Source organism: Bombus pyrosoma, linkage group LG13 (genome assembly GCF_014825855.1).
Source record: "Bombus pyrosoma isolate SC7728 linkage group LG13, ASM1482585v1, whole genome shotgun sequence".
NCBI classification, from domain to species: Eukaryota; Metazoa; Arthropoda; class Insecta; order Hymenoptera; family Apidae; genus Bombus; species Bombus pyrosoma.
Genome location: NC_057782.1, coordinates 3,744,130 through 3,988,817, shown reverse-complemented (window position 1 = coordinate 3,988,817; position 244,688 = coordinate 3,744,130). Strand labels below are relative to the sequence as shown.

Genomic DNA, 244,688 nt, shown 5'->3' with positions numbered 1-244,688 from the left:
TCGCAGCTCATGGAGAATTAATTATGGAATTGTCTTATGCTATCGTTGGTAAACGAAAGTACGTGTACCAGGTAGCTACTGACACGAGTTCTAGTTCATGAAGTTAATTAAAAGGTAAATCAGCAAATACCGAGAAAATAAAAGATGATAGATGAATGCGAACAATTAAGTTTTGCGGAATTGGTAATACCGGAGAGTAGGAAACTTGGAAATTATCAATTACGCCGAAGAATCGACAAAGTGCGAATTGATAATACTGGTGGATAGAAAACTTGAGAATTGGTAATGTTGAGAATCGGAAATTGATATATAATGTTAAAGAGTTCTACAATGGGAAATCGATAATGTTTGAGAATCAAAAAGTAGGAAATTGTTCTAAATTAAAAAATAAATTTAAAAAATCAAGAAGTCGAAAGATAAGAAGCGAACGTGGGAAGTTAAGCTTGGGAAAATTGGTAAATCGATGAAGGGGAAATTGATATTACCGTGGTACCAGAGATTTGTAGATTAAAAAATGCATTTAGAAAAATCAAGAAGCCGAAAAATAGTGGAATACGGAGAACTGGATTTAAAGATTGGCGATGCTGGGGAATCGTATAATTTCGGAAGCATCGCAGAAGGGGATTTTTATGCAAAGTATGTTTGCACGAGGGCTCAGGAATTATAGGATAAGTAGTATTCTAAGCTGAGTGAAAAATGTTTAGTGAGCATTGCTGGAAAAATTCAACTCCGTTAGTGGTGCAAGAGATTATTAATGTTAGTAAGGCGACCAGTTTGTTTGCCACTATTTAAAGAATTATCTCATTCCATTTTTAAACATTTTTCTTTCATTATAACCAGTATTATCTATCCTATAAGTCATAAATTCTTCTTTAAAAATTTATCTAGGAGAAAATTACTAAAACATCGAAGAAATAAAATCGTGCGAACGCTAAAACTCAAACAAGATCACTTTCTAACCTGTCATTGGTAACCATAACGAATAAAATCGAATATCGATCAGCAGTCATGATTTTTCGAGTCTTGGCGAATCCTTCTTGCATAATCGGATTTTCAAAGTGTTTCTATTTGTTTATTCCTTCCCTGGGAAGGAAGGATCGTTTGCGCGACGATCGAACGAGATATACGCGGGCTTACGAGTGTTTGGCTTGGAGATTGAGGTTGCTGGAAAAGAAGGCAGCTGGTTAAAAAAAGCAGGGAAACGACGATAGCAATGTGAAAAACGGGAAGGAACAAGGCGATGGAAAACATCTTTTCAGGTTCCTAGCGCGGATTCAGACATCCGTTTCGTTGTTGCGTCCGTTTCCAATAACGCAATCGCGGAGGATCGATTTTCAATCCAATCATCAGAGAATGCAATGTGTAAACCGTGGCAGAAAGTGCAATATACTTTCATGAGTGGCCATCTATGATCACCCAGAATGTCGAGAAAGAGGGAGGAAACAACGCGGATAGTACGTTGGTTATGCGGCTGGCGGGTTGGAACGCTTGAAAATCGAATACTCGAACAACCCCTTGTGCCAGCCACGGGGAGCCGGTATAAACTCATAATCCTATATTTTTTCTTCTCTTGACCCCCTGTTGTCCCTTCTATCTCATCTTCTTTTATCCGTTTCTCTATCCCTGTTTCGCTTTCCCTCGCATCCCCTTTATCCCGCGAATAAACGTTTCCCTCTTTTCCAACGTGATCCACCACGCATCGATCTAGATTTCCGTGGATCCACTATAAGTTCCTACCTTCCTATCAGTCGCTAGACCAAGATCCAGAGATCGATACGTGTTCCATTTGACGAGGCGAGGAAATTGAACACGACCAACGTCAAGAATTCCACTCTCTGCGGCTCTTCGTGCACTCTGGAAACGTTCGTCGAGGAAACGAGCTGCTGGATGAAAATTCTTTCACGAAGATTCGCTAGGGTGCGTGCGAGGGATGTCTACGCGTATCTCCGTTCATATGGTCACGAATTCGCCAGGAATTGCTACGGCGATTATATAGGCGCGAAAGTTCCAGCTGGACGAGTTGGAATTAAACATTCCAGGTTTCGCGAGTTCTAAATCATTCTAGCCGTGACTTCGTTGGAAGATTTAGACGGAATTTTTATGAATACTTTTAATTTTATAATATTTTACAGCGCAATCGCACATTTTGGGAAAATGCGTGATTCTTATACTCGTGTGAGATAGATTGGGAATATAATTAGGGAATGCTCGTCACTTCGACTAATTCCATTGTGAAAAATTTAATTCCTATTTATTTATACAATATACAATTTGTTATATTTCGAAGTGCGACGAACATAGAAATATAGCTTTTAAATTTTTATTTCGGCTAATAATTACAAACTATTGAGATAAATTTAGTATAAAACTATTCTCCTATTTGCATACTCATCGCTGCGCAAACGCTATGCAAGTACCTAGAAGAAGAAGATACTAAGCCAGATAACAAGGCAATTTTAACGCACACAGTTAAACGTAGAAATGGGGTAGAATGATAAGGAAAAGAACTCATTGGTTCGTTTCACTTATCGACGCATATAATCTGGCAGTTGCCTGCAATTCTCGTCATGCGATACACCAGCGATCCATTCTTCTCCGATTCCTTTCCTCCAAGATTGGGAATCACTTTTGCGAAATCTGAAAATCTAGAGGGCCGCCTCCGGTGACGAGCGAGTGGGTCGGGCCAGGGGCAGATTTATTTTCACCGAAGATCCTTTTCTCTCGACTTGGGCTGCCTCAAAGGAGATTTCGTTTCGGGTCGATCGGCGGATTCGGTTCTTTCGTACGAAGATTCGCTTCCCTCTCTTTCTCTGTCTGTCTCTCTCTCTCTCTCTTTCGTGGTAGGAGCCGAAATTACGACGAGGTGCCTGACGTCTAGCACGTGGTTGAGCGTGTCTGCGTGCCAGGCTGCATTAGGCTGGGTACACACGCCATCCGTCGAAGTTCCCCGGGATAATGAAAGAGAGAAGGTCGCGGAGACAGCCGGAGCGAGAATAAAGTATGGATTGCTTTTAACGGGTTCGCGAAGAATGGCTGGTCGATGGATGGAGTAGGAAGCGAGCCGAGATAGCGGCTTCTGAGGTGATAAAGAGAGAGGGTAAGAGAGAGTGGTTTTAGGAAGGTGAAGCCATGGAAAAAGGGAGGTATACGAAGGTTACGTGGAAGAAAGAAGAAACACGTACGAAAGCAAACACAGGGATGGTAGGTTGCACACAAACGTAGACAGACAAAGAGGGGAAGGATGGTTCAGCAACTGTGCTGGCTGCAGTCTCGATAAAACATTCAGTTCGAAAAATGCTGCTCCATAAAAATTCCATTCACTATTATGCCACGCAATCTTTGGCTGGATATCGGTTATTGCTACCGCCAGCCATATCGTGGCCAGATTTACGTACGGGTGCTTATAATACCTCGCCACCCTGTGCTGATTTGCCATTTGCACTTTCTCGTACGTTTCATGTTTTAACGCGTGTCGCCGATCGATATGTAACTTTACGCGTTTCACTTACTCGGCTCTTCTCATTTTAATAACAATTGCGCAACATTTCGCGCATCGATTTGGTCTACCTCAAAAACGAATAAGTTCGTGCCTTTTCTTGTGGAAACTGGGATTTCTGATAAATAAAAGATATAAAATATATATATTTATACATAATATATATGTATATATGTATATATCACACATATATAAAATGTTGTCGATTTATTAGCTATTTTTGAAACACATAGTGGATTATTTTCATTTGCAATTATGTCACATTAAAATTATTCTGACATTAACAACGTCAGAGAATGAACATAAATGTATTTATCATATCTCTCCCCTGTGATGTTCGTATGAAACAAAGCACAGAGCAGAGAAGAGCAAATTGCAGCGCTATAGAAGAAACAGAAGAAAGCAGTAATTCTCTGTCGGCTGAGCGAACGGCAGCACCGAAAGCACAGCACAATGAATCTCTTCCAACAGGGTGGCCCGATTCCCGGAGATTATACACCGGGGGTATGCAAGTTTTTTACGATGTGTACGGAAGAGCCTAGAGGGCAGACATTTAACCGAGCAAAGCGCGGCTGACCATAGTCCGTTATATACGACAAGGAACGACGTAGGTCAGCCGTACATTTTTCGCGTCGCGACGCTCCGAGATGCGTTCTGTCTCCTCTTCTCTTTGCCTCGTCGGTTGTGGCGACGGGTTATGATCTTCCGCGAGGTCGACCGGAAAAATGAAAATTCCGCTATATGCCGGCTTCTATTATATTCGTCGTTACACAAGCCTGCGCCACGATACCCGGCGACCTCGATGTCGACTAAAAAGTGCGTTAAGATGGCCCCAACCACATTTTTGCCCCCAGCCCCCGGAACGTCTTTTATGTGTTTTTCACGGCGTCGTTCTTCCTAGACGAATCACGCGACGTGATCTTCCAGGGGATCTCCCTATCGCCGCATGCAAGCGAACCCGCTCTGTATATTCAGGGACGAGAAAACATTGAAAGAGGTTGCTTCCATGGGGGTTGATACAATAAGGCGTTCCCAGCAACGAAATATTTCCTTCTTTCGACTATAGTTATTGGAACTCCTCGATATTTCACGGTATTGAAAAGGGATGGTATCATATATGGGCAATAGTATTGTGTCGCTGATGTTTGGGAAGATTGGAAATTATTTTATACACGTGGGGTGGTTTCATTGGATATTCGTGTCTGTAGATTGTATAGCATTATCTATTTTTTATTACAACCTTTGGCTACTGAAATTTAGGCGACTATGTACATATAGTGATTGATTTATTGCTACACCATGTTGGTTGAAAATATACCAAACTTTTCGGTTGCTCTTGTATAAAAGAGATGGAAAATGTGTTTTATCACGTTCTTCATATAAATATTAGATTGTCCGAAAAGTTTCTTCCGTTTTATAAGGAAATAATAGACGCACAATGTTTTTTGTTTTATATTAGTTTATTGAATTATACACGAACGTAATAATAAAAATAGAACGAAATGGATCGTACCTAATTCAGTAAAATAATATAAAACAGAAATTGTTGTTCATCTAGTATCACTTTATGAAACGAAAGAAACTTTTCGGACAACATAATATATTCGATCACGTTTCTCAAGAAATGAAAAATGTTGAAAATTTCCAGTCGTTTCATTTCAATTACTTTGAACAATATCTGTATTAGCCAACTATTAGTAATATATGTAAATTGTTGATGTTCGTTAGAGCATCCATTAAAGATCCATTAATTCAATCATACATTTATATTACTTAATACAATTATCTATTACATCATTCCCTCGAGGGTTCCCTGGACAGACCAAAAACACGTATTTCGGTTGAATCATAATTAATAAGCAGCGATTGAACGTATCACTTGATCCAGCCAGTTGAAACGCGTTTAAACAATTCATCGTCGTGGTCAGTCACATCGATTGACAGTTCGTTAAATCTTTCCATTGCCTGTCGGTGGTTGATCAATCGAGTCTGTTTATCGTGTAATTGCGACCGTTGTGGAAGTATCAGCCGATTGCTTCCTCCACGTTGAGGTTCACGATCAAACGCATTCTTTCTCACTTTTTCTGTCCTCGACTGTCGTTGATTAATAACCCTGCAAAATTTGACACGCCGATGGTACAGTTTGTCGTCACAGCGACCGTTCAATCGACGTCTCGATATCCCAAGTATAATCAATTTCCCGTTGCTGGCCTGTAGAAGACGTCGCGTAATTTTTTACTACTCTAAATTTCCTCTTAAGATCACGTTTTCTCCTCGTCAAGGCGATACCTGCGTCTACGTCTATCTACGTAATGAACTAATAACCTAGAGGCTAAATCGAAAGCGTGCCTCCAATAACGTTGTGACAAAGTTCGTTCTCATTCTCATTCTATTTCTTCTCGCGAAATATGGCGTTATTCGTGCCATTTTCAACACGAGCTTCTGGGCAACGCACACCCGTTCGTTTATCCGGCAAAGAGAGCACTCTCACTTCGTTAGGAGGGAGGGAAATAATGCTTTTCATCCAGTGTGCAGGCATATGGCCGACAACCCCGATCGTTTGCTCGTTCGCGCGTGGAAACTGGCCATACAGCGGAGAGAATGAAATTAAAGACGAGGAGAGGAAGTTATGAATCGAAACGCGTCGCGCCGTCGTACAGGAATCGCGAATGAATTTGCGGAACGCGTCTATCGTTCGTTTCTTCGCTGGAATTTCTGTTTGCAGTTACAAATGCACTGTTCTGTGTAAACATTACTACCCATGAAGGGAAAATATTTGTCTGGCATCGTTGATTGCAACGTAGCCTGGCTACGTAAGCTATACCTAATACATTCAGTAGAATAGGTCGACGCGTGGTCAGCCACGTATACCGTGGTACTTGGCTAACTAGGCACGAGTCGGCACCGTATCTTGCTAGTTATCAAGGGAGGTGTATCTTTCTTCACCATGGGAGTACTGAGTTGGTATAACGATAAATAGTAAACGCAACATTATTATATAGCGTGTCCCATCTGAAGATTTACACGCAATTATCTGGTAAAATAGTTATTACTCTAGAAAGCGTTCCAAGTAAAATTTGCTTTGTTCCGAAGAGAATATTTTATGGTGGTCATAAATCTTATCTACAGCGTCAAAATCGTTAAAATTTCAAGGCGACATTTGTTTCTATTTAATGGAACTATGTGTTTCTTTTCAGTAGATACGTAATCCTCCTTGTGATAGACTCATTGACCAATAACATCTTGATCTTTCAAGATAATTTATCGTTGTTCAAATTTCAACTTCGTTAAACAACTAGCAATAGTAACTTGTCTTTTGTATTTGAAAGAACAGTCCTGTATAAGACTTTAATCTCCATCGAATATGAAATATCAATGTTATTTTAAAATGGAAGTAAAAATTTGTCTCGATAACTGGCTACATTCGAGATTAAACGTGTCTCGTGCTGTTTTTCCCCGTTCTAAGCTTCAAGTGCCCTTTTCTGCGACAAATACGTATTAACGAGGGAATTATATACGAGTTATATACGACTGTGAGTTTCGACACCGTATTCGATACAACGTTGGAACACGACAGGGAGAAGCAACCTACAGCTTAGTCAGAAATGAGTTATGCGTGTAATTGCGTAAGCATATTTCCGTCTCAGAGACACCGAATGAAAGCGGCACTAGATATTACATGGAGCAGCACGCGTTCTTTCCCCGTTGGCCAATTTCCACGTGCAAACATGTGACTATGCAATGAAAGTCGGTCAAGTAGTAAATCACAAAGATATGATTTTTTCGGCCACAGGCCGGAAGACGAGTATCCGACCGGAAGAGGCGAGGAGGTCTTTGCTTAGTCAGCAACGGTAACTCGAATCTTCTCTCTAAAAATGGGGCAGCGTTTTCTGCGAAAGACAAGACAAAGGATCTGTTTGACGAAAATAAAAGAACACCCTGTTGCTTTATGAATTGCTTATGAATTATTTATCAATTGTTTATGAATTATTTATGAATTATTTTTTAATTATTTAAATTTTGAGAAATGACAAATATGAGATATTAGCAGAATGTTAATTTATCAAGTAATGATATTAACACAGTTGTAGCTTGTAGAATTTTCTGACAATTGAAGGATAGTTTCGCATAACCAAAGGCTACACTTGTTACTATATTCCTTCTAGAAAAATATTTTAATTTATTTCATTTTTACCATATATTTCAACATTTTTAACATAACATTTATGATATATGTTAGAATAACAAGGAGCATTATTCATAATTATGTAACAGAAGAGCTGTACGTAGTTAAATTATGGAGTTCATGTTAAAAGTTGCTTTTGGGAGAAACATTTGCAGGTTGAACTGATATAGAAAGTAATCATAAAAAAGTTAATAATGGCATATTTTAAAATATTCTTCATCACCATTATGGATATCAGAATGATCTGACTATCTCGATATCTGCGTCATTAAATAAGAAATTAACGATTGTGATATCCTGATAAAATAACAATTTTGCTAACAGGAACACGAATATATATATACATATATTAGACATTTTATTTAAAAATCCAAAATTATCTTGCGTACCTGTTGTACCTACAACTTTGCACAGAAACTAATGCCACAGTATTATTTATCTTTTTCAACCCTACAACTTTCATAACCAATACTTTCATCCCTTCCTTGAAGTAACAAAGATATTTTAAATGAATACAGCTGCTGGGACTTGCATCTTCTAATATTTCTCTGATGATATTATTTCAATATGCAAATACGCAAAATGTATAATAAAATAAAATATAATAAATACTATAAAATAAAAAAAAATACGCAAAAATACATCAGGCAAAAGGCCTCGTTGTCGATTTTTATTTCTAAAGAAGGACGTAGAGAAACGTGCGCAAAACGTCTAGCATGAACTGTCACGTAGAAAGCGTGGAACGCGATGGCCAGGGTACGCAGGCCGGATACGATCTCGCACACGTGTAAAACATTTCACAGGACGTATGTATGTCCAGGGATCGTCGTTCGACGAAATGAATGACATTAAATTTAACGCTGCCAATTTGTCGAGGTGCACGCACCCGCGAATCCCGACGCACACGTGGCAGCGCGAGCACCAGGGCTTCCGGCATACATCGTCGACCGTAGCGTCACACAACCGTCGAACGAGCCGTCACACAAGGAAACCTCAGAGATGTGCACGCGGACGACGGCATAAAGCACGGTTCTGCAAACACGTAGGTATCATTTGAGGGGACATTCGATGTGCTGCATAATATATGGACTGCGGCATGACGCCATCGTAATTGATTGTAGCGCCCTGCGGTTTGGCACCCGCTGGTCGGAAGTGTTCACAATTACTACAATGGAATCGCGCAAAGTTAATGGTAAAATATTCATTTCCGGCCGTAGTAATTCGCACGTGCAGACAGATCCGCGATTGGGAACCGATTTCACTCGGACCGTGACGCTTCGGGTTTTCGTGACTCGTTTCACAGACTATGCTCCCCCCTTGTCGAAAATCCTGCCGGAAGCAGCCTCACGAGCCCGTTTCAAGCGTGTTTCCTTGAATTTTGATGGGTCGATTACCGTCCATAGTTACATCGTGTGCTCATACAACGATGAAGCGTTAATTCAGACGTTCGAACCTGTCAACAGGCCGAACCTTCTATTACGCTCTTTGAAATAAATTGGGGCAAAACGTGTTTATTGGGCGAAAGAGTTCGAAGTTTGGTTTGATGATTAAGATTTAATAGCGCCAACGATTTCCCAGGTACACGATCACGAAAGCACCGTATAAACGGGCGAAATTAGAATGGACGTAAATAACGAAATATTTGACATCGGCCTGGTGATAAATAAAAGAGTAGCCCGGGTCAGGTTGGCTCGACGTTGGCAAATAAAAAGAAATATTTTATACAGCGTACCAGAGTTTCCAGGATATAATCCCTGCAACCGTGTTTGTGCACGCGTGCTACGCAGAATGCTGTTTTGGCATCATCGTACGGTCGTTTAAAATTTAAGCCGGGACCGAATTTAGTGTCAACCAATTACCAGCGCGGAATCGACATTAATCCAGAGTTTAATGCGTGGATCAATTTTCAAGCGGCAGCTGCTAACTGCGGATTCTTTCAGGGATGAATATGTTTCGCGTCGAGCAAGCGTTCCGCCTACCATTGATTCTCCGCACGCGGCAAATAAACGTTCTTTGATGTCAATAAACTGTTCTCCAACACCAACGGCGGGATGCACTTTTCGATTTATGTGCATCTGTATAAAAGCGATATCCGGTGAAAAGTGTTTCGAACACGTTATTGTAACTGAAACGCGTGACAGAACGTTTACATAAACCGTCGGACGAACGTACGTTTTGCAACTGTGAATGAGGGAAACGACTCGAAGGAGGAGGATGTTCAGAGAACCGATGGTACAGTCGCTGTATGATGAACGCCTGTATTTCTGCGTATTTACATTCGAGATGAAAAGATGCGAGAGAAGAGAAAGAAAGAGTCGAATGGGTATCAGCGTTCAAGAATATGAGTCTCTTCGAGTCAAACTAATCAAGCCAACTTTTTATTCATTTTTTAATTCCATTACATAAATACAAAATTAATATTTGGTTTCCGACATACAAATGCCTTACTTTCTAACTTTTGGATTTACTCAATGTAAAAAGATAGTACAAATATTTGTAAGATCGTTACTTTTTTGTACATTCCAATTGATGGAATTGATCAATGTGGCTTCCGAACAACACGTACACTATATAATTTCTATACATAATTTCTACAAATAGGAATAGATAAAGAAGAAAATTACATAAGTGGCATTTACAAATAAATAATGTAAATAGGAGTAAGTTATGAAAATCAATAAGTTCTATAAGTATCCTAGCTAAATAAATGAGAATGAAAAGGAAATTTATTAAATATTTCTTGAAAAATGATAATTATAAATGAATCTTGGTTATCGTGTATCACGATTCTTAAAACTATTGACATTTCAATTGAAATAATACAGCGTTTAAACAAACGAACGTAATAATAAAAGATACCTGCCCTGATAATGCACATCGATCGTTCTAGTACAGGATCGCGTTATACTTTTAATCGAAAAGTTCTAGCGTCCATTCCAATTTTCCATGGCGTCTTTTTTTCCTCCGCCTGCTGATACGAGCGAAGAAAAATGCCATCCAGCAATCGTCGTCGATTATTCAACGACAGATCCCATCGCAGATGCCCGATACGGGTTTGAACCCGTCCAAAAATCCCGACTATAAAGTTACGAATACGATTTTTCTGCCAACGTCCGATCCGCTCTGGAAACGTTCAGATTTCTCCGGCGCATTAATCAAGATTCGAAATCCCCGCTTTCACGTGGCACGGTTGCAGGTGCATACGGCTATAACGCGGCTCGAAACTTCACCGGCAACTATTCGTTCGACTCGAGAGGGGGCGGGAAAGGGAGAGCAAAAGAGAGAAAGAGAGAGAGAGAGAGAGAGAGAGAAGTACCGTGACAGAAGCGTTTAAACTTGCGTCGGAATCCTTCGTGTTGCCTTGTGGGCCAACTCTGTTGCGCATAAATCAGTCAACTTTACATAACGTTCAACGCCGACGACGTTCGTCGTCTCGCCAAGTCCCATGTAAGCTGCAGCGCGTCGCCGTTCTTACGTCGCGTCGCGGCCAACTTCGCGATTTTCAAGTTTCCTCTAATAAGCCAGTCGAACTTCAGCTTTCGACGGAGTATTTGTGATCTCTAGTGGGATTGTCGAAAATAGTCCATGCACGCTCGATCGTATCTCATTAACATCACATCGTCGGTAACTTTCACTGTCGCTTTATGCCTTGATAAATTTACTATGACGAAGGATAATATCTGGGAATTCGGTATCTTGAGAGGTATTTCAGCTGGTTTGGAGATGAAATTGCGTCGTAAACACGATAGCTTTGGTGATAGTTCGCAGAGGGAATTAGATCCCTGCACGGCTGATCTGCACGTGGTCAGCAAGTAGAGTTTCCCAGAAAATGATATGTCTATTGCTGTGTTTCAGATATGTTTGGGTAAAGAAAAAGTACATTTTCTCATGGTAATAAAAAATGCAAGAGAAAAAAATGGAATACGGTAGAGTTCTTTAAAAGTTCAATCAATTATAAGGAAAGTCTGTTGAATAACCAGTTTTTGACGAACTGCGGGATATTGAATTATTGCAGAATGTTACATTTTATTGCCTTTTTGCACTGAATCCTAAAATGTTCACGAATATTCGAAGGTACAAAGCAATTCGTTTTACTTTTTCGCAGTCACTACCTTTTTCAATTTTTGGCCAATATGCCAACGGAATTTCAAAAAATTAAAAACGAAAAAATCTCTGTTTCAACTATTGCTATTTCACTCCAAGACTAATCTGACTTGTCAACATTCTGTTTGAAACTCATCTCGGCTTTATTCAGATTGGTCAAAATTCTATATATTATAAACGAAAACGTTCATCACAGCGTCAGCCTTTAACGATATTGTTACCATATGTAAGTATCGATAACTGAAATAAAATTGGTACGAGGGTCAATCGTGTCGGAAAATTGATATCGTTACAGGATAAAATTTTCGCAATATTAGTTTATCTTAGCTTATACCTTAGACACACGTCGTTCTTTTCTTCGATGGACAAAGATGGTGGAGCTTGCTTACTTCTGGGATGATCCATCCTTCAGTTCTATCCTCGAGTTCTTTCCACGGTTAGCTGCAACTCAGGCCAGATACCGTATCGTTGAATTACCTGGATCACCAGCAGCGTATGCGTTTCCTGTCTGCTGTCAAGCCAATCTGCTACCCGGTCTCGTTTCTCGCTTTTTCTCCGTTTCTTCTTCCACGTCGTCCGGGGAATATCGTCCATCCTTCTTCACCGCGTCCTGGATGTTCACCGTCGGTAATTGGATCTCTCGATCGACCGAACATTTCGGCTAATGAACTGTAATCGCATTTCAATTTGATCATGCTATCGTCCTCGTCGTGATCCACGAAACGCCGTATTCCGCCGGATCGACGAAACATTCGATTATTTGATCGAATATGTGAACCATTTTTCATTTAGCCGATATGCTAGATGGCGAAGAAGAGAAGCACGCTCCACAGCTAACGAATGCGAAATTATGGAAAAAATATTTTACATATATATACATTTTTTTGTAATTGTTTAAGAACGAAAATATTGATATCTTCGATTGATTAATTTCTGATAGCAGTAGGATTAAATGAAAATTGTGTAATTATATTTTACACATATCTCGCGAAAATAGTTTCATTCGTCGCATTCCAATTTCCCAGGTAAACCTGTTACGCATAATCGAATTGATCCCCCTGTGATCGTATGAAACGCGATCGACATATGATTAAGGATTCAAACCCATCGGCCGAGTTCATTCAATCAACGTTCCTCATCGAGCGCGCGTTCCACGCGTGGCCATCGAGGCTGGCTTGCGAATTTATGGCATGCGAGACAGCCGTTCGATCCTTAGCAGTCGGTGTGAAACGTTTCGAAGGTCGTTAAATGGGCGGACGAGCCGACAGAATGGCACGACGATAGCGCGGAGGCTGTTGCCGCTGTTTAATCCCACAATTAAGCCTCGCGATGTTCGTCCCTGTATAACTGGAAAATCGACCAACGTGGTGGTTGTCGACGTAAATTTCGATGCAAAGGACGTTTTTCGATGCTGACGTTGTATGAACGAGTACAAATAAACTATATACCGAAAATAAATAAAAAAAGAAGAAAGGAAAAAGTTCGCACACAGTGGACAACGAAGGGAAACGAAATGGGTGGTTGGACGAATGGACACGCGAATGGTTACGCGAATGGTTACGCGAATGGTTACGCGAATAGATACGCGAATGGCTAAGCGAAGGGTGACTCTCGAAAACGGGACAAAGATAGCTATATACGCAGTACAATGATGATGCGAGAGATAGAAAAACAACTCGGTCAATATTGTTTCCTGCCGCAGAATTTTAACGCACCTCGAAACCCTCGTTACCGTTGACAGGATTTTGCCGCTGGGTTGCACTCTTTGTAACGCAATGTAACGGAGACCATGAGCCTCTACCCACGCTGTTCGCGCGTCAACCGCGAGGGATGAGGGAAACACCGACCCTCCCCATTCCCCGTGAAACCTTCCGACCAGCACAGAACCGCCTCATCCAAAACCACGTACGCGCTCTCTCTTTGTGCACGGCTATTCAACGATGCGCGCCACCCACGATCACCGCTCGCAGATCTTTCCACCCTTCAAACACTCTCTGTCTCGCGTAACGTGGCTTTAGTAAGCCATGGCGATCCCGTTCTCCCCTGTTTTCAACGCGACACATCGATTTTGCTGCTTCGATTAACGGCTTGGAGTTTGCTGGATATCGACTAAGTTTGATAATCTTTCTGAGGATGGAAGGTGGTGGTTGAAAAGTCGGAGAGGTATATGATGTTGTTTTCAAGATTCCGTTTAACTGGATCTAGCGAGATGAGGAAATTTTGTTTCGAAGCTACTAAAGGATGGTTAACACAGATAGGAATAGGGAAGGTTCGTAGCTTTTGATCTTACAGTTTGAAAAAGCGTCAAATTGAATCTCTTTGAAAGGATGCAGCACTTTTCTGAATCAACGTGTTAAATCAATATTTACAGAGTAATCGAAGTAGTTCCAGTTAGATGGATGTTTCTTTCTCGGCAACCGTTCGAAAACGCGCAATTTCCGATATTTTTTCCTCCATTTGTACGAGGTTTTTCTAAGCGCGACAAACCGCTTGATCTTTTAAATTATTTACAATTGTAATTTCTTGCGCGACCGAATTTAATCTTAATTAGAAAGTCGTTTTTTACCTCTATTATTATGCTTGTTATTATTCTGTCGTTGGATCCTTTTTCCTCTAGTATTCTTTTAAAAATCGCGCGGCTTAATTTGCCGACGTTATGTTTTAAGAACGACCCCTGTAATCTTATTATCGTGGGAAAGAGTCGCGGGACTGAGAAAAATTTTCATTTTTTTCAGCTCAGCAGCTTGGATAAAGTAAAAATGCGAGGTGATAAGAATAAATCCTGCGTGGAACGGGACTTTGTCTTCTTTTGCCTTCGAGATTTTTCTTGGCACTCTTTGCTATCGCGACAAACAGTGGAGTTCCGCGACGCCAAGTAGGAAAAGTCCGTATTAGGTCAGGCGCAGCTTCTACTGTACTCCTCTATTTACACAGCAACCAAAACTCACTTGCTTTTTTCTGATGCTTACGCTTAGAACTTCAGAACTATACCACCTTTATCACTATTATTTTATCATCCGCAAAATATTTTTTTTATTTTGTAGTATCGTAAATTATTATAATTTATTTACAATGGATGGATTGTACAGATATTGATTAAACAGGAAACGATGGTTAACGGGAATTAAATACAATAACGTACTATAATTTAGACAACTCACCACGGATCCAACGCTCTCTCTCTCTCTCTCTCACGCGGACCACACTCTCTCGACAACGTTAGCAACACTCTCTCGACAACGCAACTCGCACTCGCCGACTTCTCGATCCACACTCTCTGGCTTCTCCACTGACACTGACTGTTAATTCGTTTCTCTCCCTTAGCATCCTTTTGTCTTTTCTTAGGCCCACCACGCACGTGTTCCGCATTTGCTCTTGGCCAGGGTCACGTAGGACACGTGCGGCTCTCTCGCAACATTGTTTATGGTTCACCCGATATCTCTCAAGCCTTTTGTTCACGATACTACAATTTTGCTGACCTTTAATTATTAACAAAATATGTTGCCTATCGCTACTATTTCTGTCGACAATAAATAAATTCGCGTATGAGAAAGTAGTTTTAATAAATAATTTTACCAATTAATATTTTAGCCAACAATTTTACGGCGTGCAAGATCATTTTTCTTCAAACTTTTCATTTAATGAACTTTTTTTTTAAATTCCATGTTTTCTGTACAAACATTTTCTAGCTTCCATTATTTCAACGTCTAAGATACAAGTTTGCCAGGTTACACTCTTATTAAAGAACTTACTAACAGTTTCATATTAAATGTATCCTTTCTTGGTTTTTCCACATTTTCCATCTCCATTATAGCAATGCCATGCGGTCAATAATATCCATCATTATTTCCAGTTTAAATCCATCACGAGGCCTCGTAATATTTCCCAAAAACTTTGTAGGAAGTTCAAGGAATTGGAAATATCCATATTTCCCTACTTTCTTCATTCCCTAGGATCGGAAAAAGGATAAACGACAGGACACGCGCGGTAGTTCGCGGCTTAATTCGAAATTCCGGCAAGTTCGTCGTAATCTTGATGTGCCGGAATGGCGAGACAACGACATGCACTGATCTAACGGCGACAAATCGTCGGCGCAACGTTAAATAACCGATAAAGTTGGCGCGCCGTGTGTCGGTCATAATTCACAGGAGTATATCAGAGGAAGCTCGTCGCGTTACGGAGAACCTCGTAGTCGTCGCCGTCGTCGTTGTCGTCGTCGTCGTAGGAATCTTGAGGTTACATCCGTGTTAAGGTGTGCTGTTAGATATGGTTTCTAACGTGGCCAGAAAAGATTTCTATTTTTATAGAAATGGTTATTATGTCATTTTACAAGATTCAAAGACAATAGATGAAAAACATTGATTTATATTTAGTGAATATAAAACTTGCGGATAAATTGAATCGGTACTTTCAGTTTCACTTTTCTCATATCTCGCAATCAATAGCCAATTACCTTATCATCAATCTCCTTGTTTCTAAGGGGTCATACGACAATGATCGATTGCCTAGCAGTTTCAGTGGTCAGATGAAACCTTCTACAGGGTTAACCAATCTGCTGTCTAGTTCCCATAGCAAAATGCCTCGGTTCCTCTTTTCAGGGAGATAACGAGCTGATAACGTAATGGAAAAGACAACATTAAGTCTCTTAAAGAATTACAATATATAAAGTTCAAATAGAATTTTACATAGTGCAGAGAGGAATTTGAATAGAATCAAAGCTGAGCAAACTTATTATTCAGAATTATTATTTAGAATTTAAACATATATTTAAAATAGTAAAATCTGGAATTAATCTGGAAAATTAATAGTTAACTCGTTATTTTGAAAAAATTTCGAATTAAGAGACGACGTAGCAAACATGTTAATAAATAATCATTGCCGATATTCGTCATTCTACGCGATATAAATCTTCAATGCTCTATGGTTAAATGGTTTTCCAAGTAGATTAGATAGCACAGTTTGTGCAAACAGACTCCACTACGAATCGTAACAATTCGGTTTGTTCGATCTACCATCACTATGTTGGTTCTTTCATCTGGAAACGAAACCAGGCTATACACTGCGAGAGTTTTCGTGGTTGCTCGCGTTGGGGAAAAGTCGAGTAAAAGGGGGCGGAAGCGGCGGCAGAGGAATAAAAAAGAGAATATTACGGGAGCCAACGTGGAATCGAGTCGCGCCATAAAACCGCCGTTACTTCCATATAAGCTGAGCACGAGCGGCTCCTAGCGTGGATCGATGAATAGAAATCACCAAGGTTTCGCGCACACGTACACCTCGAGGACGATGTCGCGCGACACGCGTGCAGAATATGGGAACCCATAAGGCTGCGTCGCGCCATCCGAGTAAGACCTCCGGTACGATACGTGCTTACACGCGTACACGCTCCGTGAAATCGAATGATTTATCCGGCTGATCCATAATCAGCCGGAGAGCATCGTCTTTTAGGATCTCTATTTTCTCTTAGAGAAAAAACTAGGGATAATGGGTGTGATCATTATTTTTATAACAAAACGAAAATGAGAAATTCCATACGGAATAGATAATGTTACGTACATACTTTTTTTATTATACTTTATTGCATACATTATTCATACAGTCGTGGAGAAAAATAAGTGTACAGGTAATGGAAGTATATAGGTGCCAATGAAGTTTAATCGAACTAGTACTAGTATTATATACTTAAGTTTTATTTATATACAAATAATATATTCTTGTAGTACATGGATTATTTAGTTAATAATCGAAAGTAGTAATTACGTGTCTGTATAAACAAGTCGTATTTAATTTCCTTCGTATCTATTTCTATTACGTGCCTTACATATTTTTGTCTATGTATCTGTACGTGTCTGTATCTTTTCTTCCTGGATAAAAGCAGGAAGTTCTAGGGAACCGATTTAAAGGAGCTGATGAAGTAATCCTCGTTATTCCAACCGGAATCATATAAGCCCAGTTCGCTTCAGCAATAAACAGGAAATATGATCATGAATGAAAAGACAAAAGATCGTAGAACCTTCTTCCCTCTGTCTTTCGATCTCGTATCACTGTCTACCTTCATTCCTAACTTTTCCCCTGTTTTTCCGTTGTTTCTACGGAAACTCGTTAGGTATTAAGACACGGTTCACCCTCCTCGCTTTTATGCTCTGTTAAGGCATAAAAGAACTGCCGTAAAACCGGCTATCGTAAATACAATCGAGCAACGGGCATCTCCGGCCAGCCGCCTCGCGTATCTCGACGCGTTCCCGTGCATTATGCCACTTTTATGTGCACGGACAGTCCTACTCGCAACGGATCTCGCGCATCCGATACGTCGCGGGATTTACTCGCAAGATCTATGATGGATCGTGGAAACGCTCGACATTCGGCTTCTTTAACCCTCTAGCCTGAGCAACGTCAAAATCGCGTTCTACACATTTCGTTAATTTCGACGAGCTATTTGTAAATTGGAAGATAAACAATTTTATTAATTTTCATATTTTTTGTGTCGTATTAGAAGTTACCAAATGACAAACCGATACAAGATATAAATTTTGTCTACTACTTTGTACAGAAATATACGAAAATTAGCGGAAAATTAGTTGGAGTAGTTATTTTAGTTAATATCGATGAACTACCTCAGCTGTAACTTGACAGCAGATTTGTTAACTTCATGTAAAATTAAGCTTTTCACTTATAATTTCTTTAATAGGTATATTTAAATAAGTTCGTCACTTGTCTCAACTAAATAGTAGTATATTTCGAGATAATTGGTATTTCATCGATGTAATTTATATTTCACTCTTTGCGGGTTTAGTAATGAGATTTTTTAGTAACATTCGGAACGATCTTCTGTCTTAATTTTTTATGGGTAATGAATTTTAATAATTGCGCTGTGTGCATATGTACAGGAATATTTATATCTGACAAAGTCTCTACCGTGAAACGTCTAGTAATCATTGGTCTGAAGAATTGAAACCGAGGATTAGTTCAAGATAAACTTTGTTACGAATTGGAGCTATAATCCCTGCCACGAGTGTGACTCGATACTGTAAGCCAAAGTTAAGACCTATTCGGATAGTGACAGGAATAAGACTGTTTTGGTTGGCGTTGAGGATTTCATAGAAGTTCATAGAAGAGACGAAGTTCAATAATTAAAGCATTATAGACTGTTTGAAATTTCAAACCTTTTATTACTTGTAAGACGAATATAGATTTAATAAAAAGGATATACGAGGTGCTGACAAATAGCTGCTTAGAAATAATCTGCATAAGAAGAATAAAGGGAAGGCAATAGATAAATAAATAGAAAAATTAGAGATTCCAATAGATGTTCAAGCTAATTAAATTCCTTGAATTCAATAACTTAATTTCAGCTCTATATTATTCCTGGCATCGATTATCTAATAGAAATTACTTACCTGAATAGTATAGACCATAGTTAATTCGATTCAGAAACACGATAGCGGTAAACACAAAATTAAAAATAACATTATTGTGGTATGAATCAAGAAATAGTTAATGAAGAAATCTTATTTTTACTTGAAACTCGAAAGGATATTTCAAGGCATGTAAATAACAGGTTCAAACTGGTGAAATGCACTCTGAAATCAATTAATCTGACTGGTAAAGACAATCATAGAAACTTAAAAAGATATTTCAATTTAAGTAAAGGAAAGACTTTTGTAAAGTCTTTAATTCACAAGCTGCTTGAATTCAGGCAATTAAACGAAGCTTAAGAGTGTAATTTATATGTTCATAGAGCGTACATGCAATTACATGACTGTTTCTATCAATCCTTCATATGTTATTCTTCTTTAGATTTATATTACGACGATTCCAAGCAGGATAAATTGAAATTCCGTTCGATTTCTAAAAAGGCACTGTAGCCTGGTTCTCCAGACCCACATACACCGGCCATATAACGTTATATCGGCTACGTCAATGTCCTCCTTTTTGCACATGGCATCGCAGGTTCGTGCGCCGGCAATAAAAAGGAACCGGGAGACGTGGATAGAGTGTAGAAGTGGCGAACGACAATACTTGCCTGCAGTGGTCTCTACCTGCTCCACCGTCACTGTCCGATACTCGCATCGAAGTCATAGAAACTTTTTTCCCCCCTTGCCCATTCCTCGGCAACGATTGCTCGATCCGACGACAATCGTAGCAACAACGCTCGAAACTTACTTATTTCCTGCTCGCGAGACTTCGGTAAATAACTCCGGATCCTATGAAAAACCAGCTTCCCATCGATGATCGATAGAATTCGCTAAAATCGAAACTGCGACATTTTACCTCCGGCGGTGAAAATTTTTATTGGTGTCGTTTAAAGAAATATAAACGTTCGTCAAATATAAAATCGGAATAAAAATCCAAACTCTATCACGGTCTCTTTGTTTCCTAACCTTTAGAAACGTCACATTCAACGTTCTGGTTTGTCAAGTCAGGAGCACCGGTTTTATCCGGATACCAGACAACCAGTCGGATCGTCACATCCTTTCAATATCCATCCCCTCGTGCTGTTGACAAGCATTGGCCAATCATCCAATGGAATGCAGGGGGGTAAAATGCAAATCTTATCGGGTTGTTTCAAGGGGAAACGGCAGGAGAGAGCCCGGGAACCACCGATACGCGGAACGGAAGTTACGTTTGATATCTGCGTCGGACGAACGGCCGCAGTCGTCCAGCTCTCATCCCCGCTTCGGGGCTTTTATCTTGGCGAGAGGATACTGGACGCACCGCGATAAATACCCACTCGATATAATGGATGTGTATGTATCTACCAATAGCGACAGCGGAATAAATCCTATTTGTTTCGCGAAAGTTTTGCGAAAGGGATAAAGGGAGGGAAAGAGAGAGAGAGAGAGAGAGAGAGAGAGAGAGAGAGCGCAAGCGAGATTGGTCGCTATCGATTGTAAATTCGTATCATGGAAATTGATATTAGTAATGAATTTATGCGGTCTTTATAAAGCATCCCGATATCTCTGCCCGCCTTCTCTTTCTGTGTGATATATGTATATATTTTAATGCGGGTTATTTATTCACATTTTAATCCCAGTTCGTTTCGGACACGATATGTTATATGCATATATGTATATTATACATATGTACAAAATGTATATATGTAATACATATATGTACATGTTTTTTGCAACCAGTACAATAAAAAACGCACCATAGCGCGCCTGTACATCGATCCACGGTATTTTCGTTCATGAAATAATAACGAAAGATAAGCGAGCCACGATGAAGCCAGAAATACGTTAAAAGATATGGTGGTTAATCATGATCCTCCTAACAAATATACGCCCGTGTTGTTCAATTACTTCTAATTAAACCGATGTCGCACGAATAACAAAAATAAAATTGGGCAGAAATACGAAGATTGGAAGGATGAAAAGATAATAGGATAGAATGAGGCACGAATCGATCCTGGGGAATTTAAAATCAATCCTTGGTCGGTGTTTGCAAGCGTCCTCGGTTACACGGTTGAATACCACGGGCCATTGAGTTTTCCATAGGATCCCTCGACAGGGGCTGTTACCCTTTGCGAAATCCTTTCGAAATCGTGCGGTAAGTGATCCCCTGATCCACCCGTCGCGTACCAGACCTATAACTCTGCCAGCACGACTTGGCCGGCTTCCATTCGCGGAAACACCCCTGCTGCCACCATAGAACACCCTCTAGTCGGAATAGAGATTGCGAACCCCTGCGAGGATGCCCGGCGTTAAGGGCTGGATAGTGTTACGTTTTGACTAGACGCACAGTTTATGATTCTGATCGGCCGTGGCGGCTCGTGTTTCAGATTTTATGATGTAACTACCGGTAGGATTGACCAGACAAGCCATTTGGCTTATGACCTAACCCTGTGGAGGTGAACTGGCGGTACTAAAAATTCCATTACAGATGACGGTATATCCGGCAGATATAATGAATTTAATCTAGGCTCCAGTATAAAGGGGCCCTTCCTCTCTTCTTCTTTTTTATTCTTCCTACCCTTTTTATCCTTTTTACCAATCGTTCTTCTACTCTCTTTCTTCCCATCATTCTCTTCCTTCTCTTCTTTTGTTTCCTTGGTTTCTTCCACCCGGCTTTTACTTTTTTCTTAATCTTCCTTCGTTTATTCTTTATTGTTTTCCTTCCTTCAGTCCAGCCTTCTTACCTTTCCCTTGCTTCCCTTTCTTCATTTCTTCTTTCCTTTCTTTCCGCGTTACCGTTTCTTCGCTCCCTCTCCTCTTCTCCTTTCTATTTTCTTTAATCCTGTCTACGAAAGAAATTTCGTACACTTCGCTGTATGCCAACAACGGAAAAGGCTCTAAGATATCCAGTTTTGGTTTTCTTTAATCTGTCACAGACGAAAGAAGAACGTTGGGAAATGTTATTAAACGAATCTGCAGTCTCGCAAAGGTAAGGCAGGTGTACACAACAAATTGAATTTCCCCTGCATTCGACCACACGTTCGGCATTATTCTTCGCACGGTACCAACCTTAAATTTCCTCTAGCTGTTGGCTTCGTTATAATTCGCAATTTTTTAGAACACGAACCGCGAGATACAGCGTGTAACGAAAGCATGAACTTTGTCAGCGACGTGACGTTACAATAATATAGACAAGACAAGTTTATGATCTTAGACAATCGTGTCTCGCGTGACGCTATCTAGTTCCAGTTCTCTTTCTACGATCGTTAAGTTAGTGTTAAAATAGCACTATTATTTTCTAAGGCACTTAGGGAACGAGGGTAACCTTTAATGTCTTTCAACCATTTCCAGTCGTTCGTGTAATTTTTCTATCTCGCAGGAGAAAATTTACGATAAATTCGATCAATACGAATAGTGCGTTTTAACGATGGTAAAAAGTCCGGTGCAATTCGTATCGACAACGTGCACTCGTCGCTCCGCGAACGAAACGCGAAGATAGATTGACGAAAGGAACGGGTTCTCTCTGTGAATCGAAGTCTTGTAATAAATCGTAGCTGGTAATAAATTAGCAAGCAACGCTGGCCGTATCATTGATCGTGCATTCAGAGAAACACGTTTCACGCCGTTGCGGCTTGTTTATAATATACGCGGCATCAAGTTCTCTCCCTCGCCCTCCAGATAAATTAACTCCGCTCACGCTATGAAATTAGCGATTTCAACATTAACCGTGTGTCGCTCTAATTCGCCTACTCTGCACAATCAGGTTGCAATTACCGAATTGAGATTTAATTAAATCGTTCGACCTTTGTTCCAAGTAACGACAAATGTGTACCACACGAGGTCGCGATTGTGATATTTCGAATATTTTAGCGCGATAAATTCACTTTTCAGGGGTCACCAGTGGCTCATGAAAGTGTCTGAACACCTATACAATTTTTTTCTGAATAATTATATAAAACTTTTTTTTGTTTTTTTTTTTTGAAATTTTAATTAGTAGGAGATATCGGATATCACGATTATATTGATAAAATTTGAAACGAAACTAAAAATGTATACGCAAACAAATTTTTGTTTTTATCCTTTCTGCCTGGAATTTTCATGAATACATAGGCATTTTCGTTAATAGTTTGATATGTTTTATATTTTTTATTGATATGTTTTATTGATATGTTTTCCACGAAAGGAATGTATGGTATTTTGATCGATGCGATATCGAATATTTATTGTTCAACTACGGTAATCGTTTAGGGGAGAAAAAGAATGTGTAACAGTGGAAACAGTAGCCATTTATTTCACGTTTCTATCTGCCTCTTCATGCCGAAGACAAAGCATAAAGCGCACAAAATACAGGTCAACAACGACGTTCAACCAGATAGCAATTTGTGACGGAAGTCTGCTGTTCGGGCGCTGCGATGGAACGAACTGAGAGATATCACGCTTTGACGATACAGAATTGATATAACGGACATCATTAACGGGACGTTTTGAACGGGTATAGAACGATCTGGCGAAAGCACGTTCATTCTAACGAGTTCAATTTCCACGCAACGATTAACCTTACAAAGGTGTCGTATTTAACACATCGTTTGTGACTATGCACCGTGTAATAGAGAAAAAAGATAACGTTAAATCTACCGAAAATGAAACGAGAAGAAGTAACTTGTAAAAAAGATAGTACTTCTCATGAAGCGAGAATTGTCGTTCCCGAAAAACGGTAAATAAAATAATTTTCCACTCAAGGTAAAAAATCGCTGTTTGTGAAACGAAGAAGAAGCGAAAAAAATTAACTTGCAAAGCATGATTTTGTCACTAAATTATATTTCAGCAAAATTAGCTGGCAAGAATAAAAGGAATGACTAGCTTGAATTAAGGTCAAATGAGAAAAACTAACTGACAGAGAATAATCTTCCTCGCAGAAATTATTGTTTACAGAAACTTGCTGCAAAATAACTTTCTGTGTCAGGTAAAAAAATTGCTCGCCATAAAATTAATTTTCCAACAACCTGGAAATTTTGTAGAATTAGTAAGTGAAATTTATTGATCAATTTTATAGGATGCATCTGTTTTACGCGATAGTGCCGGTACAAATACTGCACACAGTGTTGATACTACCCCTAATATGTTTTATGATTCGTTCCATGATACTTGCCTGTCAACATTTAAGCAGTAAAAGAAATTGATGATGCCCAGCCTCTATAACATGAGGCGTGTGCACGAGACAGCACGTACACCTTCTAATTTGAATTGTGACCGAAATGGTATCGTGGATTTTACGAGGCTCGTTGGTTCGCTCGTGCGACGTCTTGGTACAGTTTATAGTATCGCCTTTACGAGGTCAGCATCTGGTCTACGTGACACCTCCGATGCTTCCGAAGTATTAAATCGACGGTTCGTAGGTTCTCGCACGGAGGAAATCAGTCGTCCAGCTTCACCGCGTTCAGATGCACGATCTTGCTCGTCCAAAATTTTCTCTACGCTCCCGAATACACGAGGAGAAAAATAAATTTCATGGAGTCGAAGCTATATATTCTTGATTCAGATACGTCCGTGGTCCAAGTTATTTATTACTGCCTCCAGCGATCGAATAAAATAAATAATATTCCTTAATGTATTTTAGCCGTATTATTCGTTTGTCCAAGCGATTACGATTCTCTACGCCACAGCCTTGATAACTGTGGATTTTTTTTGTTATTCCTTTGCCAAGTTTGGTCATATGTGCCACGACTATCTTATTAAAACGATCTGATATAGTTTCGAATTAGTCTCGCGTCATTTTAATATATTAGTAATACAGTTAACAGGATATTATGTTTTCTCGCGACTGGAGCGTAGCCAGACGATTAAATTATTTTATTAATGACATTAGGGAAACGAGAAAGTTTTTGAGCATACTGCAATTAATAATTCTAGACGACACAAAGTATGATACTTATTCTTGCATAAATTATAAAAATTTCTGGCTCTCTACTTTTTGATCTCCGTAAAGTTATCAGCCGTGATTGATGAATAACGATTGTTTCATGTATGAAGAAAGTTCAGTGCAGGAGAAGATAAAGGTACCTTACTGCTCAAACAATTCCGTTTAGTTACTTTGTATCATTCGGACGATTTTTAAAATAGCTCGCGAAATCATCACTGCCGATGTCCAGACAATTCGAAAACCATAATTCTTTTACGTTTTCACGACAGTGTAGCTTTACATAAAGCTAAGTTGTGCGTACACATGAACGCACGTGAAAATGTGCGATAAGAATCGCTTGAATTTTTTACAGCCGGCAAATAGCGAGTCATTATTTTCCAGAGAGAAATGGCCACAGTAGTAAAAGCGTTTCTTGGTCACACGTCGATGGATAGTTTTATGGGAATACTTTCCCATCAGTATACCTACTGATGACCAAAGATATATTATGATATGCTTTTAAAAGGAGAATCTAGTTTCCGATTTTGTACGATAAATAATTGAACATTGAATAATTAAGTATTTGAGCAACGTGAACACATAACTCTGATGTTCAGCATCCCTTTAAAGCAAGTAGATTTTACCTTTGCCTTCTCTCGTCTTTAGCCCACTCCACCTACAGCTTGGTCCTTTCCAATCGCTATTCTCAGTTTCCAGCAGTTTCTCCACATTCCTTCGCACATCTCCGGACCGTACAAAGATCATAGAGTCCTATGTAGAAAATACCAAGCTTCTGTGGATCGCTAAGGGGCCATGCTGAAAAGCATACCTCAAATACAAGATACTATTTGTATGCAGATAGTATTTGCCGATTTTCCAGCAGACTGGAGAATAACTTGGGAAACATAACGATGTAAAAGAGATAAACGTAGAGATTGGAAAAATGTTATTAAAACGAGGATCGAAAGTATCGCTTGCGAAATTCCCAACATCGATTTTATTCTTCCTCCTCTCGAATTTTAATTCTCTCGTCGTCTATACATAAAAAATATTCCACTCAATCGAGGCAGTCATTCGAATTAGCAAACCAATTCATAGATTTTGTATCCTCCTACAAACACACATCTGCTTCTAACGTTAGAATTTGTCCGATAAAAAAAATTCCAAGCGAATACCTTAGAAAACCGTTTCCAATTCATTTAAAGTCGCCTTTTTAGAGATTCCCATCAGGAGAGCTATTCGAAAGGATCCACACACGCGATTTTCCACGACTCAACGGGGACAAGGTTCGACCGTTTCAAAGCCATTACCTTCGAGTGCGTCGCGGGACGCCTCTTCGATGCGATTCTTTGTTCAAATCGACGCCATAAGCAAACCGTGCGTTCGTATTTGTACGGAAAAGGAAAAGAGGCTTCCGGCCTCTCCCCAATGAGTAGCAAACGCGTTAAGAGCCCCGCGGCACAAAGAAACAATACCAAGCGCGAACGTTGGCCCGTGTGGTTTCAAGTAAATTCCGAACGTGGTCACTTGACTCAAGGCATGCCCTTTATCCCGCCGTAACACGTATACACACTGTCTGCACGTTCCAAGCGTGGCCGCGTGCTTACCACGAGCCGATTCTCTCGTTCCTCTTTCTCCTGACCGAGATGATCGATCGATCGTGCCAGGTAGCGCGAGGCACTTTACAATGACTGTGCCACGGTAAATTATTCAGTGGTCGCCGATGTCTCGATGCGAATGATGTATTCGCGTTAGATATTTCGACGATAAGACAGGAGGGTTGCGGGGTGAACAACGAGGGACGGTTGATGGTGACGTTTCGAAGAATTATACACCGCGAACAGGATACATATTGATCGTCTTCGATCGATCGTTCCGGATGAATGGTAGGGAAATCTGATCACCGGAACTGCGCAACCCCGTAAGCAATTTCATGGACGAGTTTTCGATATAGTCAGGTGCGATGTACTCGTGCTCACCTCTGCTTGTAACCTGGGTGTTACGATTCACGCCAGTGAATCATACGTATGCAAGGTATCACTTTGTAAATCTGATGTCTGCAGTATTCATTTAGTTCGGATCGGTTATTGGTATAATTAGAGAGGTATCGATAAAGGACCGGTGTGTATAAATCTAAGCGAATTATTGGGCCGTTACACGCGCGCAGCTGTGCCGCGGCAGCTTGCGTCGTAACGATGTGGCAATTATATCGATGACGCTTCTTCTAATAAATAATACCTCTGTGAATTATTATTAACGAGTACATATATTTCTATAGACGTATATACTGTGTATCGATATTATACAACATTATATTCGATTGTGATTCGATTCCGTTTCAATAGCCTCCAAAAGATAATTCGTTAGAGAACATAGGATATACATATATGGTTTAGTGGAGCCAACCGGTTGATATTAATCCCTAATTACGCCACAATTATAGGATCGCGTAACCAGCGGCGGTCAGTTAATTGGACCGACCAACGTGATTTCGTGAAAAACGTAATTGGACGTAATCACTGGAAAAGGCACAAAGTCGATTTCTCAATCCTCGACAGGCGATCGTTCGACTCAAATGAAACAGATAATATCTTCACGTTCGTATTTCCGAATGATCTATCCTGGCCTTCACCTCGACCTTGACGTCTCTTGTTTGTCTTAAGTTAGATCGATGATGCTCATGATTCCAGCGTCTCGAGCGAGTTCTTTATCCAGCGTTTTCAGAGAAGTAAAAGCTTCAAGAGAAGCAAGAGGAAAATCTAGGATTCTTCCAACGCACCGACATCTTCTTTCTTCCTAGACTGTCTATCAAGCCTTCTGTTCCATCGTTCCTTGCTCTATTTCTGTTCGTTCCCTCTCTCCTTTGCCGTTCACCCTGCGAGAATTGGGGATTTGCGGTTTACCAGCAGCGTCGCGAGTGCCAGACGCAAAAAACAAATGAACGAGCCACGAAAGGTGGCCTGGAGGAGGGCGGCAACCTGGATCTGGAAGCTGGTACCGTCTCGCGTTGCTTCTTTCTTTCTTTTCGTTCTCTTTTTTCCCTCCAGTCCGTTTGTTTCGTTTCTTTCTCAGTTCGCGAACTCACCTCCCACGACGAAGGTTCGCTTCTATAAAAGAAACACCTTTCTTCTATTTCTGTTTCAACTTCGACCTCACCCCCTTTATCGGAGCTACACTTCAGAGCCTCTGTTTCCGCGAGTTATCGACGTTGGCCGATAAATTTGAAACGAACGAAAGGAAAACAGCGGGGGGAAGAGGGATGGCACGGTTTTCCAGGCATTCACCGTGCTCCATTTAACAATTATTTTAATTTTATTCCGTTGTTTTATGCCGACCGACGTTTAAACGGCTCGCTATTGTTCGCAACCGTGATCGATGTACCTTAATCGATCCTCAATCTAAAAACAAAAGTCGTTTGATGAACGTGGCATTATAATTCGTGGTATTGTCGACATATCACGTGGAAACTACCTTTCTCAAACCTACAAACATATTCCATGCCACCGAAACGAATTTTCAGTGAAAATGATACTGCGTTAATCTAGATTTTCGTGCATACATATTACGATTAATTAAAAGCGATCATTTATATGGAAAAATGCACGTCTCGATAAGTAGAATGAGAAGAGTGAATGGTCCGACGGATAGTACAGAACCCGTCTGATCAATCAAGTATTATAACCAGAATATCATACGGCGAGCGATATTCGTAGTAAGGCAAACAAAATATCGAAAATCCCTATCCTGAAAGAAAATAATTTTCGAGCGAAATATAATTATACCGATATTTAACTATAGATGTGAAGTCTCTATATGATTTTTTATAATTCAAGTGACAAAATTTTTGATTTCAGGAACCTGCGAGTAAAATTAAGCTTCAGTAGAAAAATCTGTATGTTTACAGACATTAAAACATTACTATTATAAAAAGCGAGAAACTGACAACAGAATTCTCTGAATAAATACGAAATTTATGTATCGTCCTCTATACTTGTCTCGTTTCTGAAAAACAATTGGACCATTTTTCCACGGCATCTTTTAAAATATCCCTCTTTTTCTTTGCCGTTCTATCAATAGCACTCGTTAATGCGTCATTATCCTCTCGTAATACCGTTAAGCTGAGCCATGTTTCTGCGCGCTCTATGCGCTTTTAAATCCCATAACTCCTTTTTATATATTTGCACGATAAAAACGAAATAACAATAGCTCATCATCTATGAGGCTATTATTCGAAACGTTTCGTGCGTTTGCAGGAGATCGTATATTCAATGGAATCGTCGCAACAATCGAACGGCAAAGGATTCCGAAGGACGGTGTAAAGTAACGAATAAATGGGAAACGATTATTACTGGCGCGAGTTTACACGCGGGTCCAGGTATCGGCTGGAGAAACGGATGACGGTCGTACCTCAGCCCGGAGTATATCGTAAAAATGAAGACCATCGTAAAATCGGGCGACTGATGTTTTCCTAGACTCTCTCTTTAGACAGGCAAGCCGAGAAGCATCTTCGATAAATAGAAACGTTTTTTTTTTTCTTAGAAGTAGAGTAGCTTTATAAAATCAGCGGCGAGGAATCGAGCGGTTCCCTAAACCGATGGTTCGCGTGCCAGCTCTGGTTCTGGCATGCCTCAAGATTATCGATTCGACGGCGTTTGTTGGAATACAAACGACAGCCACTTAGTCTTCCGCCTCTTACGTAACCCCCTCTGCCTTGCCTTTATTGGGTTATTACTTTGATTTGTCACTTCTTATATGGTTCCGCTTATGGAGCCGAGGGATACGCGGTGAATTTTGCCAACTTTTCTTAGGTTCAGCCATCGAACCATTCCTGCACACTACGAAACCGCGTAAGGTTATCCAGTAATCACGTGAAGATCGAGAAGCTTGCTCAAGGCAGGATATATTCGGTTCTCGAAGGAATAATTCAACCTCTTTAATTGGAAGTATGTGATGAATCAGTAAATCCTCATAAATACCCGAGGCTACTTACTAAGTTCTATGATTCGCGTTCATTAGGAATTTATCAGTTCCTTAATATTTATGCCAACGCTTCGGTGTCTCACCGTCACTCTATACTTTGCTTCCGGTGAAATTCATCCCCCAAGTTATAACGCGAGCAAAAATCTCATTTTCATCGTTTCTTCATTCTCCAAAGATAACCCGGGGAGTTTGACGAATCTGTTCGGAAATCATTGTCCCTGAAATATCATCCTTGTTGTTAATTCTCTTTGACTGTTGGTCAGGTCTTGATAAAAATAAGAGAAGAATTCATGAAACATGATCATTAGCGAACACGTATATATCATTCATAACCATATGCGAAGAGAACGAGTAGCGCGACAATTAGCCAGCTCCTGCGGCCTGGTCCCGTACACGATCTGCTAGCCGGTTAACGAATCCCAGCACGTAGGAAACGAGCAGATTTTAAGCTCCACGTGAGATGCTAACCGCGGCGATCTAATTATGCAATTTAAATTTGAATCAACGCGCGTGGGGCGAACCTCGTCGCATGTGCTAGTAACGCTCATTTCAAAGGGAATAACCATGAGAATCTGGCTAGTTACAGACAATTTCTTTTTTCCGTTTCTTCTTTCGGACGAGTTTCGAGTGCAAAATTGGTAAACTACGAAGCGGAAGGATGCTTGTTGCGAAGAAAATAACGGTTAGACGCGCGTAATATTCCTGCTTGAAATCGGAGGATTTCGTTGTGGAGTATAAAACGATGAAAAAGTAAAATGATGCTAAGTAAAATTTGGAAAAATTATTACACAGGATTATAGCAATGGAACGTGCAGCATCAACGTTGTAGACATTTCTTTCTTGAAAATTTTTCTCACACAGATTTTAAGCGAACTTGTATTAAAAGGAAAATTTAACCAATTATAAGTGAAAAGATTTGACTACTGCAATATTGTTAATTTTAAGTGAAGATTGTGAAAGAAAAAAAGAAATCAACTCAACGTACACGAATCTGGTTAAAAAATAGACATTGTGATCTGGAAAAAGAAGATAATGGAAATAGAAAAAGTACAGGCGAGATATTTTGTATGCATAAAGTGTGTGTCGAAAATCATATAAAAGCTATCGAAAATTACTAAGGTGAATTGAAAGCTAAATTACCGTCAGTCAAAGGAGATTTGTCAAACTCACTGAAACTTCTATTCGTATTCGCCTATTTGATATTAATTGATTGTTACCGTTGTATATACTCCATAATTTGCCATCAAAACTTATAATAACCTATTAATTATCATCCACAACATTTTCAATCAGAACTACAGTTACTTTAACGAGCATCACTATCCTTCGATCACGCTTAACGATCAATCTCATCACACAACAATTCCCCAAAGTAAATTCGCGAACTTATTTCTCGTCCCATTACACTCAGGATCTTAAGCTCGATCAATTCGATAAATTACCCCGCTATTTACCAAATAACTTCCTTTCAGTGGAACAAACTCAGTTTTTCCGTGACACGTAAACGTTTAGAGGGTTTTGGTTTTCCAAGAAACGAGACAGGGATGAAAGAGGGATGAAAACGGAAACGAAACAAGGGTCTAAAGGTAGAAAGAGAAAGATAGGGAACAGCGGTAACAGCACGTTGAAGCTGGCAACGCTTGTTGTACGCGGATGAAACGTGCAGATCCCCTGGCACAGTTCCGGCTTACACGTTTGACAGCTGAGGAAATTATATTTCTCAACTGCCATTTAAGTTTGCGCGTCGCTTCGTTCATCAGGCCGAATAGGCAACTGGCATCCCCTTGGTGGATTGCTCTTCCTTCTTCCTCTTTCCGTTCATATTCCCCGGTTCTACCATTTCTCTTATCCTTCTCAGATCCTCGGCAATCCAACTTCGTGGCTTAATCCCTTGATGGTAACACGATCTGGATCTCCGACTCGCGCGAAATCCTCGCTGACGTTCGGCCACGTTGTTACTGACAATCGTATAATATATCGTGATATTATTTCGCGGGAAGGGATGATATGCCTTCCGGGCTGCCCTCAGTTCGGTTTAGGGGGGAATTTGATTACAACGTTAATGAATTGCCTTTTGTCTAACGGAATTCAGCTCTCTCGCAATAGAATCTCTCCTTCCGGTTTCCAATCTAACGAGTAGAATCCGAGGAAACCCTGCGAATTCCAAATTTCTCCATTGGTTTACGTCGAATTTTTAAGCATAGTATCTTGTTTCACTGCGATATCTCTCAGCGAGATTTAGAAACGTAACGTCATAGAATTTGCGTGGATGACGAATGATCAAGGATTGAACGAAGATTTATATTAAAGTTTCGAATGAGAATGAGTTCAGAGAATGAGCTAATGAATAATGAGTTTTAGAATGCATTGCGTTACATCGGATATTTGTCACGTTGCAAGAGAGAAATCTTTAAAAATACGCAATATCGTTGGAATCGTGAATCAAGTCAACTTATTTTCAATTCGTTCACTAAAACAAAGTGATATAAATAGTAACAAAATATAAGATAAATTTGTAACAAAGTGTTTGCAACATCATGGCTTTCTCCTTTTCCCAATTTATAGAATCAATTAATGCACCTTCCGAATGGCTTCATTGACAGAGAATGCATAAGAATCAGAATTGAGGTGGAGGAATTTTTTACAGAGTCTAGTCTCGTTTTGCTCTTAAACTATTATTATTACTTTATTATTAAATGTTGTGTATTGTTTAATAAGTACTACTCTTCCATAAATAGAATCTTGTCTGCAACCCAAAATTCCTCCAACAATTTGCAGAAATTGTTGTCACACCGTTTCCACACACTTTGCGACAATTTAACTTATAATTCACTGGAGTCGCAACACGTTCTATAGCCACTCGAATAGTCTCTTATTCAAGCTTGCCAACGAGTGCATTCGACGTGGCGCCACGTCGAAATCGAGAGACAGCAACGTCAGGGTTGGTGACAGCAGCCTGGCTCAAAGTCAATTCGAAATACAGACAGCTAGATCGTAGCCCGTGTCTTTTAAGGAGATGAAAGGAATCAGCATCGAAGGTGTCGTCGGATTTAATCGTCGCTTTCAGGGTATCCGCGAAGTAACGAACGTCTCTATGTTAGTCTCGCGTTTCGAGGAACATTTCGAAAGAAGAAAGAAATGGATCGTGTTGGAAAAATCGATGCAACCTGAGGCAAGGACGTCTAACGAACTACGAAAAAGTACGTCGTAAAAGCTTGCCGTTTTCTGATTGTTGCACCGCTGTCTTGATAAACCTCGATGACCGATTCGGAATTCAAGATCGCAAGGATAAAGATTAAAGGGTACGGCGGTGGAATAACTTACTTTCGGTAACCGTTCTAAAAGCAGCCAGGTCACGTACTTTCTTGTAGCAGCTGCTGGAAATTTAAAGCCGATTCCATTCGCTTTGTCGTTCCGAGACTTCCACTTTTGCGATCGTATTCTCCGATCGATACCACTCGTCAGGTTGTTAATTGTATCACGAAAGCCGTTCTTTCTCGAGCCAAAAAGTACGCGCGCGAAAAGCGAGCAACCGAGATATTTCCGAGAGACAGGGGAACGGAATACGTTCTTCTTGATTATCACGTCGAGTATTCCCAAGATACACGAACGGTCTTGGTCGTTCTCGTTTTTCTCTTGAAACGTACTTTCCTGGGTCGCGCGTTCGCGTGTCCATGTTAGACCCTTCATATTTTCTGAATGAACACGACATGCTTGTTGTTGGTTTGGCGTAGTAATTCATGTTACTCTACCACGCACGAGACAGTTACAGCCTGAAAACCGAATCGTCCTTATTCTCCAAGCCGGTTATTCGGCGCGACATTCTACTCTTACTCGAGATTAACGCGCATGAAAATATTAGAAGACCGACAGAGCTCCCTTTTCTCTTCCATTCTGCGAATGGCTGCGGCCAATTTAACCCTCTATTCGTATGCAGAACGAGCCGCGTGTGCACTTGCTTCGCGCATATGTTACATGCTTAGCTTGCTGTCTATCTAGCCTGCTGTTCCGGAATTCTGCGTGGATCTATCGGCCAGCTGGACCTAATGGTCATTTCACGGACGAACACGTATCCGTTTCGCGTACAGTTCCGCTCAAAACTCCCCCGTCTTCTCTCCCTCATCCACCCCCACCTGGCTTTCCTAATCAGCGTGAAATTAACTGTCTCCGTTGCTAGTTGCAAACTCGAACTCGTGTTACGCGACTGTGAGCCTGCAGGATTTTAGCATAAGCGCCGATACAGGAATTCCACGTGCATCGGATGCGATGAACTTCATGCGGAACGAAAGATCAAAGGACCGTAGGTGTCATGTTTTTAAAACTTGTCCGCAGTATATTACGATCTAAATTATCGTAAGTACGTACGAATAGTAGAAGAAAACAATGAGAATTCGTGTTATTTCCAGTCTATGGATTTTTATGCACTTTTGGAAAATTTAAAGATGCAAATTTAAATCTAAAGGATAGTAAATTATTCATTGTAATGCTTAGCAGGTAAAACAAACTTCTATTTAGTAGTATCGGTGCTTTTAGTTATGTTACTAAAAATATTAATAAAAATTATTAATCATTCATGATTTTGCATAGACATGTACAAAAGTCTATATTTGGATAATATTTATATTCCCAGTCGAATTCAGATCTTAAAAATGCTAATATTCTTGATAACGATATTGTTTCAAGAATATTATAACGATATTCAAAAGGTATTTTACATCAAAAGATCGTTTGAAAGTTTATAGCATGTTTCGATGATTTTAATATTCCCAGTCGAACAATTCTGATTTCCCAAATTCCAATAAATTCGATAGCAGTGTCGATATATTCGAAGAGTGCTTTATATCAAAAGATGTTCCACGAAACGTTATATGTATTGTGTTTCTAAAATTTCTAGCCGAATAATTCTGATTTCTCAAATTCCAATAACTTTGACGGTAATAACGTTGAAAATCCCTGGAGGGTATTTTGTATCAAAGGATCGTAGTGTCGTCTTTTGAAAGCTTAAAGTGGTAATACGTAGGTTAATGGATCGTAAGTAGGTGATGTAATGAAACGAGACACTGCCAATTACGATAATTTCTGTATTTCGAGCGATATAGTTGCGAATCGTAAGATGTAAGTGGATGAATGATGCCACGTGAAAATTTCGCTTCACGTGACAAGAACATGTATTCCACGTGAATCCCTTAAGAGTGTAGCATGATTGCGAAGAGAATTCATGCGTAAATTATAGCAGTTATCGTACATAATGTTGCAAAGCTAAAATTACTATTTGAATGTCACATCTATATTTATTCGCTTATGCACGTTTCGCTTGTTCAAGTATAAGAAACTTCCAGATAATTTTAGTACTCTCTGTTGCAACGACTCTTCTTTTAAATTCGAATAATCTTAACAGAAGTAGCATTCGAAATATTTACTTACTCAACTGCTTTGTATCTCCTGAAAGTTCTGTTTCTCCCTACAAGCAATATCCCCATAATCGCACATAGAAAAAGAGAAGAAAAACTCATCGAGAAGTGTCTCGAAACCTGGCCAAGTCCTCTGTCGCAGCCCTCGCGTCAACCCTCCGTGCAAGGGTCGAAACTTACGACCATGAACTTGCGAGTTATGCCCGTTGCCCTTGCGGAGAATAAAACACAACCCAGTGGTTGGGTCCGAAGTGCCTCGGGGAGCGATAAAAAGACTGCTGCGTCGCGGCTACGTTTCGAAATTTACTGGATATATTCTCCACCCCTTCTCTCCCTCTCTCTCTCTCTCTCTCTCTAACCATTTCTATATACGTGTATCACCTACGTGTACTTGTACGTACGTTTGTGTTTTACGCTTTATGAATCTCACCCTCGATCACACGAGTCTCGATCGCTTTCGCGAAGGACGCTCGTTCCTCTATCTGTATGGAATGGTTCTCCGGTTGCGGTGTTTAATGCGCCTCGTGTATGGTCATATTAGAGCTGTATTTTCGTTACCCATTACGTTTTACGGGCCGTTATGTCGCGGCACGCGGGAACTCTAACTGCATCGAGCCGAGGCGAATGATTCGTGGAAAAAGGGGTGGTTTTCCAGGCCTGGACTGTCCAGGGATTCATGGTGGGTCGCTCTGACACGGTTAGTGGACGTCCGAGAAATTACCAGCTCTTCTCCTTCCTGCCGTTCTTCTTCTTTCATCTCTTTTCATTGCCTCGGCTTGTAATTGTATTTGCTGCCGGGGCGTAAGAAGCAGAGCCAGGAATTTTTCGTGCTTCCGTAGAATACGAGACCCGTTTCTATACGATGCAACGCGTAGCCCGCGCGTAAACATTGTTCTGAATTAAATGCGCGATGAATGGCCGCCGAGACAAACAACACGGACTACGTACCACGGTGAATTGTAATTAACAGTACGAGGCAGGAGAAAAAAAAAGAAAACGAAGAAAGAAGGGTTGAAATAGGAGGGGTGCACGACGAGAAGCACAAGCAGAGGTTAGACGATCGGTTCGAATCGATCGATTCACTTCGTTCTCGCTTTCTCTCTCTTTCTATCTCGTTTGGTAATAAAGATCTCTTTTGCCAGGCTCGTTCCCGGGCCTTATTATTATACGGTGACGCGCGAATTTGCATTATTGAGTTTCACGAGCGGCGAAATTCTAACGGGTATCGATTATTCTTTAAAACGGGCGGCGTGCAGCTGTTTCCTTAGTAACCGGTAATTTCGTAGATCCTCGCTGACGCGCATCGTTATACCGTTTATCCGGAAATTAGCAATTTCATTTTGCTTCGGTCGTAATTAATTTTCGATGCATACGCGCGATTGTGTGTTTTAATATCCGATCTTCTTTCCAGCTTTTCACTCCCCCGGCCACCCCTTTCACTGACTCTTCTCGCTCGTCGGGCTCAAAGTATCGTTTGCTCGTCGTCGATATAAATAACTCCCCTGCCCCCGGATTATTCTTCTTTTAATATTTATCGGGGAAAAATCTGTTTTTAAGATCTCCTCGCGGATTTCCATGGAAATTGATGAATTCTGGCATCGATATATGAATGCAAATTCCTCCGCAATTTTATTAGACGAACTTTGACACTTCTTCCGTACTGATTTTCGTTTTTTCCCGGTTATCAATTCTCCATCGTTCTACATACTTTATATGTTGGTTATTATGAATCGCGAAAGACTTTGTTTTAGACGAAAATCTGATACAGGAATTTTTTAACAGTAAGTCTATTTTACTTCTAACGAAGCTCGTTTTTATTCCAGCAAAAGTTCCTGTTTTTCAATATCCCCTATAAATAAAACGAACTCCGTAACCACGCTATAGATACTAATACCGCGGAAATTAGGCAAGAATCAAGAGCCTTACAGAACTCATTTCCCCTTAAGTATAAATTGCTTGTTCCCCAACACTCTCATTCGGTAGCTGCGAAAAGTATATGTACGTACCCTTATTGTCTAATTTATATTTTAAATCAGGTTTTCCATTTCGTAGTAACAGTATCAAATTATTGTACTGATATTGTATTGTATTGTACGATGGTATAATACTACCAAATGATACGAATACACTTGGCTCTATTTAATTAGCATGTAAATACTGTAATAGATTTAACGATCTGCAAATATTTTTTCTAATCATTGCAGATGAAACAAATTTTGATGCTTATTTAGAATAGCGACGTACAATGCGGCATCTGAACAGGAAATCGAGACAAAGACAAAAAATGCATATAATATGCAGTTTTCCTGAAATCTTTCTTTAATGTCACATATCGGTAGCTGGCGGCTAGTTCTCCTTATAGCCATTAATATTTCGTCAAAATTATCAGATGTTTGTATCGTTCGTTAACCAGCGCCACGAAAAAAAGGTATTTTAAGCGCCGCACAGCGTGGCGTGCACTAGACAAACTTCGAAATAGTCATTGATCGATTTTGATCTTATTATTTGTTGATATCCAAACCAGTCTGTAGCTAAGTAATATAAATGTAAGCGATAGTTCTTCAAGAAATCGATAGAGGATACATTATCTTTAACCTTAGCTCAGTCTTGTGTCTCGTAATATAATCTAAAATTTCTAACGTATTTGAAGTTAAAATACAATGAAATATCTATTTTGAGGCGACGTTGGTATTCCAAATAAATACCTAAAATATCCCTTTTACATATACTAAATAATTTCCCCCAAACTTTCCAACTGCGATAGATACCGATGCTCAATACCATCCAAACCCTTTTTCCATCTCTCGCAGTATCCACTGGCAAATTCCATTCTGACACAATTCCCCTCGTCGCGTCGCGTCGAAGCTTAACAAATTTCCGGCCCCCCGATCTTTCTTCAGCGTGCCAATTTTTCCATACAAATCACCCACAACCAGCCATCTCTCATATCTCAAAGTGTCTCGAAAGACGAACGAGCCGCAACACCCCGCGGAGACGTCTCCTATACATCGAGCATCCCAGTCAGTGCGAAGAAAGAGCCTCAACCCGCGAGAGTAGCGTGCTCATGCACACGGCCGACGTTCCGAAAATTTAAGCAAGCTGCCGTGGCACGCACGAAACCAACGAAATTGAAGTGGCGCATGGAAATGGTGGAGACAGGTCGTGACAGAGACGCATACACAGCAACGAGAGGGGCAGAGAGGCGGAGGTGGTTTCCGCGTCTCGTCGAGTCGCGTGAGCGTGTACAAGCGGCGTTCAAGCAGCGTCGCGGCCGATCGATCGCGTAAACCGTCCCTCATCGTACTACTTGGTACCGACGATGAATGTATTTTATCAATTTTTGCCGTAGCCACGCGGGCGCGTCCACGAATCGCGCCGGCGAATTTGCATGATTAATCATTTCGACGTCGCGTGTTGGTACCGGTTCGCCTGATCGGTTAAAACAAACGATGACGAAATCAGAGAGGGAGTGGATACGAGCTACCGGGAGATGCGTCGACGTGCACGGAGAATTATGAGTTTCCGACGCGGCCACGTAACGGGGAATTTGCGTGGGATAAAGCGGACAACCGGCTGCGCGGCTGAGATTAGGTTCCAAAACTGCACGGGTTTCGGTTATGTAAGGATACTTTTAGAATTCTGCTCGGGTACACAAAATGCTGGGTTAGATGCACGGTATTTGCGTTCTTTTCTTGCGCTAGTTTTATAGCAGAATTGATTAGAGATGTATTCTTGGAAAAAAGATACGTCGAGAGGTGAAATTAAAATGTTCCAACCGATTGCATCTCCTCTATGCTATTTCAATTCACTTGTGATCCTGTTTTTAATATCTGTTCTTGCAATTCGTTGTTATTACCGTCTGTTTTTGATAGCATCGAGTTATATAAAACTCTTCGTGGGCTATCAGTATAGCATAAACTAATTCCTCTAATATTAAAAATAAATTTCGCTTTTTCCACAATTATTCATTGTATCAATTTCTTTTTCTTCTATTCTCTTCGATGCACAGAGAATTCTTGGCTCTGAAAATAAATTTTTCTTTCAAACGTGAGAAGAACAGGGCTAGGAAAACGTTGTAATCGACTTGCTTGATAACAAATGGATCCTCTATTCAGATTCTCAGACCGTCAGTGACGAATCCGTTGCATAATCTTCATTAATCGCATCAGATTTAGCTGGTAAGCTCTTTGAAAGCGATTACTCGATTGCGTAGAATCGATGATCGGACTCGTTTCGCCTCGACGCTTCTTCCCCTTTCTATTTTACAATTCTGCTATTGGTACTGTTCGAACAGAACGGTAACAATGTTAGAGTTTTCAACAATCTCTCTTTGTTCCTTGCGATGCTTGAACAACAGTTCCTTAGGTACTTGAATCGCTTTAGGGTCTTGACAGCTCAGAGTAGCAAATTACTTCGTGAAGTTACTAAATGTAGGTTGAGTGAGCATTTAACCACGAACTCAGGCTAAAACAATTTTCTTGGTCTTCGTGGTATTTCTAAAGCCCATGTGGTCGAGTTGCTCTTGAAGAATATCGCGACAAAATTTTCTGTTTCTCCTTGAAATCGTTCAATCTTTTATTCAGAAAATTCAGAAATAAAATTCAAAATTAAAATGTTAATGCACAATGGAGTATCATTTATTTTTGATAATTCATGATGGAGTTATAATTCCTGGATAAAATAGTATTTCTTTACATCGATGATCGAAACAAATAATTTTCGTGATGCAATAAATAAAGTAGTACATAAGTGAATTTTACAAATTACGAATTAATTAACTTTTTTTCTGATTGATAATCCTATTAAAAAATGGTAAATTTGTAAAATCATAAAATTGTGAAAGACGAATATGTAAGCTACAAATTGTATAATACCTTGCTAACTCACTAACGCTATTAGTTGCTAAATTACTATGCAAGAGGACCCAGGGAAGTATAAATAACAGAGAGATATTTCAGAAATACCTAAAATAAGTGGGGAAATGCAGTTCTCCACTAATATTCCAGGATTAATCAAAGAATGTACGGTTGCACAAAGAATTTTTTGAGAATTTCCTGTAATTTGATTAATGATAACGCACTTTCACATATTACACGGGATACGGGCGGATAAAATGGGAAAAATATTCAAATTCGGGCGTGTCGTTCGTGAATATTTCTGTTTATGCGCCGTGACACGAATACAGAACACGGATTTTTAAAATTCAATCCCGCGAGTATGTCTCTGTCGGAAAGAAACGAGTCATCCGAGCAAAGCAAATTCGCAAACACCGTCTATCCTAAATGTTTCCGGAGCAGCGGTGTGCTCGTCATTTTTTAAATTATTCCATTTCCTCCGTTGGCCATTGTCGACTATTTCTTATTCATTGACAAAATATTCTCGGCATTCTTCCATTTTCCCAACGAGGACGAATCTTTCTCCTACGATTTCACTGTTGCATCCCTCTTCTAAAGACGCTATCTCTAGCAAATATGGTCGTTTGACAAACCACGGAATTTATACACTGTCGTTCATAAATATCAGGTCACTTATTGGTTTCCTGTCAAATGTCATAATTAACTTTGTCAAAAAGACAATTATGCTGGATGCAAAATTGTAATCCGATATACGTAGTGAAAATTTGTGGAAGCTATTTAGAGTTATATAATTATAATAATTATATGTTGACATACGCGGTTTTTCAATTTGCGTAAATTCTATTGGAAACAAATTTTGATATTTTATGTAAGAAACTCCAAGAAGTCTGTTCAAAATTTGAAGATGATTTATTGGAAGATAATTTAGGAACTGAATAGGGAACCGAGTATCGATAAATGAAATAATAATCTGAACTTTAGATTGGACTTTATTATACAAAATCAATGAGATTATCGTTATAATATTGGATATATTGGTTCGTTATATCTGTGATTTGGACTGAAATAATTTTTGAAAGGTTTCCAGAATTTCCTAATGATGGTTCCGATTTATCATTTTCCATAGCTGTCTTAATACTTATGAATGGGAGTGTATTTCGAGTTCCATCTGCAAAATGCTCGTAGAAGAACAGACGACCGACTACCAGTGTTAAGTCTAACGTGCAAAATTTCCACTGGGATCCTCAACTTAACGATGGTTGTTAAAAAGCCATAAACCTTGTTCCATCTTGCCTCTCCACCTAAAATTTGTGCCTCCATCCCCTTACTGCATGAATTTTACTACCACAGACTCGTTTCTCTCACGATCAAATTGTACGAACAACTTTACCACAAAGTGTCTCAATCTATCTGAATACGTTGCATCTATGAGAATAAGCTTGCGTGAAAAGAAAATCAATCGTTTGTTCAGCTCGTAGTTTTGTCAGTGGAATGGCCCGACTAATAGATTAGATTATGGTTCTGGTTAGTTTAAATTTACATATCGTTCATTTATACGATCATGGAAAATAAACCCTTCAACCAGTCACAGGATAGAAAGTTAGAATTAGGAAATTTTTAATAATTCAGTTGGATCAGTGAAGAAACTGATCAGATATATTTTTAGAAAATTTCTGAATTTCAGGATAGGTGAAGTTTCTAGAACCAACGATTAACATTTCATTCTTCAAAAATCAAATAATTGACCCCGGAGAAATTAATTGCGATTGTCACAGAAGTTTCAATTTGCTTCCTGAATGGCATATCCAGAAATATTTAGGTAATGGTTCTTACTTAACGTTAACGATTCTTGGATTTTAAAAATCTGTAATGAAATATTCTTTATGTGTATTGTTCTAAAAAAATGATATTGCATTTCTCGAATACAATTTTATTAATGAATTATGATATCCCACAATAATAACTTTTATGACTAAAAAAACTTACGATTTTTTAGATGTGTCGATCTTACTTTACGTAATGCTGAGAATTTTCACGCGAGACTTGAATCATTGTTAAAACAGATTGATTCATCAGACGGGGTTAAGGGCCAAAATAAAACAACTTTTTTTTAATGGATTAAGCTGCTGTGATTATAGGTTAAAAGCCCGTAATTATTCCGAACTCACGTACGTTATCTACAAGTGGGCGGAGTAAATGAAGGGCTGTTGAGTCTCGTGATATTGCACTGGATATTAACCAGGATAAAAAAAGGAATAAATTATCGCTCTAGCAATTTTCCACAAATTCCCGTGGAACACCGGATACATCGTAGAAATATTCGTAACGGAAGAATGGCGTAACGTGTATCATTTCTCTAGTGGAAAATGCAAGCGGCGCGCAACGGTATTTGTGGCGTGTATCGTGTTGCGAAATCAAATCAATATTAAATTACTTGTTCGTTAAAATGTTCCCGCAATTTATTTGTGCCACTGTTCTTGTCGAAAACGGATGAAGGAAAAGCGTGGAAATTACAGCTGGAAATTTAAATAATTCGGGGAAACGCAACACGGAGAGTTGAACAAATTTTTCAACAAAACGACTGAGAAAAAGTGGCACGCGTGGAATTTTCTATGTTTGACAAAACACGCGCATGCAGTAAACGGGAGTTTGCTCGTACACGCACCTCTCTTCGTTTTATAGTTTATTAGTCGTCGCGAGATTGTTGTAACCTTTTCTTGGAAAATCCCTATGGCACTTTTTACGATCGTTCGTGATACTCAGCTGCGCAGTCCTGCTATGTCCCTTTCCCCATTTACTTTTTTTTTTCCTTCCTAATCTTTCCTTTTTTTCTTTTTGTTGGCCACGTTATTTCACTAGAGGATCTTCCCGCTGTGGGAAGCTTACAAACCAACCCGATAACCGCGTTCTCAGTATCGATATCGGCGATTCGACCAGCGTTACGGCCACTCAAATATCAAAGGTAAAAAGTAAAACCGTCTCGAATCCTCTGATCGATGTTCTGGTGTAAAGAATTCACGAAACGATTGCAAAAGGTCCGACAATTATATCGATCCATGAACCATATACGTATGAATTCTGATCGACATTGACGATTCGTGATGCACGCCGATGCACATGTGACTTTATTTTATTTTTACACATACGAAAACACATTATGTTTCATCGAGACACATTTTCATCTTTGTCGCTTCCCGATCGAGCAAAATTAATTTTCCTGGCTCTTTTCGCCTCGCCGTGAAATCGATGAGGAAGTTATTTGCAAGTAACGTGTTCGCTGTTTCGATTTCAAGCAGTTCGATAGGCGTTTACCACGCGAAAAATATTGCGGTACATCAAAAGGATTGCTCCTTTGCCGTTAGCTCGATGGTTTATGCGGTGCAACCGGGCGACGCGTGCTCGCGATGGAAAAAGTTCTCTACCCCCTCCGGTCAGGAAATATCGAATATCGCGATGTTTCTTCGATTCGATGGCGCGTTTCAAGACGGCGATAAAGCAACAACCAAATAAGATTTAAATAACGGCGGAAAAGATGAAAGAGCTTTGTATGTTCGCTCCAAGCATCCCTGTGTATCTCGTGTACGTTTGTAAAAATGATTCAGCGTACTAAAACGTACTAAAACGTACAAGAAGCAAGATCGTCGAAAATACTCATATTAAAACACACAGGCACAGGTAGTGAAAATTCGTCGATATGGTGAAGATTCGACGATCTTCCTGGCCGAGTCGCGTATATTCACAAGTTGGAACCGGGCTGTCGTGAAATATCGAATCGGCTTGGCCTCCGAGCCGGTAACATACTTCTCCTTCGTTTCGGTCGACATGAAACGTTGTATGTTGGTCTATAGAACTAACGTGGTTTTCGGTTATACGGTTATACTATAACGTTGGCCGAAACGCGTTTCAACCAGGAAAGTGGTCAAACTTCGATCGAGCGTGGAAAACGCATTGGTGCACGATAAAAGCGGCGAAACATTCGAAAGTGCGATTCACTAAAAGGTAAAACAGATACGCGTGTATATTCACGTGACCATTGCCAGCAGCTTTTACCGGTCCATCGCGAACGCACGGAACTGCGAATTGATCGGGTATCAAACCGTAGGCGTACTAAAGAGAACGTTTTGGAAATTATTGGCGTGCAAGCTTAATCCGCGTGTGACTTAATTTGTACAGGCTATTGGCTGAGGAAACGAAAACACTTACCTCGTGTTGTCACGCAAATTTTATGTTCATTGTAATCTGATTACATGTTGAAGATCATAGTTTTTACAAAACTCGTTGCTCTATTTTGTTCAAGAAATTTCTTCAACAAAATAAATCCTAATCGTCTGTCGTATGACATTCGTTACAGATTTCTACTTTTCATTTCTCCCTTTTCTATAGTTCTTTCTTTTTCTATAATTCTGACATTAAGAGGTAAATTCAAATGGTGTCGTAAATAAAATATAGTTTAGAAGCAGTAGGTTGTCCGAAAAGTTTCTTTCGTTTTATGAGGAAATAATAGGCGTTTTTTATTTTACATTAATTCGTTGAATTACGTACGATCCATTTTGCTTTATTGAGATAAACACCGTGACATTTCACGGACTTGGTTTCACGTTTGTATGAAGGTGCACTGTTGTGAAAAACATGTTTGCGAAAGAAAGATACTTTTGGGACAACCTAATACACGGACTATCGTATATGTTGAGAAAGTTATCAAGTAACTTAAACATAGAAATATCTTAATATTTTCCATTTTTTAGGTACAATTCCTTTTTAACAATTGTCTGCTTCTCTGTTCATGGAATCAAAGAGAAATATTAAGAATATTTTGAAAATAAAATTAAATAAAGAGAAGGAATTTTTTAATTGCTCCCTTTGCTGATGCAGAACGTAGAAATGAATATACTCCGTTTTGTATCACGTGACATTTTTATTCGAACGTGTTTTTATCAGGTTAAGTACATAGTTCCAAGCTTATTGTGTTTGACCATCACGCACGATTTCACGGCACGTTACGTCAGAGGATGCACGCGTTCTAAAATTTAGTTTACTGATGTTGGTGAAAGAACGGCCTGCCTCTGACGGGCTGTGCTTCAACAAGAGACTCTCCACGGCCATGATTTCCAGAGTTCAGGAGCTCGACGACGGGGATCTGTGTCCATGAGAACGACGCGTATTGTTTTTCCAAGACACAAAATGAAACACGAGCATTAAATCGAATATCTTCCGACTAGATTTCCCAGAGGACTTGCCCCTACATCACTTTCGTAACGAATCGATAAATTTCGAATATATCCCCTCCAATTTGGCCCGGCTGTCTCTAAACCCATCTCTATATGCATACTCAATGTTATCAAATTTTACAAACACCAGTCGCATGAACAAAAAAAGGGGGGGGGAGAAAAACAAAGGGATACCATAAAGATGCAATTTAAGGCGAAGAATAGCATTCATATGATTTAAATATATTATGTAGAAAACATTGAAAATTTCACATCTCTCAATAAACCAATCTCTATCTGTATTCCCAAAGTTATCAAATTTTGAAAACAACACTTATACCTTTAAATAGAAAGGTAAAGAATTTGAAGAAACATTGACAAAATTTAGTTTAAGCAGAAAATTAAGATGCAAATGATTTAAATGTCAATTAGGAAAATATTAGGGAGGAAGTTGTGGAAATTTCACATCCAGCAAAAACAGTGGTCGCTCCTGATCTCCGACTTCCATCGTATCAGGGACTACGAGCGGCGAAGGAACCCGAACTTTCGACTTTATGCTCGTTTACACCGCCCATTCCGACGCCGGGGAGGAGCAGGGAAGGTTAGAGTCTGCAAGCGAGGGTGTAACAGGTGGCACATTCCCTCTCGCTCTCGCTCCACGCTCGACGACGTGCGATTTCACGCGGCACCGTCATTATTGACGCTCCCTCCAACGACGAAGGGACCGTTTCTAGCTCACCCATTCATCCCCCTTTCGTCTCTTTCTCTAACCCCGTTGCCACCGCGCTTAAAATCCTCTCCAGAGGAATTCTCGTTCGTGCTCCTCGATCGAGGTCGTGTGGCTTGCCCCCGCGATTCGTCTCGCAATAAAGCTTCCACGGGCCGCGTGCATCGACCGTAATAGAAATTGCATTTTCCTTGGTGGCAAGCCTCGAAGAAAATTCACGGCCTCGGAACGTCGTTAGCGGATCGAAAATGCGAGCCTGATGTTCTCATTGTAACACTGCTCGTAGCTGGCAGAATGTCTGGCCGATTGTTGGACCGAGAACGTTTCGAAATTACCGCTACTTTTCTGCGGGCGAATTATTCGGGATGGCAAATGATAAAAACAACTTAGATTACAGCCGTAAAGAGATATTTACGGAGGTTCAATGAAGATGTTGGAACTGAACTTTGTAAATATGGATGGTGAGAATGTTTATCTTGTTCGATTGGAAGTAATTGTATTTTAGAGGAAGAAAATTTTGGAAAAAAGAAGGACAGAGTTACTTCGAGCAAGATTAATTCTTTAACAGCTGGAGTCAATTTGTCAACAGTGATGTATGATATATTTCATCATTAGCAACTATTAACGAGTAATTATTAATTCTTTTTTTCCACGAAACTTTAGAAGCATGTAATTTTCATATCTGCTATTACAAATACAAGAAATCTTGTCAATAAAAAATAATTATCCTTTAAATTGTTCATCGTAAATTCTTCATCGATCGAGTCAAAGAGACAAGCTTGCTCTTTCTCATCTGCCTTACACGATAACATTCTTCATCTTCTAAAGTACAACTGCATTTACTTAATTCCGTGTTGCTGGGTTTAATAGGAAAATTCGTCAGACACGCTAACTAAATCAAGAACAAGATCTACTTATATGTTAGCTTTTCATTAGCTTTTATCGCGATAAAAGTTTCGAAATAAGTGAATAGGGAGTATAATCCAGATTAGGGGAAAGAAACCTCGCACGTGCACATAAAAACGAATGATAAATACGATGCAGATTATACATAGCGTACCTGTCATCCTAGTCAAAAGTTTGCAAAAGCATGAATGAAAAGTACACGTTTAAAAGGTGTACAAAAGTGGAACGGTGAGTGAAAAGAGAGTAGAACCAGGTTGTATGAAAGGATACAGAGGTAGAAGGTTTGAAAGCGTGAGCGTGGGGGCGAAATTCTACTCGGACACCTTTGCCGTCTCGTAGTCAATTAGTATTCTGTGGCTAGCTGTGGCTCTGCGGCGGACGAGAATCGGCGGTTCTTCTACCAGGCGACGCTAGACGTTGAAAACAGCCTGGAAACATAATTCCACGACGTCCGCTGTTTACCAGAAACGCCAGACGCTGAAATATTCATGAAACAAACTGCCGTTGGACCGCCTCACCTTCTCGCTCGTCTCTGACCGCGCTCTCTGTCTCTTCCTCTCGATGGTCCCTATTGTCTACCCTGTGTTACACGCGCTCATTTTCCTCACTTTTCATCTTTTCGATAGACACTCGCACGCCACCTCGTCGAAAGGAATATTTCAGAGCAATCATGATCGCGATAGCTCAATTTTAGAAAAGATGTCAGAGGCCACGCTCGACGAGGATTCTCTTTCGTTCATGGTTCACACAGTTGTCAATGGACCACGTTATGACCAACACTCACGCTGCTTGTCATTTGTCCATCGTTTTGGGGTTCATCTTTTCATCATTTCGTTTCGTTGATCGAGAATTTTAGTATAATATTCGTATTGATTTTCGGAAATGTATAGTTCTTCTTTCGATATCAATTTTGTGCTGAGAGAAAAGATTTTAAAATTCATGTTTATAGATAATACAATCTAATTGTTATAAAGAATTTCTAGCTTATACTTTATAAAATATATTTGGCTGACCCCTTCGCGATGTCACTCGGATCACTCATCGAATCGCACGCTCACACATCACTCGACGAGAAAACGGTTCACGTGACTAATTCCGTGTATTTCGTTAAAAAAAGTCGATGCTGTACTCTCTCGTGGTTCGCTATTCGTTGATCTACCTGACTCTGATCATTGGGAAGATTTTCTTTTCGTACGGGCTTCATGGGAAGTTAGTATAGAAAGGAGCATTATCTTTTTCGCTTTACGTGGCTCAAATTCGCCTTCCAATCACAACGCATTGTCCCTCGTCATTTATACCAGTGTATTTACAAAATTACATATATATCGGATATCACTGCAAATAAGTTTCACGTATTTCGCGTCTGTGTCTTTGTGTGTCTACGCGTAGGAATGTGTACGTGTCTGTCTGCGTTTGTGTATGTTTCATGTGTTCTTAAGCAATTAGACTTGATGCACGTGATATTTTTTTACCACGTGGTCGCTATGTAGGAAACCTTCTAAACGTTACAATTTAAATGTAATTCTTTTTTTTTTTTGTTTCTTAATAAATCTAAAAACTACGATGGTAGGATCGTGCCCTTCGAACGGGCTATGCGTGTTCGTCGGCAGCGTTCTTCCATTCTTTGGCAATATTATCTATCCATTCTCTGGCACCACTTCTAGACGCTATCAGTGTCGGATCGACCGAAATCGCGGTGGGATCTTTCGTACAAAAATTGGCAGGAATTGGTTCTCGCTCTTCTGCCCGCGATTCATCGCACGTCCCCACAATCGGAGGATTTGTGCATCTGAATGATGATAGATGTGAAGTAGAGCTCGTAAGAGAAAGTCCTTATTCCCGATGCGTTCGTTGTTAAATCAATTACCTCGATGTTTCGATAGTCCTCAACGCTTTTATCAAATCAAATTTTAGTTTCAAAAGCGTAAAACAACGTGATCAAACGTGAAAAACAACGGTAAAATATTTATTTCGAGCCTTTTAAAAAAGTGCACTCGAATCGATAAAAAAATAGATCCAAGGTACCATTTATAACAATTGTATTAAAACAACAAATAAAAAATAAATATTTTCGTACAAAAATGTATATTTTTTTATCCTGTGATCCTCGTAAAAAGATTGTACTCGAATCAGTAAAAAATATTTCTCGAAATTAAGTATCAATTACTTATGCGTTAAAAATCAAATTCTTGCGGCTATTTCAACTGGCATCACTAAAAATTGCCTCTTTAAATATTTTAATTTCAAATTTATATATATATAATATTTCAAATTTTTGAAGCCGAATTATTTCCTTTTTCTGCCGACTTATCCTCGTAAACAAAAAGGAACGAATACAACGTCGATCGAACGGTATTCCGGTCGTGTCAGGTCAATTCCATCGCGGTCAGAGCTTCGTGAAAGTAACGAGATCGCAAGAAACATGCAACTGCGGCACACTTCCACGATTCCCGACTGAAACTGTACGATTCGCTCGATCAGCAAGCAGCCCCGCGTAATTAGCGCGTGCACTTGCTCAACGATTAGGCGGTCTTTCCGGCCCGGTAATTAACGTTGGCATCGTTAGCGCGTTAGTCTCGTTTACCCTCCTCCCCTTCGCTGTATCAAATAGAGGGGTTGAAACGGTTACAAGTGTGCGTTTCTGTGTGACTTTCTCTCTCTCTCTCTCTCTCTCTCTCTCTCTCTCTCTCTGTATGTCTACATATGTGCACAGTTAGACAAGCAGAGATCCGGTTCGCAAAGATTAAAAATAATAAGCGACACACCGACGTGATCCGTTGCTTCTCGCTCAGCGGTTGTTTGACTATCCTATTCCGCTTGGAAAAATCGTGAAAACGGTAATTGACATTCCCCAAAGGAACGCCGAGATAAGAACGTTGGATCAAGGTTGTCGTTCTTTCGTGATGTCTCCAGCTTTCTGAGTTTTTTTTACTTGACATTTTGGAGATGCTATAAAAATTGACGATTACATATTTGGGTAACCTCACTTTCCTCCTACCGTGGTGCGTATCGTTTGACGAACAGTAGGAATTAGAAAAGGAAAGGATGTCTATATCTTTCGTAATTTCACAGTATCGCGCCATCACGCGTGGTGGTAATATTTCTCCGTTGTTTTTTCGCTGTTAACCCTTTCCACGATGTTGCAAAACTTTTCCAACAACGTTTTTCTACCTTATTTTCATGAAAGTGATTTATCTCTTTCCCACGAGGAAAATTTGAGGTCGATCGTTTTAACCCTCTTTCCCGTTTCATCTCCAGAGTTCCTCCTCTTAATGATGCTCCGGGGTACTCGTCGCTCGTCGAATTTTCATTCCTCGCCGCGCGTCGCGTCCATTAATCCTCCCCTACCGCGAAGAAACGCAGAGAGACAGAAACTGTTCCGGGCCACTCGACGTCGAAATTGCGCTAATTCCGATGATTTATGCGGGCAAGGAAAACGGCCTGTCGGGGAAAGACAGATACAAATACACAGGAGCGCTGTAATTCGCGGGCAACACGCAAGCATGCGTGCGTGCCTCCTCGTGGCATTCATGAACTTTCCTTTCCGCCCTTTCTTCTTCTTCTGTTTGCTTCCAACCCTTGTTGTATTCTTCCTTAATTTATCTTCCAGTAACAACCGCGTTCCCGCTGACTTCCTCCGCTGCGCGTGCAACTTCGCCACGGAAAGAAAAATCTCGGCCACTCGACCCCCTTCTATCCGGCCAAATAGACCGCGCAAAACCGCACAGAGCGGAAACCGTTTCTTGCTCGACTGGAGAAACGAGTCTGTGCTTCGTCTCGTCACTGCGGATTACTTGGAGTGTTCGTGTTTTTAAACAAGTTGTTTCAGCTTAGCGTTGTAGGTACTTGTGATTTCATATTTCGTCGTAAAGATTTCTTGAGCCTTCTGTCGATATATTTCACCATAGCAATAGCAGATTTCGTGTTGTGAAAATTACTATTACGTTAGAGATTCGGGATCATTTCGAGTATCGAAAGGTGAATGTGCGATGATTCGCAGAGCAGAATTCAGTGTATCATATCTCAAACGCGTCCTTCATTTGGTAATTCATTTGGTTACAACGGTGTCAGCGTTCGTCTGAAAATCCTGCCGATTTCAGCGTTTGCATTTACGACGACACGGAGAGGACAGGCGACGGCTCGCGGCATAGAATCCCCGATTTTCTGATCGACACATTCCGCGGCAGCGAAGATGCTTCTACGGCATCCGAATAATCCTCGGTAGGATCGTTGCGCAGCCAAATGCCTCCGGCCGAGCGTAGACACGCGCTGGATGCGGTGCTCGAGCGAATAGCTTTTGCTGGCGGCGCTGCCACTGGCATTCGTGCTGCCGTTGGTGCTGTTGCTGCCGTTGCTGTTGCTTCGCTCGTTGTTGGCCAGCGGGGAACAATGGGTCGCGACGGCTAGGTCGCCAGGTTCTGCAACACACAATGACACGCAATGATGAACGATGCTTGCCGCTCTCTCGACTCTCGTTAAAACGGTTTAAAACGCCTAGTGCGTGAAACATGCGATTTCAGCTTCGACCGCTCCCCTATCTCATTGTTTCTCGCTCTTTCTTTATTTTCTTTTTTAATTGTATTTCCTTTTTTTTTTTGGTTGTCTTTTTTGCTAGTGTATATGTGTGCATGTGTCTCTTTTTATTCACCCCTCTATTCGTCCTCTGCTTCGTTCCGTACCGCGTCAGCTTTCCCGCACATTGTTCGAGAATTAAAGAGACAAATTCCGCATGGGAACTGGATAAAGGAAAATCGGTCTCTAATTTCGTGCGACAATGTCCGTTAACGAGACAAAGGACTTCGATCGTTGATGAAATATCGCGCACCTCCTTTGAGGATACTAATTCTTCGTCCTTTTCCACGTTATAGGAGGACGTTCGTTATCGGATGTGTCGATGCTTGGAACAGCGAACGAAGAATAACGATTCTGTTTCTTAACGACGGAAAAAGAGAAAAATTCCGCTGCTATAGTGGAAAGTGGCTGTACAAAATTAGGTGAGTTTAGAAAAATTGGAAGCCATTTCATTACATCAGTATCTTTTCATATATTGCCCTAAAATAGTAAAGAAAGTGTAGTAAGATCATTAGAGGTAACTGAGTTGTTTGGTAATTGCAAGAATTAGAATAAAGTTCCACGAATCAAGGGCATGTCACATATTAAAATGTGACAACACACTGCTTTGATCCTTAGGATCCGCTAACATTTCCAAGAAATGGAATCTAAATTCCTATCATATATCTAAGTAGAAAGACTACAGTGCATGTCTGACCAGACACGGTCTCGTTCTCTTTACGTTTCTGTCTACCAGCTACCAAATAACTTCCAGAGCAATTCTATCAATCCACATCCATTTTTATTACTTCTTGCTGTTTTCCTTTATCCAAAAACGCAACATTCTTCATTCTCCAACACGAATATCTCGGTAAAAATGCCCGGTTGAAGAAAAAACGATGACAAGCACGACGACGAAGAACTGGGAATGGAGAAATCGTGATAGGACTGTTCGTCGACTAATTTTACAGCGGCGCCGCGGTGCAGATGAAAAACGGACATCCTATAAATCCTTCATGGCCGCGTGCGCGCACGGATACGAAGATCTCTGTTGCCGATCGCAATTTGCGCGATCTCCGATATTGCTGCCGGCTCGTTTCGCGTCGCGTCGTGAGATATTAACGCCAGGCTACCAAACCTCCCTTCTCTCGCCAATCCCTCATTCCCCTGCTACCTTCTCCATCTCCTACACCTATCTGCCTCGATACCTGGTTGCACTGCATCTCCGTTTACCGGTCTACCCCATTCGGCATACATCGAGTACGTCTCTGGTGTTCCCGAATTAACCGTACCGGACCAATCTGCGGTAGGTCAAAGTTCTATCATGGACTGTACGCAATCAGCTGCTAATTGGGAAATGATTGGAGCCACCTCCACCGATGCTATCGTGCCTCTAACTATCTCTGGTCGGCGAATAACCCCCGAGCCGATATAAATGCCCCCATAAATGCCAAAGCGACGTTTACACACAAGGGATGAGCTAGAATCGTGCTACGAAACTCTGCATGCGCATGATGCGAGGGTATACTGTCACTTATTTGTACCTTCATACATATTTTCAGTGAAACTTCCAACGTTTCCCCTTTTGGAAAATGTAGAAGAGTTTCTACCTTCAGTATCGTTGCTCTTTTCCCTCTCTGTTCCTCGCAGCTTTTTATTCCTACGAGCGAGTGTGTAATTTCATAAAAGATCAGAGAACTAAAATTAAAGAAATTCTTTTGAACGTGGACGCCCAAAGGACGGCGCTTTCGGAATACGTAATTGACATAAAATATTTACCATAGCGCGGTAGCATGGCGAAATATCCCGTGTCCCAGGGTTTGCTGATTTTTCTCTGTCGATAAATATTTTATGAGGTTGCTAATCAAACGAGGGATAGAAGCAGCCCAGCCGATTTCCAGCCAGGGGGAGCGAGAGAAATGGTTCGATATTGGAAAGTTCGACGAAAGCCCTCGAATCGTTTAAGGGATACATCCCTCGCCGATGCGTTCGTAGAAATTTCAAGCAATCCTCCCCGACAGCCTAACATATTCGACTCATGAATTCTTAACGAGCCAGCCGCAGTGGAGAGAGGAAGTACCGCGACTTGTCTTCAGTCACCCTTCTTTATAAACGAATTGCCGGAACGAACACGGGCTACAGGGGATGTAGAGGGAAGAGGAGAAAAAGGAAGCAAAAAGAGGGACAAGCGACCCTGTGTAGACACGACATTAACCTTCGTTACGCGTGTTTGAATTTCTCTACAACGACAAGCAAGAGGGCGAGCTTCTAAAGGGGAGAGCGATAGCAGCTGATCACCGTCTCCCCCGTCTGTAGGTTGAAAAGGAAAGGAGCAGCGTAAAACTAATTGCGGCAGACGGCGCTCGCCTTCTCCACGTTTCCAACTCCTCTCTCCTATCGTCTTCATCCCTCTCAGTCAGCCTGTGAACCAACCGCCCTTAATAGCGTGCGGTTATTACAGAGGAACGACAGGCGGCCCGATTATACGCACCCCTTTACCCGTATTTCCCCAATCAAACCCCTCCCCCCTTCGTTCCTAATTTTCACCTATTTGTCGCGGCTAAACCAACGAACTTCGTCTAGCGGAATTTCAGTGATGCAACTATCAAATAGTATAGGCTGGTTTGCATGCATGCGTTTTTCTACATTCCAGCATGGGGTAATGTGTATGGGATTGGAAAGAGGATGGAATCGTTTAGAAGACGTTTGTCTGTGTTTTAGATTCGGAGATTGCATTAAAATACATCGGGCACTCTAAGATATTGCGGTGATGAATTTGACAGAAGCTGGCTGCTCGCGTGCACATGAATCACCGTGGTGCAATCATTTTAGCGATGGAACGCGCTCTGCATGCTTCTTTTGTCCCGGACGATGCTCATCCGTCGTGTTTCACGCCATCGTGAAAATAATCCGTAAATCTTTCGGAAAAGCTCCTGCGTGCCTCCAAGGATAAAGGTGAATCATCTTTGAGATGATGTCTACGATCGATCGATGCAAATTTCGGTATGATTTTGTTCGTGGGTGATGTTTCCTTTCGATTATTGTTCCCTTTTTCAAAACATGTGTTTCCATTCATCGTTGTATATATTTCACGATTTATTTATTTTGTTAATATTTTGTTTTGAAAAATTGTTCGATTTGGAAAATAATTATAAATTTTCATAGTCGTTGGTCAACTTTCATTAATATAGCGGACAATTTGATAAAAATAACAGTGTTTCTAACTTTCATAGGCAGAAACTTTGTGAGTTGATTTTAAGTAAAGAGAACTGCTGTCGGGAATTTCAAGTTGCCAACTAGAAAAGAAGCGAACGCCAGCTAGTTTCTTCAACTTCTGAATTAAAATGTGTACTTACGTCTTCTTATGTCGTCCCTGATCGACGAAAAGCGTATTTCAGCCTTCGCTGGTTCGTATAGAGGACATCTAGTTAAAATTTGTTAGTGTTCGTTAGGAAAGGCTTAAACTTTAGTTTGGTCGATTAGTTAGTAATTGCACAGTTCGAAGACGCAGCGGAAAAACTTTATCTTTCTCTCGCTCTCCTTTCGACTTCTTTCCTACGATTTACGCGAATTTCGCCGAGGATCAACTTCCGCGAGAACACTCGCTGAATAGTTCCGACGATTATCTCTGGAATTAACTTCAACATTCTGACACGGGTTCCGTGGCTAATTATTTTTTCTAAAGTTACGCTATTCCAAGTTGACCGCGGATAAACAAACTTCTTCGTACCAGCTGGTTTCTACAGATTCCTAAATCGCGTTCTCTCACGTCTAATTAGAATTTGGCTAGTATTTGAGTGATATAGCGGATGGAAATATTAATTACCCGGAAATAAGGAAAGTAAGGTTGTAGATTTAATCTTGAGTTTAACCGTTGTTGGGATTTTCAAATTCAGCTCACAAATATTGCGCGAAATATGGAAAATTGAAGTTAAAGTTTTAATAATTTAATTAAAGGCCAAGTGAGGTAATTAATCTGATCTAAATTTTACGTAACTTGTAGCACATTTATAGGGGTAGGTGGATGTTGAGGCTATGTATCGTGCCTCAAAAATTTACTCTATAGAGATAGTTTAACACTTTAACAAATTATCATTGGAAATTCCTAAATTCTATCTCATAAATAACTTGTACCTTCGATGAAGTATTACAACGATTAATCTTTCAATGACTATTTAGCACCTAATCATTATAGAAGGATAATTTTGATATGTTCTACGTAACATACGTAATATATTGATAAAAAAAATTCTATGTGTTCAAATACTTTCGCGAGACACTGCAGTTTAATATCAAGAAAAAACAAATTACGGATAGACATTCTGGTTCTCAAGGCGTCGTCTAAGATCTGAGCTGATCCTTCCCTATCGCAGCGTTGCGACGATATTTGCGGACGAAAGGCTGAGGTTTCATTTGGTCGGAACAGTCCTCACGACGCCAACAAGTACGCCGAGCAGGATATGAGATTGTAGTGCCAACTGTGCTCACCTCTAACAAGGTTTCACCAGGCCGATAGATACCGCGGTGGCTGTCGCGACTGCGTGTTCCCAAGGTACAGCGTTTCGACGAGTCTCACCATGGGGTTCTACAGACCTAAGCAAAAGGGTTGCTAACGGATATAATAGCGTAGATAACGCGTTTAAGCGTTACAGATAGGGAGCGTTTAATTGCCCAAATTGATATCGCGTTGCGCTAGAAACGAACCCGCTTTTCGCTTAAGTATGCGCGTTGCTCTTCTCTGAAGGTGCCACCCTTTCATTCTCGAGTATCTCGTAATTTTCCTATGAATCCAACTACCAAGCGTTTATCGAACATTGCTAGCTTTACATAGTCCGTGAAATAAATTGTTATTTTGGCAGAAATTTTGAATTCCAATCTTCCTTGAAGCAATACATTTTTCTAATCATTGCTTTTCTTTCGTCTTCTCTTTTTGTAACAAAATATTTTTTAATCCATTTTGCAAAGTTAATGCGTAAATAAATTGTCTACGAAATACTGTTGTTTTATAGCGGTTCTATGTGCGCATGTAGTCACGCAGTTTACGTAACGCGATTCTCTGAGCCGTGCACGAAGCGTCGCGCGAGTTGAATTATAGGGGAGGTTCGTTAAAAAACTAATCCCACTTCGTTGATCGCTATATTATACTGTGCAGTTAAGGGAATGAGCAATTTTCTTCGGATTGTTTTAGGGCTGATTTCGCATCCATCAACGTCCACGACGATTTTTCCGCCGCGCGTTTACGCGGCTTTATAAACGAAAGCCGATTTAACTGTCGCGTGTCGAACAACAATTCTTTCGCCCCTACTGACTAACGATTGAACAATTACTACCGCGGAAAACGTTGCTACGTATGCGGGACAGTAATTAGAAATAAATTGTCGGTACTAGTTCAATCTCGTTCGTGTCCTTTTGTCCGTAGTTAAAAAGTATTCTGTCGTGGCTGGTACAGTTGTTTTCGATTCACGCGACAATTCCAGTCAGTAAACAGGCAAAACACGCGACTCGCTGGCATGCGAATAAAATAAAAGCGTTCGGACGTGCCGGGACAGAGTTTCGATACCGAAGGGAGAGAAGAGAGAAAAAGAGAGAAGAGAGGGTCACGGGAAAAGCGCAGAAGTATATATAAAAATTGAAATTGATACGTTTGGACGCGGTCATTCTAGTTTCGCGTGAAATATCCTCGACGTCGATAGAATCCAATAATATGCAATTTCAAGTTTCAAAGTAACTCCGTCGGTCTCCGAATCGATACGATATAGGCCATCCAGGGTCGAAAACTTCTCGTTTTGTACGAGACAAAATCGAAAGAAGAAAAAAAACGAAAGGAAAAAAGAAACAGGTGAAAAAGAAGAATAAGGGGAAAATGGGAAGAAAAGAACTGGCAAGCAGCAAAGGTGTTCCGAACAGATGAAACCAATAGCAAGTTCGATAATCAATTTTTATCCCCGCCTGTTTTGTAACTTTGTTATGCGTTCACATCGTGCAACTTCGAGTTCGATACACGTTGCAAACGTCCGTCTAGCCCATTCGGTCTTTCTTGTACATTGGAAATTACGTCACTACTTCCTTTCCTGCGTTCGAAATATTCCTCTTTCTTTTCCAATACCAACTTGGAATTTTCCTGTGTAATATGCTGCTGGACGCTTATGGTCCATCGACGAATAGGCAAGTTTTGACGATTCCAGGAATAAAATCGATGGGACAATTTGTGCAGGGAATAAACGAAAACGAACAACTCGTTTTCTTGGTACGTTTAACAGATTGATAGGGAACACGATGCAGCAAATATATTGCTTACTCCGGGTGAAAGATGCTCGCGCTAGTAGCTGGTCGATTCGAATATCGGTATTCCGGTTGCGCGACTCCTTCGGCCCGACATATGCTCCAACGACGATGATAACGACAATGTCCGTACTCTTGGCCGCGTGCCTGAATCTTTCGGGGAAAATTCTCGAGTAAACGAAATGCGCACGGCAATAAATGAATACGAATCGATAGAATTTTCATGGAAAAAGAAACCTGGAAGATCGTCGGTACATTTTCGCTTAGACTACTTTATCCGATTGGACAAACTCCGCAGCGAAACGAAAGGTTGGAATTTATATGAAATATTTTGGAGGGCAGATGCAAAGAAAACTATAGAATATAGCTTCTCAAACGTGAATTTCGAGGTGGAAATTTTTGTAGGCCCGCCGGATAAACCTTCAGCCGTGTGTATTTTCTTGGTTACCCTCAAAAAGTTTATCCTTTCAATGTTGTTTTAAAAAATATCGGAGAAAAAACGGTTCCCGGCAAATATTCTATGGTTTATTTACGTAAATTTTCATGGAGCCACGTGCACGCGCGTGCTAGTGCGCGACGAGCAAAAGCAAACATTTTGCGGGAAGTCGCATGAAAGTGAATTACGCGAAGGAAAACTTTGCAAAACCGACCCTACGAGACACAGCCGGTGTATCTCATAAAAGTACTCGCCTGTTTATTGAATAATGCAGTTGCAAAATACACATTGGTACGCTTAAATATACCAACGACTTCGTGAAACCGATGTAAACGAAATTAAACAAATCTGCTTAAATTATGCGATTGAAAAATTCTTCAAATCTGAAAGAATTTATTTCCATGGTCCCCGAAGAAGCTAATCTCGCCGTAACGAAAAAGATTCTAAACAGATTTCTTTTACATTTTTTCTTTAGAAACTTGCTTAAATCCTATTAAAACTACCAAAACTTTAAACAACAATATCTTCAAAGTTGGACGAAAGTTTTCGACCAACTGGAGCTCCTTAGAAGCGAGAAATTTTGCCCTTTAAAATTCTCTTCATCGCGTTCCGATTCGACTTATGGTTCTCGAGATATCGCCGTTCAAAGGAAACGATGAATTTTTAGCATTCCTTAGTTCTGTCCTTGTCGCGCGCTCAGACTTCATGCTCTCGCACGTCTTCTCTGACCTATCCCAACTCGAGCCGCGTAGACTGGTCAGTAACAGATGCTGTCTCGACGGCTTTTTCACTGCTTCTAGAACGGAGTACGCATTTGCAGGAAAAAATGTAGGTCAGACCGCCATAGCGCGTATATCAATGGCTATTGAACAGATTCCTTGTATCGTAATACTACGTTTTAAAGCCCTCGCATCTCCGGAATGCTTTGAGATATCGGGATGAGACAGAAAGCATTTTCAAGGGCACGCGTTTCTCAAGATACTCATGCTGTTTTAGAAAAAATTTTGCAGTTGCTTTTTGATATTTTTTACACTGAAATTTCACACGGTCGTACAGATATTCAATTCCAAGAATTGAAAGTCGAGAAACGGTGATGATGTTACAAGTATTACTTTTTAATTACTTCCGAATTTACAATTGTTTATGCTATCTCTTTATAATAAATGAATGTATAAAAGTGAGTTGCTAGCTTCTTGAGAGGATGAGGTATTAATTATGTACTTGGATAGAAACAGGAAATTCTTACCTGTAATGGCTTTTAACTTTGAAAATAAGTCTCGAATGACGTTTATGTGCAGAAACATTTTTCGTTGTTCTGATGTCTAGAATTAATCCTCGCAAATTTTGTGACGCTCTGGATATCGCAACGTATTCCTATATTTTATAATTGTTTGATCAATAAATAATTTATCTGTAGAGCTTCTGTTCGATTGGACCTACACCAACGTTAAAATGCGCACCAGGAAAACTTAAAATCCTAGCATACGCGACAATAATATTCATTTATTCAAGCTGGCTGTATTCATTTTATTAATTCACATAATGAATCTTGTAATTGTTACTAAATGAGTTAAATGTACGTTGTATTATTTGATTAATAAATTAAGGAAGACAAGAATATTTTTTTTGGAATATTATATGGGAACAAAACGGCTCGTTTTAGTACGAGAATAAAGAAGTGGATTAATAATTTTAGTATGTAATTCCGTAGAATGTAACGGTAGAAATATGCTGAGAATAAAGGCGCATAGTGTTCCGTATAAAATTATCCTTCTGAATACTTACTTTATTCATTACTGTGCATTTTAACAGGAAATAGTATAATTTTAAACAATCCCTCGGGACACCATAAGTGCCAGTATCGTTTGCTCTAGTTAAAAGTTATTGCTTAAAGCGTGTTTCTGAGTTTTATAATGCTAAATTACCCCGTACGTTCTTTTGGAGAAACAATTATTTTCGTCTGAGCGTTCGTTCAAAAGACGAGTAACGAAAGCCGTTTAAAATAAAGAGACGAGAGCTCGCACAATAGGTTTTAAACATTATCAACAAATTATCGCAGATACGTAGCAATCTAAAATCCGCTGAATACTTGGCTTCCCTTTTAAAACACTAATCACAATCTCTTTCTCTTTCTCGGTCAAAGGTCCCCTCACAGAATCGGTATGGCGCGCAGCAATTCCCCGTTTTACGAAACACATACCCCCACCTGGCCTAAGCTCATCCAGCCCGACATACATAGACGAGAAAGGCTACAACGGGAGCTGGTTGCATCGACGTCGCACAATCGCTGACGTAGAATCGATGGGAGCAATTTATATGCTACACCCCTAAAGGGACCGGCAGGCGCAAAGGGTTGCATCGTGTCTTTTGATCGAGCAAAGCCGATCGAACCATCGAGCCGGTCAGTCGAACCGGGGTATATTGGGCTGCTCGTGCCTCGTAACACTAGAATATTGCTTTCGTGCCGGGGCCAGAAAACCAGCCCGAGATAAGAACGCGCTAACGAATTCCGTGACGGCAATACGCGACCGCGCTTCATGCATATTTTAATATTAATTTCGCGTCCCGACTTCCGGGTCTGGTCGACTCTTTCCCTACTCCTCTCTCTCCGACGGAGAGAATCGCGCACCATCGTTGTGTCGTGTCGTCGATAGGGAGTGCACAGCCAGTAGCGTAACCTTTCAGGCAACGGTTACCATGCCACGCCGGGACCGCACAAAGGGCCACACAACACGATGTCCTTTTCCCGAGGAACGTTGATCAAAGCAAGGAACGAGCCGCTGCGCCGGTGGGATGGGAAGAACGCGAAACGATATCGAGGCAACGAGACATACCACTGAGCGTAATACGGAAATTTCGCTTCCGGCCAGAAGTGCGTGGCTTGTCGCAGCGCAAAAAGAGACGCTCCACGACCATACCGTAAAAGGGAAAAGCTGCGGGACTAGGTTTCACGCGCTGCAATTGTCATCGAGAGATTCATCCTGTGGTGCTAAAATATTTCCACCGACTGATTTTTGCCTCCGCGATGTCTTCTTATTCTGACCACGTCCTTCGCTACTTTTTTTCACTTTTCCTCCTGCCTTCTTTACGCATTCTTGTCCTCTCTTTAGAAACCAGTCGCCTCTACGTTATTGCTCTAATCCTCCGTGTATGTATCTCCTCTCTTTTTCTCTCTTCTTTCTTTTTTCCTTCATCCAACCGCGTTATCAACCACTCCTGAACCACTGACGCGGCGATTTCTTAGCTCTATGGATATCTTCGATGAGACACCGTATATAGAACGTTCAGGAGGCTCAATGTTTTTCGAACTTTCTCTGCGCTTTTTGCTACATGCTTATTATTATTTGAATTTTTATTTCGACTCGACGCTTATTTGGCGTATTCGCTGGTTTTTTTTTTTTATTAGAACTGACCTTGTATCATTCTGAATTTCCCTTTTGATTTCAATAGGGAGTGGAACTACAGGAACTGTGAATAATGAACTGTCGAACTGTTCGCAACTTTTTCAATGCACGATGCTTTTTTGTAAAAAGCTTTCGTAAAATTTATATAGCGATGAATAAAATATTCGTGAAGTTTCATTCAATGTTAGCCTGGCAATTATCAACATCTAAACTATAAAATCAATTCCAGAGGAATGAAAATAAGCTATGCAAGAGAGAAATAAATTTTTATTCGATGCGTTAATTAATTAATTGATTAGCTCTAAATATAATGAAATAACTTTCATCAGGCTACAAAAATTTGGTACTATGAAAATAAAATATAGAACCTAATGAAAAACTTGCTTTATTGGAAAATAGGAGTGTACGCAATACTTTTTCTAGCTACTGTAAGTCCACACAATTTCTATGAAAAATTACGAATTGGTCAAAATTGGAATTGGAATTGGTTGATAATTCCGGAATTAAATAAATATTTTTTATTTTCCTGTTAAAAATTTGCCGACACAAATTACGCTTTTCAAGTCGTGCCTTATATTTAAGCCGATAATTATCAAATGATCACGGTCTCGACAGAATTCAGCAGCGGTTGTTTACACGGCTAATCATTTCCTACGGTGTGAATCAAACTTCCCGATGCAAGTTCTCGTCGATGCATTGTGCCGGGAGTCGCGTTCACCGCGCTCCAACTTTCCTCCAAACGACGAGAGTTAATTAATTATCGCGTTCATAATTTCGTGGGTGTCTGGTTCATCGTGATCAGTGATGTGTATCGCGGATCCGAGGCACGAAATTCGCGGCGAGCGATTGCGTACCATCGAAACAAGGCCAGTCTCCCATGCGACTCGAATCGAAGCGCGACACCGTCCCGTGTGCGCGTAATTACAGTTCGTTCAACTAGTTTCCACGGCAATTCCGTCGATCAGTCGTGCGTCGCACGCGTTGAAATTCGAGAGACAACGAATGAGAGGACGCGAGTAAGAGACGTATGTGTGAAATTCGTTTCTAATTGGGCGTAATAATGGTTCGGCGAGGCTTGCTTATTTGAAACTTTCTTCTTTCGTTGCGGCATGAAGCGAACAAAAATCGAAAAAATCATTCCTCGATTTTGATCTTATTATTCGATGATACCATTAGTCAGTTAGTCAAATGCCGCACCGTGCGTCGCGTCGAATTTACGTATCTCGAGTTGAAGCGGGTTTCGAATTAACCAGCAGGGTAGAACATGTCGAAGCGGAAGTTTACTCATTCCAAAGGCCAAACTTCATCTATTTTCTACAAGAGTTGACTGACAATCCGCAAGCTTGTTTTGTTATTTTAACGAATGAATTTAGATAGTAAATCGTCATACGTATTACGAAAACAGAATCAGCTGTAAATGATTGTAAAATTTCTCTTGACACATCTCCTAAAATAATGTTTATTAAAAGTTTCACTTTCAGGGGTCAAACTTTCAAAAAACAGACCGAATCATGCACAGCTAATTATAATATTATATCCTATAGTCTATATTCCACAAATAATTAAAAATTAACCTAGATTCCAAAAACTCAAGCACAGAGCTTTCAGAATGGGTACGTTAACTAGAACACAAAGAGATTAATTTAGGACTACTGCACCGTAATTTAACATCGTAATAGTTTATGAAAGAAGAATGCATTTTTCAAGTCAAGTTAACAAAATTAAGCCAGCCGTGTTAAGCCATAAGATATGTCTACAGCGAAACAATTAATTCATCTCGCTGCTTCTATTTTTTCTCTTATTTTACTGTCGCTTTGCTCGCATCGTATGAGCCTTATTCTGTAAAATTTTAAATCAAGTAAAATTTTTATCACAATTTTTCGATAAATGTAACGAGCGGATATGCTAAAACTTATAGCCGATAGTATACATGCATAGAAATATAGGAAAAGAGAGAGAATGAACGCACGAAAGCGTTAATATTGCACGAAGAATCTCACGTGCATCAAGACACAATAATTAGCGAAGCGTGGAATCGTTCAGAGGCTCGTCGATGCGATTTGTTCGAAAGCGAGTTTACGAGCTTTAAATTCATTCCAGCTGAGCAGTACGCCCTTCGTTGCTGGGTTCATTGCCTTCGCGAAATATCACGTATCTAGTGTCAAACAGAAAGTTGCGCGTTGTCGTGGCGTCAGCTGCGTTGCTTTGGAGAAACGAGGGAACAGATTGCCGGTTTAATTAACACCCTTTGCCAAATTACGAAATCGCGAATTATGCAAGAAGCACCTGAAAAGGAAGGAGGTTAGCGGAAGAGACTTCTTTTCCTCTCAGGGAGTTTCTTATTACATCGTTCCGACCGCGTTCATCAAGAATTTAAAGTTTCATCCTGGGAACACCGGCTGTCGACATTTTACGATACGCGAGACCTATCTTGTACAGGGACACATGAAAAAATAAATAAACTGCTGATGAAACGTCAACGTAAGTAGAGACTGTTCCACGTTTCATTCATCAAACAGTGCGCAGGTGGTTCGTGCGAGAAAATCTAATTATATCGTACGGAAATTCAATATTGATATCTCGTTACATCGTTCACGAGCTAAATAAAGAATGGAGAAGATCGCAAATATTGATTTTAATGGTTCTGTTTTCCTTTTCGCCGAGATAATTCGTACATTCTCCATATGAAATTTCTCAGAATTAAGAATCTAATACTTGGACGTTAGAAAACATCCTCCTTTGCCAATTTTCCTATTGGTCATTTTTCGACGTTAATATCAATGCATACCTGTTGGATCCACGCAACGGATTCAACTAGCAAAGGATACTTTAATTTATTAAAATACGTATCAGAAGAAGTAGCCTTACCGTACTTATTCTAGCAAATAAAACAAAATGTCAGTACTTCTTTAAAAATGAAATACGATGTAGTTCAAGTAAAATTAGAGAATCGCGGTGTAAGCCATTATTTTCTTTATTTCGAATTTGTTTGAGAAATACGTGCGTTTAAATTCTACGGTTTTCGCCTATTCTTGTGAAATCGGGCTGCACTCAGGAATTCTTATTTCGACGATTATTTACCAGATACAGTCACTTTTTTATTCTAACGCAGAAGATGGAACATATGCAAATAAAATTGTTTCAAATTGGAAGATTAATTTTATGCTATTGAAAATTACAAATAAATTCTTAGCGAAACGAAAAATTGGAAATGGTATATAAACACGTTTCTTTAAGTTTCAGCTATGGCACAAGTTCTCCTTTAAAATGAAATTTTTTAAATTAGTAACTTAATTACCTATCAAAGGACTGGTGCGCCCGGCGGAAGTAAAATTCGTGAACATTTCCAATTGAAATCAAAACATTTATGCGAATCTACATGTACGATAAAATATTCAATAGCCTGATACCGTATAAGAATTCCAAGTATCCCAATAGCCAGACTGTTCACAGTAACGCGTCCCGTTAGAAGTGTAAAATGTAAATTGCAAATTCATAATCCAGAACGATTTGAAATAGGCAATCTCCCGGACAGTAGTCCGATCCAAAAAGAATCTCGATACAAGCTCTTTAAAAACGGGCGGTCCACGTGGTAGGCTGCACGGCTGGCGCATCGTCCAAGCTTCTCTTTTCCATCGTTGCACACACTCTTTACCCTGCATCAGCCGTTCTCTGCCTCTATTTTGCAATACGTGCACGCTGCTACACGTCAGCACTTGCACCCTGCCGGATGCAAGAACCCTTTCCCCCGCACCCTTTCCTCTTTCTCCCTATCTCACACCCTTCTCTCTCTCTCTCTTTCTCTCTTCACGTGCACACACACCTCCTTCTCTCCTCCATACGGTCGACCTCGATGCAGCTGCAGTCACGGGCGCCGCTGCAGCTGCTGCCAGATCCTACGTAGATCGGTTCGATGCTGGCTGCTGCTGGCACCGATGCTGTTACTGGGCTCGTTTGGAACTCTCGTCAGGCGAAAACGAAATTGTCCGCCACGCTCGTCTCGTCGTTTTATCGGCCATGGACGGCTGAGCAACGACGAGCTGCCAGCCACGCTCGGCGAAAGCGTATTTTTACAGGAATATCGATAGATCGACAGGGAATCGGATGTTTCGCCTAACGTGACATTCCGACGGTCTTCTTCGAGGTGCCGGGATTAACGAATCGTAGCCAATTAGGATTTTCCAGGATTTGCAGCCAGTGAATCGCTACTGATGGCTACCTTACCAGCAACTTTCACTGGCTTCAGCTTCTACCGGTTTAACAGGGTTTTTAGTGGAAAATTTAAAGCGTAAAAGACGCGAGATAATCCATCTTTCCTCGGTAATCAGCATTCCAAGAGTTTTGTAAGATTCGTAACGTTTAAAATTGACATACCTGTGATTCTTCGGGTTTCAATCGTGTTATCAGTACGCTCTGTCTTTATTCCGACGTTTCGTGACATTTCAGTACATTTCTTCACCGCGGGTACATAACCTTGTTCCTTTAAGATACAATTTCAGGTCTGCAAATGAACCAGAGTGGCATTGAAACCCTAAGAATCACAAATATGTTATCTATTCCTTATGATGGTTGAAAATCTAAAACGTTAAAAAGTTTCTCTTCGTAAGAGTTCTTGTTATTCTATTTAGGGTAGATTTTGAGAATTTGAGTAAAGTACAGGGTTGACTGTTCACCCGCGTCGTTTTATTGGTGTGGTTGATCCCTTGGCAAGGATGATTGATGATTGTAAAAGATAGGCTCAGTGCGCTCGCGTGAATCGACCGATGGAAAATTCGTCGTGTTATACATTTCCCAAGTTGGGATGTAATTTTAATGCGATGTAAACATAACGGACTGCGATTAACGAGCCGCCGAGCTGCGCCAGAAACGCCTGGCGGAGAAATTAATTTTGCGTGTAATTTTATTATTCAAGGAAGCTATGCGAATCTATGGACTGTAACACTTTCATTACCTGTCTTCCAATAAAATGTCAAACCTGTGGAATTCATGACTCAACTTCCCGATTGATATACAACACGCTACAAATATTTTCTATTTGTTATTTGGACCAAATGTTACCAATAATACAGTGAAAGTTTACCGGATGTTTTGGAAGAATTGCAAAATGATTCTGATAAGTTATTAAGGAGATTTTAAACAAACGTGTTTCCTATTATAAATAATGCTTGTAAAATTCATGATCAATGTATTCATTGAAATATATATTATTTCGCAAATATTTTCTATTTGTCATTTCGATTAAATTTTACAAGTAATATGACAAAATCATGTAGGATCTTTTAAAAGAATTACGAAACAATTTTGATAGATTAACGAAAAGATATGATCAATATTATACGAATATCCTTCCTATTTTAAATATTTGACTTCCAAAGATTTGTGCAATACATAATCTACCAAACCAAATGATATATAATTTTCTACTCTTTACTTGGACTAAATGGTACAAGTAGCACAGTGTATTCCAGAAAAATTGGAAAATGATTCTAATAGGTTACCGATGAGATAATAAGCGTTGCACGAGCGTAGCCCTTAATCGAACACTTAGATAATCACGGCAGTTCAAACTTTTACTACTCTTAAGATATCCAGCTATTTCAAGTTTATACGGCAATGTTCGATCCGAGCAACGAGATCTCCAACTATCTTAATTACTACTATTAAACCTTAAAACACCAGTATATCATTCAATCTTTCGATAATGACGATTTTTACTAATTCGTTAGTTTTATGAATCCTCTTTTTTATTAATCTATCCACTAATGAAACAGAACACCATCCTCCAATTCTCGAAAACAATTCCAACACTCGTAACCACGATAGCCCATTAGAGATCGTGTTCCAACAACATAATAAACACACGTTACAAGAAACATTAACGCTTAACGAATACCCACACCGTCTAATTACCAGTTGCGTAACCTTAGCATTAATCGGCGGCATTACGCCGTTATGACACGACCGGCGGAGAATGCAGACGTGTAAAAAGAGATTTTAATACCCGAATTCCGGTATCTAATAGAGTTCAAGGCCATTTAGTTACAACAATCCTCGTTCCGCTTTCTGGAGGATCTTGGTCAATAGTGTTGCTTGGTTTTGGGGAATGCCTGCAGGGAGCGGTCCACGAGGATAATGGAGTTCTCAAGTTGCCCTAAACGGAGGACAAAACCGTTCCCACGGACTGAACTTCGGTAATGGTGTCGTTCCAAACCTACGATATCGATAAGAACGGTTTATAACGAGTATCGACGAGGCGGAGCTAATTAACCGGTGCGTTTTACCGAGGTTAATAGGCCCACCCCCTACCCCCCGATCGACGAGAAAGTACGCTTGTTTGAGTGGCTGGCACTACATGTGACTCACGGAGCTAGCGCTCCAATTTCGCGGGAAAAAATACAAGAAGGGAACAAAGGACGTAAATTTCACCTTTAATTTCATCTACGAGGAAAATTATTAAATAAAGTCGTTCAACTTGGTTTAATGGAGCAGTTAGCGTGTTGACTAATGACGTAAGATTACTTCTATTGTTGCTTTTATAAGGGGATTGAAGTGTTTGAATACTATAGACTTGGTTTTCACGGTATATCGTGGTGCTTTTCAGAAAAATTGCAGGTTTATATTTTAAATAGTCTTTTAGTTTAATTAGAGAGCGTTTCCTTGAAAGGCAATCGCGTTTTTATGAAACGTAGTATGAAATCGTGTCATACGCAACTGAAATATAAAAGAGAAAGCGGTAAAATAGTGGTTAAAATATTTCACTTCCTCCTACCACAGGAACTTTCATTTTCATCGAGCTTGCGAATAAATAAACAAACGTTCTACAAACCGCGATTCGTGACTTTCTTTCGATCTCTTTATCGTGAAAAATGCAAAATCCAGAATGATCTGTAACCTCTCGACGTCTAAACCGACTGTCAAAAAGAACGTCAAGATTAGTTTGATTTTAATTAAAATTCATAATATTTGCGACCATACGATGAGATCCATCCTTCCATGTGGGCAACGCTAAGAGTACTCATCAACGTTCTGCGCGACGAATCACAGGGACTTTAATTAAGAATACATCACGAATATGCGTTTAATAATTCACTGCGAGTAGGGTAATTCTATTTGCTGCATTTGTCTACCGCGCGTCGGCAATGAATTCCCGAGAATTTCGCGAAACAACCGAGAACAAAAGGAGCAGGCACAACAGCTTCCATCAGCCGGCGCGTGCGGCGAAAACGCGCTGATAGCTCGCGCGGAACTCGCCGCCCTTAGTTTGCTAGCGTGTATTTATAGAAACCGTAATGACGCTAGGAATATTTCATAACTATCACAGGTGAATTGCGATAATGAGACCGTACAATCTCGCTATTTTGCTATTTATTCGTTGCACCTCCTTCCTTTTTCATCCCTTGCGTAATATTATGACGTAATGCAAGCGTTAGGGGAGGGTATGAAAGAGGAGAAATCGCGTAATCAATTTTCATCTCGGCGAAGTTCTTCGATAGTTGCTCCTTTTTCCTCTTGTTTCTCCGCGTTAAGAAGAGCAGCGAGGTAATTTCAAGATGAAAGCTCGGAAATTCTTCTAAGCTAAGAAGATGCTAGGGTGGAAACAATGAATTTTAGATATCGAAGATCCCGAGTGAAACTTTGCCGCGCTTCGATTCGGGAAAGAATACCAAGTGAAAAGAAGTAGAACATGATCGTAGAGCTGTAGCGTTCGGATCTTCCTGCACAATACCTGCTACCTGGCTTTCGTAGAAACTTTACCGCAGAGTAGCGAGATTATTTCTACAGCCACCTCGTGTTACGTAATCAGACCACTTCCTACAAATTTCTCTCGAAGCAATGAAGCAACCGAAAATAAAAGACGGTGCGCTTCTAACCGGATGGCAGCCGTTGCAAAACGATATTCAATTCCGGGGTTCGGCTCGCCTACGCCTACGCTCAGGTTTAAGGTCGAAGGATCCGCGATTGTCTCGAGCGAATATCGAGCAGTTGCTCTATTAGGCTGTCTCCTGGCTGTAACAGCTGCTGTATTCTGGATCAGCGAATAAAACGGCATCGGTACGATGTAACATCCGAAGCAGAGCAGAAAGAAGAGAACGAAAGGCTGATAAACCATAACCAGGATCGAGGAAAAGAATAAGGAGAATAAGAATACGAAATGGACGACGGAGAAAAGAAAGGAACAGGCGAAAGACAGGGAGAATCGTCTACATGCCTCGACGCTGAGAAAACATCGATGCTGCATTTACGTTGGGAATATTCCTGGGTAACCGTGCATCTCTAGGAAGCGTATGCAGTCAGACGAAGAGTGGAGGCAAAGAAGGATGGAAGCTGAAGGTGGGACACCGACTCAGAGAAGGGAGGAACGGGAGGAGGATACGATAGCGGTCTACGGCAGCTTGCTGGCAGCTATATCAGGTTACGCTCTAGCGCCCATCCACCGCCCATCCACCACCCATTCGACCCATCCGACGAACCTAACCCCTCCTGCCAGCTTCCACTCGCTCTTTCACCACCTTCTCGCTCCCTCCTTTTCTTTCTTTCTCTTTCCTCTTACGCCTGTCTCTTATACCTTCTCTCTCGTTTTCTATTTACACTGCTTCCTTCCGCCTCTCCTCCTCCGCTCCTCATTGCTTTTGCCACCTTTTATGTCACGAAGGCTCGACATTATCGTGGAACACTGCATGCTGCTAACGCCGTTCACTGTAGGATCGTTCAGCGTTATGGCTGATATGAAAGATGCCGCGTGGATTTTGATTTCGATTCGATGCGTGATGGATGGGTCTAGGGCAGGTCGATTTGTTGAAATGGAGATTGTATTTTTTGCGGTGATGCCATATTTATAACGATAGGAGCGTGGGTTTCGATTGTCTGACTATCGCGTTCCTTTTCTACTCAAGATCTTTGCAACAATGTTTCTCTTTGAATTCTTATCCATCTTCGAAGATATCTTGGCTCTGAGATCTTACCCAGTTTTAGTTCTCTGCCTTTCGCATCGATCTACTGAAATTTTGAATTACGTCAGACGAAGCAAACATCCTTTATTAGCCGGAGGAAGAATGACTCGAAAGGTCAAAGACAGATTAATCGTTGGTGATAAAATCATCGACCGACCCTGTAAGTCCCATGCAAACTTCCATTGAATTTCTTCGAACTCGAAAAAACATTTCGTCATTCCTTAGATGAGAATCCAAGGATATCCATTTTGGTTCAACTTCGAAATTGCTCTTCCTTTGATTCGTTCGACCAACGACTTATTACCGAGGGCCGACTTTGATAAAGCGACCAAAAACTTCCCTCCCTCCCGTTTGATAATCCCGAACCGCGATTAAAGTCACATGGCGTAGAATGTCGGCAACTCTGCGGACAAATTGATATTCAGAAGCTCGACTTTTCGATCACCGACAGAAGGATTCCACGGAATGATCAGCAGCTGTCACAGATCCGTGCTTTCTCTTCAACCACCTTCCAACCGTGTATTTTTGTTCTTTTCTCTCTCTCTCTCTCTCTCTCTCTCTTTCTCTCTCTCTCTCCCTTTCTTCGTACCTCTTCTCTTTCACGGATTCGTTTCCGGCGCGGTAATCACGGAAACGGGATTTGAAATTCGAGTTCCCACTAATGGCCGGTGACACCCGTCCACGGGACGCGACGGTAATCGGATCGACGTGGCTCGTTCGAAAGCGTTTCTCCATTTGCATTCGTTTTTCTAGCGCGGAGCAGCGTCGCAGCGCGCCATCGTCATGTCGACCTTCTCGATACCGTGACAGGAAACGAAACAAGGTCGTGCGGATCCTTTGCACGGCTTCAATGTGATTTACTTTGCTGCTCGAGCGTTCCAATTTTCGTTCGTTATGTTTCTATCTGTGTTTTCCCTCGACGTTCTTCCTGGGCCGACTAACCTTTACGAAATTTTGTTTAATCCGTTTGAGTGATTGCTTGTTACCCTGATTGCACCGTAAAACATCCAACATCGCGTTGTTTAGCGAAGAAAATTGCTCCTAATGACACTTGTCGTTCTATTGTTACGAGACAACGGAACAACTAACTGTCGTGCTTGTGCCCCTTGTTTCCCAGGCTCATTTTAATCGACCACGTCTAATGCAGTTTAATTTGATATTACTGGATATTCCTGGTGGCAATTTCTTAGAAACGTACGTACATATGTAAATAACGGATGAAAGCATGGGAACACCGTAGATGAAGCGTACTAATACTTTGTGACGTATACGCATTAGTTTACAGTCAAACAAACGTGGATTAACTCTGACTGGTTGCATAAAATGTATGTACACTATTTCTGATTTGTGTCATGCTCAAATCCAAATTCGAACTTTGGTTGAATGTTAATTTGTAACTAGTTCAACTATTGATTCGTATCGCACTGTTGCCAAGAATGTGTCCCAGTTGCAACTTCGTTTGTATTTACGATCTGTACGTATTCTCCTGACAGCCGAATTTTATCCTCCACATGTGCAAATCTCTTATCTTCTTCGATTCTGAACTCATATCGCGAGGTAAGCGGCTAGATTTCCTATCAACCAAATTTAAAATCTCTTTTTTTTTTCATAAATTTATAGCTACATATATTTAGAAACTATATCTGAAAAGAATATTTCCTGCGTGTTGAGGAATAAAACTGAAATCCGTGTTCATTAATCACAGATCGAAATCCTCTAGTTTACTCATATTTCCATTCCTGATAAATCCTCGCACAAGTTTGACAATTTGTCATCCTTTGTCACAAGTATTTGCCAGTGGAAATTCCACCAAGACGAATATTTCATCGAAATCGAGTAGGATTGCCTTCTTTCGTATCGTTGATTAATCATAAGCGGGGAAATCGAATGGCGTAACTGGATGGTAAATCAATGCATTAATTAATTACAAGACGCAGAGACAAATCTGATGCGACGAGCAGTCGAGGATCATATTCCTGACACTACTGACGGACATCCCACACAGCTTTCCCGAGGTTACCTCGAAATTGTGCTGGTCTCTGTGAATCTGTCCGCGGATCGGGTGATTTCTAGTTGATTCGCGTGCAACGCCCGACAGCGTGGATGCCACCTGTCTTCTCTAACGAGTCGTACCAGCGTACGTCCATACGCGACAACATACAACGCTGGTCCGTGTAATTGATCATTATGGCCTTAACCATAGGGGCTGACTTTTCGTTGGTCGATGAGCATTCATCGAGTGATGTCTAGTGGAGGGTGCTTGTTATTTCCTCTGACTAATTTTATTTTGATGTCTATTGGGTTTTAAATAATAAAATTTCACCTGATTAAATTATGTATCATATGACTTTGAATATATCACTTTCACGAATATATATCACTTTGAAAAATGAAGATCGTAAGAGAAAGATACGACGAGTAAAATTGTATCGATGGTAAAATATCGTTATAGTTTTACGTTATTTAGCGTTTGAGAGTGTAATTTAATATGACATAATTAAGAAGAGGATCAACGTACGCGATCCAAAGACATAAGCCTTTTAGCAACAGACGACAAATTCATGAAGATATAACCAATATTTTAAAAATCAATATTTATGTATGAACAAAATTAAATAAAAAATATATATAAGGAATGGAGTTTCTAATCAGAGTATTAATTTTAAAATTGAATGACAAGTTGGAGATAATAGTGTGAGAGTTTATTAATGTTTTTTATAGGATAGTTAAACTAGAAGTACTCGATTGAGAGTTGTTGAGAGTTGCTAAGAACGCTTCCATCGGTGATAGAGTGGACGGACAAGGAAATAAAGGAAAGGATCTCACCCGAACGGGCAATCACGTTCCCCCAAACAAATAAAGACAGTGATGGATATATCCACTCGATCTATCGTATGAAAAACCTACTTTCTCGGATATATCCACTCTCGCCGCTTAAAGAGTTAATTCAAGTATTCTTCAGAGAGAATTTCCTCCGTGACCAAGTGCCGTTTGACGTTGAAACACAAACACAAATTGCAGAGTGGAAACGAATCGACCGATTCAATCGCTGAGCGACGATCCGGAGATTCGTATTTTTCTTTCATTTGAACTTCGAACCTTTCGATTTCAGGTTTAGGATTTCTAAAAGGAAATCTACAGACCTCTTGGACAAATTTCAGAGTGACAAAAGAACTCACGTATGGAAAATAGAGAAAAAAGCGACCAAAACGACGATTAAAATCATTGTCACGCATACGTAAAATACTATAAAAAATCGATTGCGTGCTATATTCAGTTCCAATGGCGAAAGATCTACCAATCACATTGCAGACACCACTTATTCGAGCCAGCCTTTTCACAAAATTAAATTTTTCGAACTAATGCTTACAGTGTTCTCTCGTTTGACGGCGATACTCAGCCACGGTATTCGCGTTGCAAATTTTTCGCTCGACCAGGTCCAATTAAAAAAATATATACACCTATCTGCTCTTCCCTCGGGACACTGGGACGAACGAGATTCTGTTTCGTGGCTTCAATTTCTAGAAATTATTGCAATCGAGTCAGCGTGACCAGAATTTCGAAAAACACCCTATATACAACGAGCCGTGCGTTCACGCAAGCTCGTGCTATATGCCCGTGAATGTATACCCGTGTCTACGCGTACGTGTGTGCAGAGTGTGGAACGGTAGCCAGGCGCGTTCTCCACGCATGATGAGGAACGAACGGAATCATAAATGTCCGCTCTCTGCTTCGTGTGACACGGTTGCGGGAACGCAAGCGAGTCATGACATTGCGAGGAGGTATCTATAGGGCCAGGCGAGCCAGGGAATGAAAAGGGAGGTTGGTTTCAGCCGCCAGAGAAATTTATGCCGTCCCCGTGATGGGATTTGACGGCGTAGACGTGGATTTTCAACGTGGAATCGCCAGTGGAAACGCGGCCAGTCCAGTTTTACCCTGTCTATTGTTTCATTGCCCTCGTATTTCTCGATTACTTCCCTCTTCCTTTTCCTCTGGCTTCTCGATCGTGGCAATTTTTGTACCTTTCGACATCGTACATTCTTCCATATCTCCGTAATGCTGCTCCTTTTCTTACATTTTTAGCTCCTTGGGTTTCATATCTTTATTATATTTCTGATAGATGGTGATGAAGCGAGGGTCGGTTAATTTATGGAATTTTGATAACGATTGTGGCATTCCCACTTCTCGTCTATCCGTATTTCTTCCGTATATCAGTTTTGATAGATGATACTAAGGTGAGAATCGATTAAATCGTGGTATACTGGAATAACGAAATTTGCGCTGGTTCCTCCGAACAGATACTTGGTCAGATATGGTCAACTACGATAACAGAGATCGTCCTACTTTACATTTCACGCTCCATCTCGGCCGGTGTTCCGTATCTCGGCTCGCCTAACCGAATATGCATGTACGCCCATCAACCGTGTAGCGAGATAGCGTTAACAAGCTTTATATAAGCAATGGCCCGGAGACCGATCTGCTTGCGGACATCAAAGGGTCTCGGTCATGCTTCCTGGTCCCGGCTATGGGTAGACTAGTACGTCAAGGACCCTGAATCGGGCTCAAGAAACCAGACTCGCACGTGCAACACGAGCCGCACGAGGTAACTTAGTGACGTAAGCGGAGGTTAAAGGTAGGAAGGTTGAATAGAGGAGGCGAGGAAGACGGACAAGCATAGAGAGAAGGAGAAAAAGGGAATACCTTGAAGGGGTTCGGTTCGCTAACGCGTCAGGGAAAGCTTCGGTTGGAGAAGCCCGGAGGCGATGTTTCTGACCGGCAATCAGCCGGTTAGCCCCGATGATCACGAGACCGGCTTCGTGCCACGTCAGTGAAAATCGCTACCAATCCTGCCGACCATTCAAAGAGAGAGAACTTTCCAAGTTGTGGTTATTGCGACCGATCGATCCGCGCGTAACGTTGTGTACAGGCTTTCCCATGGAGAAAGCCGCGGTAAGGTTCTCCTTCGCCTCGGAGCACACACTCGACCGCCATACCACACCCGCTGAAACCATCCCACTCTTACCATCGCCCTCCGAAATTCACCCGCTTCGACGTATCTATCTCTCTTTGCCCTGAAGGGACAATGGAACCCGGTCGGTGCCCAAGGGAATATCAGAGGATAGGAGAGTGGTGCTCCGCTCCTCTAGCCAGTCGCCGATGTAGCCAACCCGGCCATTGGCTAGCGGTGAGAGAGCACTTCCTGTTAGCCTCGACCCTCGTCCGCAACCAGCCGCAGGCCGCAAGCCTCGGCTCCTGCGAGCCGTAACCTCTAACCTCACGCTGTTCGGTCTGACCTCCTGCCGACAGCGTAATTGTTTAGAAACCCCTTGATCTGTAATTTCAGCGCCCGGTCTCCTCTCTACACGAAACATCGTTAACACGGCTCTCTCTCGCTCCGTTTCACTCTGACTCTTTGTCTCCCTCTCACTTCCCCTCACTCTCTCTTCATCATGCTAGTTTCTTGTACACGAGCCAGACACTCCGTTCGATGGCTTTCTCTCTCCACGCCGTTCCGACGCTTTACTTTCTCGCCCTTTTCCTTTCTCTCTTGGCACAGACACTCTAGTCGATATCTCGCGCATGCACGTCCTATCTCCTGTGGTCGGACAACCACTATCCAGAAAGTTTTAGGCTCCAGGAGGAGAAAACCCAATGAGTTGTCGCGCGAAAGGTCACGTTTAATCGCATGCCCCTTCTGTTTCCACAACGGAGTTGTGTTAGTGTCACGTTGAACCGCGACAGTAGAATAAAGCGACCATAGTCAGGCGTAAAGAGTTATTTCCCTAGATCGATGGAAATCTCTCCGCAGAGTTTGATCCGGATCTTTAGTTTCCTATCGGGATGCTTCAGTTGAGAATATAGTTTTATCATCGTGGTTCCGTCGGATGCGATAAAGTATAGGCGTTGTCTGCAGCGCGGATTGAAAACAGATATTAGAGTAGATTTAGAAGAGTGGCTATTTGTCGCAACTGCCGTTTTCAAGTTTCTCAAATGCAAAATGTTTTTCACTCGAGAGACAGGATTCGAGGAACGATTTATTCCATAAATTTAGAATAAAGCACGGACTTTACTGGTTAGAAAAAATAGTGAATTTTAAATGCGTTCTCTTTTTTCCTTTTCTTCGCGTGACAAAGAATTCCCACATACGAATGCAAGGATTTATGAATGCAGATCATCGACGGCCATTTTAGATCTCTTTGTACCCAAGTCTATACATATTTTTGCCGCGACCGTGCTTTCAAATCTCTCCGTACTTATACGCGCAACATTTTCTTGTTTACGAGCACTCGTGTAACCGTACGAGCCTAATTCGCCTCATCAGTATGTATAACATTGCGTCGTAACAAAGGGATTTAAAACGGCCTTCAATTATCCTGTTCTCGTGCGTCCAGTGATTCGTTTGAAGGTCCATTATAGAAAAAGAAAATGTCGAAAAAGATACGCCATTGCGTTTAAAAGAAAGGAGACGTCGGTCTATCTCGTTAGTTCTTTTTGCTCGTGAAAGCTTTCCCATCGCTCTTTTTTAACATTTTTGAAGAAACATTAAAATGATACTAATTCAGGTGAAACGAGCGTCGAAACACAGAGAATCTTTGTGAATAAATTCAGAACGATAAAAATATATCAGAGATAATTTGTATTTTAGCAAAAATTATCGGTCGACAATTTTTATATACGTTACTCTTATCGAACGCTACGAAGGGATATAATTCACGTACTATCAAAACAGCGTTTGAAAATATTCACCGGAATCATACATAAGATATGAAAGTATGGCTCGTAAATATTTGAATGGAATTAATTACGCAAGCACGCTATCCAGCGAGAATTATTGAAACAGTAAAACAGTTTTAACTCGCAAACAAGGTCAGATAATATAAACATTCGAACTGAATCTCTTTTTTTATTATTTCTCTGCGATAAACGTCGAACGTTTGAGTTAGTTCTACGTTAATGATAATAATATTTTTCGATACTGAATTTACTCTATCCACTGATATCTAAATTAATTTCATGCCTATATGATGTCCTATTAATTCCTTATAAAAGTTTATATGTAGTTTAACAATCTTCTCTGTAAATTTTTCAATTAAATAATAATATCTTTCGCATAGAAAATTTTTTGCCAAACGCATTAGTCTTAAAACTTCGCTAAGATGAAAAATACGAAGGATTCTAATTCACCAAAAATATCGAAAGCTTCCTCTGATCTATATATACATATAAAGATCTACATATCCTTTTCCGAAATTCAGCCAAGACGATAAAATTTAAACAGACGTTTTCGATGAAGAAACTCATTGAAAATGTTACTTACAATCTCCTCCAGCTTCGAGCAGCCTTTCCTCGCCGTACAGGCTAACGCAACGATCACGCCACCGCCGAACATCACCAGGAGGAACACCGCCAACTTCCATCCGTGATCTCTCTGCGGGATGAGTTTCTTGGCGCTGGGCAGCTTGGCAACTTCCGTCGTCGAGACGCCAAGGCGGGATGCCTTCACCAAGATCGTCCTGAGCCGCCTGCTCGCTTTCTCGCACGCCATTTTCGTCGGATTGCTCCTCGAGGTCGACCTCGACGATTTCACGTGCACTTGATCCATTTTTCGTGATTCGTACTCAGATAACGTGCAGTGAAGAGTGCAGGAAACACTTGCACGTGGACATAACAACGATAAAAGTAGTGATACTCTTATAATTTTTATGAAATTGGTTTATCTCGTTGATAGTTTTACGAAGAATATCGGAGATTAAGCATTGTCTTCGTATAAAAAGTTTTGATGGTTCTTAAGAGATCTTGTTTACTTCAAGACTTGAAAGCCGGAATTGGCAATAGTTTTTGCAACAAGAGAATTTATTCCATTATGAGTATACTTCTTAAATGTGAAACGACTGGAAAATTCAGAATCTTTGATAGTTCGCTGACTTCCTTATTCGGTATCATCAATTGTTGAAAGTGATCACAATCAACGAACGATGGTAACGCTCGTATAAAATAGTTCTTGCCTCGCTTTACGATGGATCTATCGAAAATCGTCTGGCCTAAAAACACGAGAGAACTGTTTACGAAACGTTTATCCGATTCCGGTAGTGACCGAGAGAATTCGTCGAGATGGACGATGATTCTTTGAAGAAGCAGACCTCGCCTATAGCATGGAATACCATAGAGCAACCGTCGAAAGTGTCCGGAACGAATGCGCAGTGTACCAATTCCGAGCGTTAGGACGTCGTCCACGGCTTTACCGCTCACGTAGATGGACTGTTCTGCAGGTTTTATGACATTATACCGGCCAATACTGTGAGTATATCGCGTGGCCTCGCTCTATCCTCTTCCCTTTTACCCTTGGTCCCCCGTTGTCCCCCATAAGCCGTGCCGGAGCTCGTTATATTTTTATGTACACGACGTGGGAGGATGTGAAACGACGGGACGTTCGTCGCCAGGAATGGAAATCGACCAAGATAAAGGGAATCGAGATATCCAAATGAAACCGACGAGTCAACGAGAACTGGGTTACTCTCGTTCTTATGCTACTTTCCTATACTCTTCGTCGTTTCTTTGAGTTCGCTTCACCGCGTTCTTCGATTCCAACGGTTATTTTCATGAGAAACGATTGGCTAGATCACGAGGAGGCTCGATACGATCTCGTTCGATCGGTTATCTTTACCGTGTTCACGACATCCAGTTTCAACAGCTCGCTACTCTTTTGATTCTCGCGTCGTTTCGAGATTTGCATGAATCGAACCGAGATTAAGACAACCGAGAACACGCTCGTTCCATCCGAAATGTGATAATGGAAGATCCTTCGACGGTAGACGATGTTTTTTGCTCTCGGTTCGTGAAATCTCGTGGAACTCCTCTTTCTTCATATTTATTCGAAGGTTCTTCGATGTAACCGCGCGCTTCTTCCCATGGCCTTGTCGTTTAAGGAATACTCTGCTGTTTTATTATCCCTCCAGCGTTCTAGAGGATTGCATTCTCTTATGGTTTCTGGAAGAATCCTAGGTGGATACGCTTCGTTTTACGCTCCGCTCGGCAACGCTTGCCTCACGGGATGGAACTCTAATGGGCCGGCGATTTCTCGCATCCCTGGAGCACGTGTCGTTTCAGCACAGTCTCACCTGGAAACAAAAATATCCGTCAGCCTGGCGTGGTCGTCGAGTGCACCGCGGAACCGTGCTTAATTGTCCGATCCTTGAAATTCCACTTGGGAAATTACTACCTTTTTCTTTGTGAATTCCTTTTCCTTGTTTTTTAAAAATATAAGTTCTTAGAAAAAATAAATATCGTATAATTTAATAATTAATTTTGCTATTCTCTTTACTTCCTTTTCGTGTTTGTACCTCTTTAGATGTCTTTTTTTTGCAATATTTTGTTCATAAAGAACGTGGAACATATAAAAAGGAGTAAAATTATATTTAAAACTTATCTATATTTTAACACTACCTATTAAAATATACATTCATTTCGGGTCCTATAGACCAGAAGAAAAGAACAGGGCTGAGCGACGTGCAATTTAAAAAACTGCTTCAAGCGCTTTAAATAAAAATGGAGATTTTTGAGTTTATGTTATTATCTTGAAAGTTGTTGCGGTTTTTGTGACACTTAATTTTCTCTCGGCCCGCCGCGAATATGACACAAGAATAATTTTAAAGCAAGTCAACGCGAGCCCCAATCTCTTTAGAAAACACGAGTCTCGTTATTCATTCCTCGAAACGCAGCAAGGAAAAAGGTAATAAGAAAATTTCCACGGAGGGTGGCGTTCGCAGTGTCTCTTACAACGATGCAATTAACAGAGGATTTAAGATTAACCGGCAAAGAATTATACGAACAAGAAAATGGCATTCAAGTTGCGCGCGTATACGTAGACCGACAGAAACAGGATTAAGTGGGCGGAATTCGAGATCCGGAATCCAAGGTAATTCTCGCTTAATCCTCGGACACGGTCCTGCGACGAACTGTTCGCTCCGTTCGACTGCAACGAGAGTATTTTCGTTCGTGATATCGCCCGTCCAAAGATAATCCCATCGCCGATATTGCCTCCATCTTTAATGCACTCAAAATCCATCCGGTCCGAAGGTACGTCCAGTTTTCGACAGAAATAAGATCACCAGCGTCTATATAACCGAGAACTTACCCCTTGCCTCTGCAAATATTTCCCCAAAGACCGATCGCACCACGGCTCTATCGATCCCCGATTACTTTCGTCTCTCGTGTGGTGCCTATGTGCATCGTGTAGTAGAAATCGCATGATTAATCAGAAAATGCGGTTGCAATAGATATTTTAAATAATTCACTTTGTATAATTAGACGGAAAGGCGAGATGTTTAGAGCGATCGTTTATAACGCGACGATTCTAGCGAAGAATCTAAGACAAGCTAAGACTGTTTCAAGAGTGGCGAATATCTTTTGGGCGATTGCATTAGTTTTAGGTTCGTGAAATCGTGCATCTATGTTTTTAATCCTGGTAAGGCTAACGATGAATTCCAGGATATGAAACATACTGAATTATACGATTCATCATAAATATAAAAATTAGACGTAACTCTTTCTTTTTTTTAATTTGAGTATACTATAATCTATAGCATTGTATTATCGGTTTCGTTATTAAAAGAAACATTCGCTCTGAAAGTGTTAAATTTTACGTTGCTTACTTGTTACGGTTCTATTATACTATTCTATTATGCTAACAACCAGTCAAAGAGAAGTTGGAGTCAAATATGATTTGTCTCTACGATTAATTAGAAATCGAGTTGCAGAAGAGCAGCAAGATTTAATTTAAATAAGTAAAGAGAAATTACTCTACGGTTCCCAAACTGTGATTCAAATTTACGAGCTTCTTAACCTCTTACTCTCCAAAACACACACATTTTCCCATAAATTTCTAAACCGTTTTACCAACGCACGTAATAGCAATAAAACCATCCATTAAACTAACTAAAAAATTAAACCTACTTCGAGCCGTTTAAAATGCATATCCTAATTCGTCAGATTGCATGATCCAGCTTTGTAATTTTATTGCACAAGTCACTCCCCAGTTCATCATTCACCACTGTGAACTTTATATCTACTTCACGTCTACTCGCATCACTATTTTTCTAGAAATTTTCCATCAATCACGGTACGTAAAGATAAACCAGACACACCCTTTCCAACACACGCTACAAATACTCAAACACAGATTATCATTAAATAAATCATACCTCCACAAACAAATTATATTAAACCTGTGTTATTTGCTGTTGAAACAATATATTCGTCGTTAAATTCTTTCCAATTCATTCATTTTGCCTGGCACAAATGATCCTTTGAAAATATGACAATTACCAATACTACAAATTATGCGATTGACCTACATAGGACCAATATTGCGTTAACGTTTTATTTGCAACCTTTTATTCAATTTATTTACGTTATTAGCTTCTGCTTTCTAACACAATGCTTCTAAACGGAAATTGCAAACGTTTGTTAAAAATCTTTTTTTTTTACATTATCTATATACCTTTACAAAAGAATATGTTAGTTGCTTTAAGTTTTTTAATAATATTTCATTTACGTAATTTTTAAGCGTTACTTTACCGCTTGGTTCTTAATGGGATGGCCAACGATACGATTAAAACGGATCATAAAATTCTTAACTATAAAAGATATTAATCTTCTCTTCGCTATAATCTTATTTAAAAGAAATCTCAGCACGCGTCTATTGTCTTCCCATAATAGAGCCGTTAGGATTAAGAACGGCGCCGGGCATACATACAAAGTTTTCCATGGCGACCGTAGCCGTATCTAAATCACTTGGCGCTAACGATTATCTCGATCCGGGGGCGTAAGCTTAATCGCGCCGAGCTAATTCTCGCTCGAAACTCCCCAGACTGCAATAGTCGTAACGTTCGCATGAAAGCCCGCGTATGAGAACGTGCCAAGAAAGCGCGCCGTTTTCAGAGGCTTGCAACTGTTCTTGCAACTCGAAAGTACTTTCCTTTTAATCGCGAATGTATGTAACTTTAGGTTGAAAGCATGTTAAACTCTCAGCCAATCCGCGAGACTTTACAATGTTTCGCAGATTGCTGAAAGATTCTCGAGTCCCTCGTGTGTCACAACCTTTCCCTTCATTCTCTCTTTCTGCTTCTTTCTCTTTTAACAAGCGTTGGCTAATAAACGCGATTCGATACCGACACACTGCTGATTCGTACACCATTCCACTGTTTCTCTTTAATACCAGTAAGAGAAAAAGGGATAAAGAGAGAGAGAGAGAGAGAGAGCAGGAGGGAGAGAGAGAGAGAGAGAGAGAGCAGGAGGGAGAGAGAGAGAGAGAGAGAGAGAGAGAGAGAACAGATCGTTTGCTAATCTTCCAAAATTAATCAGTGTTGATGTAAGCCTGAAACGCCCACAAGCCAGCACAGTCCCGTCCTTATACTCCCTTGATCTGCGCGGCTGTGTTACCCTCAAAAGCTTGTAGATGTCGGTGTACGATGTAGTATAGGCGAGAAGGGGATTGCCTTTAAATTCTCTACCGAGAGTAAAAGCCAACGTACTCGGCGTGCGTCGAAAAGCAAATGACGAGTAAAGTTCTGTCATTAAAGCCTGGAATCTCGGTGACGAAGTTGCACAAAACTAAAAGTCGAATCCGACGCGGGATTTGAATCGAGGGGGAGTAGATCGAGAAGCGAGATCGAGGAGCGAGATCGAGGAGCGAGATCGAAACTGCAAGAGAAATCTGTGTGCACCGTGAACGGTTCACTGGGTAATCACGTCAGCCGTTTAAAAGATCCGTCGCTTTTAGTGCTAATTCGCTCCCCTGATTTTCCTGAGTGATAATTTTCATTTGACTGAATTATCCGCGATTATCGTTTCGCGTATTAAAGTCGCCGCGGCTCGTCTAATTCAGAGCGATGATAGTCGCACGACGGGAACTGTTTGCCGCGCTCTGAACTAAATTGAAATTAATTATCATCGTCGACTATGAAAATCATGAAGTCTCGCGGTTTCCTACATTAATGCATTGACCACTGTGTGGCCTGTAAGCCGCGCGTCAATCTCGCCGAATCGTAATTTCCCGCGTAAAAGCGACTGTGCTTCTAACCCAACGGAAACTGGATTTTCCTTGTGGCAGACGCGTTCGAACGTATCGCGAAATTTCGCCTCATTGTTAACAAGGATCTTGCAGTTCACGTCCGACCTAATTCAATTGCCAAGTGTCTTCGCTCGTTTCCAACGAGCTCGTGTTCCCTCTACCAACCAGGAGAAACTAACTAAGCCGGAAAGGGTGCTTTTTGCTCACGGTATTAGCCATCGATGTTGACCATCGTGGCTGTTCGCTCGTGACCGAGCTCGGTGGATCGTATTTTCCAACGACGAAGATCAACGCGCGGGCTTTATTGGATAAAACTCGATGAAGAAGTACGGAGAAGCCATCGACCAGTCGGTGGAAACCCCCGCCCCTCCCTCACCTCCGGCAGCCTCGAAGAAAATGAGATACCTTAATAAGGCGCCGTCCCCGACTGTAATTACGCGTTCCGACTTCCTGCTAGCTGTTTTCGTGCTGCGAGTAATTAGAATACCGATAGCTTCACCAGGAACCCGTTCGTTCTCCCTCCATCCGGGACTCTTTTCTTTTTACTTCCGGCAAAAATGCGTTCGGAAGAATTTGCCAGGGGGTGCGCTTCCGCGTACAACCATGATATTTTAAACTACTCCAACCAGGATATTTTATAACACACCAAGAGGCAGGGAGAAAGAACTGGCAATCGAAAAGCTACATTTTATGCGATATGACCTGTTATCGTCTTTTTCTCGCGTAGAAGAAAATTAATTATGCGGTCGGTCGACGAAACCCACACGATCATCTTTACGATGATATCGTATACTATAATAAACTGCTTGTAATTACGTTACTGTGTCGTGAGATCGTAGATTATTGCGAACAAACGGTAACACGCGATTTTGACGAGTGGCTCTCGAACGATATTCGGAGTATGTAGAGCAGAAATTGCAGAAATGTTAAGATCGAAACTTTCGAATGTGAGTTGAACGATACGTGTTTTTAAAGAAGATTTCACCTGTACCGTAGGTAGCTTTGATACCAGGAAATTAAATATATAAATTGTATATATTATAATCTTCATAATCGTGTTTTTTCCAGTGTGAGCCATACCTATCCTTCAGGAAAATACGTTGTGATACCAGGAAGATACGAAGATACATTTCGCGAACATTCCAGGTGACTTCATCTTCAGGCGATCGATTGACCGATACTGATCACAGATACATGTGCCAAAGTCAATCGACTCTATGGCGATGAAACTAGCTACAATTCTGGAGAAACGTCAGAACGTATCTTCTTCAAGGATATGGTGCACATCTATAACTCTTGATTTTACAAATTCTACGATACCTGACATGAAAATCTTGAATCTTTGGTTATGGCAAAAATCGTACTCTGACTGACTAATCGACTAAGAAAGTCTACAAATAGCATACCGTGAAAGACAAAAGAGCTTTTTGTTCTTGAACTATTATGTGCCCTGTATTGTTTCTTCGTTATTCTTTATATTAAATTCCAATAACTTGTACACTTTGACGCGATCGCTTTCTTTATACATATTATATTACAATTTCTTTTACTCAAACTTCAAATTTCAGCAGAAATGTCGTATATTTTGTTGTTTTACTAAATGCGTAAGAATGTCACGGAGGATTTTTCTTTGACAAGAACGAGAAACGTGGGCGACTCAAAGGTGTCCGTCAGGATGAGCCATTGTTGAAGGCGTGTGGATTTTTCATTTAGCCGTGAAAGAGTAACGCGTCGCGTCCCAACGAATGAGGGAAGATTAATCAACGCGTTTGCGTTAGCACGCGTTCGCACCCAATGTTTCCCATCGACCACGCCGCTCCCTCTCGGTAGTTAATGCACTGTTAAAACGTGTAACACATCGAGTATCGCAGCGCGCTTAAGCGGGCTCGATTATTCGTGTTTACAAATTTCCTCGGGACCCGTTCAACGTAGGGATGGAACGTGGTTGTTCCGTTTAGCTTGCGGTTCGTCTAAACAATTGAATTTTCGGAATTTCCGCTATAGGCTTTTCCACCCGGATGATAATCATACTTTTTCTCTTGTTTCTCGTTTAACGACAACGTGGAAAGTTTATTACGAGACTAGCATATAATATAATAAATCGAATTTCCCCCCTGTTTTATATATATCGAACAGTTAAAATACCACTACTAAAAGGCGAATAAAGTTTTCAAGTGCCTGGTAGTTTAAACGAGAAGTCTGGTTTATCACAGCGACCCATGAAGCATTCAGTACGATTCCTTAACACCAGTCGATAACATGTTTACTACCAAAGTGTGAAGCACGACATTTTGTGTGCTACTTATTACTCGATAATGTTAAGCTTAATAGCGTCATACGTGAGAAGCAAAAGGATATCAAGGAGCTCTGACTACGTCGTACAAACAGATTAACCCGTTCAGCCCTTTTTCTCTTCAATATCTCACCATTCTCACTTAAAGAAGATTTACAACCCATTTCGGATTCTAAAATCACCTCATAAATTCCCTTCGGTGACCCCCGGCGGATGCACTAAAAACAATCCTGCTGCTCTATCGTTCTTTCAATCACGACCGAGCGCCGTAATATCGCGGCGACGATCGCGCTTAAAAGTGAAACCGTAGAAAAATACGGCCGAGATAAAATGCACGGCCGCAACGCGGTACGATTCGAATCAGAAGAATCGTTCTAACTTGCCCGTTCCGTGCTTCGTTACGCAGCTATAAAGGAAGAAGCTACGAAACCGTCGTTACGTAAAATTTTACGCCCTCTTTTACTTATCCTTTAAACCGATTCTCAGCCGCGTACTGTTCCAGCAATATCCGTGATCCATTTCCCTCGATCGCCACCACATTTCATCTATTCCCTGCCTTCGAACGTTCATTCGTCATCTATGCAGTCACGGGGATCAGGTATCTCGCAACGTAATTTTCTTCGTACAACGCTATGAACAAGATACTTCATTATATCTTTCAATATTTAACCCTCGAATAAAGAAGACTAATTTTATACTCGTTTCTTTCCGTTACATTTATGTGAACAGTGCAGGCAAGAACGCGATAAATTACATCTTCTATTTTTTTACACGGAAACAGAGGTACTCATCAAGATTTTTTTTATGATCTTTATACGAAGATTTTATTTTCTAAGTAAATTTTATTACCACATTCAGTCGACTTTACCCCTATTTTATCCCTATATAGTAAAATATTCCTGGCAGTACGTGATCTAGTCTCCGCTTGACGAGGATTAAGGCTAAATATTTGAGGTGTTATTGGGTACAGTGCGTTAAATAATCACTCGGTGTTTAGATCAACAATATATTTATCAACAAGTGTCTTCTTTTGATCGCGTTGCGTACCGCTCTCGGTTTCGCTAGTTGATCTCGCTGCCCGATTACAACTCGACTTTATCGCTTCCTGGTTCGAATCTAACTGTCGATCGGATTCAATTCTTTTCTTTTTGTCGCCCCTCAATATTCCCACTATCCATGCGTTTGTTAGGCATCCGCGACCGTTGCCACGCATGCCTTCTTCTCGAACATTCGGCGGAAGGACCGTTGGGATATTGATGGCTCATTAGGCACTTCGCTTCGCCGATGTACATTGTTGCCGATTGTCGCCACGTATTAATTGGCATAAGGAAAGATAAAGGAGAATTTGTTTCCAAAAATCAAACATATCTGTAGAGTAAGTGATAAGCGTAAGGAGCGAAGTGTAAGATAAGATATGAGCAAACTAAAAGAAATGGGTCAGATACTTAGACTATGGTATTCATTGAGAATTGAGATGAGTAGATCTATGTAGAGACTTGGTTGTACGCGGTAAAAACGTATTGCATATACGATTGAGCAGCTAGACCCGATGGTGAGTTGCCAGAGTTCCTATCATAGGATCGTTCAGGGATCGTGCTAGAGTTGCTATCAAAGAACCATGAGAGAGTTAGGACACAAACGTGTATGAATCATGGAAGAGTTGATGCAGCATCGTACGAGAGCAGTCAAAAAAGCGTGGAATTGTCAAACTTCTGGCTAAACTTTGTAATTTTAATAATTCGTGCAAGATTACAACTCATTAATTTTAACAATAGCTTGTGAAAATCCTCGAACAACTACCATAAAGTATATTATGTGTGTTACATGAAACCTCCTAAAATTTCATCAGCACCCTAATGAGACAGGACTATCGTGATTGGTTTCAAATTTTACCAATGAAATTATGGTAGTCGTGATTTGTTACAATGCCAATATTCAAAATTTTGTACGGCGTATACAATACATTGATAAAAAGTTTCTACAAGCATTGAAATACTTCCGTCGACCATTGTGTATAACCTGCGTTCAACAAGATTAGTTGTTTCACATACGCAAACGTGATATCTCACGATATTTACGAATTTATAGAGGAAATTGCATCTAGAAGTGTCTTGTTCACGGATACGAAGGAGTTAAAAGCAGTAGCGTAAAAATTTCACAGGTCGCGAAATAGGAACAATGGCCACGTGCACGTACACTACAACATCGATACGGTTGATCCCGTATTTTTCCGGCGACAGCGTCGAAGCCGCTTCATCCTTATCAGACCTGACGCGAGAGAAGTTTACTTCGCCCTGTAATTCCCTCCACTCTGGCTCTTTCTTTCGTTTCTCTCTCCACGATCTTGCCCCTCGTCCAGTGCACGTACATGGTCGGTCCATAAGGCAAAGCCGGAGTTTCCCCATCGTCCACACGGTTCCCATGTATGTCGGTCAGGCAACGCTAGGGTAGCCCATTGCCACGATGAATAAATAAAAATCGGTCGGGGAATCTGCCGGTGTAATTTATCGACACGCTATCGGCTTTCCGATCTGAGGAATGCACTCGAGAAAATCGAGGACAGTTCGCTCGTATATCAAGAATGCACGCGTCGGAGTTGGAAAAGTGGCAGAGACGAGAGATATTTCGAGCCAATACCGCTCCGCTGTCTCTTGAATTCATCCTTTACCCTTTTTCACGCTCCCCCCTCTCTCTCTTTCTATCTATCTGTCTATCTCTGTCTTACTCTCCAGGATTATTACTGTCTCGTCTACCACGCTCGAGAGTCGGGGAAATTATATCGTTTTCTCGTTACCAGCCGTGGTCCTATCGTTTGCAGATTTGAAGAGCGTGAATCAAGCCATTCATAAAGATTTGACGGAGCATTACGTCCACTTAGACGCGTTTCGAAATGCGGACAGTTCGAAAGAGAAATTTGCCTCTGTAACCACGCGCCTTCTATTGATATATCGTCTAGTAACGTGCGGTCATAGGACTGCGAGGGCTTAATGTAATTTACAGGAGGGACAGAAGTTGCTCGCGATGGACCGTATGTTTCGAAAGCCCTAGAGAATTATTGGATACGTGACGTCGCGAGCTACCCTTAAGCACGCTGTACCCAGAAACTGGGTAAGAATCGATAAGGCGTTGCTCGTCGCAAAACGATGCATGCCTCACTTGTCAGCTGATGTCGTATAATCATATTTTTCGTCGACGATTGTCTATATATGTATATATATATTCATGTACTCGTACGAACAACGGTTTTGAACTATGCTGCGTTCCTACCTTACTCTGTGAAGCGTCGGTTGACATTTTTCAGTAACGCGTTTGTAAGATGAAAAACTTGTTACGTCACGAAAACAGGTGGAAAGTGTGATTTTATATTCGATGAAAAATTACGAATTTTTGTGATTTGTAAATCTTTTACGGCATTAACGACACAAAACTGATTAATTTTTAGTGCCACGTTTACTTTTTGAAGCGGCATAAATGGTTGACAGATCGGTAGCAAACGTACGATGAGAATGGCTGACAAATGACTGACCTATTCTACTTAGATAGAACAACATCGAGTATGATGGATATTTAGATGCTAATTACCGCTGTAATTGTACCCTGATTGTGTAATCATGAATATCTAACTAAATGACGTTTCTACGAGTAGTAATACTATAGAACGTGTATAGTACGTTTCATAGTGGAATAATGTTTAATTACGATGTCATATTAAAAAAGTTACGAAACACGGAGGAACGGCTAAATAGATCGGTGTCTTGTCGTCCGGAGCAAAGTAGTTTCGGTTTCGAGTAAGTCACGCTTTAACGAACAAACTTTACAGGAGCTTAATCTTATGGAACTTTAATAAACAAGCTTATTAGAAAATGATGCTTTAATAAACTAACTTTTTAGCCCGTTCCTTCATGAGAATATTATCCAAACCTGAAAGTATGAAATGTACCGCATTCGAGAGACGATACCCGTTTTATTATATGAAAAAGTTTCACAAATTTTCGATACGTCTTAACAAGCATCTTATAAAGAATCAGGATCTTCGCGAGTTTCCATTTGAAGCTCGATAATCGCCCACATTGTTATCAAAATGTTTCCAACCGCTAGCCCCATGACTAACGAATATTTTATGCAAACAAGTATCGTTATTCACCAGTGGCAGAGACGAACGCAGAGAAGACGAATCTCATTCACCATGAAACGTTCGAACGATTAAAATTTATAATTTATGAATTTCACCGATGGTTTATGCAAAAAGAAATTTCATCGTTCAGCGTAATGTTTCACGATTTGCAGAGTTTGAAATTCTCAAGCGGCCTGTATTTGCCCTCTCTCGTCATATTTTCCCAGGAAAAATTAACGTCGCCGCAAACACGTGACATTGTTTAAGCCAGGGAAGATTCTAACAAACACGAACGAACTGCTCGCGTCGGCCATTCCACATTTTTAATTTGTTGCATTTCTTCCGACTGAATCTACCCAATTGAATTAGATATCTCTTGAAAAATTCATTTCCCGATATTCGTCGTATACAAACAGAGAATCGTTTTTAAACGCGTTTAATTTTATTCAATTTCAGATACCGGTTTTACCTGGCAACCAAGTAATAATAAAGAGAATTCATTCGGACGTAAAACGCATCGACGAGGAGGCAATCGCTACAAGAGAAAGATTCTTTCAACCGTTCAGCAACGAAATGCCAGATGCCAGATGTCTCACAGCTGTTATTTCCGCGTCTCCTGTCCACGTGTCGCCTTGAATATTCTTTTAATAACACCCCCTCGCTGGTATCGAACCACCGAGAGATTCTACTCTGGAAACATTTTAACAAGACACAGTATAAAGGTGTAGAATATGTAGATGGAGTAGAGAGCGTACGCACGTAATTAAGAGTAAAATCAACGTGGAAAAATTCGGTCGATTTAACGGGCTCCGGCCTTCAGAGAGGCAAAAAAAAAAAAAAGAAAAATAAAATTTACAAAAAATTAAAAAGAAAAAAGGCGATCAAAGCTCTTGCAGCGTCCAACAGGCAGAAAACTCCGTCGGGTTTCATCTCGTTCATTGTTTAATCCGCGAATTGATGAAGTTCTGAACGTAGCGGAATTGTTCGCCTAGTCGGTCGAAATTTTACGCGACTTTTTCACCCGCTGCGACGGGAACACGTCGCTGAACACGAAACACGATGTGCACCACTTCGGTCGGAAAGGCATTACGATATGCATGGTTCGGTTTCGATTCGACCGTCGTTGATCGAAATAGAGCCGCGATCCTAAATCGTCGACTCTTTACGAGCCACCATTTTTGTTGTACCAGCTGTCTGCCCTTCATTTCTATTTGCTCGTTTTAACGCGCACGCCATTTTTAACAGAGTTCAAGAGATCGCTCGTGCCTGATTCGAATATCGTCGCCAACGGCTGGTTATATTGAATAAAAATAAACGGGGGAATGCACGTTGTTCCCGCACCTCGAATTTCGGCAACATTTCCCGCATCGATCTCGATCTTCCCCACTCCTCCGTCCCATCGTTGCCCTCTGTCTATGCGCGCGCTTGTAACACATTTTTTTCGTTCGTGCAAAATCGAATCGATTACGAGATGCTTCTTCGTCGATGGGCGAGTTCGATTCTCGTTTCGACGATGCAATAAAAACCCCATAAACAGTGTATCGCGATTCCTGATCCCGTGGACGCGAAAATAGATTCCCTGCATGCGGACGATTTTCGACCGATAGCTCGATCTTGAAAACCATGGGATAAACGTTCGATATAACGCGGGTGATGTGGTGATATCCATCGGCTCACGCGAGACCAGATTGTAATTGAACAATAAAAAGCTCACTCTGTTTTTCGCCTTTGCTCTCTTTCTTTGGTCTTGCATCCGGCGCGTATAACTTAATTACCACGTCGGACAATTAATGATAAAGCCCGTGCTTTAGCAGAATTGGCGCGGCAATTAAATCCAATTACAGTCTGCTGATTCGACGCGGACGAATTTGCTTCGACAAATATTTCCTTCGTGTCGAAAACATCGCGTTGTTCCCATCACGATGTTCATGACCGGCAGTCTGTTTTTCTTAATAATCAATACGAGTTGCGCATCGATTGCAAACAAATCTTTTGAAATCTCGTTTTGTTGGCCACCTTCCGGAATCTTCTGTATTCCAATGCACGACTTATTCACGATAGTAACGAGTTCGGTTCTCAACAAACGCAACGATTTTTATGTTTTATCAGATATCGCGTAACGGATCAATACCCTTGAAATAAAAATAATTGTTTCTAAACTTATTTGTGGATTGGTAAACGATTACGATTTTAACACTTTCGTATATTTTATCTATTTTAATCGTACCTAAGGGGAATGATTAACAAAAAATAAATGACTTGGCTAATAATTTGATCGTAGATATCGAAATTTCGAATAAAATTGCGTGATACAGCGAGAGTCGGAAGTGAGCGTATGCCTTACAGAAATGACTTACCTACAAGTTTAGTTATATCTTTTTCTATTAGCTGGTATTCCATAGCGCATCATACTTTGTACCTTTTCGATCAATTTTCAATCGATGCAACATACTTTTAGGAATTCTCGAATAAATTTTATGCCTTCAAAGTAACCCCGTTTGACTTTATATGTACGTTTCAACATAAAGTGAAATTCAACTAGAGAACAGAACGTTGAGAACAGAGGTAGCCGACTTATCTCTGTATCTATTCGCGAGTTTCGCAGTTTCCATTTCCATCAAAGAAGCTTCAGGTCTAAAAGCAACTCGAGCCCAGGACGATCTAATTAAAAAACGAAAAATAACGAGGAGTAAATTCATCGAGAAGATGAGTTGCTTTGATTCGATTGCAAAAGGATGGTCGCGTGTGTCGCGATACCCGATACGTCGATAATGATTCCAATAGTGGGCTGAAGAAGAGGAAAAGAGAGACGCATGAAAAAAGAAAGAGGAAGAAATGTAGAACGTAGAATGGAGTAGAGGGCATCGGCTCGTAAATAAAAATGAATCGACGTCGCGGGGGGGAGGGCGATAGATCAAAAGGTAGCTGCGGGCCAAGCAACGGTGGGCAAGCAAGAAAATAAAAGAGAATTATTGAGGAGAGAAATAAATCAGGCCCTGGTGTGTGTTCGCGATGCTGCCGCTGTTTCTGCGACGAGTACAGGCCGTGATGGTATCAGAGGGGTCGCACTCCACGCTTCGAAATGAACGCGATAAGAGAAACACGTGTTGAGCACGCTTTCTCACCCTCTTTTCTTATGCCCTCATCTTCCGCTGTCTCGATATACAAACCCCTTTTCTCTTCGTCATCGCTCCCTCCACCACGCTTGTGTTTTTCTGATTTGTTCTTAGATCGAATATCTACTGCTCGACGAAAGCACGCCCCTGCCAACGGCAGAAGATGAAAGTATATGAAATATCCTGGTCGTTGTTTCATTGATATCGCGGATAATAATGGTTGGTATGAGTTTCGCCCCTGGATGATGGGTTTCTCGATAAAGGAAAGCCACAAAATATCGTATTATGATTTTCTGTGTCGTTACGATGACTCGGTTTAAATATTGTCTCTTCTTGGAATAGAAATTGCTGGAATTATTAACAAATACGCTTCTACGTTGAAGATCCTACAATTTAATTCTTCTCGGTTGAATGTCCTCCTTTCCTTGCGTTTCAATTGTTTGTTCTAATATTTACAATTTTGTTATTCATTATGCGATATTCCGTCTTTTCTCAACGATGTCCATTGTGAAGCACAATATTGCTCCATTATTCCATAATACCAAAACAATTCTGCCTCTTTAGTGTACACCGTAAAATATAATGTAATACCTCCTAAGAAAATATATCACGCAGATTTCTCCGATATACCAACACATGCTCTTCCGTTTCGTATTCTACATAATTACGATAAAAGGAAGAACGAATGAAAATGTAACGCGGTACAACATCGACACATCTTTCTATATTTAACGTCGAAAGCCTGGGACGAAATATCGCTGGATAATTCGGAACGTTTACAAAAGCAAAAGAGAAGAAAAGTCGATTCCTCTCGAAAGAACACGTAGGATACATGAAGTTGGTATTAACGAGTAACATTCGGATGAAACTCGCGAGGAGTATTCCGAGCCTTTCGTTCTTATTACGCTCCTCGTCAAAAGAACGGCGAGAGCTCTGTGTTTTAAAATGAACGTGATAAGAGTAACACGTGTTGAACATGATTTCTCGCCATCTCCTTTCTCCAGTCATCTTTCTACTTTCTTTTGTCTTCATTTTTCTCTATGTCTCATCCCCTTTTTACTTCGTGCTCTCAATATATAAATCCTCACGCTTCCGCCTCTCCTTTGCACCCTTCCCCACTCTGCCTTCTCTGTTCCTTCGATATCTCAACGGTTTGTTCTGCTCTCTTTCACGAATCCTCCCCGTCAAAACGAAAGAAAAATACATTACTTTATTTATGTCCCCAACAAATGGGTCAAGGAGTAGGTTTTATCGAGCATTCTGATCAGAGAAATAAATCTCGTGCATGTTGAACCGTAATAATGACAATTATTCCGCAAAACGATACGCGATACGCAACAATAGTGGTCAAATTTAACAAATGATGACAAGCGATAGCGTGGTTTCTACGTTTCGCTAATATATTATTCGACGTACGTTGTAAATTTCCATAATATATTATTGAAAGACAGTTGTCATAAATTTTTGCAGCACGTCGAGATTCCCGATTGCCCCGGCAATTATCGTAGAGCGAAGTCGGTTCGATAAAATCTAACTCTCTTTTTCCAACACAACTCTCGACTATAGTTGAAACAAAAGTCAGTTCTGATTTTTGAATGCCGAGGACGAGCTAGATTATGATTAAAAAACTGCGTAACATGAATTCCTTAATATATGACAGAAATGCATTCACAAATCGTAGAGATTTAGAAATGAACACCGAAACGGCGGAAATCGGAAAATAGCGAGATATTTGAAACGGAGGTCACGGACCTTCGGATCGTTCGCAAACTTTACCCGCGCTCGTCAAATACGTTCCGAGTCTGCGGCGTCTAACTTGACTAATTGGCTCTCCACTGGAACTGAATAATAATTGAATAATGGAATATTGAGAGAGCGCGAAGAGGCAACAGCACGAGTTTCGAAATTTTCGCATGCTCGCGTTGTATCGTCAAATGTTTCACACGACTCAGATTCGCCAGTCGCGTTATTTATCTTCCGATTTTCCAAGGCCGATTCGTTTCTTCTTCTTTGTCTCTATAAAAATACCCGCATAAAAATAGCAATCAAAGCGATTTTATACGATCTTCGTATTTGCAAGAAACGAGCTTTGCCCATCATCGGAGATTCAAACGGGAATAATAGTCACGAACGTAACGAGAATCTAATTTTCCGCGGCGAAAGAAAAATCGATGCCAGTTTTTTGCGGTTACGCGCGAATGGATCGCGTAATGTTCGATTCGATGAGCCGACATTAACACCGTGTAATCCTGAATCGGCAATCAGGGATTGAAAACCTTGAGTCGGGCAATGATTCGGCGTTTGACGGGTTAGGAAAGTTTTTGCCGTGGAAAAAGGGTGAAAGGAAAAAAGCGAACGTACGCTCCAGGGAATCGGGGTATCGGTAGAAAAATGTTCTCCCTAACATGTAAGTTTCAAAAACTTTCCCTAACTGAATTTTAACTCGGGTACGAGTCGTTCTATTAATATTTCCCTCGCGAAATGCACTTTGAAAGTCAAATGGCTGGTGTGCATCTCTTCTCTGTTTACAGTGGTACATCCTGCGAGGAAACTGACTTCCTATTAAGTCTTTCACGTCGCGTATATTTTTCGCGTAAAGCTATAGCGAGGAAAGTTTACGCTATTTATTCTTTAGAAAGTGCGGCTCTTTATGTACGAAAAAAGAACGATGCTTCGATCAATGATTATTCGGGTAGTTTGCCTAACGACTTTATTGAACACATCGCTCCATTATTCGAGTTCCTACAAAAACCGATGTTCCCATAACTTAAACTCACCTCATAAACTCTAAACCGACATAAAAGAATCCAAATCGAATCGTAATGTATCGCAGTCAAAGCTAAAGTTAAAGTTCCCGAGACACTCTTAAAATTACGCAAACATGAAATCGAACGGAGTACTTCTTTATATCTTAAAAACACGGCTATGCAATTACTTTTCTTGGAACGCCAGAGACACATACCATTTGCGTATCCGACCACCAGACGATAATATCGGCACGTGACTGCGAATAATTTTCCTCTGTCACCTGCAAAAACGTCGTGCAACGCCGCGTCACGTTCCATCGCGTGAGATATTGCCGATCATCCTACGAGAGACCGGGCATCGTTTCAATTTCCCGTGCGTCGGCCTCTTGTTCTCCGCCGGTGAACTTGGTCGTATCATGACGAACGACCGAGGCAACGGCAGCACCATTTTTCTTCGACGTGAAATTACTACCGAGCTCTTTAACAAACGTCGAGTCATTGTTATCGCGCCGGGGTACGACGTGGTCCGTCGCTTTTTCGCGATAACCAAGAGGGCGAAGCAGAGGCGGAACCTCGCTGGATGCCACATCTATCGTCGAGTCTCGAACGTCGATCGTTCCCGTTAACACACGGGTGAACAAAATAAATAAGACGTTGGATCGAATTTATAGGAGACGAAACTGGGTGAAGTACGCCCGGTCTGACTGCAATGTCCTATTCTACTTGATACGATCTACTTGATGGTATCGTTCGAACGAGGTCCAGACGAATTATTTTTTAACGCCACTTCCAATTAAACTAACTAAACGAAATTTTAAATGACACCCGGTATACATACTTTATCGAAACACATCGATCCATTTCTTTTTTTAATACGAAATCGAATTTTCAAATTACATAGAAGCTTAATTGACGTACACAGAGTAATTGACGTACAAATGACTGATTGTAATTGTATTCAATCGAGATAAATTCAGACGAGAATAATATCGCAGTAGCGTTGAAAAATTAGAGCAACTAAACGAAATATTAACCTAACAACAACCTTCGTTAATCACCGATTGCTATTGCTAACAACGTGCGCTTGATTTTAAATTTTCCCGTTGCTAATTACAATCATCAATACGGAATTCACACATACCTATCTCTGTGTAAGAGCAGCCTGGACATCCTCCAGCTCCAAAAACCCGCCGTGTGTCCCGGCCAAATCGTTTCTGCTTTTCGTTATCAATGCGAAACCAAATCGCAGGTGCTCGTCTTCGTTCGTAGAAATCTCCCTGTTTCCCGTGAAATCTGTTCTTCGAGTCTGACAGAACCAAAAATTAAGCACAAAAACACAACACAATCGTCCTTGAGAGATAGCTGAGACCGCCTCGTGTTACCGGCGATCACCGATCGACCGTCTCATACGATACGTCTCCGAAGGCGTCGCGGCGCTCACTGCGGAGACTTCGCTGCGTACCCGCCCTTATAGCATCGTGTTGCGCTCACACCGTGCCCCCTCCCCTCGCTCGGTCCCCTCCTCCAGAGTTTCTCTCGCTCTTCACCCTTCGTTTCAACCCTCTGCACCGTACCGCGAACCTCGTGCACCCCTCGCGCCACCCTGACCACCCACGCCGCCACCCTGACCACCCATACCGTCACCCTTCCATCCCCGTACTCTGCACCGTCACCATTGCCACCACCCACCTTAGAGGATAACGCAAGCGTTCTGGAATAAGCGTTCAAAAGACCAGCCGAAGCATTCTTCGTGTATGCTTCGGTACCTTGTGCGCGAAAAATCGAACAGCTTGAGAAATGAACGTGTTCGAGATGCAGTTTCGCTGATTTCAACGATCGAACGATTGGTATCAGCATATCTATTTTTGTCCTTTTTCTTTCTCTTTTTTTTTTTTTTTTTTTTTATTTCGTTCGAGAATTACCGATAGATATTTCAGATGGAGCTTGGAATATCATTACGTTGATTGACATCGAGGATTATGCTTTTTGTAAACGAAAGGATTGTTAGCGAAAAAAGGTTGGATGGCACAAGGTCTAGACAGATTCTAATTTACTCGAACTCACTGGCACTCGCGTTATCCCGCTGTAAATCACTTGGACTCGCTCCAGTGCTCGTCATACCGCGCGTGAACGTCACGCTAACCTTCTTCGATTCGTTCCAACTCACGAGGACCGGTTTCAATTTGAGCGAACTTCTAGAATCCACTGGAAATCCTGCGGAATCGTTTCAATTCGTGCTAACTTTTCCCACAAGCACACCGACCTGCACGAACCTATTTGGATGTGTACTGAGAAACTCGTGGATACCTCGACTTCTGTTAACTGTTTCGCAATTCTGCTACTCGCTCTAAATCATATTAAATTTCTTAAATTCGATCTGCTTCGAATAGATCGCAGCTTCTCTGACGCACGACCCGCATCTAATCACCGTTAGCATAACCAACTCGAGTTATTCACATTAACACAGAACCCAATAGCAAATTTCCCTATCAACTGTTTTGCAAATCCGCCACACGCTTTAACTCATGTTAAATTTCTCAAACAAATCGGAGCTTCTCTCACGTAAAATCTAATCTTCCATGCTGTATACAATTTAAGTTACTTATATTAATCCCGGGAGGGATTCGCATAAAATTTTCCAATTTCACTTCGTGCCAAATTCTCCGTTCCCTGGAATCTGTCTCAAATCACGTAGTGTCCATTTCTAATTCACATTAATCCGCTACTAACCTGCTCAAGTCCAGAACTCGCATCAACCCTCTTTCCAAAGTTCTCTAACTCGCGCAGCGCTCTCGTGTCAATAGATCTAGCGATAGCCGCGCGTATCCGCTCGAATGCGCGTCAATCCGCTTCAACTCGTTTGGATCCGCCTGCTCGTAAGTCTCTACGCTTGTCACGTACCTGCATGGTATATAACATCGCGTCTCTCTGACGCAGACGTATGTCCAACTGTCGGTGGTGAACGTCCCGCATCATTAATTTATCCATCGCCGAGACTGCTCTGGGGCAAACGGGTCGTGACATCCAAGCTCATCAGACAACCAGGAAAGCCCAGGGGATGATGGCTCGAAAAAACATCCTTTTCCCAGCATCTTTGGCCTGGAGATGATTCCATCGTCTTTTGTTCTTTGCTTTGAACGTATCTGGGAGAAGGTGATTGTTTCATACCTCTGTCAGGTGCTGCAGCTGTCGTTCCTTTCTTATTTTCTCGCGTTTCAAGAGCCGAAGAAAATTGAAGACGAAACAGAGCGTTTCGTTTAAAAACATGACGCTAGTATTGAGAGACATCGAGTAACGCGAGATCTTCCTGAGTTGTTTCTCATTATAAGGTGATCAGTGAAACAGGTAATTTGACAAATTGTAGGCTTTTGCATATATTCTGAAAGTTGTTGACGCGTCTTGGATTCGTCTCAAGGAGATCAGATTTGATTCATTTGATATGGTTTGCCTGAAGAGATTTTTTAAATGTTGGATCCCCGAGATGTTTTAACTAATTAAACTGCGGAGTTTTATACATTTATGAGAAATTTGAAGCTGAAAAAATACATATAATATAATATATAAAATTTCGAAAATAAGGTATTTGTTATAATATTTAATAGATGAAGCAAATTCCTATTGTAATTCCATTTCTTAGTTATGTTCATAAAAATAAAAGAAAGTGCATAAAAATCCGCGATCTAATTATAACTCACGGATCTACTTGTATTACAGTTTTAAGTATCAAATGGAATAGTTTGTATTAATACTATATCGTTAGACTCAGATTTGCTTTCTATCCCAGTGTCGACGACATTTTCATCAAATCTTCTCTGAAGGGATGGAAGTAAATTTAACGAGGCTGGTAACAAAGATCTCGTTTATTCGACAACCAGTCGCGCTCGTACGGCACGCGAGCGGGAGCACAGGACAAAATCTACAAAATCGTATGTTCGTATACAACTGGCACCAAGTTGCCTCGTTAAATCCTCGGCAGCTGCTCCTTCGTGATACGCAACGGTTGGCCTGAAATATTTACCGAATACGCAACAGCAAACTGCAGCCGGGATAAATTTATTACGGCTAATATTCCCTCGATGCGCTCTTACCTCCCTTCCAAGCAATAAAACATCGTCAGATAGAAAAAATATGCTGAATTATTGTCTTAATGCACGCATAATATCACTGTTCGTGCGAGTTTCGCCGTTCGTGAAGTAAAGGATGCTCGAGGATTTATGAGGCACGGGGGCGATCAAATATAAAATCGTTTGAAAAGATAAAATATACATTTTGCACGGCACACGCTATCGATTAAAATGCCAGTCCCGTTGATACGCAACAAACAGTATTTGGTCTTTTCAATTTTATAATTTCGTCGTTTTATAATATCGTAATCTTTATGAAAAGGCGATTGATCGAGCATCAACGAAGACGAGATGTGCATGAGATGTAGTAATCTATAAAACGCTTGTAACAAAGTGAACAACAGTCTTACAGCAACAATTCCACGAACATTACCATCAACACGCGTGAATGAGAAAAGAAGTAGAATATGATACATCGTACGACGTTTTATCCCATCTTATAATAATTATTATATAATAACTGCATCATATCGCGTGTTCGTGTAAAATTCTCGCTTTTAGCTTGAATAGGGCTACTTTCTCATGATGCAGTGTTAAACATCGATGTATTAACATATCAATCCATTAGGAATTCTAATATATTGATACCGTTCCACTCGATTCACCTTAAAAAGATAACTGCAATGCTAGGGAAACATCGAGATATAATTCCAATTGGATACCGGCTTACGCTCATAAATGTTAACAACGATATAAACTAGGCGCATGAATTTCTAAACTCTTTAAATCGAAGCGTAATACTTAAGGCATTTGCTTGTGATTTAAAATTTCGTTTATGAAGCGTCACCGTTCCTTTGTCACGATCGAGATAATAAAAAACTTAGACTCCCGTTAACGTCGAGGAATCGTTTGAAAAATAGCTTATACACGAATCGGAGGTGAAGTCTGCGAGGTGTGAAAAACAAGAGGAAAAGTACGATTGATGGAACAGTGGCGAGTTTGTCTCATTCACCGACTGAAATTCTTCTTGCCGATCTCTCTGTGATCTTCGCTTCACGTTCGATTCCTTGTTTCCTATACCGTGGAGTAATCCTCGATCAGGTTCTCGCCGAAGTGAGTTATCACGTAATCGTGGTAATACATCATTATGCAAAGTGGTTGTCCGATAATGAGACTCGCCCACACTGTGATATTGCCCCATCTGGTGCCGCAATGCTTCTGCACCTTCTTACTTATCAGTGATAATGGTATCTGGAAAATCAATTAAAAAAGTTTCTTCATCGAGGGTGGCAGACTGCAAATTAATATTAATCCTTCGACAGTTGGATCGCTTCCGAGAAGATGATTCTTCCGCGGGAAACTTTCGAGCGACTGAGATAGCCGATATCGTGTCGGAGGATTTCTTTGGTTCTTTGTGTGACTGGATGTTTGACGAAGGAATTGGTTGATTAAAATTTCTTTCAACTCTTTCGGTACAATACAGCTCGGATCAGGAGAGTGCCTATTGGCTGAACGTAGATGAACGTTTCAAAGTTTTAAGCCTGCGAAGATCGCGATCCTAGAAATTCCCGCTGCGGTGTATGTGAGAAATGCAGTGAGTTTAATAATATGCGCTTCAGTGATAATGTTTAGTGCAGTGGTGCATTGTTTCCTCTTTTATATAAAAAGAAGGTGAAAAATGAACTAATAAGTAATTAAGTTTGTAATAATCATTTAAATACAATGATCAGAATTCCCCATTGATGCACGTATAACAGGTGTATAACGATCGTTATAAATAATATTAGTATTTTTGAGATATATTTTGTCATAATCTCAGAAATATAGAAATGTCGATATCATTCTAAGAAATTTACAATATCAACGTCCAGTCTGGAGCGACAGACGCGTAGAAATGTTATATGTAATATAAAAGCATTTCGTTGTTAATAAAGTTGACAATGTGTCTATGGAAAAATATTTGTGAAAAGGTTTCTTATGTAAGTGACAGATTTCTCGCGACTTCTGTAGAGTTAATAATAAATTCTCAAAGCTACTCGCCAGCTATTCTTCATTTTCTTATTCAAATATATGAGGACAAAATTCTCGAAGCTAGCGAGTGCACCAGCGATGGGTGATTATAGTCTCCCACCGTGCCGAAAAGATTGAACATCGGCTCCATAGACATAATTTAGATCGTGAGTCGAATATTATACGAGTAAATTTTACCTGTCCCATCATTCCCAGGAACGCCCACGTTTTGAACGTCTTCAGTGGCACGCTGACGAGATACTCGTGGAAGAAGGCGCTGATGAAGAACACGATGACGGACGCGGTCGTTTTCCCATAGCCGATCTCGATGATGGGAATGTACAAGTGCCTGGAACCAAAATAATCGCGCAAAAACGTTTCAAGCTTGGCCACGATTAAACGGAGGAAAATTACGCGGCCGTTTAATAGAAAGGATCGAGGCGTTCTCTGGCTCGTTTCCCTCGACGATTCTCTGTGCAGCGAAAATACCCGAGAGAGCGTCTCCTCGGCGTGTAGTCGCTCCTATTACAATGTTGTACCGCAAAATAGCGCGCGCAAGCGTTAAAAAAAGGGCGAGAGAGGCGAAGGAGAACGAGGATGTAGATAAGGAGCGTGGCGTTTAAGGATCAGCGTGGGCGGAATCGTCTCGAAAAATTAAAGCAATGGCTGTGCAAGTTTGTCGGAATAGCGACACTGTGGTGTGTGTCGGTTCACAGAATGGGGGAGGGGAACGACACGAGTCACCGAGAGACAGGAAGAGATCGTTAGCCGGCTTGGTTATCAGTAGCAGTGCATTGGAATGAAGAAAGCTGCAAGACGGCGAGGGAAGAGGAAAAAAATGGCGCAAAGAAAAGAGCCGGCGTAGAAGAGCGAGAGAAACGGAAGGAAGGAAGGAAGGAAATTCAAAGGTGGGAAGCTGTCGTCGTGGACGGTTTCGTCGCCGCGATGAAGAGATGTCTTTCCTTAAAGGTCCACTCTCCTTGTTGCTCCACGAAATAGCGGCCCCTTTTCTTCTTTCTGTTTCGTTTTTACCATTCCTCCTTCAATCTCGGTCTTTCTCCTTCTCTCCACTTCCCTTGCTCGTGGTTCTCGTCGTTCATGGAAAAGACGCTTCGAAATATCTTCCAGTTATAGAGGCATTATAAGTGCCGCGGGGAATAAACAGCCTTAAGTGCGCGCACCACGATGCGTATCGGCTTTTCCCATTACAAACCTGAAAAGACGTCGTCTTCGTCGACAGTCGTCCTTCCCCCTTTCCGCCGTCTGCGACCGTCTACGTCCTCTTCCTGTACCCACCCTCCTCCGTGCAGCTTTTCCATTTTCACCTCTCGCGCCCATTCCCCTCCCCGCCCTTCGCTCGCTTTTCTACCACTCGTTGCCGCCGCGGTCGCATGGCTGCGTGCCAGTTGCAGCTCGCAATTGCAGCTGCATATCTCGGCCCAGACAGAGAAGAAAAAAAAAGAGGGAAGAAGGAAGAGAAGAACGCGGAGAAGAGTTGGGAGCACAGGTGCAGTTCGAAGAACGTCGAGGGACGGGGATGAAATTCGAGTCTTGGGAACGTCGCCGATTCCGACGTTTCCGAACAGCGAAACAGATCTTTATTTTTGCCCGATTAATTATACAGAATTCAGTTAATTGCAACTTGATGAGATTCTTTCCCGATTAATCTACCTCGGCCCGAGGCCTGGAACATTAACTGCGTTGCGTATCTGTCGAAACTCGGCCGTTTCACTCGATCTTTATGCACAGGCGTGCACCTCCTCTCCTCTGAGAGTTATACCTTTAGACAGTAAAGAATTATTGTTTTCTCGTGTATCGTTTCTCACGAGATCCCTTCGATCCTTGGATTTCCAACCCTTCCACGTACACGACACCGTTCGTCTCCCGCGGCCCCGCAATAACAACTTTTCCACGGCTACCTTTTTCGAGGATTTAAACTTTCCGCGGAGCTACTTTCGAAGTAAAAGCGGCCGTCGTCACCGCGGTGGCGCGAGTTGTTAGCGGCACGTGCACCGGCAAAACCGGTGGAAAAGTGGAAGGCCCTATATGGAAAGTTTCTCGCAACTTTGCTGATTGTATTGAGCGAGCGATGCATAATCCAATGGAACGATGACGGGTAAGACGTATGGGAATAAAAAGTGCCAAGCAGGGCGTAAGCTCGCGCTTATCCGACAGTGTACCCTGAACAAGATTTATCCAGAAGTTCCTGGAAAATCGTAAATACTAAGTTTGAACTTGACGATAGGTAACTGGAAAAAAAAAAAGATATTTAACCTTCGAACAATCGTCAAAGTACTAAAACGTGATTCCATATCGAAAACGTATGAAATCACGTACTACAAAATTCTATATGCTGGGATTTGAATATCACGCCTAATTGTTCTCGATTGAAATTAGTTTTCAACGTGTACAGATGTGAATATTTCATTTGTTACACAACGATTCAACCACTCTGCCATATTGTTACGAGTACAAGAATAGCATTGTAACAGTCGTGCATGATTCGGGCCAAATGGAAATGACAAAGCTTTAAAATAGAAACTAATTAAAAGTGACATCGATGGTCCGTGTTACGCGCGTAAACGCGGCTACGAATTAATTTTCCGAAATGAACGTTAAAACAGAAGATTTCGACGCGCACGGATCTGCAGGTAGTTTCATTTTGCGGCAGAATAGTTTTCAAACAGCAGCCGCCGTCCGACACCCTTTCCAGTTACACAGACATTAAAAGTACTACTTAGAGTGGCAGCGGTTATATATATAGAAGGGTGTAGAGAAAAGGTGGGAGTGCACGGTAGAAGCTAAAACAATTAGCCGCAGAGCAGTTTCCACAGGGGTTGAAAGAGGCGGCGGTCCGAGGGATGGTGTACAGGTTACGGGGGAAAGTCTCTGATTCGCGGAAATTTCTCTTCCTATTCGGAGACCAGACAGGTCCCAGGTTCTCGCGAAAAATGTAATTAAATCTCCTTAAAGCAGGACACACTCGTTAACGAAGTTTAGCCGCTTAGGCGAAAAGAAGCTCGATCAAAAGTACGACTCGCGGCTGGATATTGTCTTCTTTCTTTTGCCTGTCCTCGCCGATCTATTTTTATGTACCACGCCTCGTTCTGACTTTGCTCCTATCATTCACACCGTCTACTGCGGAACTATTCGCCAGGGAAGCTAAGTTTCATCATTTCTGCGCGCTCAAGCTCGAAATGACAATTTGCAAAGCTATTTGAAGTACTGTAACGCGTTCGATTAAACGCGACATCTTCTTCTGAATCTTAATACAAGTTTGATCATACCATCGATTTTACTAGAAATAACTCGAAGTAGCTGCCTTTTAACTCGAAGCTAAATTATGTCTCTATACTATATCGTTAATCGCAAAAAACTGCAAATTACTATAGCCCTTATTTGCAACGAAGTTAAGTTACACGAACTTCAAGTTTTACCAAATCTATACTTTTCAGCGAAATAACACGATTAACTGTCACGAAATAATACAAGATTCAACATCTTACAACCTCAAAATTGTAGGTATGCTAGCAGCCTGCTGCGAGATAGAATCAAAATGGCGTAATCTAGCCTAGGCTATCGCTTAAACGTAAACGGTGGCTCCATTTCGAATCGTAGCAATCTACGATCTAACCTTTTATACCGGTATTTTTCGATCGAACCAAATAAGGTGTGCGCAGGATCGTTTACTCGACCAAACGGTGGCTGGTCGTCGCACGATCGAAATCCAACGTATTGTGGCGCCCGGAACATCGTATCAGCGATACTTACCGCACGGCCCACCGATGTACAGGCATATTCCATGTCCTCCAGAAGGTGTCGATGTTATCCGCGTTCCACCAGTCGCAGTAGAAATTTCGATCAGCAAAATGTAACAGTTCACCCATCAGATTGAGGAGCGAATGGAACATCAAGTAGAAGAAGCACAGCCAGACCAGATGGTTCGGTATCTACAAAAACGCACGAAAACAAACATACGTTCATACGCGTAGTTAAAAAACAGCATTTGGGATTATAACGAGAATCGTATGTCAGAAGGGTGAACATTTATTCGCAGAACGGGTGCAAATGGAAGTCACTTTCATCTTCTCTATTACCGGCGGTGAAATGTTTTTCACGCGATGTATCGTTTCGCGCGCGTTGATCTTTGTTAGATCGCGAATGTACAACATGCGAGGGCCAGATAGCCGACAGCAACGCCAGCCAATATTTTATTTCCCTTTGTTTCGTATCTTCGTCCGGGGGCGGCTCGTTAATCCAATGCAAATTCGCGTCTCTCGATATTCCATTCCCGTAGCCTTAGGCGACCGTGCAATTTCGTGTAATTCTTAACCAGTGTTAGCGCACACTCGCCGAGTACAGAAACTGGCTGGGAAGAGGAATGACGCGATAGGAGGAAGAAAATATGATAGCCGGCGAGGCGTAACTACTAAAGGAACATCGATGGCTGTTTCGCGTTTCAGAATATTTAAAATAACCTGCTAATGACGAGACAAAGAATTAACTGGGGGCGGTACGAAAAAAAGAGAAGGATTGGCCGCGTTATTCATATTGGACTGCAGGGCGAGAGGTAATTCCACGCTCGAGTCAGCGCGTCTTGTTAAGTCTTCTTGTTGCCGAGTCTTTGGCAGCGAATTTCCGAAAAATTGCGACGAAATAATATCACCGGGAGAGTGCAATCGCTGCACAGAATCGCAGAGAAGAACACAGAGGAAGGTAAAAGGCAATCGTGTCTGCAGCGAGATCAGACGGATTCTTCCGGCGTAACCATCTTCCTTTCCGGCTTGCCCCACTCGGTCCAACGAAGAATTTTGAAGTTATTTCGTTTCGAATGTCTTCTCTAATTCCCCCTGAAGCACCCTCGCTGCTTCCGTTGGCCCTTTACGCGCTCCAAAGGACTTAATAATGTTGCCAGGCACAAAGGTCAAGTCTCTTCTGCCGGCAGGCATTCGTGGCACTTTTATGAAAAGAGAGGGAGAGCACATCTTTCTTCGCAGAAGATAGGATCTCCTCTGTCTTTCCTCATTTCATCACTCCTTTTTACCACCATCACCATCACCACACCGCTATTGCGCCTTTCTTCCCTCATGGGCAGTTCACGTACTTCGCAAAAACTTACCTCCTCTTTTAATTTCGTTTACCTCGGGTATGACGTCGGTTAAAAGAGTAGAAAGGGGTAGAGCACGAAATCACCCACAGGAGTGGGCGGGATAAAACCTTGTTGAACCGTTTGAGACACGCCAATGATACCACAAAGGAAAAAGCGGTCGGGAGAACTTTGAGTCTCGGCTTCCTGGCTAGCGGCTATTTCAAGAACGATACGGCTTCTACCGTGGCCCCAAGTTTCCATCAAGGAGGAAAAATCTTGGCGGGTGATATGTGACGCGGCAGAGCGAGAGACCCGCGGGAATTTGAATTTTCTCGGTTCGTTTGGTCGGCTCGTGGCAACTAAGTTTTCCTATTAAGCCCGCTCTTTTCAACGAACTGCTCCCAGTTACGTTACATTGTTATACTTCATTCTTCTTCTTTTTTCTTCTCGAGAACCCACGAAAAATTATTTCCTGCTTCGGCGAAGTTGTTTTAATCTATTTAAAGATTTAAACCTCTCTTTCCTCTTGATAAACGTTGTTTTAATACATGAGGGACAAGACGAGAACCGTGCAGTTACAGGAGTCTAAATTTCACAGCTCGTGCCAACTTATATCGAAGATATAACAAGTGTTTAATAAAAGATCGAATCACTATTACGCGAAGCTTGCTGTGCTCAAATAGATCCAGTCCTTTAACCAAACAGAACGAACGTGCTTACGTTTCGTATCAAATGTTAGTCTACCGAAGATTGTATCGTTATTAAAGCAATATTTTTTCAAGAGATCGTCCTTGTGGCTCAAAGAGCGGAATGGAAGATCGATTCCTGATGGGAAATCGTATCGTGCTCGTCGGAGGAGAAATAATGACAAGGTTAAAAAGGATCGGGCAATTTCTCCGTCATCTCGACGAGACGTCTATAAAGTTTGCTCAATTTTTCTTCCGTTCCTGATTGTTATTCTTATATCCCGTTCTTCATACGATAACAGCTACTCCCGTTATATTACATAGCCGCGTAGACCTTGCCGCTGCAGTAAATAGTACGTGACATGTTCCCACGAGGGCAATGATGAGCAGACAGAAAACGAAAAGTGAGAAGAAGAACAAAAAAAAAAGAAAAATGAGAGTACGAAGCTGAAACATGGCAAAGATTCCGAGGGAAATGGAAAGAGTATCGATTAACAATTCAAGAATTTTCAAAATGTATACGTTATTAGAGTTACAAAATGTAGGATTAAGATACAACAAAAATAGTCAAAAATATTGCGAATGGTATAATGAACGACGATAGATCTTTCCAAAGAATTAACAATCAGCGCAAGTCGGATACATAAACTGTTACGACGGTCGTTGATCGCACTCATCCGCCACTTTTACTCGATCGGCTAACGATACCAGCCATCACGATCGTGTCTATATTACGTTCAACCATGAGTAAGTACATATCGGAAATTCAATGGACCCTTCTCTGGTCGTAGTTCTGAATCCAATATGCCTACATTATTGATAGAAATCGATCGATCGTTCGTTCCGTATATATACATAAAGTACACATTAGAGTCTAACGCAGGAGAAACTGCAATGAGGACGAGACACGATCTGCACATGGTCGACACCGAATAAAAGAGCAAAAGGAGAGTGTCTGTGTATCCCATGGTCTTCCCTTCCTCTCCTTTCACCTGGTACTTCGTCTTTTTCGTCAGAGGGGCTGTCGCGCGTCAAAGAGATTCCGAAACGAGCGACGAGTGGACGGGGCGAAGGATCGCGCTCGTATAAAGTAGATCGATCTAAGGAAACGACCTTGTTGGCAACGGACTGCAGGAAAATTGCGTTTCCCCATTACGACGAGATTAAAGTCTCGTCCTACATTGCAGTACCGAAACCACCTCCTCTTCGCGACCATCTCTATACACGCCGATCCACCCCTTTGGTCGAACATTGCCACCCTCTGTTTTCCAAGTTCAGCCGAGGTTCGTATATAAGAACCGCAATTAACCGACGACGATCATGGTCAGTGGTCTGTACGAACAGCCTCACAGTTATTTGCGGTGTAAACGAAAATAAGGATTCCCTCGATCCTGTATCAGGCTCGTGTATCCCGGAGGTGGTCTCCTCTTTCTCTCGAGGGCTTCTTTTCTTCTGCGGACCCTGCGTTGTCACTGATTTCGCTCCTTCGATCGGCAAACAATTATTTTTCCCGCTTCAAACTTCTTCCACTCTCTTTCTCTCTCTCTCTCTCTCTCTCTCTCCCTCCCTCCCTCTCTTTCGCTTTGCTCTCAGCGTGATACGGCGAAGGTAGAAAACAAAAGGGGACAAAAGGGGCGCTTCAAGAATGAGCAATCCTTCTCGTGGCGTGACTTATGAGATTGGAAGAGGAGTTTTCGTTGCGTTCGCCCCGAGGAACCTTCGACCGAACCACTTATATCTTCCAGTTAAAGCTTGCGTCGATATCGCTCTCGGAGAAGGTTATTACTAGTCGACTCGATCCTCTGCTCTTCGATTTTTCCCAGTAATCCCCTTTTTCAAAATTATTTGATCGCGTGATCGAGCTTTTTTCCTGCAGAGAAATCGAATAATCCTCGACGGCGAAGGGAGAGAGAGAGAGAGGGAGAGAGAGAGAGGGAGAGAGAGAGAGGGAGATGTGGTTGATTTTTCCACAAAACGTCAGACCAGCTAGACTGTTGTTTACACGTCGAGCCGCAGACGTCGATAATTAATGACGCGATGGGTCCAATTAACTGGCACCCGGCAAAAATTTGTTAGCAAAGCTCAGCCATGCGTGACTTTTTGGCTGGCGTGTTTTAATCGCAAACAACCAACAACACGACTATTATACACGCTCCAGGAGGACATTCGCGGTAGTCGCTTTGGGACCAAGTCATATAATTGAATTCGGTTCACCGAGTCCGGTTCACTGATCGAAACACTACGGCTGGCTAGTTTCGATCTGGAGCATTCGGACTAACGAGAGAATAACGAGCACGGGTAACGACGATCGAATGGAATCGGGCTGACGATCTCGATGGGCGCCATGGCAGATTGCCCCCAACACAACAGCGAAGACGCGAGTAAAATATACAGGGTGATTCTTGGCAAACAGCCGATTGTCTTCGATGAGCGAAGCTATGCCATTTTAGCGAACGCTGTGTGATAAACAATGCAGAATATTTGTTAAATTTCTCTGATAAACTGCATTGGTAGCCTTTTACAGAGACAAGCGAACTTTTATCCAGTTGAACAAACTTCTTTCGATTCGTCGACCAGGCTGGGTAGATTTAAGAAAGGCCGAAGTAGTGGAAACGACGAATTTAAAAGTTTCATCGGAACCCAAAATTTTTATATCTCCTTAGATCGATGAAATTGAATGTTAAGGACACGTTTTCTAGAGTTTTAAAAAGCATCGATCAATATGGAAAGATTTTCGTTGCCATCCGCATAATTTAAAATCCTAAAGTACGCAGTGAAAAGAAAGATTCCATGAGCAATCTGCGAGATTCGAAGGGAACAACATCAATCATTTCGTAAGAATCATGCCGTACACATTGTACGATTTCATTCGCGAGTGCTTGTTCAAATTTCCTCGCTCTCAAACGAGAGAACATACATATTATTCTTCGCGTGCCAATCGATCCTTTGTTTGGCGAGCGTTGGCTCGTCGTTCGATTAATATATCAACTACAAACGAATATCGCATAAAAAGACGAATATTTCGAAAATGCACGGCTCTTTCCAACACGTTGACCGATATTAAACATTTCAATTGTCAGGCATATTAGTTATACGTGACGAGGCTGTCACAGAAACACCGGTACGGACCATAAATTTACATTTACGGTTTTCTCGCGCTCGCGGGGCTAAAAATCCTTCGTCCATTATCGACGACAGGGGTTGCTTATTTGCACGACACTTGTTTCTAGCCGAACATGGCTTTCACGTTAATACAGGAAAATGTTGTGGACGGGGTCAACTCGAAAATCCATTTTTCTGATTACCCTTCCATTAATGTGACCCCCAATCCCCCATTTTCACCCGACATCGCCGTCGGCTTTTCGTACGCGAATAACAGCGTTCCGCGATATCACATTATACAGAATTAATCTAATGGTTTTTATCGTTGATGATGGACGCGTTGTTCCTTTGATACGCCAGTCCCGACGCGTATTTTACGCATCGTGTGACCCCTTTCAACATGCTACACGAGACTGTGTACTGTTATCGCTGTAAACCCGAAGTGAAAATTTTAATTAACGCATTGAAAGCGCGGTCCAAGGGAGGTGGGTGGGGTGGGGGTAGAGTATCGGATCGTGGCTTTAATGGTATCCGCAAATGTTACGTGTCAAATTATGAAGCTGTGTTTTCCGAGTTTACGTCGCCGGTTATGGGATAACGCGGCTATTTCCCCTCGCCATTCGAAACTCGATAAAATCCATACACGTAGAACTACGCTGGTTAAAGCTCCCAAGCCCTTTGCAAATGAACGACGCCCAGGAGATATCACAAACTATCTGTATTTCGCGATCGCCGTTTCTGGTGTCACGCAGCAACGCCGCCCTCAACGTGAAACAATCGGGTGGGGAGGAATACCCGAGTAAAATGAAGATGCGAGAGAAGCTTCATGAAATTACCTTGGTACGCGTTTTAAAGGCAACGAAAGTACTCCGAATACGAGATGGCGGACGTGGCCTCCCGCTGTTATATGTTTTCGTCGACGACGCGCACCGAGCTTCTCCACTGCTTTCGGAACACCGGCCAGGAAATACGAAGTTCGTAAGAGAATTATACGTATACGTGCCGCATCGGAGTTACATTGCCTTCCACTTCCGGAATCGACGAAGCAACTTCCCCCGCGGAGGAAAACGTCGCCTCCGGCACGACAGAGGAAAGAATATCTTATTAAGAGGGGGGAATAGCTCTCCCTTCGAGCGGTTGCCTCGAGTTGCTGGCTCGATTATCGATGGCAAAGGCAGCACGAGTTACAGGAAAACTCCGTTACCCGGCAGTCTCTACGACTTCTGCGAGCGTATAATTCACGCGGAGACGACGACGCGAAGGTGCACGGCCGGCTGTACATAGGACGAAAGTTGAATCATGAATTCGTACTTTCCGCCGAAAGTTTCACAAGCGAGTGCATTGAAACGGTTGTAGCCATGTTTCGCCAAATCGAAATTGAAACGTTCTCGCCGTGTCTATCCGCGCCAGAGGTTTGCAACGACGCACTGTATTAAGTGGTATACTTATCGACGACACAGTTCCCGGTCCTCGACGTTACGAGATCGCACATCGCTTTCACTGTTCCAGCGAGGACCGACGAGTTCGCGAACAGGAAAGGAGATTGAATTCGCAAATATTGCTCCGAGGCTTTCCGCCTAAGAGCGGATGGCGACGGGATGGCAAACGATTCTAGGAGGATCTCGCGGAGAACACAGGTGCAATAATGTTTCGCACAGGCGTCGGTATAAGTTCATACGTTTCTGAGAGAAAATACGCGCCACGAGTCTGGTTGGAAACAGGAAACGTTCATTTGAGGCAGGTTTAGTAATTCTAACGAGAGAACGTGGTTTCCACGTTTACTATTTTTCGAGGAATTCTTATCGCCGGAACCGATGAAATACAGTCGGAGGCAAAAATAAGCGGACAGTAGCGAAAATAAGTATCGATGAAGTTTCGTCAAATACGATTTGTTTGCACAAAATTAATTTCAATTATTTACTAGATTATTTATGTGCTACAAGTATATATAATAAATAAAACTTAAACATACAACACTAGTAATAATTGGATTAAACTTCATTGATGCATACGTATGTTTACAGTACCTGTCCACTTTTGTCTTCGATTGCATTTTAAAAACAAATGACTTGTACTCGATGTCGGCATTTCATTAAGAAAAAAAATTTAGATTTTTCACATTAAAAGATACGAATTCTCGTAGATTTAATCACGCTTCGATGATGCAAGCGCTTAAGTGTTTCTGGTCCACAGCACGCGCCTACTTTGTTTTCAACTTGGATTATACTCACGGCCAGTTTCAGCAAACGCTCGGAAGCCTTCGCCACGTCCATATTCTGGAAAATAAACGAAGTTCGATCATTAATACAAAGGGAGTCACGTGAGCGCTAAATAAGGGAAAATAAATAAATTAAAAGACCGAAATTGGGAGCTGCAGGGACGGGGCGGGGGGTGGGTGAAAGAATGGTACGAAACGAAAGTTCCTAATTGGATTCAAACCTGCGGAATATGTAGCGGAATTCGCCCAGTACGCGCAGAAATTTTTGCACAATGATCGCGATGAACAGTAGTGGCTCGTAATTAAAATTAGCTGGAAATAATTAGCTGGCGTGGAATTCTTGCAAATTCACTGATGTAAGCACAATTGCATGGAATTCGAAAATATTTTGAGATGTTTAAAGATTCTTCGACCGTGTCGATATTTGGCAGGTAGAAAAATATTTGCCATAGCAACAAGAACAATTAAATTATATCACAATATACTATATGTGATGGTATTTTTTTGTTTGAAAGAATGGTATTTTTTGAAAATAAATTCCGAATATATCTTCGGCAAGCGTGTGAAATACGTAGGTGCAGATACGTAGATGCAGTTGTGTAACTATTAATATTTATATTTATTCATTGCGGTAGAAACAATGCAAATATATCCTCGAAATTTATCATACTTCGCGTTATATTCGCTGTATATTTTCCAATGAAAATATAATGCCACCAATGTTTCCTCCCTGCGATCCGCGTCATGTAGCAAGGTATCGTAATTATACGTGATAAAGAAAAACGTTCATGTAAAAAGCTCTGAAATACCATCCCACGTTTAAAGAATCCACTTTATACACTATACTCTACGACCCCTGAATCTCTTTTATTTAACACGAATCGCTAACCATTTTTCTTTTTGAAAAGACAGTGGTAGTTCTTAACATCATATCAGAGTAAAAGCTAAAAAAAAGTTGAAAATGAAGGTTCAGGTACTGCGTCAGAATTTAAAAACTACCATTTAAAGGAATGGAGGCAACAATACTCGGTTTATAAAGGGTATGCAAATGTACGTCAATTGAAATGGCAACTGATAAACCAAATGGAGAGCACGAAGTTCCATAGATTAACAGCGTTCGGTAACTGGGCGCAATGAGTACTCGTGGTCGCTGGAAAGTATCCTCTTATTCCCCCACACTCGAAAACGTCGAAGGAGCTTTCCAGCAATGGAATTGATATTTCGTGCGGTGTACTAATTGAATACAGGGGAAGGAAACTACCCTTCCGGCGTTCTGCTTAAGTGGCGGTTTGTCGAGGTCTCTCCGAATGGCACAACACGAGAACTCACGGTGCTTATATACCCAGGCTTACAAATAAATACCTAAAGAGCCTCCTGTCGATTTCAACACGCCATTTGTATGCACACATACACTCACGCTTACGTAAATACAGAAATACAGCGGATGTATTCGTGACTATATAATTTTTAGACTTTTACGGAGGATAAAAATCGCCGAGAAAGAAAAGGAATGGGAAAATGTGGGAATGGGAAACAAACAGAACAACGATTCGTGGAATAAAATTCCGTTCGAATGAAGAATGTGCAAAGTTTCGAGGAAATATGAAATTATGCGTGTGCAATTTGAATGTAATTCGATTCCGTTTCGGAGACGGCAATTTCGCCAACGTTTCGCAGATTAAAACGAAACTATGTATAATTATATGCATCGTGGGATTCGTAATTACAGTGCTTGATGCATGTTCGTTATAAACCCGGAATATAATATTCTAATTTGAGGGGACCCGCGCGGTCTGGGAACGCTCGAACTGGCTAACGAGATGTTCCATGAATTCGGGCTTAAATAATCGTTTTGATCGGACCGATAAAAATTTCGCAAAGAAGATAATTGACGTTTCGTGAGCGGATATCAAGATTCGTGGATGAATATAATTAACGAAAAAAGTGTAAAAGTTCTTTCGATTGTTCCATTCTACGAATCTGACGGACGATAAAGAAGCGTTGAGTCAAGCATCGCTTTGAATCGTTTGATCGTAAACCTGCCAAATTTTCACGGAGTTTAAATACTGTCACAAATACAAAATGAATCGACTTTTGCTCGTTAATGGAGGATTAAATTAAAAAATAATATATTTATACCAATGTGATGTAAAATATATACCACCCTTTTATAAAATTAAAAATACTAAATAAAGAAAATTTCAACAATTGATCTATTCATGTTGGTCTTTTATAATGAGAACCGTCGTCAATGAAGCACCCAATGAACATTCAATTTTATCGGAAAGAAACAAAACATTATAAATATAAATTTGTCGAAGTTCCTGAGTAGTATTCCGACAGAAGTAATTAAGTTTACAGGCGAATAATTAGCCATATGTAGCGTGAGTAAAGTCAATGGCTAAACAAAATCTTGTTTAACAAAGTTCTTGTAACTTTGATAAGACATCGCTGATTAAAAGTAAAACAATTTTCCTCAAGATCTTCCTTTTTCATTGGTACTACATTCTAGGAAAAGTAATACCTTTGGCATTCACTTTTTAACTCACTCTGAGACTGTAACAGGGTATCGCGTTTCTCGAGAAAATTAAGTACGCGTTATAAAGCTTCATGCTAATGTCACTTCAGTTAGAAACCCTTTGACCCTAAAAGCGATCAAACATCCGAAAGGAACTGCTTTATCTTCCCTCTGCGTTTGCAAAAAATTGTTTCACTGTTCGATGACACGTGGCCCGTCCAAGAAACGAAAAAGGACTTGTTGAACTTCGCCGAAAAACCGACGGTATCTTGAACGATCGCGTTTCTATTTCCAGTTGAAAGGATGCTTGGTTGGCTCGAGAGGTTTCCCGAATGAATGGTACAGCTTGAGTCGCGTTCACCGCGTGCATAGAAGGGGAAAGTGGAGAGGCGTTCGAAGCGAAAATAAAAAGAGAATGTATCGTATCTTTTCGTCTCCTCCTATTTCTTCTCTTTCTTTGTCGCGTGAGATGGTGTGCCATGTGGATCGATCGTCTCTGACCGAGTCAAAGGCCAGAAACCTTGGGGTGGAAAGGGTTATAATAAGCCGTCTCGGACGGAAACGCCAACGGTCTCGAGGTACTAAAGTAGTCGTAACTCGAGCCCACAAACGGTGTTGTCTACGCCACTGAAACTGAATACTAGCTTTCACTAGAATGGAACGCGACGAATACTTTTCGTCTCGCGAGGGTACCTATAAGCGCCTTCTCAGACTCGGTAGGGAAGAGACAGAGAGAAAGAGAGAGAGAGAGAGAGGGAAAGAAACAGAAACGAAAGAAGGGACGAGTAGCAAAAAGAAGGAATGAGAAACGGTTGGAAGAAGCTATTCCTTCCTACTCCTCACTAGGACAACTCCGCCGTGGAAGCTTGCGCGATATCGGTTCCTTCTTTCGACATCGTTTCAATTAGCGATCAGAGATTTACGACTTTGCATCCACGAACACCTTCTTGTCGCGCTGCCGCGATTATTCTCGAGATACTGACAATTCACTAGCCTCGAATTGAATTCCGAGCGAGTCAACAATGGCGGAGCAATCGAGGGAATCGTTGCTATACACAGGGTGTTTATGTGTGCGTTTTATCTTCCCTTCATCTCGTTCCGTCACTCGCGGCAGAAAAATTAGGAGTAATTTCGAGAGAAGGGTCGCGGCACATCCGATGTTAGCCCGAGCAAACGACGTGGGAGAACACACACATACACACAATTCTCTCTCTCTCTCTCTCTCTCTCTCTCTCTCCTTTCCATCTCTTGTTACTTTTCGTCGAATCAATTCTCCTAGCTCTTGTCATTTATTAAATGTCATAACGGACGCAACGGTACCATTCAGCGATGACGTTAGTTCTCTACAAAGCGGAGGGAAGATCGACGGTGGAGATACGTTTTTGAGCAACCGTGAAACTACGTTCTGTAATTGAATTCCCATCACAGTGTAAACGAAAGTAATAGTTCTTCCCGTTTCCCGTCTGTCAGCTGTACGCCGCTGTTATCACGAACAAGCCGAAAGAATTAAGGTCTTCTCGATACGTTTCCCGTCTCGGTTGCTCCCGAGTTGACGTTTGGTTACGGTTCGATACGTATAACCCTCGATACTCAATGTCCAATGCCGAAAGGAATATTCATGGAAGTTCGTTAACGATCGAGTGAACAGAACCTCAATTTCCGGTTGAAGATATCAGGGAACAGCGTCAAGTCGACAAAATAGAATAGTCTGGTTTCTTGCCCGTGTCAAGGGTGAAATTATTAAGGATACCGTTTCGTTTGCAATAATCATGGCTATCAAGCGAACATGGACAATCGGCTTTTCAGCTACCACGAGCCGAGATATTTTTACCTGTCGTATTTTAGCTTCCATCATCTTCAGTCACTGTTGGTCGTTTTACCTCTTAGATGGAACCGGACAAATATCTGACAGACTGAAAATTCCTTTCAAACGACAATGTTCAGCAGGATACTCAAGCTCAAAGCCGACACGAGGAGGAAAAAGAAGAGTGAATGGGCGAAAATAAAAATATTGGAAGTCATCGATGTACAGAAAAGTCGGACACGATTTTTTTCCCTCCTCAACTGTTCGTTGACGTGCGTGCAGTCACGGCCTCCGAAGAAGATTGCATACCACGGCGAGTAAAAAAGAAGGCGAGAGAGAGAGAGAGAGAGAGAGAGAGAGAGAAAGGAGGCAGTTTACGAGCATTCATGATGGGAAATCGATACGATATTTCATCCGTTTTGTCGTCAACGGCCTCGAAAGTGCGAACAACCAAGCTGCAGAGCCTGCACCCACTGACTCACCATCCTTTGTGCACTCTCCAGCACCCTCGAAAATCCTTTAAACGTTCATCCCTTTAAGCAGTAGCACGTCGTCGAACCGATAAGGTGACGTTCGATGCGACCACGCCGTCACCGTTGCTCTAGAGTGTGAAGTCATTCGTGTGCAGGGATGTGCGCCGTGAAAGATAGGCGAAACGTACAACCGGCTATTTACACGTCACGGCAGACAGAAAATATTCAATGACCTATAAGATGAATGGCCTCTTGCTGGTAGCGCTATTAACCATCAATGTTATGTATGCACGTCAGACTGAAAAATCTTATCACCCTGCAGAACACCGTTTCACATAGTGAAACTCCTATTTACCTTTCTCCACTTTTCCGGAAGACAAACGACCTCGAGTACAAATTATACGACATCGATGACTCGCGTGACCCGCAGATGATTTTAATCGTCAATGACATGAATCACCTCTATGGCGCAACACGAACCCTAATGACGTTTGAGATTGATAAGTTAGTAGCCCGGTGGCGCGAAGTTACTGAGTGAAATCCGTTAGAAAAAATTATCCTTGTCAACCTGTAAACGTTCGAATAATTAATTATCCGGCTATGTTAACCGTATACAGAACGAAACAGTGGCTATAACTGATTAAGCGTTCGTTTACAATGAACGCATTACGACGCGTGTACGTGCGATCTTTCGTCTATAACAAGCACGTGATTCCATCCAGGTGTAATTAATAATATTATTCTCACTAGATAAGGATAAATAGCCATTAATACCTGAATGAACGAGAAGTTTGTTAACAGAACAGAAGTTCGTTTGGCAGTTGTGCTCGTGTTAATTAGTAATACCAAGTTCGATGATGTTCCTGATAGTTGAGGTAGGGTGACTTTAACTTCGGTTTCGATACTGTTTTGCAATCTACGTTCAGTGGCTCGTCAACGAAGCTACTAAAGGAGAAGTAAATTAATGTACACTGTTAATTAAAAAGAATACGCTTTAATGAAATTTCTTGTAATTACAAAGTGGGAAATGTAAATGTATCAATAGCGAAGTTGCACGCAAATTGTATACGTAAACAATTGCAAACAATTGCAATTGTAATAGCAGATCATTTTATTGAAGTTTGAAACCAAAGAGAAAACGGGCAATTTTTTATTGTAACCTATAGTTGAAGCATACATATAGATCTGGGGGAGGGTCAGAACAAAAAGATCCCAAGATGGATGGGATCAATGTAAGAAAAGTAGAAACGTGCAGACTATTTCTTAGAAAGTGTGACTCGACAGAACTGCTCGAGAAATGTCAGTTACTACGAAAACGTGGTATATATATATACATATATAGTATTAAGAATATGGTACAATAAAATGTACTGGAGTGATATACATAGCAATCTAAGTGATATACATAGTAAAAAAGAAAACTCCACTTTCCTTTGAGATAAAAATATTCTCAAATACAACGACAATATGAGATCTATGTTTATAAACAAGGATAAATTCGACAATACTGTCGATATAATTTCGAGTAAACTTCGAGAATATTCCAACTCTAGCGACGCATAATGTTTTCGTTTTCCTCGAATACTAAGCAAGCCTTAAACGGTAGCATGCCCTTAAACAACTAGAACCGGACACTTGGAACACAGAACTTGGTAACAACAGGAGTCGCCCTTAGGCCAAGACAGCCAGTCAAAACTTGGGTACCGCTGATTAGATAGTTCCCGCTAGTTCCTTGTCCCGCCGGTGCTTTTCGAGCGGTTCTCTTCCTGCTCAACCTATTCTCCGACGGATTATTAAACGTTTCCATAGCATCGAATCCAGTAGATCGACGTAAGCACCGGCGTTCAAGAAGAGATTCCGCGTCGATCCCGAACAAGCCGAGCTCCATCGGTACACGATTTTCAATCGAGGACAAATTGCTTGTGGTAAATTGTTCGAGATTCCCTGTACCTGTAAGATTCCAGATCCTACGATAAAGAAGACGGTGTCGAAGAAATAGAAATAGAAACTGTTAAATCTTGACGTAACAATAGAACTAACCAGAGATATTGTTCTCGGTCTCGTTTTTTCCCCTAGCCTATAAAGGAATCTTGAAACTGACGACATCGATCGAACTCAAGTAATTACCGTGCAAGGTGCACGAGAGTTAATTCCGAGGTGGCAAGCTCTTTCTCTATCCATTTCCACGTCGTCCGCCTCGTCATTTTCTCTATCTTCGATCGCAACGCCGGTCCCCACCCTTTTTCAACATTTTCTCTCCCTTTCTCGTTCAGTATGGCCACCTCGACTGCCTTTCTAGCCGACAAATTGGATTCGATAATTGCGAATCACGATGGCAGAGACGACAGTCACGTCGTTGATCGTTGCCGGCCAGCTGGCAGGGGGAAATGTCTCCGTCTTTCGACCTACTTCGCGATGGTCTATCACTGTCGCGTGAAGCTTGACACCGAAGGGCATCGAGAAGAAATCGATTTCGTGGATATTGCTTTCCTCTGCGAGCGGGCGCCAATGAATCGCGGCTATCCACGGGAATTGATAACTGCGCCCGCTGCTCATCACATTGTAATTACGCCCCGTTCCTCTTCGCCTTCCGTTTTTACTTCGCGACGACACGCCCCGCACACCCACCAAAGCTGCCGCGAGACTGGACTGGCTACTCATTATCTGGATATTATCTTTTGTTGCGCAGACAAAGCGAATAAAAGAGTATATTAACCGGAAGTTTCAGTTTTTTACTCTCAAGAAGTGGCATATTAGATTTGCCGGAGAGTGTTTCCCTAAGTACCTTCCACTATGATAATATTTCAATTTTGAAACTCATAAAAAATGTACGACATCGTGAATACGCTTCTCCTAGCCAGTACCATTAATTATGAAAGAAAATACGAGTAGCTGGAAACTTCTTGAATAGTTTTATAACACTCTACAGAGAAGAAGGTAATAAAAGTGGAGTGTGCTGGTTGTCAATGAAGTGTTCAGTGAAAAGCGTCGTTAAGCGGTACGGAGAAACATTAAGAACAACTCTGGAACAACTGTGTTTGTGACATTCTAAATTTTAACACGTCTGACCATACACGAACGTATCTACTAATTCCTGTTGTCGATTCCATTTGCGTAAAACTCTTGATCTTTCTCGCGGGAAAGAAAAATGTGCATACACGTGACGAACCATTCGAAACAAAGAAATCACCAAAATTTCCAACGTTTTAGGATGGTAGCGCATGGGTAACAGCCGACTACATTATACGGCCATCTATGGATATAGCTGGTAAACCGCGGATGTCCGGCGCGGATCAGCCGTGGTTAAAACTGTCCGCGTAAAAGGATCCATTTAAATCCACGAACTGGACGAACACGCGCGGGAAATTTCTGCCACCGATGCACAGTGGCAGCGGAGCTATTCATCTCCTCGTTAACGAACAATCAAAACCGCAGTCTGGTTGAATTTTTTCAATTAATGTCACAGAATTAAACGAATAAACGTCAAATTGTTGATTACCCCCGGTACTTCACTGACCGTGAAACAAACTGGAACGTCTGCGATTTAACCGTTAACCAAAGGTAAAGAGTTATGATGGAAAAGGGTGGAAAGGAATAAAAGATGAAAAGAAAGGGCGAACAAATTAAAATGAAGCAAAAAGGTAGAGGAGGAAAAAAATTAGTGAAAAATGGTGGCAACGTCAGTACGTTGTTTGCCGGTTCTTCGTATTGTTTCCACCGCAATTGCAGCTCGCGCAACGCTAATTTCACGTGCTGGCAAAATTGCCGTCGACTCATTACGCGCACGAGATCGCCGTTGTCTTTATCGCGGTGGCTGTTTCGTGTCGGACCAATGCTAGGTGAAAAATAATTTCGCGACATTACAGCCTCTCACCCCTTTTCGAGTTAACACGCCCGCGGTTTACCGTGTCATATGAAAACGACGTAACTCTTCCCTTTCGACTTTTTGACAACGCAACGTTGCGATTCGGCGGCTGTAAATAACAGATACGCCGAGATACGCCGCGATTCGATAACGAATAACGAGGCAACGAGTAAATCGACCAATCGACGAGAATGAACGAGTTTAATTGCCAGTTCACGATCTCAAGTTCCGTTCTTGTTCCTGCCATCGACGAAATTTACGCCGAAAATACGCCACACCATTACACAGATCGACTGAATTATCAAACAGAATTGCCCATCAATGTCGTTGTTCATTTAACTTTATCATACTCCCTGGACGGACGTTATTTTCCTGCGCCATTGTATCGCCAATAATAAAAGATACAATCGTATTCTCCAAGTTGCATTCCGTCCAAATTGTCCAACTAGCTTATCCGCCATATTTACAGCTTCAGCCTGATTACAGTCGACTATGGCGCGATACATTGGCGAAACACGTACAATTCTTGGTAGATTTTCGCGAGAGCCGAGCCTCAGGGTCATGTTTCCTAACAAATGATCCAGCCTGTCAAATATAACTAGGAAAAGAGGAGCGAAGAGGCCGCTTAACAGCCTGACGAGATAAAAACTGATGGGTCGTCAGGGCCATTATTGTGCGGTGTGCGTAGAAACATGTCATTACCAAGGGGTGCATGGGGATTTTCTGTGAGGAACGAGCGTGCGAGAGGCTGGATGGAACAGGTTGGGGTCGGTCGACCATATATTTGTGCGTATCGTAGCTAGCAGTCTGGGAATTACAAGAAAGATTGATCGTACCTATTTGCTGAAACCAAATTACACTTCTGTTCATCCACTCTCACTATCTTAGGAGCCATTTTGCTCCCAATGGCTAGTCTCCTAGATCTTATTTACGACCGTTCGTATAAATAATTAGCCACCTTAATAACGTTCGCGATACACGTCGATATACCGAACGATAGATTATTATTTATTTCGAGTAGAGAATAAAAGGGATAAACGCGTGATGCATAGCGCCGCGATACTAGTACCGCGGTACTGGTTCGACGAGAACGAAAGTAAAACGGATAAGGAAAATGGAAAATTGTTTTCTATGATGTACGAGGTTCGAGAGGGCCGTTTCTCCAGGCGTAATGAGATTTTTCCATCGCGTCGTTGTACAGAGGATTTAACGGGCTATATGAAAGACTAAATGAAACACTTACGCTGAATGGGACTAGCGAATTCTTCACACACGGGATCATCCATTGTTGGAACAGCGACATGACTACTTGCAAGCCGACCACCACCTCCAAGATTCGTTTAATTAGAAATCTGCACAGATAAGTAAAACGTGAATTACGTATATTGTGTGAATTACGTAATTACAGACTCGTTTAACGCGGACGTAGTAAAACAAAAATATTGTCCCATGTTTAAATATACTATTTCGCTTCGTAGAAAATGTACCGAGAGTTTCTAGTCCTGTAAAAGCATGACCCATTTCCACCGTACGTTAGTCAAACAGAGTCAGCCACGTCTTTTTAGTCTACGTCACGACTTTTCTGCAAATAATACATTAGCCACGTTGGTTACATTTCTCTTATCATGCACACTCCGTGTACGTCAAAAATTCGCCACGCTCGCCGAGAAAATCCAAAAATATGACTCGACAAGAGGGAATCACGCGATATGACGTTTCTTTTCCCCGTCGCAATTCGTCCCAGAGATTTTCGTGGGCCAACAACTGCCGGTGGCAAGAAACGTCGGCCAGCCACAGACTTCTCTTTCGTCGATGCACTCCATCCGACCGAATCGGCAGCGGCGGCGGCGGCGACTGTATGCATCGTCGAAATACGTCCGTACAGACGGAGGAAAGTGTTCCACGAAAATCTCTGGGATTCCGGATACAATCGGAAGTACGAACCCGGAAGCACGAAAAGGAATACATCACCTTGCCTCCGGGCGAGTCCATCCAAACGTACCCTCTCTCTATTTTCCCAACAATAGCCCACTTAAATCTAATTTCGCGAACATTTCCGCTCGCCAACTTTGCCTTCTTCCCTTTCGTTTCTCTCTTCCAAAAGGAAGTGTGCACCACCGAAACCGAGGAAGAAGGGAAACTTTTTCGGCAAGTGCCCTGCAAACCTGGCCAAGATCTACCACTCTTACGTAGAAAAATGTGTACGATGCGGGGATTAGAACGGAAAGCAACTTTAGCTGCGCAATTTTCTCGTAAACTGCAGTTAAAAAATTTAGTGATTTTAACAACCTAACCGAACATACCTTTTTCAGAGCGAACGATGTCGATTATTTAAGATGACTAAGAAAAAGGTAGTTTCTCAAAAGCAGGATACTAGAACAGGTTTTACTTATTTTAAAACTAAATCTATATTTTCAAAAATAGAATATACGAAAAGAGAAAAAAAAGGCAATATTGGGCTGTTCCATGATGGATGTTTTATAGAACGTATATTCCGGGCGTAGAATATCCAATGATACCGGAGGTTCTAAAATATACCTCGAGTTTCTCTTCTCGTTATTTTAAAAATCTCTCCGACAATTTTACCGTGCGCGAAAAACTAAAACGTTCGAGTATTTCCTAAAATGTATTGATCGTAACGGTTAAAAAAAAAAAAATTCAACCTCTCGCTATTTACCTTTTCCGAATCCTTTGTGTTCTGGGGAAATTCAGTTCGTAGCAGAGGGTAGGCGCCAGGATGTAGTAGTAAAGATCACGGAGATTCAAGTTGTCCGGATATTGCACCAAGACTATGCCGTCTACTTTGTGCTTCGAGTCGTCGACGAGGTCGCCGTTTTGCTTCGCGATGGAAGCTGCAACAACGAATCGTATCCGCGTTAGACTAAAGAGAGAAAAAAACAGATTACAGCGATGAATCACACGCCACGGCTGGCAAGCAACAGGAATTTCGCGAACCCTTGGACAGCCTCTCGTGCTTGCAACCGGGCCAAAACCGGAGAAAAGCAAAAATCGACGAAATAAAAGGAAGGAAATAAGAGAGGAAGAGAGAAAGAAAAGGAAAAAAGAAGAAAGTGAAAGCTTCAACGGGGAATTTGATGAAAAGGTACCCGGGAAGTTAGTTGCTCCGTCGTGCAGTGCTCGAGAATCATTCCGTGCATCCCCAAGGACCGGGAAGAGCCGGTGTAGTTTAATCTTTCCAAGAAAAACCAGCGAGTATTTAAACTTCGATCCCTCGTGCGACGTAAGTTCAAATTGCTACGCGACTGTTACGGTAGTCATCGTTATTACACGATTTTAATATGAAGGCGGTTGAACACGTTAAAGCGTGGTAGTGTATGCCACGACAAAATTTCGCCAGGATCGGCGGAAAGTTTTTCCTCGTTGGTTGACTCGAAACGCGACCGATTCTCATCTATGCGCCTAATCCCCTGCCAGCACGAATAGCTAACTGATAGAATCCCCTCATTTATCCAAATCCAACGGATAATCCAATCTGGAATTCAAATAAGCTCAGTTACGCGCCGGCTGTTACCCGGAAAGGGCCGTGGAACCGAGCGATCGGTGCGATTCGAGTCGTTGCGACACGCTCAACGTCCAAAACGCTGTTTGCAACCGGGTGGAAATCGACGTGACTGCCGCGAGTACCATCGTGCCGACGAGAGACGTTCGGAACGACGCCTAGCGACGTTCCATGGGCCTCGAGCCTTCGCCTCGGGTAATAAGTGCCCAAGAATTCGTCCAAATTAAATTCCTCCTGCCTCTTTTTCGTTCATCTCACTTCCGTTTTTCTGCTCCGTTCTTGTCCCCTCTTTCTCGCTCTTATTTCACTGATCTCATAGCTGCTTCATTTATTCTCCGTCATGTTTTTTTCCCAGCACGGTAGCTGGCTGCTTGGTACTCAATACCGAACAGCACGGAATTCCCTGTTTCGTCTGGTCGTTGTTCGAGTTAATACGATGCCGCGCGATGATCAACCGATGTGCGCGATAAACCGTGAGATATCGCGAGGATTCCATGCGAGCAATGCCATTGCAGAGATGCGATTGGAATTTTTAATACACGATCCTCGTGCCCGATACGATTGCTCCATCGTCGAAATTTGTTGATTGATTTGCAATAGGTGTTCCAATGAGTGAGAAATATATTAATCGAATTGAATTGCCATAACCGACCTCTTTGTCAAAATATCGAAGGACTGTTCGATCGCTTTGCTGACCAATATCGAATGTAATAACCAGAAGGAGTCGAAAAGTGTCGTTAAAGTCTCGGGAACTTTCGAAATTTATTACGGTCGATAACCGGTTTCTATGCGATACTTTGTTCCTCTAATTACCATACGAATCAGCGTGCAATAATTCGCGGGAACAACCACGTCGAAAAGTGGCTGGCAACTGTGACCCGGGTATTTTCGAAAGAAAATGTTCAGCAAACGACGTCCATGGATTGGAAACCGTCTGTTGGCTAATGAATCACGAACGTTCCGAGGATCCGCCTGAAAACACCTTCAGTTTATCGGGCAAATAAATTTCTAGAATTAGATCTCCATGTCGTCGGGAAATTGTGGCCAACTGGTATCGAGACAGCCGGGGTCTGTTAGGCTCGGTTCGCACTGTTCCAGGAAATTTACGGGTTCGCCGGATTGCCTTGTCGAAGATTGCAGCCAATCCTATCGGTCGGAAGCTTCGTCTCTTGTACCGCTCAAGCTTAATTTGTGAGATTTCTCGTTCGCTGTGCGATCCTTCCGTTCGATCGTTCGCCTTCCTTTTCCCTTTGTCGCTTTCTTCGACAACTTGCTTCTGGCTCTTTCACAGTTCCAACCGGTTCTATTTTATCACGTTATGAGTTATAATGTGTCACAGATCGGCAGTACTCAAACAATGATATTATTGAGATATGTATAATTTTGCATGCTAGACTAGATTGGCCGTGTAGTAGTGACACATGTGAATATGAGTGTGTGGAAATATGTGTGTGCGCGTCGTCTCGAAAAACAGATGAATGTAACTGTTCCGTTGGCAGTGTGATATAGAAGATGGTGAGACAAAGAAAGTGCTGAGACGCAAATGAGTGCAAATGTATATCGACGAAGATGCTGGAAATCGTTTATTAAATAAATCTAAAACTATTTTAATATGAGTTCTAAGTGTGACCTTAGTGTTCCTTTACTTTTATTTCGGCAATTAGGATCCACAATTCTCAACAGATATTCGTAAGCAATCGACACGTGATTAATTCTATAAAAATTTTATCATTCAAAGACTCATTTTCAATGTAATCGCGTGTAATTGTTGTAACTCTGAATAACTATGCTAAGTAACTGACCTCTATCGAAATCTTTTAATTTTGGATGAGAACATCGAAAGCTGCGGATATAGATTTGGACATTAGAATTCTTGTGCATAGTATATCGATACAAGTTCCTAAAATAACACAAATTCTAATCTCCCGAAGAAATTGGAAAAAAAAATAGAAATTGCTTCCCTGAATGAAAGCCTGCACGAGCTCGTAACATCCAGCTTGCTACCTCGCGATGATAAGAACAGAGGGGTGCGAACTTGTTGGGTTCGTAGTTCTCGCGAGTGCTGCGAAGCTCGTGATACCGGCACGTAAGAAGATTTTAGACGCGTAGATGCTTCCGTGAGCTCGCGGTATGAAAGGTTGGACGTCAACGGAGTAATAAATTAGAGGAAATTCGTCCGACAGTAGCATTAAACGACTCTCTTCTCCCGACACATGATATATGACGGCATATTTAACGTTGCATAAGTATTTAAAACCGTAAACGATAGAAATGTTGAAAACAGTGACCTTGAAAAACCAGAAAACAAAAAAGCTGTTGCAAAAATGGGGTCAATTGTGCGACATTTAAAAAAAAAAACTAAATTTTTCATGTTTTTTACAGAAAAAAATTTACATTTATTACAGAAGGATTTTAAGATACTATTGAACATCATTATTGGGTTATGTGTGAGAATGATATCGAGTATCAGAAAGATATCAGTATAACCACAATAGGTTTGAAATTTCATGCTACTACCATTAATACCAATAGCCGTGGTTTTAGTATGTTTTAATGAACGAATTGATCAGAATGTGGAACTATGTATAGCATTGATATTATAGAACAAAATGTTCCCTACAGACGAATAATTATTTCCAGATTTTCGTATTGCTCATTACGCGAAAGTAAAGGATTACCACTAACTAGCCGATTTTTGCATCCATGAGAGACCTGAATCCACGAAAAATTTTCCATCTCTGCGAAGATTCCAAACGAGTTTTATTTCACTACATAAAATCGTTAGTGTAGATAATATAATTAAATAAATCCCCGTATTGAAAATTGAAAAATAAAATTTCAACCAACTATAGTCCATTTTCATACTCCTAAATAGCACGATACTTTAAATATTTTATCACGAATTCACTTACACAAGGTTGTCCAAAAAAACGACTACGACGATGAACAGGATATTAATTCTAAAAACTGCCAACATTTCAAAAAGGAACGTCATGCCACAATGTTAAAACCCCTCGAAAATGAATACCTTCTGCAAATTCCCTCGCCATTCATACATTATTAATCCCTCGCTTGCTGCAAAAATTTCCAAATTTCTCTGCAAACAACTAACACACGACAGCGCGGTCTTCCCTCGACAAAGCGATGAAAAAAATGGGCTCCCTAAGAAAACTCCACGACGTTCACCAGGAACTCGTTGGTCGGAATGGCGACGTGGCACGCGAAAGGATGGCCACGAACCACGCTTGGCTCAAGACTGGACCGTTTCCGCTTTATTTTTACTCGACCGATCGGCAAGGTCCGTTTGTTCGTGTCTACGTTCCGAAAGGACTTTCTCGCTTTGCGCTGGCTAAGAGAGACATTAGAGAAGATTGCTTATTGAAAGTAACGCTCGGCGAGTAAGGCCGTCGAACTCGTTTTAACCAATCGATTGGTACGAACATCACAATGCGGCATGTAGTGAACTAATAATCACTGTTCGATTTTGATCTCATTATTTGACCATATCATCAGTTGGTAGATAAGTAATATGAGTGTAAACAATAATTCCTCGCAAAATCGATAGAGGAATAGTAGAGTTCGTTTGTACATCACAATCTAATCACTAAAAATTAGCTTACTCATTTGTTACACATTTCTGTTTGTTAATTCTTGTTACACAGCATTTGGTACCATATCTCAGATATGGAAAATTTGCGCAAAGGTATGTATTGTTTTAATTTTCCAATTAAAAAATTTCTTTCTTGCTTTAAAGAGCAATTTAAAAAGTGGTTCGAAGCATCCTGTAATATTTGTAATTGATATTGTTCTGTGTCAAGAAGGTATTGTATCGCATTGCTATGTAATCCTTTTCTGCTACAAACTGCTACACTCAATGTCATTTTTTTAGTGAAATCCTATTCGCAATCGCAACTTGGTTGAACAGTAAATATTCACCACACTTATTCCAAGAAAATTTTTAAAGTTACACAGAAACTCTGTTCTTTACTAAATGTCGGTACAATATACGATGAAACGGAAGAGAGAATAAATGACTTCTGCATGGCACTTACGTAAAAATGGAAAGATCGTTCCCGACATGGACACAATTTTCTATATTAAAATACGCCAACGTGTGTAGTTGTACAAAGAGATCAATAATCAAGATATTTAGCCTGAACCATAGAGTAGGGGAAGTTCTACAGACACTTTTACTCACATCGGATCGCTAATATTGAATATCAGGGAAATGCACGTTATATGCATTTTTTTTATCTTTGTCCTAAATCCTCATTTAAATGTCACAGATAAAAAGCTTCCGCGAAAGTCGCATACGCGCGGCAACGCAACGCGCGCAAAAGTCAACACCGTCATTATGCGACGCAATAATACGGCTTGCCTTGGCGTTCGCCCGATAGAAAGCAGAAAGGGTGCAGAGGACGAAAATTACACGGCACGAGGTACAGAGGGAGGATTATACACGCGCTCGTGGTTCCGCCGTAGCTAGGGTGCATTCGTCGATCGCGCCACTTCGAATCGATCAAGAGAATCGATCGTAGAGGCCGTGATGCGTGCTCTGCTCGCCGCAACCCAGGCGTCCCATCGAATTTCGATAATTATATCAGCCCGCGGCGCTTTTCATACTTCGCTTGGTAACGTTATGTGTGATCGAACGGCGGAGCCGATCTAGCTACGAATTAACAGTCGTCTAATTTTTCTTAGTCTGAAATTTTCGTTCTTGGCTCGATGAATAATCATGGCAATTGCGCATCTATGTCTGAAAGGAAACGGCGGTCGGCTATGGTCAAGCGTTTTAACAACTACATTATCCTACTGCGCGATACTTAACGTTCGACCATTTCTCAACATCTGTACCACGTGTTTCCGGGAAAGGTATCAGTACCGCGACTCGCCATTCACATGCATTCACCATTATGTCTTCCTCTCACATTATCTTGGCGTTGATTAACGAGCCTAGGCCGCGAACAGGAACTCAGGAAACGAGGAGAGAACCGGCTACCAAATGGACTCGAATCGAATTTGCAAACAGCAACGTCAGAGGTATGTCTCTTTATGCGAGCGTAACGGTACATCGTACTCATAGAACTAGGCATACAGACATCATTGTGAGATTCTCTTTTCCATGTTCTACTTGATTATTTAACTAACAATAAGTGGAGCAAATAATACCAAGAATGCAACGGTAAACATTGCCTTTATAGGAGAGGGAAGAAAAGATTTCTCTTCTTTCCGAATCTCAATTTCCAGAAGTTTTAGTAATCGCTTATTTACCGAATAAAGATCGTTCTTTGCAGAATCACGAATAAAAGGAGCACGATCTCGACAACGATAATACCAGCATAAAAGAAATACAACGCGATTAAACGGGCGAGTGTAGGTGAATGCGGCTTCATGGAACATAAAGCGAGTAATTTTTTCAGATTGATTTTTTCTAAGTGACTTCTATAGCCCTCGAAGTCTCCTTAAAGCGTCTCTATGGAACCGGAAGAGTTGTGTAACAGATTTCCACTGCACGAAAGAGGGTCATAACGCGTCACAATGATACACGAGGTCTTTGCAGTACTACCAATCTCCCGTACAGGGAGAAACAGAGGGAAGGCAAAACGAAAGGAGAATGTGGCGTAGGAGGTTGGAGAAGGGTTAATATTCCATGCGGTGAGTTTATTGGGGAAAGGTCGCTCGTATAATTTGACTTTGCCGGGCTGAATAATCGATATACCACCACCTAACCGGCCAATACCCGGAAACAGAGGCGAGGCTGATCGAGAGTTTAAATTGGGTGGAAATTATTCGCCTCTTCCACTACGGCTCTCTGTGTACGTACCAAGCTGGGATGTGCACACGCGTCATGACCAAGCAGGACATTCTGTATGCAACTTCAGGAACGAACAAATACCAACAACGTGGAGGACTGTATTGCGACGCTCAAAAGACGCGCGTGTAGGCTGTAATGTATGCATGTCAGAGTCTATTACGCGTCACGAATATTTGCAGTTTACATCGGCTGGCTTTCAGGATAAATTCATCGCGCACTTTGAACTCACGAATGCATCGTAGAGTGGAAGAAGAACAAAGTCAGTCGGATATCGATCTCAAGAAAAACATATACGAACCTGATATCTAGAAATAAATCAGGTTAGAGGCAACAAATTCTGTACGCTGTTCTGCTTTTTTACTCGACGCGTTCCTTTAATTAATTTCGCTTAGAATAGAAACCAAGTCCGGCTGGTCGCGAAACGTGTATAACCGTTGCACACGGGATTTAACCAGTCGTCCAAAAACTTGTAACAAGCATTTTCGTGTGAGCCCCGTCACAGAGGCGGCCGACCAAAAATCCACGCGCACACGGTGTACACGCCCGATGGTCGACGTTTTTCGGGCGGTATTCGCGTAAAATTAGAGGGTGTTACGCGAAAGCACGAAACAATGTAAAGGGAATGCGTAATAGTTGTTATCGAAAATGCCGGGATGCGCGTACCATGCATTCCGAAATAACGTTTGCCGTTTCGTTCGACGCGATAAATTGATATCGTTGATAGAAATAAACGTCGCACCGTCGAGTTATTATGCAACCGCAAATTGATACAAAAGTCTAGCGAATATAAAACTTCGGGAATAGAAAGGAAGTGGAAAATACGGTGTCAAACCGAAATTACGCGAGCATTGTCTACTTACACTGTAGATTATCCCACGACAAAGATTTCCGTCGCATTCTGCCCTGGCTCTTTGCCTTTCTTCGGCCGCCTAGCCGACACCACATGTTCACTTGCACGTACGACCATAGCTTCAGGAACAGGATGGCGTACAGCATACACACATACATGGCACCGACTGAAACAACCGACAAAATTAATTGTATGTATAATATCGCAAATTATCGTAGCAGCTTGTCATCGATCGCAATTTTGTCTCGTGTACCACGGCCTGGAAAATACGAAAGATAATGTTCACGGTAACCTTGATGAAATCGTTACTTCTCGACGTGGTTTCTCGTTTACATTTTGAATCAAAGCAAAAAGTTACAAGTACGTCGATCGTCTACGCTGTTAAAGTCAAATATACGAGGAGATGTTAATACAATTTTTCGTTTTCTTTTAGTACCCTTACGATCGAGTAAAAGTTAATTAATTCGCCCTCTTGCCATCTGTAAAAACTGATTACTCGGAGAGCGGTTGTCGATATGTACATTCGATTCTCAAGCAAAGTAAAAACGAAACAGTAGCCTCGAGCTTACCGATCTTTAATCAAGAAGAACGAATAAGGAGAGGCGAAGCAAAATTTACTTTCCGAGAATTTCATTAAACAAAATCTGAAAAATCCACGGCATTCGTTATCCCCGGCGCGTACTACGTTCCTTCCAAAAAAAAAAAAAAAAAAAAAAAAGAACAAGTTAGACGGACAAAGAGACGCACCGTTACGAAAAAAAGATGAATATTGAGATGAAAAAAAGACGAAAGATAGAGAGAAGGGAAAACGGTGTGGTGACATGTGCAAGCTGGTGCACGACGTGCAAGTACATTTTAATCATCGCAATTTTACGCGCCTCCGGGAACGTGACAGCGGATACGTCTGCGTGAATAAAGCATACGCTGTTACACCGGATGTACGTGTCCGAATGTGGCAATTAAAGGGTTTATAAAACACGGTATTACGCATTCACGGTCGGCAATTTCATCCACGCTGAATTTATCCTTGTTTTTTTTTCTGCCTACTCTTTCTTTTTTATACTTCCTCTTTTACACTGAACGTCCCAACAAAGCCTGTGACTGAACGAACGTGTAATGATTAAAGCCTCAGAAGCATTTCTCGCGATTTTTCCTTCCGTTGACCGGAACATCGGGACGCGAACACATTTTCTTTTCCAACGCCTCGGCCGTGACTTCGTCCGACATAGTCCGCGTTTAATTATAGCCAACGGTATTTGCATCGCGATTTTAAGAATGTCAGTTATTATTATGCGGTGCCAGTAAGGGCTGCCACAGCTAATGGCGCGGAATTATAGACGATGACGAAGCCCGAAGCTCATATTTTCCGATATTTCCATCGATCCTGGCCACCTCCTTCGTGCCGGATTGTTCGTATCTTAATTAAATCGCGTTTGCTACCTGGTTATCCAGGTGTGCAGAGATTCCGTACATTAATGGGACGTGCTCTTCAAGGGGCACGAGTAAAATGTTCGTTTCTTTATTTTTTTCGTTTTTAATAGTTTGCTGTTCCTATGTTTATCGTGAAACTTTTTCCCAGGCCAGGGCTGACCCGTGTCCATCATCAAAGGCAAAACAGTTTTAATAAATATTTATTCGGATTAAGGTTTTATTTGCATGTAAATAACGTTGGAAAACGCATTGCGTTCACGCGGATGAAATAAGGCCGGCAGCAAAACTTCGACCTCGAATAAACGTTTAATTGCTGGATTCATAACTTTAGCCGCGGCTAGGCGGTCACTTGCTTCTTTAACTCTTCAGTACCACATTGCATCGTGACGAACGTTATTCTGTTCAACGAAGAGCACTGTACATGTAATAGGGTCAACTTTTCTCGATTACTCGACGAATTAAACGAGCAAGTCGTTGAACAGAATATCGAACTTTCGTATCAAAGATGAGAACTAAGCAGCTGGAATAAAGTAGTCATAAAACATATTCTCGTTAAGACAAAACGATGAGATAAACCGTTTTTTATTTCTCCTCCGAATCACGTCGCTGGATTTTATTAAAATTTGCAACTTGTCAGTCCAAGAACGATAATGGCGAACGAGGACACACTATGGAGGAAACGTAATTTCTTACTTAACCTACGGTTTTAAACGAAGTGGAGGTACAACAACTTGCGTATTCCTTCAAAACATCTGCCACTACTCGAGCGAAACTTAAAAACGTATCATCGGTGTCTGGCTCGTCCGTAACGTTTACAATTTCTACTAACTCTTCCTTCTACAAAAAAGTTTCTGTTTCAACAACTCTTTGATCAACTTGCTGCCTGTCTTTCGTTTCGACATAAATTTAGTTCCAATCTCTATGACGATAAACACCGAGTATTCCAGTATTCCCGCAGTGCATTAAACGAGCCGTTGTTTAAATTATTCGAAAGAATGATAATTAATGCATCGAAATCGCCTGACTCGTGCGAGTCAGACAGCCAGATGAAGCTACGATAATGAGAAAGCGAGAAAGCTTGTAACAAGCATAATCGGCCGATACTATCGTTCGTTAATGGCCACGATATACAACGATGCCACGAAGGGCTAGGATACGTTATTTCCAGGAAATATGCACGAATGCATGGATTTGCCGCTATATTCCTTCAGAACTGTACGCGAGCTTCCGGAATAACCACGGGAATGTCCTTTACCCGGTTAAAGCGTATACTAATATATTCAACCGTGATGTTCTCTTTGGCCCCGTGTTTTTCTCGTTCTTCGCGCGAGAAATATTTTCTTTGCCACGGTGACACCTGAAAACCCAGCTACAGTGCTAATTAGGAGGATTCTCAGATTCCTATGTGGACGCGTTTAAGTGCTCACCGTTATACCGTCGACGATGCTACGACGCGACTTCTTTGATGAGAAAGCGGCTCTTGTCAGGCCTTGTTAATAACATCGAAGGAGTTTTACCTCGAAAGCATTAAGGGGCAAGATAGGAAACCCTTGATTCATCTCTTCCCTCGAGCGTAATTTCCCCGATAACTGTCGTAAATGGACGAAACTTTTCAACAGATTCCGTGTTTACCCGCTTTGGGATTCAACCGTGAGTTTCTTCGTTTGACTTCGTTAAAAAGCTATCAGAATGATATAAATATTAATTTCCCGGCTCGAGTTACCATTGTCACGCCCCTGACAAATCAATCTTCGCTACGAGATAGCATGGGAAAAGGGGATCTGTCCCTGCCGTATATCAAACGAAGGTTTAAAACTCACGACCCCGAGTAACTTTGAAGGATCGATCGAGCGTGAAGTGGAATCAACGAGGAAATTCCTAAAGAAACTGGAAAAGAGCGCGCGTTACAGGATTGCGTGGCAGTTATCGCAAAACGAAGGAAGTACATCTGCGTCCCTGTTTGTCGCTTATACTCGCTCCGAGATTATCGCTCGCACGAAAGTTCGCGCGACTAACGCCGGAATATAATACATGTACGCTGTATACTTGTACGAGGCAAGATAATTGCCAAATGCCGTGACGCGGCTACACGCTTAGTATAGTTTGACACCGTGTACGTTGAAACGAATCTATCTTGCTGAGGGACGCGCTGCGTCACTTCCAATACATTATGCGTGTGCACGCCTCTTATGCGATTTTGACACGATCGAGTGAATTGCCTTGGATCGACGTCATGGTAAATACGAGATGACGGAATATCTCTAAAATTCCTCGGATCAAGGAAGAAACTTTGTCATTCGAATCTAACTGTCTATGTATTTTTATTTTACTTCACCTTAAACTTCCATTGTTAATAATAAAATTACCAAATATAGGAAAATAACAAATCTCTAATTTTTCAAAACCTATAATTATTACAAAAAATGATTTTGACGATATAGTTCATTTCTCTTGAAATGGAAATATTCTTTTCGTTATAGTCGTTCTTTTCGTTTCTTAAATATACCCTTGAATCTTCCTCCGTCGAAAATTATTACATGTCCAGCAATTTTTCAGCGGTCAAGCAACTTAATGCCTTAATTGTTCTATAACCATAGAAAACATATCTGGCGAGGTTTAAGATATATAGTATACTCGAGTTACGTCGATTGAAATCACCGTTCTTGCACGAGACATTACGCCGGAGACACACGCCGGTACGTTTTTCGTGTCCGGTCGCAATATACGAGCACGCCGCAATTGAGTCGCGACAATTTGTCCCTATGTTGGACCGTAAGGCGCACTGTCACGGAAGATTTATACGAAACGATACGCTGTCCGGTAGACTTTTCATCGATGGTATTACGTGACGGTAAATTTTCTAGCGACGATATTACGACATTATAAAACACTGTTGGATGATCTAAATCGCCCAACAACGGAAACGGGATTCTTCCTATTACACAATATTTTTTCCAATTCGCCGATACCGAACTATCGACAGTCGTACAATGGGCAGTTATAAAGCGCCGCAACGCCAAAGACAGCGAATGAGTAAGACTATTTATATGCAAACACGTTCTTTCACGTACTCGAATACGTATCGATGATTTTATTACTCCGCTCTCGATTCAGCTGTCCGCGGGAGAGATAAACCCCCGAAGATATATCGTTCGGTGGCAAACAATTTTCCAAAATTTTTCAAGACACCGTCATATTTCATCTCCGACAATAGCGTCGACGTGTAGAAAAGAGGAACTATAAAAAAGAGATCGCAAAAAAATAAAGGGCGAAAAAAAAACAAACAAAAATCACGCCCTCGGTTAACGTATAGAATTATTCTACTGATTTTGCTGCAACGAACACGCCGTTCAACGATGAAGAGACCAAGGGGATTGTTGCATTGTGCAGCCAGCGTGCAACAATAGCGAAAGTTCCACCACTGAAAATAGTTTCTCCATTTTCTTTGGCCGCTCGTCGAGCTGAGGAATTGCCAGTTTTCACCTCGGACCCCATTGTCGCTCGGTATACTTCAAGATCCGCAACTTCCGATCTTCGCCATCCCACTTCGACCCGCTACTTCTCCTCTCGATTTCAACCAGCCTCCCCTTCCACCTTCTCACCTTATCCCAGGCTCGTAGTACGACGATTCCTCCTTCCTCCTCTGTCAACTGACACAGTCGTTCTCGTCTATCTTTACGCCACCGTTTTCTCCCTCTTTTTTTCGATCGTACTGATGCCAGAAAAAGCAGACTGATGCATTTTGATCAGGATCCATTTCCGCGTGCCGACTCGAACGGAAGAGACTCCAGGGCTCTTTCACCCTCGCCTAGGAAACGTGTCATCGAGAACGTCCTCTCTTTGAAACACGCTCATACCATGGGTCGACTTAGTTTCTTCATCTTTTATAGGTTCGATCCCCTTTCATCATCCCCGCATCCGCGGCGATTCTCCTCTACGGAATAAACGCCACGATTGCTTCCAGCCGCTTTACAACGAAGCTCTGTGATGTATTGTGAGCCAACAAGTCTTTGTGATTATGCAAAAATTGTTTGCAATTATTAATTGGAAAGTAAAAATGTAATAAAAGAAAAAATAAGGTAGATATTTTTTACCTTGAACAATTCGAATTTGCTATAGATCTTCCTTTATAATTAATAACCTTTTATATGAAACGTGATCCGATATTTCATTGGATATTTAATTTTCTCCTAATTTTCATATCAATGTATTTAATTTCATTTTTCATCTCTGTTCAGGTAATTCGTTAGAAAAGCGGTGCATTGAAAGATGTAAATATAAATTCATTAAGGCTCCTAATGGAACCAAGAATCGTGGCGAACGCATGAGAAATTATGACAGACGTAGGATACAGTGGCATTTCTCGGCTCGCTGGCAGTAGTATTGTCCCGCCATTAGACAGACGGCGCGATCGCCAGACAAGGGAACAACGTTTCAATATTTTCATAGATACGACGTTACCTATATATATCCGGATAAAAATCGAACGAAATTACTTCGACATTTTTTTAATTGATCCTGTCTGTAATTTAGATGAAAGAAATTTACGATGATTGTTTTTTCTTCGTTTTTTATTCCATGAAATTCGAGGACTCATGCATATGGAATTGATACGTAGTAACGAACAGTTGGCGAATAATTAATTAAAATACAAATTTCAGGCTCAATCTCATATCCTAAATATTTAATCGCATAAAATGTATGCTCGAGTTGACGTTCGTTTCTCTTTGCCGTTCGACAAATTGCCATACGCGCGATGCGTGAACTTGAAAAAAAAAATATTAATGAACGCGAAACATCGGCACAATGAATCGAAAATTCTTAATTGAGCGCGATATAGTACCTGGTCTCCCTGTCGACGATTAATGGTTTCATCGAAGCTATTAGAAGGTAACTGCGAGTTCGCGGAACAATGTCGCACCTACGTCGAACGTGGTCTGCAATTTTGCTCCGCCTAGCGTGCACGTTGCATTTAGCGTGACAACGCGGATGCGTGTAGGCGACATATCTGAGCTACTCTAACATATAAATCGAGAATAGTGAATAAAATAATCAAAGAAAAAAGAAGGAGGGGGAAAAGAAGAATGAAAGACCCAGGAATGAAACATCAAAAGGGAAAAGAAAGAGAATAAAAAGCAAAAACGGAAAGCGGAATTTGAAAAGAGCAGCGGAAGGTCGACGATACAAGCCAGGACGATGGTATATTCTCGATTCGCGATCGTAATCAGAAACGGCGACTGCGCTTCCAATTCCACGTATTCGCCTACCTACTATCCCGCCAGAATTCGTGAGTAAGACGACGCTCATCGTTATCGTCGTTAAAATTTCTGCAATACGTATCCGTTGAATTTCGATGAACCACGGCCGATCGAGTTTACTCCAACGACTATATTCCCCTGGATTCATCATTGTGCAACATTACTTTAAAAGAAAAATCAAATATATATACATAGTGGATATATAACGAATGGTGTATACATAATGAAACGTAAAAAAAAGTTAGTATATAAATATGTCTGTGCAATATTAAAATAATTCAATTTAGGAAAAGTGTGGTTGATAAAAAAAAACGTAAAAAAGCGTAGCTGGGAATAGATATTTCGATTGTATTTTTATTCCCACCACTTTCTTACTCCACCCGTCGAGTCGGGAATTTATTCTTTCAACGTGTTTTACGCAGAAACTTTTATTCAAGCGTGCATACGCGACTGAATCGAATAAACCTTCGAAATTACGATTTCATAAAAATCCGTAATGTTCGGAATAAAAATGTCAAAGGTGTTTCACGGATGAAAGACGCGCGACACAGCGCCATCGTGAATATGCACGTCAGGGAGAATTGTTTCCTTTTATTTTTGCCGGGGAACAAAGAACGACAACCGAAACGTTATTTTTTAAATGGTTGCATGTCACGGTCATTCTTTCTATTAGAGCATGAAATGTGATTCGCTGTTACGATTGTCTTCACGACCGACTGGTTCGATGTCCAGTTAAACTATATTATTAAACGATCTAACAGTTCCAACTATCCCAGATGTTTCACTAATTAACACGAAAATTCAACGTTATTAATTAACAAGATCCGAATCCCAGTTCGATTCTATGTGAATTCAGTAAAATAGGAGATACACGGGAATTATAAGCAAATTTCGGCGAACCGAGGGAATTACCAAACGATAGTTAGAAATTAGACGAGTTCCCAAAATTCTGCTGACTGAAACAAAACGTCCAAAGTTTTCATTAATTAGCTCGAAGAATAATTATCTGGTGGAATGATACTATATTTCGTGCAATTGTGAGGCGATGTGAGTGCCTCGTGTCAATATCACCGCTCCAATGCGCCCAGATGGAATATATGTATGTACTACGAGTAGTGTGACAATAACACGATCAGTTATACCGATTCCGCAATATCGGCGCCCTCGATCGCTGGTATCGAGTTTCCTCCAACGAAACCGCTGTCCGTATCGTAATTGGGGAACTTGTGAAATGCCCTTCCTATTAATTTTAAGAGATTATTATTCGATGCATCGATGCACACAGACAATTAAAAGATCGCGTTGTTAGCTTCGCTAATAATTCTGTCAACAAAAGTATTCAAAAAGTCACGAGATATTTTCTTCAGTAATAAAATTCCTTAAACGTGCTTTTCAATTTTTAAATCGTTTGAAATATCTTTATTATCGACCTACATCTATTCGATAAGACCTAATTAATTATCTAGAAGATATGATTTCGATATTTTTGATCTTTATCAATTTTTGATACAGCAGGACAGGAATTCATGAGCAGAATTCTAAACGGGACAGGAGGACACGATTTCAACTAAAACCAATACTTTAAAACAAGCCTCGGAAGCCTTCGGAAGTTACATCAAAGATCGAATATCCATCGAATTAATACAACATCCTTTCAAACCCGATCTTCGTCTGGTTGATACAAAGTGAACACCAGTCAATCTGACGTTGATCAAACGGAATAAACCAAGAATCTCTCTGCGAGCTTCCGGTATTCGCTAACAACAAAATCAATAAGAATCTTCTTCAGGCCAGGATACCTGCGAAGCAAAAACGAGGCTGTCTTTATTTTTCGACGATGTTCGTCGATAAATTCAGCCGGAGACTTCGCTTCCGGAAGACGTGTCTTTTGCACGGACGTGCTTGGTGATCGATCGCCCGGCCGTAATTCATCTGGCACGCGTAATTCCATACTTATGTCCTGACGATTCCTCTGCTCGTATCTTCGATTTCCACAGTCTGTTCCCGCCCCACTCCAGAGGAACATCTATGATCCTGGCACGATATCCAGTTGGCTCGAGCTTGTAATCACCTCGCGAAGTTACCGTGCGTGAAGCCGGAACTTGGCAAGCTGCGTGCATTCGTTTCACGCACGACTATGCTGATCGCGTGGCTCTATGTGTATGTTTGTTTTCACGCGTTTATGGGGTGGATAGGATGATACAGTTGGAAGGACGTCGTTTCTGTTTTTTTCAATTGAATCAATAGGCGAGCAAAACGCATATCCGAAGGATTTTCCTTTCACGAAAAATAGCGTTTTCTCTTCCATTGGTGCGTTCGTAAACTGGTACAACATTTCCATATCGGTTTTTTTCTTTCTCTCTCTCTCTCTCTCTCTCTCTCTCTCTCTCTCTCTCTGTCTAACTACAGTGGTGGCGTGTGCAAAATCTAACACGTTTGTTTCCACGCTACAAAGATACTCCCTTCCAATAGGTGTTCTTCTAACATAGGCAATCATTTTTCTCCCTCTCCAACTTAAAAAGGTTGCAAACTTTTCTTTCCAATTTTTGTTTCTGATAGTTGTTTTTCCTATACATCTCCCTGAGGTTCTGCTTCTTCTTACTCGTTTAAGGAACGCGTCAGCGATCGGCGCGATATTCTCTGAAACAAAATTCGTCCGAATAGCCTCGAATTTTAATTTAAATTTATTTCAAGTATCTTTGTCCACGACTTGGCCGGCGCTCCTGCGCTTTCTCTTTCAGCGTTCGCGCAATCTCCCAACGCAAAGTTCAATCGTCGTATCGCTCTCGAGAGAATCGATTTCGTCTTACATTCCGCGCCGTGACTTCACAGAGAGCTAAACATCTTAACGTGTTGTTGCAACGAAGCTGATTCCCCGAGCACCAAAGAGGCACAAAGCGACCGCTTCCTCTCAAGTTTGTTTCCAGACGCGGAACACAGCGCGCGAACTTCGTATTTCGATGAATCTTTCAGGCGTATCTTCGACCGAGGTCAGACACAGGTTAAAAATGCACCGGATTAAATCGGCGTGGAGAACGACGATCAAAGCGAGACGTGCATTCACAACGGTCTTAAACGTGACCGCATTAACGTGTGGCTCTTGCTTTGTACATCCTTCCTATGAGTTTAACCTCGATCCAGCCACTCCCTACGGAGTCGAGAAACAGCTAGAACGCGACGTTCCTGGCTAGCCGAATCCCTTTGGAAATTCAGGATATCCTCTTGCGAGACACTTGCGCTGCCATCTCTATGCGACTACCTCGAACGTTTGCGGGAAGAAAGCCTCCTGCCAGAGAATCCAACTGTATGTTTGATATTCCAGCTTGCTTTGTACTATTCTTGGTTACGAATTAGTATTATGTTGATAGACATACAAGAATGCTTTTGGCCAAAAATATTTCTACTGCGATATACTGAAGTATTATTTTCTAAAAATCATATCAAGTAATTCTACTGCCTAAACGATGCTGGATGGTGTCTAAACTAAGTTTAGGAGTTACTCCATGGGAAAATGCGTCGAGAATGGTAAATCAAAGCCGGCGTTGAACGCGAATAGTCACCGGACGAAGGGTGTCGCGACGACGTTAATATTTCAGTAACTCAGCCTCGTAACGTTGCAAAGTGGCTCTCCGCGTATCGTTGTTATATCTTTGCAAGTATATTGCCGGCAGTTAGAGGCAGTCTGACCGGACCTGCCAGCCAGTTGAACCGGCTCCTCTATCTGGCATCCACAAAGGCTGGCACCCGGGTATCGAGTCAGGCGCTTGCGACGTATAACTCGCGACATACCCCAGCGATGCTGCTCAGAACCGTGACTTCGTTCGCATTATTCGCGCGGTAACCAATTTACCATCCTAATTTTACGTGGATTATCCGGTGTAAACGGCACACCGACAGTTGCCTTTGTGCATTCGACTGCCACGAGCTAGTTAGCCTAACACCGGCTGGCTAGACTCCAGACGTTTCTATCTCAAACCCCTGCGCGCCTGTATCGCTGCTTGCCGGCGAGGATATGTATGGAATTCTTGCACCCCTGGATCGCCATTACGCGCGGCGTGAAAGCGAATCGAGCACGCACACGAGGATGCGTCTCGTTCCTCTGCTCGAATGCTCGACCATCCGCGTCTTCTTTAACTTGGCTCGGCCGTGTTTCACGCTACGTCGAACGCCGTGCTCGTTTGAAGTCAACGAAATTGGCTGCTTATAAGGGCTGACGGTTTCGGAGTGTGAGTGCTGAATTCATCGCTTCTTCGTCGTTCCGCTTCTCTTTTTTCTTCTTCTTCTTCGTTTTCTTCCTTCGTTTCTACTTTCCTTTTCTTTTTCTTTCCACCTGCTCTCTGACTATTTAAGTCAGTTCATCCTTGTTCCATCTTAGATCGTTTTCTCTTCCTTTTCTCCGTTCCTCGTCCAATCCTATCGACCATTTCGTACTGGCCGTGTTCTTTGGAATTACAAATTATGCAGCGAACGGTTCGACTACCGCGGCATGAGTTCCTCAGGAATTACAAATCACACGTCCAGACATCGTCCTCTCAGTCTACAAGAGAGATTCGCTTCGGAGAGCGAGAAGCGAGCTACTGTTGGTTTAGGCAGGAACGAATAGGGTAGAGGTTGGAACAAAGGAAACGCTGGATCAGATTTAGGATCTCGGCGAGTCTCGCGCCAGAACGGTCGAGGCTGCAGACGTGGTACATCGTGGAACGTAAGAGGCAATCAGTGTGTTTGTACGTTCACATGGAGAGGAAGAGAAGATGGAGATTCGTCTGTAAATAACGGCCGAAGAAACGGAACTTGGCATAATTTTCCTAACATAGCCCTGGACTCTTCTCGTTAACGAACTGTTAAATCACGCGATTCCTTAATTAACGAGTTCCAAGTTTCAATATTTATCATCAACATCTTTGGTTACTGACCGTCGTTGGCCTACGAGATTATCCAGTTTCCAGCAATTCATATTTACCTACCAAGGTATTTACGCGCTTTGAATCATAAATGTTTCTCCATCGAGGCCAGGTTCTGCACTAAAACGTTTACAGGCTTACGCCGAAGGTAGAGAAGCTTTGGGCGAAACGGAAATTACGTTCGAACGCAGCCGGATATGTGGCCAGATGGGCGCCTTTCCGCGAATTTTGAATAACAAATCGTGGACCGCCGACTAATTCGTGCAGCCGTTCAACCACTCCGTCCCTTTCGTCACAGCGAAAGGGAGAGAACCAGCCGGAATAACTACTTCGTTATCATGCTGTAATCCACTAGGATCTAGTTGAGCAAACGAGAACATCTATCGTGAATGGGGAAGCGTTTAGGTCGCGCCATTTTCCCAGAATCTGTGTCACAGTTACCGACGCCCACGTCATGAGGTAAAACGACTCACCTCAGGACCTCGTGGAACCTAAAGATTATAAGATTCATTTAAACTTTATCGCTTCGACCAACTTGAACTTTGCCGTGTCAAGCGATTTTAATTTTCATTCGTTCTTACGGTGGCTAAACTTCGCTGATATCTGCCAGTAGGTTAAGATGTAGGTTTAAGGACGTGAGTGAAATTTGTGAGAGGTAATTTAGTTCGGACCAAAGTGGTTTGGACCAAAATGTGATTTTAATTTTGAAGCTACGTACATAATTTTAAGGAAACTATTTCAAGTCGGCAATAACTTTATACTAGGCGAACCTTCTTTAGGATTTTCGTAAATATTAATTAGAAAATTATTTTAACGAAAGACTTATGCGATAAAAAATTCGAAACCTCCTGCGAAAGTTTCAAACTTACTTCGCATGAAACTATCTTTCCTATTTTGACACATCAACAAACTTTCGTTATCGTCCATTTAATCAAATCTTCGGGTCATCGTCCACTAGTTTTCTCTTGAAATGATTTCACAAAAGCTTCCTCTAGTTCCAAAAGCATGCCTACGTTATTCGCATCCAATATCCATCCTGTTGCAGCTGCATTTTTCACCTAGAGAACGTAGATACTGATACTATAACGGCGTTGTACAGCGACAGAGAGACGAACGAAAGAGTGGCTAAGCTAAACGGGAAAAGAGAACGCCTTATTCTCGGCACGATCTTGAAATATGTCGCCTGGCGGTTTGCTTTCTCCGCCCCGTCTTTAACGCTAACGTGTCACGCGCGTACACGACGTTAGATGACGACAACGACGACGACGTTAGATGACGACGACGAGGACGACGACGACGATTGAATTTTCCAGGCAGACACAACGATATCGTCAGCTCGATTCGTAAAGGCTCGCCTCTTTGTTTCGTCCGACGCGTTATTACGTTCCCATCTGACGTTATGCGTTCGGATTTTACGGTTGGAGGGTAGTCGCGTGCTCGTTACAACTTTATGTCGGCTGTATGGCATATCGAGACGTAGGGTGCGTGCAAAGTGCATGCTTCGGTCCGGATTTATAGGTCGACGGCGAAATCAAAAGACGCTGAGAATTATTAGAACGCGGATGCAGGCGCGAGTTACACGAGCTCGAGATTTCTACGCGTTCGTTCGCTGCCAGTGACAGGGTAAGAATTCGCGAATTATGAAATTCTAAGTGACGTCCGGAGTGACAGGGTTCGTTATTATGTCGAGATATCGACTATTGTGCGCTGCACGTATAGCACGTTGTAAAATGCATCTATAGTTGCAAGATATCAGACAGGAAATAAATAAATACGTTGTTTCGCGTAATATCATCGTTTCTACGGAAGCGAATTTTCCACGAATTTACCACGGCAGCTGTTGTTTTTTGCCAAAGTGAAAAACTTGACGATATTTAATCGCGTAATTGATTGAATGCAAACAAACTGACGAGAAAAGAAGGCTTTTAAATGAGTATTTATATATTGGCAAACTCAAACATTTGTTGTATCTTCCAATAATTCTCCGCAATTAAATCGGACTTGCATTAAAAACGCAGCGCCCGATATTCGTTCCCGCGATAATACGATTATAAAACCAGCAAGAGCGTTTTTACAGTGACAGTGAAACATTCGACGCTGCTCGCGTGTCTCGTTCGACGGACGCGTTTCTCTCGCTGCCCTAATTAATCCCGATGAAATCGCGATTAATTACGAAACATGGATGCGCATTTGTTACCTTTTCCTGTTCGATCCAACACTGTTCTTTCATTCCATTCGTTTCTCCTCGCTGTCTGTCTGTTTCCCTTTTTCCTTTTATGTCAGCCATCGAACAAGAAGTCACAAAAATTCCAGCGGCCCGTCGAGTATCGTACGTCACGGGCTACGCGCGCGTCCGCGAAGACGAGAATACTTGTCCTGCCACAATATGATACCGAGTGCCACTTAACAGTGCGAGTAAACCCTCGACGCCTTTTATTGCATTTGCGGGCGGCAGCTATGCGAATGGCAGGGAGACGCTGAGAGCAACAAAGACGAGAGGTGAACATGGTGCTGCGAGAGATACCGAAAAGGGGAATAAATGGGAGGTCAAAAGCGAAGAGAGAGGAAGAAAGGAGGAAAGACAAGAGAGAAGGCAGCGAGAGAAAGAGAGGCGAAGGGCGAAGGGCGCAGGCGGAGGTCGATAGCTCCATGTTTCTACTGGGTGTCGCGTTTTGTAATGACAAAAAGGCAAGCATTATATAGGAGAATATCGAAGCCGAATGGAATTCCACGATATTTCCCTGGCCTCGTAATTACGACGAATCTCTTTCGTTTCGACTCTTCGCCAAAATCCGACGATTTTCGCATCGTTGTCTCGCACACCTTTTACGTCTCCGCTTCGTCATGCCCAAACGAGACGCGTGATTCAGCAAGTATGCGAACGCAAAAATTAAATCGTCGATCCGAACTGCCATTTCCCAACGGCTGCCGGGGCTTTCTAGTGTTCTCTGATCGCTGAAAGGGATCGCCTGTAGCAAGGGATGCGGCGTAAAAGCGGTAATTATCGAAGGAGACAAACGATTGGACAATTCGTTCACTGAAAAACTCGATACGAACGGGACCAGCGTTCAATATGCGTCGCGATCGAATCTCCCTCCCCTCGACCAGTCGCACACCCTCTGTTTCTGACTTTAATGGTACGCTGCATCTCCAAAGAGCGGTACGAGAATCACGTGCCACCAGACAATTCTCTCTGGCGCATAATATCAACGTGTCCTCGAGATCCTTGGGCTTTATCGTTTATTCAATTGCTCGCTATTTGGAGGCAAATTATATTCCCGGCGTGATCGTACGCGTTAAATATCGTTTATGATCGTACATAATGGAAGTTCAGTTAATTTCGAATAAAGATGACGAAACAGAGGGTTAAGAATATTTCTATTTATTATGTTCGTACGGACGGGCGATATACGTGAAACACGACTTTCATAGAAAATAAATTTCCATCTGTCTCGCAAGGATCGTTAACGAGATCGATTCGAACTTTCCTTTATTCTACGATAGCGAATTGTCGTGAATTATTCTATCGGTGTCAGAAGAAAAATCACTCGAACCTTTATGTAATTTCAGGCCGGCATTGACGACAAATGGAAGCTTCGTTTCATTAAATTTACAACCGACTGAAAGGCTGTCCGCGCTTTTTTTCCGAGAGGCGACGCTAAGTGGCAAGCATTGGCGTCTTTAATTCCGGGGGCCGGCAAAGAGAGCTCGAATAAAACCGCTCGTCGATAATTACGCAGGCTCAGGGTTGCTTTGCGTCCTTTCATGCCGGCAATCGAAAGACAAAACTGCTTTGAAATGCGGCGCGCGCCAGTCTCGCGCAAAGACCTCGAGGTTCTCGACGAAGCTCGTATCTGCACTAGCCGGATACACGCTCCTTTTTTTTATGTCTCTCTCTCTCTCTCTCTCTTCTTTTTCGAGTGCACACTGCACACCCTCTCACGCGTACGTGAGTCGTCTCGCGTGTCAAGCCGGTGGTCGAGGACCTCGACGAATCCGTAGAAGAGAAGCCCAAAAGGGAAAAGAACGAAGAAAAGACGAGAACGAAGGAGGTGAAACGTGAAGAAGAAGAAGAAAAGAAGGCCGGCCCTTGTTCTTCTGCACAGCCACTTCAATCGTACTACTTTTAGGCTACAGGCGCGCTCGCGTCAGACTTCAGAACTTTTAAGAAGCGCTTACACAACCGGATGTACCGACTAGTTGACGTATGAATCTCTATGTGGCTCACGTGTCACGGCCCGAACACTTTTCTCGCCAGTGTTCACGGATTTGTCCCGCTCGCTTCATCGTCGACTTATCTCTATCCTTTCTGCCATCTTTTTTCAACTTCCTTGTCGCGCTTGGAAAATGTCGAGCAGGTAGTTATAGGGAAAGATGCTATAGCTTGGAAGTGGTATAATTCGTCAAAATGACGAATGACTCGAGAACAAGCACCTACATGTTTCTGCTAGAGACTCGAGAATTGCAAATTCAAAGAGTTTGTGCGTGTCCAAGATCCTTGAAAATGCGGAATGATCGAGAACAAGGGAAGTCATACAAGACTCATTTGTAAATTGACACGGTCTTAAATTAGAAAAGATACAGTTTTCAAAGAATCGAGAGTCGTTTTAAGAATTACTATTATTGTATCGTTTAATTATTATTGCATATTGTCGTCATTCTATACACGTTACTCTATATGGAATGTTATTTGTAGCTCAACATTCCTATATTGGTGTATGCAATTGTACAGAATAAACGGTCTTTCAATTTCCTCTTAAAATGCAAATACTAGAACGAAAACCAATGTTATCTAAATAAAGCCACTTTATTATTAGCATAGGGCTTTCTAGCAGAAGATAAAACGTTTAAATCCGGCAAATAATCAAACTTTTCTGATATATTGTTATGCAACAGCATGAAGGAAGAATTGCTACAGTTTTCTGCTCAAGATAGAAGATTCGCAATAAACTTGGATGTCTCAGTCAAGGAAGAATAACTCGGAAGACATCATAAAACCCTGCAACGAACACAAATCGCTGTAACATCGTGTACAAAAGAAAGAAGAAGGAAATTCCCCAACGAAAGCATCTGCTCCGGTGGAGTAACTTTCTTATTATACGCGCCTCTTGTTAGTTTCTTTAATCCGGTATGCTTTAATCAACGCGAAACATCTGTCTCGCTTGTTTCCACCCTGTGAAACTTTAAGCGGCCGTTTATGATAATGCGTCAAGAAATTCGGGATCGAGTTTCGTTTGAAGAATCGCGAGCCGCTTGCACCGATAGCAGATGGAAATATCAGGGAACGTGTTTGTGGTTGAAGATGTTTTAACTCGAAATCCTTTAATTAGAGTGCCGTCTTCCCCGTATTCCTCGATGTGCTTACTCTTTAATTGCTTTTCTTCGATCGTTCTCAAAGCGCTTCGCGCGGTTTCCGGCGATCTCGGAAGACGTTCCAATAAAATGTCTTTTAATTGAGATTCGTAGCTGCAGCCCCGTTTGCGATCAACTAGATCGGCGAGAAACTTTTTTACCGACTCTCGCCGTTCCGACTTTAATTATTTGTTTGGGTTTCATTCGCCTACAGCTGGATATACGTACACGGGCCAACTGGTAAACGGTGTAAATTTGATCATTCGAGAACGAAGCAACACGATCTGCTGAATGATTTGCACGTTTAAGAAACATCACTGAAAGTATTTCATAAATAAGAATACCTGTTTGAGTGAGAAGCTATTTTTAAAGAACGTTACGCAGAATTCGATGGAATATAAAATAAATACTAAAATATATGAAATATTATGATTGAACTGTATCCTGCAAATAACGAAATTTTGTTTCCGTGGTAATTCAAGTTTCAAAGTCCACTGGCGGGTCGGCGTAATCGAACGATCGATCGAGTCGTAGATCAATCGGTGCATCGTGTAATTGCATTCGTGTGGACGATGACACTCGACCATCGAATCTCACGGATCACCGTGCGTATTGCATTTAAATAGAATTTTTGATACGGCGCTACAACGATGTCCGGCGTGTTCCCCGTAACGAGAATTCAAGCACCGTCACGCGACGTCGAGCCGGTCAGAAACGACTAATCAAAATCGGTTGAAAATTGAAAATTTGCGCTAATGACGAACGTAAATCAATCATATCTCATTAATCAACGCAATATTGACGATCGGCATGAGCGTAGAAGTGGTAAACAGCGACGAGGCAACGACTCGGTTTACCTTGGACCGGGTAGTTAAAATAAGAAAGAAGGAAATAGCGACGATTCAAAAAAAGAGCTGGCAGCGATTCGATTTTAACAATATTCTGCTTTGCAATGGCGACGTATTAAACAGCACTGCGTAATATTGGCGTCGTGCACGATACGATTTCGTTAATTAAACAGCTTAGCGGACACCAATATCGCGCGAGAAGAGACGCGATGTTCGCAATTCCCGGAATGCTATAAAGGTTTTACGGCAGCTGAAAATTTCGATTCGACATTCCTTTCTTTGTTCGTCGCCGACTTCGTAAGCTTTCGCATTTTTGAAGTCCGGCCCGACAGAATAATTCAAAATTATTCGACCGTAACCGTACGTGGTGTGCACTCGTAAATGGACTTGGAAGCTTTTCACACGTGGTTGGAAGTAAGATTCGCAGCGAAAACTTGCGCTATTCTCTTTTACGTTGAGTCGTGGATTCCGTAAAGCCATCGGTAATACCATACTTCGTTATAAAGGTTTATAAAATATGCTTGTGTGACGCAGAAAATTTAAACGTCTTTCGATCCACGCGATAAGTAAAATCGTCTTAGGAAAAGGAAATATTTTCCAACGTTCTCCTGAAGTGCTTCAGTTACTGGCGCTATATACAGCAGCTCGCGAAAGCATTCGAATACTTATAGAAACGTATCATTTTACGAATGTTACGAATATTATGTACGTTATACGAATGATTTTAAAACAGATCTGCAAACCAATGTGATCATGAATTATGACAATTGAGTCTCACAACAATGCTGAAATTTCGAAATGTTTTATATATAATATACGCGTGGAATACATATACAAAAATTGTCTATTTTAAGCTTTCAAATGTTCTAGCGAACTACCGTACATGACGCGAATAATAAACTTCTTAAAATATCACGACTCTCATAATATAGTATTAAACGTAGAATTAAAATTTATAGCTCGGCAATGAATTGCCAGCTTAAGCGGTCTCTATATCAAGGTCTATGGAAGCCGAGACGTCGTTACGCCACGCAAAGACACTGCCACAACACTATTTTCCTACTTCCTATATTTCATTTCGATGGGTGGTCGTCGTACACGAGCGTCGTCGTCCGTACGAGACCGAGAATCACGTTGAACGAAATGATACGTAAAATGGCGCTTACACAGGCTGAATCCGGAATCCTTCACGTGGATGACCACCATCGGCACCAGTACCATCACGATGAGGTTTACGACGTGGAACACCATTCCTGGCCCGTGAGCTATGATATCCTGCGGCACAAAATAGAGAGGTACAAGTTACGAGCGGAAGTTGCTTGCAGAGAGCGCGTGGCACATGAAACGGTACGGAATAGAAGGAGGAGAGACAGATAGAAAGCGAAGAGGAGGGTTGAACGGGAAACGCGGCATCCTCGTTCTCAGCGTGGATAGACGCGCGAGGGTGGTGGTGACCGGAGAACGGTGAGCTTCTCAAAATACGAAGGCTGAAATGCAGTCCGTTGAACTACCGAAAGTCGTTTATTATCCATGCAAAGGCCCCGTATCCGGCCGCGTCTGTTACGGAATCCACTGCAAAATGAAACGTTCTTGTTCCTGCTACGAGGGTTGCTTATTTAAATATAGCGCGACAGGAGTTCGAGGACCTTCTATTCGCTAGCTGAATTCAAAGGATATTCGTTTGATGCCGTTACATTCTTACATTGGTGATATATTAGATACGATGGATTCTTCGATCGATTCTACTTTTACTAGTGTAGTATCGTGGACAAAAGGCCTAAGAGATATCGGGTGAATCATAAACAGTGTCGCGAGAGAGCCGAGGCGCCGTCAGGCCCATCAATGCGTCGCCGGTCCTTCAATTGAATAGTTTCGTAGAAAAAAGTCCTACGTGACCCTGGCCACGAACAGATGCGGAACACCTGCGTGGTAGGTCGAAGAAGAGACAAAGGGAGGCTAAAGGAGAAAGACGAATTAACAGTCAGTGTCAGTGGAGAAGCCAGAGAGAGTGAATCGAGAAGTCAGAGAGTGCGAGTTGCGTTGTCGAGAGAGTGTGGTCCGCGTGAGAGAGAGCGTTGAATCCGTGGTGACGAGAGTTGCAAATTAACTATTGAGTTGTCTAAATTATAGTACGTTATTGTATTTAGTTCCCGTTAAACAACCATCGTTTCCTGTTTAATCGACATCTGTACAATCAATTCATTGTAAATTAATCATAATAGTTTACGACACTGCAACTACTTTTATTCGATTTGATTCTTTTGCATTACGTAGCAGACAATCCGAAATAGTTATACACCGATGTACGCGAAGACAGCAGAGTGAAATTACACAGTCGGGCTAGCATTTAAATCATTGGCTACGAGATACGAGCTGTTCAACGCCTATAGCACGATGAAAAATTAAACGATATTCAGAGCAGGGTTAGTTGTTTAAAGGCGTCGTACCGCTGCTTTTAATACGGTACCTCGCCTGCGAGATTACGCGTTGAAAATACACGATACGCGGTGGTAAAGCCAAACAGCATGCTGGCGATGAAACATTTTCATCTGATATAAAATATTTCTAGGCACGTTTCCGCGTTATATTTCCCACTGTCGGCCTTACCGTGTGCGTTGCGCTGTTTGTTTGCCGTTGGACCGCTCGAGAGGAAGATAAAAAAGGTACAATCGAGAAAAATAAGGACAGCCGTTCATTACACATTCCGTATTTACGAGCTACGAGACTCTTAAGGTAGACAGTGAGGCGAATTTTTCACGAACGTTACAACGTTCGCGAATGAAAACACGTTGCAGCATGCCGCGCCGGTTGCCTTTCTTCGAGACCAACCTTCTCGCTGCTGGCCAGGCCGATCTTTCAAGTTTCATGAACCGACCAGAACCCGGATAATCGACGAAGCCGTACATCAGCCGGACTAAACTGAAAGGGTATTTGTCCAGTCCGCAACTAAACCGGCGGCGACCGGTACGTCAGAGCAAATATTTACGAAGCGCTTGACCCAATTACGTGGGACAAAAGAATACCATGAATTTCAAGGGAGGTCCGGCAAATTGCACAACTGAAACATTTACGCGCGTGCAGTGGACCACGGATGGAGCACACGCGGCGACCTCCGTTCGTCTTCGCGGGCACAAAGAGAGAAAACGCACGAGGGCGGAACGAACCTGGCATAATAATTCCGTTGTAACAGTGGTAGAGACCTCTTTGACTGCAACGAAACGATCACGGTGACAGAAAGGTATTAACAGGAAATGGAATTCCGCCTGATCGAATTAACAGGACATGTTAATCGAGACAAATGGATCTATCGGGATAATCAGGCGAGCTAAAAGCCACGCTAATACTCGTCCCGTAAAACCGTGACATTACTTACGACGCGTCCTCCACTCTCGACGTTAATAAAACGCGGCCATTTGCATTTTAATTAGTAGCACGCTTCAATCTTCCGCGTTTTTTTTAATCTATTCTCTTTTCCCCCTTTCCTTTCCACCTATTCTTCTTTTTTCCTCTTCCCATTTTTATTTTATTTCCCTTTTTAACGTCATGTCTTCTCATATATATTACGCGCGATACGTTTTACGAGCTTGATAGAGAAACTGATCCCAGGAAAATTGATAGGAGACGCGAAACAGGGTTGAAAATTGCACCGCGCGGATTCCCGTTAGTTTTCGGGATTAATTTGTCATGTATTATTCATACATAGGGTGATTATTCGTGTCGTCAAATTATTCATAGTAGGTTGTTGCCGTGCGATCGTCATTAGTCGAATTATTACTCGATTAGCGGCCGACGATTAATCAGGCTATGGTAATTATCAAGTTCAGCAGGCCGGTACTGCCATTGGTACTATTTGTTACAGACAGGAAATTAGCTCCCAGAAGAATGTAATTTCGACCGCTGACTCCGAACGATATACTGATTATACGTTAAAATATATCGTTTGCAAGCGAATCATGTACATACATGTGTTTGACAAAATTTAATTAAACCACACACGTTTCATATAAAACGTAAATATAATTACCCGTTTGTTGAGGGGGCGAACGTGGGAGAAACAGGTAGAACTTTTTGTACGATGACTGTCCCTGTGATTGTCCTGATGATAAACAATCCTCATCCGATCAGTTCGTAATTTATCAACGTGTTACAATTAGCTAGATCTTTTTAATCGTTAATGAATCTCACCTGATTAAAAGTTGTACGCGTCGAATTACCGAAATTGAGGTATCACATATATAGAGATATGCAAACACGTATACGGATATTGAACTTGAACAGAAAGCACGGGAATTCATTCTAATTAGCGACGCAGGAATTCGAGCGCCACTCTGCTCCAGGCGACAGCTGAATTGCGACTGATTTTGAAACAAATTTAACCCGAAAAGGAGTACGCTAGGCAACAAGGAGGGAAAATATTTCGTCTCCTTTACGTACCTGGGATAGGTACGAGCGATCCGAACACGTAAATATTTACACGATACGTTTATATTTCAGAATACGCAGAAAAACTATAATGAAAACAACCCATTCATCTGGATGAAATTTCAGTTTCTAAATATACGTAAAATTCACTTCGTAAACCTATTAATCAAGGCGAATTTAACAAAATTTCTGTTCTTCCTTCTCCAAACAATGAAGCCTAACGACGAGGCAGGCTCTCCGGTCAGATTTTTAAAATTCGCGCAAAATTTAAATTTACGAGGATGGATTTCTCCTGTACATTGATCGATGTACAAGGTAGTCCCTGAGCAGAGTCAGCACGAGCAATGTTTACGCTGACACGATACTAGACGTGTATTTGCGTCATCGCCAAGGGGAATATACGATATAAGGTATATAGACGTTAGCCAGAGCATCGCTAATTCGCCTTGCCGTAGATAGAAGGGATGAGAGAGGGAGAGAGAGAGAGAGAGAGAGAGAGAGACTGGAAGATGAGAGTCACGGTTTGCAACGTGGTCCTTACGCTAGGCCGATCATCAAAACTGCGATGTGCATTTCATAGCCCAGTCTGACAATCTTTACTGCTTCGAGATAAGAAAATAAACTCTTTAGATTTTATGTTAAACTCGCTATTATCGCGTTTGATAAAACTTCAGCCTTCACGACATTGTCCCAACCTCCCTGCTCGATCCATGGAAATAAGTATCACCGCTGTGGTTCGTAGCTGAAACTGTCGATCGAATCGATTCGAACCAGTGAAAACTTCCACTTTTGGTTAGCTGGGTTCATAATCCGTTACATTAGCAGGTTACGAATTTCCAGCGGTTTGTAAAAGAGCGAAACAAATTGAAACAGATTCGGGGAAATGTTTCTTTCGGTGTTAGCTTACGTGTTTCTCCGACATAGCATGTCGACTTAATATCCCGCAAACTGCACCTGCATATCAACAAGCTTTCACTTAATAAACTTCGTTTAATCCGCGAGTTCTGTCTATGTGCAATTTATGCTGATCCAGCTGCGAGCAAGGTTTCTACGAGTTAGTTCGATTTCCAGACTGATTTGATTAGAACTGGAGCTTCTACTTGGTCAGAAGAACCGTACGCTTTAACCATAAAATTCTCGTGATTTTTACGGAACTGACGTGACTCGCATATCTTGAAACGTACTATAGAGGAGATTTTAGTATGAGACAAGGGTTGTTTCAAATATGAAGAAATTTTTTGTACAGCTGTTTAATTGGCGAAAAATTATTTCCGGCAGAAATAGAATTACCGGTGGGGCTGATAGCGGCGTGATTATGTGACACGTACAGAAAATCCGTATATTCTTTAAGAACGGTCTGCGCCGGAGTCGTAAACTCATAAAGTTTCAAAATTACTGACCAGGAAATTGCTTTCGTGCCGTTGAGGAACTATAAACGAAAAAATGTAATTTCCAAAACGTAAGTAGCCGCGTCCGTATTGACTTTACGACTCGAGCTGGTTCGCGGTGCAATCGTTTCTGCGAACGTTTCCGCGGAAAAGAAGAGAAATTAGAAATTAGATTTCTGTTTGTGAGGTACCGGCGCGATAATTATCGATCCACGGGTCGTTTGAAACGCGATTTCGCGCCGTATCGCGAGCAACCGAGCCTCGTTCGGTTATTCTCCGGAAAAATAAAAGGGAACGACGGGCGTTAACGCTTCCCGATAGATTCACGGGGATGAGAATCGACAGTTTAGCAATGCAGGCTGTAAAAGGCGTTCCCGAATCGGAAGCAACATGGTCGGGTTTAATACGAGAAAAATGCAACGATCCGCAGCAGCTCGTCCCTTCTACACGTCTGCCATTTTTGCTTCACGAACGTGTAAAGTTTCCGGCAGCGACGCCATATGCTCCAGATATTATTATTAGTTTAGTTTAGCAACGTGCTTCTTGCCAAAAGGGGGCGGGGGGTGGGAGGAATGGAGGAGGAAAAAAAGCAGCCACAAAACAGGTGAAAAATATTTTTCCAACTTCCGTCTATTTCTCTCTTAACCAGCCGGCACGCGTTCGCCTCTCCTTTTTCAACGCTATACTCGGCCGATTCACTTTTTGTACTGTTCTGTATGTGCCACGAAAAAATGTATAAATTTTCCTGCACGCTCACGCGTAAGAGAAAGTTTTTTAATATCACCGCGCATCCTGTGTCGTTCGTATTAGCACGAGGAATACGTTTACCGCGGTTCGTTTTAAAAAAGTGGTTAGGTCACCGGCGATATTAAAAGGGTTACTCACCACTGACAGGCCCTTTTCGATCAACAAGCAGAGGCCTATGGGTACCGTAGAATCTGCAACAGGCCAAAAAGAAAGATAAATCGAAACAAATAATTCAATGATGCCGACTGACGAGTGAGAGGAAGAACGAACGAATTCCGGACAATCCATTCGCCTGGCGAGTGGCCCCCGTTCGTTCGTTCGTTCGTTGTCTGCTTTTTCGAAACGACAAACTTTCAAAAGGTCAGTAACCCGGGTTCCAGTCCTCTGCAATTGACTGCAGACAGCAAGTGACGAGGGTCTGTCACACGATGTGACGTTCCAGAGGCAATCGAAAGGGTAGGGAAAAGGGAGCAAAATAGAGAAAGAGAAAGGGATGACAGGAGAAACAGTAGCGCACGAGGTGAAGGCTGAGCATCGAGGATAAACGTTACTAGTGATCGAGCGCCTCGTTGGTTGGTTGGCTGCAAGGGATAACACACAGGACACACACGTATACGATCATACAGGAACAGCCCTGTGAAAAAAGGGGGAAAAACCGATATCGAGCTAACAGAGACGAAAGTAATTCACCAATAAATCAGCTAAAACAGCGCACGCTTCGAAACGAAAACCTGATCAAAAGTCGTGTTCCTACAAGGTAACAAAAACGGATCGTATCTTCTTTGGTATAAGAAACAACAGGTATGGTCGTTTTGATAAATGTACCTTCGAAAACGGTAATCTTGCAATTACGGTCTTTATGTAGTAGATAATGAAATTTGTACATCTTGAGAATATTCTCGAAATATTTGTAAAATGGGTGTAAAACCTAAAAAATTTGCGCGTTAAAGTTTAAAAATCTGGAAATATTCATCAAAATCTGTTAATTTCGAAATGACAGTGATATAGCCTGAATATTTCAAAGCGCCCACTAAACTTTGAATATCTAAAAGCGATTGATATTTATAAAAGTTTAAAGATGACCGTTTGAATTTAAAATGCTAAAAGTAAATATCTACCATTTTATAAAAAAATAAATTTCATTCTACGCTATAAAGAGTCGGTGTAAACTTAAACCTGAGAAAAATAGGCGGGGATTATGTAGAGTATTATGCGAGATATATTGTCCGCCACGGTTTTCTAGCCAGTAATGAGCCGTGACTACTGATTTTTTAGGCGCCTCTCGTTTCAGTTGCCGCTCAAAGCGTTACATAATTTCTAACATTTAAATTTCTTTCCTCCGCTATTTTTTGCTTTTATTCAGCCTGCTTTTATACGCTTCGTTCCATCCTTCATCATGCAATCTTACTTTTATTACGTTATAAGCATTTTATGGCAAAATAAAGAAGAGAAAGGATATGGTTATCGAAATAAATAGAACTCTGCTTAATATTAGCAACGTATCATAATCAACTCCTTTATGGATAAAAACCAATCGGAAATCAAATAATGGAAATATTGGAAAGTTGGAAAACTTTCCGAAAATACGAACCCACAAATGAGTTGCAGTAGAAACGTTCATAAAATACGAAATTCGTTCGCCGTTCTTTTCTTTTATCATTCTTTAAGCAATTTCTAGGATTTGCCGAGTCAAAACACTTTGGTAGATTATGCAGGATTCAACGCAAACCAACATCATAGCACAGGTACGTTCGTACGATTTCATTTCGAGCGGTTCGTCCTCATTCTTCGAAGAATCGTCCGTCCCAGCGGATAAAATATGACGAAACTTAAATAAGTTTAAGAGATGCAACCGTACGATAGGCACACCCGCAAAATTGAGAGCCACGAGGTCCTTGCGGAAGCAGGTCACGGATCTCGAACACTCCGACATTTGCAAATGAAAATGTTCTTTGCGTTAGGAATATCGACGTGAATTAAACCGCGACGTTTTAATTATGATAAAAAGGTATTGTGACTTTTACTCTACCGACGTGATTATCCATCTCAATGCTTAACCAACGACGTTAAGTCCAATAATTATATACTATACGATATTACTATAGGATAAAGGCGTAAAAAAAAAAAAAAAAGGAAAAGCTTCGATTACACGAACGTCGAATCAATTTTATTTCAACTGCTTTCGATAGAAGAGTACAGCGTATGGCACGTACGGCACTTGGGGACATAAAACGGATAATTAAAAAGGAATTAACGACAATTACAGGCTATCACTGGCAAAATGAAAACAGTTGCTGGCCGATGAATTCTTCCCTATTTTACAAACAAGTTGATATCAACGTGCTATCTCATCCGCGATCGTATTCACACCAGGGCCGGATAACGAACGTCAAAGAAGCGACATTCGAAAATTGAAAAAGCGTATCACGAACGAGGGCGAATGATGGATAATATCTCTTGCTAAACTTTCGCCAATTTCCGATTAGTCACCAACGCGTAGATCGAAATCAATCCTCCAGCTCTTCCTCTCCATTTTATTTCATTATTAACGGGGCCGGCTAGAACACATATCGATGAGCCTGTCCGACAAATACTTCGTTAAATATTTTTTTGAACAAGCAATCGCTCGATCTCGTTGTAGACCGGCTTTTGTTTGATTAAAATATTTGCGCGTGTGGTTACCTTGATCGCACAGCGTTAATTTTTCAAATCAACTGTACGATTTCGAATTGATTCCAACGGCTGAAAGGAATGCATTGTGAAATCCGATTTACAGAAAATCGAACAGCCAAGCTGGAAAATACAGTCGTCTGGCCGTACGCGTAATGCGTAATTCTTTTCACCGACAATATTTAATTTGGTTGGTTACATTTCGAACACACTGTGTCACCGAGATACCAACCACCGCCAACTTGATACCATCGCGCGTTGAACATTTTCGTTGACAGACGCGATATCCTCGCGTTTTTTCGGTTGAAAAAAGAAATTCAAGTCCAGCCTGGCTCACAAAAGCGGCAAATAAAAAAAGAGGAGAGTAGGAAAAGTGGCAAAGGGAGAGGCGACGATTGTTTTTTCATGACCGACACGTGTTCCCCGTCGACTAATTACGAGTTCTTTGAATTCGTACGCGTTTTACGAGTTCCCAGCATTTTTCTGGCCCGTACCACAGCGATTCGTGCACGCGTATTCACTGTGTGCTGAATTACGCGCACGTGCGGCCGCCTGTACCAAGCAAGACAAATAGACTTGATCGACGAATCAAATGCGTTGCATTAAGCAAGGGAGACGTGAAAAAGTCGGTTAATTATAGAAAAGACAATTAATAGAATAAATAGCGTTCGCGTGTTTCACTATATTTTATCGGACAACATACAAAACACACGAATACACAGTAGAGGAAATAAATTTCTTCTGAAGTGGCGTTCAATAAATTCACTGAAATTATTACGAGTGCGCCTCGACTGGAAAAAATTTGTCATTATTTCCGAAAGAGGTACGCGAAGCTTTTGTGGTTCGTGTAAAATGTAATTTTCAAAAAATCAAATCACACAAGATATTCTGCGTTTCAATTTTCCTTTTACACGATCGGATTTTTCTATGTTCGTTCATCCGATATTCCGTTGTCCAATCGCAATAATAATTTTAATCGAACTAAACTATTAACAAAGGAATTCAATGTTTCGAGTTTATTATTCGAAATGAGAAAAGACACATGCCTTATCGCATTAACATTTAAGAAGACGTTTCGCGAAAGCAGTTTTACAGGAACACGCATGGAAATTTCACCGATTTCAGCAAAGTGGGTGTATCGATAATTCAAGAACCGTATCGGTTCAGCGTGGCGCTAACATATCGCCACTTCAATCCTCCCCCGTTACTTAATAAGAACAAACGATTTCTCATATTTGAAGGTACAACCGAATCCCTTGTTCCTTCAGCTGGGACCCTCTTTACTCTCGATTCTCTTCCCTATGGAAACGACGCCGCGGGAAAGGGAGAAAGAACAAATTCAAGTGACGTTGAGTACGGCTTGCTAATAGATATTAATGGAACCCCTTCTGCCGTGGAAATACGACCGTTTTTCCATGCGAACGAACAGCCGGGCATCTTCGTTGCTTCGTATCGAGTGTGAATAAAAGAATAAACGGGAACTAAAAATACGGGTAAAGATACTAAAGAATATAAAAGGAACGCGTTCATATCGACGCTGGAGAAAAATATCCGGAAAAATTAGACGACAGGAATAACCATCGGAACGTGTTATAAAAGAACAATAGAGTATACGCACAGTATTATACACAATAGGAGCATACGACTTGAGTTTCACGATCTCAATGCATTTACGTAACATCTAGTTATCGAATTTACGTCGCGTTTCGCATAATTGAATCGTCGCACGTATACGTCCATTTCTTTGATCTCGTCGATGAATTTATTGTATCACGATGGAAAGAAACTTGAAGGGAGACAGTCTGTTTGCACGACAAACGCATCGAATATGTCGATGATACACAGCTACGGCTACGAAGCCGATTAAATGTTGCGAGACTAACAGGAAATTGGTTACATATATCCTGATACCATGTTTACGGCTACAATTTAAACGAGAACGTCCTGGTTCCTCGCGACAGTTTTGTTTTCACGGCATAACGGTCATGATAAAATCAAATTTTATGCCCTGCTAAAAATCTGCTAGAATAACAAGCCGACATATTATTTTAATGAATAATTGTGTTCGACGATAAATACACAGCACGACAATGAATAGCTGCGTGTATCATTTTATCCAAGGCTGATTAAACAAAATTACTCTGTACACGGAACAATAATCCACTACAGATCGATTATTAGTGCTCACAAATAGAATATCATATTACTAGTTTGCATAAATTGTTCATAATTGTCGATTAGAGAATATCATTCGGAGAAAGAACTAAATAAAACGTACGGTGATCCTAAATCCTGCGCGTATTAACGTGTCCGCAATTGTGGTAAACGCCAGACGCAAACTTTCGAGTTTCTCTGGCGCCGAAATTCTTCCGCGAATTTCCTAATGAGCCACGGCAGGTTGCTCCCTAACGAGTCAGCCGTCGTATTAACGGAATCAAATTTTTCAGGGAATTCATCGGGAAGGTAGCGAGCACGAGTGAAAAATTTTTTCTTTCTCTTGTTCCTTTTTTTTTCAGCAAGAGGGAAAGACAGAGACGAGATGAGCAGTGGTATCTGGGGCCTCGAGGGTAATCGACCTCCACTCTTGAGCACCTCTCGGATCTCAGCCGCTAATTAAGACTTTTACTTTTTCCTTGGTAAGTCTCTTCTATCTTCTCGAGTGTCCGGAGGGTGGTAGAAGGAGGACACGACGACAACCGGTGTTGGTTGCGGACGTGGGTTCGTGAAAAACCGTGGAGCGAGATGGCGCGAGAGCACAGCTGTCGGGAACGGGACTAAGAGGATGGCCGACGAGATAAGATCAAATCCGAGCAGGCAAATTTTAATTATATCCCGACATCGAGTTGGCAACATTCCGTCGTTTTTAATAAAACTTTCGTAAAGAAAAAAAAAAGAACAGACTGGAGAATGGCAGAGGATGGGAGGAAAACCGAAGGGTTTTTCATTCGTTGATCTCCTTTACCGTGCAATTCGCCAACTGCATTTTATAATTTACGTGAAAACGATTTGCACCGTGAATAAATGTTGAAAACGGAATGAAATAGACGTGAATAGAGAAGTTGGTGAAAAACGTTACGAGAGAAGCTGTTTGTAGCTATTTAATTTAATTAGTATTCTAGTGCAAGAAAATTTGAATCGGCCCGTCGAAATTTCCAAAATATCGTTAATAATATCTGGCGTATTTAATCACCGGTTCGAAGGGAATGAATCACGTGGAGGCGCAACGGGGACTCTATCAATTCGAACGCAATTTATCATTCCGCGGTTCGTGATAAATTACAAAAGGGCTGCAGATTTTGAAATGGGGGAATTACGTTGCTACCCTCGGCGAGGTCCCATCGTGTCGAATAATGGTAACTAAAGATCCGAGTAACCTGTTCTTCGTGTGGATCGTCAAGGGTACCTACGGTTTCGATATCGGAGTCGAGATTCTAAATTGCGCGCATAAATCTCCGACGGTGAACGATTCGCAAAAGCGAGGTCGGGAAAGCAGAGGGTTAAAGTCGCATGAGCCCGCGAAAGCCTTCGTTCGAATGGTGCGAGCTCGATTCAGGATCAAGGATATATGAAGAGGAATAGCATGGAAAAACAGGCCTGACTAAAGAGAACGAAATACTTTGAAGGTTGAAGACAAGAGAGAAAGAGAGAGAGCGAAAGAAAGACAAAGGGTGCGCTCGAGATATAAATACTCGCTTGGACTCGAGAGATGAGCAGTGAAAGCAATGATTTTCAGTCGGTAGTTTCCTTTTCTCTTTTTTTCATTCTCGCGTCTTCTTCCTCTTTTCCTTCTTTTGGTCCGCGTTTCCCCTTCTCTCTATTTCTTTCTTTTTCTCCATTGCGAGCAGCGGCGTCATCATCAACCAGAAGAGCTTCACAAGTACCCTAAACCACGGGGTGCCGAGTGCTAATTACGAATAATTATGAGTACTAATTAAGGCTTCCCTTTGCAGCGGCGCACGAATTACGAGCAAAGCCGTACGTATAATATACCCGTGCTTTAACGGCGCTATTAAACGCATGCTAACACCATAGAAATGATCAGCTTTGAAGACACGCAATGTACCCGCAAACACGAAACTTTCGATGGGTTCTCACGTGCACCGGGGACAAACTCTGTCCCTCTCGTTTACGTGGAATTATGTAAATCGAGCGCGATTTAATCATTGCTTTACACGCTGTTACTTCCATGTTTTTCAATTTTCTCTGCTACTTTCGCAATAAGCGCTGGATTAACATGTAAAAATGGTTTAATGAACGATGAGATATTGACGAAAATTTCGACAGGATGAAACAAATTGTCATTATTGAAAATATATCCGTAACAAAATTGTCCACGACGCGCTTTACCAATTTATAAAAGGCTATCGAACTTTGAAAAGATTTTAGCCTACTCTCTTTATCAATGAAAATTCTGTCTTTCGGATGACCGAACGTTTATAGATCGTGTTTCAAGCAAAACAGAAAAGTGTACCCATTTAACTGTCGGATCGTGAAAAATATCGTCAAAGATTTTATCAGTCAAAACTCCATTGAGTTTCCACGAATCCTCCAAGTCTCTTTCTTTTAAATCGAACGTATTACCCCTTAATAAGAACATAAAGGATCTAACGAAACACCCTTTGCTTCGAGTTCGTGGTAAAAGATTAAACATTCTTTGGGTAATTCCCTTCACGAAACCCGTTGAATTGCAAATATGTTTCTTGCGTGGGTAATTGGAATTCGATTTCCATACCCGGATGAATAGCCAGCCGACTGCACAACGCAAAGTCGACAAATGTTTCTGATAAGCACGGCATTTAACCGACTGCGTCGGCAACGATACGACATTAAGCCGAATACGCGGATGGTGGATACGTGAAAGGCTTTTTGCAGACGCAATCTCGCATATAATTCGATTATGATAGCCTGGCCCGTGTATAGGCAGTGGATTAAGTAATTCATACGTTGATTCGTGCGCGTCTCTATCGTTTCCAAAGGCTGTGTCTCTAACGCGACTAGACTACGGTTCCCACAAATTTCCCTGGTGCTACGTGAAAATCAGTTTCCACGATTTTGCCACCGTTACGAGCGCACAGGAACGATGTACACACGACGCACAGTCGAACCGACGACGCTCTACGGTCGCCGCGGAGAAATAAAATCAGCCGCAGAATGAATTAGGGTCGCCGCTATTGGCGTTGCGGTTTTTTGTTCTCTCCCTTCTCCAATGAAATTTTATTACACCCTTTCGTTCGAATTACCTCCGACCAGAGTCGAGAAATTTTTCATATCCACGTCAATTACCAGTGTTGGAGAAAGTTTAACATTCCTCGTAGCCCAAGAATAGCTAGTGATACCTGCCAGCTGTTTCTCTCCTTTATTTCTTTTCTTCTCTCTTCTCCATCCTCGTTCCTTCTGCGCAACTACATCAATGGGAAAAGTTACCGGAGCCGTAATTCGATTTGAAAGCGATTCCTCCAACCGAATCGGTACATCGCGCAAAATGGAGCCGAACTTTACCGGACCGTCGATTGTTTCATAGGCCGGCCATCGTTGAAACGACGGTTATGACCGTTAACGAGGCCATGGAAAAAAAGCGCCGAATTATTTCTTTCAATAGCCGCTTTGCAGCTACCACTTTCCACCAGCTAATAACGTTCTCGCGGTTTTCAACTTCGGGATATTTTTTCCATCCCTGTTCCTCTATCCTCGGCCGAAAATAAATTTCAATGACTGGTATTCCAGGATGCGAGTGCATCGATGCCATTAATTCCTCTCTGTTGCAGCAGAAATCTGCTTCAAGTGGCTGATATCGGTGATAATTACTTGGATTTTTCGCGCACGAGTTGCTCACGATAACGCCACTCGATTTGTGTCGCTCCTATACAGGCGAGCTATGCACCAATGGATCCAAATACTGGAAGAATTATTGATTTCATATATCAATTTGTCCTTGTTCCGGTTACCGTCACTTGCAGCTTAATTTAAATCGCGCTCGGTCTTCCGAGTTTCCCTGATTTCTGTTCTTCCATTCCTTCATAATGTTTCATCCATTAGCGTGGACGGCGGAACGATCGAATGTATGCAAGAATCTTGAAACGTTTAAGGAATTGATTGGAGTTTACTCAAGACAGATTGATTTAAGGCTGTCGGTAAAAGAAGTACGAGTTTCCTTTCGCCAAGTCGAATCTGAAATCTTACTTCGAAAGATCGGGTTTCTTTAAATAAGAAGGAAAAGGCAGAGGTTTGTAAGATTTAATATTTCCACGGGCAACGGTTACTTTGATTTCAAGCAGTCTGCTCTTGACTATTTTTTAAGGATGTTTTTCTAGCAAAGTTAAGGGGATTTAGTTACGTCCTGCGCAACGTTACAAAGACTGCAAAGCGAGATCGCAGCAAGTCTAACGCCATCTGTTTGTTGCACCCTTTCGCATTTGCTCTTCACTCGTTATGTCACTTGAGAACCGTGCGCATTGAGTTACAGTTAACTTTAAGTTTCTCGAAACTTGCCGTCCCAAAACTTCTGCGGAACCATCAAACGGACGCTTGCTATAGGTGGTCCAGGAGGAGCATTTCCCTCGAAAGAAACGCAAGGGCTGAAAGTGCGTCTATTCTCTTCCCCTCTGGTCCACTTTTTCTTCCACCTCCAATTCCGGTGAGTCGAAGTTGTGCAGTTTCTTCAACCGGAATATGTGGATTCGAGAGAAAGGAACGTACAAATGCGGACGTTTTTATCGCGTTCAAGCTTTTTTCACGCAATTCAATTATACTCTTAATGCAAGGTCTGTGTTTCGTTTCTCTGTCGACGCCAGGATGCTTTCGAATTTCCGAAAAAGAAAAGCAACGCGGGCGTGTTGTACAATGTACGATTGTTTGACGACCGGATTCTCCGGCGCGAAGAAAAGCAGATTTCGAGTATTACCGGTGAAACTTGAACAATAATGTCATAACGCATCCCTTAACCCGATGACCCTCTCGACATCAATTCCCGTGGCCGAGTGCTGTGGCGAAATTGCATCGCGCCGTCGCCACCGCGGGCGCGCGCCCCTGTAAAGTATGCAATTAACGCTTGGCGTGCGCGTATGAAAAATACATTTCCCCGCGGCCTATCAGATGGCAGTCATTCTGTCGGATCAACGAAACAATTCCGTTGAAAATGATATCAGAATGCGAGCGGCAACCAAGCGCCAACGGCACGTTAAGCAATGAAAATTCACCGGGTCTCGTAAAGCTGTCAACCTCTTTGGTCCTCTATTATTCAAACTTCGAAAAGATTAATTAAAACCGGCGAAAAAACAGCTAGCAACCTGACGGGAGAAGTGTGTCGGACGGCTAATCAACGTAGAAACCGAGAATAAATCACGGAGGTCAGCCGTTTAAACGGTATAATTCGCGCTTCATGACGTCCATGGAATAATTAATCCCCTAATCGCGAAAGAGCGAGGCGCGAACTCAGGGAGGTCCTGCCAGGGCGCCGTTTAAAAAGCAATCTCGGCAGCCAGGCCGTACAGAAGCCGTGAAAATTATTATGCGAGACCCACGGCCACCGGATAGAGGAGGCAACACGCCGGAGGGCTGTATTCGCTTCAACGAACGAGCCAGACTATAAAAAGAGGAAGAAGGAAAAAGAAGAGAAAGGATGTTAAGGCTCTGCAGTAAGGAAAGAAGGGCTGCCACGACGAAAATTCTAAAATATGAGAGCTATTAACCGTAGTTCCCTATGAGCATTACCTTCCCTCATGTGTAAATAATGCAAGCTACCTCCCCCGGATCTCCGCTTCTTCCCTCTTCCCCTTCCTCTTCCCCCGTTGTTACCTTGCAGCCTCTCTAACCCCGTACCTGTGACTCTGTACGTGTAATCTGCAGGCTTGCACGAGGCCGTACAACCCGCCGGCGCAGCTGCGGAACGAGAGTTTAAACGCATATTCACGAGGTGTTTCCGAAGCATCCAGGTCCCCTTCTCCAAAATCAGACGCCGGAGGTTCTTTGTAAAAGCGTTACACAGAGGGAAAGTTTCTCAGGGAGAAATTAATTTCGCAACCTAATCGCGAGGATAATTAGCCTTCAGAGTTGCGGAGTATCGACAAATTGATGCAACTCAGGAGGCCGGTTTTAGTAGGTCACATCGTTGCATTGGCTACTTGTTGTGTTAGCCCTGATATTCTAGGCATAGCTAACTCTGTAACTGGCCGAATATTTGAAACATTGTACCCGTTAATCGAGTGAGTCGACACGCCGTGCAAATTTCACCTGACCAAATTTCACTGTTGTGCAACGCGAGAATTAATGACGACGTACAGGTTGTTAATAAATTACCAAGCTGAATCCGCGGGTAACATCGGACAAGGGTGAAAATGTTTAAGAACAAATCATTCGGAGCATTTTGTAAATATCAGATCGTCATTTGAAACAATTACTTTCGAACGTTACGTCAGAAGAGAAATATGTCGGTATCTTACAAAAAATGTTCCTCGCGTGTTCTTAACGTCGTACGTCGTGAAAATTCGCCTCTTCGCGCGTAAATTCAGTCGGGTTAGCCGGACTCTCCACAGCTCAACCAAAGGTAGAAACCAAACATTCACGACTCCATGTACTCGCACTGGGAGCGAATGTCGTGGTTCCAGTTGAAAACGTGGATAACCGACTGCATCGCACGGTAGTAAAAGGACAATGCACAGGCAGCGGTTGGCAATTCCAAAAGCGGGCTTGGTAGAGCATCGAAATTTACGCGTACCGCCACTTTACCGCGCTAAATTTCGTGCCTTTTAAGTCAAGCTTTAAACGACGATATAAAGGGTCGTCCTTTGAGTGATAAATTTGAATTCAGCCAGGATCACTGCCTCGGATGGCCAGTTTGTCTACGAAGCAGACCCTCGTGGCCACCTTGGCTTTCGACTGACGCGTTACGACAAACGCGGGACGCGTTGAAACATGCTTTTGAGAATTATAGTCGAGCAGATCTTTGAAATTTGTTAGGCAATCGTGCGAGTTCCTGGGAGACATATTATCGTACGAGATCAATTGTTTACTAATTGTTACATCGATTCAGTTTGGTTTGAACTTTGAAGTTTGCTTTAAACTTTTGATTCTAGTTTAAATTTGATCTTGGTACGAGTTTGATTTTTGAAAAACGGAATGTAAAGCCGTAATCCCAGTCGAAATTGTTCAGAATCCTTTTTACTTACAATAAATATGGTATCGTTTCAATTCTACGTACGCGTTTCGGTCAAAATTCTTATACAACAGTTATTTTTGTTATCTTCTCAAGCCGCATATCCAACGTAGATCCGCACGGACGAGTCACACGCTAATTACTTTTACATTTAAATTAGCAGTTTTTGCTCGCGTTCCCGACACATATTATCTTTTTACATCGTCTCACTTTTACGTAATACGTTTCTATTTTCGCGCTTTCGAGAAAAGTCGAGTAAAATATGACGGCAGAAATACGAGGAATTTCCCTGAGCGCGTACATTGCAATTTTTGCGTGTCTGATAATTGCATATAATACGCAGTCTAATATTTCCCGTTTGATCTTTATCTATAAAGGTACAAGCATCTCGCGTGCTTCGTAATTTTCAGTTTCAAGAATTTCACCGTTAGACATCATCGATCGACTTACAAATGATGAGTAGAATCGACGGATGCTCTTCGCCACCTTCGTATTTGCCGCTGAAGAACAGGAACCATTCCCACGGATCCACTCTGAGCCCATACCTACGGTAGGACAAAAGAAAAAAGTATGTAAACACTTCGGGAAGAAGAAAAGTGAAGGAACGCACTGTTCGTTATTATCATCCCCCTGTCACCCTTGTAGTTTTATCTACGAAGTCACGTGACGCGAGTGTCTACATCGCGATACGGGTCGAGGGGCAAAGGCGTCGTTATTAACGTCCGTTTTCGGTGCGATGCTCCTCACGGGTCCTTGAAGAAAGAAGATTCGAGACACGAAAAAGGGAAGAGCGAGGAATAAGCGAAATAAAAAGTCAGGGCCCCTTGATCCCTTTGTTCTTCGGGCAAATAATAAACGACGCCCTGCGCTCGCTTCTAAAATTTAAAAGAGGGCGATGGACACGGAGGGAGCAGAAATGGAAAACGATCCTCTTCCTCTCTATTCCAACCCTATTCCATCCCTTGTCGTGTAGCAATCTCGCGGATAAATAAATCGACGTCAGCGAGATTCGATTATGGAAAAACTAGCTGATTCCTCTCTCGACCCGTGTAAATCCTGTAAATCGTTGTTCCACTGTCTATTAAACATACTTTCATCCGAAGGAAAAACGACTCGCCAGTTCACAGTACATCGAGCTCCGCCCCGTGACCAATTTTTATAGCTCTATATCGACGAGATTTATCGTGCGCCATCGTATCAATCCGAGCCATCAGAAACGTTTGTTGCACACGACCGCCGGCGATCATGGAAGACAAACGAACTACATTCGTGGTCGGCTAGCGAAGGAGAAAAAAAAAAAAAAAAATAGAGCCGAAAGGTTAACCGACACTAATGGCTTCAGGTCGAACGCGTCGGCTAACGATGATGAACGAGGCTTATAGGTGAAGTAATTAAAGTATTTGAAGTGGGCGCGGTTCGACATGGGGCCACGATATTTATTGGGACGCGATCGCTGGCCTATTTCGTTCTTTTTTTCTCCATGTACGTCCACAACCACTCCTTTTCCACACCCCTCCGTCACGCCGCTTTTTGTCAGCACAAACGCAATCAGTCACGTTGACGCAGGCAACTATAATTGAAGAGCGAGCTGGGAAAATCAAACGTTTATAATTGATAGCTACTGTGCGTACTCCATGTACGGTGGCGAGCCGAAAGTGATTCGAAAGGGAACATCAATCCTCTTATATTACCATCCGGTAAATCACTGGTCGGATAGAATGCCGCGTGTATCTTTGTGCAGTTTCACCGATTGAATTGTTAAACACTTTGCTGGACCGCGAAAAAAATCGATACACGTCACCGTCTATCTAGGATTGACCGTGGTAATACGAGTTAATTCCTATCGGCGATGTGAATGAAACATACAAAGCCGTGAAGGCAACGAGACATCGAAAAGCGCTTTACCGATGCTGCGAGAGAAAGGATGACGCGACATGGAAACGAGGTATTTTGTTTTTCGAAACCAGTGGACAACATGTAATATAAATATCTTGATTTCAATCGTAATATTTTCCCGCCGCTTTTTTGACACGATATGGAGCCGTATGAAAATTGTATGAATTATTCAAACGTTAATCTCCGATGCTTTATTGGAGACTGGTTTGCGGAAATTGTGAAATAAACTTGCCGCAAGTTATAACAAAAATATCCGCTTTCATGCTATGGAAGATAGTTACGATAAAACACGAAGGTTGTCATTAGGGATACATTCACGTGCTATGAAAAGGGTACGGTTAAAAGAGCGTTACGATAACTCTCATTTTCATCAGTCTTCATTCACCACGGTTTCTAAATTACCTATCAATTTCTTCAAGCATATTCTTTACCTGGAGAGTAGGACTAGCTTCTAATAAGAGTGTTTGTTGTTACAGGAAAATGTAATTTGCATCACACTACTATTCTCGTTGCGTTGCGTCTCAATTATATATCATATCAATATCATCAATATACGCAAAAGACACGAAAAGGAACATAGTCAGACAAAAATAAGCTCGCTCTATATATAAATATGCCATTTTTATTGGGCAAGTCATGCTCGATAAAAAACAATCGATAACTCTGGCAATCAAAACTAATACAAATTTATGAGAAAATCGTTGAACGATAGCTCTATCTCCTATCTGATAAAGGCTAGCCATCGCCGCTCGCGTCCATCCCTCGTCGTTACAACACAAGCGTAAAACTGACAGTACGTACAAAAATTGCAATCGACTGTCTCGGCTTTAGAGGCGTGGAAGTGTACGTTTCCGGCTTAAAAGTTTATTGGATTTATCAAAAATACGATGATCGGTGGTTGTTTACTCCAGATAAGCCTGATAAAGTAACCGAAACAACGTGAACTCGAGGAGATATCAGAACCATCGAAATTCATCGATCTAAGGCGTGAGTAGGAACGATATTAAATTTCTTTTGCCGAACGAGAATAGCCGTTCTGATCTGGGCGCACCCGTTAAATCCGCGCCCGTTCTTTGCTCCTCGAAGTTCGTTAATACAGCGTCACGATAAAATCCCCAATTCCACGTCGATCCAGAAGAAGAACGGAGATGGATAAAGAAAGTGATCGAGAAAAGAGTCGTACACTCGTGTCGAGCTAGACAGAGGTAGGTAGGAGGAAAGGTAGAAGAGAAAGAGGATGATGGCTGGAGAAGTTTAGATTGAAATAGTTACGACGTCAATATGAAACGTTTTGGTGTAAAAACGCGACCGCGAATGGTTCGCGTTAAATATTAATAAATGAGGTCAGGGATGAGGATGTGGTTTATCTTACACCGGCAGCCTGTGAGCACGTTTACGTTGTTACCTTTTATCGTTGGTCTAAAGAGAGTGGTCGCCTGCCACGACACGGCTCGGTGATTTGATAGTTTACGCGATCGAGCTATAAATGAGCAGAGGCGCATTGACACACATTAACCAACACGTTCGCGTCCCTATATAAACCGGGGCAAGCAATATTTTTCTCTCCTATCGAAACAGTCGAGACTCCGGTGTGCATTCCGGTGTAATGGAACGACATGTAAAAAAAGCCTTGGCTGTCTCTCTAGAGAGGCCACTAGCTAGAAAGATCAGTGACCTGTATGGTCGGCCGTGCCATCATTGATACGATTTAAAACCTCGTTTAGGGGTGTAATCCGGTGACCTGGATTTTGTCCGGCAGCGCATGATCATCTAATGGAATTTCAAGTTCATAGTGTAATTGGCGCGATCCGATTACGAGTACAAAGGTTTACCGTGCAATCTGTCAGATTAAATCACTTTCCGTGGGTCGTTAATCGGATTAAAGTGCTGGCGAAATGTGCATGCAACTCGGCGTAAACATCCAACGGTAGTATCCTCAATTAGATTCAAAAGCACGCCGACGAGTAGCGATCGACTTGTCAACGAAATTGCGTTCACAATTATTTGAAACGCGCGTAGAGATTGATATAATTAAATAAAACGACGGTTCTATTGTAATTAAATTCGACACAAAACACAGGGACAAGCACGAGGATGCAGAACCGCAATCTTTACAGCGCGTAAGTGTTCATTTTTCAAGTTAGTTTGCAGGAACTCTCCGTCATACAACGCGTACTCAACTTTCACTTAAACGCGTACTTATTCGTATATACACATTCACATGGACACACGCCAACACATAAGCGTGTCCATAAACCTGAATAAATCCTCTTAAAACAGACCTAAAGCTACGGACACTTTAGGCCAAACTCTAAAGTAAACTTATTTCTGCAGGATAACGCACTTTGAGCCTTCCTAGTGAGAATGTCGTTCTAAGCTACTTGGAAATAAATCTCGTGACGGCAGCGCCGCGACCTCCGTTCCCAAAGGATACAGTTGTGGAATCTCTAGGCTCCGATGATTGATTTATGGCGCTGGAATATCGATATACAGAAATTGAGAACGAAGATAGCCGAACGATACGGAAACAGTGCGAAACGGAAGCTATCGCGATGCCGGAAACGACTAATGCCATTTTTTCGCGCTCGGTAATACCGGGCAACGGTACAGTTCCGAGGATTCTCCGACTATAGCTCGAGTAATCCGGATGAACGGTGGGCGAGTTTTATTTCTCGGTATGACGTGAATCCTTGCGAAAATCGCGGGCAAAATAGAACGACGGAGATGTGAGCGTGACACGATGAATCCGACTGTCTCTCCACGACGAACCCGATATCGAATCGTCGAAAATTTCCAAAGCCGGACATTGTAATCGTTCCTACGAATATGAAACTCGCCAAGCTTCAAAAAATAATGGCTGAAACTTTATCGCGACTCTATACGCTTTCACGGTTGTTGTTCAAGGGTATTTGTTATCGGCCGACACATCAATGTATTTTTGCTCTTTGCGTTCGCTCTTTCTCGATTTCACGCAGTACTTTTAACTGATACGACGGAGATATAAAAAATCACAGGGAAATAGTGCGCGTTCGTTATTCGACAAACAGAGAAGAAGAGCTTTCGCTCGTTTATTCTTCCCTTCGGATAATTTTATAACAAGTTCCGCGGTTTTTATTTCGTATCTGCTTTGATCTTTCGTGAATCCATGAATTTCCGCGAGGAATGTTAAACACAGAAGGACGTTCGTCTTATTTCGCCGTTTGATTCCATCTTCACGGTTTCACGAATCGCGTCCTCGTAAACTCGACCCATTAAGAATCGCACGAAGCTTCGTACAGTTCTAGTTTAAGTGCATAAATTATGAGCAGATCGTGGACCTTTCAAAAAGTTTCTCGGACGCCGCTACGAGAAAAGACAAGGGGAGGGATAGAAACTTCGATACCTCTGTCTTTCTATCTCCGTGCCTTTCCACGGACTTTTATCGATAGAACCGGAGTCCTTCGCCGAGAGTCTCGATTAATTGAGTTTTCTTCCTACTTTTTTCACTTCGCAGAGAAACGTCCTCCCACTTTCTTACTGTCGTGTCTCTTTCAAGCTCCATCCACCTCCACCCACGTTTCTCCGCGTCGATTAATCTCGATCGCCGTGAAATCGCGTTGCTTGCTTCGCCCTATTCTAGTGACTCGACAAACGAACGCTTTTTCTTGTATCCGTTCCAGGCTTCAACAGATTTCTTACGAATTCAATTATCATGGAACAAGTGGAATTTAAGGAGGCACGGAAAATTCATCGAATATAGGCGAATGTATCTATCGGTTGAAATGTATTTGAAATAGTCTACGACACAGGTTCGTACTAACGATAACAACTATTATTTGATATTCTTTAATGTTTTTTTTTTGTGGAAGTAAATAAGAAAAATATCTTGTCTTGAGCCTATCACGATATAGAAGGCTGGCCAGAAGGCTAGCATATCGAGTCGAATAAACTACTTCAAACTATTTCAACACTTCCTAGGCAAGTCAGTCTTCCTTGAAAAAGTTGCTCAGACTTCTAGATAGATGGTAATTCGTGGAAGATCACGCAACAACTTTCTAGCTCAATTACATCCTTTTTTTACGTCGCTACACGTTCAAACGCAATATTGAATGTGTCCGTTATAAGGATCTTCACACCCACACCCTTTGTAATCGATACCTCCCTTTAAAAAGACATCGAAAGTGTCTAGAAAAACGCTGTTGGTGATTCAAGAAATAAGGCAACAGTATCAAAGCAGATCTAAACTTCCTAGAAATTCTACGATCGGAGAATAATTTGCTAAATCGTGTCGACTGTCTCGAGAAGAATTGTCGCTGCTAGTCACGCGTGGAATCATTTCCTGTGTTTGTTCGGAAAGTCTTCAAGTGACCTGCAGCAGCGTTTGTTTTAGAAAACGCTTCGAGACTAGCCCGAGCAATTACGTCGCGAAAGTTTCTTTCGAAAGTTTTTCTGCGCTTAACGAGCGTGATAAATTTCTGTTACGCGCTCCCAGGAGCTAGCGGACCCGAGGCCGAGAGTTTACAACGGCGATAAAAATCTCGTTGAAATTATTCATGGGCCGGGCTTGTACTTCGCCCTTCTCCATTCAACGGCCAGAAAATTGGTAAAGGAGGAGCAGGGGGAGGTAGGTTGTGTCTCTCGCGCGACGAAATCTTTCGTTCGAGATCAGACTCGCGACACGCTGTTAATTTTAATCAACCCGACAACGAAAGAATCTCCTTGCGTCGTTCATAAATTAATTAATTTTTAGACAGCTCCCACTCTGTCCTTGCGGCAAATATCTACATTTCGCAAGATGCATCCAGATATAGCGAGTTTCGCGAAAATCGATCCCATAATTCAATTGAGATTCAACCAGCTCGTAAATACATAGATTCTGGGAAATATAGAAATGCATTTATTGGCAATGTTATTGACATATTAGCCTGGCTGAATTATATTCGCCTTTTCGCGTATTAATTAATGCGCCCATACGTGTATCTCTGGTAATAATCTTTATAACGGCGCAAAGGTTTTATCCGTACCATCGATAATGATGTAGTTATCGAAATAGGTTAGACTGCCACAATGACTTTGATTTTCGACAAGAATGACATCAATAGATCCAGCCAGAAATTCTACATTGTGTCCGAATGACAAGGGAAATCTCATTTTTCACTATTGACTTGATTGATCCCTTTTTTGTTTCTATCATACCGGACGAATTTCAGGTGAAAAAAAAAGCTTGGGGAAATCCTTCCAACGTATCAGTTCATCAGTTCGCTGATTAACTAAAATTTATCCGTCGTTCAAAGCTGCCATGCTGTTTAATTAAAATTTAATTTGATATTTTTTCTTTCGTAATTTATTTTTCGTCCTTGTCTCTTTCCCTGGTCTCCGTGACAGCTTGATGAAGTTGTCGTTCCCAGGGATATTTCCCCCTTTATGGTATTATTCGAGGCTCGAGCGAAACCTTTCGCATTTAGGGGCTTTCCTTCGTGTTTTTCACGCCCCATCCCTTGACCAGTGGTGTGATCGAGAGGTCTACGCTTCGATAATCCATCTCGCACGTACATTCGAAAAAATACCCCGGGGACATATCGAACGCTCAAGCTTCGGGTATCTTTGCAGCGGATAAAGACATCAGTGTCACGAAATGACACTGGTTTCTTTGATAAATTACGCTCGCGACTACGCGCCACGTAAATTGCTACAAATAATTGAACGTCGAGATTTTCGAGAATCTTCCGCATTCTTCTTGCTCTTTTTACCCATCGTAAATCCTATAAATTACTGCCTCTATGATATTACAGGGCAGTACTGCGTCCGGTGTAGTATGAAGTCTAAAATTCTCAAGGAATCCGATCACGTGTCGTCCACGATACATTTGATAAGCTAGTGGTTTTATCGAGATTCTCGGTATACACTCACTTTATGAAATTTTCGAGGAGCAATCGGATTCCGCCGATGCCCAACAACAGGAAGCCCCAGTTGACGAATCCCGTGAAGTTGCCGAAGCCTGAGCTCCAGGAGAACAGACTGTCTCTGGGACGATGACATCTGTAAGGAAAAAGAACGGTCCAAGTTAAAAGAAATTCTCATTTCAAATCGATATCATACTGCTCTGGTCCGCGTTATAAAGAAGGAGAGGCATCATAGATACATCACTAGAATAAGAATGGAACAATAAAGCCGCTTCCATACCCGTACAGTTATATGTATTTCCATTTCAATTTACGAAGAGGTACACGATTTATGCAACGTATTGAAAACATTTGCTCAAGCTTCTCCTATTTCCTTCTATCCTTCCTATCCACTCGGTTACTCCATCTCCCTTTTTTTTCTCCCTTCATCCTTTCCTCTCGGAAAATATATACGATTCGTGATCCATACCACCTGAAACGAACGCTGGTAGAAACGAACAGGCCATGTCAGACAAGCGTATTAAAGACAGTTCTATTTCTGCATCTTCGAAGGAATATCGCTACCGTATGTACGCTGTATAATATGGAAGAAATGTTCAGCACATTCGAGATTCCTTCTCACCTACGACATGGAACTTCTATGGCTATTAAGTGGACAATGTTAACAATACACCAGTTCTCCATCTCATGGAATTTCAATGGCACATACAACATCGTGATGAGTGGCAAATACAAAAGCCCGTCATCGCCTTAGGTATCTCTCACGCAGATAATACACAGGGTGAACCTGAGTAATCGGCTTCCACGGACTACTGGTATCATCCCTTCGTGACTGCGAGCGCGACAAGGGCTGACAAGGACCATCATGTAAACTTTTCAAAAGCGTTTTGTCTCGAAGCATAAAGCGTTCAGGGAGACACTTGTTCTTCCTCCGGATAAGACGTGCTTGCCTGAGTGTGAGAATTTAGGGAGACGAAACAAAGCACGAAGAGTTCACGGCGTTGGTTAAAAGTGGAATACATAAGTCTACTCTAACCTATGCCTTAGATAGAAATCATTCGCGAATTTTTCTCTGCCATCAAAAAATAGACTGCTATTCAGTGTTTAAACTTCGATCTTCTTACTGTCCGTCTACCAAGTTCTAACTGGTTTTTACATTAGGACATGATTAAGGTTGAAACTACAATGGCTTCTAAGCCGCCATCGCAGGAAGCCACGAGTCTTAAGTATTTACAAGGGAAGATCCTACGAGCAACTCGATCGGAGAGTTCAATCCCCTTGACGTTAAGTCTACCAAATCTCAAAGGAACAATACGATACTGGATAAAACAAAATGAAAAAGTGGCACAGTAGCGTAGAAGTTGCACCGTGAACGTAATACCGCGATTAAGCCACGAAAGATTAAAGACAGCGAAAGGAAGTCTTTCCTGAAATACTGCGCCGTTTGTCCCTCGTAATTACCTGACAGAAGTCCCTTATTTCCAGCAACTATGTGCATTTAATGTGATCGTTTAACCTGGCCGCTGTCTCGAGTAAATCCTAACTATTACTCTGAATTTATGGCAGATCGTGGTAATTAATAGAGCCGCGATAAAGCCAACAGAGTCGGCCGGAGAGCCGCACAGGAAGAGCTATCTCACACTTCTGATACTGGCCACGGCCTGCATGGCAGGATGCAGACGTGTCACCGAGAACTTCCATATGCATGAGTGCTACTGTACTGGGTGTTCAAAGTGTCGCGACCAACTTGCCCTGAACAATAGGGCCAGAGCAATAAAAGCGTAAACGGTCTTTCGAGTACTTGCATATGGTTAAGGTGTTCCACAGGGACCTGTACGCGTTCACGTGAGTTGAGATCTTAAGTGGTCTAACAACTGTTACAACGTCTTTTCATTCTGACGAAATAATTCAGTGTAAACACGGCGTGATTACGATCGTGTTTAATATTTATGAAGGTTGCTCGTTTCTTCGCGAGATATCTTTTAATAAACTTGGAAAGAAGTCATCTCATATCCGTTAGAGAAGAATAGTTTGCAACTCGCTGTTTCGAAAGAATCTCTTTGCTCGGAGAATTCCTTTAGGATTGAAATAATCGTAAACCTTTGTTTTATAAAATTCCACTGGAGACTGGCGAGAGGAAGGACAATGTTTCGGAGCACGGAGTCATGATATCAGTTAGAAACAATGTATTTCCGCGAGGCTGAGGACGATCCACCCAATGACCCCTGACAAGAAGGCACAAGTTACCGTCTACTTTTCAAAGTTTTCGGGTACTCGGCATACTGCTTTTGGACCGGCATCTCTGTTTCTTACTGCTAAAAGGGAGGGGACTTCTTTCGTGTAGATGCGAAAAAACGGTCGCTCCCATGGTGAGAAAGTTCGCTACACGGCAGTTTTCAACACGACTCGTCGATGGCGCGTGTTATAAGCCCCTCGATTATTGATGTCGTAAAACGAGGCGGCAAACTTTTTACCCGTAGGCATTCGATAACAAGAGACACCCCTCGTTCGCTGTAACGCAAAAACACGGTTTAATTTTCGTGAAAATGGTCTTGGTGGACTCGTTTACGAGAAAACGAAACAAGAATCGTTCCCTGTCTCGTCGTATATAAATCAAGTTCACGGAATGATGTCATTAAAATTCATTCGTGTCCGATTTAGTTTTTTGGTGAAAAATGGCTGACTATATGGATGTATCTTTCGATATCAAAAGGAAAAATCAGTTACGAACGAATTGACAGCGGAGTCATATAATAAAGAAGAATAGCAAATATAAAGTCAATTATCGAAAAATACCTTATGTGGCAGTGAATATTTTAGTGTTCACTTTTTATCGTGAAATCTGAAATATTTTACGCAGTACTAAAAATTACTGCGTTGCTTAATGTATTAATTTAAAAGTTCACTGTATCATAAATATAATCCTACTTATTTTCACGTCACGAAACATGTAAATGGAAGCGTATAAAAATCGCGTTACCAGGCTCGACGTTATTGTGACCGCTAATTAAAAAATGTGGCCGATCGTTGTTTCCCACGTTAGACAAGTCGACGCGGGAACAATCTTCCATCCACCAGACACGCTGCATGCGAGCGTGAAAACGTGAATGGAAAGGGAAGGGAATAATCGGCGCATACCAGTAGCACGAAACGGAATAAAGAACGGTAACGTATTTTTGCATGGTGCACCGAAACGAAATAGCGAACGATGTTTTGGTATAATTACCCAACCGTGCGATCGAACCGAGTAATATGGTTTAGTCTGGAAGAGTTTTTGTAAACTGGGCGATCTACGTGGACTGTCCAAAAATCCGGATCATTCCGACTACCCTCGATTTTCCATTTGTTCATTTCAGTTCGTTAATTTTCCATTTGTCCGCGGTAAACTCCCTCAAAAACACGTGAATATCGATATTTAAAAACGCGTAAAACTCTATTAACTCCCTGGCTTGTTCGAAACTAACCGTATTTCGTCTCTAAACAGAGAAAGTCTAATTCGAAAACCTCCTGACCTATGAACGGGCGTATCGTTAGTTAATTACACGCTCATTAAAATTATCGATACTGATAACGAAGCGCGACGTGCTCCGTGGTCCCGCAGTGCCAACCTGAGTAATTGTAGTTCTATCCACGTAATTAATATTCGGAACGGCGTATATCGGTAACATTTTATTGCTCGGTGAATTATGCGTACATTTTGCACGCACCAAAATCCATATTTGACGCACGGCGAATCGTAAAGTTAATACCGAACGTCTGACGCAACCAAAGTGCCATTATATCGGGAGATACGCGTCGTCACGATCCAAGTCATGCTTATCCGGCCGCTCATAATTCGTTTCACGATAACGGACAAGGTCCAACGGCCATTATCTAAACCGCACAAGTCCATGAAAAGTATATTACACGGTGTCAACATTCGTGGTCGTTTCTATTATACGACCGGAATTGAAAGGCTGCCAGTAGATTGTCGGTCGGTTATAGGGCAATTTCGAAATTAATAATTCGATAAGAAGATCTTTCCAAATCTCTGGAAATGATACTCACTGTTTTAAAGCATCATTTTCGCTTAATCAACTAAACAGGATACAAGCTACAGATACGAACTTGAAAATAATTTTGAAACAACGAAAAAGAATCCCAAAATTTTCATTTTCATTCTTATCGCAATTTACAAATTCTACTAACTTTATCGGGAAGCTTGAAGTTATCAGTTCGTTATAGGTATCGATGTTCTAAATAGATGTTCGATATCCATAAAAGATGTTTCGATCGAGCCTATTCTTCAACTCTAGTTCAATAAGGTTTCTATATTTTTATCTCGCAAACTATGAATGAACCAGCATCGATACAGCTACTACGTCTCGCAAGAAACCGATAGGTAACACTTGATGCGATCCCGAAATGCGAGAGACGAGGGGAAAGACGAGCACCCACAAAAGGGAGCACGGCACTCGCGTTTCTCTTTCATCCCCTTAGCTGTTCCTCGAATCTGAAGTCAGTCTCATCGGATACGGAAGCGGGGAAGCCGTTGTACATACAAGAGCGGACACGAAGATGAGAGGAGGATGGGTAAAAAAGGACGGAGACGAAAGGGCGTAGAATGGCAGAAAGGGGCAGCAGGTTCATAGGATTCCCGTATCTGCCTTGCGAATCTTCCTGACACCGGAACCCTCGTGAATATTTAAACGATAGACGGATATACATATATTACCCGTGTAATGAGGGAGGAAAACTTGCCGCTCAGCCAGCCAGCCGCCACCGGCGAATCGGGAGCAAACGAAAGAGAACGGGCAGTAGCAGGAACAGTAGAGGGTAGAAGAATACTCTAAATGATTCATGAAGGAAAATTAAATGGCGCTTTAAACAGATCTTCTTCCTAGCCCGGTTTTCGTTCACCTTGTCTTCCTTCCGCTCGTCGTCCTGTTCTCCTTCCAAGTTGGAAGCACACCGGAATCGATTACCAGGAGCCACGGTATCCCGTCTTTCTCGCCCCCTGTCTGTCTGTCGGTTCCGTCCGCATGTCTGTCTGCCTGTTTTATTGTCCCCCATCCTTTCACCGCGACATCCCTAACTTTCGCCGTTGCATTCCTTCCGTTCACGATCCCCGAGGTTCATCAGGGTTCCCCCCTCGCCTGTTGTAAGAAGACAGCCTCGTTGTTGGAAATATAAATCCTTGTTCGACAAGGGTAAAGTCGGAGTTAGGAACGTTTAGACTTTGAAGAGAATTCTCTCTCCTGGCTACTTGGATTGAATTTTTCTACACTCCGCTATTTTTATTACGATAATGTCAATAAATTTTCGCTGGGAAATTCAGATACGGCTTTTAACTGGACGTATTTCAATACTACGATATTTCCTGCCTAACATTTGGAGAGCAGCGAAATACCATTTTAATTCTGGTTAAAGCGATTCGTTTATTTTAGCCGTTTTCAATAATCGATTTTGGCAAGTAGATTCCGTGAATGAATGAATTCCAGGGACGAATGAATCGCGACCGGTGATGTGGATCGTGCAGGGCAACACCGAATCCAGCCTCAAAAACCGCAATCGTCTTCGTGCCTAATCCACCAACGCTCGTTCAGTCCCTTTCTGTCGACGTAATCGCTTTCCATTGTTCTTCCGGCTGATTTCACGCGCGAGATTCGACACCAACGCCGCAATCTTCCGCGAAGAAAAGAGCCGTACGATGAAAAGGGAGGAAACAAGAGGAAACTAGAAAGCGACGGCCGGATTGACAGCACAATACCGTTAATCCTCATTCGTTTCGAAGTCGTGTCAGCCGAAACGGTGGCGCGTCGTCCAGTCCGTCCGATGACGAAGATTAAAAAGTTTTTGCCTGACTAGACGAATCTCCAAAAAGAAAAAAAAGAAGGAATCAAACGTCGAAACAACTGGTGGATAACAAATAATGCATTTTCTGGGAAGGAAATAAGACAGCGAGGAAAACTTTGAAAATAACGAGATGCAAGTATCGCCAGGTACTGGTACTTTTTCAACACCCGACGCTGCGAGCTACGAAAAGGAGGTGTTTGTTCGAACACGAAGGCTTGTGATAATGATACGAAGCCTGGGGATGGTGATGATGAATGTGCATGAGCGGCAAATTAAAATTCTCGAGGAAAATCTTGCGCATTCCCCTCGCCAGCCGTTCAATACCGTAACACCGAATGATTATTTCCATGTACATACACATGCACATATCGAGGAGAGAGAACGCAAAAGAATGTCCGCGAAATGATCACCAATCTGCTCTCCTTCTGCTTCCTCGAAGTTGTTATCGATTCGAATATCAAGCCCAGGGACTGGATAAGAGCAGTCCAGCAGTTGGAAATACTGCAGAAATATTAGCAAATAGTAGGTGAGAACGTACTGGTAACACCCGAGAAGGGGCCGCGATATATGCGAGAAAAAGATGGGGAGGAAAATAGCTGGGATATCATTGTTATCCGCCTCTCATTCGACTATACATTAGCGAATGATTATTGCCCTTCAGCAATAGCATGTCATTTCAGGGCACAGACAGACATATTGGAAAATGTTCATACTGGACGTTAATGGCATTCTTCGCCGTCTAACTATATAACGTGTAATTACAGGCCGTGTCACTGCGAAAATAACAAACTTTTTTGCTTTGAAATGGACGTTGTTGGGTGAATATTTTACGGATAGGCACTGGCTCTACCACCAGAGCGGAAGTCGTCGGGGATTAAATTCAATTTACCGGTAAACACATGCGAGCAGGATGTTCGCATCGAAGGATCGTGCAAACGGAAACTTTAAAATCAATCTGGAATTGAAAGATCGTGCAAGCCAGACATAGCTTTCCGTGTGAATTCCTTCGACCAAAGGGTTTGATCATTCGATATTCACCGCGTCCAACGAACCCAAACGCGCTCGCGCCTAATTGCAAAGTTGGCGAAAACAAGAAGTATCTGGCAAACACGGAACGGGTAAATACAGTAGGGCTCGTTTGTTTAAGAGACGGAGGAGTGGTGTGCCATCTCTGATTCTCCGGCATAATGGACGATCTCGGGCAAGAAAGCGAGAAGCGGGGGAGGAGGTGAAGGAGGAGTGCGAAGATGGGGAGAAGAAACAACTAAAGGTAGAAGAAAGGTGTTCCTTCGTGGAGAGCAAAAGTAAGAGAGAAAAAAAGAAAGGAGACTTGTTTGCAGGTCATTATAGCTTGTCAAAGGGGCAAGAGAAGATTTCACTGTGTTTTCGGTAGCTGACCTTTCGCTAATAAAACAAAACTTGCCGGAAGGATGTGTTCTGAAATAAAGCGCCTCTGGCATCATCAACCTTTGCCAGTGTTCGTCTCGTCTCGCTAATTAACGTCCGCTTGCACGAGATGATAACTCCATCTAAAGTGGCTACGTTTATTTCTTTTGGTCTCCTTCCACTTCTTTTCTTTTTTTTTTTTTTTAGCGGAGCCTTGTTCGCAACATTTTTCACTTTTCCCGCCAGTCTCATCGCGTCTTTAAAATCCAAAGAGAAAGCCTCGTGAATTTTCTTTTAGTCTTAACGCTCCTCCAGATTTAATCCTGTTTTTAACGCATTAATTTTTGATCGTGCGCTCGATTAGACCGTGGACTTGATTAAATTTTTTTCCACGGCGGATAGATATTAAAGCCACACGCGCGCGCGAAACTTCATAAATCTGAACAAATGGAATTTGCCCACTGCTCTGGCTTCTCCAGCCGCCGACCATCCTCCCTTTTTGTTTACGGAGAAATATTAACGCGAGTTATAGCTTTCCCTCGGTACTTTCACGAACGCTCGAGGATTCTTTGATTAGCGATTCTGATTGCAGGAACGCGGTAGGTCGCGGAATCTACGTTTTGAATTGGATACGCCGTAAACCGATCATAAATTTATGATACTTCATTGCTCGCGGGAACGCGTACGAATTCACGAAAGTATTTCCGCGATATATCCCGGTTATCCTGCACTCCTCGTCTACCGCCGCCTCTTTTCCCTATCACAATATGCTTCTGCCTCGTCACTGAAATTAACATTTTAATTAAGAGCATGCTAGAGCAAACGCGCTGCCAACCATTCTATAGTAGATATTAACCTCGTCAGCTATTTTAGAAGACGTTACGAAAAAGCTTGGGAGGCAAAAGTTCAAATTAATATATACGTTACGATTCTCATTGAAACAAAATATGCCGTCATATCTTGATTAGCTATATTCAAAGATTAATTCCTTCAGCCTTGAATTATAAAGCTCGCGTTACATAACTAACTTGCAGTTTAAACGATTCATTGTCGCTCGCATAAATAGCATTCGATGGAGAAGCAAGAAAAAGGGAATAATTAATTACGTCAGGCTTATTGCGTAAAAAAAGTGGACAGGAGATTGTTAATTACTGTGAACAGAAGTGTGCGGTTTGTTCCAAGCGCACCTATGGGAATTATTCCGTAATTCGTACAAAGAGAATTCACAGCACTCTGTTGTTCCGATTCGCATTACCCAATGTGCACAACGATACTGTGTGACCCAACCGGACGCGGTTTTTGAGCGTTTGATTTGTTAATTAATAGAAACCGTTTGCGACTGCATTCTACTACAAGCAACATAACATTCGGTATCGAACGAGGCTGCATTGCCGTTTTAATTACGTGTCAATAATCTCTTTTTGATGCTTATTAAAACAAATTAGAATTTTATTTGAAAACTTGTAACATATTTTGTTACGTTCATAAAATAAGATTATAAAATGTCTGCAGCCTTGAAATTATGATACCAGAAAATGGTGTAAATTAACATACTTTATTCTGTATGTGCAATTTTATTTTGTAATTTGTAATTTACACAGTATGTTAAGTACATTTGTATTTCAACGTAATTTATTGTATGAATATTATCTTGATTGGTATTGATTTTTTAAGCGTATCTATTATCATAATTAATTCCAACGAATAGAACAGGAAATGTAGCAGTAAAATTTACGCGTGTATGTTAATACTGCGCTTTGCTATAAAATACCATCAAGTCCGCACACGAACAACTTTCTGTTTGTGTAACCGAAGCGAGCCACGATTAAGCCTGATATATTGCTATTTATATATCAGCAAAGTCTAATCTAATAGCGTGCAAATATATCTTAAGACAATTCAGTGCATAAACCAACAACGTTATCGGCTAAACATGATAGAATTCCGTGTACATACAATCTTCTGAGCGAAGAAAAGCAAGCATTATTTCAGGATTATTAACGACTTTAAGCCGCCATTAGAATATTCTGTGTTTTTCTTGCAATCTACGACATGTAGGATGATTTACAATCGCCTATTGAAATCTCGAGAATTGCCTTGATTACTTTAAATTCGTTCTAAACAATCACGTAAGTATCGAATGAATTATCATAACTTAACACATATCGAATGATATATTTTTATCGTTCATTACTGTCGTATTAAGTCATAAAACGGAATTGAACGATCAGATTACTAAACGTCACTGCGATATTTTCTTCAATTCGTTAAAACTCGAGAAGCAAACGCCTGAAGTATTGACACGCAATTAAGATTCGTTCGGCGTAAAACGGACAAGGCTTGATTTATTACAAAATGCAAGAAACGGGGAAAAAATATGTAGTCGGATTAAAATTGATCGATCAACACGTTCCGGAACCCGTTCATTACTTATTTCAGACGTCTAACGAGATCTTATTGATCGTAAAGTTAGGACAGTTAATTGTCATTCACTTTGCTTGAACTTTAAATGAAGCTTCAGCCGAGGTTCCCATTGTTTTCGAGCATGAAGCTCGAGTATCACTGTCGGTTATCGCGAACCTGGCATCGAGATAAGTTTCCCTGTTGCAAAGGAATGGGGACTGACGCATAAGCGTGGGTAGAGCGAAACTCAATAATTATGCCATAGCTAGAGAACGAATTATCTAGCTGTGTTTTCTTGACGTGCAGTTCCATTAGAAGAGGCGAACGGCTCGTTAAGAAAGTTTTCATTTCCACGACGTGCACTCAAGACTGCATTCGATTGTCTGTCCTCGTGTTCGTTCTACTGAATGAACTTTAAACAGCTTATTCCCACCTCCAACTTTGTTTCTGAAATCATCCACGTCACTGCAAATATTGACTATCGCGTTATTCACTTTCCTAAAACCAGTTCCTAATTTGTCGATGTTTAAACTGGTAACTTTGGAAACGAGATTTGTCTTCGATTTCTACACTAGGTAAACCAAGATATTCCGTATTTCTATGGAGACATTCTTTGATAATAATAACGTCTGTAATACGATCTAGACGTTACGGCGTTGGTCGCTACTTCTACTTTCTACTGGATTAGGTGCATGAATGTAATCAAACAATTAAACACCAACTACTTGCCAACGTAAGTATATACTACGGCTAAGACGTTACGTGAACCTTAACCCTGTCCCAAATGATAAAACTTTATCTTATCATCTCTTCAATAGTAGTGAAATATAGAGTTTATATCAATAAAAATTTGTACGATTTAAGTTAGAAATCTAATGTTTAAATAGCGAAACCTAATTTTCAATTGATGTAACACTTGCCTTAAAAGGATATAATATTTTTATCAATTCCAAAAAGCTATGTAATGAATCTTTTTCATCTCATTAGCTCATCCTAATTTCAGTTCATTATTCCATATCGGAATATCTAAAAAACCGCTCGATTAAGTGTAAATAAATTCTGATCGCGATCGGATAGAAGAGCGGTGTTTTATCGTTAACCTGAGTCATGTCAGATCATCTTTAGAACAGATTAATTAACTAAGGACGTAGAAGGTATTATGAAACGAACTATAGGAAATTTATGCGCACTACACTACCGACTGACCTCCGCATCGATTACGATGTGCGACAGAACGGCGTGGAGAAACGTATACTAAAACGAGAAAAGGAATGCAGCGTTCGAAGGAGGGGATCGTGAATTCACAGTTGTGCTCGATCAGAGACGAAACGCGCATGCGTGTTGTTTCGTAAAGTTGTGTGTTACATTGGAGCAACTCGAGAGGATCAGAAAATTTTGTGTAACCGTGTTCTCGTCGACGTCGATCATCGTCTTCTCGGCGATACTCCCTTACCGACAGTTTCAAACGATCATCGGAAAAAACGATAAAGTGTTTACGTGAACCGCAACAGGAATCGACTTCTAGTTCGTTTACACTCGAGACTGTTTACAGTCGTATATAACAAAAATATAAGACTCACGGTTTGTCAGGCTGTGATTTACGTGCCAACATTTCCGCTTTTTGGATCTCCTCGGCTCGTGTCACGCTTTTTGCCCTCCTTAACCTCACCTTCGTGTCGTTTTCATGTTCTATCGTCATGTTGGCACTCTGCGACGAGGGACAAGCACCACGCGCGCTCTACGCTGTGCAGGGATTCACACACAGTCGCACACAAACTCACACGTGCGCAATTAAGTCGGTGAGCCGACTCACACTTCACGTTTACACTAAGAGAAAAGAAAGCGAAACCGAACAAAGACTGATCGAAATAAAACGTTTACTTTCACTGATAATACGATAGACCTGATGTAGATTTACTTTAGATCGAACTGTAAGATCCTATAGCTCCACCTGGTTTGTTTCACCTGCGGAGTATCGATATAGCTAGACCGGTATACTTAATCTCTGGCGTTTTTATATAGTCAGACCACACACGCGATCGTGTTTACGAATAGACAGTCACGGTGATACTACCGGCTTTCATTGGCCTTCTCGGTCCGTTGTGTATTTATCTTTGTCTCCTATAGATAACAAGTAGTAGTAACTACGCTTTTTCATAGGACCATTTCCCGATCACGTTCTCTAACTTGAATGTATTTTTTAATATAGAGGGCATGAGCGTTTTGCTTTTTTGGCGGGTTATGCAAGCTCTTTTCAATTTGTTTTTTCTTGATGGGTTATGCAAGTTCTTTACAATTTGTATTACCTGTATTACGGCAAAATAAAAGAAGAATGTTTTGAGTAAAGAAAAAGATAAATAATATGCAGCATCTTTTTCGGCCTTGGCTGGTTATTATCATGTAGCTTGGTAGAGGGAAGGTATTAAATAAACAATACGATTAACTAAGATGAATTTGAAGTGGCTAACAGGAAAAGTAAATATACTATGAAATGACGCACTATAAATTCTTCTTACATGATTAACCAGTTATAGTGTAATACTTCGTAGTGTCTGTAATGTCTCCTACATAAAAGACTGGATAAGCGAGGAGCGTTCTAATATTTAGAGTGTGTGCAACTCGAAAATTATATTCACAAATCACTTTGCCACGATCTGTCGTTCTTAAAAAATTAATGTCTGTTTTTAAAAACGGACTACACCATAAATGGACCGTGCTGAACGTATTTATATTCTAGCTGGCTTGCAACAACTAGATGGTCCGAATCATCCTTCTCAAAAGCTAGACAGTTTATACAAAATGCTTTGCCAGTTTTTGCTTTATCAGATTGCCGTAGCTGCTTTGTCACGAACAATTACCTCGTTGTCAGTTGTAGCACGATTCATTAAACATACTGTGTAATTGTGTCCTGACTGCGCTATGTAATTTAACTTCTTCAAGGTTGTAACTTTAAACGCAAACGCGCTCAAGCAGCTTCACAAATGTTCCCCTTTCTCCGGTTCTCGCCGGTGAAAGAAGCTGCTCTTACCGGCTCATGACATTTAAGACGCGAACTTGACGCGAATAATTAGGTAATTACTTATAATCTTTAGAGAAAATCTCGAGGGCTTAAACGTCAGATGAACGCGCGCGCACGCTCTGGACGCGTCCATTTTTGCAGTCGTTTGGATAACAGCGAATATAGTCCGCAATTAAAATGGATAATTACCGTGTATCGTAATCCGGCTTTACGGGTTGAAACTTCGTATTTTACAGTGGTAGTTACAATTTGATGGCATTTTTGTTCCTCTGTTTCTCGTAATAAAACGTAATTCCCTCACCTGCGTTTTCACAATCGAATAAGGAAACCAATGATCTATCGTTCGTTGCTTCCTTTGAATATTCTGAAATTGAATATTTTAAATGAGAAAAGATATATATAGAATATGTACAAAGCGAATAATTGAGGGAGAGGGATTTTACATTAAATATGCTCGGTCAGAAACGCGATGGATTAATTACAATTCGATTTAGGTTCGTTAATACATATACATATTTTCAAATTATCAAAGAAAATTTTAATTGTTGATAAAATAACATTTATTTTTGCTCTTACTCGATCACTGCTGTCTTTCCACGAATATCATTTCCACGAATATAAGATCACCATGGAAAATCGTTAAGAACGATTTAATGAAATTCATCAATGTTCACGCGGTAATTATCTTGACAAAATATCCATTAAGACTTGAGATATCGCAAGCTTTGCTTTTTGAGTTTGCCGATTGGGAGAAGCCCCCTCTCGCTTCGTCTGCATCTTCGTGCCGTGGAAACCGGGGAACTCCAATGAACGGTCGAAAGTTTCGGAGTAAATAAACTGGTAGCCAAACACGTGAGACAATTTCGCGTGTCAATTACGCGACTCTTCGAATCCTTGACTTAGCTGAAGGATCGTCGAACTCTGAAAAGACGAGGATAGACACCAGTTGGAAGAAAAGCTAATTAAAGTGGCGTATTCGAGGGCGGAAACCCGCAGATCCACGACAAACGCACAGGAAATCCGTCCCTTTAAACATCCCTAATGCCACGATGCATCCACTTCTGAGGATTCACAATTAAGCGCGTCTCTTGACGAGCATCGTCGTGAAACGCTATCAAGCTCGTTACTAATTATCTTCAGCCACGATGTATCAGAGCTCGCGAAGCGGAATGTTGCCAAATGTAACCACCTCACGTCGCCAACTGTAACAACACTTTCACGTTACATAATACATTCGTTTCAAACAAATTCAATAGTCTGACGTAAGGTAGTTAGGGGCAGCCGATTCATTTTTCAAGCTTAATTATGAGCAGGTCAATTTTAGATTTACAATCCAGGGAATGATAAGTATAGGAGTTACTAAAAAGATAAGTAGGATAACACTTTTAAAGAATGAATCACGAACTTTCTCTTTTCTGTTTATTTTTATACATTCTTAACCATAATAGAAACAGTAAATTAATAAACACCTATACGCAATATGAATAAATTACGAGCATAGCGGCGACGGACAAGTAATCGTTAAATACTTCCTTTCATTCTTACAATCAAGGAATAATGTAAGAGATACAGCAAACTCATCGGAATTATTTATGAATGACGAGAGATTGGGACCGAAGCGGATATTTATACTGGAATATCAGGAACGAATGAGAAGCAATTCAGAGAATGCACGTGGAGAATTGACATGCATAGTGTTACGTGCGCTTTTGGCAGCACGTGGTAAGAATGTATGCTGTGCAAGTGGAATTTTTAGGAATGCGATATGGTTCAGAAGCGAAGGAGAGTTCTGCATAAATGATTACAAAGTAGAGGAAATTGAGAACTAATAACTATTAATTCACCAATAAATACAATTGTCGTTATTTCATTTTATATTTTCTAATAAAAGCCTGCCAGCAATTCAACGTTTCTACAGTAACAAGCGCGTTTCGTAAAGTTAGAGCTCAATTAAATTCGGCTGCACTCTATCAAAACACATTCTCCTTGGTTTCGTTTATCACGCGAATGAAATACAATCTAGCCAATGAATACAATGGGCCGATCGTCTGTTTGCTGTACCTAACCACAGCGAATTTAACCTGCATTTTAGGCTGAAAGGGAACAGCTTAGCCGCGAAAGCTAGCGCGAATATATTGGCACGTACGAACAGTAAGCAAAGTCTATATTCATTCTCCGTTTCGCCTCGTTTTCCACCCGTACGCCGGCATGTACGTTTCGAATAGTCGTTTCCATGTAGGGAGAGCGAGATACAGGCTGGAAGGAGGAAAGCCGTACCAGTCGTTTACGAACTCCCTTTATGGCCAACCACGGATATTACTGAGCACGGTGGCAAGCACGTTACTCTACATACGTAGTTACACGTCGACAGGATCTCCACAGACATCTGCCGACCCGACGGTAGAGCGGGTTTCCAGGATTCGGCGGCAGCGCTTATACTAGACAGGGCCCTTTTACTGGCCACTTTGCACCGACCGCGGTATCTAATATCCTCGGGACAGTGTCCTCGATTTTAAAAAACCCTGTCACGCAACGACCGTAATAAAAGGGACACAGGAGTGGGAAATGGGGAAATTCTGAAAATTGTGCGGAGGGCAAAAAGCGGGGAAAAAGCGTCGTTACCGGGATGTTGGTGAACGTGCAGCCTCTGTGAAACCATGGACAAGTCGATTAAACGATACCTAGCGCGGTCGTGTCCCCACGGGAGATCTTCTCTGGCGACGCGTTTTAAAATTGCACCACGCGCTTCTCTCGTCTCGCTGAACCGCCAGAAAAAATAAGCTACGGTTTATCTTTCGCAAGAATAGCACGTTTCGCGCAGGTTCCTCGACAGAAAAAAGCGAAAGAGGAATTTACCAGTACGAAAGTGTGATTTTTATCGAATGATCGTTCGATGTTGGAAAACGTCATTGAAGTTGCACCGAAGGGTGTAATTCTCGGCGCCAACCCAGGACGGCTACAAAGAAACTAGCCTTGTAACGTTTCATGTGACGTGATCCCGTTATCTGGCTACTAAGCGGTTCGTTAAACGTCTTTCACGAGCGTCTCGAGTAGATCGTCTTCGAGAACGACCGTACCTATCGTCGCGGTCGTTTACAACCGATTACGTGCTCAATGATCTCGCGTGATTAAACGTCACACGCGAAACTCTTGTAAAGAGGAATAAAAGCAGCAAATAGCAAGTTGAACAGCATTGATACAATCTGCCCGTGTTCATACATAGTTCGATCGTAATGATCGAACGATAGCGGTCAAAGTCCCGATCACGCGGAAAAATATTGCGACTAAAATATCCTCTACGTCGTATAGCATCATAGCATCGATCAATCAAACGTTTCGTTTATAGCGGAAAGTCGTGTAAATTGCCAGTCTATGATCGTTTAAATTTCGAATAGTAAAACAAGAAAAGTTGCAAAATCGTATTAACGATTATCATCGTTAATACAGGAAATTGCAGAAGTTGCCCGTACAGTCTCGCAAACATCTGTCAACGTCGAAACGTGTCTGGATTCCATCGAGCATCAAGTGGCATTCCTTCTTTCCTTTCTATTCATATGTCAGTCGCTCCAAAGAAAAGGAGGATCGGCGGAACTTCAACGGACCAAGAGCCCGTGTACGAAAACTTTCGCAATATTGGTCGAAACATTCCCATCCTTGTATTATTGCCTTCTTGTTCTGTAAACCAGCACCGAAATAGATTCGGTGACCGACTGTATGCGAGATTCGCGCTTTGTATTCAGAAACCGTGTCGTGCAACGTGGCATCCGGCCGCGCTCCTTACCACGTTGTCGAAATACTCTCGATACCTAAACTTGCCCCTTGATGTATCGTTATTGACCTCGTGGAATTGCAAATGATCGTACCTATTCGTCGCTCGCTTACTCTTTCGCGAATTTCACGTCCAAACTAAATGAAAGAAAAAAAGAAAAAACGAGAGAGGAAAGAGAAAAACGATTCCGGTGGAGCGTTTTGCGGTGGAGTTCACTGGCGGGTTGGAATTTATTTTTCTGGGATCGAATTCCCTCGAATAGAGCGAGACAGCGTTAGCGGACAGTTGTTTCTTCGCGAAATTAATTCGAACCCATGGGATCGTGGTAAAGGGCCGAACAAGCCCGCAGGACGACTATATTTCAAAGCGCTGAAAAGCTGCCGATACAATGGCACAGACGACGTCCAGCCACACCAGTACTTGTCTCTCCTTTGGGCTACTAAATAAATTAGACCCAGTCACGCCCAATTGGAGTTTCGTGTACTATTTTTCATGGAAGCCGTGCTACCGCTTAGCGGGATTCATACACGCTACACACTCACATCGGATTCAATCGATGTATTTTTACATTGAGCTACACGTTTCAGTTTTCACGATTTTACACAACTACCGTTTACATAATTGTGTATATGTACGATCTTGGGATCGTATCAAATAAATGGATGTCTAGTTGGTATCTTTGTATTTCTGAGTATTCGTAATACGTATATGTACATATGTATACAGATACGTATACGCGCGTATTTACCACGCGAGCGAACGATATCCGAGGAACGAAAGGAAATGGTCCTACTATCCGCGAGGGATTTGAGAAATACGCGAACGCATACAGAGCGAACTGTTACCGCAAATCCACCGATTGAGCTTTCGCTGAAAGTCTGCTTATGGGGAAGAAGCACAGACAGCCTTCCGTTGACTGAACTATAACGGGAGAAATCTCCTTCGGACTGTTTCACCTCGGGGGCGAATGTAAATTTCGCGTAAACCCTACGGTAACAGGTTCATTTGTACGAGAAACGCCGGACGAGAATAAGCGAATAACCACGCGAATGAAAATCTTTGCTGCATCTCCGGTGAGAATTTATTACGTTGAATGCGCCGCTTCTTTATGCGAATGAAAATGAAAATTAGACTGCATGCCGGTTTAATCAAGCTGTGACTAATTCAGGAATCATTGGTATCTCTCGCTTTCATAATCATTTGTTTCTTAATAAATACAAACTCTACGAATCCAATTCTTAACTTGCATTTTTGTACATATGCCTCGTACGTGTATTCGAAATAAAGATTTATCGTTTTCTCTAGATAGCCACCAAGTCCATGTAATCTACGAACAGAATCCGAGTAACAACCTAATTTAAGTCGTTTAAGGCCAGGTCGTTCGGTATGTCGTTGGAAAGAACGATAGGTAAGAATGTGGAATCCAATCAATCATTATCGTTAATCCATCGTCTACGTTCGAGAAGGAGATCGGTTGTTTGCAGGCCTGGCGTGGCTTAAGGATTGCACTAAGGGCTGAGGATGTGCGGTCTGAGTCTTAGAGCAATGGAGGGTGCGGCTGCCTGTAGCATGATCCTCCCTAAGCCGAGGCTAAGAGGCTATTAGTTAGCTCTGCGAGCAGCGACGTAACCCCAAAGACTAACACGGTACTTACACCTTCCTGCTTCGTAGAGATCGCAAGATATTCAACCAACTAGTTCCTATAGTATGTTTGCACATGGAAGGTGAAACTGGCGATATTCGGAGAATAGCGCCGCCGCGCAAGATCAACGATAAGAAATTAATATTATAACAAACTTCACGAGCATCGGTTCCACCATTCGCCGCCAAGCAATTAGAGATACAATCAACTGTTCCCGGATTACATGTAAATGAAGTCTCAACGGAAGTACTTGATCGAATTAGATAGATTAATTCAAAGAGAAAGCAAAAAAAAAAAAGAAAAAGAAAATCGGAATAGTGATTCGGCGTAATTTCCTTCGCAATTTTCTTTTTCCGTATCAGGTTCTAAGAAGTCGCCGGATTTTGAAGAAGAAGAGACTAATCGGATAAAAATTACAGGAATTATTCACACGATTTAGCAAAGAATTTCCTATTTTATTCGTGTTAGGTATAAATTACATGAAAATGGAATGTATTTTGGATAGGATGAACATTATTATGAGTGGACAAATTATCGAGGAGCTACGCATTATGCACAAACCCCGTAGAAGTCCATCGTAAGCATCTAATCTTGCCCTTTGACCCTTCTCCCCGTAGCGTTTAGCCCATATACCGCTTCGTACATCAGGAAATCTCCGCAAAGCCGATTAGTAGTCAGAGCACGTCCGTTATTAGCCATTCGGCCGGATGTGGTCTAAAACTACTAAAATCTGAATCGATCTCAACGATCTAGAACGACCCTCCTTACTAATTTATAGAGCGTCACAAGCATTGTAACAGACAGAAACTTTTTCCTCGGGCAGCTTACCAAATTTTAATGGAATTTTACAAACTAATTAAAGATTCAATTATAGAATAATTAGAAAATTATGTCGTTAAGAAAATGTCTAGTATCATTTCATCATTAAAAAATAATTATCGCATTATCTGCTTATGAATCGTGAAATGGCATAATGCCACAAAGGTGAGACGAGAAAAAGAAGAGTAGAGAAAACGATGAAAATACGAATGAGGCTAAACCTAGATTAGGTAAACAAATTTCCCATTATATACATATTCTAGACAATCATAGTAGACTCGGGTTCCGTAAAAAATAAAGTCCAAATGGCGCAAAATAAATGCCGAAATGGCTAGCTCGCGTGCAACTGCAAATGGATCTGAATTAATTAAATTAATGTTCAACTGTAGCCGGTAGCAATGCCGGGTCATTGGAACCACGATCAAACCCATACACCGTACGAAATGGTATGGTACTCTGGGGATGCGTAGCTACCTCTTTGTTATCCAATTTTATTCCTTTAATCTTTTTCACGGTGCAATTATTTTGTCTCTACCAAAAAATACAGAAGAAAATCTCTCCAATTTTAAATATTTTATGCTTCGCTTTATCGATATTTGGGATAATGTAAAACCATAAAAACTATTCAATGAACTTCTTTGCCATTGGATGAGTTTGGTTCGTAACGAGGAACAAAAACGAGCGTGAACGAAATCAATAGTTGTTGCTGATTTTCAGCACGTACGACAACAAATTTTCGAGCTTCCCTTTCCCCCTGCGACGCCGATGTTGCGAATATTTGCAAAAGCACGTTTAGCAAGAATACCAGCGTAGCACCGAGAAACGATGATAAGGGGTGAGAACCGGAGGACGTTAAGTTTAGAAACAAGCACGATCGTAAAAGTTGCAAACTTGAAGCTGCGCTGGTCGACGAAGCGAAAAGCGGACGAGACTGGTACTAAATATGAATCATAAAAGAAGCATAAAGATAATTGTATGCTAATAGGCAGAGCGTATGCGCCACGTCGCCCAGAACAGCTCAACATCTCCCGTTATTACCTACGTAGCTGCGTTATACCACCCACACACACGAATCTTCACTGTTTCTCACCGTACAATTTCCGTGATACGACGTTGACACGAGCTAATTTCGTGTGATCAAGTTTTGCGAAAGGAGCCACGCGGAAAAAAGAACATATAACCTGTTATACCTTGTCCCTATTTCATTTAAGAACCATTCTTTCATCTTTTTATTTTACATTTGCTTTCATCTTCTTCTATAATACTTTTGATGTTGATGATCAAATTCCTTTATGATACACTATTTTTTCTTGCTACTTTCAAATGCGTTAAACTTTAATAGATTTTAGGCATTGTTTTAAGCTGATTGAACGATCATTAATAAGAATAATAGAGATGGTACTAAAAATAAATCGAGCAAACTGATTTTAATTCAAATTAATTCAATTGTTCATTCAAATTATTCGAACGATCAATTTCGCTGAAAAGGTCATTCTCGAAATTGTAGAAAATTTCGATGGAACCGTGCAAAGTTCCAAACGAGTTCTCGAATTAATATATCGAAAAAGAGAATCAAGAATTGAATTTATTACTCGGAACAAAATTCTCAACTACCAACGAATAATTTGCTGTCGTCTCTTAAAATCAAGAGAACAATGAAAAAGTTGAGAATAGAAAGGAATGGATAAACGAGGCAGTGACCGGGAATGTGTGGAGTGTGGTTTTTCACGAGCTCGTGAATTGAGAACCGGAAAATCAAGAAGGATCTTCTTGACCGTGTCGCCGACTTTTACAGTCGATCGTCCCGAGAGCTTTTACGAGCCTTGACGAGAAAGTACCGTCACGATGTGTAAACCATGAGCCTTTTCGACAGCCGCTCGAGCCTTTGAAGCTCTCCTTTTCTTTCGACGCTGAACCTAAAGGAATGGAAAATGGAGCAGCCAAGGACAGCCTTGACAATATTCCTTTCAAAGCTCGAGAGTAGCTTTTAAACAAGCTAACTCGAATATTTTCAAGCGGTTGAATGTCAGCCTTCAAGATTTATTTGATAATACTATTGTAATAAAATGAAAAAAAATACTGAACGAATAAGTGATATTGTTCGTTAGTCAGAATTTAACGATGCAAGTTTTAGAATGAATTTGATAGAAATACTAAGCACTTATACAGAGTACAAGAACAATAACAGTTAGATAACAAGCGACCCTTTGTCTCACCGCAAACGATCCAGAATAAGGAAGGTACCTAATCGAATTTTGCAAAACTTGTTATGAACTGATTTGCCACGGTGCTTCCTTTGAAGGTGCACTCGCTTGCAAAATACCGAAGTGAGAACCGCACAGACAATTAAAGATGAACAATGCAACGCGGTACAGTCATTGATGTTCTCGAAGCTATGCCCGGGCTGAAGGTTCGGTCACCTGTACTTCCTCTCCGATTCACTGGCCGGAGAACCCTTCAAATTCCCGGGCTTAAGTTTCCGGCTGCAATTTTGTGTTCCGGCCGGAGTGGCACGAAGACAGGCACGGCCGACTATAATAAAAGTAAGGTAAAGGGAAAACTGCCACTTTGTCCTCAAAGCGTGGAGCGCGACGTCACGTGCAACCAATAGCCACAGGCAAGCTTTATAGGAACAAACGAGGCCACTTTAATTTACGAAACTTGCTCGACATGCACGTCCAGGGGACATTGATTTACTAACGTACCAGAGACTAAGCGAAGTGATTCGACAGGAAAACCGAACAGACATCGGAGGATCGTGTGCGTGAGCTACCTACAAAGGATACTAGCGGCTCTGTGATCGGAAGCTGTCAATATTTGTCTATGTCCGGTAACCGAGTAGCGAGCGATGAACCGTAACGTCATCAATTATCTCTTACATACCACTGGTCAAGCCTGATGTCAAATTTCGTCTGTTTCCTGCCCCATGCACGATGCCACGATTGCAGACCTCACGTGCCACTATCCACCCTCTTTCCCTTCCCTCATTCTCTTTCTCTCTATCCCACCTATTCGCTCTCCATTGTCCCTCTTTCTACTTACCTAGAGAGTTGGCCAGCCAGATTTGAGTAAACCGATGGAAATTGTCTCTAGACCGCCGAGAACAATAATGACCCGGTCGAAATTCCGCTTCGCTGGAAATTGCTCGGGCGGAATGTCGAGACCAGTCCTCCATCGTTGAATCGATACTTGGCCCGTATTATACGAGTGTGTTTCGTTCTCGACGCGTGGTAGCACTCGCTGACTCGCGCGAATATTCCCTCAGGGAAATCGGAGAAGGACAGGGACGTCGAGTAGAGATATCAGGTATTTCGTGGTGTACGATTTCAAATGATACGAGTATCGACGAACCACCTGGGACAACGTTTTCCAAAGATGGACCTGGATTTTCTTATTTCTTTCCGTATCGCGAGTGACCGCTACAAACTGGCTAAAACAGAGACAGCTTACGTGTTCTTATAGTCATTTACTGTTGAATTTATTCATCATTATTATAATTGAATTTATTCAATATTGTAATAATAAATTGTAACAACGATAGGAAGCAATATAATATACCTGTTGCTTTGAAAATAGATATATATATATATATATTTCAGCTTTTATGGTCTCCAATTCAATTATCAGAATAGACGAATTTAAGCTCTGCTTTAGATCCTGATCAATTGATATGAAATATCTGTGTACTAAATGTTACGCGATGTATCTAGTTTGTTGCGCCTTCTTATGATTTATGTTGCGCTTCATTTACTAAATTAACTACTACTACAATTGTACAAGCCTCACATTTATGCAAATGATTAATCACATTGATATGCTCTTTTTTAGCAACTATAGGAAAGATATGTCGCTGATACTACGATTTAATACGACAAAATTAAGTTTGAGCACGTATAAGGTTGAAGACACGTTTGAAGGCACAACTGCCTCAGACAACGTTTGACATCGTTTTAAAGAATTCTCTGGGATTAATACTCAAACAGATATAAAGCTAGAGAAATAAGCGTTTGGTGAAATGTTCAATCAGTCTCATAGACAACATGTACGTAAGACATACCTGTTGTCTATAAAATACGTTACTGTTATATTTTCAATCACTTTCTCGTTAGCAAGTTGCTTTCAACAGAATTTCTGCAAAAACGAATCCCTTTAGTATTGAATCGTGATATTGTCAGCTATCTCTTTTTCATTAACTACCGCAGCCACATCTCTTTTACTAAAGCGACTTCTGCGGAACGATTGACGGTAAAAATGTTTCTTTTTTATTTCTATATAAATTAGTGAACTAACGTTATTTTGTACTTTCACCGATAACCTTGTTTGCAACACCTCTATTTCTTTATTCGAAAATTATCAAGTCTTTCTCTACGCTCTAAAAGATATATTATATCCATATGAAAACTCCATTTATATAATTTGGTATTTATACGTTTGATAAAATAGTCTTCTAACTGATAACAGTTCAATAGATTAACTCATCAATCTCATTGGCTGTACAGTTATTGGGCAGCAATATAGAAATTGTTAATTCCGTCCCTCCCGTGTATACTTTTGGAAATAGCACCGAAACTATAGTGAAGGGAATTGTTTCTCATCGAATCGTTTTATTTCATTTACAATCGTTCCATCGAAGATCTACATGGCGTTAGTTAAAGAGATTGAAGCTAGCGTGATATATTAGCTATAACTTTGGTATCGACTGTGACGGAGGTGGCACTGTCAAATTCTGAAACTCATCGAACGACTTCTTTGCTACGTTTTGAAAATCTTCCATGCCCTGTTTCGTAATATTCGTGATGTCATCGAATTGCCGACGCGTTTGATTGAGTAAGTCGTCTGTCGATTTCGCGGCAGTGGACGCGATATCTTTCACTTCTGATTGGAGTTTCTCGATGACCCATTCCACTGCTTGCCGTCCCTGAAACAGAATCAGGCGAAGACACATCGTTACCGTGAGAAAATCAAGCAGTTTGCACCTGTGTATCGCGACTTCAGTATAATTAGCAAACTCTTACGAAATCTTTGCACATGAAGAGACCTGTAAATATCTATCGAATAAATCATTGATTCGTTCTAAATTTAAAGTGTGTAAAGATTCTATAAAGAGCTCGAACTTGTACTGTCGTTCAAACAAAACTAAATTTATACTGCTTGAAACTTTGTTAAACAATTAAATTCAAAGCTACTAAAAAAATAGAAGTATTAACCTTATTCGCGTTTTGTTCGATCGTTAGTGTCAGTAACCTTTCTAGATGGTCTATAAGCGGCACCCCTTGGATAGAAATTACTGCCTGTTGTGTTAAAAGCGTTGTCTCCGGATTCTCTGGATGTGGTGAATACGTGACTACTTCACCGACCGAAACGTGCTTCCCCAAGCTTATCTGCAAGCAAAAGAAAATAATGCAAACTGCACATAGAACAATTTCTCGCAATTCTTGTCATTAGATACTGAAAGTCTCTTATTTCAGTTACGTGTTCTTGTATCCATCGCGTGTTGTACAACTCACGGGGTTAGCAACCTTCAGATAGATGGTTAGCCAACATTATCGAGATAAAAGGTTTCCACGAAAGTGACGCGGTGCCATGAATAATCGATGCCACGAAATAAAGGCTGGCAACGGGTTCGTGATGGCCCTTGTGACTGAACAAAATCGATGTTCCGTTGACCATTTAACCGACGTTGCATTTCGAAGTCGTTTAAAGATTCGTTATCCCGTTCACTGATCGTTAAATAAAACATTCGTGCGCGTTTTAGAATTATTCAAAAGACATCGGGTTCTCTATTCTTTCCTTTCACGTTGCAAACGTAATGGCACGTACACATGCACAAATGATAGTACAGATGTAAAATAAATGGTCACGATTTCACGGTGCCCGTGCGTATCGTTTAACAACATATATGGGGGATGTAACTATATCACGGGGTTTCTACGAAACCGATAAAGAACCAAAGTACAAACGTCTAATGGTCCGCTTTTACATTGGAAAAATTGTTATTACTTATGCTCTATTATGTTATTACGTATGAAAAGAGCCTGCAAAAACTTCCATACTAAGTAATCATAATGTTCGAATACGAGAGTCAAAACAAGAGTACGTCTGGCAAAGAATCGTAATCAAAGACGAGCCCAATGAGATATTCGCGTGTTCTACGTTCCTCGAGTTCACGAGTACGTGCCGACAATGAACACGTCTGAACGGTAACGACAATGATACGCCCACCACTTCGAAAATTACATCATTATGAGCTCCATACGACTCGTTCGCAGCAGTGCAGCTTGAAGCACTGTGGCCGCGGAGCTGGAACAATTGAATCGCGGGGGTGCAATACGTTTCACGGGGGAATTAACGCCCGCGGCACATTGTGGATCCACGCTGATCGAGATAGAGAGACGCGGTTCTCTATACCCTCCGCCATATTGGCAATCAGTGAAGTCGACTGTGTTACATCGTGCCCAACTATCCAGCCACCGTACGCTTCGTAGTCTCTCCAGCCCCCAATCTTGCGCTGCCATCGCCCCTGTACAATTGCAAGAGGTCAAAAAATTAACGCCCCGCTTCAACTAGCGTTTCATCAATTACGCGGATCGAGGTTTAGGGAAAACGCGAATGGTTTAATTCGTCAGCCATCGGGGAATCGTTATTGAGACGCGTTCAACGCTGTCGAATACAGTTCTTTGTTCTCGCCATCGATAGAACCTCTATTGATGTTACACGAGTGTTATACACATCTACTTCTATCTCTCTCGTTTTTCTCTCTTTTTATCCTGCTTGTTATTTACTCGAAAATACGGACGATTGTATAATAAAAGAAGTAAATATCAGGAACGATTTTTCCCTTTAATCCTGATAAAAGTTACTTGGCAGAAGCTCGGTTCACTCGAGGGAATTTTTCCAAGTCTTGCACGCGGAGCTGCGATTTTTATGCAGGTTGAGAGTAATTTTCTCGCGGAAACTACGAGAACGGTGTAAATAGAATTCTTTTCAGTAGAGATAATTAGCACTTCGCGTCTCTCTTATTATTTAAACGTTTCAAGAACATTGGTTTGGAGATTCTGCTCGGTGTATGGGAAATAAAGAAAGACTAAGAAAAAGAAGACGAGGAGACTATAATTGGAAGGACGGATGGTTTCATTGTAGCTTCCGTAACAAGCGACTCTGAACGTGATAAAGGCGTGTTTTTGAGCGCGGTAACGAGAGCATGCTTCCTACCTTTACGCGAACTGAAATCATCGTGATTAGACGTCAAATAAAAAATCTTTTGTTTCTCTTATTCGCTCATTCGAGATCCAAGATCTCAATGTTCTTGCATAATCTAACATGCATAATAAATGTATAATCTTCATTGAAATCGTGTAGTAGCTTCTTCGTAATCGTACCCTTAATAAGTTCCATTTGAAATATAAATTTCTGGCAAAAAAGAAAATCCACTTTGAGCTCAACCTACTCTCGGGAGTACCTTCGAAACATCGACTCTTTCTTCAACGTCACAACAAATCCCTTTTCCACGGGGAGACATCGGAAGAAGAACTTTGCCAGAGAGATATTCACCCCTCTCTTCTGCCACAACGTAATCATCTTTCGTTGTGTATCATCAGTGGCCCAACGAAAAGCATCAGAAGAGTGATGCGTTAGTATCGTCGAGAAAAAAATAGAAATAAAAATAAAGAAAAAAAGAACGCGTGGAAAAGGTAAACGCCTGGCGCGCAATTTAATCCTATCAAGCGGACGATCGATCCCTCTTCCGGTCCTGGCGTCAACGACGAAGTAATTAATTTTCACTTTTTTTCGGCTAGGCTGTAGAGAGTACGAAAAGCGTACATCGTCGATCCTGTCTCCCCTACCCCGCGTCCGATCTAGTGCATCGGTTAATTGAAATTTTTTTCATCAGCCGCGCGTCGAAACCGATGTTTGCCAATCCCTCGGTCTCCGCAGCAAGCACGGCGTTTGCTTTTCATTTACCGCAGCGTTGCGGTATGGTCACGTTTAGTAGCGCAGTTAGGGTGAAAGTCGTTAACTAAAATCAAGACCGCGATAAAAGAAAGGAATACACATCCGAGGCACGTGAAGCCGCAAAATTTAACGTAATCCTAATCACACCGAGCCTCCTCGCTTCTTATTAAATAACTTTTTTAAGTCTCTTGAGTTGCTTGAATCCTTTTAACCTAGAATCGAAAGAAACAGGGTAACGCCTCTCTAGGAAAAGTAAATATTTCGCGAAAGAAGTAAACTCGTACAGGATGTTAAATGAATTGAAAAAGTTCCAAGTCTATCAATCTTTTATTCCATTTCTGATTTTCACTGAGATTACCAATCCGTACAAAGTAGCAGAATTAAACTTTCTTAATAAGGAAAATGTGTGGAAGTTTTGAGAAAAGATCTAATCGCGGTTATAGAAGAAGAGTGTAAACTATCGTACAAACGCGTCCAATCAAGAATTCCCGTGATTCCGTTTCATCCTTCGTCGATATAACGAGGAGAGAACGAAACGGTAGACCAAGCTCTGTGAAGGGTCGTTGTGCGGGCTAAAGGACGTTCTTCAATGCGCACTCGCGAGTAATTAGCATCGCCGCATAATTGAGAGGACTTTACGGATCTAGCTGCAAGCAGCATTATTCGAGCCGTGGTATGCTCCCAATTCGACCGTACCATTCGATGCCTCGAGAGGGTGCCATGGCCGGAAGCTCAAATCTAGCAGGACACAACGTCGGAAACTGAATCGACCTCCAATAGAGTTTGGGCCTCGGGCTTTCTCTTGCGCACGATAATCGCAGATTTCAGCGGATTTTGGGGAGATCCGGAATCGTGTGCTGACAAATCCGTATTAGATCGTGTAAACGGGAGCTTCCAGTCATCTGCTTCTGCAGTCGAATGGATACGCGTGGTTTCCTTGCACATTCGATTCAATTACTTGTTTCCACGTATATGTACATTTCTGAACAAACAGAGCCGCATTCCTAACCCGAATCGATACTCTCTGTGACCATTTTGATTCATACTCGTGAAATATTCCAAAAGGCATGGACGCAGACACGTATGTATCTTCCAGTGAGATTTTTACGCGTGACAAACTACCCGTGAAAATGCGTACGCGATACGCAACCAAACATTTTCACCCTCAACGTTAGCGCATCTGCTGTCGCGAGATCATTAATATCCATTCTGTGAAACTTTCCCAACGAGTCTGGTGGATCAGCTCGACGGGAAACATTTCGATGGGAGCGTCGCGTGACAACACACAGTCGACAAGGGTTCAGAGGGATCAACGGGGTTTCAACCAGAAGCATGTACACGAGCATCGTACAACGCGCGAATCCCGCTAGTCTGAAGTTACCATTTTTCATTAAACTGGCCCACCGTCTCCGTGACTCCATATTTCAATCGATTCAAAAAATGCTGCCGCTGCCTGCTGCTATGTCCGTATAAAAATACGTAAATGCCATGGCGGCGGACTAGTACGCGTTCTAGGAACACGTACCCTTCACGGCGCGCATTCAGCCACGTACAATTTGTTGTTTTTATGATTTAGAGAGCCGCGAGTATAATAATTCAGTCGGTGGCACATTCAGTCAGCATCGCGCACCACCACCCAAATGCAACCCCCTCGAGATCTCCATCAGCAGAGTCCACGGGGAGTCCCCGAACACGACTAGGATACATCACCGATATACGCGTCCGTTATTAATTCTCGTCCAATGCCATCCCCTTTGGTCCCTACTACCTAGCTATATACTTCTATCTCTACCGTGTCTTGGGTTTTCGCAGTCGCACGCACGGAAATTCGTGGCAGGACGAAGGAAGGATCGTTAGAGAGAATACACGAGTCGTCGTCGTTGGTAAAATATTGTTCCGATTTACTTTGTGTCTGGAAACGTATTGCGTTAGACGCGCGAGAACGGAAATTCGATTGATCTATTGCCGTTTACTCTTCTACGATTTCGAATATGTAGAATATATCGGGTCGTTTGTAAGGCTTTTGCGAATCCACTCAAACATTTTTTCCTTCCAGAGGTATCATTATGTTTTGATCGACTTCTACCGGTTCAATTTCCCGTATATCTCTTTTGACTAGCGATTCAAGAAAATCGTGCCACATAGAAAATACGATATATATGAATCGATAGAATTTGTCATACCTAAACTTTCTTAAAAGTTAATCAGATACGCAGGGATAATTGGAAGAATTGTCTTTAAAAAATTAGTTAGTGCAGATTTATAATGAAGCTGACGCACGAACGAAGTACGTATATACACACTTTATTATTACCGTTTTTTTTACTATGTTGTAATTATGTGGTGGCACTCGACAACACAAATACCGCCACTAACTAGCAACGGACGACGGTAGCGCAGTGGTTAGCGCCTTAGGTTACGAACGTTCGGATCCCGGGATCGAATCCCGGCGACCGAAGTCCGATTTTTCTTCCACGATTCTTAAATAGGGAGAAAAATTACTGCAGTACCCCAACAGCAGCGGCATCTACAACCAGCAGCAACTAATACCACGGACTACTTACATACACAGCCACCTCAATTATTATATATTTATTATTATTGTATATTTATATTACGCTTTGATTAAGATTTGCCGTGCGACACGAGTCCAATAAAAATATTACTACCAGCATCCCCGTTGGATACATCAATGCACACAACAGCTGCAAAACATTTACGCAGACGTCATCGAGGTTAAAAGTCAGGCGCGCCATGCAACACGTTTTAAATAATAACACGATTAACTTAACGCGATCAAGCGTCATATGTTGCACGGGTGCAGTGTGTCCGTTTGATAATCCGATAATATCATCCATCCACCTGCACCACCGGGAGAATGTTTCATCGTTTTTTCTGCCGATCGGTTGTATTCATTGCAACGTGATTCCCCAGACGCTAACGCAGGCATTGTTTTAGATTAACGGTACGCGACTCTACAACGTCACAATATTTACAGTTCCGCTACTTCACGATTCCCACCAGAGTATCGAAACAACAATCCCCACCAAAGTATCGGAATAACAATCCCTACCAGAGTATCGGAACAACGATCCGACATCCAGTATCTCTTCAGGAGATCCATCTCTCTGCATATATCCCTGAATCCATGATCAACTCCAAAATATGCAACGACCGACCAGTAGTCTGACCAGTACATACCAGCAACACTAGAGAGACTCAAGCCCATTATGTTCAGCTTGAACTCGATGCATATGCGCCAGATGCATTTAGGTTCAACGATACGATGCCGCATTACGTTCCAAACGGCGGCACGATACGTATGCATCTCGTGTAACGTATGCAGCACGGCCTGCTGAGAGGGGGTAAATTGCTAAAAGATATCTCCCTCTTGGGATTCGACGGGGATAGGTTATAACCTGGCCCGGACTCTGCTCGAGCTTATGTGGAATATACATTGCCTCTGGTACGCTTCTCTACAATGTTCGTTTGTCCGCGTGGTGCGTACGCCCTTCAATATTAGAGAGAACGTGGCTCAGTACGCGTGCAAGGATGCGAGCGTATCAACAGCGTGCTCGCACTTATACTCACCAAACAGGCCGAGCATAGAGAAAGCGTTGACATCCCGCCGGGAATTGTTCAATTTTAGTTAAAGTTCATCTCTAGCCCTCAGCGTGCAGAAAACGCAGAAACGCGTCCCCGTAGATTACGCAAGCGTGGGGCGATCAGCGAGGAAATATCACACAACGCTTCCTACTGCTGTCTCACCTTAATTAGAAAGACGACAGCGGGAAAGAGGACGTCAAGGGTTGTGAACGTGGATGCCCGTGTCCTGCGTACTGTATACAAGACGAACGACCCGCGTGACGAGGAAATTCCACGTTTGTACCGTTACTGGCAGCGCTATTTCACTGTGCATTGATGTATCGCACTAATCCATAAGTTCGTGTGCATTTCCTTTAGTAACAGTACAGTCAAAAATTAACCAGCATGCACTCGAATGTGTTGGATCACGAATGGGTCGTTCTACTTTCCAGGATACATCCATGTTTTTTATATACTCTTGCACGGTTTCCTGTTACACTTTTATATTCGTTTGTATGATGTTTAACAGTGACATATTTTATCTGGAATCTCTAGAATTACTTCTGGGAATTCATTGCAGCGGTACCGCATAATATAAGCTCCATTTTTTTTAATTTAATATCTCCGGTCACTATACAATAACGCTTCGAAATGTGTTCTGTTTTTAAATAATTAACCGTATTAAAGAAACCAAGCAACACATAATGTATCCAAACATGCTATTTAGGCAATGAGCACGTATTGTGAGATCCGTGTTCTATCTCGTTTCACGATAGCTCCGTTTACGCTTTATACTTGATGTATAACGGCAAACAGTAGAGCTACATATAAAACAGCTGATAAATGGGCAGCTAGTAGCTGCGCTCAGTGTTTCGCTGTTAATATTTACGTAACAAGTCAGCCGCGAATTTGCACATGCTTCAGTTTATATTTTAGTAAAATTTTCTAACGCAGATATTACCGAATTCAAAATGCTTTTTACCGCATGCGCTTCTTTCCAAAGAGAATCCCGATACTTCACGCATGGAAAACAAACACGCTTTTTTGCGCGCCAGTAAAAGCATCTCCGTGTACAAATTTGTGCACGTCTAAATACCCCATACTACGGCTTGTTCGTGTATCAAGACTCGATAAGTAAAAACGATCGACACGACGGCAACTCCTTGTAGATGGAAAGGTTGCACTTTTTGTACAGAGCCATCTGCGGATCGTTCATCATACCTGTAATGCATCTAGCCGCCCAGTTTCTCCTTTTTTCCTTTTTTTGACCGAAGATCGAACGAGGAACCGAGCGAACGATCTTCGACGCGTAGCAAGAGAGCAATGCTTCGGTTCCCTTTCCTTCGCCGTTTTCCGCCCTGTCTTCCTAAAACCCTCCTGGCACGTCCCTCCGAAGAGACCACGAAGCTATGCAACTCCCGGTAATGCGCGCATCAATAACCTATCATATCCAACCTTCTAGATGCGATGCGATGCTATACGCCCAGACTCTACGATGTGCCGATCTTTTCGTGCTTGTAACTCGAGTAAATGTATCTACTACTCGAACTAGAAGCTCTACGCGTCCATAATTTTCACCGCGGTAAATATTTCCATGAAAAAGAACAGGAAGACCGATGGTGACACTTTTGTTTGTAGTTATTTTTCAAAATATAAAATTACTCACGTATGTCAACATGTTTTTCAATTATACCGTGTATTACAAGTATACACGATGAGCATGGGTCGTCGAAAAAAACCGAGTGTAATGCTACAGATGAAATTCCACCAACCTATTTTCCAATTATTCTTGCTGATCTCGACTCGAATGGAATTGAGAATATATTGATTGTTCGATTACACGGGCACACGATCAGCACGTGTGTATGCATTGCACTTCGTTCATCAAATTTATTTTCACTGCTCAAATGAATTGCTAATGCAAGTACGAAAAAGGAGTAACCATATCGATGGTGTGAAACATTAAAATGCTCGAATACCAGCGTGTGCATGTTTAATATTAAAGAAGCATCCGTTCTTTCGCAGGCTTTATCGTCAAATTATTCGTTTCAATTAGATCGATACGAATATAATACGATTCAACGATCCGATACGAAGCAACATTTGCACCTTCGATATCGATTTATTCATCCTCCATTTATCTCGTTTCACGAAGATAAATTACAAATGCGGTCAGAGCACTTTGTCGAGTAATATGTGAGTAATAAAGAGCAAATGTAATGAAATCTCCGTAAAAGCATGCTTCATAGGAGTTCTCATTCGACTGATTAAACATTATACACGATATTTCGATTAACGATATGAACTAAGTGGAAACGAGCCGTGGGGTAACTTGTTAACGAAGCGTTAATGTGAAGTATCGTCCTAATGTAATCATGAATCTCTCAGAGCATGTCACTAATTGAAAAATTGTTTGACAATTAACATTACATTAAAGTAATCTAAATAAATAATACAGAATTATCAATCAACTTACGTTTACCGTTCGGACTACCATTTCTTTAGATTCTGGATTTACTTCGCTCCATTCGCTGGCATAGTATGGACCTTGATGACCGAAGAACTGCAACAAGAACAAGCAAAATTCTTTTTCACAAAGATTCATTCAAAGAGTACAAACTGCAAGCGATAATAATATCAATATACATAGAGCATTTGCTGATTCAATTATCTATAAAATGGGAGGAATTTCTGTCAAAGGTGCAGCATGTTCGTATAACAACAGGATATGAATTTGTTAAATCTTTCAATGTTATATAATATATAACAAAGATACGACAAATTAGAGTAATTTAATTTTATCAATAAAAGTACAATATCTACGTCACTATACTTTTACATTTATATCAAAGCATATTAAATTAATTTAAAAGCAAGTTCATAAGTCTACCCGTGTTTATGACTTACTGTTCGCTTCTAATTAATTATGTTCCTCTGATTAATTATACTTTAATTGCGCTACCCAGTCAATTATTACAACGTCCATAAAGTTATTCTCGCATTGGTTAATGTTCGAATATACAACGAAACTTGTTATTTGAGTACATCTGTTAATTAGTCAAAAATTTTCGTCGATGCAGCAGCAGGCTCGACGAATTCGTTCTCCTGGTGGAAGAGAAAGGGAAAAACTAAAAGAAAAACAGGGAGGATGTAGCTAACTCAAGTTGGAACGAGGCTTTGCACTTTCCCTTCCGTCAAGTAATTTCAAGAGTGCCTAAACGTGAAGGCGATACCTTTCTCCCTCTTTTCTATCTTTTCGTTCCACCTACTATGCATTCGTTATATACAAAACTGTGATTCGAGGCATTCGAGCGAGAGCGCCAGCACAACAGGATGGCTTTGCGAAATGGCCAAGCTTATAGAAAATCCTGCGAAAGGAAGCAATTCGCCGAGCCGAAAAGGATTCGAAGCTGGGATCTCCCGTTGGCTGAAGAAGAAACAGGGCTGAGAGGAGAGGTTCTAAGGGAGGCCAGTCTATATTCCAAAACGCAGGCGCCTAGCTGGATGATTGCCAAAGAGCGTAACATTGGTGGAAGCGCTCATTATGAAAGTTGATACGGTGTCGTTGTTTTGTAATTCCCTCTAGTCTCGAACCCGAGTCCACCCCGCATCTTCTTCTTGCTCCACGTTGTCGAAAGTTTCGAATTTCCTGCTAGCTACTGCCGCTGCTTGTATAGATTGCTTGGTCAAACGGCAGAGAACTGTTTTGTCTATAAACCGTTATCCGGCAAAGAAGGAATGCATAACACCCCGTGTAGATTGATTTCTTACGATATCCAAACTTTGTGATAAACTCCACTGTTGGGCACATGTATATGATATTTTAGGCTTAGTTTAGGGTGAGACTGTAATGTATGAAAAGTACTTACTAAACAAGTGAATATAGAATAGGGGAAGAACGACTATAATTGTCTATCTAGCATTTTGCACGCTCTATGTCTAATTCATTGATATAATGTATTAATTTAATATTACGGTTTGCCAACAAGTTCATAAGCTATATAATTTCTGTAAAAAGGATTAGTCTGGCATTAACTTGGACGCTTCTGGTATGTCAAGATCACTGTTACTAAGCCTATTGTGTAGCAGGTATATGTTATCCAATTGAGGGTTAACCGATGTCTGATTATAGAAATGCATAATCTATTTAGAAAGTAGGAACAACGTAACGAAGACCTTGCACGCGCCAAATGTAAATCTGTGCTACCTACATTTAAGTAAGGAAAATCATTAATTACGTAAGTGTAAACGTATCTTGCTAACTTGCACCGAGAGGCATTTTGCCAATCCTTCTGACGTATTACGAGCGTAATTACTCGTATCGATGTATTCATACTATATTGTAAATGCAATTATAAATAAATTTCTTTGACATTTAAAATTTCCAAAGTAAGTTAGCACGATAAGTTCTTCGCGGCTGAGACAAGAAAAGAGATGAAAAGGTCGATTTCGATAAACATCAACGATGCATGAATAATTTGTATATAACATATCTGTGACGGCGCACGCTGCTGAAAATCGATAAGCTAAGCCGTTTCTAAATTTTCCTCAACCAGAAAATTAACTGAAACATGAACAATCTTAATCGACGCTAGCGCTAACGTGGTGACTGTAAGAATCAAAACTGACATAATGGAAGATTTTAGAATCTTGAGGCAAATGGAATTTTGCAGAAACGATTGGCTAGATATGCATCACAAGTAAAATAATTATACTTCCTGATACAGAATAATTGATACAAACAAACATTCTCTAACACATGAATTACTGTCATGCATTGCAAGATAAGAATTTAAACTTTAAATTATTCAAAAACCTCTATCTTTTTATGTGAAATAATACTCAGTATTTCAAAATAAAATGATAGGAAATAAAAGTAAAAGATCTATTTGATGGTATAATATAATATAAACTAAAATAATTTAATAATATAACACATTGTAATATATTGTAATAATATGATTATCTCTAACTTGAAATATTCATGAATATAAAGATTTAGTACTTGAAGGAAGAAGAAAGCTTATAAATAACCTCTGTACTTCTATTACTAATATATAAATTGTATTACACAGTCTATGCTATAGCATTCTATTTACACATAATCATATGATTAAACTTCAATGACAATACGTTAAAGACATATACATATTTATAAATCTGTATATTATTTATCAGATTCTGTTCAGTTACATTCATTAAATTAAATTGTATATGGTTGCAAAACATGAGTTCATTAGAGAGGTTATGTTCAATACTACATGAAATGAATAATTTTAATAACTATCATTTACAATACTTACTGGTGATAGCCATCTAGGAAAACGCCATTGCGTGGTGACCAATCTATGAGAATAGAGAACGCCGTCCTTGACTTCTCTGTCGATGACATCTGTCCCCAAAACTGATGGATTTAAAGGATTTGGATACTTTCTGCATGCTGCTTTCACAACGGTTTCCCATGGATGACTACAATCATAAAGCAGATTGAAATTTTCTGTCATATAATCTTTTTTCTGACAAGAGCATATTATAAAGCATTTCTATATTCTATTTTCGATAGTTACAAATGAGAAAACATTCACAAAGAAAACTTACTCAAAAGTATGGTGTGACGTCCACAACTTCATGTTTATAGAATTTTTCAATATAACGTATGGTTAAGACTATAATTTAAATTGTTAATAATCACACGAAAACATTACTCTCTAATATTACAAGGTTCATCTACCAATTCCAAAACCTGCTGTAATATAAAAGATAGTACGAAAGGTCTCCACTTCCAATCTTTTATTGTATATTGATCCACCAAGAGTTGGTATACCTGCCTCTAGCAACCAATGAGCTTATCTTCAGTTCAATCTGATTGGTCTATCACAGCGCGCTGCTTTCTATTAATTCAAAAATATTAGCTAATCAAATCACGTTTAATTTAGTCATAAAAAGTTTCCTTTACTAATTTTAGTTAAACAATTGATGTAGTTCGGAATTTTAATATTTATTTGTATTTTGTATAAATAGATCGTGTTAGCATTTAACCAATCAAAGGAAAACGGTGAATGGCATTGTTCCAGAATATAATTTGAGAAGAACAACGGTTAATATATGTACTTTCTTCAAAAGAACAACAATTGAAAAATGTAATATTACTTGCAATATTTTCACAACCAATGAGGTTTTCCCTAATTCGATCTGATTGGCTATTCTTCTTGCCAATTTTTCAATTGAATCTGATTGGTCTATCGTTAGGCGGTACTTTCTATTAATTCGAAAACGTTCGGACGAGGAAGTCACGTTGAATTACATCCGAAAATCTTCTCGTTAAAACAGTGAATTATAACTTTTTATACTGTCAAGATTATTGCTTCTGTTTACTTTTTACTTCTTTGTTACTTCAAGTCGGTAAACAATTTCAATAGTTTTTTGGTTTCAATATTTAATTGTACTTTCTCATATTATCATTTCGTAATGTTGGCGTTGGTAGCGAGGTAAGTCGTAACTCTTCTTCATTGTTATTAATTGTTATTCAAATTTTAGTAGTAGTTCATGCGATTTTGTGATTTCAGTAAAATATGTTCGACTTATTAATAAATTAGACTTATATAACTTTATTTTATTTATTTCAATGTGTATGAAGTAGAATTTGTCTTGTGTAGGTAAAATAAGTTGATAATTGTTTTTTAGAAAAAAATATGTTGGGCGATACAAAGAATTTATCAACTTTCAGAGAAGAAATCAACGTGCTGTAAGCTAAATGGTAGGTAAGTTTGAACGTCTTTCTCTTTATGCAATAAATTTCCTTCTTGGCAACCTATAAAGAATAATAAGAGAAAATGATAAAATTTTATGTTAAATATTTAATATCTTACCAAAAATAGCATAATCTTTTTCTTGTCCCGTACTATCTCTGATATGTATCGGTACTGTAGGTTGTGGACCTTGGTGGTTTATAATTATATTTTTAACAGATTCTAAAGCATTATACACAAGTTGAGACTTTGGTGCTCTAGTTAAATATATGACACATTGTGTTAAAATCACATCACATTCTGGCATTCCGATCATTTGACATCCATGCATAGTATGAACAGCTATGCCTAGAATTTAAAATTAATCTCTTATGTTACTATGCTATTCATTATAATATTAAATCACTTATCAATATATTTCAATATATTTCACCCAAAAAGATCAATGTGCACCTTATAAAAATGTCATTTTAATTAGAATGAAGTATTACAAAGTTCTACTTCAAAGTGCATTCTGTTTCAAGACAAATGCAAGATGTTTCATCTTCATGTGTTAATAAATAAACTATTATTAATCATATATACCTAAAGCATCAGGGTCTGCTAAACCAATATCTTCACTTGATATTCTTACTAATCTTCTTGCTACATCCACTGGATCTTCTTTAACTGCCATAATCCGTGCTAACCAATATAAAGATGCGTTTTCTTTGCCAGCTTTTATTGATTTGTGTAAAGCAGAATATAAATGATGAGTATTATTATGTTTATCGGATAATGTATGTGCTTGTTTAAGACTTTCTTTAACATCGTCAAGAGTTATTGAAACAAGATGAGAAGGACTTAGTTCATTTGACACTTTATTTTTAACTGCCAGTTCTAAACTATTTAATGCAACACGTGCATCTCCATCACATACCTCTGCTAGCCAATCAATTACCATCTGATTAATGGAGAAACATGGTTTAGAACTACAGCTTAAACTATACTTTAAATTAGTCAATAAAGTTTTTTGTGGAAAACTATATATTTCTCCGTTAATAGATGAAATGGCTTTACAAAGAATATCTACAATATTTGATACCGTTAACTTATTTAAAACAAATACACGGCATCTACTTAGCAGAGGAGAATTTAAACTATAAGATGGATTCTCTGTAGTTGTACCAATTAGAGTAAATGTGCCTGCCTCGATATGTGGTAAAAAAATATCTTGTTGCAATTTATTAAAGCGATGTATTTCATCCATAAATACAATAGCTTGATTGCTCAATTTGGATTTAGTTTTTGTTGTGTTAATAATATTTCTGATATTACTCACACCAGAGGATGTTGCAGAAAGATTTATAATATGAACTTTTTCTCCATGTATTTCTTTAATTTGTTTTGATATAACATTAGCTAGAGATGTCTAAAAAATATTTCAAGAAATAAATATCAATAATTAGAAAGTGATACAAATTTATAAATATCTTACCTTTCCACATCCTGGTGGACCCCAAAATATCATACTAGGAATATGTCCTTTTATTAGCAATTGTTTTAATATTGTGTGAGATCCAATAACGTTTTCCTGCCCTATGTAATCATCAATGCATGTAGGCCTCATTCTTTCAGAAAGAGAAATGAATTCTTTATTTGGTAATGATCTCTGTTGATTCATATTTGTTATATTAATCACTGTATTGGCTTTGTGTTTCTTTAGTGGATTTGTTTCATTAATATCTTCATATGAAAGAGATCTCTTTGTTGTTGATAATGTTTCCATTAAAATTGTATCAATTGAAGCAAAGCATAAATCAATATGATTTTCTACATCATCTATAGAGTAATCTTTTCTTCATGCTGGACACAACATAGTGCTCAGATTTTTCTGTACATTGTTCTATACACTGTATCAGTTGTGTTGTAGTTTGGATTCTTTATTGTTTATTTTCAATCAATCTATAATATTCAAATATATTATTTATCATTAAAATCTGATTATTTAACAAAACTGAGCGTAAAGAAAATGCGTTCCTTAGTTTAAACGATTTAAATTAGATTTCTGACATTAAGATGAATCGTAGCGTCATCTATCGCTTATTGAATACGTTTCAGTTATTATAGAGATACATATTATCTGTCCAACAAGACGAGGCAATAAAGTAAACAAAATTTGAATATTGTGGCTGCAACTATTGGCTACTGACTAGTATCATTCAAGTGTCATTTGGGTGTCACTAGTCGGCAGCCAATAGTTGCAGCCACAGTAATCAAATTTTGTTTACTTTACTGCCTCGTCTTGTTGGACAGACCATACATATAAAAATAGAGTGCGTGAGCGAGCTGAAAAAGCAATAGAGTAGAAAGAGAACGATGCATGGAGGTCCCTTGTCCCCTTGATCTCTTATCTAATAATGCACGCACATTCACACAATAAATTATAAATGTAACGTGTAACACTGATCAATGAGGGGTATTAGTGAGCATGCCTGACTTGGCAAGGACAGAAGCGACCTCTATGCAGCGTTCTCTTTCTATTCCTTTCTATCATTCACTTGCACGTCAATATTTGACTTTCGCACTCTGTCTATGTCTCTATAGACATTGTCATTAACTTAAAATACTGATCGACTTGAATTATTTGTAACTGCAGTTTGCATAAAATGCAATATTTTGAGGTAGATATTCAGATAATGTTCTTCCAAGTACGTTAGAATTTTCGCAGTATTCTGTATTACCAGTAAATATTGTTTCTTTACAGATTTTTTGTCAGGACAAATAATTATTCGTTGCATAAATATGTCAAATACATGGAATAGAAATATCTATCGCCAAGAACAAGAAGCATTTGTTTCTGGTCATGGTGGGACAACCTCCAGAGAGGTCATATATGCACTTATGCCAAATATTTGTAGTATTCTTCTAACTAAAACTGCAATGGGTCTTTTAGAAGGGGTTATTCATAAAAATATTAGGGTTATTATAGAATTTGCGTTAATTATAATCCCATGTATCTTATGTTGTACTGTATTGTCTGACTATGTTGTTACAGTATGTTGTGCCATGATTATAATATCTATTATTAATATTTTATTATTAGGAATTAATACTGATGTTACATCAACATACAATATGAGACCGACTAATGGCAAAAGGCCCTTCATTACAAATTTTAGAGCATTTACTAACTTAATAACAGCAATATGTATATTAGCCATAGATTTTCACATTTTTCCTCGTAAATTTGCCAAAACTGAATTGTTTGGCTATAGTTTAATGGATACTGGTGTTGGGTTATTTATATTTGCTAATGCTTTAGTGGCTCCAGAAGCTAAAGACTTCGCTCCTAAACCTAGAATAAGTTTTTTCCATACTATATCAAAAAATATAAAGCATTCAGCAAGAAGTTGTATTCCACTTTTAATATTAGGCTTTGGCAGGTCTGTTGCCATTGAAGTTTTAGGTTATCAGAAGCATGTTACTGAATATGGCATTCATTGGAATTTTTTTATTACTCTTGCCTTTGTTAAATTATTTACTAGTTCTATAACAAGTACTATCAATTCAAAGTACTCACTGTTATCAGGAATTTGGATTTTAGGAATGCATGAATATGTTTTGAGTACTAAGGGGTTGAAGGAATGGGTTTTGAGTAATAGACCAAGGAATGATTTTATATCTGCTAATCGGGAAGGTGTGGTATCTGTACCTGGATATGTTGGGCTTTATCTAATAGGTGTAGCAGTTGGTAGGTTAATACATTCTACTTATCAGAATTCACATGCACAAGATTCGTTACTACATAGGCATAAAGTATTTCATATTAAATTATTTGGATATGAATTTGATGCGCACTATAATCAGTCTATGATTTTATGCATTAAATTGTCCTTGATATCAGCGCAAACGTGCGCAGCTACTTTATTTTGTGATGCATATTTTGGAGTATCCAGACGATTAGCAAATGCAGGTTATTGTATGTGGATTCTTACTTTAGGTGTTATGGTACTTACGTTATTACTATTGGTAGAAATAATATGTGATATATTAATTCATGCAACCATAGATTCGAAATTTAATCAGAAGAAGATAAAAACATGTAAAATGAATGTAAAAAGTAAGCGAGATAGTGTGCCTGATAAATGCGAGAAAAATACGAATCAAAATATAATTGAAATATTCGAAGCTGTAAATTACAATGGTCTATTTTTCTTTTTATTCTCAAACTTAATGACTGGCGCGATTAATATGTTAGTACGTACGTTATATGTAAGTCACTTAAAAGCTTTGCTAATATTGATTGCATACATGGCTGTAAATATATTATCGGTTTTATTATTGTACAGAAAACAGGTACAAATTAAATTATAAATACAAATGTACAATTCGTTGTACTGATTGTAGAGTATGCACTTTTCTACATCGTATAATTAAATAACGAATCAGCATGAACAATTAGTAACTTCGAAATATTTACACTGCCACTGCGTAGACATGTCAAATTGTATTCCATATTTATTGCTCCTCTTTTTTATTAAAATAAGTATGTACATATATTTGTATAAAAATAAGTAAAAAGTTTAGTTGGTAACAAGTCGTTTCTTTCACTCAATATTAATACTAATAATCGTAAGCCTATTATTCGTTGTCATCAAAACAAATTACCTAAAATATTTATCATAATTCATCTTTGGATTGAATGTCAGATTTCAAGTCGGTTACTTTCTTCGACTTCGGAGTTGCATTTACATCACTTGTTGTTCTAGTCTGATTTTTCGTTCCTGTTCTCTTATGTTGTAATCGTCCACTGATAAACTTTTTGAACAAATCATGATTTTTCACATAATCCGTAGCTTGTGAAACTATACGTAAAAATTCTTTGACGTCAAAACTGTAGTTAGTGAATTTTGCGTGTGCTCCTCCGTCGGGATGCGTACCCTGTACAGAATTTCAATTAGTGTTGCAATAAATGTTGAGGAATTTTTTTTTTATATGGGATACAATCGCTTACGGGATCTTGTTGCACTAGCATTGAGGCATTTTCCCACGTGAAGTACTTCACACCGCGTAAACGGGCGAGATCTTTATAACATCCTGGATCTTCGCAATTATATCTGCACAGTAATTATGTATGAGATACATTTCCGTGGGAAATCATGTCTGTTATACTTACATCTCAAATACTGCTGCCCAATCTGGTAAAAACATAAGATGCGTTAATCCAGCTCCATGTATTCCAATAAAAATGTCAGAGTTCCTTGTAATTTCTAATTGTTTTTTGAATGATATTTTTTTATTGTATACTACCTGAGAAGGAAAACATGTTTTAAATATGTTGTAATTATATTTATTTACCACCTTAATTAATTTCTTATGCCATATTTAAAACCTCTCTACCTTTCGCACTTTATACTCTGGATTTTCCTTCAAAGCCTTTGTTAATTCATCCTCGTTCAAAATTCTTCGATATTGAGTATCTCTGCTAAGTAAAGTAACTCGTATCCTTTGGTTTTTTCTTTCGTGATGAGGTATACGTAATCTATGTAACACGTGGTCGCCGAAAGCTTTAAACAATCCACTCTTTTCACAGCCATAAATCTAAAAGCCATAAATCCATTGATACAAAAATTGCTTTGACCTTATGATCGTGATCTCAAGAAACAAAAAGCGAGCAATCGTACAAGAGGTGTATTATAGTAAAGACCAAAAATCATTCGTGGCAATAGGGGAAACACGAGATTCTTGAAGCAGACGGTTTCTCCGCGGAACGTATGTAAATCCCAGAGCGGATTTCTCGTGAAAGCCTGGAAGGCGTCTTGGAATGCAGAACGGTAGCTGAAAGTAAAAGAGAACTCATGGTATCTAGTATCTCGTAGTTTTCGTACTGCACCGGTGTCAGTTACCTGTAGCTTTCCCAGATCATTATATGATTATCAGTGCTGAATGCAGCGGGGTGCGAGAGGTTTACGTGTAATGACGCGTATAAGTTGAAAAAGTCGCAAAAATGATGATACATATTTACTACTGAAACAGAATGACTTGCGTGTTCGACGAATTTTGCATCACAGTCATTAATCGGGAGAATCATTTCTTACGACTTACTAGCGTCTATTTTCATTATGTACGTTGGCTTTTCGATCACGATATCACAGTCATGGTTGACAATCGGCGGTCGAGGTAATTTCCGGAAATTTCGCAATTCAGGTCCCCAAGATTGCAATGGGCTAATATGGTCCGCGTTTTCTTGCAATCTTTTCTCATTTAATCTGGATGACCGAGATAATATGAATACTAAGAGAGATAAAGGTAATTGATTAACGCGTTGCTTTAATTACGTGCAATATCCTCCAATTTGACCCTCTTTCAGAACATCCATCTTGTATCGTATAGGTTCCTTTCTTTGAATTAAATCTGTGAAATTGATCATTATGTTCCTTGCTCGACAAAATCTCATGTGCTCCGAACACTCTAGCGATGAGTCGTCCTATGATCGAAAGTATGAAATAAGAAATAAAAGAAAGCATATATTTCTTTTAATTTAGTGAAACTTACCACAAACAATGGTTTGCAAAATATCGACATTTCTTTCCTTTGGTCGCGTACGTATCCAAAATCGCCTTGAGCGTAAAATGTTTCTACCTGTGCTTTTTTCGTTGTTACCCATCCTCTGTGATCACCTGGACATTGCGGAACGGAAAAAGAATTTTCGGCTTTGCAATTCGGCTCGTAACCCCAACAAGCTTTGGTATCAAGGCTACCCTAAGTTTTCCCAAGAAAAATTCTTCGTTAATGTCTTTCGTAAGCTCGAATTTTATACAAGTATTTGCGCGTGTGCCCAATGTTTCCACGACTATCGTATTACGCTTTCGTGCAAATAATGAAAACGAAATAACAATGAGAAATACACCGGGCATATAATTTCTCCTTTAATCAGTAAATTCTGACAGAATCACGTTATTAACAAACCGCGTATTACCTTGTATGGACAGGCGGTATTATTACGGCACTCTTCGGCCACCGTGGGAAAAGAGTCGAAGTAATACTTGATGTGATCAGGCGGCAGATCAATTTCCGTGTAATTACTGTATGTTTGTGTGACCGCCAACACCAGTACGATCGTCACTGAGTATTTAATACTTAACGCGTTATCTGTCATCCTAGCGAGATGCACTAATGAAAATTAAATCGAGATTCCCTGAGAGATGGTGTCGTACACTCGCTTTACAGAGTGACTGTACGGCGTGAATGGAGGAGGAACCACCTGTACGAGCGAATGGGTATATGACCTCACCTACTGTGCGTAGGCTCTGTCACACAAACACCAACGTTCATGTACACCCACATGAACGCGTATCTTCTTAAAAAAATCGGTGAAAGTCAATGTTAGAGGTAGACACGCGGTAACTTACATCATTTATGGCGCACTAACGTGACTATCACAGATAAGGTGCAGGATAGATTCAACACCTTATGGGATTTCGTGTTGCATCTCCTGAAATACCGATCGTGCAAAAAATCAATGGGTTTGTTTGTGCCCTCTATGGTTTCGAGTGCTGAATATAAGAATCTGGAGATTATATACATACGCACATTGAATTCAACTACCAAAGTTGGTAGAATCAGCAGAAATAATAATGCCTCGTTTGCTACATTCCTATATGATTAAAATTGTCAAAACTTAAATTAAAAATTATGCTGGTATCTTTTCTTAGAGCGTAAAAATATTATAATGACGGCCTTATCGAAAGAGGTTTGGCAGAATAGGCACTTGATTTCACTTTCACGTTAATTAATTGCGTCGATAATCGACGTTTAATATACATACATATATACATAGATATTTTTATTTTTAAATTCCCGATATGTACCATAAATGGATTTTGTTTTCTGTGTTAACAATATTTGTTAATAAAATTTCTTCATAATCAAATATCGGGAACAGCGTATTTGTCTGTTGTAATAAATGTCACTACCAGTGTTATCGACTCAGGATAAATTCAGGTTATAACACAGATGAGGTACAGAAAGGAATTGCAACATTTATTAATTCTGTACCACGCCTTCCTTTCTCCTACTTTATTGTAATTTAATTTTAATATTGTAATTATTATTTATTAGGAAGTACAGTTCTATCATAAATTTGGGAAGTATTTTATTTCAAGTTTAAAGATTTGTTTTTCATGTTCTTAAATTTCTTAAATAATCAACCTTATACTTTTAAGAAGAAATTATAATGTACCACGCATTGTAACAGGTAGATTTTTTACATAGACTTTCAGCATGGGCTTCGATGGTTCCTGCTTGATAACCATCTTCATGATAATTTTCTCCAGGCTAGTGCATCACCGATGGTAACGTTCATCGCATCTAATCGTGAGTCATATACATTTTTGTTTCTCTGGTCATTCGATCATGTCGTAACATGAAAGGTCCGAGTCGGCACGGGTGACTGGTTGTATTAAGTAGAATTTTTGGCGAACATAATGATCGCGAATACTTATTGTACTCGTGAATAGTAACATTACTCTTTCTGTGTTATATTTATTAGTTCAGTCTTCTTGCACGTGGAGATTTTAATAATTAGTTTGATAATATATGTTTAAGAATATGTTCATGGTAATTATTTATAAGACCATATACTATATTATAGTATAAAGTATTCAATATAAATACTTGAAAATGACAAATATCCATACAAATATGATTACATACATGAATTAATGAAATACATATAAATTTGAATAAAAATAACAGACATAGAAGTGATTTCATTTGACAATTTTGAACTTGTAGCGTAGAAGTCGAGTAATCTTCGACTTCGTTGCTATAAAAGCAGTAACTTTTATGCAACGATAGTGGCGACGTAATTTCATTTCTTTCTGCATGATAATACTGAACCTTTTACATGACCGTCATATGATAAACTTTAGTATAGTATGAAATATAAAGCTGAATGTTTTCCGTATGAGAACGTATTAAATTTTACGTGCAAGAAGGTACTTTGCCACAGGTGGATTTTTTAATTAAAGCAGTAAATTTAAACACTGCCTCGATGCTTTTGAAAATATGCTTTGATAAAGGGTTCGTTTAATATTAAAACAGAGTCAATTATTTCATTTCATCGAGTTTTACTAATGAATACTTATTATAAAGTTAATAAAGTTCTTGGTATCATTTTCGATAAATGTATTTTTTATTTATTATCGATTTCTTTCGTCAATAGTTTCAATAAAAATTAAAATTTCAATAATTTATGAAATTAATAAGGTAGAGCCATTAAAACAAGGAAAGAAAATGCGAAATTAAGAAATGTGAATTCGTTAGATACAAAATGAATAAATTAATCCTTTTTCTAATTCAGGATTTTTAAATTCTAGGGATTTAAATTTTTCCGTGTTAATAGTCAGGACCTCACTCATGTGCCAAGGTGCTACTTGAGTGGGAGAAAGGTCATAAGTACGATGACTTTATAACTCAACAATTTTTCAGCGACTGACAATGTGTTAGCGTATCATGCACGACGTATTTTTCACATTGTATATTGCCTGTGGTTAGGCTGTTGAATTACGTTGATTTTGCTCTTACTGTATTCAGAATAATTTTGAATATACATATGAGAAACATGTATAGGATATAAGATATATTAAGAATACAGAATGATTCTTGCAAATAGCAAATAGCAATCTTATTACAAAGTACAACATCTTTCCAAAAAATGATATAATTCTTTTGGAAAACAAACATAATTTTCTTATTTTTTTCTTTTTGATTAGAAAGTTTCGAGTCTAGAGGTAAGTTTCGACGAAGTTTCGGTAAAAGTTACGAAGCGAATAGGCCTGGAAAAATTTCGTCCTAGAAAAGGGCAACTATTAAATGACTCCTCATCTTCTGGATGACTGGATCACCCAGAGTATAGGAAGTCATTCTCGTTACTACTTTGTCATTATGTTCGCCTTTAGTAGTATTTTGTCTTTTTGCCGATGTACAGCTTGGCATATCATCATGCTTGGCAAATGGTAAATTTTTATTATTGTTGCGAATGATAAATGTCGGTTTAAGTATTGCGAAATAGCTCAAATTTTGAGATTTAAGTCAGAATTGCGAATGAACATTCATTTCGGTTTGAGTTAGAGTAGCGAGAACATTCCAAATTCGGTTTGATACTGTGTTGCGATCTGTTCGCGATTGTTTTAATTACTTTCCTATTTAACGTTATATCGATGAATTATATTCCTTTGAATAATTTTTACTGAAGTTTGTATCGAATTCTTTATGAAATATATTTCACACCTCATTTTATTCTATTTTTAAAAATAATAGATTATTTTATATTTTGAAAATAAAAGAGTAAAATATCAATATATACATATATACATATAAAGTAGAGTTCTATACAAGTATAGAGTCACATAAATGTTACAATTGAATTTCATCTTTAGGTTCCAAATTTACTATGCCGCGTCGGTTTTTCGGTGAAACCTGAACAATCAGTATTATTTTATATATAATTACTAATTGCATTATTATACGTATAGCTGATAGATACAAGCTTATAATAATAATGCAAAGACTCAACACAATAATAATGATGGTAATAAATAAATAATAGTTAATAGATACAATTGTGAATAATACGATTAAGAAGTATATAGAAAATAATATGAGCTAATTGGCTGGGGCTAGTAATTTCATAATTCAATTTAGTTGCAATTCCAACCACTATTAATGTTGCATTCTTATTCTGTACTGAATCGGCAAAGTTGAAAATGATACTGTAATGGTAAGCAAGCTGTAGTTAGAGTCTCTAAGTATGGAATTAAAGAAATGCAATTTACTACTTTCATATTATTTTATATGTGCTCATCATTGAATATGTGGTGCACAAAGTATTATTTATTTTTCTCTATTACTTTACGTAGATGTTCATATCGTTCTTCTAGTAGAAATCTCTTTTACCAACTAAAGCTACATTAGAGTATTGCAGAAAATTACATAAATTCTATTCGCAATTGGTCTTATACTTCTTAAAACGTCAATTTAAATTTTCCTCAATATTTTTTATACGAATCAATCGCATTTATCACATTATGCCATTTAGCTAAATAATTCTCAATAGCTAAAAGGTTATAGGAAATACAAGAATAATCTTTACAAGTATCGTCAACTTGCGCAAGAAATTTGAAATTGTATTTTCCAGATTTTAACCTGGGAAATTTGTATTCTTTGGGGTCAGTTTCACAGATATATCTACGTACATGGTGTACCTTGTTCTCGTAAAAGGCACGATTGTATAGTGGTAGGTCTAACGTTACTATTGTCCAATGTCAGTACAGAGTGATGGGTTTCGTTATTCAGCATGTTTGCACGCAAAATAAACGCTGTATTGACTCTCGATAAGCCCACGAGACGCACCTTATGCTAATTCCTCGTGGATACGTCAAAAACCGTTTCGATGTATACGGTAGAGACAGTTCGATCTTCTCCCGAGGTGTGGCCGATGTAGATCGTATCTTCGCAGTTTATACGATTTTGTTCGTCGAAGAGAGATTTGAATCTAAGGGTCTCGATGTGTACTGCTTGAAATACACCGAGTCCCACACTCTGCTAGGCATGAATTGTTATGTAATCTGGAAGACTCGGATAGCTGCAGTTCTCGTTGCTCGCAGGTGTCTTTATCTGTTCGCCAGAAATCCTTTCTATGCAATTAAAGCCAGGTTTGGTACAGTTAGACATTGTGGTCAACAAAAGGTACGTGTACGTCGGGCTAAGAAAGTTATTTATTTGGTACAACGATTCCTTTCTAATTTCAATTTCGTATATATTCTATGCGGAGACTCGTGGCGAATTGGATAAACATTTAATGTTACGTGGGAATACAATGGACGTGAAACTACAGTGAAAACTTTGTTTCGAAACGCTCATGCTACAAAAGCGTAACTCCGCTTTCTTCTGTAACCCCAACTTCTACTTTAGTAATAGGAATAGTTCAAGATAGATAGAGAATTGTAATCGGGACAACATCGATCGGTGTTGGACAGTTTCACATGGTTATACGCGATCTGTGGGAATTAACATGGATACACTTCGATTCTTCTTTGAGTTCCGTATTTATCGATAATTCACAAATCAATGCTAATCGATGCCAGAGAACCGAGATATCGGATAGGAGACACAATAGCGTACCTCTGGCGTCAACCTGCCATGGCGTGACCCGGAAACAGATCGCTTCGAACAAGCCGGTATATATGTATGTACAAATACACGTATATATCGGTGGAGACATACCGGACTAGCCGGCATGGATCGCCGCGGATAGATGGAGGAAATGATCTACATCGATCACGATCACGGCACCCTCACCCTGATCCGCAACGGGCACGGTGCGGCTACAACGGTACCTCTTCGTTGTCCATTATCGACGAAATCGCCATCATCTTTCTTTCTGATAATTTTATCAGTCTGAATCGGCTTTGGTAAGTTCGCGGTACGATCTGATCGGGGAGCGTTATTGATCGAGTCTCGGGATGAAAAATGCCGTTGCGCCGGGAATTACTGAATCGAACCAGCTCTCTCGACCCACGCTTCGAAGAATGGAATAATGGCCGGTAACGGAGCATTTGTATGATCAATTTCGCGACAGGATTGCGTAACGGTTTGATAAACGGGCTTCACGTGGAACTGTAACACGTAGAAATGTGGCGTGCAAGTTGTAAAACGAGCGCGTGGCATCGGTATAACGCGGATTGTCCCGCCACGGTGGCGCCACGCTTCGCGGGCGACACGATGCAGCCTACGCGAAATTCAGCGCTATAATGTTTTCTTCATAGAGCTCTTAGGGGTCCTCCCGTGGTAACACGGAGAAAATCGTGGGGGCGGCGCGTCACCAGTCGCGATTGCAACGGATGTCTTGCGAAACCAGAACATGAGGCACCCACGCGGAGCGTGAAAAAATTTCGCGGATACAAATTTCCCCGGATGCACGTACTTTTCGTTACATTTCTCGCGCAACGTTCTTCCAGAAAAAGTTGCCGTTTCCATGGCCGGATCCGAATAGTTGCGTCTATCAACCTGTGCGAAGCGTGCAACGCGTCGTATATTATCGTGAATCTACCTGCGTCTTTTCTCTTTGCCACCCACGCATCCCATTTGAATACGTATACAGACATAAAGTGTAACGATTGCCGGTCCTTCTGGCCACGTAGAATCGTTCGGTTATCGGTAGACAATGCTTTGTAGATCCTTGGAACAACAATCGTAAGTGTACGGGTTATTGCCTGTAAAATAATCGACGTAAATCCTGATTTTTCCGATGGAACAATTCGTGGAATGGTCGACTCGGTCCTTTGCTTTGGAGAGTCATTGCAATGACCAGAGATACTTTGTTCTAGAATTAAAGCGTATATTCCATTCGCAAGATAGGTATTCGACGATGTTTGGAAATCAGAAATTATGTATTTTGTTCTCTTACGATACGTTTACACCTAGTCGTTTCTTCTGTTCGATAGAAAAATCTTGCTTCATTATCCCATGATAATTTCGAATGCAACAAAGAGCCCGATCTTTCGAAATATCCGATTTATGGTGCGAAGTACCATGTAACAGATCGCGCGGTAATTGAGAAACCGAGATCTAATCTATCCACATTTATAATGAACCAAATTAGAATCCGATTATCTCGATTGCTTCGAACCGGCGTACGTTAGACAGAAATTGCCCGGCGGCATTAGACGCACGGCAGAGAAATTCCATCACACGCTAGCTTCTCGTTAGTGCCGGACTAATCGCTTAATTAATAGATGATAAATGTTTGTAATTCCGTTGGCGAGCCTCCCGGCCCTCTACACGTACTTCGTTACTGTGGCCAATTAATTATCTAGAGGAAACGATTAAATGGAGACCTGCATCCAACTTAGGGGACAAGAAAGTCATCTTTTTATCAACCGTAAGGGCCCTCGAATTTTCTTCACAGTCTTCACAAACGATATATCCTTCTGCGCCACCACGAGGTCACGGGGTTATGGTTCCTGATGTCGTGCGAATGAAAAAAACGCGCGAATCTTAAAATATCGCATGGGGGCTGGCGAAGTGAGTTTAAGGTTTCCTCCGTGCATGAAGTATCTTTAAATTTAAGACGCGATTCTTTCGAAAACCGTACGGCTCGGCATCGAATAATTCTCGAAGCGCGACAAGCATAAAACCCTCCTCCATTGAAATTAATATCAATTGCTGTACCGATCTTTGTTCGCGAAGTTAACGGTGCAGATCAGAGCTATATAATGAACTGTATACATGTATGTATGTAGCATCTATATAGAACGACGAATGAGTGGACTTTTTTCAACACGAACGAGAAAATGTCGGCTACACTGATTCAACAATGATGAATAATTCCTCATAATTACGTCACTGATTGAAGAGTATGGGAAACAGGGATCAAGATGATAAATAATGTTCGGTAGTTGTTGAATCGACTTTCCTTTCTATCACCCTATACTTACAGTTGACACCGATTCCACATTGTAAACAGCCATAAACACACGTTATACTCCTAATCACAGGCATAAATCGCGTATAGTAATGGAATACTCGGGCGATACGGCAAACATCGTAATCTCGTATAATTCATGATGGCGCATTACGTCGTTGTAAAACGAAAATGTTAACGATAGTCATCTTATTACAATAAATTCAAATTGGAATTTGGACGGGAATGCGATCTATCATTGACGATGACAAACTCACAGCTCGTTATACAATATGTACTCACACTCGAGAGTCTCTGGATCGTAAATGGGAGACAGTAATTGAAATATTAATGAGATATCAGACAACACGGCAGCTATGATACGTTATTATGTTGGTATGAGAATTGTAAACGGAAGAAGGCTTGGTCGCATTAATATGGGTTCGAATGACAATGTGTACGACTACGAACAACACGAGAACTCTAACGAATTATTATCACTCCACAAGTCGATTGCGACGGAACCATAAATCAAAGCTTTGTCACATCATCCATCTTGAATGTGTCTTAATCTTCCGAGGGACACGGCTACCACATTAACCGTAGAGCCGAAAATCTTCTGCGATTCAAAAATCCTAGCACGATCGGTTAAGCGTGGCATCGTCTAACTGGTTCGTCGTTTCTACAAGGCAATTGCTCCTCTAACTGTTCATATCCGGAAAATAAATTGGCGAACGAAGACGAAACGTCTTGACGAATGTTGACCAGTACGAGTGTTTGCTTCTAAGATGGACGCGCGCCAGAGGTGAAGCAGAAATAGAGGATGTTTTTGCTAACGTGAACGACAACTTGTCCCGCGGTGTTCACGATTCGACCTGGGCTACGACCTCGGAGTCGTAAATTTTGCGTCATAGCGGTTGTCACCGGCTCACCTTTTTACGAGCGTACCACGACTCGTATTCACGGTTCGTTCTCCAGATATATCCACTGCACCGAGCCCTTGGTTCGGTCAACAGTTGTTAAGAGGATCTTCTGGTTGGTAATCTCTGACAACGACTTTGGTGTCCCTTTCAAGATGCTTCTCTTCTTACGTTTTCAAGAGTGTGACCACGGTATGAATCAAGCGGATAGTCAAAGGACACGGATTTTTTTAAACCGTGAGATGTTACTTAGAAAAGGTTGTGTTCTCTTTTAGCTTAGAATCTTTTCTAAAGTAGTACACAGTTGGTTCGAAGATACGGACTCCTTAGTTGATAGTTTCAGAAGGTTGTTTTACGTTCGTTCTTCAACGCCCACTATGAGCAATGCGTCAAGGCACAGAGTCTCGTTCGATTTCTTTATGGCCATCTTTACGCGTGCCTAACGCTATACACTGCCATAATCCAGCTCGGTATCGACCTCACATGTTGGGTTTATGCATTTTGTTCATGACGCCATGATTTATAATGGAAGCAAATTATTTTAATTATCATCACGACACGTGAAACTTTCACGGTAGAAAATAATCTCGAAGCGGAAATACCGAATGTCGCGTAACCCCCCGCTGTCGGTGGCCGACAGTGCCGCAACGTTGCGCGGTTGCATTGTGCCAGGCGCAACGGCGGCAACTTCGAAATCATTAGAGAACCCATTTAAAACGCTTATGGTTTTTAAATTGAAAGTAAATGGAGATGAATTGGACGTTTATCATCTGATAAGCACGCAAACTTTCTGCATACGATTCGTTGGTCGGCGTACGGTTCACCTAAACGTAATCAGGTGTGCACGGTTCTACAATGCAAGCGCACCTACACGAACGGAACCTAATCATGGACAGTGATATTGCATGTAAGGAATAGGAATCGTGCAGGTGCGGTCTGACTCGTGAACCGTACGAGAATTCACGTCCCTTCTCTCTTTCTTCTCGGCACCTTTCTCTCTTCGCTACCACCGGGGAACCACGGGACACGAGGAACCGATTCGCACACTTCTCGCGTTTCCATAAAGAGACGAAGAAAGTGCCATGCATTCCTGGACCGGTGTGGTCTACATGGGAGCGCGAAACAGCGTTCGATCGTGGTGGTGAATGCACGGCAAAAAGAAACGGAAGGACACACCTGCGCTCGTCCTGTCGGCGAGTGGGTGTTTCGCGATAGAAAATGTCATCGAGCCATATTATTTGATTATCGTACTCTTTTCGCGATTTGATTCGCGTTCAGTGCTAACGCATATCGACTATGCAGCCTGTTTGTACTACAATTATCATCGAACCGTTCTTTGGTCCCTTTATGTGCATAATTCAGATCTCAGGAGTATTTTTATTCGAATTGTTCTGTCTGTTGGAGAACAACTTGCGGAATTTATTTTCCATCGGAAAGTCGTTTGTCCTACAGATCACGGGGTTAAGAGCCGAAAAATCGGTGGCGCAGCGGGTTGTCCAGCGGCAGTACGCACCACATTCCGGGTCGAGGCAGATTGGCTCGACATCGAAAACTGTTCTGGCCGAAAACTGCTCCACGAATCCCTATATCAAGTGCCTCGGTTATCGGGCCAGATCGAGAGAACAAGGACAGCCACGGCTATAATCGTGGATCAACTTCTGGCTACGGACCTGTCCTCTACAGGTACGAACACTCTGTACCATCGGCTCCGCCTGTTTATCCTCCATCGTAGCGTACATTCTCATATAGTACTCTTATAGTAAGACGATATTCGATGTTCACTTTACGATTCTACAAAAATAAAAGAAAAGACTCGGAAGATCCTATTCGATCGAAATGAAAGTTAATCATATTCGAAGAACATTTAACTCATCGTTGAACGCTTTTTCATGACGAGCTAGACTCTAGGGGAACTGGTTAAACAAGAATTACTAGTTGTAACGAAGCTCGCGAATACTAGTCCTGCAATTGCCGCTTCTCGACGTGATTGCGTTTTTCGTTGATCCTTAACTATTACTTGGGCAAATTGAATACGCGTCGGTATATGCCGCCCTGGCTGCGTATCTGTCAGTGATATAGCTCGTTTTATAGCGTGTTAAAACATAGAATTCTAAACACTGAATCGCATTACAGTCTTATTTGGTATACGAATGTCATCGATAATTAGACAGAATGATGTTACAGCCTGTTATCGTAAATATCATCCGTTATGGATAAGCGTACATTTGATGTTGCCTTTAATGACCATCAGAATGTAGGGATTATATCGCTTAATTAGCTCTACCCTCGGCTGCTATCTCTTTTATGAAATCGTTAAGCATCCTTTGCGTGTGCTCCTTATCGGATGTTTTAAGCCACCGGGTCTCGATGTGTTCTCCCGTGTTATCTCGTGCCTACTGTTAGCTACTTAAACCGACTTCCACCAACGTGATCGTACTTTTTGTCAGTGCTATTAAAAGATCTCGACTATTAATCCGTTGAAATTCGTGATGCTCATTATATTGATTAATTCATTCGATTTTTCGAGAAACAGGTTTAACAGGAGAACGATTGATCGAAAGTTGAGAGTATGTGGAATTTACTTTTGAACGAAAATCCAAAAAGAGGTCGACGAGCTACGATCTACGTGTTTTCTAAATCAAACCACGTCCGTTATTTCACAGTGCCAATCTTGGATTTGCGTAATCACAGCGACAAAGCGCGAATAGAACATTGTCATCGTTACATTGACATCGCTGGTTAACATGTTGCACGTGTACACTTTCGCAGCCTTGATATTTCTGTCGATGCCCCAAGATGACCAAGCCGATTTTCGCGTCACTTCGCGCAATCCAGCGTTCCAGTACGTCTCTTTACACGTTGGGAGCGCCGTGACAAATTTCAAACTCGCGAATTCTCCTTTCGCCAAACAGCCATCTAATATCTGACAAGATATTACTCTTTCAGAGAGAGAGAGAAAGATGGATATAGAGAGAGAAGAAGAGAGAGAGAGTAATAAAAGCAATTAACACCGAATACAAAAAGTCTTTATTACCGATTATACCCAATCGTAACGTTGAATTTCAGGTTTTGTTTAGATCTGGTTTACTAGATAATCACCATTCCTTTCGATGTAAGAATCCTACGCTCGCGCGAGCTATCACGAAGCACAGGCTATCGAAGTAACTATTTATTTCTCTGGAACGTCGAAAAGATCGTGGATGCAAAGAGAATGGAAGTGATCGATCGCATACTAACGACGAACGCGAATAAACGTTTCGTACATCGTGAAGACCTATATTTTTCCGTTGAACGCGAACGAACCCAGCGTGATCCAAGAGAAGCAGGTAGATTCTTACCGCGGTACTCAACCGAGCTGCATCTACACCCGCGTGTAGCTCCTTTCTGGCCAGTCTATGAATCACATAGGAGTAAGAAAGGGAGAGACAAAGTACAAAGGGGGTAAGCAGGAAACACATGCAGAAGGAAGGGGACGGAGAGACAGGCGGAGGTCGGTGCACCACGAAGGAAAGCAAAGGAAAGACAGCACAGGGCAACCCGAGCAAACCGGGGTGGTCTCGACTTCACCGTTGACTAACTGCGACACGACAAGCTGCCATACCCGGTTAAACTCTCCAGAGACTCGATTGCATTCGACGGGGAACAAATTAATGTTTGCTCGCCACATCTGGGTCGTTCGGAGTTTCTGGGGACACGTATTCGCGCGTCCCAAGTAACCAAGTCGTCCGTATATGCGAGTACCGGCCGAACTTATCGATGACAAGGCGATGAAACGTATCGAAATACCTGGCACGAAGACGCTTTCAATGGATATTTGATATACAAGCTTCGACCAAAGGATACTGGCATTCAAATGACGGCAGGTGAAGTCAGCACCTTCGAGCGTGGAACGACTCCACGCGCGATCCACGGTTTAATAACCTTGTCAGGGGAATCGGAGACGTTCCGTGACACCGAAAAATTAGATTTATATCCGAATATTAAATCTGATAGAAGAGCACCAGCCATTAATCCGCATAATCGTCTAAAACTATTTTGACAGAGAATTACACAAGGTGCGTATCGTAGGAGCGAGACGATTAATCGTCACAATTTGTTTCATCCATTTTAATGTATGTATGCATAATCGCTGCCATTTGTTCCTCTCTCCGAGACAGCCGCACCCGAATTCGGCCTTCTGTTCTCCTACGAGTATAGAACTCGATCTACTCGAGGATCTAAGAGCCCGGTCCAAGTTATCTAATAAAGGTAGACATTCGTTAAACCGTGGTTGCCGCAATAATTACGATCTAACGATTTCCAGGATGGTTCGATAAGATCCGGCGCATGGATCGCGCAGAGACATAATCTATAATTACATCGGCGCGCTTATACACCGATACGAAATCGCAGGTTCGATGCACGCATTTGCACTATCCACGAACCATTGCAACGCTATTCTCCGAATGCCGTGATGCAACAAGTATCTAAACGAAGAACGAAACAGGAACGATTCGCTTTATCGCATCTGGTTAAAACCTGGTATTATTACCGGTGTTATTTTCTAGCGGTCGGAGAACGGTAGCTGCGGGATCGTCTTACTAGTTTTCGAGATGGGTACGTTTCATTTACGGAGCTGTCCGAAGGATTCTGGCCTAATCAAGTTGATCCGACGAATGGCAGCGGCTCGGATAAGCACCGGGACACGATGAACATTTGCAGGCGGCTTCTCCAAAGAGAAGCGCCCGTACTTACGTCGTTTAGATAAGAGGTACGATGGCCGATATGCATAATATGTTGGCCCATATTGGGACAACCAAGCACCGCAGGTTCGAGCTGCGAGACGCCGGAGAGCAAGAGGAACGGTGGAAGAGAAAGGGCGCCGACAACGCGTGGAACATCACGCCAGGGATCGGCCTGTTATTTGGCTGTCAGTAATTCAGTAGCCTCTCTGGAACCTCTGAAGATCCACTGATGCCGCCCCTGAGGAACCGGTAACCTGTCTACCAAATCGATCAACCTGTATCTCGTGCACTTACCCCTTCCTTCCCGCCTTGTCTTCCTTTCGCGATCGCGTTCGTGGCGGTCTACCTGCACCATGGACGAGACCACGCTTCTCAACGTATATTAATCATCGTTCGACCAGATTTACATATCCTCCTGTTTAGTCGTACGATCGTCCGCGTAATTATTAGGGAATTTATTAAGGAATGACAAGAAATTGCCGTAGCAGCGTCTCCGATAATTTACGCTATACGAGACAACGTGTCCGTTCTCTCACATGCCGTACACACATCAGACGCGCATATTTCCCTTCCATGTTCTTATCTCGGCAGTAGCAAACGATACCGTGCGAGCAACCGTAAACTAACCACGATAATTATTTGCATTCAACCGGTGTGTATCCATGGAGTAAGATGTAGCCATACATTCGCCAGGAGTTTCCATCGCCTGCAGGATTTCCCATGTAACCGCCGTAGTCCGCGGATCCTCGTATATACGTATATACATATATACATACAATATACCTCCTAACGACACCAGGAATTCGCTTCTCCTTCTTCGTTTCCTCTGGACGATGTAGCGTACGATCGTCGGCATACATTCGCGTACCGCCAGGTGCAAATTCTTCTGACATCATCGTCGATGTACGTGATGCACACGTTGCACTTGCACGGCCGGCCAGCGCTGCCGTTGAGTGCACTATACCACCGCGTGTATACGTGCAACCTTCTTTAACCGCACACGTGAGTGTGGGTGGGAGTGCGTGGCGCCACTATGGCGGCGTCCAGCGGAGTTCCACCGAGAAAGATCGTGTAAGTGAGATGGAGGAACTGGAAGAAAGGTGGAAATAACATTCAGAAAGGACGTAGAACGGAGAGCACCGATATTGGAGACATTCTCCTCGGCGTGCACACACCGCGTCCACTTATTAAATCACTGTTAAATCGTATTACGACTCCTCCGTTCGCGGAACGCATCGTTGTAATTTCTAAGCAATAGTCCCAGCCTTCCCCGCCTCGCTCTGTCTCTCACGAAATTTTTCCGATAGACCATACACGTCACGCTGAGTTACACTAGCTTATTCCGCGACCGTATTAGCCAGACCCACGTCGCGGTATATCACTCGGATATAAATTATTACCGAACGTGGAACTCCGTTGTTACGAGACAGTAATTACCGCGATGCTAGTACCCGCGATTGTTGCTGCCTGTCCTCGTCCAAGGATTCTAGGGAATAACGACTCGCGTGTAATTCATTCGTGAAATTGTTGCGGGTGTCACCGAGCGATAAAATCCTCAGGGCTTGTCGTTGACTCGACGAAAGTCGTTTGCTCTGAACGTGTATGCCTACTGTAAAGTATATCGCCAATTTTCTTGGTGCACGCAAAACCGCTTTTGAAACGACATTTTTCTTCGCCATCTTCGGGCGATCCGTAACGTATAACAGTCATACATTTTTGCACGGTCTCGCCCTTTGCTCGCTGGCGATAATTCAGGATATCGATTTGGTCGACCAGTAACTTATATTTTGTACGACCCGGATTATTTCTTCCACGCGAAAGCGCAGCCTATTTTTTTCATCGTTTTTTTTCTTCCTCTTTTAACGCACGCAATCGAGCAAAGCGAGCATAAGAATTATGTCGACGGCTCGTCGGCTTTTACCTTCTGTCTACCGCGATATAGCACTGTGTAAGAAAGAAGCAAGGAGATTGATATAGTGGAACGGTTTTATGGTACACGCTCTAAGCCCGTGCCATCGGTCTGGCCTCCGTACACGTCAACACCGGCAACAAGTTCAGCCTGGTCCAACGCGATGTATCGTGATTGCGAGGTCGTTCCAAATTGGAGAAACGTTTGCATCCGTCGTTGCGTACCGGTCCTGTCGGATTACCCAATTCTTTATGCAATCGCTTGTCAAGTGTTTGCGACAGCTCCGATCGAGCTGCTCTCGATTAAATTTGATCGAAGGATCCTGCGAACACCGTTACACTCCATCGCCTCGTTACAGAGGTTACACGAGATACAGCTTCCCTGAAGACGGCTTTAAATTTATCCATTCGGATTATAACAGAACTTCGTTCTATATTCGGCAGGTTCCTGTTCGATTCCACTATATTATAATTTTCTAGATTGAGTCGCGGTTTGCGAGAAACTTCACATCGAAAGATACGAATTTGATACGTCGATTAGCGTTCGAAAGGGTTTTTCCGTGACTCGATCTGCAAACAAACGACACTCTGTCGCTAGTTTTACGAGGCTCTCTTCTCGCATCACAAGATCTAAGCGACCCTATACGAGTTTGTCAATGATCCGAGCCACACCCGCTGATTTTATTGACGTACGAGCGGTCATGGCGCGTGCTCCGCATCTTGGCCGAAGGAGCTGAAATCGTTTTACCTTGCGTAGCCGCGAAAAAATTTCACTTCTGTTTTATCGCTATGTATCCATGGAATATTTTCCAACTCACGTGCCGCGTTTAACTCAAGTTCGATCCAAGTGCGTCAGGCGTCTCGTGAAAATAATGTTATCCGTTTCATCTCACAGACCTCATCGTTCGTTGTTTAATTTCACCCGTACCGATCGATTACCATCGAACATATCCTATTTCTTGCGAACGATTAAGAACGCGCCTGGGCGTAGTCTGCAAGTCTATGTAAGAGGCTTGAGGAGGTTCTGTCGATATTTATCAAACACCGAAAACGAGCGAAATCCACGAGAATATCTTTATAATGCACACTGATACCGACTTACTAACCACCGTCTTACTATCTCGACCGCGACCGAGATCGCTGAACGATCGTGGCTCGAGAACAAATATAGCGTCGGTGTATTAATAGTTGCAGTGATTACCATGCCATTACTGTACAACGTCATTATGCTGAGCAGTACACGAAGCAACATATTCACCGGGACGCGGCACTATATCAATCCGCGGTAATATCGTTCGTGCAGCAGGTTGAAGCAGATACACCTTATCGCTAATATCTCTCCGCGAGCGCGCACCTACAATCCTCTCGACGATCGGTAGGTTTCTCGAGCATCACTAAATTACATCAGTCTACGCCGCGAGAGAATTTACATTTCTCATTTGACCGCCTGATATCGCGTGTACGTTCTACGCTTCGTGAGAGGAGAACTATTTAACGTCCGCGCTTGTCGAGAATTTGTCTTCGACCTGTCGCGATAAGACGAAACCTCTAATAATACGAGCACAGGGAAGCAGCGATCTTTCGACCGTTTTATTCCCTTATCCTTTCCTGTTCACTTCGATGCAACATATCGTGCGCGATGTCTTTGATAAAGATAAATACCCTTTTATTAAAATTTTATTCTTCTTACTTATCACCCTGTCGATTTCATTCACAATAGCTTCTCGTGAAAATTCTGCAATATATTAGTCGAAACAAGTTCGAGTAACTTCTACGTTCGTCGAGCTCTATTCTTTGAATTCGTCGATTATCAACACCTGTTGGAGATTTGCTTGCTTCAAGCTGTAACAAGAGCGCGTCACCGACAAAAAGTCGACGCAAAGAGCAAGTACCCCGAAAGGGGTTAAGCGTTACGAGTCAACCTGGACAGGGAGTGCTGATCGAGCGAGATCGGAAGGCGGTATCGTAAATCATGTAACCCAATTCAATAAAGCACTATGCCCTTTCCCTCTAACCAGTGCCAGCAGGTACAACCTGAAGAAATCCCGAATGTGTCCATAACTCAGCGGGTCTCTCCACCGACTCTCCGGATCTACCTTCTCGATCCTCTCGCGATCGTACGTGTAAGACGTACGCGTTCGCTCCTTTTTTTTTCTTTTTTCGTTTCGTTCTTTTCTTTTTCTCCTATCTTTTCCCTCTTCCGTTTCGACTGGAGCCGACGCGAACAGGAACGTGCGGCCGCGCGGCCGCACCTGAACACGTTCTACGCGTGCGTGCTGTCTGATTTGTAGAACAATATTATCCTCGAATGCACACGTGTCTACCGCGATAGCATAAATTCGAAGGAGAATCAGTAGATCGAAGGATTCGAAACAGGATTTTCGGTGGTGCTCGTGCGATGGGAAGCGTTTGTACGAAACATCGTAGGTGGAAGTATCTTTGGGACAATAAGGATCTCGACTGTTGGAACGTAGACCAATATACTCGTATAAATTATGACACAGAGTGGAGCACGCGTACGTGACTCTTGTGTCAGTGGGCATGTTTCGAAAGAGTCGTAATTCATGAACATAAGTAATGGAAAAAAGCGAAAAGAGTCGATAAGGAAGAGCAAAGGAAAGAGGGAACAGGGTGCAGTCCGCGTAGAAGTGGGAACGGCGTTGTGTTGCGGCTGACAGCAGGAGTCTCGGGTTAGGGACTTAAATCATCGTGTAACAACGACGGTATCGACGACGGTGACGATCGACGAGACCATAGTCTCGGATCTGCGCATCGATCACTCGTGAGAAGAGATCGATACACGGACGGCACGGGGATGTAGGGGAGTCGACGTTCGTTGTCGGAAAATATATGGCCATGTGATGCAGTGACACGAGAGGAACACAACCGACGCGTTTGCGTTGCGATTTTTCACCGAGCCACGGATGAAACGTGCCGATCGATGCATGTCTTCTCTGTTTGGATGGCAAAGGATCGCGAACAAACTTGAATAAAACGAATCATAAGGAGAAATGAGAAGGCAGGAAGAAGCGAGATTCGGCGGAGGATGGAACGGTACGGTACGCGACGACCCATGGCGATCACGATCAGCGTCAATAAATAAACGACGGGGTGGAAGGTGGGCAATTAAGGAAGACATCAGGCGACTAATGAGGTTACGCCGTGCCGCGACGAGTACTTCTCCTCGGCAACAGCGTCGGCGTGGCATGGCGTGGCATCGAACGATGAAGGAGACAGTACTCGCTTGAGGTGAATAAAGAAGAAAAGAGAGGGAGGACTCGGTCACGCGTAGAACCAGCTCGTCGGTTCGAGGCACTGGAACAACGATACCGAATCACGATATCGAGAGCGAGTGATTCGAACAGAGGTGGAAGAAGCAACGAGAAAAGAGGAAGGGATATATAAACGACGGATGGATTTGAACGGTCGAAGCTATACGACCGCTGCTGTGGGGCAGAAGACAATGCGGCATAAATCACGAACGGCAGCAGGACGCCAGCCGCCGTGCCGATCGGTCGATACACTCCGATACACGCTCGACGAACTAATTGCCCGTTGTGTCTATGGGAGGGTAGAAATCGCGGTCTGATTGCCACGAGAATTGAGGAAGGAAGTCGTGTGCCTCTAGTCTGACGATCCTCCGAGAACGGATAATCATCTGGCACGGAGGTGCGGCTACCCGCTCGTACAAGGTTCATCTTCGTAACAACCACGGGTAGGAAGCCGAGTACGTGGCCGATCGATCGAGGGATATTGCTTAATTCCATTCGTTGTCTATTGCGTTACATTTTTAACAGAACCGAATCGCTTCTCCGCGACCAATCTTTCCGTATTTCTATGTTAATAGGATATTCCGATAGGTGTTGTAGCATAACATTATTCGTCGATGTATTAAATGTTTGTCCAAGTCCAGGTATTAGAATTAATTTCCAGATATAAATACCTTAAATTTTTCTACACTTCCGTCATTTTAAATCGAAGCAAGCTTTGAAAACGGCGCGGTAATGTCCAAAATTCAATATTCTCTGCTTAATGTGTTTCTCTCGTAACCATCTCGTCGATACGAGAAGAGTGCATTCCGCCTCGGAGCAAAGAAACCATAAAACCCCTATGAGTGATCGTAACCGGAAAACGAAGAGGCGACCGAAGAAGGCTGCAGCGCCTTACCCTAGGATCGAGCGCGCGAGAGCCCGATAGAAACCCGTTTCCGGGTAGAAGGATCCACCGGTGCGGTTAGCACGATGCCCCAAAGCGGGTTGACCTCGAGAGACCGTAGACTCCGTAGGTCCAGGACGGTCGGAGCTGAGACCATCGTCCCTCTAATCTCGCCCGTTCCTTTCTATGTATGCTATTACACGGACTCTCTGTGCTATGAAGAAGAACGTCTCGGCCACAGCTGTACGAAGTTCGACTGCCACAGCTCCGAGTGGTACCGGCAGAAGGAACGAGAGAAAGAAAGGAGACGGAAGAAGAAAAAGGAGAGGGAAAGAATAAAACAGGACCAAGAGGAGCGAGCATCTAGATCGCGGCGGAACGTCGCGTCCGCTTCTCTTGGACGAAGACTCGAAAAATGGCCTCGGGTCGGTTTCCGGGTCACGCGCCCGTCGAGACGCTGGAGTATCAGGTGTCATTACCATTGCCTCGAACTCCGGGTTCCCTCGATATGCTGCAGGGATGTTTCTACTCGAAGCGGGATTCGCTGCTGAGAAAACGACGAGTACCGTATGGTCTCTACGGCCACTAGGGCACGAAGCGAATCCTAGATGTGGAACGTCCAAGTGTTCCCAGTCACGCCCTCGCACGATTTTGCGTCTCTTCTAGAGCGTGCCTCCTCTCTTCGTTGAAACAAAGTATCCGTCGTGTTTGCAAACGTAGTGGGAACGTATCCGTGTCTCGGTTAACAGCCAGGATTTTCTTCGATGCTTTTTTATATCGCGATGTATTTAGAGGATCTTTATTCGCACGAACGAAACGATTCGATTCTAGACGACTCGAAGTGTCACGGACGTGAAAGAGAACAATGACCAATCGATCGAAGAATCGTCGAGGTTAAGTCTGATCGTCCGATGACCGATCAGGGGTCACGTCATTCCGTGAAGATCGAAGAGATGTCATTGACTGGACCGTTACTTTCGAATATACCGGCAACTGCTCCTCACGATTGAAACACCACCTGCGAAAACCCAATATCTCGTGATCTTCGACTGTTAACCTTTTAGTTTTTTGCAAGCCACGATCCTTCGATAAACCACGAGACACAAAAACATATTCTCGCTTAATGCGTTCTTTTCGTTCCCGATCTATATTTGTCCGAGAAAATTGAGGCAGGTTCGTTCGATAAGATATCTCATGGGTAAGAATTTCATTTCTAATGGGACACATAAGTGGAAGCGTTACTACCGATTTGATCTCGGTCTCCCTGTCAACTCTATTGACTGATCAACATCATTAGGTGGATTCCCTTCTCTCCGTAGCAAACACGGATCAATGGGATTCTGATCGAAGGTAGAATCTCGGTAGTCGTGGACACGGTGCTTTAAATGTTAATGGGGCCTGTCTAATGATATTCGGTAGCGCGAACGAGCCAAATAACTCGTTTCTCCGAGACCTGCACCGTGTATCGTACCGTTTTATTCCTTCTTGTCTCTCTCTCTCTCTCTCTCTCTCCCTCTCCTCCCCATCTCTATCTTGGCACTTAATGTTGTCCTCGTGCTTACGATAAGAGTCCGCGATCGTTGACAAGAGTTAAGCTGATTTCGTGGAATAATACGGACGAGATGGAAACGACGAAATGCGACTTTCACTTCTGACATCGGCCGGAGCGAGAGTCCATTACCGCTTTGTCGTGTTCACATCACTCAAAAGCCGGCAGAGACCTCCATTCTCTGCAACTTAGTGAAAATTGTTCCCGTTTTATGCCCGTTTGCCGTTGTTCACACGACGCCTTCTTCGATCTCTCACGACCCGACTCGACGGTGACATAGGAAATTGGAAAATCCCAGCCGCATTGTAGCAGCGGTTCACGTGACACTCATTCGTTGAGATCATAAAAGGTCACTTTACAAGTTCCACCCACTTTATGAAATCCTTTGTGCCAGGAAGATTTAGCCGGCACGCTCGACTGCTCGAGCACGAAAACAGGACCGGGATCCAAGATTTATAGGAAAGAGAATCTCGGGACACGGTCTCGCGCGTATAATAAAATCTACGCGCGTGATCTTTTTCCCTGATTCACCTTATTTAACCAGAAACGTTGCCTTTAGTTTCTCAACATCCCCTATCGAAAGATCTCCGATGTATTTAACTTTTTAACGATTCGACGAACGAACGGTTCATACATTTTAAAAACGTGGCTCCTCCACTCTCTGTCGCTTATGGCTGTGCCCATACAATACCCGAAAATGTACCATTAAAAATTAATGGATCCTCGAAGCTATAGCTTCGCCTTGCACGCTACGTTACGTACTTGAACGATGAAAGAATGCGAGGAAGAAGAAGTCGTGAACGCGGAGGAAAGTGGAAGGAGAAGGTGTTCAGGTAACGCGGGTTAGGTTTAAGGTACTTTTGAAATTCCATAATATAATCCGGCTTTGGCAGTGGGTCGCATACAACCTGCATTCGCAACCTGCGCCCATAAGAAGCAAATAATAGTCTCATTCATCCATCTAACGAAAATCTTTGAAGGACCGGTATCGTTTCTGATAGGAATAAGTTGGTCTATTCGCCTCTGAAAAGCACTGTATCGATCTCAATAACCTGACATAGGAAACTGCATTCCATTCTCTGTTAATCTATCACAGAACGTCGATCGCGTTGTGCGATCGGAAACCAAAAAGGAATATCTGAATTCCTCTTTCAATTCAGATCAAATTCTTTCGGTTTATAAAGCAACCGTTTAAAAAATTTCATTTTTGGCATACCCGTTTTTATTTTACGTCCGGTTACAAAACCGAGGGGACGATCGAATCGACGACTGTTAACATCCTGCATCTCGTCCCGAGTCTCGTTTCTCGTTACCAGAACATAACTCATGAACAATGGCCACGCGAATCTCTCGAACCGAATGAATAGCATTCCGCCCGCAGGCGGACTTGGACGTTCGTATTTTGAATCCCGCTAGCCGTACGCACGTCTGCGCACTCGCACGCCGCTCACGAACACCGCGAATTAACGAATTACGATTTATGAATGTTCACGGTATCGGTAATTGGCAGCGGGTATAGAGACGCTGCAGGCCGTGTGGGCGTCGACTTCGTCCACCGTCGTCATCGACTTCGTCCTTCGACTTGTTTCGAACCAACCGACCAACGTCGATGAGCTCGGCCAAGACTGACTCCATAAATCACTCTGGATTCCACGCATTCCCGGCATTGTGGGTCGGTACACTTGTTCCAGCCTTTCCATTCTTTCGTCCATTCATGCTCGCGCGACAATACATTGCACCTTACGTTTCCATAGAGCCTGGATGTACCCCATACATAGGTATACATCGGTCTGTACACACCGGTCGAACGTTCCATTCATTGTAAAAACGTCAGTGAATAGAAAAGAATCCTTCGTTTCGTGCTTTTTAGTTCCTCTCGATCGTGTCGTCACGGTATCGAGAATTATCTGACTCTCTTTGCGCCTCTGTTCCGCGGTCTTCGTGTTCCTTGTTGATTTTATCGTGTTTACGTTTCAGGGAACGTCTTTTTCTTCTCGGACTAGACCTGTCCGTTCGTCTTTCTTCCTTTCCATACGTATTTATTTCTTACTCCTATTCTTACGAAAAAACGCCCCCACACTGCGCATCGACGCACCACGGATCTCTTTCGTCGACGGTTCCCTCGTTTCTTTCGGCGAATCGAATAATAGACACCGCCGTCCTTTTTCCTTCGATGAACCTGCGCTTACAATTCTATGAAAAAGACAAAAAAATATCGAGTCCTCGGACGAAACTTGGCTTATCGCAACGTTATGCCTGATCGATGCGATCTTCATTTTAATTCTTCCAATTTTCCAAACTTCTCGTCGAAGAAGAAACATCTTAAAGAAACCTTCACAGTAGCTACAGAAATGCTTCGTGGATATTTCACGTAGCACGAGTCGTGCGTCTCCGGATTCTTTATCCTTTCGCCGGCTAAATTTGTAAAGTAAATAGCCGGCATGTTCGCGTTTTTATCGTATTAGAGCAAATTTGTACGAGGCAACGGATGGACGCTGGCGTTCGGGGCAGAAACGTCTCGCATTCCTGGCAACGAGTTCCCCGGGAACCGGGCATTATTCAGTCGGTGGACTGGCTTTTTTACCAGCCGGGCATCGCTGCTAATCTCTCGTCTGCGACTCGAGGAGGGCATCTCTCTCTCCACCTCTTTGCTCCTTTCGTTCTTCCGTACAATGCACTTTTTCTCTCCGTCTCTCGTTGTTGACAAGTTTTTTTCTCGACCGCGTCGCGCCGAGCGCATCGCGAAATACGCGCCATGAGCGACGAAGGTTTCACCTCATCCTCTTCTTCTGTCCCTTTTACCAGCACCTTCCTTTCGAGTTGCGCTTCGCCCCCGTTTCTGCCCGCGTTAGTCCCTCTGAAGTTTTGCCGCCGCGTTGTCTATCCGACAAGAGGAGTTCGCTTTTACGCGGATTCGGGTCCTTTGTCGCTTGAGCCTGTCGTTGGCGACGCGACGACACCTATGCAGAAGACCCAAAGGGACCGACCACACCTGATTCTCGAAGCCTTCTTAAGCCCCTAGGAATTCGAAATTGCGCGGCTGTTGGACTTGAGTTAGGCGAAACGCCGCCTCCTTAATATTGCAAAACAAAAAGCCCGAGATCCGTTGAAAGAGTTTCATTGTTCATTTATTTATTTACTTATGGATAGACAACCCTTCGGTATACGTATAAATAGCATCAGAAATATAATAAAATGCTTTAATTACGTTTTAATGCGATGCAAAATTAATTAATTTATAGAAACTATGTGATAATACAATTTACGCAAATTGATTGTTACATAATATATGTAACTTTTGATATAGGTGAGAGCAACGCTTTGCAGCAGGTATAGGTACGTTTAATTGAAAGAGATTGCGGATTTCATGGGATATTACGTTCGAAAAACTTGGTAGTTTTGTTTCCATGGTAAATTTTGTCAAGTGGAAGGTTTCTTTTTTTTTTTTGGAAAATCAATCTTGAAAGAAGATGATAGGACAGAGTAAAATGAAATGAGAGATCTTTTCTAATTTGGTGAATTAATCCCTTCGTCGAACAGTTCTGCGTCCCTCCATTTTGAAGCAGTCTGTGCTTGAATTTCCATTGTCCTGACGAATAATACTAGAGCACCGCAGGACACCGGTACGACGTTCATTCATTCCTTTCCCACAGAATTGCCCGAATCTTGGAAACCGTCCTCTATTCTCCGTGTTTTTTCCGCCCTTCCCCTTCCTGTAGAAGAGAACTTTCTGC

The 244,688-nt window shown here is 41.4% G+C and overlaps 6 protein-coding genes and 1 long non-coding RNA gene across 12 annotated transcripts; 2 read left to right on the top strand and 5 right to left on the bottom strand.

Moving 5' to 3' along the window:
- Window positions 1–56,202: 56,202 nt before the first annotated feature.
- On the bottom strand, window positions 56,203–97,598 carry LOC122574139. The gene is made up of 3 exons (XM_043741346.1): window positions 97,271–97,598; window positions 78,106–79,906; window positions 56,203–56,299 (listed from the first exon to the last, which is right to left on the bottom strand). Exons 2-3 carry the CDS (start codon window positions 78,388–78,390, stop codon window positions 56,216–56,218), a joined length of 369 nt encoding a protein of 122 aa, XP_043597281.1. The 5' UTR covers window positions 78,391–79,906; window positions 97,271–97,598; the 3' UTR covers window positions 56,203–56,215.
- Window positions 97,599–99,971: 2,373 nt separating this feature from the next.
- LOC122574321 (diacylglycerol O-acyltransferase 1) lies at window positions 99,972–188,194 on the bottom strand. Its single transcript, XM_043741766.1, has 12 exons — window positions 187,294–188,194; window positions 176,097–176,225; window positions 168,762–168,856; window positions 156,629–156,681; window positions 151,100–151,208; window positions 132,154–132,309; window positions 124,636–124,810; window positions 123,202–123,310; window positions 113,312–113,356; window positions 105,975–106,153; window positions 102,402–102,552; window positions 99,972–101,444 (listed from the first exon to the last, which is right to left on the bottom strand). The coding sequence occupies exons 1-12, from the start codon at window positions 187,410–187,412 to the stop codon at window positions 101,268–101,270; spliced, it is 1,497 nt and encodes a 498-aa protein (XP_043597701.1). The 5' UTR covers window positions 187,413–188,194; the 3' UTR covers window positions 99,972–101,267.
- Window positions 184,847–197,998, top strand: LOC122574324. The gene is made up of 3 exons (XR_006319001.1): window positions 184,847–186,288; window positions 186,359–186,446; window positions 193,807–197,998. It is a non-coding gene; the product is annotated as an uncharacterized LOC122574324 (long non-coding RNA).
- A 1,548-nt stretch (window positions 197,999–199,546) lies between these two features.
- LOC122574323 (protein slowmo) lies at window positions 199,547–212,286 on the bottom strand. Its single transcript, XM_043741770.1, has 5 exons — window positions 212,099–212,286; window positions 211,804–211,969; window positions 208,977–209,063; window positions 200,170–200,343; window positions 199,547–199,880 (listed from the first exon to the last, which is right to left on the bottom strand). The coding sequence occupies exons 1-5, from the start codon at window positions 212,128–212,130 to the stop codon at window positions 199,644–199,646; spliced, it is 696 nt and encodes a 231-aa protein (XP_043597705.1). The 5' UTR covers window positions 212,131–212,286; the 3' UTR covers window positions 199,547–199,643.
- LOC122574322 (ATPase WRNIP1-like) lies at window positions 212,099–215,663 on the bottom strand. 4 transcript variants are annotated; one of them, XR_006319000.1, is made up of 5 exons: window positions 214,727–215,505; window positions 213,835–214,660; window positions 213,370–213,597; window positions 212,651–213,311; window positions 212,099–212,391 (listed from the first exon to the last, which is right to left on the bottom strand). XR_006319000.1 is itself a non-coding variant. In XM_043741767.1 (5 exons), the coding sequence occupies exons 2-5, from the start codon at window positions 215,015–215,017 to the stop codon at window positions 213,217–213,219; spliced, it is 1,440 nt and encodes a 479-aa protein (XP_043597702.1). In that variant the 5' UTR covers window positions 215,018–215,371; window positions 215,547–215,663; the 3' UTR covers window positions 212,099–213,216. The 4 variants fall into 4 exon arrangements, 3 of the variants coding, with proteins under 3 accessions (XP_043597702.1, XP_043597703.1, XP_043597704.1); XM_043741767.1 differs by adding an exon at window positions 215,547–215,663 and having other exon boundaries at window positions 212,099–213,311; window positions 214,727–215,371; XM_043741768.1 differs by having other exon boundaries at window positions 212,099–213,311; window positions 214,727–215,193; window positions 215,302–215,505.
- A 98-nt stretch (window positions 215,664–215,761) lies between these two features.
- LOC122574320 (uncharacterized protein At4g17910) lies at window positions 215,762–217,825 on the top strand. Its single transcript, XM_043741764.1, has 2 exons — window positions 215,762–215,912; window positions 215,996–217,825. The coding sequence occupies exon 2, from the start codon at window positions 216,034–216,036 to the stop codon at window positions 217,603–217,605; it is 1,572 nt and encodes a 523-aa protein (XP_043597699.1). The 5' UTR covers window positions 215,762–215,912; window positions 215,996–216,033; the 3' UTR covers window positions 217,606–217,825.
- Window positions 217,749–220,713, bottom strand: LOC122574319 (EGF domain-specific O-linked N-acetylglucosamine transferase). Of its 3 annotated transcripts, none has more exons than XM_043741761.1 (10): window positions 220,211–220,713; window positions 219,787–219,993; window positions 219,570–219,718; window positions 219,337–219,500; window positions 219,138–219,258; window positions 218,916–219,069; window positions 218,632–218,832; window positions 218,408–218,541; window positions 218,246–218,348; window positions 217,749–218,172 (listed from the first exon to the last, which is right to left on the bottom strand). In XM_043741761.1, the coding sequence occupies exons 1-10, from the start codon at window positions 220,388–220,390 to the stop codon at window positions 217,912–217,914; spliced, it is 1,674 nt and encodes a 557-aa protein (XP_043597696.1). In that variant the 5' UTR covers window positions 220,391–220,713; the 3' UTR covers window positions 217,749–217,911. The 3 variants fall into 3 exon arrangements, with proteins under 3 accessions (XP_043597696.1, XP_043597697.1, XP_043597698.1); XM_043741762.1 differs by having other exon boundaries at window positions 219,138–219,255; window positions 220,211–220,710; XM_043741763.1 differs by lacking the exons at window positions 219,138–219,258; window positions 219,337–219,500 and having other exon boundaries at window positions 220,211–220,709.
- Window positions 220,714–244,688: the final 23,975 nt, after the last annotated feature.

Coding starts and splice junctions, on each gene's coding strand:
- LOC122574139 (XM_043741346.1), bottom strand. CDS start 78,390: ATGGATCAAGTGCACGTGAAATCGTCGAGGTCGACCTCGAGGAGCAAT. Junction 56,300..78,105: donor GCTCGAAGCTGGAGGAGATT/GTAAGTAACATT, acceptor TTAGGTCTGTAG/AACCCCATGGTGAGACTCGT.
- LOC122574321 (XM_043741766.1), bottom strand. CDS start 187,412: ATGACGATAGAACATGAAAACGACACGAAGGTGAGGTTAAGGAGGGCA. Junction 176,226..187,293: donor AAATCACAGCCTGACAAACC/GTGAGTCTTATA, acceptor TTTTCCTTACAG/ATGTCATCGTCCCAGAGACA. Junction 102,553..105,974: donor GTACATCGGTGGGCCGTGCG/GTAAGTATCGCT, acceptor TTTTGGTTCCAG/GCACTTGTACATTCCCATCA.
- LOC122574323 (XM_043741770.1), bottom strand. CDS start 212,130: ATGAAGTTGTGGACGTCACACCATACTTTTGA. Junction 209,064..211,803: donor TTCCTAGATGGCTATCACCA/GTAAGTATTGTA, acceptor TTCTTGTTGCAG/TTCTTCGGTCATCAAGGTCC. Junction 199,881..200,169: donor TCGAACAAAACGCGAATAAG/GTTAATACTTCT, acceptor ATTCTGTTTCAG/GGACGGCAAGCAGTGGAATG.
- LOC122574322 (XM_043741767.1), bottom strand. CDS start 215,017: ATGGAAACATTATCAACAACAAAGAGATCTCTTTCATATGAAGATATT. Junction 213,598..213,834: donor AGCAGACCCTGATGCTTTAG/GTATATATGATT, acceptor TTTAAATTCTAG/GCATAGCTGTTCATACTATG. Junction 213,312..213,369: donor AAAAGATTATGCTATTTTTG/GTAAGATATTAA, acceptor TATTCTTTATAG/GTTGCCAAGAAGGAAATTTA.
- LOC122574320 (XM_043741764.1), top strand. CDS start 216,034: ATGTCAAATACATGGAATAGAAATATCTATCGCCAAGAACAAGAAGCA.
- LOC122574319 (XM_043741761.1), bottom strand. CDS start 220,390: ATGACAGATAACGCGTTAAGTATTAAATACTCAGTGACGATCGTACTG. Junction 219,994..220,210: donor ATACCGCCTGTCCATACAAG/GTAATACGCGGT, acceptor GGGAAAACTTAG/GGTAGCCTTGATACCAAAGC. Junction 218,542..218,631: donor CAGAGTATAAAGTGCGAAAG/GTAGAGAGGTTT, acceptor TTTCCTTCTCAG/GTAGTATACAATAAAAAAAT.